General features: G+C 41.7%; 2 protein-coding genes, 1 long non-coding RNA gene and 1 other non-coding gene across 5 annotated transcripts; 1 reads left to right on the top strand and 3 right to left on the bottom strand.

The window, feature by feature from the left end:
* Nucleotides 1-67,032: 67,032 nt before the first annotated feature.
* LOC122452297 lies at nt 67,033-85,588 on the bottom strand. The gene is made up of 3 exons (XR_006272646.1): nt 85,381-85,588; nt 68,696-68,753; nt 67,033-67,296 (listed from the first exon to the last, which is right to left on the bottom strand). It is a non-coding gene; the product is annotated as an uncharacterized LOC122452297 (long non-coding RNA).
* A 34,234-nt stretch (nt 85,589-119,822) lies between these two features.
* DTL (denticleless E3 ubiquitin protein ligase homolog) lies at nt 119,823-169,034 on the bottom strand. 2 transcript variants are annotated; one of them, XM_043485708.1, is made up of 16 exons: nt 168,849-169,034; nt 161,465-161,590; nt 160,575-160,673; nt 157,628-157,689; nt 157,422-157,542; nt 150,093-150,158; nt 148,623-148,735; nt 147,306-147,379; nt 145,130-145,233; nt 144,726-144,830; nt 141,564-141,676; nt 135,833-135,922; nt 133,097-133,232; nt 123,627-124,459; nt 121,685-121,795; nt 119,823-121,587 (listed from the first exon to the last, which is right to left on the bottom strand). In XM_043485708.1, the coding sequence occupies exons 1-15, from the start codon at nt 168,898-168,900 to the stop codon at nt 121,697-121,699; spliced, it is 2,193 nt and encodes a 730-aa protein (XP_043341643.1). In that variant the 5' UTR covers nt 168,901-169,034; the 3' UTR covers nt 119,823-121,587; nt 121,685-121,696. The 2 variants fall into 2 exon arrangements, with proteins under 2 accessions (XP_043341643.1, XP_043341642.1); XM_043485707.1 differs by having other exon boundaries at nt 119,823-121,795.
* Nucleotides 169,035-169,163: 129 nt separating this feature from the next.
* On the top strand, nt 169,164-256,133 carry INTS7 (integrator complex subunit 7). The gene is made up of 20 exons (XM_043485139.1): nt 169,164-169,448; nt 183,860-183,989; nt 185,153-185,299; nt 186,399-186,536; nt 192,810-192,856; nt 197,303-197,502; nt 198,097-198,219; nt 211,581-211,698; nt 217,906-218,040; nt 219,350-219,447; nt 220,529-220,768; nt 222,347-222,484; nt 223,342-223,548; nt 240,027-240,221; nt 240,777-240,880; nt 242,129-242,197; nt 246,160-246,292; nt 249,594-249,692; nt 251,113-251,298; nt 254,619-256,133. The coding sequence occupies exons 1-20, from the start codon at nt 169,355-169,357 to the stop codon at nt 254,904-254,906; spliced, it is 2,889 nt and encodes a 962-aa protein (XP_043341074.1). The 5' UTR covers nt 169,164-169,354; the 3' UTR covers nt 254,907-256,133.
* A 13,143-nt stretch (nt 256,134-269,276) lies between these two features.
* TRNAG-CCC lies at nt 269,277-269,349 on the bottom strand. The gene has a single exon. It is a non-coding gene; the product is annotated as a tRNA-Gly (tRNA).
* Between the last annotated feature and the right edge of the window lie 3,089 nt (nt 269,350-272,438).

The raw sequence follows: 272,438 nt of genomic DNA, 5'->3' as shown, positions 1-272,438 counted from the left end.
TCATATTTAAGGTGAGATGATTCTTTTTATAAAATTAGGGTTATTTCTAATATACCATTAAATTTTAAAAATAAGTTTACTGCATAAAAATAAATGTCTAGGGGCTTTCCTGGTGGTCCAGTGGCTAAGGCAGTGTACTCCCAATGCAGGGGGCGTGGTATTGATCCGGGAACTAGATTTTACAAACCACAACTAAGAGTTTGTATGCTGCAACTAAAGAGATCTCATGTGCTGCAACAGAGATGAACGATCCCATGTGCCTCAGCTAAGACCTGGTGTAGCCTAAATAAATAAATATATATATATGTATATATATATATTTAGAGGGAACCCTCTTACACTATTGGTGGGAATGCAAACTAGTGCAGCCGCTATGGAGAACAGTGTGGAGATTTCTTAAAAAACCGGAAATAGAACTGCCATATGACCCAGCAATCCCACTTCTGGGCATACACACCAAGGAAACCAGATCTGAAAGAGACACGTGCACCCCCAGTGTTCATCGCAGCTCTGTTTATAATAGCCAGGACATGGAAGCAACCTAGATGCCCATCAGCAGACGAATGGATAAGGAAGCTATGGTACATATACACCATGGAATATTACTCAGCCATTAAAAAGAATTCATTTGAATCAGTTCTAATGAGATGGATGAAACTGGAGCCCATTATACAGAGTGAAGTAAGCCAGAAAGATAAAGACCAATACAGTATACTAACGCATATATATGGAATTTAGAAAGATGGTAACGATAACCCTATATGCAAAACAGAAAAAGAGACACAGATGTACAGAACAGACTTTTGGACTCTGTGGGAGAAGGCGAGGGTGGGATGTTTTGAGAGAACAGCATCGAAACATGTATATTATCAAGGGTGAAACAGATCACCAGCCCAGGTTGGATGCAAGAGACAAGTGCTCGGGGCTGGTGCACTGGGAAGACCCAGAGGGATGGGGTGAGGAGGGAGGTGGGTGGGGGGATTGGGATGGGGAACACATGTAAATCCATGGCTGATTCATGTCAGTGTATGGCAAAAACCACTACAATATTGTAAAGTAATTAGCCTCCAACTAATAAAAATAAATGGAAAAAAAAAGACAAAAAAATGTCTACTATCTGTTCAGAAAGGAGTAATAGGTTGCAAAGAGTCGGACACAGCTGAGTGACTAAGCCCACACACACAGCATACATATATATATTTTTTATATATATATAAATATATATATTTTCTATATATTTATATAGGAGCCTGCCAGGCTCCTCTGTCCACCAGATTCTCTAGGCAAGAATCCTGGGGTGGGTTGCCATGCATTCCTGCAGGGGATCTTCCTGATCCAGGGATCGATCCCAGTCTCCCACATTGCAGGCAGATTCTTTACCATCTGAGCCACCAGGGAAGCCCATATATACATATATTTTAAGACTTGTAAGTGAGCAGCCAGTAGCAATTCAGTGCAGTTAGGGATGCAGCCCATCCACATGTTTGAGTCAGGCTCTTTGAGGCTGCAGGGAACCATCTGATTCCTCTGCACTACATGACCTCCCACCATCCAGGTCACAGCTGGTTGGACTGGTATCCTCTCCCCCACAAAGGCAGCCATCTGGAGGCTGGCCAAAGGGCTGTGTGGGGCCTGGCAGGAGACCTCTGCCCTTAGAGGGATTCCTTTCCTGGATGGTGACTGAATTAGTGACCTCTGTTGCCAGTGGTAAAGAATCCACCTGCCAAGCAGGAGACTGGAGTTTGATCTCTGGGTCGGGAAGATCCCCTGGAGAAGGAAATGGCAACCTGCTCTAGTATTCTTGCCTGGAGAATCCCATGGACAGAGGAGCCTGGCGGGCTACAGACCATGGGGTTACATGTGAGATTTGGACATGACTGAGGGACTTAGTGAGACAGCAGCTTCTGTACAAGGGGCAGGCAGGGTGTTAACTCTGAGTTAAACCCCATTAACTGTAACCAGAGGGTTCCCTACAACCTGAGAGAGAAAAGGATCCCTTCATGTGTGAGGCCCCGGGTTCACCTTTCCTGGCTCCAGGTAGTTTAACCAGGAGGGTGAAAGTGTGTTTTCTGGAGCCAGAGAGCCTCGGTTTGGATCCTGGCTCCTTCCTGTATGACTTTAGGCTAGTCTTTTAGCCTCTCTGTTCCCGAGTTTCCTCATGTGAAAATAAGGACAACAAGGCCGACAACAAAAGGCTACTGTGAAAACTAAAAGAAGTAATACAGAAAAACCTTTGGAAGAGTACCCAGTATCTAGCAGATATTATTATTCTGCCTCTGCTAGTAGGGTTTGCACTACCTAGAATCTCAGGAATTTAAAGAGCCCTACAGGTCACTGATATCTGCAAGGACAAGCAGATGACTTCAGATATCTTGCTATTATTCGTTTACTTTTTAAGTACTTCTGTTTCTTCCACCGGATTTGTGACCTCCTTGAGGGCATGGGTTAGGCCTGCCAGGTAAGTGTCTGATTCATGACTGATTCTGCTCTTTGGTGAAAGAGCACTTTCTGCGCAGCCTCAGCACAACCAGTTTGGACCAGTGCAGTGGACCGCGGTCTGCTCCCCTCGCCCTCCCCCACCACAGCCTTCCTGAAGCTGTTCTCCCTGGATGGCCCAGCGCCAGGAACCTTTCCCAGCGTGTGGAAGCCTAGTGCTGCGTGCAGAGCCGAAATTTTGGGACTAGAATCTTGTATCCTCATCTGCAGGCTTAGGAAAACATCCCCACCAAGGCTCACTGAGATCCTCCTTTGGCTTGTGCCAAGAGCCGACAAATTGTAGGGGTACAATCTGTTTTGGGGACTCCTCCCCCCCAGGGAACAGTACATCTGCCTGCTTCCTTAAAGATGCTCCAAACCACTCTCTGGTTTCCCCTTCCAGGGTCTCCCTGAGGTTAGCGTGCGTGCTCAGTTGCTTCAGCCATGTCTGACTCTTTGCAACCCCATGAACTGTAGCCTCCCAGGCTCCTCTGTCCATGGGGATTCTCCAGGCAAGAATACTGGAGTGAGTTGCCATGCCCTCTCCCAGGGGATCTTCCCAACCCAAGGATCGAACCCCACTGAGGTTAGAGCCGCAGACAAATAATGGAATAAAAACAGTGAAATTTGTTGGTCCTTCTCACCCCTTGCTGGGAACTATTGAGGGCAGGAGGAGAAGGAGGCGACAGAGGATGGGATGGTTGGGTGGCATCATCGACTTGATGGACATGAGTTTGAGCAAGCTCTGGGAGTTGGTGACGGACAGGGAAGCCTGGCATGCTGCAGTCCATGGGGGTCGCAAAGTGTCAGACATGACTGACTGACTGAACAACACCCTTTCAGTCTCCTCTGGACACAGCTGCTGACTTACCTGCACCACCAAACACGCGCCTCAAATGCGTGATTGCTACGCGGCTCCTGAGCCCCAGCTTCCTGTTAGCTGGAGAGAAGCTTGGCTGAGCAGGGCAACCAGAGAGGAAGACATCCCAGAGGCCCAGCAGCAGGTTTAGTACCAAAGCTATTGGGGAACCGGGAATTACTTTTTTAGTGTTACCCTGTGCCAGATATTATGCTGGGTGTGTTGCACAATAATAACAATAATATTAACAGCACGTAGTACTTGCCACCTGCAAATGACTATTCCAAGCATTTTATGCATATCAACTCACTTAATCACTACCCCAAACCGATGGAGTAGGTAGTGTTATTATCTCCATTTTACAAATGAGGAAACCGAGCCACAGAGACATTGAGAATTCACTTAAGGTCCCACAGCTACTAAATGGCACACCTGGACATGTATCAGAGGCTTTCCCTTTTTTGATTACACTGGGTCTTCACTGTGGAGTACAAGCTTTTTGTGGGCTCTCTAATTGCAGCATGCAGGCTTAGTTGCCCGCCCCCCCACCCTGGCACTTGGAATCTTAGTTCCCGGACCAGGGATTGAGTCCACCCCTCCACTGGAAGGCAGATACTTAACGTGGTGGCAGTGAACCTCCAGGGAAGTCTCCAAAGCTTTTCAGTTAATGTCTAAGTATGATCATGTATGGATGTCCACTTTTGATTCTCATAGTAACTCTATAATAGCTTATAGGTTAGTGCGGTCCCATCTTATGGGTAAGGAAACTGAAGCTTAGAGAGCTTAAACATGTTCAAGTCACGTAGCGATCAGTGGGATTCATGCCAGGCCTATCTGACTCCATGACATCTTGATACAGACAGAAGTCCTTGTAAGAGGAAGGAGGCCACTGAAGGACCACAAGGATCGGGGATGTGCGAACTGGAGGTTGCACAAGCACAACAAAGGAGCCAGACCTCGAATTACCTGCTCTTTTGCTACTTTCAACCTGCACCAGTTAGCGACACGGGTGAGCTGATTTAAATCTCAGAGTGGCAGGCCTTTTAGAAAGGTGAACCCACTAGAGCTGAAAAAATGACTCTAAATGCAGCCAGGTCACTAAATGGAAAAATCTCAAAGCATTTGTCACTCTCTTTCTAAACCATCTTGTAGTTTTTCTTCTCTCTTCTTCCCACTGGGATTTTTCCAGCCCAGCTTCAAACTATCTTCAGCTCAAGATTGTTCTGATTCTAGAATCCCAGAACTGGAAGGAACCTTAGAGATAATAAATGTCCCTTGTCAAGGCTAATTAAAGCAACTTCTACCTCTTATTGTATGTTTAAATCTTTTCCCCTTGACCTGAGGAAGAAGACTTGCTCCTTATTAATGGGCTCAGTGACTGACTAGTGGTAGAGCTATTTCAGGGACTTGCCTGGAATCATAAAATGGAGGCTGATGCTGGCACTGTCTTCTCAAAACGGCTTTGCCTGCCAGTCTCCTAATACCACCAGGAGCCAGGTCCTCACTGGGGAAGGCAGGGGGCTTACTCTGCCTTTTTCTAAACAGAAGGAGCCCTTAGAAGGATCACTAGGAATTTAGAAAGAAACAGGATCCATTGAGAAACTCACCTACTCATAATGATAACACTGTGAGACTGTCTTACCAGATGTCTATAAGGAGTTTTATGTGAGTACTCCAACCATAAGCGACCAGTACTTGCAGGTGTCCACAAACTTCACTTAGACAGAGACCTGCAGAAGAATCTGAGGTCCAGAGAAACTGCAGGCCTAGAAGCAGCAGAGTTTGTCAACTGAAGGCGGGCATCACTGACTTTCCAATTTGACTTTCCCCTTTCCAGTGTGGGACTACGACAAATGACACACCTTGGCATTCCCAGACTTTGTTTCATTGTGCAGCTGTCTGACTGGGTGACTCCCCATACTAAAGTGTAAATGAATGATGACTATAAAATTGAGTTCATAAAATGAATGACTATATATCTAAGTTACACTTTACACAGATTCTTTATCATCATCATTGTTATCTTGACCATCAAGCACTAACTGATTACCTAGCTCCATTTAGATCAAATGAGTGAGGATGAGGTTAAGTCCCCCGGGGTTCAGGGGATGATTTAACTGTGGCAACAGGCATATCAGCATATCAGTAATCTTAGTCCCATTCCAGTTGTTTCTTGGCAGAAGCTAACAGCTTACATTAGTTACGTGCCTGTTAAGTGTCAGGCACTCTAAAGAGTGCTGTATACAACTTGGGCTTCCCTGTTCGTTCCAGTGGTAAAGAATCTGCCTGCAAAGCGGGAGACCACGGTTCGGATCCCTGGGAAGATCCCCTGGAAAAGGGAATGGCTATCCACTCCAGGATTCTCACCTGGAGAATTCCATGGACAGAGGAGCCTGGCGCGCTACAGTCCTTGGGGTTCCAAAGAGTCAGACGCGACTGAGGGACTAACATACAAAGGTGCAAAAAGTAGATGGCAGACCTTTCTGGGGCAGAAAGTAAACAGGGTTTACAGCAGAGACGAAAGTGATGAGGTACCTATCACAGATGATTGGGTACTTAAAATACAATTTACTGACTTTTGTTCACATTGTGGGTAATTCACATTCCTCTGCTCAGCCAGAATAGATGACTGAATCCTTGTTTCCCCGTCTCTCAACTGGGAGAAATATAAAGTCCGGGAGAAAAGGGAAAACCCAAAGTAGGTCCTTGTCACCTGTGATCAATGCTATGATCAGGTTCTGATAAGTATAGTGATGATGCTCAAGGTTCAGTGGAGATTTTCCTTCTCCCCTCAGGCTTTGACTTTTGTAACATCTGCCACCCTGTTTATTAAAGAAAACAGAGTGGATAGAGTTTGGGTGTGTGAGGATGTTCCAGTTGGATGAGCCGTGACATGAATGTTCCAAATGCTAATTCCTCCACCAAAAGCATCCCAATAATTTCATTCCTCCTGACCAAACTGGATAATGCAGGGGTAAGAACATAAAGAGGAGCAGTGCTTTTAAACATAGGTCTGGGACTTCCCTGCTGGTCTAGTGGCTAAAACTCCACACTCCCAAGGCAGAGGGGGCAGGATCGATCCCTGATTAGGGAACATTAATAGATCCCGCATGTCATAACTAAAGACCCTAAGCACTGCAATGAAGATCCCGATGCAGCCAAATAAATAGATATTAAAAAAATAAAACAGGTCAGGCTTCCCTGGTAGCTCATTGGTAAAGAATCTGCCTGCCAATGCAGGAGACTCGGGTTTGATTCCTGGTCTGGGAAGATCCCACATAGCAAGGGGCAACTAAGCCCATGTACTACAAATATTGAACCTAGATCCTGGGAGCCACAACTACTGAGTGCATGAGTCCTAGAGACTGTGCTCCCCAACAAGAGAAGCTGCCATGAGAAGCCCATGCACCACATCTAGAGAGTAGCCCTTGCTTGCTGCAACTAGAGAAAGCCGGCATAGCAAAGAGGACCTAGTACTACCAAATAAATAAATCAAATTATATTTAAAAAGTAGATTTGACTTAGTAGCCTTTAAATAATCAAGTATTATGATATGAGAGAGGGCTACTTTAGAGTTCCATCTCCACTGAGAGGAACACTTGGCCAAAGGGTCTCAGAGGACTTGACTAAAGGGATTTGGTCCTCCTAAGTAAGAACTCCCGCAAGGTAAGAAAACTGAATAAGAGAACTTCCTTCTCTACAGCAGGACAGATTCTTATTGGACTGAGATGGTCACTGAAGTTCAGCCTACATTGACACAGAGGAAAAGAGTAGATGCTTGCTATTCCAAGAGTGGTATGCAAACCACAGCATCAGCCTCACCTGGGAGATTGTCAAGGATACAGACTCCGAGGCCCAACTTTCCAGCTACTGAGTAAGGATCTCCCCTTTGACAAAATTCCCAGATGAAACTCTTGTACCTAACAGACTGAGAAGCACTGGACTGAATGAACTTTGCAGGTTCCTCCTAGTCAGGGAGTTGGCGGGCTGCCCATGTTGAGAAGCAATGTGGTCCCTCTGAGAGGGGGGACCAGGCTGCTAAGGAAGTCTGAGGCATGCTGTTGTCCCCATCCCAAGCCACAGTTCTCTGCTCATCTGTTTTTAGAGGACACATTTCTCCTCACAGGGACCGCAGCTGCAGTCCCTCTGAACACATACCAGACTCCCTGTGGCAAATTGCTGGGAGACCACATAGCTTGGGAGTCCAGTGGGTGGTCAAGAGGACTGCAGCTGCAATACATTTGACACTTAAAGTGTGCCTCCCTCAGGCCCCTCAAGGACACCCAGAGCGAGGAGCCAGGCAGGCAATCCAGCGGTTTGTGCAGACCCTAGCTCTCCCCTCAGTGGTGAGAACTATCGCATGCCTCCCCATTCATTCATTGGGCCCCACAGATGGTGGGCAATGGTCAACATGTCATCTGCTGAAGAGTCACAAGGCAACTCACATATTTCCCCTAGAAAACTTTGTAAAAGTCATTATTGCACGAAAGTGAAAGTGAAAGTTGCTCAGTCGTGTCAGACTCTCGGTGACCCAGGCCAGAATACTGGAATGGGTAGTCTTTCCTTTCTTCAGGGGATCTTCCCAAGCCAGGGATAGAACCCAGGTCTCCCACATCGCAGGCGGATTCTTTACCAGCTGAGCTATCAGGGAAGCCAAACAAACTGCCCTCTCTGAGGCTCGAACTCAGGACCTTCAGATTATGAGACTGACATGCCACCTATTGTGCTAAGAATTATTCATAAACATCAGTGAGACAAAGAACACCCAAAAGTCACGTGGAAGGTGCAAGAGCTTCAAGATATGGCCAACAACCCTCTGACTAAGGGGATCTAGTTTGCAGACATACACACATGTGTCTACCCAGCTGCTGGTACCAACTACTAATTTGGTCTTTTGGGGTTGCTCTAGAAAAATACTATAGATTGGGTGATTTAGGAGAGGTTTATTCTCTGAAAGTTCTGGAAGTTGTAAAGTTCAAGATCAAGGTGTTGGTATATTCAGTTCTCGATGAGTCTTCCTAGCTTATATATAGCTGGCTGTCTTCTCACTGTGTCCTCATATGGTGTGCAGGGGTAGGGGTAGCAAAGAGAGAAGGGAAAGAAAGCACTCTGGGTCTCTCTTCTCTTCTTTTAAGGGTTATAATCCCATTATGGAAGCCCTGTCCTCATGACCTCCTCTAAATCTAATTATCTCCCCAAGGGCCCCCCTTCAAATACTGTCACACTAGGGATCAGACCTCAAGAGATGAATTCTGTGGGGACACAGTATAACTATCAAAGTAATCGACTTCAGAGAGCCCATTCTCTGATCCATATTTTTCTTGATAAATCGTATTTTTGTGGCTAATACTAATATTTTTATTGTATTAGGGCTATATTAATTAAAGGAATGGAAATTTAAAAATTATACATCTTCATAACAGCTAGTCATGCTACAGAAAGGCAGTTCACCTGTGTCTAGGGTCTCTCCACGCCTCCATTTTTGTTGGACTGCTGTCCAAGATGGGTGGCGCTGAATATTCACAGTAAGGAGATCAGAGGCTTAAGAATTAGAATGATCTGGGTTTAAATGCGATTCTATGATTCCACACCTATGACCCATCTAAACTTTAATTTCCCCACCTGTGAAATGAGTGAGTCATAATAACTTCTACTATTACATATTCTATAGTTGTGTGAAGGCTAAATGAAATATACATGAAACACTGCCACAGAGGAGACATTGACTGAAACGGTGGTATTAATATTGCTTCAGTTGATATTACTGGACATGATACATATCTTTCTGGCTCATATGCGTTTTCCACTCAAACTGAGACCTCCAAGAAACAGGAATCAAATTTCCCTTAATTGACTCCTTCTCACGTTTCTGAGATTATCTAAGCTCTCCTGCTTCCTGTAGCTCATGAAGCAGCTCATGAAGGGCTCTGTTCTTAGAGAACAGAAGAACTACTGTGGCCACTTGCCTGACTACTGACCAAAGGACTCCTGAGTCCTGAGCTCCCAATAAAACTTGCAGCGCAAGTTAGACCTTGTTTGGTAGGAGGCGAGGAGTTCTCTGACTCTCCAACCCGCATTGCCCCACCCTGGTACACACTGATCTTTATCCATACGTCATTACTTTGCCTGCTTACGTTTAACATAACTCTTCAGACCTGAGCACTGGTCTTCAATGGTGATCTTCCCCTCACTTTCTCTCTCGTGTCTGCCAGGATTCCCTGGGGTCAGCTATCTGAGCAGGCACCTTGGATCATAGTCAGTACTTCCTGGGTAGGTCACCTATACTTTCCCAGAGTAGAAGGAGGCCTCATTTCTACCTGTCCATGTGGTCCTAACCATACCAAGTGACATCAAAGTCTGTGGTCATTCATCCATGGAAAACCCACAGCCCCAGAGTTCTTCATCCCAATTCCTTTGTCCAGCACTCCTTAACCACATGAATAACATGGTTTCCCAGGTAAAGGCTCTGGGCCCTGCTTGACCCCCAACGCCCACTCCTAATCAATCATCCAGTTATCTTCTCTAGGAAGATTTCTGCCTTCTCTCTCAAGCCAAGCTGGATTTAGGGCCTCTCCACCAAGCTTACCTCCATTGTTTCCCACTGTGTTGGAATGAACTGTGTCTCTGCCTCCCCACTAAACCACTTTCCAGGAGGGCTGGGGTCATGTGTTGTTCATCTCTGTATACCTAGCACTTAGCACTCTGTGTAATACATTGTAAGCAAGCAGTAAATATTGAAGGAAGAAAGAAAGAGGAAAAGAAAGAAGGGAAGGAGGAAGGAAGAAAGAGAAAGAAAGAACAACAGCCATAAGAAGAAGGAAATAATGAGAACAGGCTGGATCTAATTCTGTAAAATTCTTCCCAGTGACCCTGAGCAGTGAAGCTAAATCCTCCCCTCTATTTAATCTTCCAACTTCTCCCTCCCTGTTATTAATGTAAAAATAGAGTGAGTTTATATAGACTCATTAAAATCATTGGCTAAATAATGATGGTAGTTCCTGGAGCCCTGGGCCATCAGCAAGCTCCATAAAATACTTTCTGCTGACAGGAGGGCATAAAACCATCATCAAACACGAACACTGAACTTCTCCATGGTCATAGATACACCGTCCAATCAAAGGTCAAGGTCAGTCACTTCTGGCATACAGAGCCGTCTACCGCTGACAAACATTTCCACACACATCCAAGGAGCCGGGGACCGAACAGCTCATAGGGGTTCACTGTTGGTCATGATCACCTTATAGGTATCTCCACCAATGAGGAGGAACAGGGGCCCAGAAAAGTAAACAGGAAAAACAAAACAGTCAGATAACCCAGAAAGCATCCACGTGTGTACACATAGACACGCACACTCAACAGTTTAACTTTCCTAACAATGTTTTGCTCAGATTAATAATTAAATGGCCTTGTGTACTTTGACTGGAAGCCAACTTCTCAGCAAGGAGAGGTGATGGAGAACCATATCCACGAGGTGAGCCTGGAATGGAAATTAGCCAACCCACCATACAGATAATCTAGTATCCTACCTTCATCCCCTATATCTTCTCTGCATTTGTTCAGCTCAGAATTTTACAGAGGGATTAGATATGAAGATCCCCTGGAGGAAGGCATGGCAGCCCACTCCAGTATTCTTGCCTGGAGAAGCCCAAGGACAGAGGAGCCTGACAGGCTGCAGTCCATGGGGTCGCACAGAATCGGACAGACTGAAGAGACTTAGTATGCATGCATGCATGCATGAGAAACTTTGGTCTACAGACTTTGGTCTGTTCCAGCCAGTTGAGTCTTTGTTCTCTCTACACTGAAGGGGAGCAATAATACGACCCTGAAGCCTGAGCCCAGCTGTGTCAGTCCTGTTTGGAGACAGCTCCCCTTGGCCTCGGGGGCTAATCTACCCGCACCTGTCCTCTCCCTTCAGCAGATCCTGCTCTCATAGGTACCATGACATCTTCCAGACAAAGAGTGCATACTCCCCAGGATTCCCTTTGTGTCAGGAATTTCCTTCCTGAAGGTGGAAATCACGTGGCAGTTACCCCCCAGGGTACTGGAGAAATGAATGTGGTGGTAGGAGGAGACAATCTATGATAGACTACTTTCTAAAAATACTGTCAAACGTTTATTGTGTCTCTGGAGAGGAAGAGATGACAGTTAACAAAGGGTCCGAGGGGAGCCCAGCTAGCGCTCAGGCAAGGGAGGCGGAAGTGGGGAAGAGCCTGAGAAGGAAGAAGGCACAGGCCACAGAGGGGAGTTGTCCTCTCCAAAGCCAAGGAGGGCAGCGCCTCCGGGACAGCAGAAGGTCCCCCGTCCCCCAAGGCACCCACCGGGCCGAGAAGCAGGTGTGGGACCAGGCCGGCCTCCTTCCCAGTCCCCTCCTCTTCCTCTTTCCCTCCCCGCCTGCTTTCCTTCCGTTGGTTTCTGTTGACCGTCTGTGTGTCAGTCCCGTGTGGGTGGTGGGAAAGTGAAGATAATAAGAGTTCCTAACCTCAAGTTATCAAGCAGTAAAACCAGTAGTGAATGTGCTCAACAAAGCAAACAACACAGTTATATCGCAGGGCCCGTGTTAGGAGAGGTGCCAGACCCAGGGGACCTCAGTGGGAACCGTGGCCATTTTAACCTGGCAGCCTTTCAGGAGCAAGGTCATTCTCAGTATTTCTCCACTGCTTCAAATATAAAAGAACTAAGAGACTAGACAAATAAATTCAATGTCAGACTCTTGATTGGATTTTGTTTAGATTTAAAAAAAAAACAACTATTAGAAGGATCTTCCCTAGAGGTCCATGGTTTAAGATTCAGAGCTTCCACTGAAGGGAGAACAGGTCTGATCCCTGATCAGGGAACTAAAGATCCCACATACCACATAGCCATTAATAAATAATAAAGGTTAAACTCTGCAAGGCCTTGAGAAAAATATTTTTAAAATCTGTTAGAAGGCTTAATGGGGGACATTTTGAAACTCTTTATATAGATTGAAAGTGAAAGCCGCTCAGTCGTGTCTGACCCTTTGCGACCCCTTGGACTATACAGTCCATGGAATTCTCCAGGCCAGAATACTGGAGTGGGTAGCCTTTCTCTTCTCCACGGGATCTTCCCAACCCAAGGATCGATCCCAGGTCTCCCGCATTGCAAGCGGATTCTTTACCAGCTGAGCCACAAGGGAAGCCCCCTTTATATAGATTAGGAATTAGGTAATTCGGGTAATCATCATTAATGTTATTAAATGTAACAAAGATTATTGTGAATATGTAGGAAAATGTCCTTATTGCTCAAGAGATGTCTGTTTAGGGGTCACATCTATATTTTGCTTTGAAATGGTTCAGAAAAAAAAAATGTATATATATAGCAAAATGAAAGCAATTGTAGAATCAAGAAGAGGGATTCCAGTGTCATTTGTACTATTCCTTCAGCTTTTCCACCCGTTTGAAACTTTTCCTAATACAATCAGTTGAAAACATTCTCTCCCATTGCTAGCTGTTACAGTGAGTTCCCAGTAGAAAAAGCCGCTTATGGAGCAGTTCACCAACCAGCAATCGTAGCTGACACTTGCCAGGTGCCAGGAAATTCTGAGACCCAGCATGCATTCTCTCCTTCAGTCCTCAAAACAGCCCTGCATCACTGTGGGCTTTCCTTCACAGAGAGGGGAAATTGAGGCTCAGCCAGGGGAAGCACTCAGCCCACCTCACACCGCTGGTAACCCTCAGGACCAGATCCCAGCCTGGCTTTGATCTGGTTCTAGGCCAGGAGCTCTTAGCCACAATCCCCAGGAAACACTTTGAAATGCAACGTTTAGATGAAGAGATGGTAATAGAAATTGTTTCCAAGAAGGCCAATCTGTCAGCTTATGAGCCCAAACAAGAGCCTGGCCTGCTTTGATAAGGAGAAGAAAGGCCTCCAGGGGCTGAGGGGAGGAGAGGCTACCAGTGAGCAGGGAAGGGCGGAGAAGGAGGAAGCTGGGTCTTACCTTGTGCACCCACAATGATTTGGGGACAGATTGAAGCTGTAAGGCAGGTATTTCTCTTTGGAGCAGCAAAGTATTTTCTGTTTAGTAGAGAATTTACTACAATCAACACTGCTCCACATCACTAACGAAGGCTGGGGGAAAAAAATCACAGCTGAGACTTATCATGGTATCTTCTTCCCACAGGGCTTCTTAATCAAGGTCTCATTATGTCTGCAATTCCTATTCACTGACCCACCATTCAGGACAGGCAATATGATTTACAAGAGCGGGGCTGGGCTGCCATCCCTACCCTCTTACCCCTGGTGACCCGGGCCAGAGAGCGCTAAGGGCAGAGTGTGCCCGGCCAATGGCCTCTATAGGAATTTCAACCATGACCTCAACTTATTCGCCCTCTGCTCCTGTCTCCTGACTAACCAGCCCATGCACATGCCAAAGCCACCATTCCGGAGCCAGCCTGGCAGACCTACTGTGTAATAAACCAGGGTCAAGTTCTATTTTGCTCTTGGTGTATGAAATGTAAGAGTTGCGGAAATCATGTAAAAAGTCAGGAGGATGTAAACACTCCAAACACCAGTCTCCCAGGGGTTTGGCATTAGAACAAAAGTCGCTTCCTTCAGTGCCCTTTTCTTATAGCCCAGCTTTTCCTCTGAGGGCAGAACTACTTTATAAAACCTCCATCTAGTGGGGTGTGCTGAGTAACGGGATTAACCATTTGTGCAGGGAGGCAGAGGGTTGCCTTGTGCAGAATCTAGGGACTGCCCTGGCAAGTTTGCTTGCTTTTTAAAGAAGCACAATCATGCCAGCTGATCTCAGTTGATATTTCTAGAAAATTCACACCATTGTGACAGTTACAGACCCTTCTTCAGCCAAAGACCAGGAGCAACAGACTCTCAAGCAGCCCTCAGGAATCAAAACGTTGAAGTTGGCTCTCATGATTCCTGAGAAGCAGGAATTTCAACTCAGTGGGAAAGGAAACCATCACCCAAACTTCAGAAAGCTACAGAAATGACAGCTCTTTTAACAATCCCCAAATGAAACAGGCACCAGGGCAGGGAAGCAGCAATGGGAGAACATTTGTCCAAATAAACAGCTTTCACAGGGCATTTCCCCCTCAAACAGTACTCCTGTCCTTAATCCATCCTGAACACCGCCTGGCTGTAAGCACCTGATTAGCTGCTGCTATTTCCTCATTTACAAACCTCACCTGCTCATCGCCAGAACTGGTCCCCTTCCTCTGGCTTCTCTGAGCTCCAGGACTCCCCGCTCCCAATGATCTTGGCAAAGGTCAGCATGAAGCCACCCTCTCCTGCTTAAAAGTTGTGGCTGGCTCCCGATGCCTTACATGATAAACATGCACATTATTTATCTGACACCTAGGACTTCAAGACTCCTTCAGCTTCCTTTCCCCTGATACGATGGGATAGGGGTGTGCTCACAAGCAATCTTTGTCCCGGTCATACAGATTTCTCTGAATTCTCGCCCTGTCTCTAATCTGTGGCTCCCCACAATACTTTCTCACTAGCTGTTCCCCTCCTAAGATGCTCTTCTTCCTTCCTCTGGGTCCACAGACGAAACTGAGGCTTCAAGACTCAGCTCACATCCTCAGTGGAGCCCATCCAGAAAACTCTCTCTCCCTCTACATACCAGAAGCCACACACGCACGCGCGCGCGCGCGCGCGCGCACACACACACACACACACACACACACACACACACGCCGTGCTCCCAGCTTACCTCCCTGGCCATTCAAGCATCACATCTCTTCCCAGGGCCCTGCCCTGCCCTCTGTTCGCATACCTGCTGCCTACGTGGGCTGGGAGCACTAACGTCAGGACAGAGCCCACCCGGCGCTCATCTTCACTCTCCTGGCTTTTATCACAGTGCCTGGCTCCCAGTAGGTCCTTCATAATGTGGAAGGAATCTAGATTCTCCCCAGCCAGCAAGTGTGCTAAGTGTGTTAGTCGCTCAGTTGTGTCCGACTCTGCGACCCCACGTACTGTAGCCCGCCAGGCACCTCTGTCCATGGGACTCTCCAGGCAAGAATACTGGAGTGGGTTGCCTTGCCCTTCTCCAGGGGATCTTCCCGACACAGGATCAAACCTGGGTATCCTGCATTGCAGGCAGATTCTTTCCAGCGAGGCCAGGGCTCGAATTCTACCCTGTCCATGTCTTCCCAGACACCCGACAGGCAAGATTTCTGCCACCGCAGAACTCGGTATCCTATATGGTCTGTAAATTGTTACTTCTCTCTTCCTGAATATTTTGCTACTATTTTCTAGAATTTAAAAAGTTTACAAAACTAGAATACGCTTTAGGGAAGTTGCACTGTTTACTCCTTCCCTTCCCCGACCAGCCCCTCTGGTTTAGTTTAGGAGATACTGTTGATTGCTTTGTTGGCTTGTTCTTTAAGACATCAACATCAATTGTTTTCAAATCTTTCAGTTTACAAAGTTTAGCCTAAAGACTGACTCCATTTGTTCTCCATTCAGAAGCCAGGGTTTCTATAGGATGGAGGGTGTATATTTGGAAGCTGCAGGAAAGCGAAGGGCTAGTAGGGGGAAAGGTCCTGGCCCTGGGCCCTGGCACTGTCCCCTCTGTGTGTCCTGCCACCTGGGCTCCTGAAGGCTGGGCACTGTGCTCCCTTCCGAGCACAGTGTTCCGAGGCGACCCTAGATTTACACACTGAAGTCCCCTTCCGACTTTCTCAGGGTTACCCTTGTGGTGTGTGGATCTCTGATGTTCCGATAATACTTCACAGACAGGTCCTGCAATTCTCTAACTTACATTGTCTCCGTGGCTCTAAGCAGGGAAATTCATAGACACTGCTTCTTTCAAAGTGACCTTGGAGAAATTTTTTTCAGCCTCACCATTTCAGAAATTCTAAAGTGCAGATCTCGGGGAGGAGAACAATATGCAGAAAAACTCACCCTTGGCTCCCACCTGCCACTTTTTATCACCAGCTACAGAAGAGTCCAGCTGCCCCGAGGCCTTGAGCCAGGATGGTGATGAACTAGACAGTGTCACTAGGATGCTCTAGAACAGCCTCAAAATGGTCCCAGGGAAATCAGCTGGCATCTCGACGCACCACTCACCCTCCACCTCTATGACCCGACCTTACCCTCCCACGTCATCCTGCCACAAACTCCCCTCAAAGGCAGGCAGCCAAGAATTTGTTAGTTGAAGGGGAGGAGCCTTCCCCTCAGTGGGCTCCCACAGCCCCTCCTGCCTGTATCCTTTGGATGCTGGGCTTGACTGTTCGCAGGAGAGAGATTCAGATCTACATAGCTGCTCACAGGCAAGGGATGGCCAGGAGTTACGGACAGGAGGGCAAAGGTGGAGACTAATTAATGGAGACATGGACACTCGTGTTCAGGTTACCCTGGAAAGGCTAGTGTGACAGTTGTTGTTAATCAAGGTGGACTTCATCTAGCCTAAGTTCCTTGGAACCTCTCCAAGGGGGTCAGTCAGGCAGCAGACAGCACCTCGGGGTTTCAACAGCAGTTATTGGGGTGTCTAGGTTCCAGGGCAGGAAGTAATGTTGAATCTTAGAGGGGGAATGATGGATTATCAGGCAGGGGCTTGGTCAAAATAGAATCTTACAAGAGGATTGATAACAGGGAATCAGGATACTGAAGTCAAACCGAGTTACTCGCTGCAGAACTGGATGGGAAACAGGCCAGGACGTCTCCTCTTCCTCCTACCAGGCATCAGGCCTGGTCCCACACCCGGGCAGGGCTGACTCTGCAGCAGAGTCCTCCCTTTGCTAGACAGTCAGCACCAGAAAGACAAGGACCATGCCTGGCTCACTCTCTACTCAGTAAGTGTCTGCCACATAACAGATGTTCAGTAAATAGTTGTGGGGTGAATGACCATTATGTAAGTTGCTGGGGAGCAGGATAAACACGCCAGGCAGAGCCCCCTTCCACTAGAAGAGCAGAGTTGGTCTTCACCCTGTTTACCACCGTTACCAGAGATCTGTGTGGGCCCCCTTCCAGTTCTAGATTCTGGATTTAACAAACACATATAGTGCTTGCCATGTGCCAGCAAATTCTAACCAGTTTAATCTTCAAGCAACCCTATGAGGCAGGTACTTTGATTAGCTCCATATTATAGATGAGGACATAAGCACAGACAGTTCAAGTAACTTGACCAAGTAAGTGATAGAGCCCGCACGGGAAGCCAGGCGTTCTGGCTGTAGGGCCCGTGCTCACATAGATTAGTGTAAAGGCTAAGAGAGCCAGAACCATCACTATTTGTGATTTGACAACCATGTAGTGCCCATCACTGTGATGCTCCTAAAGCCATTCACCACCCTGAGGTGCTGGTAGTGACCACCCAACATGGAACCAGTTCCCACTGTGTTTTCATGTCTCTGAAATGCAAGAGAGAGACAGACTGATAAAGCTTTGTCTTATAGAACAACTCCCTGGGGCCTCTTAACTCTGCCACCTGTGCAAGGATCAGCTTCATGGGTGGGCATGCGAACTGTGCTGTCGTTTAGGTCCCTGTGCTCACGAGGGCCCTGCATTTTGTTCTAATGCTCTTCTGTTGCCATCTTTTAAAAAAATTTTTTTTGGAGTATTGTTGCTTTATAATGTGCTGCTGCTGCTGCTGCTAAGTCGCTTCAGTCGTGTCTGACTCTGTGCGACCCGATGGACAGCAGCCCACCAGGCTCCTCTGTCCCTGGGATTCTCCAGGCGAGAATACAGGAGTGGGTTGCCATTTCCTTCTCCATTATAATGTGTTAGTTTCTACTCTACAGCAAAAGGAACCAGCCATCCATGTACATATACATATATTTCTTCTCCCTTTTGGACTGACTTCCTACTCTGGTCACTAAAGCGCATTAAGTAGAGTTCTCTGTGTTGTACAATATGTTCTCATTAGTCATCTATTTTATACGTAGTATCTTGAAATTCCTAATAATTTTTTAACCAGGGCTCTGGGATTTTTATTCTGTGTTGGGCCCCTGCAAATTGTGTAACTGGTCCTGCCTGGGCTTGTATATTGTCTATCAGCTCATCCAGATTTCCATTCTCTCACCGTCCCTCTCTTGTTTGTAAGAATCAGACTCTTACAATTCGGTAAATTCTTGTCATTCTCAAGTGCTAGGAGAGTATGTAGGTCAATTCTAGTTTTAAGAGTGTCTTATTTGAATGTTTGCCCTAGAGCCCATTAGGATTTTTTTTTTTTTTTTCCTGTAAGATCTGAGGACTCTGATATTCACTCCATCCACCCGTCCTCTTCCCATATTGAAATCTTCTAAGCTCTCAGCTCCCTGCTTGTTCAGGGGACAGATCAAGGCTGTGAGGCTGAGGTGGTTGGCAGCCAAGAGAAGCCCCAATTAAAAGAGAACATCCGCAGTGTTAAAAGATAAACTGAGACGTAGTAAACATTTAAAAAGTTTATTTGAGCAAAAATCAATTCCCAACTGGGTGGCGTCAAACAAAGTGATTAGGAGCACTCTACAAGAGGAATCAGGGGAAGGGCTTATATAGAGAAAATGAGGGAGCAGAGAAAGGAAATTATTTGATTGGCTTTGGCTTAAAGCCTCGTTGGCTGCTTGTCATTGGTTCTCCTCAGCATTTTGATTTCATAATCGTGAGGCGTTTACAGGCTTAGATTTTGGTTTGCTTTTGTAGTCTGCCACAGAATTAGAGCCACCTCTGCCTAATGACTTCCCTGTTTAATTGATTTAACAGTTGTCTAGATTAAAAGAGGTTCAAGAAATGTGTCAACTATCTGTGAACCTGTTTAGATCCTGATTCAAACCCACTGCAAAAAGATGTTTTAAATATTCAGAAAATGTTAAATATGGACTGGATATTAAGTCACATTGAGGAATAATGCTTCATTTTGTTGGGTGTGAAAAAGGTATCGTGGTTATGTAAGAAAACGATCTTATTTCCTTTGGAGATGCATACTGACGTGGTTCGGAATGTTGCTGCTGCTGCTGCTAAGTCGCTTCAGTCGTGTCCGACTCTGTGATCCCATAGACGGCAGCCCACCAGGCTCCCCCGTCCCTGGGATTCTCCAGGCAAGAACACTGGAGTGGGTTGCCATTTCATTCTCCAATGTGTGAGAGCGAAAAGTGAAAATGAAGTCGCTCAGTCGTGTCCGACTCTTAGCCACCCCATGGACCGCAGCCTACCAGGCTCCTCCATCCATGGGATTTTCCAGGCAAGAATACTGGAGTGGGGTGCCATTGCCTTCTCCGGGTTCAGAATGTTAGGACATGGTGTCTAGGATTTGCTTTAAAATGCTTTGTGGGGGACTTCCCCGGTGGCTCAGTGGTACAGAGTCCGCCTTGCGAGGCAGGAGGCACTGGTTCAATCCTTGACCCAGGAGACCCCACAAGCTGCAGGGCAATTAAGCCCACGCACCGCAGCTGCTGAAGCTCTTGGGCCCAAAAGCCTGTGCTCTGCAACAAAAGAAGTCACCGCAACGAGAAGCCCACACACCTCAACGAAGAGTAGCCCTCGCTGGCTGCAACAAGAGAAAAGTCTGCACAGCAATGAAGACCCAGCACAGCCAAAAAGAAAATAAAAAATTTAAATGTTTTGGGGGGGAAATAGAGAGGGAGGGAGGTGAAGTAAGTATGGTAAAATATTGATGCTTGTTGAACTTAATGATGGGGTTTCTTGTACTCTTTTCTTTGTGTATGTTTGGAAGTTTTCATAATAAATAAACACAAAAGGGGACAAACAAGAGAGGGAGGGACAGAGCGTTAGAACTACAAGGTTTCCAGGAGAGTGGAAGCAGATGTTTACGTTGTTCTCTTTTAACCGGGCAGAGGGGTCTGGTCTCCGCATGAACTGTTATTTATTCGTGTGGATGACACTGGACTTGGCAGGGTCCTCTGAAATAATCTTGAGCTGCTTCAGTGATCTCGGGAATGGCTCCACTTACTCTCCTTCCTGGTTCCTCTTGTGATCAGCGGCTTATGAGGACACCAGTATACTAAGTGTTATAGTGGATCAAACTCATAATCTCAACTTATTATCTTCCTTCCCTAATTTCATCGCATCAAAATCCTGTTTCCTCTCTGGACCTAGTTCAAGTGCTACCTCCTAGGTGAAGCCTTCAGTAACCACTTGGCAAATCCAGATTTCTTCTCCTTAATCTCCCACAGCAATTATAGTCCAGCATCTGGTGTTCCATACTGTCTATGGGGTTCTCAGTATGAAACATCAGAGGCTGGACTGTAATTGCTGGGAAAGATTGAAGGCAGGAGAAGAAGGGCATGACAGAGGATGACTTGATGGACATGAGTTTGAGCAAGCTCCATGAGTTGGTGATGAACAGGGACGTTTGAAGTCCATGGGGTCACAGAGTCAGACACGACAGTGACTGAACTGAACTAATCTGGTGTTTAGTTTTCTATTTGCTCCTAAGTTGTTCTTGAATAATTTTGTACAACCCATTCTTATGTCCCCGACAGACTGCAGTTTTCCACGGCCTTTTACCCCCACAGAGTCAGAGTACTCTTAACAGTCTTATTCCATTCTGAGCAAGGAATGGCTGAGCGAAATGTCAGCCATTCATTCATATGTTTATTCATTTATTCCTCCAAATCTGAGCACCTACGATGTGCCGGACATTATGCTAGATGTTGAGGATTTCAGCATCAAACAAGATAGACCCAATCTCTGTCCTAGAGCTCTTTCTGCTAAGAGGGAGAGATGACACTAAACACAAAAACTACACAACATTAGAAAACGTAACAAATTTTTGCCTAACTAAAAAATTTATAACATTTTCATTCCATTCATTTGACTTAGTGTGAACAGAATGCTAGATGTCTAATTAAAAAAAAATAGATATGCAACAAGCAACAAAGATTTACTATCTAGCACAAGTAAATATAGTTGATATCTTGTAATAACCTATAATGGGAAATAATTTCAAAAATAATATATGTGTATATGTATAACTGAATCACCTTGCTGGGCACATGAAACACTGTAAGTCAACTACACGTCAATAAAAATACATATATTAAGAAAAAAAAACTACACAGCAAAGAAATTCATAACAATGGTGTGAGTCCTGTAAAAAGCAGCGCCTGTGGTCCTGAGTGTGCAGAGCAGGAGACCTGACATGGTCTGAAGAGTCAGGAAAGGCTCACCACATGAGGTCACTTCAGAAAAGGACTTGAAGGAAATGCAACAATTATCCTGCCAAGGAGGTTGGGGGGGAACATTCCAGGCAGAGCAAACAGTAAGGGAAAGGTCCTTGGGGAAAGGAGTTTGGCATATCACAAGAAGTCCAGTTTAACTGATGGGTAGAGACCAAGATTGAAGCATACCACTTCAACTGAGGTGAAAGCTGGGTTCTTGTTATCATCTCAGGTAGACTGTTGCAGTAATTGCCTCCAGTTTATTCTTGTCATGTGATTTTGTCCCTCTCCCCCAAAAGCAGTGGTCTATTTCTCCCTTTGTTGAATTTGGGCTTGGCTGTACAACCTTCTCTTGCGAGTGTGTATATGTCAGTTGCTTAGTCATGTCCGTGGAGTTGCAGCCCCATGGACTGTAGTCTACCAGGTTCCTCTGTCCGTGGAGTTCTCCAGGCAAGAATATACTGGAGTGGGTTGTCATTTCCTCCTCCAGGAGATCTTCCCAACCCGGGGATCAAGCCTGGGTCGCCTGCACTGCAGGTGGATTCTCTGCCGTCTGAGCCACCAGGGAAGGCTTTGGCAAGTGGATGATAGCAAATTTGACACCATGGAGGCTCTCTCTGGTGGAAACCCTTTGCCACCACGTGAACACGTCCCCTCGGGTATGACAGGTACCAAAGAGAAAGAGGCTCTGACCATACCCACTGTTTTCCTGCAAGTCACTTGAGGCTCCGGATCTACAAGTGAAGCCATCCCAGACCATCCAGTCCCAAACAAGCCAGCCCAGATTAGAGGAACCACCCAATCAACCCACAGAATCATGAGGTACAATAAATACTTATTAGTTTAAGTCATGAAGTTTAGGGGTAGTTTGTTATGAAAAGCTAACTCATACACCATCCTTACGTCTTACATGTATGTATGCACTCATACCAACTCCCCGCCTATGTTCAAAGATTTGTTAGGCCCTGGGGATACAATAATGAGTAAGAGCTCAAAGATTACAATCTAGTTGGAGAACTGTTCTACCTAGAAAAAATAAGTATCACTGCAGTTCAAAATGATAAATGCTGAGGGAGTTCTACCAATACTACTACAAGAACTGGCAGAAAGAAGGGATCCCCAAGGCAGAGAAAATTTCTGCAGGGGTGGAGACATCCACTTGTTCTAGAAGGGTGTTCATTTAATCTTATGTGACTGGAGAGGAGCAGAACTAGAGTCTCCAAGACAGGAGAACACTGCAAATAACATGTTCAGGAAACTGATGAGCAGTCTGGTGTGGCTGGAAGATAAAGTCTGTAAAGGAGATTAATGAGAGATAAAGTTGGAATAAAGAGGCCAGATTATGGAGAGCTGGGGATCTGGAGTTAGAGGTGATAAATTTAACAAATAAAAATTCAAGAGGAAAAAAAAATTCAAGAGGGCCAGCATTATTTGGGACAAATACTAAAATCTTATTTGCTGATTGTCTGAAGTTCAAATTTAACTGAAGTTCTGTTTTTCTGTCTGGCAACTGTAGCTGGGGTGGCAAGTTCAAATGCCTACAGAAGGCTAGAATATAAAATGAATGAGGAATATGAGCAGGGTGTCAGGCGACAGGGTGAGATGGGGACTGCAGCAAAACAAGAGAACACTTACTCCACTTAGGGGAGCAACCCAACTTTGCTCTTGCCAATTATTGCCAGTGTTTCCAACTCTTCTAACATTTCAAGGGAAGCTGGGACTTTGCATTTTATGTGAAATCTCCTATCTAATATAAATAAACATTTCAATATTTTTAATTGAAGTATAGTTGATTCATAATGTTGTGCTAGTTTCTGGTATATAGTAAAGTGATTGATATATATAAATATATGTATATTCTTTCCCCTGGTTTATTATAAGAGATTGAATATAGTTCCCTGTGCTATACAGTAAGTCCTTGTTGTTTATCTACTTCATATGCAGTAGCTTACATCTGCCAATCCCAGACTCCTAATTTATCTTTCCCCTGCTTCCCTGATAGCTCAGTTGGTAAAGAATCTGCCTGCAATGCAGGAGACCAAGTTTGATTCCTGTGTTGGGAAGATCCCCTGGAGAAGGGATAGGCTACCCACTCCAGTATTCTTGGGCTTCCCTTGTGGCTCAGCTGGCAAAGAATCTGCCTGCAGTGAGGGAGACCTGGGTTCAATCCCTGAGTTGGGAAGATTCCCTGGAGAAGGGAAAGGCTACCCACTCCAGTATTCTGGCCTGGAGAATTCCATGGACTGTATAGTCCATGGGGTCGCAAGGAATCGGACACGACTGAGCGACTTTCACTTAACCCCCTTCCACTTTTTCTGCTGTGTGTGCTTAGTCGCTCAGTCGTATCTGACTCTTTGTGACCCCATGGATTGTAGCCCGCCAGGTTCCTCTGTCCATGGGGTTTTTCAGTCAAGAATACTGGAGTGGGTCATCATTTCCTCCTCCAGGGGATCTTCCAAACCCAGGGGTCGAACCAGTGTTTCCTGTGTCTCCTACAGATTCTTTACCTGCTGAGCCATTGGAGAAATCCCCTTCTCCCTTTGGTCACCATGAAGTTGTTTTCTGTGTCTGTGAGTCTCTGTTTTGTAAGTTAATTTGTATCATATTTTATTATAAATAGTGCTGCTATGAACACTGGGGAGCATGCATCTTTTAGAATTAGAGTTTTCTCTAAATAAATGCCCAGGAGTGGGATTGCTGGATCATATGGCAGCTCTTAAAATATTAAGGAACTTCCATACTGTTCGCCATAGTGGCTGCACCAATTTACCTTCCCACCGACAGGGTAGGAGGGTTCCCTTTTCTCTACACCCTCTCCAGCTCTTATTATGTGTAGACTTTTTTACGATGGTCATTCCAACCAGTGTGAGGTGCTACCTCATTGTAGTTTATGTTTCAATATGTTTTAAACCCTGTGCGAGCCAAACAAAACTTGTCTGCCAGCCGCAGTCAGCCTGAGGCTCTCCATCTTAGGTCCTAAACGTCTGAATAATGTTTGTTTTTACTGCAGTAATACATACCCATAAAAAATACAAACATCAAAGAATTTAGGTGAATGAGAACGATATTCTCCCAGTCCTTCCCTTCAAATCCTATTCTCTTTCTCAGAGGCAGCCTCTGGTTCAGCAGGCTGGAGCTATGTGTAATCTGGACACTGGGGAAAAGCTAGAATCTGAAAATTCTAGTTATATACTCTAGGAAACTTCCATGTATATGTACAGGTCATATGTGTGTGAGGAAATATGAACAAGGATATTTATTGCTGTGAAAAATTTTTAACATCCTAATCCCCATGTTAGAGAATGACATAAACTATGATATAGTCATATGACAGCAGTTAAACCAGATGAACTAGATATTCATGTATCAAATAGATTCTCAAAAACATGAAGTGAGGATAGAAAATAAATAAAACAAAATTATCTTTTTTATTTATTTCTATCTATCCACTTAGTTCAAGTATAAAAACATGGACCAGTCAGAAACATGTTTAACGCATTGTACTAGTATCCTATTGCTGCTATAACTAGCACCAACTCAGTAATGTTGAAGGATACAACTTTATTATCTTACAGTTTTCAAGGGAGAAGTCTGCAGCGAGTCAGCAGGGCTGAGTTCCTTCTGGAGGTTCTAGGAGAGAATCCTTGCCTTTTCCAGCTTCTAGAGGCTGCCCACATCCCTTGGCTCTTGGCCCCACCATACCAACTTCTGTTTTTATCACTACATGTCTTCTGACATTGAACCTCCCTCTAGTAAAGATACTTGTGGTTACACTGGGCCTAATAGGATAACCCAGAATAATCTTCCCATCTCAACTTCTTTAATTAAATTACATCTGTAAATTACCTTTAGCCATGTAAAGCAATGTATCCACAGCTGCTAGTGGACTAGGACCTAAACAATTTTAGGAGGCCAGTATTCCCTGGTGGCTCAGTGGTAAAGAATTCACCTGCCAAGAAGGAGACGTGGGTTTGATTCCTGGGTCTGGAGGATCCTCTAGAGAAGGAAATGGCAAACCATTCCAGTATCCTTGCCTGGGAAATCCCATGGACAGAAGAGACTGGCAGGCTGCAGTCTATGGGTTTGCAAACGAGTCAGACACTACTGAGTGACTAAGCAACAACAAAATTGTCTTGATAGCCGTTATCTGAGGAGAGAAGGAAGAAAATAGAATGGGGGAGATGAACTAAGCAAATTTACCTTTATGTGCCAAGTTTTATTTCTTTGCTTGACACCCCTTCTTCACTTATTCCATCCTTACGCTCCCACTCTCCCTTCAACCAAAACATATCTGCTTTTATCTGGTTTTCATGTTGGGGTTCCACATAAAATAGCATAATTCAAAAAGATGTTCTGCTGTTTAAATACAGACACATATATTCACGCATGCATGCACACACACACACACAATTTGAAAACCACTAATTCATTTCAACCTTCATCACTGTGCGATTGAGAAGTCAATACGGGAAAGAAAAAGTAATTTGTAATTACACAAAAGGTGTTACTATCTCTCAGTAAATCTCTTTTATTTGTGAGTCAGAGGCCAGGCCACTGCAGCAGACCCACAGAGGAAAACCTTAAGATTTTCCAGTAACTGGAATTGTTTTATCTGAAAACGTTTCCTGGAGTCATGGATTCCTAGGACAGGGGTGTGGAGGCAAGGAAGGAGAGGGTGTTTCTCGAGGAAGAAAAATCCTTTGTTCGTCCTCCTGCCTCCAGATGAATAATGAAACTGCTGAAAAGAGGGCTATTAGGAAGGGAAGATAGTAATAAGTCTTTAAATCTCAAAAGTAAAAAATGATGAAAAAAAAAAATGATACCAGATTTCCCAGCCCCCCAGTAGACTCAGAGATGGTTCCTCTGCCTCCTTTTGTCCTTACTTGCTTTTGTGAAAATATGTGTGTTTTCCTTATTCTGTCTTTCTAAGTCTGCTGTTTGCCTGTCTGGTTTTTTACTTCCATATTTCTTGTATTTTATATGAAGTAGAAGGACAGGGCTGGCTGTCATGCCACCCAGGCAGGGCATTTGTGTGTGGGACAGGGAGGACGGAGGTGCTATCCAGATGAGGCTTTCTTTACCAGTTGTGGAATAAAAGCTGTATGGAAGCCCAGCCTCAACACAGAGGAGAGCAGAAGGAACAGCTGGTCAACCCAAGAACACTGGTTGGCCATATGCTGTGCTGTGCAGCGGGCAACAAGGCGTGTAGAGCCGGCATCCACGTCTGGAGATGATGTAATCTCAGGCTTTTGAAAATCTTTCATTGGCACTGACAAATGACTTGATTTCCAAGTGGAGAGGTGAATTAAGAGGTTGCCCTCAAACCAGCTTGTATAGATTAGGTTTGGTTGTAGTTGAGAGCACTGGTGACTAACATTTCTGGGACAGGCATTTGCCAAGTGGTCGTCGTTACCCTGGGCATTTGCAGACTGCCGCAGAAACTGTTGGTGGCCTGCTCAACTTGGATTTCTCCCTTTCTTTCCTGTTGACAGGGCCGCAGTCTTATTCATCTCTTCTTTCATTCTGAGGCTCAGAGAAAGGTGATCCTATCCCCCAGTTCCAAAGATAAATATTAATCAGTCTAAACCAATCACAATATTTCCATTTCCCTTGATATTAACTAACTGGCTTAGGAAGGGTCACGTGATATAATTCTGGCCAATAAACCAAGAAGGGAACTCTTTTTGGAGGGGAGGCGGAGGGTTCTGGGAAAGAGACTCAGAAAGAGATAGCTTTTCTCTCTGGGTATTGTGTCTGGATGACATTCCTGAAATTATTTGCATTCATCCTGTTATCAGCCTCAGGATGAATGTCAGCACAGAGAGGAGGGCAGAGCCAAGAGTCCTGTTATTCTCCCCTGAAGCCTGGGATAACTCTGGACTTCCTAGCACGTGATGTGATTCTGTTTTTATTGTTTAAATCATATTAAATTGGAGGTTCTAGTACTTGCATCAGAAATTGTTCTGATATCCATAGGTTAGTCCACTTAGTCTTCACCATTGTCTGTGAGGAATATAGCTCCTTTTTATAGTTTAAGAAATGTATTTAAAAAAAAAAAAAGAAATGTATTTAAGTTAATACACCTGGTAAATAGCACAAATTCAGTGCAGTTCTAACTTTATGAAAGAGACGGAACCAGGCATCAACCTGAGGCCAAGGGCAGAATTTCGTCCACAATGTCTAGTACAGTGCCAGACATACAGTAGCCATTCTAAATGAACTAGCCCAAATCCCAGGTTTATATTATTACCATATGCTACTACTTTCAGTTCAGTTCAGTTTAGTAGCTTAGTTGTGTCCGACTCTGTGACGCCATGGACTGCAGCACTCCGGACTTTCCTGCCCATCACCAGTTCCTGGAGCTTGCTCAAACTCATGTCCATTGAGTCGGTGAGGGCATTCAACCATCTCATCCTCTATCATCTCCCTTTCCTCCTGCCTTTAATCTTTCCCAGCATCAGGGTCTCTTCCAGTGAGCCATCTTTTCTCATCAGGTGGCCAAAGTATTGGAGTTTCAGCTTCAGCATCAATCCTTGCAATGAATATTCAAGACTGATTTGCTTTAGGATAGACTGGTGGGATCTCTTTGAAGTCCAAGGGACTCTCAAGAATTCTCCAACACACTTCAAAAGCATCAAATCTTTGGTACTCAGCTTTCTTTGCAGTCCAGCTCTCACATCCGTACATGACTACTGGAAAAACCATAGCTTTGACTATACGAAACTTTGTCAGCCTAGTAATGTCTCTGCTTTTTAATATGCTGTCTAGGTTGGTCAGAGCTTTTCTTCCAAGGAGTAGCGTCTTTTAATTTCATGGCTGCAGTCACCATCTGCAGTGATTTTGGAGCCCAAGAAAATAAAGTCTGCCACTGTTTCCATTTTTTCCCCGTCTATTTGCCGTAAAGTGTTGGGACCAGATGACATGATATTAGTTTTTTGAATGCTGAGTTTTAAGCCAACTTTCTCACTCTCCTCTTTCACTTTCATCTAGAGGCTCTTCAGTTCCTCTTCACTTTCTGCCATAAGGGTGGTGTCATCTGCATATCTGAGGTTATTGATATTTCACCCAGCAATATTGCAATACAGCTTGTGCTTCATCCAGCCTGGCATTTCACATGATGTACTCTGCATAGAAGTTAAATAAGCAGGGTGACAATATGTAGCTTTGCCATACTCCTTTCCCTATTTGGAACCAGTTTGTTGTTCCATGTCCAATTCTAACTAACTGTTGCTTCCTGACCTGCATACAGATTTCTCAGGAGTCAGGTAAGTGGTCTGATATTCCCATCTCTTAAAGAATTTTCCACAGTTTGTTGTGATCTACACTTTAGCACTAGCAGATAACTTCTATTTCCCACAATATGGTGGAGCAGACATTCTTAAAAATCCTGTCCGTAAAAAATACCTCAAATATCTAAAAATTACCTAAATTTAAAAAAAAAAACTTTAAAAATGTATTGCTGAGCTGCTATGCCTACATATCACCCCCCTCCTCATATACACACAGACAGAAAAGGAAAAACTAAAAGGCCAAAAAATCAAAGCAATAGAAAAGTCTAGAGAGGTAAGTGAGTGCTAAAGCCAGAGGCACCATGAAGAGACATCTGTCAGTTTCTAGCAACTAGAGGCCCAGCTTAAGGATCAGATACCCCAGTAAACACCTGGACTTTTGCAGGGCTGACTTGCACTGGAAGTGGGGTACCCTACAAAAGGACTTAACAAGCAATTACTTCTCTTGGCTTTTGCTCTCAGTTTGACAGAAAAAACCAAAAACTTCCCTTGAGATATGTGTCAGCATAAGCCATTTCTTGACTCAGGTTTAGGATTCAAATTCACTCTACTTACATATTCTAGAAAACCTCAAATTGAGAATTTCATTTAAATTGTTTCTGGGTAGGTGGTGACTCTGAGCGCCTATAAGAAACAAGTGTAAATCCTCTCCTGAGGAACACACCAGGCTTAGCCAGGTCTCAGAGAATCCCAGCCGGTAAAGACCCAATAAATATAAACTCACAGTTTTTTAAGGAATTCCCTGGTGGGCCAGTGGTTAGGACTGTATGTTCTCACTGCTGAGGGCCCTGGTTGGGGAACTAAGATCCCACAGGCCAAGTGGCATGGCCAAAAGCAAAACAAAACTCACAGTTTTGAAAAACAAATGGCAAAATATACAAGGAAATAAAATACCACGAATGAGAGTCCAAAGAAACAACCAACAGAAGAATCAGACTGCAGAGATTGTGCATTGTTTAAAGCATCCCCTTCAGGATTATTTGATTCTAACTTTTCATTGCCTTTGATTTATTTTAAAACTCTGTGGGTAGTAGAGAACTGATAGCAGTATAAATTAATTATGCTCACCTATGGACATTCAAATGAATTCTGTCCAGTGGAGGGAAACATTTCTTCTCCCCACCCTAGAAAAACCAGTTTTATATCTATTTGCAAATTCTTTGCACTATTCCTGATTGATAAATGTGTTGTCCTTTGGATTCCTTTGAGTCAGTGGGAACATCTGCCTACTCCTCTCATTGTGTGTGTGTGCTAAGTCACTCAGTCGTGTCTGACTCTTCATGACCCCATGGACTGTAGACCACTAGGCTCCTCTGTCCATAGAATTCTCCAGACAAGAATACTGGAATGGGTTGCCCTTTGCTTCTAAAGGGGATCTTTCCAACTCAGGAGTTGAACCTGGGCTCCCACACTGCAGGCAGATTCTCTACTGTCTGAGCCACCAAGGAAGCCTGAAAAAGAATATATATAAATATATATATAAAACTGAATCACTTTGTGTACACCTGAAACATTGTAAATCAGTTGTACATATGTATAAACATATATATGTGAAAAGTGAAAGTGCAGTCACTCAGTTGTGCCTGACTCGTTGCAAGCCCATGGACTGTAATATGGAAACCAGTTGGACAAGAGGTGGTGACCAGTGGGAGGTCATTCAGAGTGTACTCCCCTACTTCTGGGCAGAGTCCACCACTATCTTAAAGGCTGCTCCTAAGGTTAGCAGCTAACCCAGTTTTCTTTGGAGCAAGAATGCCAGGGTTCAAACCATGCCCCCAACATTCAAATCTGAGAGACTTGGGTCAAGTTACTTAAATCTTGCCAGCCTCAGTGTCCTCACATAGAAAATGGAAATAGTAATACAACCTTCCTTAGTGGGGTTCTTGTAAAGATTAAATGAATTATATTTGTAAATTACTCGAAATAGTGCCTGTGGCCCATGGGTAAAAGCAAGTATTAGCTAACATTATTTATTATTGTCAGCATGACTCAGTGGTCCATTTTTAGGCAAATTTCAATCTGAAACAGGATCACTGCTTCCCAACAAAGAGGTGGCTTCTTAATCTTTCTCTTTGCTATTCCTTTTCACTCACTTACTGTTTCCGGTGGTCCCAGAAGCAAACTGCATGGGGTTGGTGTTGGGGGGTGGGGGACACAGAGAGGAAAGAAGTAGGAGGTAAATGCCAGGAATTGGTGGAACTGGCCATCATCAGAAAAGTTGGCATATCTGTTGCAGCTGATCTGAGGTAGAAAAGGAGGGAAATGTTGAAAATTGTTTGTCTCAAAATATTCTACCCACCTCAGGCCTGTGGTTAGTGAGTTATTCCTACTAGTCAATTCATGTCCCCAGAGGGAAGATATTTTCCCTGTTAAGAGGTGGCAGAGTGAGTGGTGAGCCATGTGGTGAACTGAAAGTCGCTCAGTCGCGTCTGACTCTTAGTGACCCCATGGACTGTAGCCCTTCAGGCTCCTTTGTCCGTGGAATTCTCCAGGCCAGAACAGTGGAGAGGGTAGCCGTTCCCTTCTCCAGGGGATCTTCCCAACCCTGTAATCGAACCCAGGCCTCCTGCGTTGCTGGCAGATCTTTACCGACTGAGCCACAAGGGAAGCCCTGAGCCATGTGGGGTAGTGGCTAATTCTGCAACCTCTGACGCTAGGTTGCCCGTGTCTCTGTCCCTGGTCTGCCTTTCTCTAGTTGTGGTAGCTTGCACAGTTTACTGACATTTCTTCACTTGACAGGGCTTTTAGGAGGATTAGATGAGATGAGGAACATAAAGTGCTGGACAGTTAGTAGCCAGTAATCCAAGGGTGCGTGCAGTGTGGGCTTAGAGAATGCCTCGTCCGGTGGTCTTTGACCAGGATTTCCCACTGGAACCACCAGGAGTTTACTAAAATACTAGGGCCCAGGTCTTTCATGGAGGGGGAACCCTGGGGGCTGAGCAGATTTACTTTCCCAAGACGGGGAGGGGCTGCAAACAAGCCACAATTGTCCCCTGCCTCGGCTGGCAGTTCTGCACCAGAATAGTAAGTTGTTACCTGTGTGGTACCCAAAAAACCAAAGGCCATGTGACGTGGTGGGGATGGCACGGGCCTTGGTGTTACACAGCTCTGCAAGGAGATGCAGGCCCAGCCAGTTGCTGGCTGTGTGACTGTGGTCAAGGCACTTCATTTCTCTGAACCTCAGTGGCCTCATCTGTGCAGTAGAGATCACTATAGATTTCTTTAAGCTTGTGGTGAGGATTCATTTAGGCCCAACAGTGCCTAGTAGTCAGTCAATGTCAGCATCACTTGTCTTTTCAGGATGGGGCCCTCACACCATTCAATACCAAGCCCCTCTGAGAAGGTGGGAGATAGAGCTTCTGAGAGCATCCTCGGCAGTAATGGAGCCGTTCAGGTATGCAGCTGGCCTTTAGGCATTAAATGGAGCTGAATTTTCTGCCGGGGGAACATCTGCCAGGTCGCTGGTCAGTGTTCCTGGTGGGTGGGTCACTGAGGACGGGTAACAGTTCAGAGGTTACAGTAGTTGGGAAGCTGGGCAGGGCTGAGACAGGCAGTGCGGAGAGGTGCATTGGCTTCTTCCTTACTGAAAAATGGTCTCCAGTTCGTTTCCAGAAGCTAAGAGCCTTCATATTAGCCTACGGGGTATTCCCTCCCTGCCAATGGAACAAAAACTTCCTGCCTGGGGGGCACCCTACTGAAGAGCAAAGCAAGCTCTGTGATGGCTGGTGGTGGTGGGGTCCCCTTCATCCAACCACCCGGCCAGAGGAAGAGTCTCTTTGATGTCTGCCTCCATTTGCTCCCTGAGTTACACTCTTGTGATGAAATAATCCAACTCCCAAGATTAAGTTCACGAACAGAGTCACACACCTTATAACATAAAACCAGTAACTCACAGCCAAACCAGAACCATAAGAGGCTTAGTCAATAGAAACGACAGACACTACACCCCCTTCTCATCTCCCACCTCCCACCCTGGCACCCCAGCTGTAGCCCCCCATCTGTCCGGGCGAGGAGGAAGCCCTCAAAGGGGAGCTGTTCCCCACTGCTCTTAGGGTCAACTAGTTCAAGATATGGCCAGTCTTTACCAAGACCTTTCTAGCCACAAGACATTCTCAGGGAATATTGGGAACAGGGGTGGGATGGGGAGCTTGGAGCTCAGTCTCAGCTTTCTTTGCAGTTGTCTCTTTGATGTTCACATTGTGACTTTTCTGGCTTTGGGGCTCTTGTTGACATTTGCCTTTACTCTGACCTTGGCTGGCTCCTGCCCCGTTTCCAGCAGCACATGCACCCCATTTCTCTCAGGTGTGCAGTGGAAACCTCCAGGAACTCCACTGGAATGTGAGTTCCTCACCTGTCTTGTCTGCGTTACATCCTCAGCACTTAGCCCAGTACCTGGCATCAGGGTGGTCCCCAGTCATGGGTGCTGAGCTAGGGGAACAGCTTGTTATTGTCCCAGAAATGAGACTCACTTAGAGAAGGGTGGCTCTGTCCATCACTGGCTTGACTGAGCAGAAGGGTCTACGAGGGGTGGTGGGAGGAGAGGAATCAACAGATTTCCAGCTCCTCCCCCAGGCCACGGGAGACACCCGGGATGTGGAATCTGAAACCCGGAACTATAAGGACCATTAACTTAAGCCCTCTGAACCTCAGTTTGTTTGCTGATTTCCAAGAAAATGTAGGATTTTCCTTTCTTGCCCCACAAAGAGGTTGTGACAATTCAAGAAATAAGGTTTCTATGAATACGTTCTATAAAGAAGTATGTGAGTGACAGTCTTTATTCTTTGTAAAGAGGTTTCACTAGCGGGTTCAGTGTTGTGGCCCAGAGGTTTTAGGCACTTAGCGTGTGTTAGGCACTGGGCTGGATGTTTCAGTAAGTCCACAAGGTGAGGAGAGCACTTTGAAGGGAGCCCAATGAAGCGAGCCATTCACAGACCGAGCTTAGCCTGAGGCTGTCCTAGAGGTTTGTGTCCCTAAAGCAGCCTGGAGCCTTTTCTCCTCTGAAGCTGTAACACCCAGGTCATTCCCATTCAGCTTCAGGACCACGCCCGACCCCCGGGCTGAGTCTGTGAAAGACTCTTGGTGCTGCCTCCATGAACACAGTGCGGGCCACATCTCTGAGAATGTTGAGAAATAACCGAATACAATCTATGCTGAAGCCACATTTGGATTACGGACATCATATGAGTTCAGACATCAGCATCCATTCTAATAGGAGATATTGAAGGAAGAAAAATTAACAGACAGAGCTGCTGCTATTTCCCTCCCCTCCCACATCAGATCAGATGCTATAGATATGCCAAGTCCTCTGCCAATAGCCAGCGCCACTGATTCCTGGCATCTGCTTCCTACTTCTTTGCTCTCTCTGTCTCCTCTTCGTGCAGTTTTGCTTCTAAAAGTCCACAAGAAACAGTGGGTGGGTGCGAAGGAATAGCACAGAGAATGATTAAGGAACTACCCCTTTAAGAGAAAGGGGGAGGGGCAATACTAGGGTAGAGGGGCAAGAAGTATAAATTACTAGGTATAAAATAAGCGGCAAGGATATATTGTACAACATGGGGAATATAGCCAATATTTTATAACTAAAAATTATAACCTTTAAAAATTGTGAATCACTTATATTGTACAGCAACTATACTTCAATTTTAAAAAAACCTACCACTTTATTTTAGTCCTAAAAGATGATGCTGTGAAAGTGCTGCATTCAATATGCCAGCAAATTTGGAAAACTCAGCAGTGGCCACAGGACTGGAAAAGGTCAGTTTTCATTCCAATCCCAAAGAAAGGCAATGCCAAAGAATGCTCAAACTACCACACAACTGCTCTCACCTCACCCCCTGGCAAAGTAATGCTCAAAATTCTCCAAGCCAGGCTTCAACAGTATATGAACCGAGAACTTCCAGATGTTCAAGCTGGACTTAGAAAAGGCAGAGGAACCAGAGATCAAATTGCTAACATCTGTTAGATCATAGAAAAAGCAAGAGAATTCCAGAAAAAACATCTACTTCTGTTTTATTGACTATGCCAAATCCTTTGACTGTGTGGATCACAACAAACTGTGGAAAATTTTTTAAGAGATAGGAATACAAGACCACCTTACCTGCCTCCAGAGAAATCTGTATGCCGGTCAAGAGGTAACAGTTAAAACTGGACATGGAACAACAGATTGGTTCCAAATAAGAAAAGGAGTACATCAAGGCTGTATATTGTCACCCTGCTTATTTAACTTATATGCAGAGTACATCATGTGAAATGCTGGGCTGGATAAAGCACAAACTGGAATCAAGATTGCTGGGAGAAATATCATTAACCTCAGATATGCAGATAACACCACCCTTATGACAGAAAGGGAAGAGGAACGAAGAGCCTCTTGATGAAAGTGAAAGAGGAGAGCAAAAAAGCTGCTTAAAACTCAACATTCAAAAAGCTAATATTATGGCATCCAGTCTCATCACTTCATGGCAAATAGATGGGGAAACAGTGACAGACTTTATTTTCTTGGGCTCCAAAATCACTGCAGATGGTGACTGCAGCCATGAAATTAAAAGATGCTTCCTCTTTGGAAGAAAAGTTGTGACCAACCTAGATGGCATATTAGAAAGCAGAGACATTACTTTGCTGACAAAGGTCCATCTAGTCAACGCTATGCTTTTTCCAGTGGTCATGTAAGGATGTGAGAGTTGGACTATAAAGAAAACTGAGCACCAAAGGATTGGTGCTTTTGAAGTGTGGTGTTGGAGAAGACTCTTGAGAGTCCCTTGGACTGCAAGGAGATCAAACCAGTCCATCCGAAAGGAAATCAGTCCTGAATATTCATTGGAATGACTGATGCTGAAGCTGAAACTCCAATACTCTGGCCACCTGATGAGAAGAACTGTCTCACTGGAAAAGACCCTGATGCTGGGAAAGATTGAAGGCAGGAAGAGAAGGGGATGACAGAGGATGAGATGGTTGGATGGCCTCACCAACTCAATGGACATGAGTTTGAGCAAGCTCTGGGAGTTGGTGATGGACAGGGAAGCCTGGCGTGCTGCAGTCTGTAGCGTCACAAAGAGTCAGACATGACTGAGGACTGAACGGAACTGACCACTTTATTGGGAAGCAGTGATACCATTTTAGATGAAAAGATGCCTAAAAATAGACCATGCAGTCATACAGACAATAATAAATTATATGTAAACACCAAACAATTATGCACATTTTAATACAAGTATTTCATGTGGTGCTTCAGGGTATTTGGAGATGGTGTGAGAATACCCCCACGTACGGTCTAGAGATTAAGAACTAGGTGCTGAAGTCCATCAGATCTAGGTATTGGGCACAAGCTGTGCTGATTACTAGCTACAGACTTCAGGTAAGCTCTATGACCTCTCTGTGCCTCAGTTTCCTCCCCTGTAAAATGGGATGTAATGTAGTTCTCACCTCTGGACAGGCTGTGAGGACTGAGGAAAGCACTGTAGACTCTCCTTCATAGCGGCTTGGAGGGAAATAGTGACCCTAAAGGGATTCATTTCTCTGCTTTCCTCAGTCCTTGTCAATGACATCTCTTCTCCACGCCCACACAAGGGCATCTGATTCAGTGCAGACTCTTCCACCTTCAAGGCGGGGAGCTGTGTTCTTGGCTTTAAGACAGATTTCTTAAATTGTCTTCCGCAGTTACAATGACTCAGCCGTTGCTTAGGGATTTAATTAACTAGCAATCGGAGGCTTGAAAGAGACAAACCTCTGGGGACATTTGCTCTGGTTGGCTTTCAGAAGAGTGAGAATGAATTATAAAGAAGCTTCCAGAATTTCACTGTCCAGTATGGTAGCCACAGTGTCTATTGAGCTGAAATGTGAAATGTGACTGTCCAAATTAAGAATATGCTACAAGTATAAAATACACCCTGGATTTTAAAGATTTGTATTAAAAGAGGAATATGTGCCTCATTAATAATTCTTATTAAAAGTTGAAATGATAGTATTTTTGACATATGTGTTTACTTTTGTTAATGTGGCTACTGGAAGATTTCAAACTACCTCTGTGGCTGTTGGAAGGTACTGTTCTAGAATATTCATGATTTAATAGTGACTTATCAGGCCAACACTATTTAAAACATAGATCTCCTTTTAATATTTTTAAGAGGTAGATATTGTTATAACCAATTTTCAGACAAAGGCAGCAAGACTATAACAACCCATTCTGTGTTGACAATCAGTAGACCTGAATAGATCTAAGCTGGGGGTGAATCAGAGGGAAGAACACTGACTTGGGAAACCTAGCTTCTCATCCTTGCTATATCACTAAATAGCTGCGTGACTTCAGGCAGATTACTGCCCCTCTCTGGACCTCTGATTTTACTTGAAAAATAAAGAGATTGGCTGGATTTGAATTTAAGAGTGGGAAGCTAGAAGCCTGTAGACCAAATACAGGCATAGATCTGTGTGTTTACATCGTTTTAAGTAGGGGTCAGCAGCTCTCCTGGGCTTCCCTTGTGGCTCAGCTGGTAAAGAATTCACCTGCAATGCGGGAGACCTGGGTTCGATCCCTGGGTTGGGAAGATCCCCTGGAGAAGGGAAAGGTTACCCACTCTAGTATTCTGGCCTGGAGAATTCCATGGACTGTATTAGTCCATGGGGTTGCAAAGAGTCTGATACGACTGAGCAATTTTCACTTTCAGCAGCTCTCCTGTTGCCTAGGGCTCCTACCATTCCGCTTGGACTCTCACTCCACCACTTCACATTCTTTGTTACTTGCCTCAAAATCCTTAGCTGCAAATTTTAAACTCCAGATACAATGACTCCTTGGGAGGACAGTCTACTTCCTTCTATTCACTCCAATTCTGACCATTTTCAAAACTGGGGGTTTTAAATGGTGATCACCAATCTACTCTAGGCCAAATTTTGTCTCTTATTTTTTTTTTTTAAATCATGTATTCCAACAACAATAGTACCATACCTTCTTGTAAGTCATAAATATTAAACTAGAAGGAAACTTAAAAATAATCTATTCAGGGTAAACGTCTCATTTTACAGATAAGGAAACCAAAAGAAATTTAGAGGATATAGTGCTTTTATACTTACTATATCAGTGATTTTATTCTCTGTTTTGAAAAGTAAGATAAAAGATTATTTTTAAAATCAAACCTTATACTTATTTACATTTCCTTTACATGAAATCCAGGTAGAATTTTCTTCTTCTTTCTCTTTTAACAAAAATTCAATGGGATGACTAGCTAGAAAAAAAAAAAGGTGGAATAGAACGGCTTCCCTTTCCTTGTGATTATGCTATGTAAAACTTGTAACAAAAAATAGGTAAATGTAACCCACGCAATGAAAGTAAATAGCTAAAGGATTTTAAAGCACTGAAAGAAATCTTTTTGCAACGATAATAGCAAGTGGGACGTGAACTACAGCTTTTGCATATTAAACGCAGGTCTTTGTCTCTTTCACCTAAGTAGTGTGAGAAAGCAAAATCTAATTTGATGGTGGAAAAGGAAAAGACCATAAATAAAAGGGTGTGTTGTTTTCTGAGTGACAATCTTCCTATTGGCCTTCTGCCCAGAAGCCCTTTCTTCTTGTCTAAACCACATGATCAGGATAAGTTGAGTAACCAAATCAAGACCCCAGAGGGTCAGGAGATACTGCAAAACTGATCAATACCTTCAGGGTACAGATGTCAGCCAGACCTGACCCCTGACCTGGTCAATGTTGCTGCTGGATGAACACAGAAATTCCACCTGTGATCTCGGTCAGGAGACACTCAAGGTCCTTGATGGGGGAGGTCCTTCCCAAGGCTAAGCGGTCACAGGCACCCCAGAAGTGTCTGAAGATATAATTACCCCTGCCCCCCAACACTGCTCCCAGGATCTCTTGCCAGGAGAGGTCTAACCTTGGGTCCATGCCACATTCAGGCAAGGAATAGCTCCTTGTATTTTTCCCAGGAACTTTACTGCCCATCACAGCCATGACCTCTACCCTCAGGAAGTCAAGGTCCAAAACACGGAAAAGATAGATCTATTTTTCATTCATGGAAATATAAAAAGGTAAATGCTAGAGGTTGCATCAAGGATTCAAGAAGAGGTGAAAGCAAAAAAAAAAAAAAAAAAGCCTTTGCAACTGGTGAAAGCCAATCCAACCAACTCAAGGTGGAGAGAAGGTGAAAATTAATAGTAACATGTTTTAAAGAGATACAATTTTTCTTGATTTTTCTATTCATTTCCTCCTCTGCTTTTACACTTCCTGCACAGCAGGTCCTTGATTTTCCCTCCGTTTCTCCAACAATCTATTCTTTAAAGGTGCATCAAAGATTCCACCTATTAAAAAAAAGAATTCTGCTTCTCCCATGAAGCTTTTCTAACGCTTCAACCACAGAACATCTGACTTTACTATCTGCACTGTTCATTTGCCACTTAACTATGGTTTTGATGCTCCCAGGATGTAGACCCTTCACCAGCAGAGCTGTGTGAGTGACAGTGTCTAGCTGAGCTGAGCAAGGAGCTGTAGAGAGGAGCCCAGGGAAGCAGCTATCAGCCTGGAACCTTCCCGCTTCCCATTCCCAGCATGCCCTGGGACACCCTGCCTTCTGCTGACTCCCTCCTGGTTCCCTTCTGGACCAAACAGGAACCGCTTCTACCTTAATAGAAGGCTGGGAGAACTAGAAGGCTTTATCTTTGTTCAAAAGATAAAGTATCAGGGAAACAGAAAGCATTATCAACCGTTCAGGGAGTTGTACAACAGTAATTACCACTATCTATATTATTAAGATTTTCTTAGAAATCCAAGTCTTTTCCCATGGAACAGACCTAGACCATTAAAAGAAAAAAAGGAAGCAAAGAAAAACCTTTCACAGATTCTTTCTGGAGGTTGTTACCATGTACCTGAGGACTTTTTGTTTTTCTGTTTTTTAGAAAATACATATTCATTGGGTTCAGGGGCTTCCCAGCTGGCTCAGTGGTAAAGAATCCACACGTAACCCAGAAGACACCAGTTCAATCCCTGGGTGGGGAAAATCCTTTGGTGGAGGAAATGGCAACCCACTCCAGTATTCTTACCAGGAAAATCCCATGAACAGAGAGGCCTGGTGGGCTACCGTCCATGGAGTTGCAAAGAGTCAGACATGACTTAGCACCTGAGCACACATTCATTGGGTTTACACCGTCCACAAGTTAAATGCAGGCAAGTCCATAAAACAAGCATTAACAATAAACATATAGTCCATGTTGAACTGGACATTTAAAATGGGTAAGATGATGTATTTGATGTTGTATTTTTACCACAATTAGAAACTGAAAACAAACAAACAAACAAACCACACAGTCTGTGTATGGTGCCAGGCACTAAAATAAGAGCAGTAAGGTGAACAATGGAACATGTGAGAGTACAAGTTATGGTGGAAGATGGGTGAAGATTTTAGCTTAATTGGAGGGAAGTGCAATCAATAACTGTGATATACCACAAGCTAGCTAAGGAAGGAAATAACTGTTAAAAACTCAACCATGGAATAGAGGGAGGCATTTGTTAAGAAATTAAAATTGTACTTGGAATGCACGTGGAATTGAATGCAGAACTAAGTACTATATTCATTAGATGTCTGTTTTTATTTCTATAGTTCACTCCCTTTGAAAAAGACTATGAGACGGAGTCAAGATTTGCAGTCTTATTGACTGAATGTGTGTATAACTTCATCCTTTTCCCCCTAAGTTAAAAGTCAGTATGTGCCAAGAACATAAAATTCCAGCCGGACAAATGAGGTAAGGAACATAGGAAGGAAACGGTCACTTTGGCCGGCGCCTTTGATGGGCACATCTGTAGAGAAAGTACAACACTGGGGGCAGATTCTCCCTGCTCAAAACCCTTAAAAAAAAAAAAAAGATTTCCCATTGTTTGTTGCTGTGTTTCTCAAACATATCTGATTTCAGGACAACTTTTATGTATAATACATTGAGAAAATCACCAGGAGGAGCTAATGTATTGCATCATCATAATGATGATAACAGATAGCATTCACTGATACTTACATGCCAACACTGTTCTAAGCACTTCATACACATTGACTTGTTTAATCCGCAGAGAAACCTGCAAGGTAAGTATTGTTACTACATCAGCCTTCTGATCCTGAAAGTTTCATATCGGAGGATTCAACCAGTCTTGCAGAGGATTCAACGAACCTTGGATAGAAAATACTCAAGAAAAAAAATTCCAGAAAGTTCCCCCAAAACTTGAATTTGCTGCATGTCAGCAACTATTTCCATAGCATTTACATTGCATTTACAATTATTTCTATAGCATTTACATTGTATTAGGTATAGTATGTCATTTTAGAGATGATTTAAAGTATATGGGAGGATGTGTGTATTATGTGCAAATACCACACTGTTTTATATATAAGGGAGTTGAGCAACCCTGGATTTTTATATCTATGGGCAACCCTAGAACCAATTCCCCTCAGATGCTGGATTTGGGGGCTGGCTATATCTCCCATTTTACAGATGAGGAAACAGAAGCACAGACAATCACAGAGTAATTTGTTCAAGGTCACAGAGGTAATAAGGGGTAAGGTCAGGATGCAAACCAAAGCAGAGTCCAGCGGCCTTAACTGCTCTGAACTGGATGACCCTGTTCCCCCAGGACGCGTGTGCTGACGTCCGACCTCAGTGTGATGGTGTTTGGAGGTGGGGCCTTCGGGAGGTGACCAGGTTCAGATGAGGTCGTGAGGGTGGGACTCCCCCGCCCCGACTGGATTGCTGCCTAATAAGAGACACAAGAAACCTTCTCTCTGTCTCTCTTTCCACAAAGAAGAGGTCCTGTGAGCACGCAATAAGATGGAGGTCGCCTACAACAGGAAAAGGACGTCAGAATGAAACCTACCCTTGTTGATACTTTGGTCTTGGACTGCCAGCCTCCAGAACTGCGAGAAATAAATTCCTGTTGCTTGAGCCGCTCAGTCTATTTGCTATTTCGTTATGGCGGCCTGAGCAGACTAAGGCCATCCCTATATTTCACCTTCCTGCCCTGCTCACCTTCCTGCCCAGAATTGTAAGGAGTGGTGTGCAGATGTTTAGGCCACAATAAGCATGGATCAGCGTAAGAACGAATGCTGGAATCACAGGGTGCCCGATGAGAGGTGACTCTTGATTGGTTAGTCGTGCTGCCTCCCTTAAGCTCCCAGAGTAGGCTGGTGTGCCCTGCATACCGTGCTTGCACAGAAACACCATTTTTAAAGGAAAACAGACTGTAGGGGAGAAAAGATAAATGTTTTTAGCATGTTAAAAAAAAAAAAAGTTTTAGCTTTTAGAACACTTTTAGATTTACAGAAAAATTGCATGTAGCACTACCTAAAATAGACAGGACATGGAAGCAACCTAAATGTCCATCAACAGAGGAATGGATAAAGAAGATGCAGAACATATATACAATGGAATATTACTCAGCCACAAAAAGGAACAAAATGGGTCACATGTAGAGATGTGGATGGACCTAGAGACTGTCATACATAGTGAAGTAAATCAGAAAGAGAAAAACAAACATTGTAAATTAATGCATTTATGTGAAATCTAGAAAAATGGTATAGATGGTCTTATCTGCAAAACAGAAATATACACAGATGTAGAGAATAAATGTGTGGATTCCAAGAGGGGAAAAGAGGTGTGGGGTGAATTGGGAGATTAGAATTGACATATATACACTACTATGTATAAAATAGGTAACTAATAAGAACCTACCATTTAGCTCAGAGAACTCTACTCCATGCTATGTGGTGACTTAAATGGGAAGGAAATCCAAAAGAGAGGGGAAAAATGTATAGCTGGTTCACTTTGCTGTATAGTAGAAACTAACACAACATTGCAAAGCAACTATACTCTGATAAAAAATTAATTAAAAAAAAACAAAAAAAGAAAAATTGCAAAAATAATACAGCACATTTATTACAATTAATAAAACAGTATTAATATATTATTTCTAACTAAAGTCTATACTTGATTTAGATTTCCTTAGTTTTCATCTGATGTCTTTTTTGTGTTCCAGTATCTCATCCAGGATGCCATGTTACATTTAGTTGTCAAGTCTACTTAGGTTCCTCTTGGCTATGACAGTTTCTCAGACCCTGGCTTGATTCCTGGGTCAGGAATATCTGCTGGAGAAGGGATAAGCTACCCACTCCAATAATCTTGGGCTTCCCTGGTGGCTCAGCTGGTAAAGAATCTGCCTGCAATGTGGGAGACCTGGGTTCAATCCCTAGGTTGGGAAGATTTCCTGGAGAAAGGAAAGGCTGCCCACATATAGTCCATGGGGTCAAAAAGAGCCAGACACGACTGAGTGACTTTCACTTTCACTTTTCAGGTTGTATAATGATAAGTTCTAGCTCTGTTTTTGCTCTACCTTCTACAATCTGTTTTTTTCTTTTATAACCCCCCTTTCCAAGTTCTGAGGCATATTTCCTCCTTTTTATCACCAGTTGAGTAGGTGGGCCATGGTTGAGTCGCTCAGTCATATCCATCTCTTTTCGACCCCATGGACTGTAGCCTGCCAGGATCCTCTGTCCATGGGATTTTCTAGACAAGAATACTGGAGTGGGTTACCATTTCCTTCTCCAAGGTAGAGAGGTTTGGTTCAGGTACAGTCCTGCCTGGGAACCAGTGGATGTGAGCATGGTTGTTTGGCTCTCCCCGGATCTGTGTATTTTGGAAACAATGAGAACTTTTATAGGACACAGGCAAAAGCCCACATGGACTCCCACGTACCTATATCTAAATATTTAAAGTTATGAATCAAGGGAATAAACTGTTAAATAAAATGTTTTATTCTCCTACTTTGACAAGTGTACCTTGATCATGACTTGGAGAGGCCGTTTCAAGTGCAGAATTCTTGATCTCCTTGGAGTTCTGTGCTGGAATGGAGTGGGTCCCACTTCCCCGCTCAGTCCCCACTTGTGTTTCTGCTCCTGGCTCTGAGGGGCCTCCTGAGCAAGGCCACGGCTACCTCAGCCTGTGGTCCAAACTCTGTCCACAACTTTTGCAAACAGCTGCCACAAGGCCACCTGAGGATCTCACACGGACAATGAAGTTGGCGCCAGAAGCAGGGTCCCGGGAAAAGGTCACACAGGCTCTGAGGCAGGATCAGGAAGGGCTCTCTGCATGGAGGATTCGGGCACAGTCTTGAAGGGGCGGTGGGCTCTGGTGGCCAAAACTCCCAGGCCCAGAGGACTCCTCGTCAGGTGAGGAGAGACACAGCTGAAGGAAGCCCATTTCTCAGAATTTAACGTGCACGTGAATCACCTGAGACCTTATTTAGCGGGTCTGGGGTGGGGGCTGAGGTTGCAGGTCTAAAAGGCTCCCAGGTGATGCCAATGCTGTGGTACAAGGACCATACTTTGAATAATAAAGCTCTAAAGCAGGGCTCCCCAACCTCTGGGATCTAATGCCTGAAGATCTGAGGTGGAGCTGATGTAGCAACCATAGAAATAAAGTGTGCAATAAATGTAATGCACTTGAATCATAACAAAACTATCCCCTTCTGCCCCTAGTCCTGGAAAAAATTGTCATCCAGGAAACCAGTCCCCGGTATTAGGTCCAAGGTAGGGGTCCTTCTTGCCTTGGCAGACTAATACCCTAGGCAAAAAATGATATAATTGATATTAATTTAATCACACCCATGGTTAAATTGGGGCTTTGCAGGTGACACTAGTGGCAAAGAACCCACCTGCCAATGCAGGAGACTCAAGAGATGTGAGCTCAATCCCTGGGTCAGGAAGATGCCCTGGAGGAGGAAATGGCAACCCACTCCAGTATTCTTGCCTGGAGAATTCCATGGACAGAAGAACCTGGTGGGTTACGTAGTCCATGGGGTCACAAAGAGTTGAGACGACTAAGCATCTGAGCACATAAGTACAGCATAGGTAAATTACCATTAAAACTTAGTACACTTTTACTACACAGAAATGTAGATGTAATACAAATTTGAATGTAGTATCAGTGCCCATTCGGGGAGTTCTTTAGTTTAGCAGGACCCAGTAAGGGTCACAGCTTTCAGCCCTGACAGCTATCCTTTTCTTCCTCTTCTGGTGTCCTTGACCCCTTCCTGCGTGTTCCTCCCTGCCCGCTGACTGGCATTTCTCTTAGAGCTTTGCTGTCCTTTCTGCAGATTTTTACAAACATTTCTTCCTTTCCCTCATCATTTATTCCGCTCTTTCCCCTCATGTGCTTTCCCACACTCTCTGCACCTTTCTTCCAGCAGTTAAGTCCAGCAGGCTCGCTACTTTTCCGGGTCCCTCTGCCCTTTGCCCTCAGCCCTCAAGCCTCTTCGTCTGAGTCACCCCACTTGTTCTGCAGCTGCTGTCCCCGTCCTCAGGCTCCCAGAGACGCTCACTTTCCTGATACTGGGATGCTCCCTCCTGAGGTCCGCCTTCTGGGGCCTGGGGAGGCCAATTCCATGTGGCCAGAGAAGCTATTTCTGCCTTTCGGAAACCTCCTCACTGGGGCAGGAAGTGACCAGCTTCCTGGCAAAGAGTTCTCAAGAACATCTTCTCAAAGGGGGAAAAAAAAAGAGAAAACATACCTCTGACGTACACGATGGTTTCCTCACCTTTAATTGGCCCTGCCCGCAGCCAGTGATGTGGCTCAAGGCTGACGAAATTCTGCTGGTGACAGAAGCCCACTCAAACTCAGGGTGTAGGATGTGGCAGGGGTTAAGTTAGCCTTGACTGAATCCAGTTCAGCTTCCTGGGGCTGAAAACCTGTTTCCTATTTACTTTCTGCTTCTGTGGCTCCTTCCAAGGGGCAAGCCAAGGGTAAAGAACCTGTCTGCCAATGCAGGAGACGTAGAAGACACGGGTTCAATCCGGGGCTGGGGAAGATCCTCTGGAGGAGGGCATGGCAACCCACTCCAGTATTCTTGCCTGGAGAATCCCACGGACAGAGGAGCCTGGTGGGCTACAGTCCCTGGGGTCGCAAAGAGTCAGACACGACTGAAGTGATTTATCATGCACACATGCTGTGGCTCCTTTCAAGGGACACTGCCAAATATTGGTTAATACATAAAGTGAAGTTTTTGCTAAAACTGAGGATTTGGACACGTCAGAATGCTGAGTCAAGCAGATCATGCCACGGGCATACAGGAGGATGCAAACTTTCCTCCAGAAAGAGGAATGGTGTAAAGTGGAGTCAGAATGCTTACCTCGCCCCCTCTAACCACCTCACTAAACCCCCAGAAAACAAAAAACAGAGCAAAAAAAAGTTCTGTGTTGACTGGAACACGTGAGGAAGTTGTCTTAGGATTAAGTAAGAGATGGCTTTAGGGGGCAATAAACAAGCTCTTTCCAAGCAGTGGCATGTTGATGTGTGTGTACGTGCAGTCTCTCAGTTGTGTCTGACTCTTTGTGACCCCAGGGACTGTAGCCCGCCAGGTCCCTCTGTCCATGGGATTCTTCAGGCCAGAATCCTGGAGTGGGTAGCCGTGCCCTCCTCCAGGGGATCTTCCCGACCCAGGGATTGAACCTGCCATCTCTGGCATTAAGGTGGGTTCTTTACTGTCTGAATCACCAGGAAAGCATGTTGATATAAATGGACCCAAAACCAGTTTACTCTCTTCAAGGGCTTGTTAGACTCTAGCAATAACTGCAGGTGAAATCACTGCTGACTATGGTGTCGTTTTGAAGTATAATTTTTTTTTCAGATATTCTACCCTAGATTCTAGCAGTCAAAGATGTGCCTCCAGCTCAAAAACTGTAAGAACCACCATCCTACTACCATCTAAGACGCAACAGGACTAGCCTGAAGGGCAAATTGAAATAGGAGTGTCGGTCTTCAGGGTGTCATTCCCTCTTTCTGCTACCAGCTTCTTGCCCACCATTGTTGGTTTCACCTCAGTGCAGAAACTTACTGCTCTTGCTGTTCTTTCTCCCCAGGTTAGTAGTTCCAAGGTATTGTCGAGCTAATCTAATTGACTAATCCTTGTGCACCTGCGTGCTAAGTTGCCTCAGTCGTGTCCAACTCTGTGTGACATGGTGGACTGCGCCCGCCGGGCTCCTCTGTCCATGGGGGCTCTCCAAGTGAGAATACTAGCGTGGGTGGCCATGCCCTTCTCCAGGGGATCATCCCAACCCAGGGATTGAACCCACATCTCCTGCATTCCAGGTGGGTTTCTTTTTTACCAGAGTCCCTGGGAAAGCCCAATCCACGCCATTATGCAGATGGACGTGTGCCCCTCACTCCAGTCAATTTTCATGGTGGCCTCAGGAGACCCGACCTCTCTAGTACCTGACAGGACAGAAAACGGACACATGAGGAAATCTTGGTGAAAGAGAGACTTTCTCACAGGTGTGATCTTGGGATCCTCTTGTTCTACCCCGTTACACTGGTCTTCTCCTACACAAGTGATTCAACTTCCAGCCTCTCAATTCAGTGAGACTACCAGGCTTTGTTTGCTTTCCCCCTCCCTAGACTGATGCCTAGAAACTGCCTCCAACTAGTAACCTAAAGGTGAAAGAGGAGAGTGAAAAAGCTGGCTTAAAACTCAACATTCAAAAAACTAAGATCATGGCATCCAGTCCCATCACATCATGGCAAATAGATGGGGAAAAAATGGAAACAGTGACAGACTTCATTTTCTTGGGTTCCAAAATCATTGCAGATGGTAACTGCAGCCATGAAATGAAAAGACACTTTCTCCTTGGAAGAAAAACTATGACAAACCTAGACAGTGTATTAAAAAGCAGAGACATTACTTTGCCAACAAAGGTCCATATAGTCAAAGCTACGGTTTTTCTAGTAGTCATGTATGGATGTGAGAGTTGACCATAAAGAAAGCTGAGTGCCAAAGAACTGATGCTTTTGAACTGTGGTGTTAGAGAAGACTCTTGAGAGTCACTTGGACTGCAAGATCAAATCAGTCAATCTTAAAGGAAATCAATCCTGAATATTCACTGGAAGGACTGATGCTGAAGCTGAAACTCCAATACTTTGGCCACCTGATGAAAAGAGCTGGCTCACTGGAAAAGACCCCAATGCCAGGAAAGACTGAAGGCAGGAGGAAAAGGGGATGACAGAGGATGAGACAGTTGGATGGCATCACCAACTTGATGGACATGAGTTTGAGCAAGCTCCAGGAGATGGTGCAAGACAGGGAGGCTTGGTGTGCTGCAGTCAATGGGGATGCAAAGAGTTGGACATGACTGAGTGACTGAACAACAAGTAAGCTGAAGCAATCATAGGACTGACCTTGTTTTTTTCCCATTCTTAAGGGACCACAGTCCTGTGCTGACTATTGTCCAAGGTCTGAAACCACTGTGTCATAGTTTGCCCAGATTTTTAGTTACTTAAGGTAAGAGAGTTAACTCTGGAGCCTGTATTACTTCATCATGGGTAGACGTTGAACCTCTCTCAATGCAGATTTAATGAAATAACATATGACATTTTAAATCATGGTGTTTTTACTTAGTAGATATTGGTCATTTTTTCCATTTTGTTTCATAATTTTGGTAAACATCATTTTAAACTGTGTATACATTCATTCACTTACCAAACACATTGGTTGAGTAATTCCTACGCTCCAGGCTCTAGATAAATCAGTGTGTTGAGATAAGATCGCCAGTCTCCCAAAGCTTTTACGCTAGAGGAAGGAAGACAGGTAAAAGATAAACCTATGATAAGAGCTAGAAAACAGGGTGGTATGTTAAAGAGTGACAAGGGCAGCTACGGAAGATGTGTATTTAGGGAAGACCTCTTGGAAGGTATGATGTGGGAACTAAGTGAGTGATCTGAGGGGCAGTTGGGTGCAGTGTTCCAGGCAGAGGCAGAGACGTGCCTGAGCCCCAGGAAAGTAGCGAGCCTGGTGCATTGGTGGAACAGAGAGGAGACTGGCTTGATGAGAGTACAGTGAACCAGGCGGGAGAGTGGTACAAGACGAACTCAGGGAGGTAGGCAGGGGCCAGGCTCTGTGGGGCAAAGAATATCGTACAGAGGCAGAATTTATTTAATTTTATTGTTACATATTGACTTCCTTATTCCTGTCCTGTGAAACTTAAGATTTTTGCATTTTACAACATCGTATCATAAATAACACTGCAATTAAAACTTTTGTTCTCCACAATCCCCATACTTAGATTTATTTCAATTTGGCAGAATTCCAAGACTGGAATTAAAGAGTCAGGAGGTAGCAGCAGGAGCTGATGGTGCCCTTGGGGTCCCTGTTACATTCAGGGGTGTCTGTCTTCAGCTGCTGTGGGGCTGCTGACCCTTCACACTTTGTACGGCTAGAGCCACCTCCCCATGTGCCTGGGAATGCCACCCCTCCAAGCCTACAGCCAGTGGCTGACTGGTGTGCGGATACAAAAGCTCCCACCTCTTTGCCTCAATGCAGGACAAACTCTGTGGTGCCATTTACACTCCAGAGCTCCTGAAAGGACCAGGTGGAAGCCATGATTCTCCTTAAGTCACATTCTTGCTTAGTTTTTCCTGTTGCTTACCCTACTCCCCACCCTCCCTCAGATTTCTTCCAGAACGTTCCCCCATGAGACACCTGCACCGGAATCCCCACATCAGGCTCTCCTCTAGAGAACTCAATCTAAGACAGGATATGAGGTTTTTGAAGATACCTGATTTATCCCTGGTGGCTCAGAGGGTAAAGCATCTGCTTACAATGCGGGAGACCTGGGTTCGATCCCTGATGCAGGAAAATCCCACATGCCCTGGAGCAACTAAGCCCGTGCACCACATATATTGAGCCTGTCCTCCACAGCAAGGGAGGTCACCTCAGTGAGAAGCTCAAACATCACAGCTACAGAGTAGCCCCTGCTCACCACAACTAAAGAAAAGCCCACACAGCAATGAAGACCCAGCACAGTCAAAAATAAACAAATACATAAATAAATAAAATTATAAAAAAAAGAAGAAATTCTATTTTTAGAAATACTCTGTCCACTGAAGGCAATTTGAAATGTACACAATTCCCACGAAGGGTAGGAATTACTGGGAGGTCGCAGATAGGTAGCTGAAGGATAACTAAAGTTCTGGAGGTGAAGGGTTCACGGTAGCTGACGGCTCCATGTGCAATGAGGATTAAGATTCCATTGGATTTGGAGGAGTTAGGAGCACAAGCCTGTGAAGACTTAGGAAGAGCCAGACTCGACCTTCAGCAGCAGGAGGTCATTTGAGAACATCAGGTGAACTTGTTCCTTCTTTCAGCCACACCAAGAGCCTGCGGGTTACCCCACTGGTCCCAGAGCACCCTCCCATTTTCCCCCAGGAGTCTGCCATTTGATCCCAGGGGCCCTGTGACTTTAAGATAAGAGGACAAGAGAACAGAAACACTAAAGTCAGGGATGGGAGCAATGGTCAAAACAAAGAAGGAGACACATTGAGAAATGAGAAAGAGGGTTCAGACCAGGGGAGGAAAATTTAGGGGATCCTGACACTTTAATCATGATTCTTGTTCTCCTCTGTGCTATGGGAGAAGAAGGCAGTCACACAGGAAAGCTGAAGATCAGCAGTGACTGATGTGGGTGTGTGTGGTCAGTCATGTCTGACTCTTTGCAACCCCATGAGCTTGAGCCTGCCAGGCTCCTCTGTCCATGGGATTTTCCAGGCAAGAATATTGAAGCGGGTAGCCATTTCCTTCTCCAGGGGATTTTCCTAACCCAGACAGAGACTGAACCTGTGTTTCCTGCATGGGCAGGCAGATTCTCTACCACCGCGCCACCTGGGAGACCCAGTGACTCTCTCACACACATACTCACCCTGCTACTCTTCCCTGGGCCCCCATCTCCCCATCCTGTGAAGAGAGGATCTTAGATAAGGGAGCCCCAGCTGAGGGTTTGGAAGCACCTCTTATTGAGAATCTGGGCAGATGCCAACCTGGCTTCCAAAGTAGATGGTAATTCTCCTGCCAACCATTTCTGAAGAGGCTGATAACTGAAGAGGCTGCGATCTAGAATCATTAACAAATCTGACCAAACATCAGAGAAATGAGAAAAGACTACGTGCAGGAAGGCAGCTGGACTTGCTCTGGATTCTTGTGCTATCTCTACCCATCAGAACGAGAATAGCGATGATTAGGTACACACCGGAACATACCCCTCATGGACTGAACACACAGACCCTTCCAGCTCTAAGGTGGCATGGTCCTGGGGCTGCTTTTCCAGGACTGTGGATGGGTCTCACTGAGCCAGTTTTCAGGATGATGGTAATAACTGAGACTTACACAGGACTCTATAACTTACAAAATATTTCAGAAATACCACATTTAGCTGCCACTCATCTGTAAGACAGCTACTGTTAATCGTTGTGGTTTTCACATTTTCATGACGAGTACACTGAGATGAGTACATTGAGGGTCAGAGCAATGAAATAACTTGCCCACACTCCCATAGCCAACACGAAGCAATCCTTTTCTACTGCTTCTGCATCCTGTTAGTTCTCACACTCTATTTGCCTGCCTTGTCCCTTTCTCTGCTCACTGGAGTCTTCTTACATCCTGCTGCTCATAGCTAAGTGTTCTAAGATCCTAAAAAGGGCAATAGGGCGTTGGCCACCCACAGACCCCTGAAAGCCTATACTCTCTATCTAAAGGACCTTCTCATGCTTGATGGGAAAAGACCATGATGATACAACCTTTTTAATTTTGGGGTACAGCTCCCAACTTCCTGAACTCAGGAAACACTCCTTTCTCTGCCTAATTTGCTCCTCTGTTGCTCCCAAGATGGCAGGCGTCTTCACATCTATGGAAAGATGACAAGATGAATGAACCTACCCCTGCACGTGTATCCACTGCATCCGGGGCATGCAGGAAGTGAGGGCAGGGAATACCAGCCACTGAATGCTGAGCACATTGTTTTATAACCTGTCCCACCGGCTCCCCGTTACTCCCCCAGCTGCAGAGCTGCCTGTGTGACTAATCTGGGCTGATAGAATGCTACTTCTTTCTCTCCTTACCCTAAATGAAGTATCGTTAGGAAGGTAAGTGCTCTGCCTAGAACAAATACATCACTTAACACATTCCAGAGACACATTTAGATTATCTAACTTATTTTTAGATGACATGCCCCTTTGGATTATCCAGATCATTGCTGCTTTCCTTAGCAAGAATAATTGAGAATTAACACAAAAAGAAACTCACCCGAAGCCCCAAACCCCAGGCAGGGCTTAAGCCGACTTGCAGAACAGGTATAGAGCCTACTGTGGAAGGAAGTCTACAGTGATCATGTCTGGGAGAATTCGTCAGCCCGAGGAACATGGTGGTAGTAATTTCAACCTTTGCAAGCCCTGACTCATAGCAGAGCGTGCTGCATGGTGGGGACAGACCCAGCTTTGGATTGGATGACTTTCTCAGGTGGAGTCACCCTGAAGGCCTGGGAGGCTCCATAATCCTCACCAGGGCGTTACTACCATTGCCAGTGCTAGCCGTCAGTAGGCACAGATGCCCTGCTGAGGTTCCCAGGCTGGGATGTGTGGGGCCAAGACTCCTTGAGAAAATAGAAGAGCCTCTAGACTGGAGGTTGCTTCCCCAGCTCAAAGCAACAGAGGCGCTTAGTCCAGGGAGGCTACAATGGTGGCAGAGGGGCAGGGAGGGAGGAGGACTGTGGTTGGCACACCTCCTAGAGCAGTGTGCCTGCCATGACTTGGCACCAGAAGCAGGCTAAACAGCCATGCTGGTGCCTGCAGGTCTGTTGGCTAGCCCAAGAGGCCCCATGAGGGTGATTAGAACCACAAGTGTTTGTCAGACAGCAACACTGATCACAGACTCTGGAGGAAACCAGGCAGAGAAACAAGAAGTGTTTCCTCTAGGAGCTGCTGCAAAAAGGCAGGGAGAGTTCTGGGTCAAATGCCAGAGACCAGCAGATTTAAGGAACAGGCTGTGGAGGTGATCGGTGAACTAGAGTTCCTCCCATTCCTAACGTTCTGTGGTTCGAGTTTATGGGAGGAGATTGGATAAACTTACTTTGAAAATACACAAATGCTCAGCACCAGGAAATGTCAGTGATGCAGTCAAGACAGTCTACCTTGAGCATGATCTTTGTAGGCCACTGACAGCAGGGCCGAAGACGGGATACCACAGACAGAGGGTGTGGGTATAAGGAAAGGTAGGTGATTCTAGCTGAAATATCAGGGAGCTGGTTATAGAACAGATTGGAAGGGGAAAACTCCATAAAATGAACTCTTTTTTTTTTTTAACTCAAGGCTGAAAATCTCATCTTTCCTCCTGGGGAGAGAGATTCTGCTATTGTTTCAGCCAAGGCGTGAACCTCCTAAAGGAGGAGACGACTCAGGTGTTCCCTCGGAAAAGGTGGCTGCTGGTGAGAGAAGGGAGGCTACAGGGGATTCAGAGCTGACTAAGGGTTTGCCACAGTGATTGAGATGGCCCAGGACCCTGACTTCCATGGATCAAAATCCTGAGTTAGGTCCCTCATGCAGACACACAGGTGGTTGCCATGTGGATGGTCTGAGATGCTTCTGGGATGCCTCAGGGGCAAGTCACTAGGCAGTTAAGCTAGGGAAGGGGACAGGTATGATGCTCTAAAGCCAAGCAGATTCATGCAGGGCCAGGAAGCTGTTCTAGAATGGGATTTCTTTTTTAATTTGTTGCTATTATTATTTTTGCTGCACCGAGTCTTCATTTCTGCCCATGGGCTTTCTCTATTGTGGCGAGTGGGGGCTACACTCTAGTTGCCATGCGCAGGCCTCTTGCTCCAGTGGCTTCTCTCGTTGGGGAGCATGGACTCTAGGCGCGGCCTTCAGCAGTCGCAGCATGTGGGATCTTCCCAGACCAGGAATCGGACCTGCATCCCCTGCACTGGCAGGTGGGTTCTTAACCACAAGACCACCAGGGAAGCCCTAGAAGAGGGGTTCTTTGATCTGCCTCTCCGGAGAAGGAGCTGTCTCCTGGCTCCTGCACGATCTGCCAATGCATCTCAGTGTATACCCACCGCACCTGCAGCAGTGGTACTGTTTCCAGCTCTGGTCCTTGGAAACTGATGCGGTCAGGTGAGGAATTCAGGCAAGGCTTTAATTGGGACTTGTACTGCAGCAGTGGGGAGTGAGAGTTTCGATCTCTAAGGAGGGTGGGGCTGGTTCCTTAAATGAGGTGAGGGTAAGGGTGGATCCGTGCGTCTGGCTGGACGGGAGGCTTGGTGGTCTGCTCACCTCCTTGGGTGCTGCTGTGGGCAGGGATCATACACAATACCCTGCTTTTGCTCCCAGCACCTCAGAGTGGTTTGTGGTCTTTTTGTATCTTGTTCATAATTGTCCCAATAGCTCATGCATGCAGTTATTTTTCATCCCTTCTTGCAGGAGTCCCCAACCTCTAGGATCTAATGGCTGATGATCTGAGGTGGAGCTGATGTAATAATTATAGAAATAAAGTGCACAATAAATGTAAGGCATTAGAATCATCCCCAAACCATAAAACCATCCTGCCTCCCCCACCGCCCCACCCTATTTCACAGAAAAATTGTCTTCCACGAAACCAGTCCCTCTGTCAAAAAGGCTGGGAACGTCTGCCTTAAAGTTTTCCCTGTATTCTGTTGCTTGAGGAGATGTTTGTCCAGGTGCAAGCTCCATGGTGGCTCAGATGGTAAACAATCTGCCCGCAATATGGGAGACCCAGGTTTGAGCCCTGGGTGGGAAAGAACTGTTGGAGAAGGGCATGGCAACCCACTCCAGTAGTCTTGCCTAGAGAATTCCATGGACAGAAGAGCCTGGTGGGCTACAGTCCATGGGTCGCAAAGAGTCGGACACGACTGAGCAACTAACGCAAGCCCCACGATAAAGGGTCCCAGGTTCCAGCCTGTCTCAGTACAGCTTTTAAACATCCAGGTAGATGGAATCTCCTTGATGGATCAGGGTGAGCTGGGGATGGGGGACATTTAACGAGCTCCTACTGCCCAAGGAGGCTGGGTTGTATGTAGGAAAGCCCTTGGGTTGCCAGAAAGATCTGGGTTCAAGTCCTGCCTGAGCCACTTATTAGTTGTGTCTCCTTGACTATGTTGCTGATCTCTCTGATTCCACAGAGTCCTTGATTATAAAACGGGGACAATCATTCCACAGGGCTGGCCCACGAATGTGATAAATGTGATAATATACAGCCCTAGGCCAAAAGTAGCTCCAGTCATTTTGCTGCTTGTGCATGTCAGAAGCACAGTGGGAGAGCAGGACCTGAGATTGAGGTGGATTAAGGAATTGGATGAACATGTGTGCCCAACTCGGGGCCCTCACTGCACGTTCCTCTAATCCAGTGCCATAAGGAGGGGAGCCAGCCTGAACCCAGGGCGCCTTACCGAGATGGCAGCCCGTCACTCCAGAGACTCCTCCACGCAGAACCTGTGACAGGCCCAGGACACACGAGCCGTGCAAACTGCCTCAGCACCGCCTTTGGCAAACAGGGTCACCCTGGGAGCCCCCACTAAGCCCACTCTCTGGCCCCGCCTGGACAACACAAGGCAAACACAGCATTTAAGCCCGAGGTGGTACACTGGCCCAGCCTGTGATGCATCTCGCTGGTTGCGACAATAAGGAGGGAGAGAAATGAAAAATAATTTCAAAAGGGGAAACATTAGTTAAGATCATGTGGACAAACTGCCAGTAGATAGACTTTCATTTTTCTTTTTACATTTTAGTCCTATTTGTGTGTGTTTTTTAAAAAAGAATTTTTTAAATTTATTTTTGGCTGCCCTGGGTCTTCGTTGCTGCTCAGGCTTTTCTCTAGTTATTATGGTGAGCTGGGGCTAGTCTTCATTGTAGAGTGTGGACTTCTTTCTGGGGTGGCTTCTTTTGCTCTGGGTGCACGTGGGCTTCAGTAGTCACGGCATGTGGGCTCAGTAGTTGCAGCTCCCGGGCTCTAGAGCACGGGCTCAATTGTTGTGGGGCGTGGCCTTAGTTGTTCTGAGGCATGTGGGATCGTCCCTGACCAGGGATTGAACTCGAGTCTCCAGCATTGGTGGGCAGATTCTTTACCACTGAGCCACCGGAGAAGTGCCCTATTTGCATGTTCTTGTATGAGACTGTGTCTGCCAGGTATTAAATGTGTCAAGCCAAAAGAGAAATAATAAGTTCTGGGTTCCAATTCCAGCTTTTGTTAATTGAGAGAGACCTTGGGCAAATCCTTTAATCTTGTTGAGCCTCAGTGATCTCATTAAAATGGGGAGACTAGTGCCTTCTTAAAGGGTTGTGGTTAGGATCAAATAAAACAAAGAGTGGAAAGCCCTTAGTGAACTGGAGGCAAAAGTGATAGAAGTGGAAGCTCGCTTTTGCATGTCGAACGTTCCTTGACTGCTTGAAGCATCTGCTGACTTCCAGGCTATCGAGTGATATCTTGGCAGACATCTGAGCCTGCCCCTTCTCCTCTGCTCATTCAGTCCCACACCTCCATCAGGTCAGAAGGACTGAGACAGTGTTCACTTGTTGTGCCTGGGGCAAGTCGGATGTTGCTGAGTAGTCGTTGAGGAGTCTAAGGCAGTGGTCCCCAACCTTTTTGGCACCAGGGACTGGAGACCGGTTTCATGGAAGACAGTTTTTCCATGACCGGGGAGGAGGGGATATTTTGGGGATGATTCGAGAGCACTAAGGTTCACACTCCTATGAGAACATAATGTTGCCTCCGATCTGACAGGAGGTGGATGGAGCTCAGGTGGAAACGCAAGTGACAGGGAGCAGCTGTAAAGACAGATGAAGCTTCGATCACTTGCCTGCTGCTCACCCCCTGCCGAGTGGCCCGGTTCCTAATAGGCCGCGAACCTGTATCAGGTTGTGGGCCCCCTGCTCTTAGGAACAGAGGTGATGTGACAACTTGCTGGCGTGAGTGTGGGAGCCATTCAGGATGCTGACTGCCATGGCCTCCAAGTTGCTCCACCCACAAACCCTCCATCAGACACTTGAATCCACAAGAAAGAAATACAGCCTCTCAGGTTCTCCCTTCACTTTTCTCCTCACGCTCTCCCTTCTCACACGCTGCAAAGATGATCGGAGACAAGACTGTAGATATACAGCTAGAAAGCCAAGGAGCAGGTGCGATTCCCAGCCATACTTCGTGAATGGAGTTTACTGTCTCTTGCTCACCTTGCTTTGAGCAGAAACGACCTTGTCAAATCAATTTTTATTAAAAAGTTAAAGCCACTTTCTAACTATAAGAGAATACACACTTGTTGTAGAAAATTTAGGAAAAAAGGTGATAAGAAAAAAAGACTATCCGTAATTCCACCATTACTGACATCTTGAGTGTGTTTTCTTTCGGCGTTTTCTCAGTCACAAAATGTGGGTGCTGGGTGTACAGTTTTCTGGACTTTTTTACTTAATGTTATGACATGAAAATTTTCTCATACTGCTAAAATCCTCAGAAAAATAGGATTTTAATGGTTGCATGAGGTCTATCACACAGATGAATCACCAGTTGTTTAACCGATGCCCTATTGTTCAACATGAAGGCTGTTTTAATTTTTTCCATTCAAAATAACACTGCTATTAATATCCTTGTACATGAGTGTCCATGTCTCTGATTATTTCCTTAATATAAATTACTAGAAATAGAGCTACTGGGACAAAAGAGTAGGAACATTTCTGAAAGTCTTGCTTGATCTATGCTGCCAAGCTGCCCTCAAGAAAGTAGGTACCAATTTACCCTTCCACTAGTAGCACATAATGGCACTCAATTCCCCCCACCCCCACCAAAGCTATGTATCATCTCTGTTTTAATCCTTGCTGTTTTAATAAGTGAAAACTGATTTGCTTCACTTATTTCCATGTAGCAATCCTGTCCTGTCATTGCACTCATGGTACTCATTTGTATGTTTTCTACCTGTTTGTTTATTTCCTATGCTCTGCCTACCTCTAAACAGAATCTGAAGTGGTGCCAACTTGGTAATAAGCCCTTAAAATAGTAATTTTCCCTCTTTGTGGCTCCTGTGACTGGCATAGTGGTCTTCACATATTTATTTTTATTTATTTGTTTATTTGGGCTGCATTAGGTCTTAGCTGAGGAGAAGGCGATGGCACCCCACTCCAGTACTCTCGCCTGGAAAATCCCATGGATGGAGGAGCCTGATAGGCTGCGGTCCATAGGGTCGCGAAGAGTCAGACAAGACTGAGTGACTTCACTTTCACTTTTCACTTTCATGCATTGGAGAAGGAAATGGCAACCCACTCCAGTGTTCTTGCCTGGAGAATCCCAGGGATGGCTGAGCCTGGTGGGCTGCTGTCTATGGGGTCGCACAGAGTCAGACACAACTGACGCGACTTAGCAGCAGCAGCAGCAGCAGCAGGTCTCAGTTGAGGCGTAAGGGCTCCAGAGCACGTGAGCCCGGTAATTGTGCTTCATGGGCTTAGTTGCTCCACAGCATGTGGGATCTTAGTGCCCCAATGACGGATCGAACCCATGTCCCCTGAAAACAAGGCAAATTCTTCACCACTGAAGTATCAGGGAAGTCCCTTCATATATTTAATATTTGATACACGTTTAGAGGTTATTTTTGAGCCATCCAGAGACGTTCAATGGGAGAATAGGGTATTCTCTCTTTTACTATGAGAATGGCTTGATTATGTCCTTTTCTCTCAATTTTCCTTGCTTTTACGTTTTTTTTTAAATTTTTACTTTATATTGGAGGATAATATTTACAATATTGTGTTGGCTTCTGCCGTACACCAACATGAATCAGTCATAGGTACACATATGCCCCCTCCTTGGACCTTCCTCCTACCTCCCTCCCCTCCCCGCCCCCCTCTAGGTTTTCACAGAGCACCAGATTTGGGTTCCCTGCATCATAAAGCAAATTCCCACTGGTTATCTATTTTGCATATGGTAATGTATATGTTTCCATGCTACTGTCTCATGTCATCCCATCCTCTTCTACCCCTACTGTGTCCAAAAATCTGTCCTTTATATGTGTGTCTCCTTTGCTGCCCTGCATATAGGATCATCAGTACTATCTTTCTAGATTCCATATATATGCATTAATATATGATATTTGTTTTTCTCTTTCTGACTTACTTCACTCTAGGTTCTATATAATAGACAAAGGAAACAAGAGTATACAATGGAGAAAAGATGGTCTCTTCAATAAGTGGTGCTGGGAAAACTGGACAGCTACGTGTAAAAGAATGAAATTAGAACACTTCCTAACACCATACACAAAAATAAACTCAAAATAGATTGAAGACCCAAGTGTAAGACCAGAAACTATAAAACTCTTAGAGGAAAACATAGGCAGAATGCTATGTATAATAGGCTCTAGGTTCATCCACCTCATTAGAGCTCGCTCAAATGAGTTCCTTTTTATGGTTGAGTAATATTCCATTGTTAGCATACTAAAAAGCAGAGACATTACTTTGCCAACAAAGGTCCATCTAGTCAAGGCTATGGTTTCTCCAGTGGTCATGTATGGATGTGAGAGTTGGACTATAAAGAAAGCTGAGTGCCGAAGAATTGATGCTTTTGAACTGTGATGTTGGAGAAGACTCTTGAGAGTCCCTTGGACTTCAAGGAGATCCAGCCAGTCCATCCTAAAGGAGATCAGTCCTGGGTGTTCATTGGAAGGACTGATGCTGAACCTGAAACTCCAATACTTTGGCCACCTCATGCGAAGAGTTGACTCATTGGAAAAGACCCTGATGCTGGGAGGGATTTGGGGCAGGAGAAGAAGGGGATGACAGAGGTTGAGATGGCTGGATGGCATCACTGACTCGATGGACATGAGTTTGAGTAGACTCTGGGAGTTCATGACGGACAGGGCAGCCTGGCGTGCTGCAATTCATGGGGTGGAAAAGAGTCGGACACAGCTGAGCGACTGAACTGAACTGAATATTCCATTGTATATATGTACCACATCTTCTTTATCCATTCATCTGTTGATGGGCATATAGGTTGCTTCCATGTCCTAGCTATTGTAAATAGTGCTGAGATGAACACTGGGGTGCACGTGTCCTTTTCATTTATGGTTTCCTCAGGTTATATGCCCAATAGTGGGATTTGGGGGTCATATGGTAGTTTTATTCCTAGTTTTTTAAGGTATCTCCATACTGTTCTCCACAGTGGCTGCATCAGTTTGCATTCCCACCAACGGTGTAAGAGGGTTCCCTTTTCTCCACACCCCCTCCAGCATTTATTGTTGGTAGATTTTTTGATGACGACCATTCTGACTGTTGTGAGGTAATACCTCATTATAGTTTTGATTTGCATTTCTCTAGTAATGAGTGATGTTGAGTATCTTTTCATGTGTTTATTAGTCATCTGTATGTCTTCTTTGGAGAAATGTATGTCTAGGTCTTCTGCCCACTTTTTGGTTGGGTTTCTTGCTTTTCTGGTATTGAGCTGCATGAGCTGCTTGTATATTTTGGAGATTAATCTTTTGTAAGTTATTTCATTTGCTATTATTTTCTCCTATTCTGAGGATTTTTGTTTCACTTTGTTGATAATTTCCTCTACTGTGCAAAAACTTTTTAGTTTAATTAGGTTCCATTTGTTTATTTCTGTTTTTATTTCCATTATTCTGGGAGGTGAGTCATAGAGGATCTAGGTGTGATTTCTGTCAAAGAGCATTCTGCCTATGTTTCCCTCTAAGAGTTTTATAGTTTCTGGTCTTACACTTGGGTCTTCAATCCATTTTGAGTTAATTTTTGTGTATGGTGTTAGGAAGTGTTCTAATTTTATTCTTTTACACGTAGCTGTCCAGTTTTCCCAGCACCACTTATTGAAGAGACCATCTTTTCTCCATTGTATACTCTTGTTTCCTTTGTCAAAGATAAGGTGCCCATATGTGTGTGGATTTATCTCTGGGCTTTCTATCTTGTCCCATTGATCTTTATTTCTGTTTTTGTGCCAGTACCTTACTGTCTTGATGTGTGCTAAATCGCTTCAGTCGTGTCCAACTCTGTGTGACTCTTTGGACTGCAGCTCCCCAGGCTCCTCTGTCCCTGGGATTCTCCAGGGAAGAATATTGGAGTGTGTTGCTATGCCCTCCTCGAGGGGATCTTTCTGACTCAGGGATCGAACCCACATCTCTTATGTCTCCTTCATTGGCAGGGGGGTTCTTTACCACTAGTGCCATCTAGGAAGCCCACCGTTTATGATTATAGCTTTATAGTACAGTCTGAAGTCAAGAAGGTTGATTCTTACAGCTCCTTTCTTCTTTCTCAAGATTGCTTTGGCTATTAAGGGTCTTTTGTATTTGCATACAAATTGTGAAATTATTTGTTCCAGTTCTGTGAAAAATACGATTGGTTGTTTGATAGGAATTGCACTGAATCTGTAGATTGCTTCAGGTAGTATAGTCATTTTCACAATATTGATTCTTCCAATCCAAGAACACTGTATACCTCTCCATCTGTGTCATCTTTGATTTCTTTCCTCAGTGACTTATGGTTTTATGCATACAGGTCTTTTGTCTCTTTAGGTGGATTTATTCCTAAGTATTTTATTCTTTTTGTTGCAACGGTGAGTGGGATTGTTTCCTTAATTTCTCTTTCTGATTTTTCATTGTTAGTGTATAGAAATGCAAGGGATTTCTACGTATTAATTTTATATCCTCTGACTTTATTCATTGACCAGCTCTAGTAATTTTCTGGTGGCATCTCTAGGGCTTCCTATGTATAGTGTCATGTCATCTGCAAATAGTGAGAGTTTTACTTCTTCTTTTCCAATCTCGATTCCTTTTATGCTCTTAACATTTAATCTTAAATGTATATAATTATTTAGTAGTTTTTTTTAGAAAGAAAAAAACAAAAAAATAAACACAAAACCCTCTGTCTCCTCAATTGGGTTGTCAGTCACTGGAGGGCAGGGAATATGTACCTTTTATTTCTCTTAGAAGAAAGGAGTACAGCATCAAGCTGTACCCATGGACAGCTGTACCCAAGCACCCATGGACATTTAATTTTTCATTCATTAATTCACTTATTTAACAAGCATTGTTGAGCATCCATTAATATGTCAAGCATTGCACTCAGTGCTGAAGAAACTAGCTCCCCTTTTGACAGGAGTAGGGTATGTCGGCACACAGGACGTTATGAGAGCATTAAGGAGAGATCTCACACCAGGACTGGAGGAATCAAGGAGGGCTTCCTGAAGGAGATGAAGGCTGATAGGAGCTAGCTGATAAATAATATGGCTGAGGGGATGGGTGTTTCAGGAAAAGAAAGAAATTCTTGTGGAGTTATAGTTGACAAAGAAGGTATGAGGCTTGAAAGAATTTATTACTGGCTCAACACACCCAGAACTTAGGGAGCAACAGAGAAAATGCAGGAGATGAGAGAGTTGGGCAAACTCTGCTGCATGTGACCAGCTTTGGGCCTCACCAGTCAGTGTATATAGAAGCAATCCCACTGGCATCAACACCCAACTCCTGTGTGCTCTGCATCCCATCAACTTGACCACAGGAAGTCAAGATCTTGGAGGCAGTCAGAGTTCAGCGTCTTTCCCATCAAGTACTCAGGGGACTCTTTGGGGAGTATGACTGTGGTTCAGTGAAACAACCTAGGTCATCCCTCACCACCATCTCTAGCCAGGCTGGAATACTGCAGTCCCAGGCCTTAGTGCTTCACCAACAGTGCCAATGCAAGACTGGAACAAATACCGAGCAGATTAAGGAGCTTCATATGTTGAACTCGGAGCATTACTGCTGCATCTGAAGACCGGAGATTATTGCACTGCTCTAGCAAAGTGTGAAGGAAAATGCCCTTACTGGATACAGTTCATACAAGGGTTCACAGAAAGGCTGCTCAGCTTCACAGAACCAGCTCTTTAAACATCCATACAAGCCCCCTTCCTTCCGGGAGCCACACCTGCTGCCAACACAGCTAGGGGAGATAAGTCCCAGAGTTAGATTCCACAGTGAACCCGGAACACCATCCTCTTTGGGCACTCAGGCCCAAATGCTAGATGAATTCAAGGAGGCAGGTCCCTTCTCTATGATGGCTGAGTTCTCAGGCCTCACTACCTGTAATCATGCTCCCTCAGTGCCACCCCAGTTCATCAGGTGACTGATCCAACCAGGAATAAGGTTCTGGCTCTCTCTCATAGGTTGTACTGTTCAACTTCTATGTCAATCAATGGGTGTAAATGGACACATGGAGGGAAGGCAATGGCCCATTCTTATCAAAGGCATCTGAACACCATCTCCTGCTCAGACAACACATTTGGCTTTTTGAAAGTGTTTTATTTTTATTTTTTGGCCATACCATGCAGCATATGGTTCTTAGTTCCCTGACTAGGGATCGAACCTGTGCCCCCTGCAGTGGAAAGATGGAGTCTTAACCACTGGACAGTCAGGGAGGTCCCCACACCTGGCTTTGTTAAAGTACCTAGACTTTATTCTGTAAGCAAAGAGGATCCAATAAAGTTTTCATGTAGTATATTAGTATACTAACTGCACTATACTAATTAGTGATTAATAGCCACAATATACATGGAGCTCTCAGAAACTGGTAAGGAAAGACAAACTTGGTAGAAATGGATAGATGATATGAATATGCAATTCATGGAAGAGAACTTCTAAATATCCATTAAATGCACTTAAAATATGCTAAAGAAAATTAAAGCAATAATGTAATTTTACTTTCTACCCTTCAGATTGGTAAAAATTAAGAATGATAACACCTACTGCTGGTGACAATAAAGAAGAAACACTTGTACATTGCTAGATGAAGTATAAATTGCTACAAACTCTTTGGCAATCAGGAAAAGACTATAAAAATTTAACATATATGTCCTTTATCCCAGGAATCCCATTGCTGCTAATTTACCCTATAGGAGCACAGTTAACCCTTGAACAATATGGGTTTGAAATTCGTGGATCGTTAATGGGTTTTTTTTTTTTCTTCTGTAGTAAACACTGCAGTAGTAAACAATCTGTGGTTGGTTGAATCAGCAGATATGGAAGAATCACAAATATAGAGGAGCTGCTTCCCAGGTGGCGCTTGTGGTAAAGAAACGGCCAGCTGATACAGGAGAGATAAGAGGCATGAATTCGATCCCTAGGTCGGGAGGATCCCCTGAAGAAGAAATGGCATCCCACTCCAGTATTCTTGCCTGGAGAATTTCATGAACAGAGGAGCCTGGCAGGCTCCAGTCCATACAGTCGCAGAGTCAGGCATGACCGAAACGACTTAGCATGCAGGCACCTATATATATAGCAGGCAAAGTATGGTGGCTCAGATGGTAGAGAGTCTGCCTGCCATGCGGGAGGCCTGGGTTCAATCCCCGGGTCGGGAAGATCCCCTGGAGAAGGAACTGGCAGTCCACTCCAGTATTCTTGCCTGGAAAATCCCATGGATGGAGGAGCCTGGCAACCTACAGCACATGGGGTTGCAAAGAGTTGGACAGGACTGAGCGACTAACATACACGCAAGTTACACACAGATTTTGGACTGTGCAGAGAACTGGCGTCTCTAATCCCTGTCTTGTTCCGTGTCAAGTGCAGAAGCAAAGGACAAAGGATACATGTAGGAAAGCGTTTACTGCTGTATTGTTTGTGGTCGGCAGAACACTAAAAACAAAGCGAAGGCCCACTATTAGGGGAATGACCGAATACATAATGATGTACACAGGCTGTGAGGAGTTTAGCCTTAAAAATATGTTAGATTATATTCATTGACTTAGGGGGATTTCCATGAAGTGTGATTAAGTGGGAAAAGCTATATGCAAAAGTGTATATGTACTCTGATCCAATTTTTAGAAAATGCAGCTAGCTACTGATAGCAAAACAACAACCCTAAAACCTTGTGTGTGTGTGTGTATGTGTGTGTGTATTATTTCTGTCCTGCCTTGCAGATAGGAGAGACCGATGAAGTATAAGTGGAAGTTTTGGATGGAGTGTTTGCTGAAGTTCATTTTAACTCCTGGTCTTCCCCTTTTCTTATCTGAAATAAGGATGTGATAGTTGGCATTTTTACAGTCATTTTATGGCTTTGAAGATATGAAGTGTGAAAGACTACAAAGCAGATGGAACCTGGCTCCCTGTTCACTTTATGGAGTCCTGGACTTTGTACAAGGATAAAACCTCAAGTGACTAAACTCCTGTAGTTTGGTCACTATAATGAAGAACCAAACACAATTATGATTATAATGAAGAAAAAGTATGAAAGTACAGACTCTTAGCATAGATTACTTCGGGTGGGTGTGGGGGTGCAGGAAGTATAGAAAGAGACAGGAAAAGAGAAGGTACAAAAAAGTGTTTAAATAAAAGGGATCCTTTATTCAAAACAAAACATTATGGTATAATTCCATTTGTTTCCAATTATATATTCACTCTTTTCAGGCCTCTTTCTTCCTACTTAAAATTATTCCTCCCTCAGGGCCATCCATCTGTATCCCAAGGAGGGACAAGATTTAGACCCTTCTATCACATGATCGATCAATATAAAAAGGAGCCCATAGGGATGACCATCAAAACATTAATGGGGAATGGGGCTATCACAGGGTAGGAGGATTTCAGGTGATCATTTCTTTCTTCCATATATTTGTATGAGTGTTTTAATTTTTATATTGATCTTGTATTATTTATATTATCGGGAGAAAATAACAATGCTATTTTCATTGTGAAAGTGAAAGTTGCTCAGTCGTGTCCCACTCTTTGTGACCCCACGGACTGCAGGAATTCTCCAGACAGAATACTAGAGTGGGTAGCCTTTCCCTTCTCCAGGGGCTCTTCCCAACCCAGGGATCAAACCCAGGTCTCCTGCATTAAAGGCGGATTCTTTACCAGCTGAACCACTAGGGAAACCCAAGAATACTGGAGTGGGTAGCCTATCCTTTCTCCAGCAGATCTTCCCAACCCAGGAATCGAACCCAGGTCTCCTGCATTGCAGGCAGATTCTTTACCAACTGAGCTATCAGGGAAGTCCATTTTCATTGTGGAACAACAAAAATAATAAAAAGACCGGAGTGAAGCAAGATTGGAGGCAAGATCAACTACAAAGGCATTTCAATCAACCAGGTAAGAAATGATGATGGGGTGAAGGCGGGTAATGACAATTGGAGATGGAGAGATGTCAAAAGACTTAAGAAATAGTAAGGAGATACATTGGGGCTTCCTAAATGGTAAGGAATCTGCCTACCAATTCAGGAGACACAAGAGATTTGGTTTTGATCCCGGGGTCAGGAAGATCCCCTGGAGTAGGAAATGGCAACCCACTCTGCCTGGAAAATTCCATGGGTCGAGGAGGCTGGCGGGCTACAGTCCACGGGGTTGCAAAGAGTCAGACATGACTGATCATGCATGCATGCACACCAAGGAGGTAGATCAATAGGATGTTGTGATTGATTGGAAGAGGAGGAGAAGGCAAGATTTCTAGATTAAATGAGTGGATGGAGAGGTGTGCCATTCCCAAAACGAGCAACAAAGGAGGAAAAGCAACTGAGTGGAGGACATGTAGCATCTGCAAAATACTGATGCTGAAGCTCAGTCTGAATCACAATCTCTAGGCACATATTGCAGATGATTCCATGGCCAGTCAGTACTGAGAAAACACTAGTAAAGACCCCGACAGGGGACTAAGGACCAGAGGACCAGGAAGCCCGAGAAAAGAAAACAGGATAAGAGAAGAAAGAGGAAAGCTGAAACTGAGGTTTCATGCCCTCATGAGGTTTGCTTGTTCAAGGCTTTTGGGAAAGAGTCTGAAAGGGTTTGTGGGTGATAATGGCAGCAAATGTTTCCGAGAAGGAGAAGGGAAGTGAGTATGAGAGTAGTTTGAGGAATTAGCCCTGGACAGGACATGTCTTCCTGTGACTGGGGAAGAGAGAAGTGTTCCGTAGGTATAAATGCAATCATTTGTAGGTGCAGAGAGAGAGAGGAGATGGAGAAAATTCATGAATGATAGTCCTGGTGTCTATTACTGAAGCCAGCAAGGCTGTCTTCATCTACTTTTTAAAAATGTGTATTTATTTGGCTCTGTGGGGTCCTAGTTGCAGCACTCAGGATCTTTATTTCCTCAAGTGGATCTTTTGTTGAGGCCCATGAACTTCTAGCTGTGTGTGCAGGCCTAGTAGCTCCGTAGCATATGGGATCTTAGTTTCCAGACCAGGGATCAAACCTGTGTCCCCTGCATTGCAAGGTGAATTCTTAATCACTGGACCACCCAGAAAGTCCCAAGGCTGCCTTCTAAGAGAGGTCTTGAATAGCCACCATGGGGAATGAAGGAGGAAAGGGACATTGCCAAGTGGTACCAAGTGGTACCAAGTGCCAGGGTCTGAATGGAGATGTGACTCTGCCTTAGCCTTTACCTGCTCCCATGTAGCAGATGTACCCACTGTTCTGTTAGACAGTTTTTGGTTTTTTTTTTTTTGGTCTGTATTTTTTTTATTTTATTAAAAAATATATATATATATTTTTTTTAATTGGAGGATAATTGCTTTGTAGTGTCTTCTGCTGAACAACAGCACTGACATGGATCAGTCAGAACTACGTATATATCCCCTCCCTCTTGCGCCAGTGCAGACCTAGAGAATGGATTTGTGGACACAGCGGTGGAAGGAGAGAGTGGGAGGAATTGAGAAAGCAGTGCTGACAGTATACACACCGCTGTGTGTCACACCGTTTTGGCATGCTTGTGGCTTGTCCTGGATTTGTCCCTGGGGACCCTGTGGCTTCTGGGCTCTGGAACCTGCAGAAACTCCATGTGGGCATTTTCTCCCGGAGAACCTGTGGAATCTGATCATGAAAGAGTCATTTTAGGACAAGGGCTTGCCTTGAAGTCTGACTTCCTGATGGTTTTTGATTGGGGGCCAGTATTATACTCAGTCTGTGTGTGAGCATGCATGTGCTTCCTTCACTTCTGCTCTTGGGGACTTAATTCACTGGAGGGGAAGCACCTGTAATCCCTGTTTGGAAAAATGTCTGCTTAACGGCAAGTCTCCCGGATGTGACCCGCTTGACAATAAGAGTTCTAATGGAGTCAGGTCTCACTGTAGCCCAGTTTACGTATAGATATGATCAGACATTTGGCTGGCTAGCTGGAAATGACAGGGTCCCCGAGAATGATCTCCCTCATATATATTCTCTGACTTTATTGGGGTCTCTGGTGTTTCCACCCCTCCATTTTCTTCCACTTCAGCAGACATCCTAGCATATCTTTCTTCTATATCCTGCCTGAAATTCATGGCCTAGCCTCTGGCATTCGAAGCATCCAGGCTTCCTGATTTTCCTGTCACTTCTTCTTTATTGATCATCAGCCTTGGATTAATCTAGCCATTTCCTCTGCTTCTATGTCAGGCCTACTGAGCCCTTCGTCAGGGCCTGGGTTTTTGCTCAAATATGGTCAGCAGGGATTAGAGGGGAAGCATCCCATGATGGGAATCAGTGACTGCAGGACCAAGGACTGGCCCCAGAGTACCCAGGGTATTGGTTACATACAAGGGAATTGAGCGAATATGTAGTATTTTAAGGATAATGAAAGCGACTCATTGTTAGTGAAAGGAATTCCAAATATTGAAAAGGGGAAGGCTAAGATAAACCCTGTGATATTGAATTGAAATTGAAACTATTGGTGAGAACTCATGGCTTCTAATAGGCAAACATGGAAATAGATATACAGATGTGCATGTGTATATATGTTTATGTTTTCCTAACTCTGTCTATTGCAAGGACAGGGGCCTTAGAAGCAATAAATGACACTCCAATAGCAATGAGCACACTGAATACCCAGATCCTGACTTGTGTATATCACCTTCTGCTAAAAGGAATCAAGCCTCCTCAGAGAAATGGCTAATTTAGGGGCCAAGGCAAGGAGTATAAGATGATCCTAGATCCTATTACTAAAAGTAACAAAATACTCAGAGAACGATGGAGTCATACCATATGGACACAGGAGATAACTTGAAGAAATTGCTACTGGTCATATGAATGGACAATTGGAAGATAAAAAATAATAATAGTAATAGATGATAAGTCATTGAATAAAATAGAAATTCATGAACTTACACAAATGACTTTTAACTACAAATAAACAATTTATGGGGCTTATAAAAATGTGTAGAAATAATTAAGCGTATTACAATAGCACAAAAGCCAGAAGGGGTAAAATATAAGTATATTACCGTATGTTTCTTACCTTATACATGAAGTGATATAATATTTATAATATACAATATCTTGATTTCAAGAGATACCTGTGAAAAGTTAAGCATGCATATTGTAATTTCCAGGGCAACCACTAAAATAAACAAAAATCTCATGAGAAATAGCTAAACTGTCAATAGAAAATGTCAATAGAACATTTTAAAAAATGTTTGGTTTTTTGCTCTATACAAAGAAAAGCAGGAAGAGAGTTTTTTCTTTTAAAAAAAAGGAACAGAGAACAAATGGGGGTAAATTGAACATAAATAGCAAGGGAGTTGACTTAGAAGCCAGTTCTGTCAATAATTACACTAAATATAAATAGTCCAAACACTACAACTAACAGGCAGGCTGGATAAATAGAATGGTCTAGGAAGGCTTCACTACAAACGTAACAGCTAAGTGAATACTTGAAGGAGAGGAGGGAACAAGATGTGCAGATTGGTGAGAATGTTTCAGAGAGAAGAGTGTGTGTAAGACTGATTTGGACTATTTTAAAAACAGAGAGATGATTAGTAGACACTGCTCAGAGATGAAAGTGAAAAGTGAAAGTTGCTCAGTCATGTCCAACTCTTTGCGACCCCATGTACTATACAGTCCATGGAATTCTCCAGGCCAAAATACTGGAGTGGGTAGCCTTTCCCTTCTCCAGCGGATCTTACCAACCCAGGGATCGAACCCAGGTCTCCCGCACTGCAGGCAGATTTTTTTACCAGCTGAACCACCAGGGAAACCCAAGAACACTGGAGTGAGTAGCCATTCCCTTCTCCTGGGGATCTTTCCAACCAGGAATTGAACCGGGGTCTCCTGCACTGCAGACGGATTCTTTACCAACTGAGCTATCAGAAAAGCTCAGAGATGAAGCCGTCTGGATTCTCAGTGACTGAAATATCCAGGAATATTCTTAGGATTATATTCCAGTCAATTATTACAGCCTCAGAGTTTTGCAGGAATATCCCTTAGAACATGACTAGTTCTGGTTCTCAACTATGCCTTTTCTGAGCTCACATGTTCTCTGTGCTCTATTACAAGCCACTATCCTTTACCACAAGCCTTTAAAGGTTATAGTGATAATAATCACAGAGTCATGGAATTAGGGATTGAAAGTTATCTCAAAGGTCATCTGGCTCCAACCTCATATCTGTGACATGGCTGACAAATAATGAGTCAGAGTCACATCCCGTGGAAATGATTTCATGCTTCCCAGGGCCAACTCTTCATCTCATGGAAGGCTTTACTAGAAAGTTCTTTCTTCTGTGGGGCACAAACCTGCCTCACCGTAGTTAGATTTTTTTTTTCTGCATCTAAGCAACCGTGATGAATGTCTTACCACATGTAATGAATGAGAAAGTGCAAGAGTTTCAAATTGACCATAAGTTTCTTGGCTTTCATCACCTTCACAGGGCCTGTCAAATGGTTTAGGTTTTAAAACTTAAACCCTTGGCCTTCACTAAGCCTTCCCAATATCTTCTGTCAAAAGGCTTCCTGGACTTTTGAAGGGAAAGTAAACCAAATGGGCGTTTGTTTCTCATCAGCGAAAGCAAAGTGCTTGCAGAGGCCAGCTGGGCTATTTTTGTCTGTGGGTTGTGGACGGTTGCCAAGACTGAGCAGGGGTGTTTGCCTGTGGTGAAGACACAGACGCAGATTGGTGGAGATGGCTACTGATGCAGGAGAAGGATCCAGAACCTGAGAAGCTTGTTGAGGTGATCCTAGCTTGCCCTGCAAGCTCAGACCTCTCTGTCTCCTCACTTGTACCTCCTCATCTGTGGGCTCAGGACTGCTATGGGATTCCTCTCCAGATAGGAAGCAGATATCAAGCCTTTGGTTGGGCCTGGTCATGTAGTGCCCTCATCTTACTGTATGATGCTCTCATTGATGGTACCCTGGTGAGTCCCAAGTATCCTCACCACCATCCTCTCTTGTGGGACTCTGCACTGCTTTGGCTGGATGCAGACAGCTGGGGTGGGAGGAGAGAACCACCTGAGATTTCTGTTGTTGTTCGGTCACTGTGTTGTGCCCAGCTCTTTGTGACTGTCTGGACTGCAGCAAACCAGGCTTCCCTGTCCTTCACTCTCTCCCGGAGTTTGCCCAGACTCATGTCCATTGAGTCGGTGATGCTATCTAACCATCTCATCCTCTGCCACTCCCTCCTCCTTTTGCCTTAAGTCTTTCCCAGCATCAGATGGCACAAAATCTCAAAGAAGTCAAGCTAACCTGAGGGATCTGGGAACAGATTCAGATTCAAAGACTGAATGTCATCCAGAGAAACACCAGCTCCATCGGTCCCAGAATGCTAGGATTTCAGAGCCAAGAATTTGTAACCAGGTAGATTTAAGACTGGGGCTTCCCAGGTGGCTCAGTGGCGAAGAATCCACCTGCCAACGCAGGAGACACAAAAGATGCAGGTTCGATCCCTGGGTCAGGAAGATCCCCTGGAGTAGTAAATAGCAACCCACGCCAATAGTCTTGCCTGGGAAACCCCATGGACAGAGGAGACTGGCAGGTTATAGTCCATGGGGTCACAAAGAGTCAGATGAGACTGAGAACAGATCTAGGATTATATGGAAGCAGTTTGGGAACAAGCCAATGCAGTTCAATTCAGTTCATTTGCTCAGTCATGTCCAGCTCTTTGCAACCCCATGGACTACAGCACACCAGGCTTTCCTGTCCATCACCTGGAGCTTACTCAAACTCATGTCCATCGCAGGGTCCTGAGTTATTTTAGTATTTGCGTTTTTCTTTAAGAGTCCATGCATGTTGAATGCATACACATGAATGAGTGTGAATTCAGGGTGATTTAAAAAAAATTTTTTTTTTTTTTTGGTTTGCCCAGATCTTAGTTGCAGCTTGCAGGGTCTTTAGTTGTGACATGTGAACTCTTAGTTGTCACGTGTGGGATCTAGTTCCCTGACCAGGGATTGAACCTGGGCCTCCTGTATTGGCAGTGCAGAGTCTTAGCCACGGGACTGTTGGGGTTTTTTTTTAAAATAGAGATTTTAAAAATATAGATTAAAATACAGATTTCTGGGCCCTGCTTTAAGAAATTTTGATTCAGGCAGTCTGGGCAGGACCCAGAAAGCCATCTTTTGGAAATTTCCCCAGATGACTCTGGCCTGTGTTTGGGAATCATCAGCTTAAATGGCTGGAGGTCAGGCAGACACCTGTGCTGGGTCTCTTTGCTGACCTCTGAACTTTCTGTCCTCGACTGTGGTACTGTGTGGACTGCATCTTTTCTCTCACCTACCTGGATGCCTCTCGTGACTCGATTACCTCCTGGCCCAGTTTTAGCAGGTTCAGGGCTGCCGTGAACTAATGATAAAGAGTACTTAGCACAGCGCCTGGTATTCAATAATCACTCAATGGAAGTCAGTTGTGATTATCTCTGATTACAATTATATAATAGGCCTGAATTGGACAACCCATTAGACCTTGCAGTCATATTCCTTGAAGACAGTGTAACTAGGTCAACCTCCTACCTCTTACATTAATCCCTGGAATCTTACATTAATCTCCTCCAGGAAACTTCCTCCTATTTGGCCCCATTGCATTCTCACTTGGTGCCAGTCCGATTTTCTTGGGTTTGCTTTCTATTTTTCTGGCAGGAACCGGAGCAGGTATAACCCCCCTTTGTTTAGAAATACTCTCCGCTGGATGAGAGGAGCTGGGCCTCCAACTCACCGTGTTCTGGTGGTTTGTTTCCATTCCTCTGTGGTTGTGTTTATGATTGTGGTACAACTACTTGGAACCGAACTACAGTTTCTTTGGAGACAGGGGTATTCTGTAGACATAGTGTGAAATTCTTTGGACTGAGAGGTCCCTAGAATGTAATATAATATCTCTGCTGGCTCTAGAACTACCCGGAGTAGATAGGATTCTACTGTTACAACTGAACTAGAGTAAATGCCGGATTCACTTATTTGCTCATTTGTTCAACTAATGTTCCTGAGTACTTTTAGGGTGCCAGGCACTGTGCTAATACTGGGAGGAAAAAGAGGGCCCCACATTTCAGCCCTCTTTGTCCCCTCTCCAGTCCATTGATTGCAACACTGCCAAGTTAACCTTCACTCGGTCATACTCATAGTTACTGAACACCTACTGTGTGCTGGGTGAAAAAGTTGGTAGGATATAGTTCCTGTCTCCCAGGAGCTCACAGCTTGACAGGAAAGCAAGCTCAGAACCACTTAACTATTCTATTTCAAGTACTGTTTGGAATGAGTGAAATGTGTTTATTCTACCAAGGCCTTAGTACTAACTCAGAGCTATAACAGAAATGTGTGTAGGGTAAAGGAGCATGAGAATTAAATTTACTTCAGAAGTGTCATTCATTTAATAAGCATTTACTGAATGCCTACTATATGCCTGGCATTATCGGCAACCCACTCCAGTATTCTTGCCTGGAGAATCCCCATGGACAGAGGATCCTGGCAGCCTACAGTCCATGGCGTCGCAAAGAGTCGGACACGGCTGAGCTGCTAAGCACATGCTTGGCAATAGAGAAAAACAGCCTCTGCTTTTATGGAATAGACTTTAGAAGTGTGGACTCTAAAGAGTAAGAGAAGGATACAAATTCACAGGAGACTGAGTTTGTGTCCTGGCTCTTTCATTGATTAGCTGTGTGATCTTGGGCAAATTGCCTACCTTCTCTGAGCCTCACAATTCTCATCTATAAAATGGAGGGAATAACATCTACCGTACATACTGGGAAGGTTAGAGAGGATTTTTTTAAAAAGCTTTCGGCTTAATCACCCTTCATTCTCATCTCCCACCTTGTATAAAAGGCAGTGCCTGACTGTTGCCCTAGACTCTAATTTCCCAAGGGCGGTGACTGTCATATACAGTTTTGTACCCGCTGTGACAGCTTCTTGTTGTCTCCTGCCCATGTCTGGTTACGAGTCCCTCACTGCTGCTCTTCCTGCTCCCAGGCCTTGGGCACCATCCGCTGACCAGGGCCCTCCGGCCAGGCCGGACTGACTCTTATCACAGAAACAACGCAAAACTGGGGCACGGAGCAGGAAGCTGGTGTGGTTAAGTTCTTTCCTAATCTCCCGCAGGTTCCTGATGCGCCCCTCGGTTCTAACCTCCACCCCCTCCCAGCTTCCTGAACCCAGCCCTGCCCCTGTCCCCTCCCCTGCCGTCCATGTTGCCTGCCGACTGCCTGTCCGACGTCCTGCCTGACCTGCTTCTCCACGCTGGCTCTTGGGGCCTGACTGATACAGCACTGTCTGCTTTGGAAACCTGTGCTCACACACTCACCCCAGCTGGCCTCTAACCCTCCCGCTCTGACCAATCAATGCCCTAGTGGAATCCTTGCTGTCAGTTTTTCCGCCCCAGTTGGACTTCCACCCATCCCGACCCCTCCACAAACATGCATTGAGTTCTAAAGCGTGCCAGGCTCTGGGTTGGGGAACACACAGACAGATGAAATGGTCCCTTCTCTGAACCACATATGTGACGGACTTGGTCTTCAACTCCCTGAGGATAAAAAGAGTTGTGTTGGAAAAGGAGTCTCTAGTCTCCACCATGAGGTTTTCTTGCTCACTTTGATGAGTGGACAACAATATGCCTTCTGGCGGAACCCTTGAAGTACCCCTTTATATCTGACCTGCAAGAATCTTGCAGGGTAAGGAGCAGTGGATTGATAAATAGTTAACGAATACTTACCAAGTTCCACGTACTGGGCGTACAACAGAGACTGTGATCTACTTTCTGCCCTTGCAGAGCTTGGAGCCTGTGGTAGGCAAAATAGAGCACCCGAAGATGTCCGTGTCCTAATCCCTGGGTGCTGTGCACACTATGCTACCCAGCAAAGGGGATTAAGGTTGCAAACGGAAGGTAAGATTGCTCACCAGTTGACTTTTTTTTGGCTGTGCCACTTGGGTTGTGGGATCTTAGTTCCCCGGCCAGGGATCAAACTCAGGTCGCAGCAATGAAATCACCAGGTCCTAACCACTGGACCACCAGGGGATTCCCAAGTAGGGAGGGTATCCTGCCATATTTAGGTGGGATCTGTGCAATCACAAGATCCTTAAATGTGGAAGGGGCAGGAGAGTTGGTATCTGAGTGATGTGACATAGGAAAGACAATCAGCCATTGCTGGCTTTTAAATTTTTTTTTTTTTTTTTTTGGCCTTGCCACATGGCTTATGGGAATCTTAATTCCCTGACCAAGAATTGAACCCAGGCCACTGGCACCGGAAGCTCATAGTCCTAACCTCTGGGCTGTCAGGGAATTCCAGTGCTGGCTTTGAAGATGAAGAAGCCGTGTGCTAAGCATCTAGACACTGGAAAAGGCAAGAAACCAGATTCTCCCTGGAGCCTCCAGAAGGAACCCAGTCCTGCCACCGCCTTGGTTTCAGCCCAGTGAAACCCATTTTAGACTTCTGACCTTTACAACTATCAGATAGTAAATCTGTATTGTTGTCAGTCACTGTTTGTGGTGATTTGTGACAGCAGCAACAGGAAACGAATCCAGAGCTTAACTCAGAATGGAAGTTAAAAAGGGATTAAAGTTCAATGTGATGAGTGCAGGGACAGAAGTACCGAACTCTGCGAGACTACACACAAGAGGCCCCAGCCCAGTCTTGGGGGGTCGGTAAGGGGGCAGTCAGGCAGCGCATCCTGGAAGAAGAGGGCTGGGCACCTACGGGAGAGAGGAGTCGGAGAAGAATCTGCTGTAATCGTGAGAGGGGGCAGCGATCTCGTCCAACGAGCGTCCAGAGGTGTGGGGTGTCTGGGCCAGGAGACCAAGAGAGATACCCGAAGGACTGCTCTGGGCTAGTCCCTCTGCCTGCAGTTTCTCCTTTTAGGAGAGGAATTTTGCTCTTGTTTTCAAAATGTAAAAGATGGATAAATTACTGGTGGCAAATTCATACCACAGACTATTATGCCTCTATTAAAAAGTAAATTTAAATATTATTTTCACAGAACAAAATGTAAAAGGCACAATTTGACCCAGCAAGTCTCACTGCCAGGAATTTATCCTGCACACGTACCTTTACAGGAGTTCAAAGATGAATGTACAAGGAAGCTGAACGGTTTCTAATAGGTAAAATGCGAAATATCCTGTGTCCATAGATAGGCGGATGCTCTTGAACTGTGGTGTTGGAGAAGACTCTTGACAGTCCCTTGGACTGCAAGGAGATCAGACCAGTCCATCCTAAAGGAAATCAGTCCTGAATATTCATTGGAAGGGCTGATGCTGAAGCTGAAACTCCAATACTTTGGGCAACCTGATGAGAAGAACTGTCTTGTTGCACAAGACCCTGATGCTGGGAAAGATTGAAGGCCGGAGGAGAAGGGGATGACAGAGGATGAGATGGTTAGATGGTATCACCGACTGGATGGACATGAGTTTGAGCAAGCTCTGGGAGTTGGTGATGAACAGGGAAGCCTGGCATGCTGCAGTCCATGAGGTCGCAGAGTCAGATATGACTGAGCGACTGAACTGAACTGATAGGTGGGTGATTAGTTATATTAGTATTTGAGGTGTCCATGGTGTGACATTCTATGAAACTTACTAAAAGCAAGGCAGGAAATCTATTTGACCTGGTAAGTAGAGAGATTTATCCAAACCAGGATGCTTTGAGAGTGGGAATCTGTTGATAATTATACAGAATGGACTGTTCCAGGCAAACTGGGACATACAACCATACCAATGAAAAGAATGATCTCCAAGGAAGATCTTTAGGTGAGAAACGCAAGATGTATAACAATATGCATAGCATGACTCCATTTGTATGAGATTTTTGTTTTTGTGTGAGATCTTTGTTTCTGTTTTAATAATATTTACTTATTTATTTTGGACTGTGCTGGGTCTTCATTGCTGCCTGGGCTACTCTCTACCTGAGGTGCTCGGGATTCTCATTGTGGAGGCTTCTGTTGTTGCAGAGCACAGGCTCTAGGGCATGTGAGCTTTGGTAGCTGTAGCCCCCGGGCTCTAGAACACAGTCTCAAGAATTGTGGTGCACAGGCTTAGCTGTTCCTCGGCATGTGGGAGCTTTCTGGATCAGGGATGGAACCTGTGTCTCCTGCATTGGCAGGCGGATTCTTTACCACTGAGCCATCAGGGAAGCTCTGTGCGAGTTTTTTAAAGAAATGATACACTCTCCTAGTTACCTATGCATAAATGTTTTTTCATAAGAATATGTAAAGAGCTGATCACCACAGATCTTGGGAGAATGCCAGAATGCCTCCACACCAGGTTCTTATATTCATTGTGAAGTGTATATACTGGATATTTAAATTACTTTTATAATAAAGACACCAAGTTGACTGGGTACATATATTCCTTTCATAATAAAACTGCAAATTCAAATAAAGTCATAGAAAGTCAAACACAATTGAGTTAGCCGTTTGCTCCCAGTCTTCCTCCAGTCCTTAGGTCAGCTGCCTCACCAGCCTCCCCACTCTCAGTTTGGTCCAGGGTATTCACACACTACTGAGTCTGAATCCCAACAGTTTCAATAGAAGGTGATGGAAAACCAAAGCATGATCAATAAATAACATATCAATATCACATGAAAGAATCCTTCTCAGTGTCCAACTGGGACAGTTATAAAAGTAGAGGCTACATTTTCTAGAGAAAATTTTCAGCCGCCTCTTTGAAGCTGCCAGTTCTCACCTCAGAGGAAACAGGTGCCCATTTGTAGAAAATGTTTCTCTTCTGTTAATGTATTCTAAAACCTACTGCCAGACAGTAATTTGTTCCTCCCACTCCCTTTTGCTTCTGCACTGAGAGGAGTACATTTGACAACTTTGCTCCTTTAGACGATAACTTTCTTCCAGATGGGAAGGGTTGAATTCTAGGTCATTCGTCCACCCACTTCCTGAGAAAAGGTCACTTCCTCAATCCTTATTACGGACCCCGCCTGAGAGCAGGGTGGGAAGGACTGTTTTTCAGCTGGTGGGGTCACGTTTGCCTCAAGACCTGTTGGTTTCCATGGATGTTTATCTCCCTAGAACTTCACTTTCAAGGAAGAGGAGGCCCCAAAGCAACCAGTTGAAGAGACTGAGAGGGTGGAGGTTATTTGATGTTTCCCTGAACAACTTTTTGACAGAATTCCTGTCAGACTCATTCTGTTCCTGCCCTTTCTCCACCCCTCGAGACCACTTAACTCTTCTAGACTTGGAGAGCTTTTCCTCCCAGTGAGGCTGGAGGATGAAGGGGAATAATAACACTAGTAAGTGGTTGGACTAGGGCTTGACCAAGTCTGTCTGCCTCAGAAGGCTGTGCAAGGGACTTCCTGGTGGTCCAGTGGTTAAGAATCCGCCTTGCAATGCAGAGGACACACGTTCAGTCCCTGGTCAGGGAACTAAGATCCCATGTGCTACAACTATTGAGCCCATGGGCCACAACTGGAGAATCTGTGGGCTGTAATAAAGAATACGCATGATGTAAGAAATATCTGATGCAGCCAAAACAAACAAAAAAAGCCTGTGAGATCTCCATACACCTGGCCCATTCCTGAAACTGAAAGTGTGTATCGCTCAGTCATGTTCAATTCTTTGTGACCACATGGACTGAAGCCCACCAGACTGCTCTGTCCGTGGAATCTGCCAGGCAAGAATACTGGAGTGGGTTGCCAAGCTCCTCCTCCAGGGGATCTTTCCAACTCAGGGATTGAAACCAGGTCTCCTGCATTGCAGGCAGATTCTTTACTGTCTGAACTACCAGTTCAGTTCAGTTCAGTCACTCAGTCATGTCCGACTCTCTGTGACCCCATGGACTGAAGCACGCCAGACTTTCCTGCCCATCACCATCTCCCGGAGTTTGCTCAAACTCATGGCCATTGAGTTGGTGATGCCATCCAACTATCTCATCCTCTGTCATCCTTTTCTCCTCTCGCCTTCAATCTTTCCCAGCATCAGGGTCTTTTCCAGTGAGTCAGTTCTTTGTATCAGGTGGCCAAAGGATTGGCGTTTCAGCTCCAGCATCAGTCCTTCGGATGAATATTCAGGACTGATTTCCTTTAGGATGGACTTTCAGGGAAGCCCTTTACTGTTGTACCACCTGGGAAGCCCAGCCCAGCCCTAGCTCATCCCATCTCTCTCCTTCTGCGAATTCAGCGCCCCCTTCAGGCAGGGCTCTTCTCAGCTCTTACCTCACTGCTCCTCCAGACTCTTCTTACCTCACCCTCCAGACTGTTCTCTAGGTACGCTCCACCCCATCCTTCCCATCCTTAGTCCCTGTTCAAGCATCTCACCTGTTCAGAGTACCCTTTCAGTCCTATCTTTTTCATAGAGATTTCCCTGAACACTGATGTTATGCTAAAAAGATATCAGATTTTAAAAATTCTTTAAAAACAATATGCAGAAGACTGTTATCATCATCATTAATGATAAGAAAATCATTGACTGTAGTGGCGGGGGGGGGCACATTCAAGCTTCAGGCTTTCGCCGGTGGCAGCCTGTGTTAGAAGCACTGGATTCTCCAGGCTGCTTTTCCCAACTCTGGCCTAGAGCCGCAGGAGCCCTGACAACCCAGAAGGGCCCCAGGCCGTTCTGCTGCACAGGGTGAACGCTCAGCCAGCCAGAACCAGCCTGACGGCAGGAGGTGCTGCGGAAAAGCAGGCTGCAGTTTGCACGTCAGATCCCAAGCTGTTTGGCCTCAAATACAAAGGAGTCACTTTCTAAGAGGAAGTCAGTTCTTTCTACGACCGACGTGATGCCATTGAAACAACTCCTGGTCACTCTCTCTCTTGGGGTATGGCAGGGAATGGTGTGGTCTTCGGATGGATCCTAGACACTCATGCATCCGGCTCCTCTGACCAGGGCATTCTAGCCGTCACTGCCAGTCCAGGGGTTTCCATTTCCAGCTATTAGTAGAAAGAGAATCTGGGCTGGAGTCAGAGAATCATTAAATGTTCAGAGGTGGAGGGATTCAAGGAGAAATACAATACGCTCTGATAAGGTATTGATAAATGAGGCCAGAGCGATTTCAGAAGTTGTTCCCAAATACTGATCCTGGGATCTGCCAGTCTTCTGAAAAGCAAAAAAAAAAAAAAGAAAAAACAAGGACAAAGTTGTTCAGTCGCTAAGTCGTGTCTGACTCTTTGCAACCCCGTGGACTGCAGCATGCCAGGCTTCCCTGTCCTTTACCATCTTCCAGAGTTTGCTCAAACTCATGTCCATTGAGTTGGTGATGCCATCCAAAAGTAGTGAGTTTAAAAAATAAATGAAAGTTATTTAACTTAAAAGACATCCCCTTTATTCTGGTATTCTGGTTTTGCCTTGTTTTACTGTTAAAATGCCTTTTCTTCTATGAAGTGATGTTGATAGCAGATGGCGGGTGATTTTTAACACTCTTAAAAGGAAAGACTTGGGTTACTCAGCAGTGACTGCTCATGTATATACCTTGCCAGGGCGGAGCTGAGTTTGCATTTCTGTTACTCATTGTTTTCTTCTGAGAGACATGTACGCCTGACTCTGCGTAAGTGATTTTACATCCTGACCTTCATGTTTTGCATCTATAAAATGAGGATAATAAAACCTGCCCTGTGTCACAAAGGCTAAAATGAGACAACGGAGAGGAAAGAACTTCAAGAAGTAAAATTTTTACACTAAACAAGGGCTTGGAGTGATTATTGTGTCTGTCAGTAGGTTCTTGATGCTCCAGCTGTGTGGATTGTTTGCTTTGAACACTTTATTCGTTTCCTAGGGCTGCTGGAATGAAAAACCACAAGCCAGTGGCTTACGGCAACAGGAATGTGTTCGCTCACAGTTCTGGAGGCGATGTCTGAAATAAGATGCTGGCAGGGTCATGCTCCCTCCAAAGCCTCTAGGAGATGATCTTTCTGCGCCTTCTTCCAGTCTCTGGTGGCCCCAGGCTGTCCTTGGCTTTTGACAGCTTGTCTCCTCTCTCTGCTGGTTTTCCCACGGCTGTCTTCACTCTGCGTGTCTCTGCCTCTTCACATGGTGTTCTTTTGTAAGGAAACCAGCCATAGTGGATTAGGGGTCCAGCCTCCTCCAGTACGACCCTATCTTAATTGAGTTCATCTGCACAGACTGTTTCCCAATAAGCTCTCTTTCTGAGGTACTGAGGGCGCCCCTGGTGGCTCAGACGGTAAAGAAACTGCCTGCAGTGCAGGAGACCCGGGTTCAATCCCTGGGTCGGGAAGATCCCCTGGAGGAGGATGGCACCCCACTCCAGGATTCTTGCCTGGAGAATCCCATGGGCAGAGGAGCCTGGCGAGCTACAGTCCATGGGGTCTCAAAGAGTCGGACAGGACTGAGAGACTAACTTTCACTGAGAACTAGGATTTCAATATATCTTTTCTTTGGGGGCAGGGGGAACACAATTCAGCCCACAACAAAGATCATCTAGGTACGTTTTAAAAAATCTTTGTTTATTTATTTATTTGGCTGCCTTGGGTCAGTTTTAGCACTCAGGATCTTCACTGTATCTTTCATTGCTCTGCACCGGCTCTCTAGTTGAGGCGCGGACAGGCTCAGTAGTTGTGGCCATAAGCTTAGTTGCTCCACTGCAGATGGGCTCTTTGTTCCCCCCTCCGGGACTCCAGGAACCCGAGTCCCCTGCAATAACAGGCAAATCCTTAACCCCTGGACCACTGGAAGTCCCATCTAGGTAAGTTTTAAGTTGCATTTTAAGTAGCACCAGCTACCCTGATTTTAAGAAAAGCAAATTTTAGTCTTCCACCCTTCTAAGAAGAAACGCTATGAAGCAGAAAGAAAGAGAAGTGGTGGGAGGAGGTAGAGAATTTTGGAGGAGAATTATAGCAGCTGGTTAATCCTTGGCTCCTGAGAAATGGAGCCCCTTGAGCAACAGTGATCAGAGCTGGAAAGCAAATCCCAGGCTGTACTGATTCCTCAAAGAGCTTTTAACTGGAGTGAGGCCCCCGCAGAGCAATCTGCAGGGCCAGGGAGAGGGGACGGAACCACAGCTTCTTTGGTCAGCACACTTGGGCCTGAAGCAATGTTTATTCATGAAGGGCCTGCGCTGGGTTCTGCTCTGCCCAGAGCCAACACACTGGTGGCAGGGACACTGCTGGGCAGTCCGGCCTCACCAGGCCCCGGGGCCAGTTGAAATAACACCAGCACCTTTCTTTCCTAGCTGCCAGCCTGCACTTCCTTCCAGAGAGTTTTTTTGTTTTTATCCTGACTCAAAGGTCAAAGGCAGCTGTGTTTAGTTCTCCAAAGGACTGGGCCAAGGAAGAACATGATCGCAGAAGGAATTCTGTTCAGCTCTTGCGAAGAAGCCATTCTTCATCAGGTTTATGGACCTTGAAAAAGCTGTTACTTAAGGAAGACAAGGCTGCATTATGGCTTTTGCTGGCCCTTGACACTTTTGCCTTTGTGGCCCCCTTCCTCCATTAAAATATATTTTAAATTATATTTTATATATAATTTGTATAAAGAATATAATCTAGGCTGGATTCCTCACTATATGCTGTTGTTCAGTCGCTTAGTTGTGTCCGACTCTTTGTGACCCCATGGATTGCAGTCTGCCAGGCTTCCCTGTCCTTCACTATCACCCAGAGTTTGCTCAAACTCATGTCCATCGAGTCAGTAATGCCATCCAGTCATCTCATTCTCTGTTGCCCCCTTCTCCTCCTACCTTCAACCTTTCCCAGCATCAGGGTCTTTTCCAATGAGTCAGCTCTTCGCATCAGGTGGGCAAAGTATTGCATATATATCATTACTCTCTCTGTGTATATATATATATATATCATTACTATATATCCACTATTATTACATTCTTTTTTCCTTCTAGTATTAAAAGAAGTTAAAATTAAAATATTTGTGTTGGTCCTTAAAATATCACAGACCTTTAGCACTGCGCCTACTCTCTTTGGATCAGTTGGCCCTGGGGAGAGACTGTACTCTTTTTAAGCATGTGGGAGTTGGGTACAGTGAGGCATGTGTGTGTGTTTATTAGATCTAGGAGAAGACTTGAAACTAATCCAGTCTGGACACAAGGGGATGACTAAGATGATCTTTTGAGACCCATGGAGCTGAAAGAATGAGGTTGAAGGTATCATGCCCTTTCTCTATATAGTTAGATGCTTCCCTTCCTCCTAAGGACTGAGATATATATCTGAATGGAAAGTGTATCTGATATCCAACTTCAGTATCTGGATACCTTGTCCAATCTCAAGATAAAAGCGTGGAGGAGGATGGACAAACAGGGTTACGAGATCGGGAGAATGCCAGGACTGCTAGTCTAAACAGGGGCCCAGGGCCTGACAGTGTTGCAAATCAACACAGATCCTCCCTAGCTGGGGTCCTCCCGGAACAGTTTTCTCTCAGGCTGTAGCTATTCACAGTTTTGAGCACAAAGTACTTCATCTTCCATCTAACAGAACGCTAACCTACCTTCTCCTCCATCAAGGGAAGTTGTACCAATTTTACAGAATCTGGGGAGCATTTACTGAGCTTTGGGGTTGGCAAATTTTTTCTGCAAAGGCCCAAGCTACACCTATCTTAGGCTTTGCAAGTCTTTTGGTCTTTTTGAAGCAATTTAATTCTGCAGTCATAGAACAAAAATGGCCATAGATAACCAATAGGTATGGCTCTGTTCAAATTAAACTTTATTTACAAAAACTGGCAGAGGGCAGGATTTGGCCTGTGGGTTGTAGTTTGCTAAACCCTAGACTAACCTATCTTTCATTTCCTGACCATACCCTGTTCTTTCTGCAACGTTTCATGAGTGTCTATTATGTGATATGAACTATGCTAAAAACGTTATTAGGGGAATTTCCTGGTGGTCCAGTGGTTAAGAATATGCTTGCCAATGCAGGGCCCACGGAAGATTCCACATGCCATGGGGCAACTAAGCTCATGAGCCACAACTACTAAAGCCTGTGCTCCACAACAGGAGAAGCCCCTGCAGTGAGAAGCCCACTCACTGCAGCTAGGGAGGAGCCCACGGTCACGACAGCTAGAGAAAGCCTGTGCACACCAACAAAGATCCAGTGCAGCCAAAAGTAAATAAATGAAATAAAATAGAACAAACATTATTAGACTCTGTGATATTTGAGTTTTCCTGTATTTATTTCTTGTTTCTCCAGTGACCTCAAAGGCCCTCTTTTCTTTTATCTCCTCCATGAGGCCAAACAGTGCTGAGCTGAACATATTTTGGTTTCTTCTGATATTTCTTGCTTCGATTTTTCTGATTTTGAAATCACTAGGGAAGGATATAGTTAAATTCACTAAAATCCACCCATTTGTATTTGGTGTTCAGTCACCTTTCTGAATTTCAGGCTTCTACTTTTTTCATGGAGCAAACTTCAGCTCTCCCTGCAAGGCCCATCCTACAGAGCTTTGCTGGCGGTTAACTACATTCATCATTTGTCAGTCAACAAGTATTTATGGAGCGTCTGCCAATATACTCTAGACTATGCTGGTAAATGTGAACATTAAAAAAAAATACAGTCTCTACTCTGGTTTATAGACTGTGTTAGATATTGGACACATTCCCCCCCAAACCATACTGCCCATGAGTCATACCCTTTTGAAGTCCTCTCCCTCATTGACTCTAGGTTTGGTTGTGTGACTTCCTTGTGAGATATTAGCAAACATGAAACAACTAGATAAGTGCTTGCACATCAGGGCTCTACTTCTGGAAATGCTGCCTTCTGGAACTCAGCTGCAATGCTGTCAGGAAGCCCAGGATGACCTGCTGGAGAGGAGGTTATGAAGAGAGGCCCTGGAGAACAACACACCACATGGAAAGAGGGGCCAGCCAGTTCCTAGCTTTTATCATCTCCTCAACTGGGAATCAGACACATAGGACTGCCTATGATGATGGACTGCCAGGAAGAGTGACACAAGGAGGTATTTTGGCATTCCCCTGAGGCACCCTCTCATTTCTCCCAGAGCACTCACATAGGTGGCAACCTACCCACCTACTCATAAAGCCAATAAAAATATTTCTATTGTCATTTTAGAAAAATCCTAAGGCAAAACCCCTGGGAACCATAATGGGGCTTCTCTCTTTGAAAGAATACCCAAGAACACCTAGGTATACACCTCCTACTTTGTAAAATGACCAAATGCTAGGTCTCATTTTCCTGTTACCCATCCTGGTCCTTCTTGTTCACAACATGATTTGGTTTCTTGTTTTTATTTACGCACTACCCAATTAAAGGCTGAGTGCTTCTCTGCCATCTGACTTGTTGGTTTCCTGATGGCAGCACCCTGAGTTAAGATCCAGAGCTGGACAACTCCCACAGTATACCATTGTTGACAGCTTGCTTCTTTGAAGTCCCCACTAGAGCATGAGGTCCTCAGAGGCAAAGATTTCTTATACTCAGCGTTGTGTCTCCAAAGCTTACATAGTGGCCAACATGGATGGATTCAGCAAATGTGCAATGAATTAGGGAGAAAACCCAGAAATATAACAACCACAAAACCAGGCAAATTAGGGTGGAAGGCATACTTGGCATAAAACTTCACTAACATTTATTGGCACAACCCAATTCCAGATTCTGGGCTAACCACTTTAAGAACATTTTGTTCTCGCTCTCTCTTTTTTAAGAAAAATTTTATTTATTTGGCTGCACTGGCTCTTAGTTGCAGCATGTGGGATCTAGTTCCCTAACGAGGGATTGAACCCAGGGATTGGGAAATTGGAGTCTTAGCCACTGGACCACCAAAGAAGTCCCTCTCTCTCTTTTTGTGTTTAGCAAGTTTTAATTACATTTGGAGAAGTTAAATTACTTACCCACAGAGCTGTAATTCAATTAGGCCCTTCTGTTCCCAAGTCCATACTTCTCTTTCGAGCTCTTCTTCTGGATCGTGAATTCTACCCATTTGCTCCTAGTTGGAGGTCACCAAACAGGAGTGGCACAGTGGTAAAGAATCCACCTGCCAATACAGGATAAGTAACAGACGCGGGTTCAACCCTTGGGTCGGGAAGATCCCCTGGAGTAGAAAATGGCAACCCACTCCAGTATTCTTGTCTGGAAAATTCCACATGGAGAAGAACCTGACAGGCTTCAGTCCATGCAGTCACAAAGAGGCGGACATGACTCAGCATGCACACACACAAACAGGGGCAGAAGGTGGAGACTGAGGTGGCTCCCTTAGAAAATTTCTGCTTGAGGCTCAGGAAGGACCTATTTACCCCTGAGTGCATGCTGGGGAGGGCGAGGTGCAGACAGAAGGGGCCTTTGCTATCTCTGCAGACCTTTTCCTGGGTGTCAGGAGGAAGGGCTTGGCACCCAGACTGCACTGGGAGTCATAAGCACCAGTCCCTCCCAGGCCACTCTTTTCCTCCTCAGGACAAAGTTACTGTTCTCTGGAAGGACTGACAGGTAGAGAAGGCAGCCAGGCCTGCCCGGGAACAGGGTGGGGCATCATGATTAAGACTGGGAGCCAGGGGTGGGGCAGGGGTGTGGCACTGGGGCTGAGGCAGAAGAGGGAAATTCAGGCTCTTGAAGGGCCAGGTGGAGCTGGGGTGACTCAGGGGGCAGGGTGCAGGGCAGCCTCCGGCCGGCAGGGGCAGAGCCGAGGACAGCGTCTAACCATGATCGGTGCCTGCAGCAGTGCCGAAACCCTCTGGAAACTGCAGGGGATCACGGAGCCTGGGGCTGGGTCCCCACTGTCCTAGGCTCAGAACTGAGCTGTTGACTGTCTTTTTCACTTTTTTAAAAGAATTTATTTTTATTTATTTATCTTCATCTTCGGCTGTGCTGGGTCTTTGCGTTCTCTAGCTGTGGCAAGCAGGGGCTACTCTCCAGTTGCGGCGCGGGGGCTTCTCATTGTGGTGGATTCTCTTGTAGCAGAGCACAGAGCTTCAGCAGTCGTGGCACACAGGCTTAGTTGCCCCCGCAGCACGTGGGATCTTCTCAGATCAGGGATCCAATTGTTCCCTGAATTGCAAGGCAGATTCTTAACCAGTGGACCAGGAGGGAAGCCCCGCCATTTACTGTCTTGATGGCACAGGCGAAATCACTTCACTGTTCAGGGCTTCAGTTTCCCCTTTGATAGCACAGGGCTGAAAAGATGGGTTGGGGAGACAGCCCAGTGAGAAAGCCTGCTGAATATCAGTTCCCCTCCATCTCCCTGCCCGGCTGGCTCTTGACGTTAGCCAGAGCTTTAAAGGTGAGCTGCGTCAGGCAGGGCCACACTGTGGCTTTCGTGGGTCCCTTCCACCTTTCTGGGTTGTTTCCTCCATAAGGGAATATTAATTAAAAATTTTATCTCATGAATGTTGGTATAAAGATGAATATAATCCAAGTTGATTATCAAATATTTATTATTATGATACTCATCTTTCTTCTGATTCTAAAAGGAATTACAGTTAATAATTTTGTTAGCCCTTAAAAGTATGGTGCCTCATGAATCCCCATGCTGTGGCTAAAGGAACTCTTGCAGACTCAGGTCTTTTCCTTATTCTGGAATCTTTGGGTCTCATTGTGATCCAGATGGTTCAGGACAGTGAATTCACAACTGAGAGGCACTTCCCCCTGAGGTGTGTGTTGGGTCACTGAGAGTGTGTTTTGCACATGATGCCTGGTGCTCCTGTGGTGGGCCTGCTCTGTCTGCATTTCAGGATGTAGTTCTTTGGGAGTGCAGGGGGTGGGTAGTGTGAAAGCCCAAATTATAAAGTCCCTGAAACTTTGGTTCATCCAACGAATATATTTTTAAGAGTAGCTACTATATTCCAAGCCCCATTATAGAAACTAGAGAGATGGTGCAGTAAACAAAAGACAAAGTTCCCTTTCTTGTGTAGCTTATCCTCTAATGGAGGCAGGTAGATAAACAAACAGACAAAAAAAATTGATGTCAGTTGGTAAGGACCAAACAAGGAGGGTTGGGAGAGTGGGGTGGTGATAAGGTGGGGATGGTGTTTTGCTGTTACGTGTAAGATGGACAGGAAACATGTGCTGGAGGAGGTGATATCGGAGAGGAGCCCCAAGGAAAGTGAGGGGTGTGGCTATCTCGGGGAACAGCATTCCAGGCAGGGGGACAGGCAAGTACAAAGGCCCTGTGGCAGGAGCATCCTTGGTGAGCTTGAGGAACAGCATGGAGAACAGAGGCTGGAGCAGGCAGAGGGAGGGGTGGAGATGGCTGGAGCGGTCAGACAGGCGGTACCGGCTGTTGTAGAGGTTTTAGCTTGTAGTCTGAGTGTGATAAGAAGCCCCTCGGAGAATTTGTTAGAGGCACAATGATCATTTTGGCTGCTTGCATGGAAGAGAGGAAAGGGGCAGGCACAGGGGCAGGGAGGCCAGTTAGGAGGCTGTGGTGTGTTGCAGGTGAGCGATTATAGGGATTTGGAGCAGACGGTCAGCAGTAGTGCTGAGAACTGGTCAAATTGTGGCTATGAAGGTACGGCCAACAAGATTTGCTGGTAAATTAGATGTTCAGGAAAACAGAGAGCAAAGTCAAAAGTCCAAGGTTTTGGACTGTTCGACTGGAGGCATGCAAGTGGCATTTACTGAAAATGAGAAGTGGACACGTTTCAGGAGGACTCCAAGAGTTTGGTTTCTGGCCACTCTAGCCTTCTGAGATGGCCAATACTCTGTCGGTGGAGTGTGTTTTTCCTCTAAAGAAATCCACTTCTTATCTTAAATTTTAAGTTTGGTTTCTTTTTTGGGGGGGAAATTTGGTTTTGAACAAGTTAATTTTGAGATGGTTCTTGGATAGAGATACCCCATACTGAAGCACTGAGCAAGGATTTGTAGCCCCACATTGACTGGTCTTTGGTTGTGGGCTCCCCCAGCGAGGGTGTGCAGAAATGAGCCAAGGAAGCTCCTTTCAGCTGACAGTGCTGCTCAGAGAGGGACACAGCCATGAGCCATCAAGGCAACACTCCGGGACTGAGGGAATGCAAGTCCCAGCCCTGACGGAGGACCTGGACTGAGCATCGTCCTGTCTGCTACACACCCACCTCCTGTGACGTTCTAATCCACTCCATCGGGGAACGGATTCTCCAGGATTCTGGCTGGTCTGTTTCCCTGAGGTTACTTAAGGAAGGTTAGCGAGATGAACGAGTCACCACCCCCTTCGGCCCCCAGTACTGTAGTCCTGAGACCATAATGAATACGCAGCATCCCCCTCCTGTACTGCCCACTCCAGAGTGCCCTCACCCTTGGCTGGTACCTCTACTGTTCCACGTGGTGTGACCCAGACCCTCATCCCCAAGGGATGTGAGCAGTGGGTTACCGTATCTTCCTCAGATTAAGGCTGCTACACTTTTCCATATACATTTATGATCGGAAGGAGATGCTCCAATGGATTACATGAATGCCAGAGATATTCCTCCCGGCTCCACGGTTTAACACGGCTTTATGATCATCAGGGTCAATCACCTCGGCCAGACTGATGATGCTTTCACTGTCTGCTGGTCTCAGCATGAGGAGCTTGCAGTTACCAGGCAGCAGCCATGGCTTACACCTTACTGGAACTCCTGCTATGTCTCCTCCTGGTGAAAGCATTCTCCCTATGGGAATCAGGGCCTCTAGACCCATAGAGCCTAGAGTCGCAGGGACTGGATGCAGAAATTCCACAAGGTCACTGGAGTCTACCATGTCCAGGCCTACCATGGTTCCTGGATGTACGTGTTCCATTTATTGGGAACACAGTAGGATATATCGTTGTTGTTCAGTTGCTAAGTCGTCTCCAACTCTTTGCTCCATGGACTGCAGCACACCAAGCTTCCCTGTCCTTCACTATCCCTTGGAGTTTGCTCAGATTCATGTCCATTGAGTTGGGGATGCCGTCTAACCATTTCATCCTGTCACCTGCTTCTCCTCCTGCCCTCAACCCTTCCCAGCATCAGGGTCTTTTCCAATGAGTCAGCTCTTCACATCAAGTGGCCAAAGTACTGGAGCTTTACTTCAGCGTCAGTTCTCACAGCAGTATACAATGCTGGTTTATTAGGGTGATATCAGCTGCATCGTTAAGCAGCCACTTCACCACTCTATCAGCTTCTGGGTGTGAGCTAGGACTAGGGGATACCAGGTCATGTACCCACTCCCACCTTTGCTGAAGAGTGAGGCCCAGGTTCCAAAGCAAGGTTACACTCTGTCTGGTGTCAGTGGATCTAACACTCTAACAAGCCTTTGGACTGTGGTGTTGACCCAGGCTCTCCTGGCAGGAAAAGCCCATTCAAACGTAGAATATCAACCAGGAATATGTTGTTTTAAAATTAAACCTTTATTTGATAATTTTACACACATACGCAGTTGTAAAAAACAATTCCAGAGAGATCCAATGTACTTTATCCAGTGTCCCCCAAGGGTAGCATCTTGCAAAAATAGTACAATGCCGCAGCTGGGAGATGGACATGATTGCAAATTAGTGTGTTAGTCACTCAGTCGTGTCCGACTCTTTGCAACCCCATGGACTGTAGCCCTCCAGGCTCCTCTGTCCAGGGGATTTTCCAGGCAAGAATACTGGAGTGGGTTGCCTTGCCCTCCTCCAGGGGATCTTCTTTTCCCCTGATCTCAGGGATCGAACCCAGGTCTCCCGTGTTGCAGGCGCATTCTTTACCGTCGGAGCCACCAGGGCAGCCCATTACAATTCAGATTGCCCCAATTTTGCTTCTCCCACTTTCTGTGTCTGTGAGTCTGTGTGAATGTGCTTCATTCTATACAATTGCATCATGTGTGTAGGTTTGTTTATCCACCTCCACAGTCAAGATACAAAGCAGTTCCAGCCCCACAGGATTCCCTGTGTTGACTGTTTACAACCACACTTGCTTCTCCCTCTCTTTTCCCCAATCCCTAGCCTCTGACAACTATTCATCTGTTCTCCACATATAAAATTTCATCATCTCTAAATTTTTTAAAAAGATTTTTTTGATGTGGACCATTTTTAAAGTCTTTATTGAATTTGCTTCAATATTGCTTCTGGGTTTTTTGTTTTTTTTTAATGTTTTGGTTTTTTGGCCATCAAGCATGCGGGATCTTAACTCCCTGACCAAGAAGTGAACCTGTATCCCCTGCACTGGGAGGTGAAACCTTCACCACTGGACTGCCAGGGAAGTCCCTCAAAATGTCTTAATCAATGGAATCATTCAGAGCATAACCTTTTAGAATTGGCTTTTTCCACTCAGTATACTTCCCTGAAGAGTCATCCAAGTGGTTTCGTTCACCAATAGTTCATTCGTTTTTATTGCTGAGTATTCTACGGTATGAATGTACCAGTTTGTTTAACTATTCAATCTTTGAAGGACAGCTGGACTGTTTCCATTTTTTTTCCTTTGGCTTTCATGAATAAAGCAATTATGAACATTTGTGTATAGGTTTTTGTGTGAACATAAGTCTTCATTTCTCTGGAATTAATGCCCAAGAGCGCAATTGCTGGGTCATAAGGCAATTTTATGTTTAGTTTTATTAAAAACAACAACAGCAAACCTGCCAAGCTGTTTTCCAGTGTCACTATACCATTTTACATTCCTGCCAGCAATGTGAGGGAGCCAGTTTTTCTACATTCTCACCAGCATTTGATGTCACAATTATTTATTTTAGTAAATGTGTAGTGACATCTCATTGTGGTTTTACTGTATTTTTCTTTAATGGCTAATGCTATGGAACTTTTTGGCTGTGTCTTTATCTTCCATCTATACATCTTCTTCAGTGAAATGTCTGTTTGTATCTTTTGTCCATTTTCTAACTGGACTTTTTTTTTTTTAACTATTGAGTTTTAAGGGTTCTTCATGTATTTTGGATACTGGTCCATTGATAACTATATGCTTTGCAAACATTTTCTCCCAACAGCTGTCTTTCATCATTTTCACAGTCTTCTATCGAACAGAAGCTCTTAATTTTAGTGAGGTCAGATTTATCACCTTCTCCTTGTATGGATCAAGATTTTGGGGTCAATTCTTAGAGCTCGTTGCCTAGCCCTAGATTTCAAAGACTTTCTCCTTTGTTTTCTTTTCCTTAAAGTCTTATATCTTTACATTTTATAAATAAGTCCAGGATCCACTTGTAGTTAATGAAATATGTTTTTTAAGTTGGGGCTTCCCTGGTGGCTCAGACGGTAGAGTCTGCCTGCAAGGCAGGAGAACTGGGATTTTTTAAGTTAGACATTTAAAAAGTATACTTTATTATATAGATACACGCTTCAAAAATTTCTATATGCTGTTATTCTAATATCAAATAAACATACTATTTAGTTTTTCTTCTTTTTGTTGTTCTTAAATTGAAACTGTAAATAATAATAGCTAATAATATTAAATATTGGTAATAATAAACTAATATAAATCTTAAGTGATTTTATAATTGGACTTATTTAATATGCAAATTAAACTGATTGCCTGAGTGCACACCCCTAAAAAATTACCATCAGGTGTCTGAAATGAAACTTGGTCCTTGATTTTGGGTAGTCTAGTAGATCAGTGTCTGCTTTAGAACTTGTTTGCCCATTAATCCCTCTGTTCTTAGTATTCTTTGCCTGATACAGAATAGACACTCATCAGATGTTTGTAGAAGGAGCTAACATAGGGCATTTGGGAATACAGAGGTCCACTGTTGTACAGTGTTTTCTTGTTTTACACAGAATAAGTATCTTTCTATAAAATGAGGCAGAAGATAACATTTTAATATTGACTTCCATTAGGACTTAGCTGTTCTTAAAGAGACATTTTTCTGTGTGGATATAGTTGAAAACTTGTGAAAAGGAGTGAGTTAAAATGGCGATTACCTATTGCATGTCACAGGTACTGTAATTCTGGGAGTACAGCTTCTTCCCAGAGTTAATGAAATATGTTTAAATCCCAGTCAAGATTAACTGTTATCTCTTCCAGGTGAAGAAGAACCAAAGTAATCAGCTTCCCACAAGTGGCTGGTTCTTGTCCTTGAAAAATGGTCCTGTACTGGGGGCCAACCAATCTGAAAATTGCCTCTGCCTCCACAATTGAGGGCTCACCTCATTTGCCTCCCTTCCCTGAGGGATCACAGTCCTGTCTTGCCTCTGATCTAATGTCTGGAAATAGTTGTTCTATATCTCTGATCCAGTTTTTCCATTGTTTATAGGGAGATAGTTAAGTCCCATTTTTCATGGATGAAGGCAAACCTGAATCTGTTTTTGAAGATCAGGCCAACAGGATTTGATTATGAGTTGGATGCAGGTTGTGAGAAAAAGAGGATGTCGAGGATGTCAAGGATGACTTCAAGTTTCTGGCCTGAGGACTTCCCTGGTGGTCCAGAGGTTAAGAATCTGCCTTCTAATGTGATGGACATTGGTTCTGACCCTGGTCAGGGAACTAAGATCCCACATGCCGCAGGACAACTAAGCCCACACACCCCAACTAGAGAGTCCACATACTACAACTACTGAGCCCGCGTGCTGTAGAGCCTGTGCTTCTCAACGAAAGAAAGCCCGCGGACCCCAACAAAGACCCAGCACAGAAAAAACAAAAAGTAAAAAAATAAATGAAGTTTTTGGTTTGAAACTGGAAGAGTGATATTGCCATTGCCTGAGTTGAAATCAGATTTAGCCAGGGAGGTGAGGAGGTAAAGTTAGGAGTTTAGCTTTGTAAGTGTTAAATGTGAGATGCCTGTTAGACATCCAGGTGGGGATGTCAGCTTTTCAGTTGGACACATTGGTCATGTGTTCAGGCTGGAGGTCAGACTAAAGGTGTAGACTTGGGCATCGTCTCTGCGTGGATAGTGTTAATACTTGAAGCCGTGAGCCTGGGTGAGGTCACTAAGGAAGGGTGGACAGAGCAGGTAGAAGTCCAGGCCTGGGCCCTGGGGCTCTCCGATAGTAAATATTTGGGGAGATGAAAAAGAGCGCACGTAGTCTGTGCCAATTCTCCTCCTTTCCCCACAATTCTCTTTCACTCTCCAGGCCATGCCCCATCCTGTCTGCTGTCAGCACACTCATGCTGGCACTGACTTTTGCTGACTTGTTTGTCCTGCAGCCATCCAAGTTTGGGCCTGACAGATCAGGTCCAGGACTCATCTCAGGCCCTGCAGACTTCTCCAGTCCATCCATGTCCTCAAAGACCTCCGAGGTCATTTAAGATCCATCTGGCTCTATCAGGACTGACTCCTCTGCCGAAGTCTAAAGTGGGAATAAGGCAAATGCCCCCGGCTCCCAGCATGAGAAATGCCTTGCCCAGAACCTCTTTTCATCTGAGGTGGTAACTTCCAAGTTGAAAACTTGGAAGAATAGGGAAAGAGCAGATATATCAGCAGATATATATATATATATATATATATATATATATATATATATATATATATATCCTTGACCAAGCTGGGTTTTTTCTAAGAGTCTGTCCTGCTCAGTATTGCTCTGTGGGCTACCTTGATAGTTTCCTCCATGCTACTGACCTCAAAAATGAAGTGTACGTTTTCCCCAAATTCCCAGTTTCCACATAGCAGTTTCTTACTGACTGGATAGTAGTAATTAATATTAGCCTCTCTCATCTAATCACATGCAAGAAGAGTCATACACAGTTGATTGTCATAATGCTATTTATAGAGGCAGAAGTATTGGAAAGGACCTATGTGACCAACAATGGGCTTCCCAGGTGGTTCTAGTGGTAAAGAACCTGCCTGCCAATGCAGGAAACAAAGGAGACACAGGGTTCGATCCCTGGGTCAGGAAGATCCTTTGGAGTAGGAAATGGCAACCCACTCCAGTATTCGTGCCTGGAGAGTCCCATGGACAGAAAAGCCTGGCAGACTACAGTCCATGGGGACGCAAAGAATCAGACATGACTGAAGTGACAGCATGCATACACATGACTAACAGTAGGAGATGGAGCAAATAAACTATGGTACCCACAAAATATGCCCTCAGTAAGATAATTTTGCCGATACGGGAAGATGCTTATAATAAAAAGCTGGTTCTTGTCCTTGAAAAATGGTCTTTTAACAATTTCACAAGGCAGTTCAGTGCAGTGTGCAAAAGCACTTTAGAATAACAGACTTAAAGAGAACTTTATGCCTTGAACTCTAACCATGAATGGCTAGGTAGAGAAGGATAAGTTCATAAAGGAGACTCTGCAAGGGTGGTTAAAGAGAGAAATCAAGGAGACTGTTGTATTGTGGAGGATAAGGGAAGATTTTTTATTTTAAGAGAGAGAATGGTCATTTATAACCACTCAACAGAGTCAAATGCTGAAGAGGCAAGATAAGGACTGAAAAATGACCACTGTATTAATCATGAATATCCCTGATGACCATTGCAAAAAGCTGCTTCAGGAGAGTAACAACAGCGAAAGTCAGATTGGAGTTCACTGAACGTTAAAGGGAGGAATTAGATTGTGTAGAGGAGCAGAGAAAGAAGGCCGCAGGCCGAGAAGGATGTATATTAAAAGAGTCTCTTTTTTAATGAAAGAGATTTGAGTTTGTTTAAATAACCACGAGAAGGGGACTTCCCTGATGGTCCTTGCTGTCAGTGCAGGGGGCCCATGCTCAATGGCTGATCAGGGAACTAGATCCCTGATGTGCCACATCTAAGAGTTCGTATGTTTCAGCTAAAATATCCTACATGCTGCAAGTAAGACTTGGTGCAGCCAAATAAATAAAATTTTTTTTTAATAAATAAGTATGAGATGGACCCAGTACAGAGGAAGAAACGAAGTATACAACAGAAAGATTGGCTAAATTACAGATAAGATTCACAGGAAGGTGGAGGAGAATGGGATATAAAACACAAGTGGTGAGATGGCTCTTGGTTAGAGAGTAGACAGGAAAACTCTTCCAGCGTAATGGGAAGCAAGAAGGAAGGGAAGTCTGGGTGGGCTGAAACATTTGGTGGGCTTCCCTCGTGGCTCAGATGGTAAAGAATTTGCCTGCAATGCAGGAGATGCAGGTTTGATCCTTGGGTTGGGAAGATCCCCTAGAAAAGGGAATGGCTACCCACTCCAGTATTCTTGCCTGGAGAATTCCATGGACAGAGGCGCCTGGCGGGCTACAGTCCATGGGGTTGCAGAGTTGGACATGCCAGAGTGACTAGCAATTTCAACACAAAAGAGGAGGAACTGGAAGATGATGACTTCTGAGGAAAGTGAGGGTGGAGGTAAGGGCATTCAGGGGAGGGGAGAAGGTTTGGAACAGTGTTGATAGGAGTGTGAACTGACCCAGAAATGCGGTAAAATTGTTTACCACTCTTTGGTGCATGTGGGGTTGATTATCCTCCGTTACAGTGGAACCCATCTTTCTGAGGGCTTCCAAGTTAGCACAGTGGTAAAGAACCCGCCTGCCAATGCAGGAGACACAAGATAGATGCGGGTTCAATCTCTGGGTCAGGAATATCCCCTGGAGGAGGGCATGGCAACCCACTCCAGTATGCTTGCCTGGAGAATCCCCATGGACAGAGGAACCTGGCCAGCTACCGTCCATGGGATCACAAAGAACTGGACACAAGCCCAAACCATCTGCTTGATGGTGAGACTTTCCTCAGTGGTGTTTGGGGTCTTGAGTGCAGACAAGAAGGAGGCAGAGAGATCAGTTCTTCCGGGGTTGGGACTTTGCCATGGAGGAGAGGTGAGACTCTTTCCCCTTCCCCTTTTGCAGGCCTGGGGGATGGGGACAGCCGGCTTCTGGTTCTCTGTGGAAGCACAGCTGGGCGGAGGAGTCCTCTGTCTCCACAGAGTGAGCTTGCCTGCAGTTCACCTTCCAAACTTCCTGTCCCTGGGACAGCCTGACTGATTGCCACGTGGAGCTCAGCCTCCCTGCGCTGTCTCAGCAGGCTTGTCGGGAACTATCACTTTCAGTTTTTCAGAAAGTGCTGCCCTTTGATCCATACTGTGCTTGTGAGTGCACGGGAGGGACAGGGCTCGACCCCCTGAGGAGGGTCACTCTCCAAGTCTAGTGAGGACAACGCAGCTTTCTTTAATGCTTCAACTCACTCAACAGTCCAGTGCCCACACTGCCTTCAAGGAAGCAACGGCTTCCTCTGGCCCTTGGCTTCTGCGGAGAGTGGTATAGAGCGAAGACGCTCATGTCCCTCAACTCTGGGTTTTTTACCCGTGGAGGAGAAACAGGGCAGCTAGGTTATAATTTGTGCATGTGTGACAGTCCTAACCTGCTCGCTGGGCCAGAGGTGGTGCTGAGAAGGGAAGGGCTGGTGGAGGAGGATGGGAGGAGAGGTGGATTTAGTTTGCAGCTTGCGCCCAGGCCTCAGGGGTGACGTCTACTGTTCGGAGAATGGAGGAGGGCAGGTGAACACAGGGGCGAGTCACTGATGCACCTGCTGAAGCGTGGACCGTGTTCCCTAAGCTGGCTAGACTTGGGAAGACAGCAACCCCACTCCCACCTGGACATACACATTCCAGCCAGGGAAAGGCCACACATGTTTCCTATGTCTTAGCTCCCTCTGGGCAGGGGAGTGCCATTTAATTGATTATCCCCGGCCAGCTGATGAGTACTAGGTCCCTTGCCATCTCTGGGCCTGTTACTTCCCCTACAACTAAACAATATGATCGCTAAGGTTCCCTCAGTTCCAGCTATAAACCTGACTGACCAGCAACGACATCAGAGTTTTATTGTCTTATGGTCATTGGATCCCACGGTCTTAACATCTACTGGATGATTTTACATAGAGAGTTTCAGCACTGCTAACAAGGCTGGTGGGGGTAGGAGGAGAGGATACTTTAGGATGGTCCTGCCCTGAAGAAAGGGTTTAGACTAGCTTTGACTTCACTCTTTAGGCCCCAGTTTCTTCAACTGTTAAATGAGACTTGGAAGCCTAGGAGATCTTTAAGATGTAGTTCTGAATTTCTATACCTAAGGTCTACCCTCAGGGAATTTTGAGCCCCGGTGGATAAGGACTTACCAAACTATTTGCTTGGTATGGTGGGACACGACCTCTATCTTCAAGGAGCACACAATGTATTTTTAAAAAATAACCCAGGGACTTTCCTGGTGGTCCAATGGTTAACAATCCACCTTGCAGTTCAGAGGACATGGGTTCGATCCTTGGTCTTGGTCCAAGATCGCACAAGCCTCAGAGCAGCTAAGCCCAGGCTCCATGACTACTCAGCCCTCACGCTCTGGAGCCTGTCAGCCACAACTGGAGTCCATGCAATGCAACAAAAGATCTTGCATGATGCAACAAAGCCAAAGAAATGGACAAAAATAAATAGATAAATCTTTAAAAATAAAAAACAATAACCCACATACACAAGACAATCTATCAGAAGATGCAGTATCATCGTGGTCTAATGAATAACAGAGACACCACAGAATGACTCTCTCAGCACGCTGGAGGCTGGAGGAGTCACAGTTACAGCTTGCTTCCCCTTGGTTTCCTGCTGCTTCAGCTCTTTGAAGGAGCTATGTGGGGCCAGACTGCAAGGTTTAGTTTCGGCTTCACCACTTGCAAACACTGGGGATGTTACTCGAGCTCTCTAAGCTTCAGTTTCCTGATCATTAAGATGGAGATAATAAAAGCACCTCCTTGCCATGTTATTGTAAAGATTAACTAAGCCTTCAACAAACTTGGGCTTCCCTGGTGGCTCAGTGGGTAAAGCGTCTGCCTGCCACGTGGGAGACCGGGGTTCAATCCCCAGGTCAAGAAGTTCCCCTGGAGAAGTAAATGGCAACCCACTCCAGTACTCTTGCCTTGAAAATTCCACGGATGGAGGAGCCTGGTAAGCTACAGTCCATGGGAGTCAGTCGCATGACTGAGCAGCTTCACTTCTCAACAAACTGGGCATAGGGGGAACTTACCTCAAGATAATAAAGGCCATATATGACAAGCTCACAGCTAATATTACACTTAATGGTGAAAAGCTGAAAGCTTTCCCCTTAGGATCAGAAACAAAACAAAGATGCCCAATCCTACTACTTTTATTTAACATAGTACTGGAAGGCCTAGCCAGAGCCATTAGGTAAGACAAAGAAATAAAAGACCTCCAAATCAAAAAGGAAGAAGCAGAATTGTCCCTCTATGTAGATGACATGCTATTATGTGTAGACAACTCTAAAAATGCCACCAAAAATTGTTAACTGTAATAATCAAATTCAGTAAAGTTGTAGGACACAAAAGCAATGTACGAAAACCAGTTGCATTTCTATACACTAATATGAACTATCAGAAAGAGATATTAAGAAAACAATCTCATGTATAATTGCATCAAAAGAATAAAAAACCAAAATTTAACTAAGGAGGTGAAAGATCTGTACACTGAAAACTATAACACACTGAAGAAAGAAACTAAAGAAGACATAAATAAATGGAATAATATTCTGTGCTCCTGGATTGGAAGAATTAATATTATTAAAATATCTATACAATCCAATGCAAACTACAGATTCAATGCAATCCCTATCAAAATTCCAATGGAATTTTTCACAGGACTAAAACAAACAATTCTAGTGTTCATAAAATTCTAGAATTCTAAAATTCCAAATATCCAAGCTATCGCGAGAAAGAACAGCAAAGCTGGAAGCATCACACACTCTGACTTCAAATTATATTACAATGCTATAGTCATCAAAACAGTATGTTATTGGTATAAAACTAAAAACATAGGTCACTGAGACAGAATAGAGAGCCTAGAAATAGACCCATGCATATATGGCTAATTAATTTGTGACAAAGAAACCAAGAATATATAATGGGGAAAGGATAGTCTCAATAAATGATGTTGGGAAAACTAGGCAGCCACTTGCAAAAGAATGAAACTGGACTCCTATCTTACACCATACACAAAAATCTACTCAAAATGGATTATGGGCTTAAATGTAAGACTTGAAACAATAAAACTCCTAGACAAAACATAAAGGGTAAGTTCCTTGACATCACTCTTGGCAATGAATTTTTGGATGTGACACCAAAAGCAAAGGCAACAAAAGCAAAATACACCAGTGGGACTACACGACTACATCAAACTAAAAAACATCTCCATAGCAAAGGACATCATCGACAAAATGAAAAGGCAACCTATGAGATAGGAGACAATATTTGCAATTCATACATCTGTTAAGGGGTAAATACCCTGCAAAGAATTCCTCTTGGAGCCAGTTCCAATGTGTGTGTGTAGGCTTCCCCGCACCAACAAGCAATGTGTCCAAAAATGCAACTCAATTCTGACACTATCTACCTGTGGATAGAATCAGAAAGCACAGATAAAGAGCTCAGTCCCACAAGACAGCTGTCCTCCACTTCAATTGTCATTTTTACTTCTGACCTATATTTATATGGCTATAAATAAGAAGTTCCCACGCCTGCCTCCTGGGTTTGATTAATTTGCTAGAATGGCTCACAGAACTCAGGAATACCTGTTTACTCACTAGATTACCAATTTATTATGAAGGGGCAATAAAGATTATGAATCAATAGCCAAATGCAGAGATACACAGGGCAAGGTCCTGAGCAAAGGCGCTTCTCTCCTCATGGGATGTGGCACCTGCCATGTGGCACACGGAAGCATTCTGGTTCCCCAATGTGGAAGGTCTCCAAAAAGGACCAAAAAGCCATCCTCACAGACATGATTGGCTCAGTCATCGGCCAATGGTGTTTGACTGAACCTCAAACAGCTCTCTCCTTTCTGGACACCAGGGCGTGGAGCGGAAGGGTCCTAAAGTCACAGAGTTGGTTTACCTGGCAACCAGTCCCCACGCTTAGGTGCTTCTGAAAGTTACCTCTTTCACATAACAAAAGGCACCTTCATCACTCTCAACACTTAGGAAATCCCAAGGGTTTTGAGAGTTGTGAGCCAGGAACTGTAGATGAAGACAAAATATATATGAGAAATATATCTTGGCCTTCTGAATAAGCAAATATATATATTTTTATACATCATAATATCACAATCCGAAATAAATAAAGAACTCACAAAACTCAGTAACAAAAAACCAAACAGGGACTCCCCTGGTGGTCCAGTGGCTGACAGTCCACCTGCCGATGCAGGGGACACAGGTTCAATCCCTGGTCCGGGAAGATCCCACATGCCATGCGGGCACAAAGCCAGTGTGCCACAACTACTGAGCCCGCCCGCCCAGAGCCCACGCTCTGCAACAAGAGGAGCCACCACAGTGAGAAGCCTGTGCACCCCAGTGAAGAGGAGTCCCCACTCGCCACAACGAGAGAAAACCCAAGCACAGCAATGAAAATCCAGCACAACAACAACAAAATAAATAATAATAGTCAACACACCACATTAATAGAATGAGTGAAAAAATAATATTAATAACACACCATCATCTCAACTGATGCCAACCCACCCCAACTGATGCCAATCCGATCAAAAGATGGGCAGAGGAACCGAATAAACATTTTTTCCAAAGAAGACATACAGATGGCCAACAGGTACCTGTTAATAAAAACATGCTCTGTATCACCAATTATCAGGGAAATGCAAATCAAAACCACAAGGTGATATCACCTCATACCATTATTGTTGAATGACTATCATCAAAAAGACAAGAGATGGCAAGTTTTGAGGAGAATATGGAGAAAAGGGAACCTCTGTACACTGTTAGTGGGAATGCAAATTGGTGCAGCCAGTATGGAAAACAATATAGGGGTTCCTCAAAAAATTAAAAATACAACTACTTACATGATCCAGCAATCCCATTTCTGAGTATATACCCAAAAGAAATGAAAACAGGTTCTTGAAGAGATATTTGCATGCATTATTCACAATGGCTAAGATATGGAAACAATCTAAGTGTCCATCTGTGGATGAACGGATAGAGAAGATGTGACACATATATACAATGGACTATTATTGAGCCATGAGAAAGAAGGAAATCCTGACATTTGCAGCCGTGTGGATGGACTTTGAGGGCATTATGCTAAGTGAAATAACCCAGACAGAGTAAAACAAATACTCTGTGTTACCATTTACATGTGGACTCTTAAAAACAAAATCAGATGTAGAGAAGTTGAGTAGAAAAGTGGTTGCCAGGGTCTGAGGAGTGAGAGAATAAGGGGAGATTGATAAAAGGGTATGGTTTCAACTATAAGATTAATAAGGTCTTAGGATCTAATGTGGGCTTCCCTGGTAGCTCAGCTGGTAAAGAATCTGCCTGCAATGCAGGAGACCCCGGTTCAATTGCTGGGTCAGGAAGATCCCCTGGAGAAGGGATAGGCTACCCACTCCAGTATTCTTGGGCTTCCCTGATGGCTCAGACGGTAAAGAATCTGCCTGCAACATGGTAGACCTGAGTGCGATCCCTGGATTGGAAACAGCCCCTCTAGGAGGGCATGGCAACCCACTCTATTAATCTTGCCTGGAGAATCCCATGGACAGAGGAGCCTTCTGGGTTATAGTCCATGCAGTCGCAAAGAGTTGGACATGACTGGGAGACTAAGAACAGCACAGGATCTAATATAAAATATGATCACTGTAGTTGATAATGCTGTATTGTAAAACTGAAATTTGCTAAGAGAATATAACTTAAATGTTACATGAAAAAAACAGATATATGTGAAGTGATGAGTTAATTAGCTAGATTGAGGGGGCAATCATTTATATCATTTCACAATGTGTATATATGTATATATACATGATATTTGTATGATATATGATACATATATATGATGTACATTTAAATAGCTTACATTTTATATGGCTATTATACTACAATAAAATTAAAATTTTAAAAAGTATAAACTAAACTATAACAAGCTCCTAATCAGGACGTTTGCTCAGCATATAAAAGAGCTAGTTCTGCCTACATTTAATACAGGAAAATCACCTCCCTCCAACTCAGTTCATTATAGGAAAAAGACCTTGAAGTCATGACCAGTGGAATCCCTGAGTGTGGACTACATCTGAATTGATATCTGTGTGCCATGAAAAAAATACATCATAAGAAGGGGATGTCGGCACCAATTTTGTGTGTCTGTGTATCTGTTAATACTGTGTTAAGGGAAGCTTGAACCTGATGGTAAATGGTACCTTGCATAGTGCCTGGCACTTAGGGTACATTAGATACACATTTTTTTGATAACTGAATAAATGAACAGATGTATAACAGACACTAAGTAAATATTGGCTGCCTATCTCAGTTTGTGTGTTTAAAAATGAGGAGACTATAATCATGTGCTTTACATCATATGCAAAATTATACCCCTGATTCATCATTTAAAGCCATTCACTTAGTATTATGTGGTGTGGCCTGGGCTCTAGTCCTAGCCCTGTAATTGCCATGTGACCTCAAGTAAATGACTAATTTTCTCTGTGCTTCTCTTTTCCTTTTTAATCTATAAAAAGAGGAGGTTGAACTAAGCACATACTAAGCCTCTTTCCAGGTCTGAACTTTCGAGATTATTCTGCGGTTCTGAGATAAGAGCTTGCTTCTGTGTGCAAAGTCAACTCATCCACAGAGGGACTAAATCCATGAAACCTGTTCCACTAGTGTTGGGCTGGAGCTCAACTGCCCTGCAGTAGCTTGAGCCAGGCATCCTTAAACACAGACCTGCAGAGCCTCTGAGGCTCATCAATGGGCTTCATAAGGTCTATGAACCTGCAGAACCACAACCATACTCTTACAAGCAACATTTTGTGTATAAGTATCTAGTGAATTTCTCTGTAATGTGTATCTCTGGATTTCAAAGATTCCCCCAAATGTGGATAATCTCCAAACAGTTAAGAAATACTTGAACTTTTCAGAGGACAAGTGTAGAAACTTATGCTCCCAACACTATTGCACTTAATCTGATAAACGAATTAAGTCCTGGCTGTAGCCTCAGAAAACTAATGAAATTCAGAACAGAGGTCAGGGCATTTCTGTGCATAAGACTGTCATTCTGACTACAGGCGAGTCATTGACAGATCAATGACAGAGGAAAAAAAAAAAAAAACCCATTAGAAGCCATGACTACAGGACAATAATATTTGAGCTGGGTAGAATTTCACCCAGCAGGGGTTATCACCAAAAGGTACGTGTCAGGTTTCTAGGGTATTTATAATCTTCTACCTGATGTAGTGATGTCCAAGACTGTCCCAGAGAGACAGGTGGCAGTCACAGAGAAGGAGCCTATGCCTCTAGCCATCCATGGTTTGGTTTTTAGACTGGCACCAACCAGAGGCAAGCAGGCGGAGGTGGGCCAACTGAAAGAGGCAGGGACCCCGCTGAGCTTCAGTCACAGCTGTGCCGCAGAATTCTTTCTCTTTATTATTTATGGATTTATTTGGGTGCTTTGGGTCTTAGTTGAGACACTTGGGATCTCCAATCTTTGTTGTAGCAGGCAAGATCTTTAGGTGCAGCTAGCAAACTCTTAGCTGCAGCATGTGGGATCTAGTTCCCTGTCCGAGGATCGAACCTGGGCCCCCTGTGTTGGGAGGGTGGAGTCTTACCCCCTAGACCACCAGGGAAGTCCCCTAGGGTTCATACAATTCCATGCAAACCACTCAACCCTGTTGGACCTCAATTACTTTGGTTCATAGGGCTATTTAAGAAGAGAGAACTTGAACTCCTAAGAAGTCCCAGATAATTAAGAGAGTTTACTTTTTAAGAAAAGGAGGAGGTATATAGGAAGTCAAGATAGGAGATTCACCTAGGATCTAGATTTGGAACCCTAATAGGCTTAAAAGAACTTGAGAATTAACCAAACCTACTATCATAGAATTAACCTTGAGAATTAACCAGACCTACTATCATACATGAACAGAGAACTTCCAGGTGTTCAAGCCGATTTAGAAACCAGGGATCAAATTGCCAACATTCATTGGATCACTGAAAAAGCAGGAGTGTTCCAGAAATATATCTACTTCTGCTTTATTGTCTATGACAAAGCCTTTGGCTGTGTGGATCACAACAAACTGTGGAAAATTCTTCAAGAGATGGGAGTACCAGAACACCTGACCTGCCTCTTGAGAAATCTGTATGCAGGTCAGGAAGCAACAGTTGGAACTGGACATGGAACAAAAGACTGGTTCAAAATTGGGAAAGGAGTACATCAAGGCTGTATATTGCCAGCCTGCTTATTTAACTTATATGCAGAGTACATCATGCAAAATGCCAGGTTGGATGAAGCACAAGCTGGAATCAAGATTGCCGGGAGAAATATCAATAACCTGATAGGCAGATGACACCAGCCATATGGCAGAAAGTGAAGAGGAACTAAAGAGCCTCTTGATGAAAGTGAAAGAGGAGATTTAAAAACCTGGCTTAAAACATAACAAAAAAAAACGAAGATCATGGCATCTGGTCCCATCACTTCATGGCGAGTAGATGGAGAAACAATGGAAACAGTGACAGACTTTACTTTTTTAGGCTCCAAAATCACTGCAGATGGTGAGTGCAGTCATGAAATTAAAAGGTGCTTGCTCCTTGGAAGAAAAGCTATGACAAACCTAGACAGCATGTTAAAAAGCAGAGACATTACTTTACTGACAAAGGTCTGTCTAGTCAAAGCTATGGTTTTTCCAGTAGTCACATATGGATGTGAGAGTTGGACCAGAAAGAAAGCTGAACGCTGAAGAATTGATGCTTTTGAACTGTGGTGTTGGAGAAGACTCTTGAGAGTCCCTTGGACTTCAGGGAGATCAAGCCAGTCCATCCTAAAGGAGATCGGTCCTGAATATTCATTGGAAGGACTGATGCTGAAGCTGAAACTCCAATACTTTGGCCCCCTGATGAGAAGAACTGACTCACTGGAAAAGACCCTGATGCTGGGAAAGATTGCAGTTAGGAGAAGGGAACCACAGAGGATGAGATGGTAGGATGGCATCACTGACTCGGACATGAGATTGAGCAAGCTCTGGGAGTTGGTAATGGACAGGGAGGCCTGGTGTGGTGCAGTCTACAGGGTTACAGAGTCGGAGACGACTGAGCAGCTGAACTGAGTTAAACTATCATGGAGCCACGAGTGTCCCCAGGGCAGTCTTTGGAGTTGTGCATTCAGTAGCAACTAATGCAAAGGCTTGTCCCAGAGGCTCTCAGGGCCAGTTAGCTCTGGGTACAATGGGGTTAGAGATTTGACCTTTGTGTATATGTGACTGTTTCTGCATTAGACTGAGCCCTAACCCTAGCCAGCAGAGGGGACTGGCTGGGAGAGTGAGGGTGGCATTCCCATCTTCGGAAACAAACTCAAATTCACTCTAACTCAAACTACACACCTCCACCTCTCAGGTTTGGAGCAGAGTGTCTGTAAGTATCCTGCATGTCATGGTTATCTTGCAGTCATTTTAAAGAATGCGTGTTCTAAAGAAATAATGGGCTTCACTGCCTAGTTGCCCAACTGGAATGACTGTTGATTCTCCTTGAGGAAGTAAGCACTCAGAATTTGCTGTCTTCAGGGAAACCACAGAGCTCTTCTTTTCTTGCAGGGCCTCTCAGGGCACCTGTGTGAGCAGGGCTGGTCATACAGACTCCCTGTGAGAGCTGTCGTGGAGTGTCAGGCACACGAACCGCAGGGCTGGGCTTTTACGACAGCTCCCAAAATAAGGTGCCAAGCCCTAGTTCTCACTTTCCCCTTGCGCCCTGTGAGACGCTGGCACTTCCTCTGGAGCCATTAGTCAGCAGCCTGAATGCACAGAAATAGGCCGGGTGTGCTGACCCGGGAGCCCCAGCCTTCTCCTCCGGCAGGTCCTGTCCTGGCGTGGGGGGCCTAGGCCGGGCTGTGCGGGGCCACGTCCTGGTCTCCCATCCTCACTTCCTGTCGGGCAGCGATCCTATTCCAAGATGGAGCGTCACGTTCATAGGCCTTTGAAGGCGTTCCCTTGCAGTTAGCTGGTGAACACACTTCCTCACTTCTTTCATCTTTTCAACATCCACGTTTTCCATCTTCTTCTCCCAGTGAAAACATGGCCTGCCCTGTTCTTTGGTCCTCTCCAGAGCAGACCATCCCATCTCACTGTCCACCCCGTCCATTCAGCTGTCTACAGATCTCCAGCACTCTCTTACCCTCCTCAGTGGCTTGACATCTGCCTCACAGCTTTCCTGGCCACTTTATCCCTGCCAGCTCTTTGTAGATCCTTCTGGTACCCTGGCTTCACAATCATTTTGGAAAATTACAAATGATCCCAAATTCTGCCAACCTGTCACTCACCGTGATGAACATAACCTGGACAAGGCATTGGAATGGCCCATGACGTCTCAAATTCTCACAACCTCCTCCACGCGACCTATCGAATGCTTTCTGCCTGTGGCAGTATTTCGTTCCTCACCTGCTCACCCTTCCTGGAAACTCTTGTTTCCTCCATTCCCAGCCTGGACCCCTTGGCCTGCTGTCTCCAAGCTGCTCACTGATCCCGCATTCTTTATTCTTCTCTGGGTCTTTCTCGGATGACTCCCCATCTCAGGTAATCCCTAACTCAGCTGTCTTTGCCTCTGTTCCCTGGAGCTCTCCTGGAAATTTACAAACTTCCTGTGATGTCTGAGTTCTCAAAAAACCATTCCATTTAAGGGTATTTACTTTACTCTATCAATGTCATATGTCTTGAGTATGATAATTATACTGCGGTCATGTAAAGGAATGTAATTGTTCTTAAGAAATATATGCTGAATATTAATAAATAAATAGTAATAGGTAGTTAACAGCAACAAAAAGACCATGTGTGTCTTCAAAGGAATTTATCTGTGAAACAGAAACAGACTTACAGATATTAAGAACAGACTTCTGGCTGTCAAGGGGGACAGAGTGGTTTGGGAGTTTGGGATCAGCAGATGCAAACTATTATAATATAGAATGGATAAACAACAAGGTCCTATTGTATAGCACAGAGAACTATATTCAGTATCCTGGAATAAACCATAATGGAAAAGAATATGAGAAAGAATTTTATATATATCTGAATCACTTTGCTGTACAGCAGAAATTAACATTTTAAGTTAACTCTACTTCAAAAAAATACTTTTTAAAAAAAGACCATGTGTGTCTGACTCTCTCCTCTACTATTCGTTCTCCAAGGTAGGAATTTTGGCTCCTCAGAGCAGTTGTAAAAGATGGTGTGGGAGGTGGGAGGGAGGTTCAGGTGGGGCCATATGTCTACCTATGGTATGATATATATGCCATATATCAACATGAATCATGTTGATATATGGCAGAAACCAACACAATATTGCAAAGCAATTATCCTTCAATTAAAAAAAAATAAAAAGAAGCAGAAACTTATTACCTGCCTGGCCCTTAACTTGAGGACTTTACACAATCCAACTCATTGACTTCTCCAATGACAATGAAAGAATTAGTGTTAATACTTCTCGAATTTTTTTGATGAAGAAATGGGCTCAGAGAGATTAAGTAAATTGCATAATGTCACAGAATTACTAAGTGGTAGAGTCAAGACTAGGGAATCTGGGCGAGACATTATCTTATGCATCATAAGATGATTGTAAACTGGGAAAACTCTGTTGACTTTCATCAGAGCTCCTCCTGCATTTCAACAGCCTTATAAATCCTCCCTTGCTTACTCCTAATAGGAGGTATGAATACTTCAATTCTGATGCTATCATTCTTGGTCAGGGGGGAACCAGAGCCCGAAGGCATTGCTTTGGGAGTCCGGTGAGCATCTGTTAGAATGTTGGGGTATTCTTCCATTCTCTGCCTATGCCTATGGGCTTCCAGAGGTCAGCACTTTGAACTCTCCTCTTACTCACTAGCTTTCACGGGCAAATGGTTTAAACTCAGAGGTTCAGTTTATCTGTAAAATGGGAATAACAACAATCCCCTTGTAGGGTTGTATTTACTAAAGAGCCTGGCATAGCCTGGGTCATAAATAGGCACATATCGGCTCCTTTCCCTCTCTTCCCACACCCACTTCGTTTCTTCAGTCTCTGTAGATGACTCTGAAACTTTCCTTCTGGGTGAACTTCTTCCACGTCCTTATATCTCTATCAAAAACCTCTCATTTCCAGCACCACATTCTCAAAAAAAGTTGGCACTTTTAGACAGGGATCTTATTGTTTTCCAGTCCCTTTTTCACAGTAATTCCATCTCTAGGAATCTTTCATAAAGAAGTAGTAGTGGAAATGTGTATATGTATTCTACATATAAATTCTATAACATAATTATACTACATATATTTTATTGATCTATTTTTTGATGTGGACCATTTTTAAAGTCTTTATTGAATTTGTTACAATCTTGCTTCTGTTTCATGTTTTGCTTTTTTGGCCATGAGGCTTGGCGGATTTTAGGCCCCTGGCCAGGGACTGAACCCTCACCCCTTGTGTTAGAAAGTGAAGTCTTAACCACTGGACTGTCAGGGAAGTCTGGATATATTTTAAAATATTCTATATAAAAGATTCTATATCCTATGTTTTTGCATACATGCAAAGATGTTTGTTGTGTAATTACTTATCTTAGAAAAAAAAAACACAAATCTTCTCTGTATTTTTGCCCATTATTTCTTCTTTTCCTTTTGCTTCTGAGAAACAAGTAACTCTTTTCCTCCCTAGATTCAACTAAAAAGTATATTGCAGAATAACTTTAAGCATTTTTAAATCAAATAATTTTTAAAATTAAAAGATTAAAAAAATTTTGAATGCTTATAGACAGGTCTGAAAAATAAGTCAATCACCTGTGAGTCCACTCTCCAGTGCTGACTACTACTATTACTATAGTACCTTTACAAATATTCAAATTCACTTACACCCTTAAAAGCAAAATTAGATATTACATCTACTATTTGGTAATTTGTATTATTTCCTATCTTTCTTCTGTCATTACAATAGCGTCTTTCCTTTCATATCTTGAGACTTCCCTGGGAAAGTGTCTGCCTACAATGCAAGAGAACCGGGTTTGATCCCTGGGTCAAGAAGATCCCCTGGAGAAGGAAATGGCAACCCACTCCAGTACCCTTGCCTGGAAAATCCATGGACGGAGGAGCCTGGTGGGCTACAGTCCACGGGGTAACAAAGAGTCAGGTACAACTGAGCGACTTCACTTTCACTTTTCATATCTTAATTTAACTAACCAACATCTGATGATTGCTGGAAAATATTTTTATTTATTTTTTTAAACTTATAAAAGGTTGAGGTATAGTTGATGTACAGTATTATATACGTTTCAGGTTTATAACATAGCGATTCACAATTTTGAAAGTTATACTCTGTCTATAGTTATTATGAAATATTGGTTATTATCCTGTTATTCAATCTATCTTTGTAGCTAGTTTATTTATACATAGTATTTTATACCTCTTAATTCTCTTTGCCTCTTTTGCCCCACCCCCTTTCCTCTTCCCACTGGTCACCACTAGCTCTCTGAGTTTATTTCTTTTTTGTTATATATGTCAGTTTGCTTAATTTTTCAGATCCCACATATAAGCGATATCATACTGTATTTGTCTTTCTCTGACTTATTTCACTTGGCATAATACCCTCCAAATCCATCCATGTTGTTGCAAATGGCAAAATTTCTTTTTTTTATGACTCATATTGCATTATATATAATATATATGTGTGTGTATATACATATATACACGTCACATCTTCTTTATTCATTCATCTGTCAATGGGCATTTCATATCTTGGCCATTGTAAATAACGCTGCTGTGAACACTGGGGTGCACGTAACTTTCTGAGTTAGTGTTTTGATTTTTTCAGCTTAAATTATTTTTATTATTTTAAGATTATACATAGCACTGTGGTGACTGCAGCGGCTTCTCTGGGCGCTTCCTAAATGACATCCTTGTTTGTCTCTGTTCCTGATGCCATCCCTCCTAAGACTCCATTTCCGGGACCCTGAGCCAGAGCATGGCCCCTTGCCTCTGGAAAGGCCCCTTGCCGTTGGCTGGCAAACATCACAAACCTCCTCCAGACACATCTAGCCTTCAAAACTCTCCCCCTGATTCTTCTGGCCTTTCCTGGCATCCCATAGGCCCCTCTGGCCTCACAGGGAGGGTTCTTCCTCCTCAGGGCAAAGCTCCCTGTGTTCCGGATCCTCTTCCTTCCTGCCTCCATCAGTTATCCCCACTCCCGTCTTTAAACTCTCCCTCTTTCCTGCCTCCTTTCTCCTGGCCCACACATGTATTCAGTCTTTCCCTTCTGCAGATCTCGTCCTGACCACGACCCTTCCCCTGCGCCCAGGGTCCGGACCTTCTCCCTTCCCTTCTCAGCCAAACCCCTCAGAAAAGGAAACTGTGTTTGCTATCTCCCATCTCCTCCCTGACACGGCCCCCTGACTCTAGTATTACCCTCTAAATTGTCAAATGCAATTGACATTATTTGTTCTTCATCTTGCCCAACATTGTTCAGTTTTACTCCTTGAAACTCTACCTTGAATCATCTCTTCCTAAAATGCCTCCCTCCCAGTCTCTCCTGTCAGCTCTTCCTTCTGTTAGTCGCTCAGTCGTGTCCGACTCTGACTCCATGGACTGTAGCCCACCAGGTTCCTCTGTCCATGGAATTCTCCAGGCAAGAATACTGGAGTGGGTTGCCTTGCCCTTCTCCAGGGCATCTTCCCAACCCAGGGATCCAACCAGGGTCTCCCACATTGCCAGCAGATTCTTTACCATCTGAGCCACCAGGGAAGTTTGCTTTTTTCTCTACTCATCCTGAAATGGGGGCTTCTCTCCACACAAAGAAGCATGGTCCTCAAAGCATGGTTCGCAGACCAGCACCATCAACCTGGCCTCTTGTTCAAGGTACAACTGTTCAGGCCCCACCTCAGATCCCCTGAATTACAAACTGGTGGAGTGTTCACCCAAGCTTGAGAACCACCGCACTACACATTCTCCCTGCCCACCTCCTCTCTGCTGCTAGTGCTAAGTCGCTTCAGCACTGTCTGACTCTGCGACCCCATGGACTGTGGGCCACCAGGCTCCTCTGTCCATGGGACTCTCCAGGCAAGAATACTGGAGTGGGCAGCCACGCCCTCCTCCAGGGAATCTTCCTGACCTAGGGATCGAACCCACGTCTCATGTCTCCTGCATTGGCAAGAGAGTTCTTTACCACTAGCGACACCTGGGAAGCCCTCTCCTCTCTAAAGCTCCACATTAACTATTCTTTTCACACCTAATACTCCTTAAATTCTTTCCAGCCCAGACTGCTCTCTGGAACTCCTCCTATAGGGCATCTCTACTTGATACTATTCACTAGGGGTTTACCGGGAAAATAGTCTTTCCCCATAATCCTGTCCTTTCTACTGTATCCCTTCCCCCCAAATGATATACCACCCACCAGTTGCCAGTGTCAGATCCTGGGATTCATTCAATTCCTTCTCTCGTTTATCCACTTAGAAAACCAACAGTCTGCTGTCTCTGGAGCCTCTCTCAAATAGGTGCTCTCCTCTGGCTTGCACTGCCCTTGCTTCCTTCAGGCCCATTCCTCCTCCTGCTGAGATTACTGCATCAGCTCCTAACGGGTTGATCACCTCCCACCTCCCACTTCCCAATCTACCTTCCACTCTGCTACCAGAAAAGTGAATGTGAAAGTCACTCAGTCGTGTCCGACTCTTTGCGACCCCATGGACTATATACAGTCCGTGGAATTCTCCAGGCCAGAATAGCGGAGTGGGTAGCCTTTCCTTTCTCCAGGGGATCTTCCCAACCCAGGGATTGAACCCAGGTCTCCCGCATTGTAGGCGGATTCTTTACCAGCTGCAACCAGAATCATCTTTCTAAAAGAAACACCAGCTAGTGCCTGTCTCCCGCCTGGTCACTCAGGGGCTGTGCCTCTGAGTCCAAACTAGTGGCGCAGTAGGGGCCTTCACGCCCTGCCCCCTGCCTGCCCCCATAGCCTCATCTCCTGCTGTTCTTGACACATTCCCTCTGCTCCAGCCCTAGGGAAACTGGAATTACTTGAGTTCCCCCAGCGGGCACTCTTCCTCACACCCTCAGACCGTTGTTGATGTTATTTTGCTATTTCCTTTATGAGGAATGCTCTTTTATCATTTACCATCTGGAAATTTTTTCTTCTCCAGGACTCCACTCAGCACCAGCTTTTGAATAAAATTTTCCCTGGATGTCCAGGCTCGGCTGGATGTGCCCCAGTGCCCCACACATCATGCCTTCAGCAGAGACCTTAGCACATCGCATCCGTTCCTTGTCTGCCCTAGGAGACTGGGAGCAGCTTGCGGACAGGCCTTTGTCACTTCTGTTTAGTGCGATGACTGACGCGTAGTATGTGCTAAGCCACTTCAGTCGTGTCCGACTCTCTGTGACCCCGTGGACTGCAGCCTACCAGGCGCCTCTGTCCATGGGATTCTCTAGGCAATTTTACTGCGATGGGTTGCTGTGCCCTCCTCTAGGGGATCTTCCCGACCCAGGGATCAAACCCGCATCTCTTGTGTCTCCTCACTGGCAGGCAGGTTCTTTACCACAAGCGCCACCTGGGAAGCCCTAGGTGTTCAGCAAATAGCTATTTACTAGGAGAAAGACAGGGTTCTCTCAAGAGGAACCTACCTTGACTGCTTCTTTTCTAATCACTCGTTTTTCCCGTCTGGCCACCTTTCATCCCTATGACGCTACTGGAATAGCTCTGGAGAAGGACAAAGACCTGCTGGCCTTACGATCAACTTCTCCACAGCAGTCAACTACCCGGTTCTCAAAGAATTCTCTTCTCCGGGCTCCTGAGCAGACACTTTTGGAATTCTCTTTACATTTTGGTCTGTCCTTTCACTGGTTCCCTTTCTTCCTCATGCTTTTTGCAACTGCTCTGCCGGGCACTATAGCAAGCACGGGGGTTGGTGGTAGTGGTGGTGGGAAGTATGTCTTGATGTGCTGTCTCTCTGGGGAAAAAAGGGGCCCTGATTTGTAGCTTTTGTCTCTTCCAAGGTGTAAATACTCTCACCAGTGATTCAGGCTACCATTTTAACAATCAGCTCACAAAATTCTTGAGTATTTTAATATTTGGCTTTCACAAGTCAGCTCTAGCACACCACTGGGTAGGCAAGAATGAATGAGTCCAGTTTGACATCAAAATATGGAAATAATTCTAAGATAAATGTGATAAGCACTAGTGTTTAAAAAAGGTGCTGGGGGTTCAGTGGAAGGCAGGTGTAATTATGAAAATCTATAAATGCTTCCCATAAAAGTATATACTTCCCTTAAAAGTATAGAGGAGTGTTTGAACTGGAACTTTAAAAAAAGAGGATATTAAAGGCAGGCATAAGGGGGTGAACACTATTCCAGTCAGAGGAAACGCCTCGAACAGAGGCGGGACAGTCAAGTATTTAGGGGACTGGCTAATAGATGAGTAGGACTGTGATGCAAAGAAAGTGGGATACCAGAACGGATTCTGCCACTATCTAGTTTTGTGATGCTGGTCAAATTGGTTCACTTTCCCAGGCCAGTTTCCACATATTTAAAGTAAGAATTTGATTTCTATGACCCATTTCTGTCTTAATTTGATGACTGACTGTGGGAAAAGTTAAGAAAACAAAAGACTGAGGAAGAAGGAGAAAGGAAGAAATGTATATAGCACAGAGTTTTCAGGCAGCTAAAGGCTGCAGTGCTGCTGGATTCTCTTAACTCTTGGCTTGGTCCCAGTTATGAAAGCTCCAGCTCCATGTTTGAGTCCATTGCACTGTTTGCTGAAGTCTCAGTTCTTTTCTGGTAAAGTGAACGAATATACTGAATCCTGACAGCACCTGTAGAAGCAACTTTTTCCATCCTTCTGCCTAGGGGGAACAGAGGATTTTCCTTTCTCCTTAGAAAGTATCGAGAAGGTCTCACAGGCTTCCCTAGGAGCTCGTTCCCTTTGAGTGATTGTTATTTTCCAGTCTGTCTAGAACTTCCTCCTCCCCACCTCTTGCCTGTCTTCTCTAGAGAACCATCTCATTTTCATTCCTTTAAACATTGTAAATCATAAAATATGTACAGAAGAGTACATGAAACATAAATGCAATGTATAACCCTAGAGCAAACACACGTCACCACCAAGAGCAAAAGATAGAACCTTGCCATAACCGAGGAAGCTGCCCCACTCCCCGCTGTATTACTTACCAAGCAGAGCCCTCCAGAGGGATGCACTGTCTTAAGTTATTGTAATAGTCATATTTTTGTTTTGCCTTTCATCATCCTTATGTATATCCCTCAAATACTAGTTCAGTAACGCCTGTTTTTTAACACGATTTGAAAGGAATCGTACTGTACTCATTCCTTTATTCTTGCTTCTTTTAACATTCTGACATTCATTCACAATGTGATGTATAGCTAGTTCATGCTTTTTATTTTATAGTTAGTCTTCCGTTGTGCGTATCCTAGTTTATCCATTCTACTGTGAATGGACATTTGGGTTGCTTCCAGTATAAACAACGCTGCCGTGAACACCGCTGTCCATGTGCTCAGTGAACGGGCTTCCCTGGGACATGGGTGGAACAGCTGGCTCGTGAGCTATGTGGCTCCTCCTTTGATGCGTGGGCAAGTTGCACTCCACTTTTCCTTTCCTAGAGAATTTTAACTTTTGTGCCTTTGTTCCTGTTTCTCCAGCTTTTGATCCTGTTTGTCAGTCTTCTTGTGTTCTCAATAACATTATCGGTAGTGGCTCAAGCTTCTCGACTTGAGTATCACCTTCCTCCTGTAGTTAACAATGGTTTCCTCTCTCAAGGAGTCATTTTTCAATTACTGAAGTAGGGGATGTCTTGGGAGTATTTCGAGAGTTCTCTTTCAAATGTGCACAAAATGGGAAGCATGTATTTGATGAATAGAGGGGCCAGGGTCAAGCTTTTCTCTGTGAGGCATTATAATACGGGAATTAGTACTGTGGGCGTTTGAGTCAGCCCAGTCTACAAGCTGCCACTTGCTGGCTGTGGTGTCCTTGGGCGAGTTACTGAACTTTTGTGCTTTAGTTTCTGCCTAAATGTGGATAACAATTACCATCACTTATGTGTGTATTGCGTGAAATAGTCTACAAGTTTGGTTAAAAGAGGTTTATAGACTTGGTCTTCAGATAGGGAGAACTGAGCAAAGACCGGAATTCAGAATGCCTTCAGGATGTGTGCCCTGAGGACACAGACTCTGAGTCTGCTTGTCCTGAGCCTCAACCCTGTCCAGCGCTCTCCGTGGGGTGGCTGGCTAGGGGACGCCTGTGACACGCTCGTTGCCTGTGGCCACAGTACAGAGTGAAGTGAATATGCCCAGTTGGGAATCAAACTCACAACCCTGGCTTCATTTACTATTCAGCTGGCCAAAACAACACGGAAAAGTGAAATGCTGTCAAAGTAAACAGGCAGGCACGCGGACACCACAGGATAACTCAGGTTAACAAGCTGCTCTGAACACCATCCTGTCTGTGTGCAATTTATTGAACAGAAGAGTTTGCTGGGACAGAAACCATTCCTAGTCATCAAAAAACCACATTGTAGTTCTCCTAGTCCTGCGGGCACTCCATGTAGAATTCTACACTTTGTCACTGACATTTTTTGGTTTTAGGAGGTAGTTTTCCAAAACCAAATACTTTAGCTGCAACACTTAAAGGCCAATACCTCATTGCCTAGTTAGGGAGCTAAGAAGTGTTTATTATGACCAACCTCTTCTCCACTGAAAGTTACTAATATTCATTTCGACTTGTCTGCTAGTCAACCCCTTTGTGAAGACATTGGTTTCTGGACTTAGAATCTTACTTCCACATAAAGCCAGAAAAATTCAATAAGGCTTTTATGGCAGTAGCACTTCTGACTTGACAATAAGTGTTGGGCCAAATGTTGACCTGTTATAAGGGGCAACGATGCCTATTGGATTTTAATTGTTAAGTTCCTGAACCTCTTTTGTTACACTTAATAAATCCTATAATGCTTCTTTTCAAATAACTCTTGGAAAGTTGTGTTTGAGTACACTATAGGTGATGGGGAAAAAGGTGGAAGAGAAATTAAAAAGAGGGAAAGACTGGTGTTGAATGATTATCGAGTGATGTATGACAGTATTTGCTAACTTCATGTCAATATAGCAAGGCCAGATGGTTTATTTATGGTTTGCTGTATCAGTAACATATATTGTCTGGTAATATATTAAGGAAGGGTCCATTTGTATAATTACTTTTAGACTCTGACTTTAAAACCCTTAACATCTTCATCCAAATTGATAACTGTGGCACAAACGCATGAAGGGGTCCAGCGTAGAGGACTGTTTACAGAGGGGGAGATGCCAGCTTCTACAAGAAAGTTCTCGTAAACTGGGAACCAGGGTCTTCAACAGCAACAGCGGCAGCACAGTTTGTACTTGGGTGCCAACTGAACCCGCGCTGTTTGTCCACCGAAGGGTCAACCCTTCCTGGCTGGCGTTTTGGCACTGATGTGATAATGGCAGTTAAGTACCACTGGCCTCGAAAAAGAACCCAGGGAAGAATCTCCCTAAAAGGAGGGAAAAGGATCTAGAGTTACAGGATACTCCTCAGCCAGATGTTAAGCGACTACCTTTCTTACAAAATCAGAGCAAGTGACAGCAGAATGGCCTATTTTGAGCTTCACCTCCTCTCTCACTGGCCAGGGAACACAACAGGGGAAAAAGCGATTAGGACTTGGCTCAAAGGGCAGACCAGCTGCAGCTTCCTCCCTAAAGGTGCACACATCTTAAACAATGTAGCAAAGATGAGGGCAGCCTTCCGGAAATGGGAGAGTGGGCCTGGTGTGAGCAATGTCTTTGGCTGAGTTCAGGATATAGATCTGCAAATGATAGCTTCTTTAAACGGTGGCTGAGCCAGTATAGGAAATAACCTGGTATATACCTGGTGAGTCATGAATCCCAAATATGTGGGGAAATGGAAAATTTTTCCCCAGAGTCCTCTTTGCTCCTTTTGAAAAATGCTAAGACTAGGAGACCCAGGCCATATTTTTTTTTAAAGCTTCCCAGGGGATTCTGATTTAGTTCCCGTAACTTTTGAGAATTACAACTGTAGTGGAATAGGAATGAGTCCCAGGGAAGTTACTTAAACCTAGTCTGTCCGTTTGAGAATTACAACTGTAGTGGAATAGGAATGAGTCAGAACTGAAGTTACTTAAACCTGTCTGTCCGTTTATAAAAAAGAGTTGGAACAGCTAACAGTAATCATTCAATAAATTTAAGCTATTATGTGCTATCAGGCACTGTCCTAGGAGCTGCACTTGTAATAACCACACAGCCCATGGGAACTGATTCAGAGAGCTTAAGGAACTTGTCCAAGGTCACACAGCGAGGGCTGGAATCCAAAGCTGGGCAGCTTGGCCTAGAGATCATGTTTTTAACTGTTATTTAACAAGGTTGTAAAGAATATATGAAACATGCATGAGGGGACTTCCCTGATAGTCCAGTGGTTAAGACTTCACATTCTGAATGCAGCAGGCCCAGGTTCGATCCTGGTCAGGGAAGTAGATCCCACATGCTATAACTAAGACCTGGTGCAGCCAAATAAATATTTTAAGAAAGTTATCAGATAAAAACAAAACACTTAAAAAGGAACAAAAACATTCATGAGGATAGCATTTCACTGAAAAGTTAAAGATGGTTTAAGTGGCCAATGAATGAAGTTGCTGCAGGGAAATCAGCATCTAGCCAGCACTTGCTACATCATAGCTGCTCACAACTTCATTCAAAGGACTTGAAAACCTGATCTCTGCCTGTGTCCCTCAAATGCTGGCTTTGGCCCATCCAAGCACCACAGATAAAGTGACTCCTGTGACAACTTAAAGTAAAGGCAAGAACTATGCAGGCCAGGTGCCTCACACAGGGCTTGGCACCCAGGTGATGAATAAGTAAGTGTTGGCTGAATTGGATACCTTCCAATCAAGGTCATTTGAAATGTGCTATTCATATGCTACAAAATGGCTTGAACTATTAGAATGTCAAAACAGGAAAAGGCATGTAGCAAGTTAAGGAAATGGGCATCCCGATCCCAGCACGCTGCCCAGTAATTTTTTAAAGGCTGACTTCACCTTACATCATTCTTTAATGACCCTTAACACTTTTCAGCATGCACCAAACGTAGCTCAGAAATAAAAACAGGTTTTTCTACCACTTTAAACGATAAAGTGGGTCCCTTGTAACAAGCTGGGCATGTATTCTTGGCGTTGAATCTAATGAAGTATTTGACTCATTTCACATCCAACGAAACGCTGCTGTCTGGCCTGCCTGTAACTTCCAGGCAACCTCTGAAGAGCTCATGCGTAATACCGGTTCTCCCACAATTCCTAAGAATTTAATGAGTAACCCGTTAATCTGTGATGTGGCATGACCCAAACCGAGGGCAGGCAGAGAATCTCCTCTGAAGACCTGTGTGGGAAGCGGCGCGATGCTCAGCGGGGTCAGGACTTGGCCCTTCATAGAATGACGAAGCAGAACTGTGCTCCACGGCCACAGGAGGACGTAACTCAGTTGACACCCTCTCCCAGCTTCTCTTCCGAAGCACCTCTGTAAAATGGTGCCCCCACCAGATAGCTGTGGAACCGATTCTGTGAGGCTGCTGGGCCTTTGCTTTAAGAACAGTGTGAGAGGAAGTCCAGTCCCTCTAGGGACTAGGAGTAGCAGAAAAACAGACCTAAGGTAACAGTGTGTCTGCTACAACAGGTTCTCAAAAAACACGTTAAACTGATATGTGTGACCTATACAAGGGCACAACGTGCCTGCGTGCTTAGTCTTGTCCGACTCTTTGAGACCCTTTGGACTGCAGCCTGCCAGGCTCCTCTGTTCATGGGGTTTTCCAGAAAGAATACTGGAGCAGATTGCCATTTCCTTCTCTAGGGGATCTTCCCTACTGGGATTGAACCTACATCTCCTGTGTCTCCTGCACTGCCGGCAGATTCTTTACCCCCCAAGCCATCGGGGAAGCCTTATTCCTCTCTCTCTCTCTAAGTTATCTCTAGACATCCATACGGGACAGTTGAGGTTTAAAAAATGCCTCCTATTCCGGGTGTCCCAAAAAAAGTCTTAGTAAAATTTTAAGTCATTAAGGCTGGGGATAAGGGTGGTGGGCTGAATCTGCCTTCTGCAACCCCTATGGAGGCAGCTACACATGGTTTTATCACCAGTTAAAAGTGCAGCCTAGATTAAGAGGCATTTTAAAGGACTAATTAGTCAACCCTTGCTAAAGTAAATTAAGGGCCCCAGTTGAAACAGCCAAAAGGAAACTAACACAGCTTTGTAGCAACAGTGCTTGGAGTGTATTCAAATAGAAAAGCTTGGGCTGGAAATACTTGTTTAGAAAAAGAACTACATCACTCCACCCTCTTTTATCAAGTAATCCAAGCCATCTTAAATGCCCAAGGTCTGATCAAGCAAGAGGTATTAAAACTTCTTTCAGCCTGAGCTACATCATGTTTTGGGAATAAACAAATTTTATTCAATGAACAAGTAGAAGGGATTCTTGATTACTACTATAGTTCTTTTGTGTAGACAGACGGCCTCTAGGTTAATGCAAAAGCTCAGGAAAGAACATCAGATCAGGTAAAACGCTTTTTATTCAGAAGCAACTCAAAGTCTGACAGGGACACAAGTAGGGATAATTATTAGCTCATTACCTTAGCTCATTGACCTTCAGCACCTATTTGAAGTACTAGTTTTCCAAGTGGGAATGTTACACCCACTAGACTCTCAGCAGTTTCTGACAGCCATATTTATCCCCATTTCACTCAGTAGAGCTGTCAGGAGATGAGCAGAGACACAAAGACGAAAATCATCTACTTTAGTTCTCTTCTTCATGGGTTACAGGCTTTCAAATCAAGAGAGATAGACAGCATTATTGGCAGGTATTGGTCATAAATAACACCTTCCCATAGTCGAACACTCAAAAACCAAACACCAAATATAACTAGAGTTCTTAAATATCCAGTTAATGCTATGCCATACTTTGTTTCAGAAACAGCATTTCTGTGGCCTTTTATTTACCTTTCTCCTTGGATAAAACCAAGAGAACCCATGCTTAATTGACCTATGTAGTTTTCGCAGTTATAGCTTAATTTATAAGAATCAAAGGAATTATAGTTATAATTAAGAATACATTTTAAAATGACAAAATATGAATAAAGCCTACACAGTTGTTAGAGAAATGGATAAAATGAATCAAGTTTCATGAGTGGAAGGGGACTCCCTTTAAGGACATAGTACATAGAAAATACACGGAGTTTGTTTCTATGAGGTTACAAAGAGCTAAAATAGAAAACAATGGTTCATTTCAAGCTTACTGATACATAACTGTTAAGGTAAGAGATAGTCAAGATATTTTGCACATTATTAACTGAGAGTCGTCTACATACTCTCTATGTTAAATATCTAGAGAAAATTCCACGACTTTTTGGCTCAGGGCTCTACTAGACAATCACTGCTTTTTAGTATATGAAGAGAATCCAAAAGATCAAGTTAAAGCAAAGATTTAATTTTTAGGTCCTGGATTTTCAGTATAGGAACTATCTACACTTTAAAAAAAATATCAATAAGAAATCAATACTTTTTCTTAAAATTTGATAGCTTTTTTAAAAAAAAAAGTAGCAGCCCCTAAAAAACCGAAGACTAAATTCAAACCCCAGCTTCAGTATATGACTACTGATTTTATAAACATCTTCCTCCAGGAAATGTCAAAAATCATAACGTGAAGTTGGGTTGGAAATGCAGTAGATTGCTTAGTAAAAATGTGAGAACCTCAGCTCATATACGGGATATATATCTGGGGGGAGAAAAGACAAACATTGCTAGTGTTCTAGTTTCGCCAACAAGCTGACATTTATCGCTGTTTTTAAAATAAAGACAATTTTAATTTAAGAGATTGTATTTAACACGGAATCAATATAAATGTACTTATCTAAAAATCGTATTTAACCACAATACTTTAAAAATCCACAAAAACGTAGTGAAAAGGTTATATATTTTATATGAAACTGTATTAATGTGTTAGAGGCAGCAGAGACCCAGGGTCCCCTTCAGCAGTGGACCTTCACAGGCCTCCTGCTGCGGCCAGCAGAGGCTTTCAGCTGTGTACAGAAGGTCTCAGAGCAGGAAGAGACAAGACTTGTTTTTTTTTTTTGCCTCTACAAACTGGGATGTCATTATTGTACAGAAGATGCATAATTTAAAAGACTACTCATTCAAAATGTTACAGAGTGGCAAACTTACTTTATGAAATTTAAACAAAGTGTTCACTCTGAGGAAGCTGCACATACACTATGGCAGTAGAACCAGACTAGGTAAACTTCGGAGTCGAAAGGATTTTCACTAAAAATGAAAAAATGGTAGCTTTCTTAAAACCAGAGTTAGAGTCACTCTTGAATTTTTTATCTTGTTTTAATGAGTCAAGCTTCAGTTAACTCACTCAGATGAGAATCTATAATTCTGTTGACTGTTCTGGACTACAGAAGTCATCTTGGGACTTCCTATGGAAATATGTACAGATTTTCCGCATGGAGCTGGGAGTAATGGTGACCTAAAAGAAGAAAGTTCAGATTTTAGAGATTTTCTAAGATAAAGTTCAGATATTACCTCAGCAAGTTATCACTATGGGTATTTTAAGTTAGGATGCCTGGAAATGTGCTTATGTAGCCAGCCAGATTTCAGTCTCAATTACTTTGATGGCAATGTCTCTTTTGGTTGATTTGTACCAAATATAGAAAAACTAAAGGCAGCATGCATGAAAGGAAAACATAGATTTTTCATGTAAATGGAAAATATTTACCAGTTACGCCTCATAATAGGAACCAAAGAGGTTACAATTACCATTCTCTTTGAAATAAATGAGTAAATAACCCTTCCAAATTTACAAACAAGATAGGTATTTCAAATGGCAGATACTACCCTTTTCTGAAGTCTTTATCAACATGTACATAAAGAGGAAAATGTTTTAAAGAAACTTTAGCTTCAAAAGATTGAAATTATAAAGCCAGAAATATCTTAGATGAGCAGACTATTTTTTAAAATGCCCTTAAGATGTACACATTCATGAAAATAATTTTTTATTGAAATTGTTTTTCTGTTAACACATAACTCAGACCAGCTCCCTTGAAAAAAAATAGAATTTTGGCTAGGGGCAAAGATTACCTACGGTGCGAATTTTGAGAGAAGAAAGACTCCTTACAGCCTTTTTTCCCCCTTTATACTCTATAGCAAGGCCTTGGAGTTTGTGTTTGAAGTACTCTTTAAAATATTTCTAGCTTATCTTTCCTAAAATTAGGGGATAAGCTTATTGACAGTAGGAGGGGGTTATGAACATCTGTTAAATTAGTACTGGCCTAAGGTTATCCAATCTCTGCCCTTTATAAGGGCAGTTCTTACTGGTCATGATACCTGGATCACGTTTCGTTCTTCCACCTTTTCCCTAACACAGAAAGAGCTACGGGAGAAACTTCCTTAACCTGCCTCCATCCTTAACTTGCAACCTGAGTAGCAGAAGGTTCTATTCTCTTTGACTGGTACCCGCAGCTCACCCAATGCTCACAGTTACTTCTGCCTCCACCATCATGAGTCACTTGCTTTTCAAGGTTCACAAAGCTATTTCTGCCATCAATATCTGTTTTTTAAATTATCTAAGTTAAATGAAAAGATAGGTAAAATTAAGATGTTTAAAAAAAGGGAGATACAGGTGAATTGCCAAAAATACCAGTGTGAGCAAGATGATCATAAAAGACTGAGAAAAAACTCTAACTCTAGAAGGATTCTGCACCTAGAACTGCTTTATAAGTATCTTAATTTTGCTTTATTTTAAATAATCATAAGCTGTAATTACAAACTGAAAATCTATTTGTGGATGTTGGCAACCTGTCCATGAATTATAGCTTTCTCTATAAAAAGGGGAGGGAAATCTATAAAAAGAGGTTGCAGGAGCTGGGGGGTAGTGAGGCAAATTTTTAAAAAGCAAGGGGTTGTGGGAGGGAATAATGTCAAACAAAGAAGGAAGTTATTTTTGAATTGATAGCTTAGAGGACGAAGGCGGCTTTGAAGAATTAGGCAAAGGGGCTGAGGGGTATGGACTTTGACAGAAGGGGTTTTAATTGGAGTAAATAGGATTGCCAAAGAAAATACAGGACACATGCAGTTACATTTGAAATTCAAGCAACAAATAACATTGCAGTATGAAAAATTTTTAGTATAAATATGTCCCATGCAGTATTCGTCCTATATTTTTATGTACTAAACCTGGTGATCCTAGGAATAAATAGATTTACTTAAAAAAAAAAAAAAAAGCATTCTCACTTCTGAGAAGGCATCTGTGCCTGCCCTGGCCAAGTCAGGAAATGCATTTTCTATCGCTGCCAACTTACCGGGCCTGGAGAAGTCTTTCCACTCTGTCTCCTGGGATTGGGGGTCTGGGACGATGGACTTCGTGGAGATGAATTCTCCGCCTTCCGTTTGGCTGCCATGGCCAATAACCAGTTTTTATTCTCTGGGGAGCTATTCTCTTTGCCTACCACTTCAGAGCCTTCTCCACAAGATCCCAAAGGAAGAGGTAGCGTTCCACAGCCTTCTGAAGCATAAGGACTGGCAGGAGAAGGAGGCTCAGAGACACTCATACTAGCTCCTTCGATCTTGCTCGGTTTGGTAGGACCTAGCGAGTCCTTACCAAGGTCTTCCTGGGTACCAGCAAGGCAGCACAGATCCAAATGAAGCTTTTCAACGGGATCATCAAGTTCAGTCACACAGCTGCAACTCTTTACACACTTTTGTTTCACATTCTCCAGACAACTGGAGTCTAGCCTCCTTTTTACTCTATTTCTAGACTCAGAGCAAGCCACTGCCTGGGATGATTTCAGGCTCACAGGTATGAGGGCTTTTCTGGGAGACGCGATCTTGGTTTCGGAAGCAGGCGGAGTGATGGGTGGTGATAAGGAAGCCGTTCGGGTCATCCAGTTTCTAATGGACATCTTGAAAGATGAGGGTGGCTTGGGAGAGACAGAGGACATGGAGCCTCTTCTGCTGATGGGAGACCGGGCCTTGGCAGGAGGGGTCTTAAGAGAGAAGGTGGGAGTGTTTGAAGGGAGGGGCAGGTCCCCGGCGCAGCTCGGAGCACAGGCTGCTGATGACGGGGAGGAGGTGCATGGACTGCTCTTTACTCTGGGTGCTTTGGCCGGAGTGTTCTGGCTGCTGGGCACTGTCACTGAGAAACCAAAGAGGTCACAAAAATCAGAGGTGAAAGCTACATAATATCCTGGAGTTCTCATCAAAGAAAATTATTCCGATAGCTATCTTAATCATCCAGGACTTGATTTCCCAGTATAGATCACATAAATCATTTGATTCTTCTCAGACCCTTTTTAGCATTTTTCTTCCCATTTCCTAACTGCCAGCCCCCCAAACACCCTGTTGTAAAACATATGCTTGTAAATGTCTAGAAAATACAGAAAAAGAAAAAGTTTAAAGTATCCAGGTGGACCATTTTTTATACTTATGCATATACTTATGCATGATCTCTCTCAAGCTTTTCTATACAAAAATGGGACCATGATGTACAAGATACTTAGTAACCTGCTTCTTAATGTATCGTGAACGTTTCCCACAGTGACACTGACCTGTACCATTTTTAACAGCTACAAAGTCCTCTATTCTAAGGTAACAGCAAGACATCAGGGTTGTTAGTGACACTGTTTTCCGTAAGTAGCACTGCTCTTAGCATTTCTGTGATGCTTCTCAGCAATGCTGGGCCCGAGAGGCACCGCATGTCAGGAGTGCACAGGTCTCCAATCCAGCACAAGCACTTATGAGGTCACTTGGGTACAACCGTTCACCTTTTTGGCCTCAGTTTTCACATCTATTAAATGGAGACAGCTTTTAATCTCCACATAAAGTAATCCCATCAATTACTTGTTAAGGTTATCAGGCCTCGTGTGCCTTACACCTTAATATACAATTTATGATTTTCCACAAGCCAAAGAATGCCAAAGAACGTTTCCAAAATGTGATGCAAAACAAATCAAACTGTGGGTAGAACTCTTCTCCATTTGTCCTGCCCCTTGTTTCCAGGCCATGACTAGTACTTCAGGCAAATTCTCATAAACCATGCTTCTTCCTCCTGAGGACCCGACCCAAACATTATATTTTCTCACTCTCCTGAGCTTTCCAGATTTCTGAAATAGGGTTCCTGTCTTCAAATAACAAGGAAAGGGCATTTATTTCTCAGTTACCCAGTCTTTGAATTACAACTCTGATGTTTAATTCAGTTTAACTACTTAGTTGTATTTATATGCAAATAGACACAAGTCCTAACTCTGGTCAGTTAGTTTTCCTGTACATTTTACCTTCTGCTTTTCTCTACTCAAACAGCCTAGCTTTGAGACAGAGAAGTTCTACAAACTGACTTTGTCTAAACTTTTCTCATCAACAGTATGTTTACAACGTGATACGGCTTCTTCGACAAAGATCACCACTGGAAAGCCCCATGTCATCCTGACAAGCTGTAGCAGGGGAGTTAACGATTAGGACCTGTCCATGCAGTGTCTGGTGGTGGCTCTCACTCACGTTCTAGAGCCCGAGTATGGTTACTATTTCCGGAGAAAAGAAACGTTCATTTGCTTCACTCTTCAGTGCAGGTTCACAGTCAATGCACAGCCCCTACTGTTATCAGCTCCATTCAATTGAGCTGAAGAGTATGTTTAGGGCACAAAGTCCTAAAATACCATGGGTCTTACGGCATGCAGATTCTAAGGCAGGATTCAGGGAGAAGGAAAAGTTGGGCCAGGGACACACCAAATATGTTTCTGACACTTCAGTGGCAGAAATCTGAAGTGTCTACTAAAGGCCAATGGAAAATCTGATATGTGAAAAGCTGTATCCTCTTCAGGATGTTATCATTCAATTTTCTTCTCTTTTTCTTTCTTTCCTCCTCTGAACAGCTACAGAGGGGAATAAGATAAAGAGTACAAGGTCCTCTTTTCAACCATCTCATTTCACTCTTATGCTCCTGTGTATTCCACTAGTTTCTGTGTACCTATTAGCACTCACAAAGGCATATGTATATCATACTTAAAAAAGATTACACACACATACACATTCTGCAATTTTCTCTTTTTTCTGAACATCCTTTTTCTCTTTACACCTCTTCATAGAAGTACACTTAGATGCAATACAATCTTTTTAACAGCTGTATATAAGTCACTACATTGACCTTTAGACTTAAAAGACAGCATGCCGTTAGTAGTTTCATCCCCAACTCCTACGGACCCTAAGTGCTGCGTGATATCTGATGACATGGTGGCACAGACTGGGCTACTGCCCTAAAAGCTTCATGAATGTAGGTTCCTTTGCGGAATTAGAGAGTTTACTAATCATCAGTCCATTTGTAGCTTCTTTCTTTAGAAGGGTTTGCCATCTGGCCCCACCCTTCCTTCTCCGTCTGATCACAGGCTCTGCCCCCTGAGGATCCTGTTACAGGAGACGACGTGCAGCTTCCTGAAAAAGCTGTGTGCACTGTAACATCTCTCTGTTCACGTGGTTTTCCTGCCAAGTCTACTCCTTCTTTTCCAGGCAAAAACTCTCATGTTTCCAGGCTCTGATGACAATGTTATTAACTCCTTTGTGAAGATTTCACAAACGTCTTTCCTCCTCTCCCATAGGAAGCAAGTTCTCAAAGCCTTTTGTTTACATAGCTGGGCGAAATGTTTACAATATACTATAGTTTTTGTAGCTCTGCCTCCTGGATTAGACTACGAGCATCCAGAGGGCAAGTGATAATGATTTATTCATTTTTAGGTCTAGTGCCGCTGTAGTTCCTAGCAAGGAATTATTAAACAATGTTTGTTAAATTTCATTACTGCTGACAGGATGAGGGTCAAGTTCCAGGCATCAAAGAACAGATTCTGTAAGTACTGTGTTTGACTTATAAGTCTACAGCAAGCACTTGAGATAGAACAGCTAACATTCCTTCTTTTTAAGATAATCGTCTTTTCACTCAGTGATACTTAGACCAGAGGTTCTCAATATGGCTGCATATTGGACTCATTTGGAGCTTTATGATAATACAGGTACTTGGTCCCTACCCTAGGCGTATTTAACAATTTCTTGAGGTATACAAATTGTTTAAAAGCTCCACAAGTGGTTCTGATGCAAAGACAGGATAGAGAACCCCTTGGCCTGACAGTGCTGAGATCGCTGGCTGAAACAGTGAAGGAATAGCAAGTCTTGGAGCAGGTGCTGACTGGGAAAAGTAGGACAGAAGGGAATGGGGCTGTGTGTTGCGATTTAGGGCCTGCCAGTTAGTAAGTTAAAAGGGCCAAAAGAGAAGACAGGCAATCCAGGACAGCAGTGAAGGGTTGGGGTGGCAATTAGAGGCTTGGGCAAGCAGAGGAATGCAGTTTTCAAAATGGCAGTGTGATTAGCAACAGCCAACTGGCTGGGAGTTGGCTTACGGAGCTGAATGGCCAGTGCACCAGCCTTTGGTCCCTGTGTCGAGCTGCTGCTCTCTGGTGCTCTTCAGGGTAACTCTAGCATGACCCAGAAACAGAGAAATCTAGGTCTAATTCCTGGACCAGTCTTCATCTAAACTCTTGTGCTGGGTTCTAAAGGAGGCGGTACTACAGGCAAGAGCTTTAGAATCAGACTGCAAGGGTTTGAATTGGTTCTACTGTAACTTCACAGCTGGGTGACTTTAAGCAAATCTAAGTTCCTTGAGCTTCAGGTTTGGTTGTTTGGGGAATTACTAATAAATGAGATAATACAAGTAGGTCTTTAAAACAACTATGCTAATACTTAATAATGGCTAAATGTTATTAATATGGCACAAATTTGATCAACATATGTAACTTTTTTGTGACTTAGCTTCCAAAACTAAGAATAATTAATGACACACTAGAAATACCTAGTTAAAAGAAAACATATTTTTCTTCAAAAATGTTTATAGTCATTAACACAGAGATTTCACCTCTGGGAATCTATTTTAATGGGAAATGAAGACCCTAAATTTAGAAAACCCCCCTCCCCCCCAGACACTGGAAATAAAATGTTTAACTACAAGAGAAAAGCTAGGTAAACTATGGAACATTTAAATGTTTTGCTAAAAAGATAGAAAGGAAAGTGCTTAGAATATCATGTTTAGTGAAAAAATCTTCAAGAAATCCAAATGTACACGTAACATGACTCTGTTAATAAGAAAATCTCTATGGATAAAGGGGTAAAAATCTAAAAAATAAGTCAAAATGTTAACTAAAATTGTGTATGAGTGTTGGGGAGGCTGATGACTTTTTCCTTATATAATTCTTCTATTTTTTTCAAAATTAGGAGGCAAAATTAAAGACAAGGCAGCAGAAAGACATCCCATGTTCATGAATCAGAAGAAAACATTGTTAAGATGGCAATACTCCCAAAACTGATATATAGATTCAATGCAATCCCTAACAGAATTCCAGCTGATTATTTCTGCAGAAATTGACAAGCTGGTCCTAAAGTTTGTATAGAAATGTAAGACCCAGAATAGTCCAACAATCTTAAAATTTAAAAGAAGACAACTGGAGGGCTCAGACTTTCTGATTTTAAAACCTACCACAAGGTACAGTAATCGAGACAATGTGGTAACTGCATAAGGACAGACTTACAGATCAATGGAATGGAATTGAGACTCCAGAAATGAACCATTGATGGTCAGTTGATTTTTGATAAGAGTGCCGAAAAAATTCAATGGGGTAAAGAACAGTCTCTTTGAAAAATGATACTGAGAATGTAGGCTATCCACATGCAAAAGAATTTGGACCCTTACCTATCTCATACCATACACAAAAATAAACGCAAAATCAACTGTAGCCCCAAAACTAAAACACTCCTACAAGAAAATACAGATGTAAAATACAGATCTTTGTGACTTTGGATTAGGCAATGATTTCTTAGCTACAACATCAAAAGCACAAATTACAAAAAGAGAAAAAACAACTTACAGAATAAGAGAAAACATTTATAAATCATTACATGTAAGACAAGGGGCTTATATCCAGAATATATAAAACTCAACAATAAAAACAATAGACAAATAACCCAATTAAAATGTGGGCAAAGGATTTATTTGCATAGGCACTTTTCCAGAGAAAATTTACAAATGGCCAATAGGCACATGATATTCAACATCATAAGCCATCATGAAAATATCAGTACAAATCAAAACCACAGTGGGATACCACTTCACACTCAGTAAGATGGCTATAATTAAAAAAAAAGGAATAATAACAAGTGTTGGCAAGGTTATGGAGACACTGGAACCCTTATTTTGGGTCTTGAAAATAGACTAGAATTAGATTATGTTGATGACTGCCCAACTCTGAATATACTGAAGAACACTGGACTGTATCAACAGGTGAATTTGTGGCATGTGAATATATCTTGACATATTTTTAAGTCTCAAGGGGAAAAAAAAGTATAGAAAATAAAAAGAAACAACTATTTACCACATAGTTAAATTCTGAATAGAAAATATAATGATAGTAATAATAGTAACTCTCAATCTAACCAAAATCATGACCCTATGTTGGGAAGCTAGGGAAATGTTGAGTGTGTAGAGGTTTGGTAATCATGGGGACATACGAAACAGCTAAGTGCTCATCTCACAGTCTAAGATGTCAATAGATAATGCTGAAGCAACAACAGAAAATCCCAAGAGACAGAAATACACAAATATTACTTAGAGATATAGGAATAAGTATCAAAGAATTAGCTAAAAGATTTGAAGTTGTGACCCCTGGGAAAAGGGAACTATGGTAGGATATCTGGAGAATGCTATCTACCTTATTTAGCCCTGTAGAGTTAGTTGATTTGTTAAAGTAACAACACTTAAAAAAAACATTTTTTTTTAAAGAGAGCAGAAACCAAAATTAAACGCATCAAACACTTTATAGAAGTAGACTTAGACTGAAAGACTCCTCTGGAGTTTAGTTACACTTGAGGTATCTTATAAGAGGCTAAACAATTAAGTCATTAGAAAAATGAGCATATATTCTTACCCTCAAATCCTCATTACCTTAGGCCTTGACGGCTGACATAAGTTTTAAGCTTGAATTTCAAGTTTATGACCATCTATTGATAACATTTGGATTCCCTTTGGCTGGCTCAGTGCTTAGATTTCTGTTCTCGATTCCCTGTCACTCTCTTTAACTCTACCTGTCCGTTCACAGTTATTATAAAACCCACATTCATGATCTTTTCAATATCCTGGTTTCTCATTTTCTTGACCTTCTTCTTCTATAATAGCCTTGTCCTTTCACTCACTTATTTCTTGGCCTTATTACTAACAGTACCTCCATTGTTACTAAAATCCTCCACTATCTCAATTTCAACCACCACCTATTTTCCCAGTTCTCTTTAGCACTCCAGTGCCAACAATTCTTCATCCCCCGGGGACCCTCAGTTCATTGATCCTACCACTTCTACCCTCAGCCCTACTATATCCTCACTTCTCTCCTTACCCAGTTTAACTCCGATAGCGTATCTATCCTCAACTCCCTTGGCCCTCCACTCACTCCATCATACTCGCAGATTTAAACCACACCCCTGATTAAAACCAACTTTTCCACCTACAGCCTGCCTGTCCTTGTGTAGCAGACACACAGCCATACTGACTGCTCATTTTCAGTGAATGAGTGCTAGCCTCACGTTGATTCTTCACTCAACAATCATATTTCCCTGGTCCATTTGCTCTCTATTCTCTATGTGACTATTTCAGACTTTCTTTTCCCTCCTCAAATCTCTATCACCTCTTCTTCTAATCCTTATTCCCAGTTGATGATCCTGATTCCAACGTCACTAAGAAAACGAAAACTTCCACAAGTTCTGACCCTCCCACTTATCCATCTACCTTCACTGTGACTGTATTTCTTTCTGATCACTGTGGATGAACAATCCACACCCTTGACATAGGCCTACTCTTCATCTTATATATTCGAGGTCATCCCCTCACTCAAGAAAACCGCTCCAGCAAATTTCCCTGCATCAGTTTTCTCCTGGACTAGAGGATCCTTCTAATCACATACAAAATGCTATATTCTCACTAAAAACAAACTAACATTGCTTCATCCTCTAACTACCATTTCCTGTCTTCTTTGCTTTCTAGCAAGATTCCTTGAAAAAGCCTCCTCTCTTCCCATCCTCCTGAACAACACTAACCAGGCCACTGACACGCCACCAAAAACTGCTCTCAGCAAGGTTGCTAAATAACCCCGGTACTGCCAAATCCAAAGGTCAGTTTTCAGCCCTCATCTTACTTGGCATGCCAAAAACATTCAACCAAATTGATCTCTCTTCCCTTTACTTACTTTATACAATATTCTGTTTTTCTCTTACTTCTCTGGTTGTATCTGCTGTTCACCTCTCCAACTTCTAAATATTAGGGTGCTCCAAGGCTCAGACCCCAGACTTATTCTCTTTTCCATATATAGCTGCCTTTTACCTATATGATAATAAATCCCAAATTTACAACTCTAGCCCTGAACTGCAGAATCAAACATCTAACCACCTCTTTGACATCCCCATTTAGATATCTAAAAATCATATCAAACAACATACCAGCTGTTCCCTCGAACCGCTCCTCCTGCAGTGATTCCCACAGAGGTTAACGGTCACTGCACCCTAGCTTCCCAAGCCGAGAGCTCTGATGTGCCCTTGATAGCCTCCCTCACGGCCCACGTCTGACGTGCCCTTGATAGCCTCCCTCACGGCCCACGTCTGACGTGCCCTTGATAGCCTCCCTCACGGCCCACGTCTGACGTGCCCTTGATAGCCTCCCTCACGTCCCACGTCTGACGTGCCCTTGATAGCCTCCCTCACATCCCACGTCTGATGTGCCCTTGATAGCCTCCCTCACGGCCCACGTCTGGTCCCACAGAACCTTCTGTTGCCTCCATCATGTACATATCCGGAACTTGAAGACTTCTAAAAATTGTATTGTCCGCTACCTCTCTGGTCCAAGTCACCACCATTGTTTCCTAGGTTACTTCAATAAGTTTTTAAATTAACTTCCAGTTTTACCCTGATCCCCTTACAATTTGTTTTCAACACAGAAGTTAGAATGACCAAGAAAAGTCAGATTGTATACTTCTCTATTCAAAACCCTCCAACAGTTTTTTGTCTATCAAAATAAAAGCGAAAACTGTACAAGAACCTTATTTTCTACTACTATTTCCTGTCCTCTCTTCTGCCTGCTTTAGCCACAGGGATTACAGCTACATCAGCCTCTTTGAGGAACACAAAACATGCCAAGTCTGCTCCTGCTTCAGGGGGTTTGCACTTGCTGTTTTGTCCACCAGAAACATTCTCAAAAATATCATGACTTACCACTTTACTACTTCACTTTCTGTACTCAAGCACCATCTTTTCATTGAGGTTTCTATGGGCACCTAATTTAAAATTTTTAACAGTATGCTGTTATTCTCCCATTCCTTCTTTCCTTTTTCCCTAATCCACGTATTACTACCTAACAAGCAAATTTTATTTAACTTGTTTACTGACTCAAACTAACATGTAAGCTTCATTTCTGATTCTTGATTCTTTTGATTACTGCAGAATCCACAGCAAATCAGAACAGTGCTTAGCACACAGTAGATGTCCAACAGATATTTAAAGAAATAAATCTACCAGTGTATTCCAGTGCCTTGTGTAGATAATAAACATAGTGTTCAGAAAATATATATTTAAAAAAATGTCAGTAAGATGGTGCTTGCCTTCAAAAACATACTAAAATAAGATCAAATCTAGCTCATCATTTTGTACTGCAGAACTAAACCAATAAAAACATAAAAGAACTTAGAAAAATGCATGGAATCCTTACCAAGGTCGGCTTTCACCTCTCTCTTCTTCTGAGAGGCCCATCCCACTATGGAGAGTTTATCTCCTCCTGATTTCTCCTCTAAATCTCTATTCAAGCGCCAGACTTTCAGTGTATTGTCATCAGAGCAAGTAGCAATCTACAGAGAACCAGAAAGGGAGTTAGTAAGTTTCAACCAAAGATTCACAACAAAGTAAAAAGTAGACATGTCTTTAACGGCTCATGACTAGAGAATTATTCTCTCTGATATAGAAAATGCTATCTAAAAGGTCAGATACTTTCATTCTTTGCTTTCAGAAATCATTCCAGATTTCCAAAGAAGTGGATCCTTTCGTTTCTTCTTTATATACACTCTGCGGGCATGACTTTGTAACCAGTGATTTCTCAGCTAACCTAAAGCTCTACTATAAAACCAGGTTCATTTCATTTTATTTTCAAGAAGTTGGGCAAATCATAATCACCTTCTGTATAACTACAAAACATACATAATTACGATGTCGTTTTTCTCTTACATGATTAATCAGTGTGATGTCACTGACATTCAATTTATATGACTTTCTTCAGAATTCTTCAAGTTCTGGCTTATTGCAAGTAATGGGATCACTCCCAAGATCTGACTTAGCCCATGACTCTAGTATGCTGTGACAAGTAGAATGAAACCATTCCCTAAGATTCTTTTTCAGATAGGTAAAGGAGCAATCTGGGAAAACAACAAGTTCACTAGCCTGAAAGAAGTTAAAAATAACCTTTGCCCCTTTAAAAATATCTGACCGTTCCTGATCTTGGTCCCAAGCCTTTTATGGCAGAGAAAGTCCAGCTTGAAGAGCTTGTGGCAAATGGCCACTGGTACCAGAGCTGTTCCCTAGCATTTGTTTATATAATTTCTCTATTTCAGTAACTAAAGAGAGAGAAAAAATGAACACACGTTCTCTTAAGACTTGGCCCCCAAGGGGCTGGCAGCTTTTTCCTTTCCTTACTGGGAGGCCAAAAGAAGAGACACATATTTAACCGCTCAAAGTGATGCCTGGGATCCCCAGTTGTTCTATAGTCCATTATCTAGTTGTTACTTACAGAGCAACTATTAAGTCTGAGTGTCTGAAAATTAATATTATCTTATTTAATTCTCATAATAGAAAAGCCTGACACTCAAATAACCTCATTGACAAAACAAGAATAAAGTTATTTGCCCAAGGTCACCACAATTCAGTGGCAGAGCTAGAGTTCATTTATTTTTCAAACTTTAAACTTTTTATCTTGTATTGGGGTAACGCCGATTAACAATGTTGTGACAGTTTCAGGTGAACAGTGAGGGACTCAGCCATACATACACATGTATCCATTCTCCCCCAGACTCCCTTCCCATCCAGGGTGGCACATAACAATGAACAGAGTTCCATGTCCTATACAGTAGGTGCTTGCTGGTTATCCATTTTGAATATAGCAGTGTGCACATGACCTTCCCAAACTGCCTAACTATCCCTTTCTCCCAGCTCAGAGCTAGAATTTAAATCCAAGTTTTTTCAATTTCAAAGTCTAAACCTTTTTTCTTTAAAGTGGGTAATTTACATTCCTAATTCTAGGGTAGGGACAAAATTATTTCAAAGACCCTTTTGAAAAGGCGGTTGTTAAATGAATATGGGAAAACAGTCCTGCTACTTCCTTTGAGTCTTTTCTATGTATAGAGATAAGGACAATATACAATGGATGGAGAAAAATGACATGATTAACTGAGTAATTTGAAAAAAATTCATCTTCAAGTTCTATGAAGATATAAAATTCCTTATTAAAAGCAGATATTTCACTGGAAATCACATGGAAACTTAAGAGGGAAAATGTCACTGGGATGTAATTATTGGTGATTAAAGCAATAATTAAAAAAAAAAAAGTCTATCATGAGTTCATCACAGAAATGGCTATACAGGGATACAGAAATAAAAGCAAATCCATAGTAGTACTTGAAAGCCAGCAGGGATGTCCTGAGTAGATCAGACCATGAGAAGATTCTAGAAGATAGAAAAACAGATAGGGACAATAGGCAACAAACCTTCAGGACATAATAGACGAAATGGAACTCTCCACAGAAGGAACATTTCCGGTAAATTCAAAGTAACCCAGAGACCAAAGGTGGGGGGCTGGGAGAGTGAGTGGAACCAGGGACACTATTATATGAAATCCCTATATATATGTGGAATTTATTGTTTCTGGGATTTCTGCCTTCCAGGTTTTTTAAATTTGTTTAAAGTATCACTATTAAAAAATTATTTTAAAGTCAGTATATTTTCTTCTTTTCAGAGTGTCTATAACAGTTTAGAGTTACTTCTTCCATAGTTTAGTCACAGATAGCCAAACATTTTAAGACTTCACAGTAAGCACTTTTCAGGCATGTGAGAATCCAAACTGGTCTGTGAAGAACAGTCAAGCCATTACTTTTAATACACATTAATAATACATACATAGTCAGAAATACTAGTTTTCTTCACTTTAGATTTTCTTTTCACCTTAATTTTAAGATGAAATTTTACTAACGTTAAAAACTTAAATTCTATGTTTAGGAAAGGAATGACTTTAGAGAACTAAGAAATCCACTTGGTAGAAAAAAACAGAATGTGTGATTAATGATGATATAAATCCTGGATGGCCTCTAGATCTTTAAATGTTTATTTAAACATAAAAGTCTATATTGGGAAAATCTACAAATTTGTGATCTTTTAAACCAGACACAGAGATTCGCTTACAAACCTTTGTGAAGTCTGATGGACACCAGCATACAGATGTGACCTCTTGAGAATGACCCAGGAGCACAGTAGGAGGATGCCAGGGCATGGAGACCTATCACACCGTCAAAAACAAACAGGTCAGCAGGGCAGTGTTAGGTCTTCCAGACAGAGGCTTCAAATTTATCCATACTTGTATCTTAGATAGCTTTAGAGTTGTTACCAAAAATCCCTAGACATGCCTAGTTATAGCTCAGAAAAAGAGACCCAATGGGCAATGAAAGTATTTCTGTAATTAATCTGAAAAAACAGAAGGAAAACAGCCAGAATAAGTAAACAGTATGAGGTAAGATGCCAGGACAGGTCTTATTTCAAATCAGGACTACTTAGTTATACGTATTTTGATTAAAATTCAAGACTGAAAGGGTGAGTTTCAGCGGCTAGGTATAACACTTCGAGTGGAACCTAGACTAAATTTTAGATCTTCTCTAGTCAGCTACTTCCAGGAACACCGCACTTACTAAATCCTGAAGGTACTTCAGAAATGGTAGCAGATCTCTTTGGACAAGGGGATGGTCTTTCTTCCAAAAGAACTCACTGACTTCTATGAAAGCCGAACGTTGTACTCCTTCATTTTAAAGGGGGAAAAACTATATTCTACACGGCACTTTGGTATTTTTTTTGCGAAAAAAAAAATTTCTCTGAAATTTTATTTTCAGTTCATTTGCTTAAAGAAACTAAATTTTCAAGTTAAGTATTGTCACATTTTAATGTACAAAAGAAGGGTCACATTGTGCAGTACTACACAGGTGACTAAGAATGATATTTTCCCCCTCACTGGATGCTATTAGTGATATGCGTTTGATGGCTGACTCATTCAAGAGCTGTCAATCCCTGTCAGAGGCCATGGGCATTAATCAGCAAAACACAAAGAGCACAGACTCACATAGCTATTATTAGCATATGTACTTGAAGAGGAGAAATTATTCTCTCCTCATTTACCTGAGACTCTTAATCATTGTTCATTCATATGAAGGAGGCAGCACTCTGAGAAGAATATTTGGAAGAATGACTAAGTAACTTAATGGACTCCTCAGACTGTAGTGAAGAGATCTGACACACTGATTCATGAGGTAGCCAACTCAATTATCACTACTCCTCTCCTGGGTTAAACGGCACATATGTAATGATTCAAAAAGCCAAAGAAGATAAAGAGCAGAATCTGATTTGCCTTGCTGGATTAATTAAAGTTTAACAGAAAAGGAGGCTTTTCTCTGAGCTCTAAAAGGATCTCACTGGCTGCCTACTCCTACAATCCCACAGAACTCATTCTCTCACAAGGTGGCAGATTTTAGAAAAGGCTTTCAAGATAGACTCTAATGATCTCAACAGTCACAGAAATTCTCAATGGTCCCAACCTACAAAGTTTCTCTTTATCCAAGACCCAAGAAGGATGGGTAATAGCAAATTAAAAGAGGAAATCCTATGTCCTTCTGACCCTCCGGGGTAACAACATATTATTTTACTCCATGTATTTACTTGCTTCTTGCTTCTAGCTCATCATCTCACGGTACCGCCCCCTCCTCAGTTTCTGAGACATTACGTATACCTAGGAGAACCTGAGTGTCTATATCGAAGATTAAAATAAATGTCAAGAAAAAAAATGCCCACCAATAGAATATATGTAGATTTCTGCATTTATCTACAGGATTTAAGAGGAAAAAAAAAAACCCAAAAGACAGACCTGCTGGAAAAATTTTTTATAATTTGATAATAAGGCAGGAATAAAAACAATAGAAGTCAGCATTTATTGAATGATTGCCATGAACCAGGTATCTTACATAGCATTAAAAGCGAGGGGAGGGTTCCTAAAAAGTTAAAAACATAGAATTAGTTACCATACGACCCAGCAATTCTACTCTTGGGTATACATTCCCAGGAGAATTGAAGACATATTCAAACAAAAATTTGTACATGAATGTTCATAGTAGCTCTGTTCATAAAGTCAAAAAAGTGGGGACTTCTCTGGTGGCCCAGTGGTTAAGAATCCACCTTCCAATGTAGGGGACATCAGTTTCCTCCCTGGGGGGGAAACTAAGATCCCACATGCTGAAGGACAACCAAGTCCACACGCCACACTGGAGAGAAGTCTGTGAGATGCAACAAACGATCCTGCATGCTGCAACTAAGACCGGATGCAGCCAAATATATAAATAAATAATTTTTTTAAAAAGCCAAAAAGTGGAAAAGTTTAAATGTCCATCAACTGATAAATAGACAAACAAGGTCTACAATGGAATACAATGGAATATTCCTCCATAAAGAGGAATAAAGTACTGATATAACAAAATGGATAAATCTTATGAAAGCAAAGCCAGACATAAAAGATCATGTTTATATATAATTCCATTTATAGGAAATGTTCAGAATAGGCAGATCTACAGAGACAGAATGCAGGTTAGCGGTTGCCAGAAGTTGGGGGAAGGGAGGGATGGAGTGACTCCTAAAGGTTATGGGCTTTCTTTCGGGAGTGATAAAAATGTCTGGGAATGAGATGAGATGGTTGCACAATACTGTGACTATACAAAAAAAAAAAAAAATCACCGAACTGTACACTTTAAAATGACTACAATGGTGAATTTTACAGTATTCAAATTCTATCTCAATTTAAAAGAAAAAGTGGAGGAAAGGGCATGTTGTAGGCTGGAATGAGAGCTTATGTCCAACAAGTTTTTATGAATGTTAGTAACAAGTGTTTTCACAGTTGCGGACTATCCCAGTATGGTAAAGTATATTTGATGACTACTCCAAAGAAGATTAATTTCTTCTAATGAAATTCAGGTGACTTAAATCTTTCATTCTTATTCAAATATATTTCTATTTATTGTCACTTCATTATAATATTCATTATAATAGTTATAATAAAAGTATTATTATAATGACATGATTTCACTTTTGAAAACCTCCCTCTATTTTTAAATAGAAAGAGAAGACTATTAAGTCCAAGAGACTTTTACATCTATGCATCCTGGGAAAGGTCAAAACACAAAAAATGTCTTCTCTTACAAATTTTAGTTGTTATAGAATAAAGGCTTAACTCAAGGCAGGAGAAATTCCTAAGGTAAAACTCTCAGAACAATGAAGGTACCTTTAGAAGCAACTGGCCCTAGTCTACAGACCTCATAAAACATTCTGTATACTTGAACAGGCAAAAAAGATCAGCACCTTTCCTCAAAAAACCTCCTTACTCTGCTCAGTTAGTGACCAAACCTAATCTTCATTTCTGCCATGAGATCATTTACACTTCCTAAAGTGTCAGGCTCAATGTTTCGCCAGTCAGCGGTAGAATGACGGTGCCAAATCAGTTTATTTATAACCACTTCAATACTATTCAGTGGCTCTATCAGAAATGAACCAGGGAAGGGGGGGCAGGGGTTAGGGTAGGACAAGGGATAGGAAATTTAATAAGAAAAAAACATAATATTAAATATTTTTATTCTTGGGCTTCAGTGTCAGAAAACCTAACTAAATTACATCTCCTCTTTGCTGGGCAGTAGTTAGGACTGGAAGGCCATTCATTCTCTTCTGCCTTGAGATCTAAAACTCCATTCTTTCACCCTATTTTCTTGTGCCTATGGGCTTTTTTGGCATAGGAAAATCCTTACACCTGAGAGAATGCTGAACTAATGGCCTGACTACTCAGCTTGTGTGCAACTGGTTTTAAATTACACACTACATCCCACCCTCCTTTTCTTACCATGGAAAAGAGAAACTGAGCCACCTCACCAGGCAAATTCAATTTTAGGAGCAGTAAGTTTGCCAAGATCTCAAATATCAGAACCTGCACACTGAGTTATGTGTGGACAGGCAGGAGAACATCATGTCTGAACCACATCACTCAGCACCGACATGTGACCCAGCCTAGAATTCAGAAAGGGTCACCCATGTGTGTGATACCCACTGACTGGATGTTTGAAAATGTGTTACTAATGAACAGCCAAGTATCTTTACTGCTTGTCTTTACGGAGAGGAAGCATCCCTCAACCCAGATTTCCTGGAACCAAAAAAAAAAAAAAAGCAAGCCTTTGTACTAGAGCTAAGAGGAACTTTAGAAATTGGCAATTAAAAAAACAGAAACAAAACAAAGCCAGAAAACAAACAAAAGTACTGGCAATAAACTATACATATACACATACACATAACTATATATATAATTACAAAACTGATTTTGAAATATGATCAGTGCCTAATTGCTTTTTGCATAATCCTTTATTATGTTTTTTGGTATGTTTGAAATTTTATTTTTAAGAAAAAAAATTTAAAAGATACTGACCTTGGTAGGAATAAAATCCTCTAGCTAAGTTGGGAACCAAAGCAGAAAAAGGAATGTAGGTAAGATAGTGAGGGAAGGAAAAACCAAAAGATAATAAATATGCAGGATAAGACCAGATTATGAAACAGAAACATTAGTGCTAGTCACATAAAGTTTAAAGCTCAAGTAAGAAGAATTTTATAGACAAGTAGTTATGTAAAACTCTTATCATAAGATGAGGGTCTCAAGTATATATTTTCTAAGAAAATTTTCATTTAAAATTCAGTAGGTGTGTGTGAAGAAAAAGAGGCAAGGTCAACAAAAAAGCATCTTGGATAGAACAATATCTCCACCCTGTGATCATCAAGGTTATTGTTACTAAAGCTTTTGAGAAGGTAGTGTTACTTTTTTACATTTAATCATTTTTTAGTACCTCCCTCAGGACTAGTTGAAATTAAGCTGAAGAATTATGCCTCATATCTGATAGGATCTATCCCTGTCCTGCATTGAAGATATGACTTCCTGGAAGTTGGCAGGACTAAAGATGATACAACTGTCTCCTGAAAAGGGATTTAATAATACTGAACCTACAGGTCTATGAAGTTTCAGTCACTATGATTCTAAAATCTAAAATCAATAAACTTTGATCATTTATTTCACCAATGTCTATGACATTTATGAAATTATAGGGCAATCATTTATTTCTAGCCCTAGGAAAACACCTCAATGCTCTTTTTCTTTGAACTCAGACATTTCTATAATTAATTATTCCACAAGAGTCATTTTCCAGTGGTTAGCAGGTGCTACTTGTATTTCAATTTTCTCTGCTTGACTTCAAATGAATATAGCTTTAAATTTCTTAGCCTATAGTAGCTGCTTTAGAACCACTATTTAAAATGTAAAAACAAAAAATTATAAATTTGTGTAACAGAAACAGGGAATCTGTAAAATAAATAAATGAATAAATAATGCTATTAAAGAAATACAAAATTGACAAAGCAGCCACATTTTAATAACTTGACAACTAGCCAGTTAGAGAGGAGTAAAAAATACAATTATTACATGAATATTTTTGAATGAGTGTTTTGTGCAAGGTTGTATGGATGATTGGGGTGTAGGATTCTAGGATCCAAATACTGTACTATATTACTATACCAAATTAATACAAAATTTTATGAGTCTGAAAACACAGGGCAGTAAGGCAGTACAGCATGTTTTTCCAGGAAGCAGGACAAAGTATTTAAGAGTCTTTCCAGTCTTCTGAATTCTCAACTTCCTCATAATCTGTAAATCTGCTGGAGGATATGGATTTCGATTTCTGAGAAGCGTACTGTGAAAGTGTGATATATTGTCACAGTCAGAGTGAAGTTTTGGCTGTATTAAGAGGCAAAAAGCAATTTTTACCAAACATCTGATATAGAAACGCTAAAGTTTGGTAACTTACCTTCCAGATGTAGGCAGCTTCATCACTTGAGCCACTGACTAAAAACTGGTCATCTGGACTAATACTGGATTTAACATAAAAGGTAGAGTTCTGATGTCCATTGAAGACAGCCACTGCCAGAAGGAAAAAAATCAAATTACTTGGTTCTTTTTATTTCCAGTTTTCAAATAAATGCAGATAGTATACATATCCTAGTAAGTTTTACTAATGTGTTGACTAATGAAGCAGATGGTCAAGTAAGTCAGCAAATAAAAAAGAACTGGACACTGGCAGAAAAAGAAAGGAAATCCTAGGAAGGCTTTATATTAGACCCAATCTCATGATCTAAGCCCAAATACTTGGTATGGAGTTAGCTATAGAGAAGAAAGTGACAAAAAATATTCCTAAAGGAAGAACAGAGTTGGTGTCTAATCCTTCAGTAAAAATGTCTTTGTTAGACCCTCTCTTTTCACCCCAGGCTAGGTTTTTTTTTCCATTGTATTAAACATTGGTCTTTCTTCCTCTTAAACTTCAAATCTCTTAAGGATGTATTTCACAGATATCTTTTTCTTTCCTCACTAGACTTCAGACTTCATAATGCTTTGAACAGAGGAAATCTTCAAACATTTGTTGTATGAATGGGTAAAAAATCAGTGAAAGGAGAGTTAAGATTTACGGATAGTCTACCTGAGACACGGTAACCTTTAAACTCGACTTTAGGTAGGCTGAAGAGTAGACGTGGCCAATGAGGTAAACTATATGTGCATACGTAAGATACCTCAGCTAGGTTAGGGTAGACCTCTCAATATCCAGTCTACCATACTGTGCTTGATATGTTAATTTCATCCTAAGGAGACCAAAACCTGAGGCCTCAGGCATCAGAACTCTACCAGGAAATAAAAGAAAAAATATCTCGGTCATTGGAAAATTTAAGGATACATTCAGGAAGGAAAAAATACTTCACTGCAATCTTCTAATGGAGGGGGAAAAAAGAATTATTATTGGAAGGACTGATGTTGAAGCTGAACCTCCAATATTTTAGCCACCTGATGTGAAGAGATGACTCATTAGAAAAGACCCTGATGTTGGGAAAGATTGAAGGCAGGAGGAGAAGGGGACGACAGAGGATGAGATGGTTAGATGGCATCACTGACTCAATGGACGTGAGTCTGGGTAAGTTCTGGGAGTTGGTGATGGACAGGGAGGCCTGGCGTGCTGCAGTTCAAGGAGTCGCAAAGAGTAGGACACGACTGAGTGACTGAACTGAACTAACAGCTTTCCATAAGTACTCACAAAAATCTCTTCCTTTTGCTAGAATAAAAAATTAGATTAAAAAAACAAAGTTTGTATTTAAAGCTCTTCAAGAAAAACCCTGCATGTCAAATACACTGTCACATCAAATACTGCAACTATTAAAGTTAAGCAAGACATGAATCAATTCAGATACACGTATAATAGAGTTACTATGATAGATAAATCCTCACAAAATAAACAGGATCCTTTATTCTGAATATAATTCCAAAACTAAAATTGTTCATCTTTCTCAGCTCTTGGCCATGAATGGAAAACTATAGACCAAATTTTCCACTAAACTCTTAAGTATTTATTGCCCTCTGCTGGTCTAAGAAAGCCAACATAAAATTCATAGTAAATGCTTCAATCCATGTGAAAAAAATCCTTCTAAACCTATACTGGCTTTAATTAGTTTAATTGTTGACAATTTGGGCTCTTAAAATGCTTCATTAAGATGCTTCAGATGCTTCCTTATAAACATCACTTCGTATAATAAAATGCTGTGAATTAAAGGTATAGAAGATCAAGTACTGAGTTCAGGACCTTAAGTTTTGAAAAAGACAAGCAATTACTAGATCTCTATTTCTCTCTCACACACACATCTGTCGATTTCTGAGGAACATATGTTATTTGCCAACCTATATCTATATATGAGAGCCAATCAAACAATTTCAGGAGCACAGAGAAAAGGTTACTTAATTATTAGTTAAGTGGCCTTGGGCATATTTGTTTGATGGCAGAAGAACAACTAAATTTAAGGCCCCCTTTGGTGTCACACATAACAAAATGATATAGAAAAAGCTCTTGGACATCTGGTAATATAATTAGGCTTTCATCTTCTGGGGAAAAATTTTGAAGAATTTGTTTTATATGACTAAATAAATCAGGAGTTGTTCAAGTTCTAATTTCAATCAAGGAGACAGCAAGCAAAGTTATAAAACCTCTTTCCTTTTCCAAACATTCTTACTCTTGTTTAGACAACATCAGACCTAATGCAGGGCATTAAAAATGACAGTATGATACTGTCATAGGTATTGAAGTCCTAATAATGGCTTGGGGTCAGTCTTAGGAAACTTCTGTAAATACCCAGCTAAATTCTGCACTATTTCAAGATTTCTTTTTTATCAATGCATCTTACTTTAGTGGGAACTGGGTAGCTCTAGGGATTGGTGATAGAATTAAAAATCTTTTTCTGACAGTTATACATGAGAAATAGGTAGGTTATAAGTATGTAGCTTGCTTAAACAATTGATAATGTCCTTAAAACGATGTAACTCTAACCCTCTTGAGAGTATGCTTGAGAAACTAATTTTTTAAAATGTCATTTATTAGCTTTATATATTCCACTTATAAATATATGTAATATATATAAATATAAAATGTATAAGCTTTTTATAGTCCACTTATAAATTATATATTCCACTTATAATTTTCTTAAAGGAAAAAAACAGTGAGATTAGGGAAAACATCCAGAAATAAAATAGCCTCTGTCCAACATTAAGGAGAAGGCTGAGGTAGGTAGGAACTATTTTGAGGGCTTAAAACTAAGCCCCCTAATTTTAACAAATAACCCACACACAGGACAAAAGCTGAACAGAACATCCTTTTATATCCCACAAATATTGAAATAATCCTAAGTACACCTAAAGGGGCATAATTTCGGGAAAGACTTGCGATTAAAATTAAGCCACCACAGGGAGGATTCTGTTCACTTGTGAAATCATCACAAGGTTAGTACATCTATGAATCACTGGAGCTAATCAAAGACCCCAAAGCTCCTATATGTCTTCATAAATTCAGTAGAGAAAAAACAAACAACATTAAATTATCATTAATGAAAAAAAAACCATATTATTTTCCAGGAAAGAATCTGAATGACTAAGATCCTACCTGGAGAAGTCTTTAATCCAGTCATATTGAACATGTAGATGTTGTCATCTGTGCAGTTAGCAAATAAAGTGGAGCCAGTAGAATCCAAAATCAGACTTGAGTATCCTGGAAAAAGGAATATGAGTTAGCCAAGTGCTGATGACAGAGCACTGGAGGTGAAAATGATCTTTTTAGATCATTTCATAAGAAGTATCATCAGAATTCTTATTCCCCCAAATTTCTACAAACCAAAATTATTCTTCTGAGTTTTTTAACTTCAAAAAGATACTTTCATATACTAGTTTCTCAAGTCAACTGAGAATAACAGTTGCTGAAAACTAGCTTGATATTTATTTTAAAATTTTGACAAAACTTACATATCCAAAAAAGCCCTCCAAAGGGTCCTACAGAATACAAAGGCTTACCTAGTTTTCGAGTGCTGCTACCTGGGTACAGGAAAGACTTGGATGCTATGGGTTCCTGTCGATAAGCAGTATAATTCTTACGTAAATCCCATATTTTGATTATGCTAAAAATCAAGGTGAAGAAATAGTCATTTTGTAGTCCTTTTCCAACACCAATCAGTTTCAACTACGTTTGAATGTGAAATGAATTTAATCTAATTCCTCTGGCACATCAACCAGCTACAGTGAGGATATTTCATTGGGAAACAGATTGAACTATCTCATACTCTTGTCTACAATGTCAGGCTAACAAATCCAGCAGAACGGAAACAGATGTGTTCTGACCCACAGATGGGTTGCCGTGAGTTTACTTCGAGAGAGCGGAAAAGGAAGACGGAGGTTGAGTGCCGACAGTCATTGTTTCATTGTTTTCAGGGAAAGAAAAACAACACTTCCTAAGCCTTTAACATTCCGCTTGTAACCTTTGACATCATTAAGTACAAAACTGTGTCCCTACGGTTGTATCTCTATACATTAACTCTTTAAGAAATCCAGTCTAAACAACTTTTCCTGTGAAAGAAGAGTATTTTTACATTTCAACTATTGGGATAATTCTCCTAATTTTCGAGATCTACTTTGTAGACAACTTGAAAACACAAGCTTGGTTATAAAAGGGCAGTATTCCTTGGAAAGAAAGCTTTCACAAAGAAAGCCATTTACAAATATAACTAATAACCTTTAGATAATCCTTCATTTGTGCCTGAGAATTTGGTCCACAGAAGAGTTTTAGTGTTTAGAAAACACAACAGAAATCTTAAGTTTATTAAGCCATCATATTTTTAAATTAAACTTTTTGAAGGAAGGGATATCTTGGGAGATATAATGGGCAAAAAGGGGGCAAAGAAGAATATTTTAAAAAGAAAGAGTCCCTATACTCAATGAACTTAAATTTCAACAAAGTAAAAAATCAATTAGTATCACAAACTCATATGGAAGCCAAAAATTTAGACCAATCATGAATAGAAAGTATGTGAAAGTCCTTAGGCCTTAACATGAATCTAGTTAGAGTACTCCCTGAAATGCCAACTACATGCTCAGATTCAGGTTCCGTCTTTTAGGATACTAAGAAAGCTGAGTGCAGAAGAATTGATGCTTTTGAACTGTGGTACTGGAGAAGACTCTTGAGAGTCCCTTGGACTGCAAGGAGATCCAACCAGTCCATCCTAAAGGAGATCAGTCCTGGGTGTTCATTGGAAGAACTGATGTTGAAGCTGAAACTCCAATAATTTGGCAACCTGATGTGAAGAGCTGACTCATTGGAAAAGACCCTGATGCTGGGAAAGATTGAGGGCAAGAGGAGAAGGGGACAACAGAGGATGAGATGGCTGGATAGCATCACTGACTCAATGGACATGGGCTTGGATGGACTCTGGGAGTTGGTGATGGATAGGGAGGCCTGGCGTGCTGCGGTTCATGGGGTTGCAAAGAGTCGGACACGACTGAGTGACTGAATTGAACTGAAACTAGAGAAGATAAAACCCAAAATATAGGCATATCTCGTTTCACTGTGCTTTGCAGATATTCCATTTTTTCACAAATTGAAGGTTGTGGGAAGTCTATAAGTGCATTTTCCCACCAGCATCTTCTCATTTCACGTCTCTGTCACATTTTGGTAGTTCTCCTAATGCTTCAATTTTTCATCATTATTATTTTTGCTATAGTGATCTGTGATCAGTGATCTTTGACGTTATTATTGTAATTGTTTTGGCATTTTCCAGCAATAAAATACTTTTAAATTAAGATCTGTACATTGACTTTTTTAGACACAATGCTATCTTACACACAATAGACTACACTATAATATAAACATCTTTTATATACAATGGGAAACCATTGATTAAATTATGCGGCACACACAAGCAAGTTACTCATCAAGCTTCTCTGTAACAGCAGCAGCAGGTGCCAATGCTGCTCCTACATGCTAGACAATGTGCTGTGACAATTATTTAATTATTTGAGCAAGAGTCCTAATAACTAGATATTTTCCAGTGTGATCTAGAGTTCTTCTTCTCAGCTGGGTACTATGTTGAAAGTTAAAAGCACACACATTAAATTATAATGGGACTAGATGACTTCTCCATCACAGTTCAGGAAAGACAGCTCATCAAAAGAACCAAGAAATAAAGACTCTTCTTACCCATCCACGGCTCCTGCTGAGACTAATGTGTTCTCATCTTGAAAGAGGACCACAGTAACACTCTGCTGGAAATCCTAATAGCACAAGGAAGAAAAAAAAAAGAAGGAAATCCTACTTGGGGTGTAACAATCTTCACTATTAAGAGACCAAGACACTAAAATGATGTCTTTATCCCCTAAATTGAACTAGACTAAATCTTTCCCCTCCAATCCCAGTCAAACATATACTGCAGATCAACAAGTAATTTTAGCAAGAAAATGACCAAAACATTAACTTATATCATACTATGAACACTCTGACTTGCATTCAAGAAAAAAAAACTGGTGATTAACACAATATTTTAGTACCTAAATCTACTGGCTATATTTAAAATCATTCCTACTGTGTATCCTTAGGAAACTCATTTAACTTGTGCATGTTTCATCTATAAAATGCTGACATCTTTCCAGGTTATCATATAGGAGTGTCTTAAGAATTATAGATAAAAGATGCTCTGAAAAATTTAAAGGAGCTAGTGGAGTTTTACCTCCTAATCTATGTTAAGTTTTCTTGGCCCCAGAATCTGATGAAACGTCTGAAAAGTTACTCATTTTAACTTCATCTGGCCTCCAAAGACTATATACTAACCCTGTCAGTTTCCATTCAGGCCAATGTAATTTAAGTCCTAATGTTTTAGCAACCACACATCCCCAAAATATTAACTTAGACCCTACAGACCAGGAATACTGGAAAAATAAATTAAGAAACACTGATAATTTTTTTTTTTAAAGAAAAAAGCTATATTATGGGCACTGTTTGAACTTTGACTGTAAAATGCTAAACAGGTACTTGTATTTTTCCCAATGTTTCTCAAAATATTTTGAAATCTTTTGCCAAGTATTTTTTTTTTTTTAAAAAACAACATAAAAAACTCACATCTGTTCTGCAGTTTTGTATTATGAAAACAACAGGGATTCCTTTGTCCTACAGAATATGGTACTGTGGTACTTAATATGCTTTTTAAACCACACGTCTCCCTCTCCTAATGAGTTATTCTACTGTAGATGATGTGCATGCATGGAGATCTCTAGGGATGAGTTTCAGGAAACTGAATTTTTAACATATTTCCCAAGTGACTCCGCTGCACCCTAGAGTTTGAGAATCAGTACTGTAGGTACTGAACGAGTATTAAACAATAAACTACTAATATCAAGAGGAAATAAAGGCTTTCACTCACTAGCTGAATCACTCTCATTTTATGCCCAACAAATTCCCCAAAATGAGACTCTTATGATGCTGTCAAGATCTGCACACATGTACACAGCTATAAAACCTTACCACAGAAGGAGCAAGCCCTTTGGAATTCTGTTTCTTCTTAGGTTTTGAAGGGGTTTGCTTGTCTAAGGTATTATGAGCTCCACTGATTTGGTTCACTTGCCTGTAAAATCCATCTGAAAAATATTTTTTTCAGAACATAATTGGTTTAGGGTTCAGAAATTTATTCCTATGCTGACTATAACATTTATACATAAGATCTCAAAATTATATTGTTTTAAATTAGTAAAAAATTAGAAGCCAGCAGGGTCACTGTACTATAATCTCGTGTGAGATTATAATATATAAAAAGGAAATAAGCACATGGATATTTATAGCAGCTTTATTCTTAACTGCCCAAATCTGGAAGCAACCAAGATGTCCTTCAGTAGGCGAATGTATGAATCAAAGTGTGGTATAAGTAGACAACGATATATCATTCCATACTAAAAAAAAGAAAATGAGCTACCAAGTCATGAACAGACCTTAAATATATTTTACTAGGTAAGAGAAGGCAATCTGAAAAGGCTATATATACTCTAGGGTTCCAATCATATGACCTTCTGATAAAGGCAACACCATGGAGATGGTATAAAAGATCAGTGATAGCCAGGGTTTAGGAGGGAGGGTATGATGACTAGGTGGAGCACAGAGGATTTTTAGGGCAGAGAAACTACTCTGTATGATACTGTAATGGCAGTCCCATGCCAGTTATACATTTGTCAAAACTAAGAGCATGTATAATACCAACAGTGAACCAAAATGTTAAGTAAGTACATATGGACACTGGGTGAAAATGGTGTATCAGTGTAGGTTCACCAGTTGTAACACATGTCCAACTCTGGTGCAAGATGTTGACAGTGGGAGAGACTGTGAGGACAGGGGGTATATCCACACAGAGAACTCTGTACATTCTGCTCAATTTTGCTGTGTATCTAAAGCTGCTCTAAAAAAGTCTAAAAAAAACTCTAAAAAAGTGCAAATAATTTTTTTAAAAAATGATATAAGCAGGGAGACAATAATTTGTTGTTGTTCAGTTGCTAAGGCATATCTGACTCTTTTGCGACTCCATGTACTCTAGCCCATCCGGCTTCTCTATCCATGGGCTTTCCCAGACAAAATACTGGAGTGGGTTGTGATTTCTTTTTCTGATATGATCACTGCTTTCTGCTTAAGGCATCAGGGGGCAATGTGAGTATAATTAAATTTAATTTAATCCAATTCTTTAAAGTCCTCAAATTTTTAAAATTAAAATGAAAGATCATGTACTAATAATTGCAATTCCATTAATAATTTAGATAAATGGCATTATAGTTCATAAGGTAAATATGGAGGGTAATACTTGAGAGAACTAAAAACCTGAGAACCAGAGAAGAATTAGGGATTATGAACCTGTGCCCCCTGGTGGTAGACAGGTGAAATCATCAATTCCTTCATTCAAAATTATTATGGAGCAATACCACATTTGTCAAAATTAAAGTGGAACTGGATTACCTTTTTTGTTGCACCTGGTATCCCAGACCATAATGTTGCCATCTCTACCGCCTGTACAGAAGACAGCTGTAGACACATACATAGTTTATCAACAAGTTAACAAAGCCAGTCAATGACACATGTATTTCAATTTATTAATAAGGTTCTAAGGGTATCTATTATATGCTAGGTACTGTAATTGGCACTGGAGACTAAAAATGATAAAATATATAGCTCAACACAAGTAAGAGAAAACAAAGCTGTGAAGGGAAAGTATTAGAACTCAAAATGCTTACATTGAGCAAAAACTTGATAGAATAAACCTCTGTAAGTTTTCCTAAAACCACATGAAATACTATATTATATACTAAAGTTGTAGTAAGAATAATGATAAATAAGCAATAACCAAAATATACTGAGTCCTTACTAAGTTCTAGACACTATCCTTTTTTTAACAGATGATCCTTTTAAAAAAACACCTCAGTGAGAATTATTACCCCCATTTTACAGATGAGCAAATTAAGGCATAGGGAGGATAAGTAACTTGCAAAGATTATTTTTGGTGGTATACATCTGCAGCCCACACTCCGAAATTCCAAGCTGTATTCTCAGTATAAAATTATAAACTAGATCAATATAAAATTTGTGAAAGGAGTTGCTTCTGGGGATGGAAAAAGGACAGTGACATTGGAGGAAGAAACACAGAGGAACTCCAATTTACCTGTCATGCTTTCCTCTTTAAAATTAAACAAAAAAATGATGCTTCCTGTATGAGTGAGCACTTATCAAGTTAATCCACCTGCATTAATTGGCAGCTAATGTAGACTGATTAATTTGGTAAGTGCTCAGGTCAAAATACAAAAACTACTTGAGGGCCCTACAGACACTGAACAAAAACACACAATTTTTGGAAGGAAGTCAACCACTGAAGCAAGTGACTGGCCTACGGTAAGTTACTAGTTTTTTGTGGTTTTACCTTGAGGGCAGCCAGAGTTGTACCATCAGGACCAGGCAGCTAAAGTGCCAATAGAAAGACCACCTTTCGAGCTAGAGGAATTAGGAAAAGGAGAGTGGGGCAAAGCGAGCTGTAAGAAGCAGCAGGGAACCCTGGAGAGGGCAGAGAATGGGAAACCCTAATACTGTGTTTATACTTAGTGCACGTCTCTGGCTGACTCCTGAACCGTGTACGCATGAGCAGTAAGAACTGAACTGAGATCTGATCTTCTGAACTAACTGCTTTCCTACAGGTTTGACCATGCAGTTTGAAATCAATCAATCAATTCAGTTGCTCAGTCGTGTCCGACTCTGTGACCCCAGGCCTCCCTGTCCATCACCAACTCCCAAAGTCCACCCAAACCCATGTCCATTGAGTCAGTGATGCTATCCAGCCATCTCATCCTCTGTCGTCCCCTTCTCCTCTTGCCCTCAATCTTTCCCAGCATCAGGGTCTTTTCCAATGAGTCAGCTCTTCACATCAGGTGGCCAAAATATTGGAATTTCAGCTTCAACATCAGTCCTTCCAATGAACACCCAGAACTGATCTCCTTTAGGATGGACTGGTTGGATCTCCTTGCAGTCCAAGGGACTCTCAAGAGTCTTCTCCAACACCACAGTTCAAAAGCATCAATTCTTCGGCGCTCAGCTCTCTTTATAGTCCAACTCTCACATCTGTACATGACCACTGGAAATACCATAGCCTTGACTATATGGACCTTTGTAATGTAATTTGTAAATGACCTTTGTAATTTGTAAAGTAATGTCTCTGCTTTTTAATATGCTGTCTAAGTTGGTCATAACTTTCCTTCCACGGAGTAAGCGTCTTTTAATTTCATGGCTGCAATCACCATCTGCAGTGATTTTGGAGCCCCCAAAAGTCAGCCACTGTTTCCCCATCAATTTGCCATGAAGTGATGGGACCAGATGCCATGATCTTAGTTTTCTGAATGTTGAGCTTTAAGCCAACTTTTTCACTCTCCTCTTTCATTTTCATCAAGAGGCTCTGTAGTTCTTCGCTTTCTGCCATAAGGGTGGTATCATCTGCATATGTGAGGTTATTGACATTTCTCTCGGCAATCTCGAATCCAGCTTGTGCTTCATCCAGTTCAGCATTTCTCATGATATACTCTGCATATAAGTTAAACAAGCAGGTGACAATATGCAGCCTTGACATACTCCTTTCCCTATTTGGAACCAGTCTGTTGTTCCATGTCCAGTTCTAACTGTTGCTTCCTGACCTGCATACAGATTTCTCAAGAGGCAGGTCAGGTGGCCTGGTATTCCCATCTCTTAAAGAATTTCCCACAGTCTGTTGTGATCCAGACAGTCAAGGCTTTGGCAAAGTCAATAAAGCAGAAATAGATGTTTTTCTGGAACTCTTTTGCTTTTTCGATGATCCAGCAGATGTTGGCAATTTGATCTTTGGTTCCTCTGCCTTTTCTAAAACCAGCTTGAGCATCTGGAAGTTCACGGTTCACGTACTGCTGAAGCCTGGCTTGGAGAATTTTAAGCATCACTTTACTAGTGTGTGAGATGAGTGCAACTGTGCACCAACTCTTTTCTGAGCAACATAACAGAATCCAGAGTCCAACATACCATTCCCAAAGCCCAGGGTACAATCTTAAATTATTTGCCATATAAAGAGCCAGGAAAATGAGTCCTTCTCAAGAGAAAAGAAATCAACAGAGGTCTACCTCAAGACAACCCAGATATTGATTTATTAGGTCTGGTTGTAAAATAGATATAACTACGTCAAGTGAAATAAAGAGACAATCAATGAAAATGATGAGAAATCTCAGCAGAGAAACAAACAGAACTTACCAAAACAAATGGAGATTTTAGAACCACCACCCACAACTTCTGAAATGATAAAATTCAATGGATAGGCCTAAGAGTAGAATGGAGGGAACAGAGGAAAAAGTCTATGAACTTGAAGACAAATCAACAGAAATCATTCCATCCGAGGAAGAGAGAAAACTAAGATTGAACATTATGCTAAGTGACAGAAGCCAACAACGTATTGTATGGTTCCATTTACATGAAGGCATAATAGGCAAATCTACAGAGACAGAAAGAAAGTAGGCTGTGTAAGGCTGGGGAAGATGGAAAGTACTATTAATGGTTCTGTTTTCTTTTTGGGCTGATGAAACTGTTCTAAACTTGGACTGTGGTGATGACTGAACTCTACAAAAAATTAAAAATCACTGAAACATACACATTAAATGGGTGAATTTTATGGTATGTTAATTATATCTCATTTAAGAAAATTGAAAAAGATGAATAAAGCTTCAAGGATTCATGAGACAATTTCAAAAAGTCTAGTACATGAGTAATTGTGGAGTTCTAGGAGAGAAAACAGGGCAAAAAAAAATTTCAAAAAATAAATGGCAGAAAACTTCCCAGATTGGGGTAAATCATGAGTTCAGTTTCAGATATGCTGAACTTGAAGTCCTAGCAGAAAAGTGAAAGTTGGAAATATAATCTGGTTCAGTGTAAGTAGAGCAAAAAACAAAACTGGAATGGATGAGACTGTCCAGGGGGAAGGTACAGACTGAAAGGAGCCATGCCAACACTTCAAGTTAGGTAAAGAAGCAAAAGTTCACACAAGTAATTATGATGCAACACACAGAAATACTGAGAACCAGAGGCAGTGATATCACACGTTCCAAGGAAGAAAAAAATTTTCATGAGGTTTAAAATGAAAGGCCAAATGTACCAAATATTGACCAAGTAGAAAGCAGGCTGATTTCAGGAAGAGAGCTGGGAATGGAAAACAAAACCAAACTGAACTAAATTGAGATGAAGACGTTTAACCCAATTTTGATTACTCTTAAGAAACTTAGAAGAGACAAGGAAATAAGAAAGGGTGATACCATACACAAAAATAAACTCAAAATGGATTAAAGATCTAAATGTAAGACCAGAAACTATAAAACTCCTAGAGGAGAACATAGGCAAAACACTCTCCAACATGAATCACAGCAGGATCCTCTATGACCCACCTCCCAGAATATTGGAAATAAAAGCAAAAATAAACAAATGGGACCTAATGAAACTTAAAAGCTTTTGCACAACAAAGGAAACTATAAGCAAGGTGAAAAGACAGCCCTCAGATTGGGAGAAAATAATAGCAAATGAAGCAACAGACAAAGGATTAATCTCAAAAATATACAAGCAACTCCTGCAGCTCAATTCCAGAAAAATAAATGACCCAATCAAAAAATGGGCCAAAGAACTAAACAGACATTTCTCCAAAGAAGACATACAGATGGCTAACAAACACATGAAAAGATGCTCAACATCACTCATTATCAGAGAAATGCAAATCAAAACCACAATGAGGTACCATTACACGCCAGTCAGGATGGCTGCTATCCAAAAGTCTACAAGCAATAAATGCTGGAGAGGGTGTGGAGAAAAGGGAACCCTCTTACACTGTTGGTGGGAATGCAAACTAGTACAGCCACTATGGAGAACAGTGTGGAGATTTCTTAAAAACTGGAAATAGAACTGCCATATGACCCAGCAATCCCACTTCTGGGCATACACACTGAGGAAACCAGATCTGAAAGAGACACGTGCACCCCAATGTTCATCGCAGCACTGTTTATAATAGCCAGGACATGGAAGCAACCTAGATGCCCATCAGCAGATGAATGGATAAGGAAGCTGTGGTACATATACACCATGGAATATTACTCAGCCATTAAAAAGAATTCATTTGAACCAGTCCTAATGAGATGGATGAAACTGGAGCCCATTATACAGAGTGAAGTAAGCCAGAAAGATAAAGACCATTACAGCATACTAACACATATATATGGAATTTAGAAGATGGTAACGATAACCCTATATGCAAAACAGAAAAAGAGACACAGATGTATAGAACAGACTTTTGGACTCTGTGGGAGAAGGCGAGGGTGGGATGTTTCGAGAGAACAGCATCGAAACGTGTATATTATCTATAGTGAAACAGATCACCAGCCCAGGCTGGATGCATGAGATAAGTGCTCGGGCCTGGTGCACTGGGAAGACCCAGAGGAATCGGGTGGAGAGGGAGGTGGGAGGGGGGATCGGGATGGGGAATACATGTAACTCCATGGCTGATTCATGTCAATGTATGACAAAACCCACTACAATATTGTAAAGTAATTAGCCTCCAACTAATAAAAATAAATGAAAAAAAAAAAACCCAGGGGAAAAAAAAAAAGAAAGGGTGATAGCTAAAGGAGAATTCAAGGTTAAGATGTTCTTTTAGGGACAGGCCACAGATATGCTTGCACTTTTCCCAGGAAGAGCTAAGAAAAGGAAAACTGTGGAGACATAAGTGATGGCATAAGGTCTTGGGGGAGGATCAAGAATGCTTCTCAACATTAGCAGCACGCTGGAATCCCTTGAGGAATTTTAACAAAATAGATGCCTGGCCCACCTCCGAGAGATTCACACTTAATTGGTATTTTAAAAAAGCTCCCTAATGTGTGTAACTGAGTCATACTGCTATACAGCAGAAATTAACACAACATTGTAAACGTCAATAAAAAAACAAACCAAAAACCTTTCCAGGTGACTAATGAGTCAGGGTTGAGATCCAGTACCCTAGGAAGAAAGACTGGTCTTAAATTGCAGAATGAAGAATGAGAAAGAAGGTACAAATTCAAAGATAATGTAGGAGGGGTAATAGAAATATATTTATAATTACTTTTAATTATCCACTAGTAGTTCTAGCACCCCTTGGACCACATGAAAAACACATCTGGGAGTAACTGACAATTAGAAATGAAAGCATTTTCAGGTTTTAAGGTGGTAGATACTTAGAGAAGGCAAATTACACTAGTATTAATATAACTATGTCCTAACAGGTTATTTGTATCCTGCTTATGTAGGGCATGATTGGAGAAGGAAATGGCAACCCACTCCAGTATTCTTGCCTGGAAAACCCCATGGACTGAGGATCCTGGTAGGCTACAGTCCATGGGGTTGCAAAGAGTTGGACATGACTGAGCAACTTCACTTCACTTCACGTAGGGCTGAAAGAACTTGATCATGATCTTTTCTACCATGTTGACTACAACCCCTCAAAAACCAAGAAAATCCACCAAGCATTTACATGCTCCTCAGTTTTGCTTTTTTCATTTGTTGCTGTTGTTTTGTGCATGCACATCACACCTCATTTGTATGCTCATGAGGAGATCAAACCATTCAATCCTAAAGGAAATCAACCTTGAATATTCAGTGGAAGGACGATGCTGAAAGTAATACTTTGGCCACCTGATGTGAAGAGCCAACTCATTGGAAAAAACCCTGATATTGGGAAAGACTGAGGGCAAGAGAAGGGGGCGACAGGGGATGAGATGGTTGGATGGCATCACCGACTCAGTGGACATGGGTTTGGGTGGACTCCGGGAGTTGGTGATGGACAGGGAGGCCTGGCGTGCTGCGGTTCATGGGGCCGCAAAGAGTTGGACACAACTGAGCGACTGAACTGAACTAAAACAAATTTACCTTAAGAATTAATACATTTTCACGACCTTAAATTATTTTCACAAACTCAGAATGAACTCTGACACAAGTGTAGTAAACTAGAACACAAGCATATCTAACTTTACAAAATAGATGTGCTAGGGAAAAGTTATACAGATATAAAAACTATGTCATGTATTTCCTCTTCATGGGTCCAGTCTCAATAGCAACCAACTGATTTATTTTTAAAGTTCAAACCAGTTCCACACTTGGTTTAGTACTCCTGAATGCTCAGGTGAAATATTCCTTTAAAAAACAGAATAATTTTTAATGATAAAGGAGACTAAAATGTTTATTTCTATTATTATGAGACTAAAGTCAGATGGATCATATCAGCCACTTCTTTGAGGTGAATGTTTGTTGTCTCACTCTCATTTAGTGAGAAACAAAGGAGAAAAAACAGGAAAACAGCAATTAAGAGCTAATTCAGACACCCCTGCTAAGTTTCTCCCTGGCTACTACAGTACTATTCTGTATTACAGCTCTCCTTAAACCTTCCTTCCCCATTATAATAGTTAAATACATTTAGAAAGATTAATTTTGAGTAATAGGTAAAAATGGAGGTATTGTGGCTATTTGTAAATTTTTATCTCATCTGTAAGATTATAGAAAAAAATTATCTGAAGATGCTTGACTTTTAGGGACAAGTTAGAGGCAATATCCATTAGAATAGGACTAAAATCCAACTCGATTTCATTGAGGTTTCCAGGTCATCTTAAGAATCTCCATCATCTATGTAGGGAAAGGTGCAAATCTGACAGGTACAAAAAATGCAGCTTATTACTTCACCATGAAAGAGGTTAAGTACATGAAAGAGGATAAGCACATACTTACCTTTCTCAAACTTAGAAAAGGCAACTGACTTGAGGCTACACTGATGACCTTTGCAAGTTCCAATCAGCTCGCCAGCATTTACATCCCAAAATTTGGCTGTCTGATCACCTGCTGCTGTAACCTTCCAGAAATAAGGTATCATAACTTAATAAAACAACCCTTTACCAGTGTTTACTCAGATTCCCCCCAAAATGAAAGTTACTTACAAGCTTAAATTCACCAGGGACCCAGGCCAGGTCAAAGACAGCATTCCAGTGAGCCATCCACTCTAAACGAAGAAAATGGTGAATGTGAAATGTCTAACTGTATTCTGTGGTAGCCACACCAACAATTTAAATGGCTTAAAAACTGTAGTAAAAACATCAGTGGTCAGTACAGTAAGGTCTATGAGCCAAAGAGAATTTGTGGATTCACTTTATGCATTCCCTTCACTATCTCATAAAACTACCATTTGATATCAAATTGCTTTCCATGAGGGGATATATTCTCTAAAACAGAGTATTTGTGAAACATTCTAAAAAACTTTCATCATGCTCTCTGAAAGGAGTCTAAACTACTTTATAGACATTCAAAGTTTATAACATTCAAAGCTCTGCTCACGTTGGCCGTATCTCTCACTGTTCTCTATGTACCTTATTCCAATCAAACTGCATCACTCCCTCTATCCACATCACTTCTGACGCTTTCCTATCTTGAGGCCTTTGCGAATGCTTTTCCCTCTACTTGGAGTGTCCAATTCCACCTCCACTGGTCTAAAATACCACAGTCCACCTTAAATGTCCATCCTTCATGAAAAATTTCCCTCACCTACTTTACTAGATGAGAGCTTTCTGTGACCCTTGTGGTGTTTTCTTTGTATTTCATCTACATCATCTAAAGCCTTTTTTCGAGTTTTTTTTCAACACCTAACTTTGTTGTTATTGCTGTTCAGTTACTATGTCATGTCTGACTCTGCAACCCCAGGGACTGTAGCATTCCAGGCTCCTCTGTTTTCCACTATTTCCCAGAGTTTCCATGCTCAAATTCATGTCCATTCAGTCAGTGATGCTATCTAACCATTTCATCCTCTGCCACCCTCTTCTCCTCTTGCTCTCAATCTTCCCTATCATCAGGGTCTTTTCCAATGAGTTGGCTTTTCGCATCAGGCGGCCAAAGGATTGAAGTTTCAGTTTTAGCAACAGTCCTTCCAATGAATATTCAGGGTTGATTTTCTTCAGGACTGGTTTCATCTCCCTGTAGTCCAAGGGACTCTCAAGAGTCTTCTCCAGCACCACAATCTGAAAGCACCAGTTCTTTGCTCAGCTTTCTTTATGGTCCAACTCTCACATCCATACATGACTACTGGTAAAACCATAGCTTTGATTATATGGACCTTTGTCAGCAAAGTGATGTCTCTGCTTTTTAATATGCTATCTAGCATGGTCACAGCTTTCCTTCCAAGGAACAAGCATCTTTTAATTTCATGGCTGCAGTCACTGTCCTCAGTGATTCTAGAATCCAAGGAAAGAAAATCTATCACTCCTTCCACTTTTTATCCTTCTATTTGCCATGAAGTGGTAGGAATGGATGCCATGATCTTAGTTCTTAGAATGTTGAGTTTTAAGCCAGTTTTGTCATTCTCCTCTTTCACCCTTATCAAGAGGCTCTTTAGTTCCTCTTCACTTTCTGCCATCAGAGTGGTATCATCTGCATCCCTGAGGTTGTCGCTATTCTCCTGGGAATCTTGACTGCAGCTTGTGATTTATCTAGCATGGCATTTCACACGACACACTCCACATATAAGTAAAATAAGCAGGGTAACAATATACAGCCTTGTCATATTCCTGCCCCAATTTTGAACCAGTCAGGTCTTACCTCCTGGTCTGATAAGTGGTCCAGTACTCCTGTCTCTTAGAATTTTCCAGTTTGTTGTGATCCACAACTCAAAAGCTTTAACATAGTCAATGAAGCAGAAGTAGATGTTTTACTGGAACTTCCTTGCTTTTTCCATGATCCAACCAAAGTTGGCAATTTGATCTCTGGTTCCTCTGATTTTTCTGAACACAGCTAGTACCTCTGGAAGTTTTCAGTTCATGTACTGCTGAAGCCTACCTGGAAGGATTTTGAGCATAACCTTGCTAGCATACAAAATGAGCACAGTTGTATGGTAATATGAACATTCTTTAGCACTGACCTTCTTAGTGATTGGAATGGAAAGTGACCTTTTCCAGTCCTGTGGCCACTGCTGAGTTTTCCAAATTTGCTGACACATTGAGTGTAGCACTTTAACAGCATCATCTTTTAGGATGTGAAATAGCTCAGCTGGAATTCTGTTACCTCCACTAGCTTTATTCACAGTGATGCTTCCTAAGGTCCACTTGACTTCACACTCCAGGATGTCCAGCTCCAGGTGAGTGACCATACCACTGTGATTATCTGGGTTATTAAGACCTTTTTTGTATAGTTTTGTGCATTCTAACCCCCTCTTCTTAATCTCTTCCGCTTCCCTTAGGTCCTCACCATATCTGTCCTTTATCATGTCTATCCTTGCATGAGATGTTCTCTTGATATCTCCAATCTTCTTGAAGAAATCTCTAGTCTTTCCCAAGTTAGCACCTCTTTAAGGTCAGCAGAACCTTGCCTTATGCATAAAAGATACCTGTTCAATATAAATATTTTAAAGCAATGTTTTCCCACATTAAGTATAAAAAAATTTAACTTTTTAAAAGAAAAATTGCTTTTAATCCTAAAATGTACTTTTCTTAACTCTCAGTAAAGATTTTGCTGTAGTTAACAGTTATTGACAGAAAGGCAGTCCACCATTTACTTTCAGTCTGGTCCCTAGACAAACTTAATCAGAAGTGAGTATCACTGAGAATTTATTCAAATAGTAATTTCCTTGTGCTGGTGGTTTAGTCACTAAGTCGTGTCTGACTCTTGCAACCCCTTGGACTGTAGCCTGCCAGGCACCTCTGTCCATGGGGTTCTCCAGACAACAATACTGGAGTGGGTTGCCATTTCCTTCTCCAGGTTATCTTCCCAACCCAGGAATCGAACCTAGGTTTCCTGCATTTCAGGCAAATTCTTTACCTACTGAGCTACGCGGGAAGCCTAATTTCCTTGAAGCTTTATGAATTAAAAATATTAAAATGAATATTTTAGATCTTGACTTACCTTTGATGCACTTCTTTCTACTGGTTTGTGATTCTGTGTTATATAACCTAACAAAGCCTTCTTCATTGGCAACTGCTAGTATATGCTCCATATTGGGAGCTACATAAGAAATAAAGAATAAAATAAAGAGTAAGAAAAAATGTTAAAGCTGAGTTTAAAGCCATATATACATATATATACAACATAATATACATTAATTGAAAACTACAAGGTAAACACAAAGAACCTGTTTGGAAAAAGGCAAGACAATTCTACCCATATAGCATCTGGTATGGTAGAGGTTTTTCTGAGTTAAAAATGGCTTAAAATTTGCCATAATATCTAATTTAGTAAGTGATTAAAAAACACCTATCTTCAGATAATCTCTTATTTAAAGGAGAGCTGAATCAAGAGTGATACCTGAACAAAACAAGAGTGGTACTGGCCAATGGCAAAAAAAAAAAAAAAAAAGGATGGGAGCATATGATATAGGCCTCCAGCAGGCTGACCCTATTAAATTAATATCCTTTTTCCTCAACTTTTCCTCTCTTAAACTTTAACATCAGGGACAAGTACTTCTACTTCTGTGAATATGCTCCCCAATGCACTGCAGAAGCGATAGATTCAATGAGATCAAAATGATGGCTGAAACTTTGTAACCCTTTCCTGATATCAGATAAAAACAAACAAACTAAAAATGATGCTATAAGAATCTCATGCTTTAGCAGAAATATATAACTATGCACAGAGATTAAGAAAAGTATATTTTATAAATGAGAAGAGAGGAGAGAGAAAAACTCTACCATCTAATTTACTTTTTGTTAAAAGAGAGACAGCCTAGGATATTTTCCCTCTAAAGAGTGAACCAGATCATTTCTGACCAAGCCTCACTTATTCAGTAATTCTCTTACTGGAAGAGAAGGTGCATCCAAAAGGAGGAACTGGGGTTCCTGTTTCTCCATAAGAAGTATGCTCATCATTATAGTTGCACTGATAGCCAGTGAGCAGGGACTGTAGCGGGTACTGTGAAGACCATCCTAAAGGAAGACAAAATTCCTTATAGATTCCAATATATCATCACATTTCAGTACTTCTAACAAATGCAGAGGTAAAAATTCATTTTTAAAAGTTTCATATACTTTACTATAGATCTATTCACTATAAATGGCCCTCTGGAATACAGTTTCAGGGATTTTCCTAAGTGGTCCTAAGGAAAAAAGGAAAGAGCATTCTCAACTTCCGGTGAGATACAGCTGTGGGCTTACCATCTTAAATGAAGCCTCTTGCTAACGTATATAAGAGGGCAAGACACCAGTGGCCTTTGTATGTTACCCCTTCCCTCATCCTTTGGTGACAACCACGAAAAATAACCACAAAGACTACCACAACCATTAAGATAGCCATTCTTTTTTTTTTTTTTCCATTTATTTTTATTAGTTGGAGGCTAATTACTTTACAATATTGTAGTGGGTTTTGTCATACATTGACATGAATCAGCCATGGATTTACATGTGTTCCCCATCCTGAACCCCCATCCCATCCCTCTGGGTCATCCCAGGGCACCAGCCCTGAGCACTTGTCTCATGCATCCAACCTGGACTGTGATCTGTTTCACACTTGATAATATACATGTTTCGATGCTATTCTCTCGAAACATCCCACCCGCGCCTTCTCTCATAGAGTCCAAAAGTCTGTTCTATACATCTGTGTCTCTTTTTCTGTCTTGCATATAGGGTTATTGTTACCATCTTTCTAAATTCCATATATATGCGTTAGTATACTGTATTGGTGTTTTTCTTTCTGGCTTACTTCACTCTGTATAATGGGCTCCAGTTTCATCCATCTCATTAGAACTGATTCAAATGAATTCTTTTTAATGGCTGAGTAATATTCCATGGTGTATATGTACCACAGCTTCCTTATCCATTCATCTGCTGATGGGCATCTAGGTTGCTTCCATGTCCTGGCTATTATAAACAGTGCTGCGATGAACATTGGGGTGCACGTGTCTCTTTCAGATCTGGTTTCCTCGGTGTGTATGCCCAGAAGTGGGATTGCTGGGTCATATGGCAGTTCTATTTCCAGTTTTTTAAGAAATCTCCACACTGTTCTCCATAGTGGCTGTACTAGTTTGCATTCCCACCAACAGTGTAAGAGGGTTCCCTTTTCTCCACACCCTCTCCAGCATTTATTGCTTGTAGACTTTTGGATAGCAGCCATCCTGACTGGCGTGTAATGGTACCTCATTGTGGTTTTGATTTGCATTTCTCTGATAATGAGTGATGTTGAGCATCTTTTCATGTGTTTGTTAGCCATCTGTATGTGTTCTTTGGAGAAATGTCTGTTTAGTTCTTTGGCCCATTTTTTGATTGGGTCATTTATTTTTCTGGAATTGAGCTGCAGGAGTTGCTTGTATATTTTTGAGATTAATCCTTCGTTTGCTCTTATTTTCTCCCATTCTGAAGGCTGTCTTTTCACCTTGCTTATGGTTTCCTTTGTTGTGCAAAAGCTTTTAAGTTTCATTAGGTCCCATTTGTTTATTTTTGCTTTTATTTCCAATATTCTGGGAGGTAGGTCATAGAGGATCTTGCTGTGATTTATGTTGGAGAGTGTTTTGCCTATATTCTCCTCTAGGAGTTTTATAGTTTCTGGTCTTACATTTAGATCTTTAATCCATTTTGAGTTTATTTTTGTGTATGGTGTTAGAAAGTGTTCTAGTTTCATTCCTTTACAAGTGGTTGACCAGAAGACAGCCATTCTTATCAAGTAAAATTCTATGTTTTTAGAGTTCTAAATCATTACTGCAAACTTAAGTTACTAACAACATCACACATAATCCAATGGTTGGAGTCAAAGGATATAATGTATTAGGTTGGCCAAAAAGTTCGTTTGGGTTTCTGGTAAGGTGGTGTGGAAAACTCCAAATGAACTTTTTGGCCAATCCACAATGTCAAGGCACCTACCGTAGCCACTAACATCAGTTCAGTTCAGTCGCTCAGTTGTGTCCGACTCTTTGTGACCCCATAGACTGTAGCACGCCAAGCCTCCCTGTCCATCACCATCTCCCGGAGTTTACTCAAACTCAAGTGCATTGAGTCGGTGATGCCATCCAACCATCTCATCTTCTGTCATCCCTTCTATTCCTGCCTTCAATCTTTCCCAGCATCAGGGTCTTTTCAAATGAGTCAGTTCTTTGCATCAAGTGGCCAAAGTATTGGAGTTTCAGCTTCAGCATCAGGCATTCCAATGAATATTCAGGACTGATTTATTTTAGGATTGACTGGTTGGATCTCCTTGCAGTCCAAGGGACTCTCAAGAGTCTTCTCCAACACCACAGTTCAAAAGCATCAATTCTTCGGTGCTCAGCTTTCTTTATAGTCCAACTCTCACATCCATACATGACTACTGGAAAAACCTTAGCCTTGATCAGATGGACCTTTGTTGGCAAAGTAATGTCTCTGCTTTTTAATATGCTGTCTAAGTTGGTCATAACTTTTCTTCCAAGGAGCAAGCATCTTTTAATTTCATAGCTGCAATCACCATCTGCAGTGATTTTGGAGCCCCCAAAAATAAAGACTGTCACTGTTTCCCCATCAATTTGCCATGAAGTGATGGGACCAGATGCCATGATCTTAGTTTTCTGAATGTTGAGCTTTAAAGCCACCTTTTTGACTCTCCTCTTTCACTTTCATCAAGAGGCTCTGTGGTAGTTCTTCGCTTTCTGCCATAAGGGTGGTGTCATCTGCTTATCTGAGGTTACTAATATTTCTCCTGGCAATCCTGATTCCAGCTTGTGCTTTATCCAGTCCAGCATTTCTCATGATATACTCTGCATATAAGTTAAATAAGCAGGGTGACAATTTGCAGCCTTGACATACTCCTTTCCCTGTTTGGAACCAGTCTGTTGTTCCATGTCCAGTTCTAACTTGCTTCTTGACCTGCATACAGATTTCTCAGGAGGCAGGTCAGGTGGTCTGGTATTCCCATCTCTTGAAGAATTTTCCACAGTCTGTTGTGATCCACACAGTCAAAGGCTTTGGCATAGTCAATAAAGCAGAAGTAGATGTTTTTCTGGAACTCTTTCGCTTTTTCGATGATCCAATGGATGTTGGATCATCCAATGGATGTTGATCCAATGGATCCAATGGATTTGACCTCTGGTCCCTCTGCCTTTTCTAAATCCAGCTTGAGCATCTGGAAGTTCATGGTTCACGTACTGTTGAATCCTGGCTTGGAGAATTTTGAGCATTACTTTGCTAGCATGTGAGATGAGTGCAACTGTGTGATAGTTTGAGCATTCTTTGGCATTGCCTTTCTTTGGGATTGAAATGAAAACTGACCTTTTCCAGTCCTGTGGCCACTGCTGAGTTTTCCAACTTTACTGGCATATTGAGTGCAGCACTTTCACAGCTTTCATCATCTTTTAGGATTTGAAATAGCTCAACTGGAATTCCACCACCTCCACTAGCTTTGTTTGTAGTGATGCTTCCTCAGGCCCACTTGACTTCACATTCCAGGATATCTGGCTCTAGGTGAGTGATTACACCATCGTGATTATCTGAGTCATGAAGATCTTTTTTGTACAGTTCTTCTGTGTATTTCTGCCACCTCTTCTTAGTATCTTCTGTTTCTGTTAGGTTCATGCCACTAACATATTCACAAGTAAATATTAGTTCTTATACTCTCTCTTTCCTTTCCAGCATTGAAATTCTGGGATTCTAAAATGTTAACAGCAACAAGTCATAGTATCTTAAAGTTTATTACAGCAATTTTAAGCCCTGAATAGTAGTAGTAGGTAGAGTCTGGAATTCTTTAAAGAAGATGAAATCAAACACGAGTTTTGAAAGGAGAGTAAGTATTCACTGAATATATGAGAGGAAGAAATTCAGAGTGGAGGGAAAGCTTACTGTGCTTGGGTCAGAGACCTGGTGTGTACTATGGTCCTAAAATAGTAAACCATCTACAGGGTTTTGTTTTACCATTTTGCTATGTAGGTTAACATATTTTAAATATATAAAACATTCATTTAGTATACAGTTATTGAGAACCAAACAGTAATCATTGGAGGAAACAATGAAGTTACAATCTAGAGAACTGTCTAAATAATTAAGAAACTCACTCATATTTTAGAGTACTCTCAATTCTTACTTTTGGTGATATAAAAAATGTCATTTGGAGAAGACATCTTAGCCTGATATAATCTCACAGAAATCTAGTTCTGCAGGTTCACAGAAATAACCTGAAGGAATACAAAGGAGGCATAGAAATTCAACTCAGATTTAGTCATTACTCCTGGGGGTATTACCTTAAGGGCAGATATCATTGTAAACAAGCCATTAAAGACCATTAAAAGAATAATATGAATACAATAATTAGTTATGTTGCAGAGTTCACAAATATCCATCTACAGACAGAGAGGCAGTCCTTAAAAGCCTCTGTTCTAAAACTATATTAATATAGTTTTTTACACAGAGTAAGATAAGGTGATCAAAAAAATGACTTTTCAAACTTAAAGTCAAATACATTAGGACAAATCTGTGGGAGAAATGAAGTGGAGATATATTCAAGGGAAAAAAACAACTGTGTAGACTATCTAGCAATTTATACTTTAAAAAATGGTTGATGTGATTATTAAATCATTACTATAGTATTTATAGTCTATTAGACACATTTTAAAGACTGAGGCAGCATTTTCATTTAAGAAGGTAAACACAATATTGTCAGAAATGATATATCCTTTGCACCTGTTTAAACTTTTGACGAAAACTTCAAGATATCAATTAAAAAATACACAGAAGAGTAATCAGCTTTCATTTTAGAAAGATCATTGGCAGAAATATGGAAAATAAAGTGGAAAGAGGGAAACTAAGAGGTCATTCAGGAAACTTGTTATAGTCCAGACAAGAAAGTATAAAGGCCCAACCTAGGGAAACAGAGTGGTAAACATAACATAGATCCAAAATATGTGAAGAGGCAAAATCAGTGAAGACACAGAGGAGGAAGGATTCAAGAGATTTTAAGGGAACTTCTCTGAAAGGGTATCTTGAGGAAAATGGAAGAATTCTGATTAACTTTCAGGTTTCTGACTGTGAAGACCAGTTTAAAATAATGAGACCATTTTCTTAAGTAGGTAATATAGCAGGTTAGGGACAAAAGTGAGTTTGGTTTTGGTACATGAGTTTGAGATGTTTCTGGGACTGACCACCTGGATGAAGATGCTTATACACCTCTCACAGAAATAGATGTAAAGGGAACAGAAGGTTGCAGGTAGTAGTGGAAGATATGCTGGTTACAGCTATGATCACCCATGGGAGTTGGTAGAAACAGAAAAGGGGCCTAGGATAGATCATGGAAGGAGAAAGATGGTCCTACAAAGTTTGGTGCGTGATGTAAAACAATGAATGAATTTCAGTGCCTAAACACAAAACAATGAATGAGTATTTGGGGGCTCGGTGTGGGCTGTCTCAAAACATACCATAACAGCATATTGATTATTTTGAATGAAGTTGCTTGAGAAGCAGCTGATGCAAGAAGGAAACCCTGACCTTCCTGTCTCCCTGAAAAGCAGGAAATAAATCTCTCCTATGAAAGGTGCACTCCTTGCAACTGGAGGTAGAAGGTCACCCTTATCCAACAGAGAGGAAATTCAGAGCCAAGAAGCCTGTGTAAACAAACCTTGTAACTTCTTTTAATTTACTACCCCAAGCCCAAACTCTGTTTAGATTCCTTACTAATTACGTATCCCAAACTTAAGTTTCTTTGTCCTGTCAATTCCTCACAAATTTATTGCCTTTTTTTTTTTTGGTCTGAAAAGTATAAAAGCTGCCTGCGTTGGCCTCTTCTTAGGTACCATTTCTATGAGATCTCCATGCGCATGAATTAAAATTTGTTTTCCTTCTGCTAATCTCTCATGTCTACTTTGTTATTAGTCCAGCCATACATCCAACCAGGGTAGAGGGTAAAATTTACCCTTCCCGGAAAAATATTTACGAATCAGAGAAAAAAGAAAGTTGACAGACAGAATGTAGAGTTAAGAGAAGAATCTGTTTCAAAAGAAAGACTACATAGCTTGCTCCAGGTCACACAGACAAGTAAGGAGTGGAGGTGAAATCAGTCAGGAAGACAGAGCTCTTAACTACCATGCTATACTGACATTAATGACACAAAGGATACAGAAGTTAGTAAAGCAAGGTCACAGCAGAGACAGCAGAGGCTTTGAGAGTATAATTTAAAAGACTGTCTAAGAGATAAGGATGGTAGAGTTTTAGATTGGAGGAAGGAAGTTGAGGAGCTACTCCCCAGTTGTCTCAATATCTTTTTCCAAGACCTATGCCTTAAATATAAAACACATTTTGTTTTCCACACGGTTTCTAGGGGAAAGAAGACCTTGTTCATCTTTAAATGAATGAGATTTCATTTGCAGCTAAGCTTAGTTTGGGTGGTAACTCCCTTATCAAAAACTTAACAGAAAGTTTCAGGTTGATGACACTCAAACTTAAAGCCCAAAATTCTTATTGCCAATGTTTTAACCTAAGGAACTTCAAGAACTGGAAAGAATAAATTGGAAGCCTATATACTAACATGGAAGTATTTCCAAGTTCTATCCTAAAAGTAAAGAGTTAAAACACTTTATAGGAATCTATAAATAACAATACTTCCTACTTCTGGCATTGACAAACATTTTGGAATAAAATATTTCAATCTATTAATAGTGATCATTTGTGGGAAATGTGCTTACGGGCATTTTTCAGTGTATCACTACGAATTTTTATACCCTTGAATTAATCAGGAAGAAAAAATTCTGACCATGCTAGAAGCAGATGTTCTGTTCTCTCTGCCTGACTGAGTTCTTTTTAAGAGCCGATCCTATTCTCTGGTGTATACAGCAAACGTTAGGGCTCACTAAGTTTCCACTACAAATGAATGAATTAATCAATGAGCACAACCCTTGATGATCTCACACAGCTGTTCGTTCAGAAAGCCACACACACTCAAATGCACGCGTTTTCCAGTTAACGTGCAAAACAGACATAAAACCGTAATGGAGGTCAGTTAACTCAACGTCCCTCCCTCCCTCAGCCTACACGACTGAAAAAAGTCTCCATTACGACGAAAAGTATCTCGAGGGCACGAAAGTGCGGCTTTCTTCAGTATTCCGAGCTAGCACGAACTCATTCTGGCTGGGGGAGAACTCGGCGGCTGGGAAACTGAACTGAAATCGGCATTGGTCCGAGGAGTTGTTCTGGGGGAGGTGAATCCCGCCGGCAAGAGACAGCGGTTAGGGCCGTTACTCACCATTTCTCGGGACGCCAAACTGGGGCTGGCGGAGCACCGAATTGAAGAGCATCTGGGACGGAGGAAAACGCTCAACTGAGGAAAAAGTCGTGGAAATGCCTCCAGATCCAGCGGAAACTGTATCTTGCGCCCCTTAGACCACGACTAGTTATTGCCTCCAACTCCCGCCACTGTAAGCCCCGGTCACCAAACTCCCCGCCAAACTGACGTCACGCCCTCTGATTGGCTCTCGCCGCGGCGTCCGGGCGCGTACGAGTCACTTCCCCCTTCGAAGCCCCGCCTCCTTCTCGCCCAGCCGCGGGAACCTGGCGTTCCAGAGCTCCCTGAGCGCCTGCGCGGGGGGCCGCAGGGGCGCTGGCGAACGGCGGGGAGCCGAGGGCGCATGCGTAACGCAGCTTGACAGCGCGCGGAGGAAAAATCCGCGAGAAGGTGGTGGAAGAAGATGGCGGTGGTGGGGCCGACTTTGCAATCTCTATGAATAGGCTAGTGGAGTAACTGTATGGGTCATGGCGTCAAACTCAACTAAGTCTTTTCTGGCAGATGCCGGCTATGGCGAACAAGAGCTGGATGCTAACTCTGCCCTTATGGAGTTAGACAAAGGTATTTCGAAAGAGCGGGCTGCGCGGGTAAAACGGGTGTGGGGGGAAGTGGCGCCACCAGGCGGTGGTAACCGCGCGAGAAACTGGGACGGCGCATGCGCGGTGCGTCCTGGGCGGGGGCGGGGGGTGGGCACCTTTGCTTTTGATGAGCCCAGGGCTTTTCGCGGCTTTGGGAGGCTGGCAGAAAGCGGCAGCGTTGCTAGGTTGGCCTTGTACAGCTGAAAAAGTAGAGAGCCCCCGCGAAAGGCTCGTTTGGACCACTTGAGGGTACAGCCCCGCAATTTCCCAATTTCTGAAAGTGGTATATTGAAATTAGGAAATTATTTTTCAGTATGTGCAATTAAGACCAGGTCTTCACCAAGACTGCTGCATCTTGCACCGACTTTACAGCGATTCATTTGATTTCTGTAATTCTTACCTGTCGGTTACTAGGCAGGTCAGAAATAGGGCCAAGACATCCGAAAAGCATAGCCCCTTCTTATTCTCTGTTTCCCTGGTAGCTCAGCTGGTACCGCCTCCAATGCAGGAGAACCTGGTTCGATTCCTGACTCGGGAAGATCCCGTGGAGGAGGGATAGGCAACCCACGCCAGTATTTTTGGGCTTCGCTTGTGGCTCAGGCTTAGTGTAATTAAAGCACTGTACTTTAAGGGCAGGGTCAGATCAATGGAAAGATTAGAGAATCTGGATTTACTTGGGAACTTGTGTATGATAGATGATTTTCTTACTACATTTCCTATATTTGGTAGTTTTAAAGGGAATATTTGAAGCCCATCGATAAAGTAGTGTTACTTCTTAGAAGCTACAATTAAGTTCTAAAAACACAATAAGTGAGACATCATATATCCTTATTTTATCCATTAAGATATGTATTTTTTCACATATTAACATCTCTGAAACTGAGAGTCATCTTAAAAACCGGTAAAATAAAGTCTTGGTTATTATTTAATTGGGCTTTCTTTGTGGCTCAGCTGGTAAAGAATCCACCTGCAATGCGGGAGACCTGGGTTCGATCCCTGGGTTGGGAAGATCCCTTGACGGGAAAGGCTACCCGTTCCACTATTCTGGCCTGGAGAATTCCCTGGACTCTATAGTCCTTGGAGTCGCAAAGAGTCGGACACGACTGAGCGACTTTCACACACATTCTGCAGATGAGTTCTATTTCCTTACGGCAGTGAAGGGACGGGACAGGCTTGGTGTAGTAGTAGAAGCTTTGGATAGACTTTGAGTTGAATTCTAATTCCGCTAATTTTATGATCATGGACATGTCACTTAACCAAACCTAATCTTGTTTTTTTCCTCTGCAAAATGAGTAAAATACCATTGAGCTGGCAAGATTGTTGTAAATATTAAGTGATATAATGGTATGAGAAAAGTCCTTATTAAATGCAAAAGAAAAAAAAATGCAAAAGAGATTTGCCTTATCTTTTAGATAGGGGTTTGGAAGGCAAGGGCAGGTATTTCTTATTAGAGAACTCAAAGTATTACAATGAATCTTTTGTTTCAGTGTACTTAAGTTATTTTTATTGAATGGGTATACAGTTAATTTTTGATTAACTGTAGCCAGTGTGTAGTATATTAAGAACAGGACTAGAGGTTAGAAGGATTTTTAAGTCCACTTGGAGCCACTTCCCAGCCCTCTGACTTGGACACTATGTTAACTTTTCTGGAACTTTAAAAAAAATTTTTTTACCCTGTATACATTTAAAGTGCGTTGGTCCAGATAAGAGTTTCTCAGACTTACAAACAAACAAACTTTTAACTTCTTTTGATCAACATGAAAATGTCATAACACTCCAATGAGATATTCCTTTGGTTGAGTCACAGTAGTGCAAGTCCATCATCCAAGAAAATGATGTTGAGCTTTGCTTTCTCTTCAGAAAACTATAGGGCTTTTTCCTTCTGAAATAGAAAATCATAATATCAGATGTGTTTTTTAAACACTGCCATAACCTTTTCCTCTCCATTCTGTTAATTCCTTCCTTATTCCCCAATAAGAGTTGCGGGTCTACGTATCTAATATTTCTACTAATTCTAAAGAGATTTTCTACCACTGTGGTCTGGGTGGACTCATCCCATAATGACAGTAGAGGAGTAGTGTAGAACAGAATTGGGATGGGACTCTGAAGAAATGAGAAATCTAGAATTGTTTAATACCTAAAAACTTGCAGTTGTGGTAAGAAAAAAATGTAACACAATTTTTCCTTCCCAAAAGTTGAAATAGGAATATTTTAGACCTGTAAGAAGTGTATAGATGGCTATTGAGTGTTTAACTGTAAACCAGGTGTCAGTCCTAGATCATGTTTAATCCTCCCAGCAGTGCCTTGGGTGATGTAAGATGTTATTCCATTCCATAACATCTTACAGAAGAACGCAAATTAACATTTTGACCAACCCAGTATTTTACAGGTAGAAGTTGGTCTGGGGTTGCCTGAATGCATGTATGCTCCACAGATACCAGCGGGGCTACTGCTGTAGTGAAGAGGTGATTGTAATCATCCAGGGAAAAGAGAATAGTGGCTTGGGCCAGGGTGGTTACTGTGTGAAGCTGTGTGAAGTGCTGAGATTATGTATGTATTTTGAAGGTAGGACCCACAAGATTGGCTAATGAATTAGTTGAGGATGTGAGAATAAGAGGTCAGGAGAAACTCAGAGGTTTCTTGGTTTTTTTTTTTGGTCAGAGCTATTGGAAGTATGTATTGTCATTTACTGAGTGGATGATAATCAGATCATTGTGGGACTATTGAATTTGAGCTTTCTCTTAGGCATACAAATGGAGATGTTGGGTAGGCGGTTAGATACACAGATGTGATACTTGAACTCCATTATAAAGAAGTATCTGCAGCATGAGTGTCAAGAAACCCACTTGGGAAATGCTGCCATTTTATAACCTGTTATATGGTTATGACTGTTGCACTTTGTTCTGAGCATTTTGAGCAAGCATGGCAGTAAGGTATTTATTTCTGATCTCTCTAGGAATAAATGGATGCTCTTTTAAAGCTGACTGAAGTCCATTTGTTTAGGATGTAGTTAGTAACACAGGAAAATAATCATTCATATGATAGTCATTAATTCATTTACTAATCACCTGCATTGTGTTAGGCACTTAAACTTGGAGCTGTATTAGTGAACAAAACAGCTTTAAGAACCTCACCTGAGGGAGAGAGGTTCAAGAAGGAGGGGACATGTATACCTATGGCTAATTCATGTTGATGTATAGTAGAAATCAAACCAGTGTTGTAAAGCAGTTATCTTTCAATTAAAAATAAATAAGTTTTTTTAAAAAGACCAAAAAGTGGGCAGTGGCTCAATTTCTGGAAATCTCCTACCCTTACCCCAAGTGGTTGGACTAATCCTCCCACTTATTAGCCTACGAAATTATCCAGCCCGTAAAAACTAACCATGGCCACATTTTAAGACCACAGCACTCGCCCTCTGTAGTGGCCCATGCTGTATCTATGGAGTGTGTTTCTCTTTGAATAAATCCACTTCTTACCTATGGGAAGAAAAAGAAGCTCACCTAAGGAGTCAGATAGGACTAGATCAAATATGGCCTTGTTAGGACAAGAAGTTTGGATTTTATGCAAAGTACATTGAGAAGACATGGAAAGCTTTTAAGCAGAGGACTGACATGGATTGGTTTACGTTTTTGAGGACCAACTTTCACTTCCATGTAGAGGTCTTTTTGCCTTCTGCTTTTTAAAGTTTTAAGCTGATAACTATGCTGCCTGAGCTGTGAAGACAAAGTAAACTGAGTTAACTGTTAAATCAAGTACAACTTATGTGTATTGGACATTTCATAATACAGACCATCATTTCTATAGTACAGGCATTACTTCACATAATTTATTCAGTTAGTGTAACTTTTTCACTAAACATTGTCAATCTAAAGATTTTTAAGTCAGCTGATGAGAAGTGTCCTGATGATTTAGGAAAACTTATGCAAAATCTCCACCCTGGGTGGAAAGGAGACGCTATCTCGGAAGACACAACTCAGCCTACCTGCTTTCTGTGAGGTTGGTCTTGGGAGGGATGAGATCAAAGAGCAGAGGAGAACAGTTTCCCTTTCCTGTGCCTGGGCAGTGAGAGAGGGGGACACGCAGGGGCTGGGGTTGCTAGCCGAGGTGCTGGTGAGCTTATGCTGCCTGGAAAACTTGATGGTATGTTCAGTGAAGAAATTAATAATGGAATAGAAGTATGCTGTAAATCAGGACAACTATCTTGTCTCCCTTATTTTCCCCTTAGATGCTATCACGTCACCTATGTTGTGAAACATCTAAATTCTCAGACTGAAGAAGAGCACAGGTTGCTTTTACACTGTCCGTATTGGCACAGATGTAGTTGGCATGATAAATGTGAGGCCTTGCCAGTGTCCCTATATCCCCTTCCAAAGAGGGAGGTCTCTGCAGCCAAGATTGTACCAGGTGACTTAATTCCATGCCATAAGTGATTCAGAAATGGACATGTGATCCACACTGAGTCAATCAAATTCTTTCTCTTTAGGAATCTATACTACCAGACCAAACTTAGTTTGATAGTGTTGAGATGTGGATCTGTTGGTATTGGCACATGTGTCCTCAGTCATGTCTGATTCTTGGTGACCCTCCTCTGTCCGTGGAATTTTCCAAGCAAGAATAGTGGAGTGGGTTGCCATTTCCTACTCCAGGAGATCTTCCCGACCAAGGCGAACCCATCTGCTGCATTACAGGTGGATTCTTTTCCATTGAGCCATCTGGGAAGCCCGTGGACCTCTAAGATCATGTATAACAGAATTGAGGTCAGACTGTTAACTCAAAGGCACATAAAAACAAGCATTATAATGGACTACTTCTTAAAGCCTGTGATCCCTTGGCTGGCTGTGAGAACTGATCCAAAAATTCAAGACCCTTCTTTGGTTCTTATTGAAATCCACAGATTCATTTTTATGTGTGGCTAAGAGCTGTTATCATGTAACTTACAAAATAAGTATTGAATATCCTGAAAGTTGGTGTTCATAACATTAATTTGTATATGATTCTAAATCAGTATTCTTTGTGCATATTGCACAATATTGCATACCTTCTCACCGTGTATATTTATAGACAGTTTCTTTTTTTTTTTTAATAGACAGTTTCTTTTTTTTTTTCAATAGTTTCTGAAATTTGGGGGAAGGATGCTTTGTTATTAATGCTTCATCAGTTGAATTGACTATCATATATATCAGTTTTTTATTCTTGCTTTTTAGATATAATTTACTGAGATGTTACCATGATCAGTTTATTAAACTATGGGTTGTGAGATGGCCTTGGTATTATGTGTGGTGCATGCTTGTATTTCTCCCTTCCTTCGTTCATTTTTAGGGAGTAGAGTTTAAGATGTTATGGTTTAAGATGTTAGGGTGTTATGGTTTCATTTTGAATCATCCTTATGCCTTAGCCAAAGCAAATGTGTACAATAAAATGTACTTGCATTGTAGTTTGTATTGGCAGTGTTCTTTGTAGTGGATATTAGTCATGTTGGTGGCCCCTTAGTGTCTTATGAACGTTCTCCTATGCTTGAGGAGTGGCCCACATCACAAGCCTGTCTCATTGAGGTGGAAGCAGAAACTCACTTTCCTAGTTTCCTTTTCAAGAGCGCAGGATGTGAACTAGGCTTTGCCAACCAAACTTCCTCCAGGCTCTGTGATTTAGCTTTGAGATGCAGGAAGGCAGAGTTGAAGAGTACACTGGCAGTTTCCTGCCCCGGCAGCAGCGATGGCTACAACATTCCTAGATGACAGGAGTGCTAATTCTAGCATCTGGTGCTTCCCAGCAACAATAGTTTTCATCATCTAATCAGTTTGGCAGGGTGGAGTTAAGTATTCTTAAGAGTTTAGCCTTGAAACTGTTTATTACTTTAATAAATGCTCGGTAAAAACTCACTTCCTGCCTAATCAGAGTTAGCTTCTGTTGCTTGCAGCTAAGAACTCTGACTGAAAAAAAAAAAAAAAGAACTCTGACTGATACAAGGTACCTAGAAATGTGTGCTATTTTAAAAACTTGACTGATTAATAAACATATTTCTCTTCAGTTCCTTGGAATTTGTCATCCTTCAGAAGTATACCATTCTGAAATCCCATTTGAATCTCTTCTTTACTTTTAACCTTTATCCTCTAGTTGCTTCCTGGAAATGCATTTTAGCATAATAATTAGGACCAGATTGCTAGGTTTTGAATTCCATCTCTACCATATATTAGCTGTTTTTCTTAAGCAAGTTGCTTACCTATTCCTTACCTGTGTATTTTTAAAATGGGAATTACTGAATAATATCTAACTTCTGTTAGTATAGTGAGAGTTTAATACATGTAAAATGCTGATTAGGGTGTCTGACACAGAATGAGCACTTAATATGCATCGTCATCATCTTCATGATTAACTGCTGTTCTAATAGTTTTGTTTTTTCATGCAGACCTCAGAAAACTCATCTCTCTACTTCCCTTACATTTCAGTCCCTTGGCATTTTTATCCAGCTTAGATTTCCTGGTCCTTCATTTTGTTAACTTCTTACCAGTACTTTAAATTTTCATCCAAGGTTCTATTCTAGTCATGTGTGCCCAAAGGCAGCCAAAAATTGCTGGAGAAAGTCATACGACTGGGTATGTTTGTGGCTGTTATCAGAAATGATACAGACCCTGACTGGTCTTCAACACAGACCTGCAATACTACAATGTTTCTTTAGTCAGGACTCTCTCATCTTCTTCAATGACATTTCAGATCATGTAAGTTTTCAGAAAAAGCCCACATCCTGGGTTTTATATGAAATCTTATTTCATTTTTTAAGATTTGACAGTGCATTCAAAACCTTTAAAAAACATTGTATCATAAAATTATTCTGAGGGCCAGATTCAGGGGCCTACCATTAATAGTTTTAAGTCAAATAAGATAAATGGCAAAGGCTAGCTTGAGAATCTGCTTGCCTTTCTTCTCAAAGCAGCCTCACCCCACCCTAGAGATTTGCTAGCTCTGGGGAGGAACCCTAGCATAGACATTTTTGAAAATTTTCCCAAATGTTTCTGATGCAGAACCAGAGCTGATAAACCACTGGTTTAGCAAAATGTTCTGCACATTTTAAGTGAGAAATAGGAGAAATTTCACTGCTGCCAAATGAATTTTGACTGAGTAAGCAGTTTACAGACAACTTGCTTTAGTTCTTCCTATTCTCCCTGTGTGTGTGACTAAGTTAAGCACTGTTTATCTCCAGGCACTGGAAGGGAAGAGAACTCTGTTTCTTTGGTGGGAGAATAAAAGGGTAAATGCAGTAAAAGGCAGTCATATCCCTCCACAGTGGCTCTTCACAAGAGCATTCTTATAATCAAACTTAGGTCTTTTGATCAGGGCATTTCCCCTCAGATTTGCTGAAGCTGGCGTCAGAAGTAAAGAGAACAACCTCTCTTAAACCCTCTAAGAGTAAGATCTGATTGTGCTGAGCCCTTATTTTCAGGTGCTTGGCTTCTACTGGAGTTAAAATTGGCCTGGAGCAAGCAAGCTGGATACCATACTGTCCCAGGCTAGGAATGATCCAGGGAGAGCAGTGAGCGGCTCAGAAGAGAGGTCTTTGCTCCCTTCTCCAGGGTTGGAACCTGGGTAGCCTGGACGGAAAACAGAAATCCTGACCACTAAACTGCCAGAGACTGGAGGCTAGAAACAAAATGGCCTTGGCTCTTTCCCCAGTTTGAAATCAAGAATGTTTTCAGGAAGCAAAAACCATGAAAACAGGTAAAAGTTTTTATTAGAGGCAGAGCATAACATGTAGGGGAGCACACAGAAACAGTTTTAAGACCAAAGCAAGGCAGAATTACATACCCTGAGCTAAAGGGTTTGGGTGTCCTGTCTGATGAGAAGGAGCACAGTAAATCAGAAACTAGGCAGAGATACACACCAGGAGAGGAGGACAGACATCCTGAATGAGGAGTGCAGAAAGAATGTGGTTTAAATCACTTAAATAGGACAGTGCTTCTGGGTCTTTGTTTGCATTTGGCCAATTATCTTGTTTCTTTCTTTACGCCTGACTGGTCCTAGGACCCTCCCCAAGATGGGTGCGCAACTTTTTGTTATGATGGATCCCATTGCACAGGCTTGTGGGTGCACATCCACACTTACTGTGGCGGGGTGGGGGGGGCTTCCCTTTTTGACCCCCAAGAAGCCTTCCTGTGCCTGTATAGACAGGGAAGTCTTCCCTGACCTCAGGAATGGGGGCCTTATCTCTCTACTTTAGCAGAGCTCAGCTTTTGCCACTAGCTTTGTCCTTGGGGTGTCTGGATGAGAAGAAAGCTTCAATTTTATTCCACTTAACAAACACCAGCTGTCCGGCCCAGGGGTTCATCTATCTCCTACCACAGGAATATTGCCATGTCATAGGCCTTAATGCACTTCTTAACCTCAGATATGCAGATGCCACCACCCTTATGACAGAAAGTGAAGAAGAACTAAAGAGCCTCTTGATGAAAGTGAAAGAGGAGAGTGAAAAAGTTGGCTTACAGCTCAACATTCAGAAAAAAGATCATGGCATCTGGTCCCGTCACTTCATGGCAAATAGATGGGGAAACAGTGGCTGACTTTACTTTTTGGGGCTCCAAAATCACTGCAGATGGTGATTGCAGCCATGAAATTAAAAGATGCTTACTCCTTGGCAGGAGAGTTACGACCAACCTAGACAGCATATTAAAAAGCAGAGACATTACTTTGTCAACAAAGGTCCGTCTTTGTTGACTTTGTAGCCATAGTCAAGGCTATGGTTTTTCCAGTAGTCATGTATGGATGTGAGAGTTGGACTGTAAAGAAAGCTGAGTGCCGAAGAATTGATGCTTCTGAACTGTGGTGCTGGAGAAGACTCCTGAGAGTCCCTTGAACTGTAAGGAGGTCCAACCAGTCCATCCTAAAGGAGATCAGTCCTGGGTGTTCATTGGAAGGGCTGACATTGAAGCTGAAACTCCAATAATTTGGCCACCTAATGCGAAGAACTGACTCATTTGAAAAGACCCTGATGCTGGGAAAGATTGAGGGCAGGAGGAGAAGGGGACGACAGAGGATGAGATGGTTGGATGGCATCACTGACTCAATGGACATGAGTTTGGGTAAACTCCAGGAGTTGGTGATGGACAGGGAGGCCTGGCGTGCTACGGTTCATGGGGTCGCAAAGAGTCGGACACGACTGAGCGACTGAACTGAACTGAATGCACTTCTCTCTTCCCTTGCACCCTACCTTCTCATTTCCTCTCTCATAAGACTCTCATATCAGAAAATAAGCAAGACATTTACTGTTCTTTAGCTCATGTACCCAAGGCTCTGTTAGAGGAATATGTGTCTATCTTAAATAAAAATTGACCGCACTAGAGAAATCAGAATATTTATCTGGCAGATGCAAAATTATCTTTGGTACAATTTGAATCAGTTTAAATAGATTTGTCTGAGATTCTGTTTTAAAGGGAAGGTAAAGTGGATCATATTGGCTATTGAGGAGACTCATTGTACCTGGGCTACTTCCTTCTTTCCCTTTTTCATCCCAACTAAGTCAGGAAGCAACAGTTAGAACTGGACATGGAACAGACTGGTTCCAAATAGGAAAAGGAGTACGTCAAGGCTGTATATTGTCACCCTGCTTATTTAACTTATATTCAGAGTACATCATGAGAAACGCTGGGCTGGAAGAAGCACAAGCTGCAATCAAGATTGCCAGGAGAAATATCAATAACCTCAGATATGCAGATGACACCACCCTTATGGCAGAGAGTGAAGAGGAACTAAAAAGCCTCTTGATGAAAGTGAAAGAGGAGAGTGAAAAAGTTGGCTTAAAGCTTAACATTCAGAAAACTAAGATCATGGCATCTGGTCCCATCACCTCATGGGAAATAGATGGGGAGACAGTGGAAACAGTGTCAGACTTTATTTTTTTGGGCTCCAAAATGACTGCAGATGGTGACTGCAGCCATGAAATTAAAAGACGCTTACTCCTTGGAAGGAAAGTTATGACCAACCTATTAGCATATTAAAAAGCAGAGACATTACTTTGCCAACAGAGGTCCGTCTGGTCAAGGCTATGGTTTTTCCAGTGGTCATGTATGGATGTGAGAGTTGGACCATAAAAAAAGCTGAGTGCCAAAGAATTGATGCTTTTGAACTGTGGTTGGAGAAGACTCTTGAGAGTCCCTTGGACTTCAAGGAGATCCAACCAGTCCATCCTAAAGGAGATCAGTCCTGGGTGGTCATTGGAAGGACTGATGCTGAAGCTGAAACTCCAGTACTTTGGCCACCTCATGCGAAGAGTTGATTCATTGGAGAAGACCCTGATGCTGGGAGGGATTGGGGGCAGGAGGAGAAAGGGACGACAGAGGATGAGATGGCTGGATGGCATCACTGACTCGATGGACATGTGTTTGAGTAAACTCCGGGAGTTGGTGATGGACAGGGAGGCCTGGCATGCTGCGGTTTATGGGGTCGCAAAGAGTCGGACATGACTGAGCGACTGAACTGAACTGAACTGGAAAAACCATACTTTTGACTAGACGGACTTTTGTTGGCAAAGTAATGTCTCTGCTTTTTAATATGCTATCTAGGTTGGTCATAACTTTCCTTCCAAGGAGTAAGCGTCTTTTAATTTCATGGCTGCAGTCACCATCTGCAGTCATTTTGGAGCCCAAAAAAATAAAGTCTGACACTGCTTCCACTGTTTCCCCATCTATTTCCCATGAAATGATGGGACCAGATGCCATGATCTTAGTTTTCTGAATCTTGAGCTTTAAGCCAATTTTTTCACTCTCCTCTTTCACTTTCATCAAGAGACTCTTTAGTTACTCTTCACTTTCTGCCATAAGGGTGGTGTCATCTGCATATTTGAGGTTATTGATATTTCTCCCTGTAATTTATTACAAACAGAACTTTGCTATCATGTGCATCACTCACCTACTGAGAGAGAGGGAAGGAAGCAAACCCAGCTACTCTGGGTTCTCCCAGCAGTCCGTTCCCCCAGCATGTGTACGTAAGCACACATCTCTCCCTTCTCTGCGCCTTCACCTCCATCCTGAGGCTTGCCTTTCTTTCCCTCACCTTCCCTTGTGTCCTTGACCGCCTTTTCAAGGCTTCAGGAGCCATTGCTAGTCACCTAGAAGGTCTCTGCTGGTACTTGGTGCATTTAATGGGAAGAAGACTCCCAAGAGCTCCTAATGGCAGTTCTTGTGTGTATGGAAGTTGGTGAGTGAGGTGTGTAGGGAGAGAGGAGCAGGCAAAGAAGGGATATGTTCTGAATATCTCAATTAGAAATTAATTTTGAATTAATTTTCCCTTAGGAACTTTTATGATAAGCAGCCATTAGATTACAGAGTACTTTAAGTACTAATAGTGCTATTTGTTTTCCTATGAGGAAATATGTTCTAAGTACCAGATAACTAACCTGAGTGTGCCTACAGAACTGAACTCCTTAGTAAGCTGTAGAATTTGCACGTGCACATGCCCTTTGTGAAAGTCTTCCGCATTGAGACAAAGTGGCACCCAGGAGAGAGCCCTCTGTCCACTGGGAATCAGCCGCCAGTGTGCGAGCTGTGAGCTGAGTTTTAGTCCGCGTCTCACTGAGGACTGTGGCCTGGAGACAGCTTTCCAGAAAGCTCTGAGAAATCGCTCTGAAGAGGTAGGGGGAGAGGTCCGTGTATCATGCCGTTTTGACTAAGGAGTATGTGCAAGCCGGCAGACGTCTCGGTAGGTTACTGACATCTCAAGGAATGCACATCTCGGTTAATGACTTCAGTGCTTTTCTAAGTGTGGGAAAATGCAGGTCTTCAGGTTCCTAAATTTTTTTCCCCCTGAAATATAACTGCCTAAGGGCATGTTTGACCTGTTTTCCTTAAAACACAGAGTGCTTCATCTAGTTCTTTAAACTGAATTCCTTACAGGGTGTACTTTAGGTAAGTGACTCATTCCTCATAGGACTGAATGGCGAGCGACATTCCTTGTTTTAACCCCAGACATTTCCTTTGTCATTTTTAAACAGTGAACAGACTTTACTGAACAGAGGTATTCTTGGGCACTTATTCTTGTGCAGATATAATCAGCATTTTATAAGTGGCAAAATAATAGAAGAATTATTTGAAGGTGATACTGTTAATTTCATATCAGGATATTCATTCTTAATGAATTTTTTAAGGATTGAACATGAACTGTTTGTTGGATTTTTGAAAAATCAAATTCATTGAGGGAATTCCCTGGTGGTCCAGCATTTAGGGCTCTCTGGTTTCACTGTTGAGGGCCTGGGTTCAATCTCTGATCTGGGAATTAAGATCCCATAAGCAGCGCAGCCAAGAAAAAAAAAAAGGAATCATTCATTGAGGCGTAATTTGTGTGTAATAAAGTTCACCAAATGTATATAGTCATGAAACCACTACCTGGAATGTTTTACCCCCAGAATGTCCTTGTGCCCCTTTGTGGTCAGTCTTTCTTTTGCTTTCGGCAACCACTCTCTACCTTCTGTCTTCATAGTTTTGCCTTTTCCAGAATGTCATATAATACAGTAGTCTTTTGGGTCTGACTTCTTTCATTTAGCATGATGATTTTGAGATCTGCCCATGTTGTCGCATCAGTAATGGGTTCCTTTTTTTTTTTTTGCTGCTGTTGTTGTTCGGTCACTAAGTTGTGTCTGACTCTTCCTGACCCCATGGACTGTAGCACCCCAGGCTTCCATAAACTCCACTCTCTCCCGGAGCTTGCTCAAACTCATGTCCTTTGAGTCAGTGATGCCATCCAACCTTCTCATGCTCTGGGGCCTCCTTCTCCTGCCCTCAATCTTTCCCAGCATCAGGGTCTTTTCCAGTGAGTCGGCTTTTCGCATCAGGTGACCACAGTATTAGAGCTTCAGCTTCAGCATCAGTCCTTCCAATGAATATTCAGGGTTGATTTCCTGTAGGATTGACTGGTTTGATCTTGCTGTCCAAGGAATTCTCAAGAGTCCTCTCCAGCACCACAATTCGAAATTGTCAATTCTTCGGTGTTCAGCCTTCTTTATGATCCAATTCTCACATCTGTACACGACTGCTAGAAAAACCATAGCTTTGACTAGTTGGACCTTTGTTGGCAAAGTGATGTCTCTGCTTTTTAATATACTGTCTAGGTTTGTCATAGGTTTTCTTCCAAGGACCAAACATCTTTTAATTTCATGGCTGCAGTCAGAAATTTTGGAGATTTTGTCCACAGAGATTTTGGAGCCCAAGAAAACGAAGTCTGTTCCTGTTTCCATTTTTTTCCCCATCTATTTGCCATGAGGTGATGGGACCGGATGCCATTATCTTAGTTTCTTTTTTTTTTTTTATCTTAGTTTCTTGAATGCTGAATAGGAGACTATTGTATGGAGATACCCGTTTGTTTATTCATTCACCAGTTGATGGACTGGGAATTTTTTGCCTTTCTAGTGGATGTGTAGTGGTATCTTACTGTTGTTTTTAATTTATAGTTCCTGGATGACTGATAATGATGAGCATCTGTTCATGTGCTTATATTTGCCATCGTATTTCCTTTTTAGTGAAATTTCTCTTCACATCTTGCCCATTTAAAAAACTAAGTTTTCTAGAGATGTAAGAACTATGGATGAAGTCCTTTATCAAATACATGTTCTATAAATATTTCTTCCAGTATGTGGCTTGTTTTTTTATTCTCAGAACAGTATGTTTTGAAGAGCGTAAGTTTTAAATTTTTTGTGAAGTTTTAACTTGTCATTTTTTAATCTTTTAGTCTAAAAAGCCCACTTTTTGTGTTTTATCTAAGAATTATTTGCATCATACAAGCATACAAGCATAAGATTTCTTTTTTTCTATATGCTTCATAATTTTAGCTCTTACTCTTAGGTCTGCGGTTCATTTTGAATTAATTTTTGTATATGGTGCAAATTAAGGATTGAGTTTCTTTTTTTCTTCTTTTAAATTTCTCTTCTGATTTCATCTTTTACACTTTTAATTCTTTCAATGATTCATCTTATTGGGTTTTTTAAATAACTGTGTTGCTTAATTTCTAGTATATTTGAAAATTTTAAAATATTTTTCTCTCACTGATTTTTAATTTAATTCCATTATGTTGTAATGGAGGACATACATAATATGATTTCAGTCCTTTCATATTTGTTGAGATTTACTTGTGGCCCCAAATATTCTATCAATTCAATCTTTTAAAGAAGAAAAAAAAAGCACAAAAGTTTCTCTTTATATCTTAAGGTGGCACTTTCCAAAATTACTATTTCATGTGTCACTTTTATTTTTGAAAACATAACGAGTTACTGTTGTACTTTATCTAATTGTTAACAATGATTGTAATTTTACCGTGTAAATAATTTTAGTCTGTAATACTGTGTTGGTATTTGCTGTTTTTGCCTTACTGTTAGTCAAAAATTTCTAATCTGTTCTTCCCTTTTAATGGTTTCCATAGGTCTAAGATCTGGCAAACTTGGTGAACAGTGTGAAGCAGTTGTCCGCTTTCCCAGGCTCTTTCAGAAGTATCCATTCCCCATTCTCATCAATTCTGCATTCCTAAAGTTAGCTGATGTTTTCAGAGTTGGGTAAGTCTTTTTAAGCCCTTGGTGTCCTAAAGCACTTTGTTCATATTTCTTTGTTTTATATTGTAGTCTGTATTCTTTTTGCCTTTTAGGACTTCCACATGATGGTTTTTTGTTTTTGTTTTTTTACCGTTTTAGTGGATGCACGTGGAAATTCACAACAAATTTTGGTGTGAAATTTAATGGCATTTTGAGCCAAAGTAAAGGGTATAAGGCAGAGAGTACTTAGTTCTTTGGAGGACAGGATAATTCAAAATTAAAGACAACCTTGATATATAATTGTGTATTTTGGAAATATCTGTGGCTTTGTGCATTTCATTTTGAGAAGTTTCTGATTTAACAATTTATTTTTATAATATGACATTACATGTTACATGAGATTATGGGCCACTGTGAAGTGCCTGAAACATGTAAGCAAACCCTGAATATATACCTGTTGTTTCTCTACGCCATTCCCTCTCCCACTTCTTTCCACCATTCTCCATATACTCGTGTGCTCACATACACATCTAATCAGACCTGCCGAAAAGAAGCTATAGAATTAGCTTGAGAGGAGGAAGACCATCTTCTTGGTTCTAATAGGATTGAGGAGATTGAGTTCGGCTCCCGGACTTCTCTCTACGTTACAGCTGTTTGGTTCCTTCCTGCAGGACTGCACTCTGCTAACTGCTTATGCTTAGCACTCATCTCAGGGTTCTGCATCCATGGGTTCTACCAACCACGGGTCAAAAATATTTGGGAAAATAATTCCAGAAAGTTCCAAAAAGCAAAACTTCAACTTGCCATCCACTGGCCACTAGTTACATTGTACTTATACTTGTTTACATAGCATTTACATTGTATTCGGTATTATAAATAATCTAGAGATGATTTAAACTATGTGAGAGGATGCGCAGGCACTGTGCCATTTTACAGAAGAGAGTTCAGTCTCCAAGGGTTTGGGTTTGGTGGGGAGCTAGTCGTGGAATCAGTTCCCGTCCACACTGTGGATATCACAGGATGACTGTACAGACTTTTGACTGTTTCTGTGGTAAAACAGAATGTTAAGGTTGAAAAACATTGGCCTGTTGCTAAAATTTATTAGTATCGTTTGTGTTGCTTTGATTCCTAATTAAATATTACTTTCCTGAAGTGGTCTAATTCATTTTATCTGTGGTTCTCCCTAGAAACAATTTCCTGAGGCTGTGTGTTCTTAAAGTTACCCAACAAAGTGAGAAGCATTTGGAGAAGATCCTAAATGTGGATGAGTTTGTGAAGAGAATTTTCTCTGTGATTCACAGTAATGACCCTGTAGCAAGAGCCATCACTCTCCGGTATATTCTGTTACGCCACTGAGTCACCGCAAGACTCTTTGAGTTGTATTTCTGTCGTACCTTTACTTCTCTTATTCTGAATATTAAGAACTCATTTTTGGTTTTCCTAGTAAGAGTCAATGGGAAAATATGGTAACCATCCCAGTCTATAAATGCTTTAGAGCTAACCGTCTATGATACTGTTTTGGTAACTTATGTTTGAGTTACTCCTTTTGTGGGTAGATGTTCTGATCTGTTAACTCAAATGTAAGTATGGTTTAGCCTCATGCTTATTTTGAACTTTTACCTTTCTGACCTTGTTCTTCCTGTTTCATGTCTGTTTTCTATATTCATCCTTGGTTATGTGCTCATTTTTATATATGATAATTTATGTCTAGACTCCTTGGAGAATGCCAGGAACAACCACCTTAGTTTCTTCAGCATTTCCTTTTTTTTCTTGGCATTAAAAAAATGTTGGTAGAATTTCATTTTGTAAGCCTTAAAACCAGCTTGAACCATATCCTCTTTCTAGGTCTGTCATCTATGAAATTAGTATGTGTAAGCTTTGGATTTTTGAAATTCACTTTCCTAAACTATACCTTCCTCTATTCTGATATGAGCCCCAGGGGGACATCCTCTACTTCTCTTGATGTTGAGAGATTTGAAAATCATGATACCAGTGATTACTGATGTGGAAAAAAGACTGGGAAGTCTTACTTTTTTACTTTGTGGGTCTGCTTAATAGCAAAAATATTGGACTGTTAATGCTTTGCTAAAATGGACTTCTTTATACAACATTGAAAAATTGGCATTTTGACGCTTTAGTAATTCAAAAGTTTCTTTTCCTGGGCTCTCTTTGGCACTTGGCATGTACTTCAAGGTAATTGTTAAAAAATTTTTGCTTGTATTAAATTAACCATGTTAATTTTTCTTACATGTTGAAGTATGGAAAAATGTTTACAAAATTTGAGTCACTGGTTTCTAAAATTGATACTTCATTAACCTGAGATTTATGGACTGACCTACAAACTTTAGTTTTGGTAAGCTTTGCCTATTTCTTCCTTTTCTGACCTTGAACTTACTGCATTTCCTTTCTTTTGGGGTTTCTCTGTTTGTGTAGGATGTTGGGAAGCCTGGCATCAATAATTCCTGAGAGGAAGAATGCTCATCATAGTATTCGTCAGAGTCTGGATTCACATGATAATGTAGAAGTTGAAGCTGCTGTTTTTGCTGCTGCTAACTTCTCTGCACAGTCGAAGTAAGCCTAGGCCTTTTATAGTTTGGCTCCCCAAGAAGAGGTTTTGAAAGAATAGCTCAATTTATATATGTAAACACTAAGGGATATAGAAAAATGTGAACGGCAAGATGTATTTTCCAAGGGTGTTTCTATCATGCTGGGAAAACAAGACTTAAATACATAAAACAGAAAAGTTAAGTACAGATGTTGGCATTAACTGTAAATGGAATTAAAGTTCCCAGGAGGACAGGATCAGCCTGGGATTAGAATAGTTGGGGAAGGCTTCATTGGGAAGCAGGAGCTTTGTCCATTGAGGTGTCTTCCCCAAACCTATACTGTCCTAATACTAAATTATTCTTTTCTTACTGTCTTCTCAAGTCTGGACAGTTTGACAGAGATAATAACTGGAATTGAAACCAATTTTAACTTCTTTGGGGTATCATACTCTATTATCTTATAAAATAGCATTTCTGTCTCCATAAATGTATTATTTTTTGATGGAATATTGACCATAGTTTTATTAATGTGTTTGACTTACTGGATTATCCTCTCTAAAAAATAATACTATTCCTTTTACTGACTGATGTTGTTAAAGTAACACTGCTTTCTGGAGGGCATTTTTGTAATATGTATTTTGTACATCCCGTGGACCTAGAAAATCCACCTATGAGAATTTATCCTAAGGAGTCAGCAGTGTGTACTAATACTTACTTGCAAGGATGCTAGTTATAGGGTTATAATAACAAAAAAAATCGGTAACAAATTCCAACCAGTGTGCCAATAAGATGAATAGGATCATACAATGAAATACTATATCAGCTTTTATAACTAATGTATTTTAGAAATATATTTGAAAACAGGTTACATAATAGGTTATGTGATATTACAGATTTATTTGAAAAGCAAGTGTTTATGGAATAGAAAAGAGACTAGGATATGTATCGAAATATTGTCTCTGAGTGAAGATATTATCTTATTTTTATTTTCTTTTTTACAAATTTCTGTATATCCTTCTAGGAGCAAGTTTTGGTTTTATAATCAGGTGACTAATGAATTTTTTAAATTAAAAATAGCATTTATATTAAGAGCTTCTGCTAAATTTGGATAAGACTTGAAATAGTTAATCACCAATGATCTTTCTTTATAGTTTAATTATATACTTATTCATCTCTTCAGCTGCTCTTTTCAAACTTTGAGAATTCCAGGATTACTCATTGGAAAAGGAGATTAGAGAACATAAACTGTGTAGACTTTTATTTACTGATTGAAAGTAGTAGGTGTGACAGTAATTGAGGAAGAGAAATATCTAAGTAAAGACAATCCCTATTGGTGCTTTTGAAAATTGGCATTTTTTTTTCTTATTGAGAGTCATGCGTATTGCAAGAACTTTTTAAAAATTACTTTTATTGGTTAAGAGTTATATCTAGTGAATATTTATCCTCTGATCACCACTGTCAAGGTGTGAGTACTTTAAATCTGTCCAATTAAGTGTGTACTTTGAGTAGCTCTAAAAATAGTTTTCTAAATGTAGATGATAAATTTGAGATTTAGTATTGGAATTTGCTTATGGAAATCATTTTTGGCTCAGTTTTTCTCATGTGTTATTATCAGAAGCTAATTTTATCAGCTGTGGAATTTCTGATCTATCTTGGAAAAGATTAAGTAACAGGAACAACATGATTCTTCCTTTATAGAATTGATGACCAGTAAACATTTAACAGTTTATGTAGAAGCAGTTTTTAACATACCAGGCTTCAATATGGTATACTTGTGATTTGTGATGTTTAAACATACCAAATTAATGCAATAGTTAAGTCTGAAGTACTTATCGGAATGTACTAGAGTATGAAAATCAAGAAAATACGCCGTTTCCAGATTAGCATTTACCATGGGAAGTCCCACGGACAGAGGAGCCTGGTGGGCTGCAGTCCGTGGGGTCATAAAGAGTCAGGCCCGACTGAGCAACAGCATGCACGCACACACGCATGCGTGCACTTCCCTCAGAAACGACGACCTGGTTTGAGATCAGGTATCTCAACCAATACAGATGGATTTTTATCTTAGTGTCTGTATCAGTTTTGGATCTTAAACAAATTAGAGTAGTTGACCAAAAAAGGGCTTTAAAAACTGACTTAATCCTATTTCTACCTGTCTGCTACCGTAACCACATGTAACTTGTTCTGAGGGTGTGCGTGCTCAGTCGTGTCCAGCTCTTTGTGACCCCATGGACTGTAGCCCGCCAGGCTCCTCTGTCCGTGAAATTTTCCAGGCAGGAAGGCTTTAGCAGGTGGCCAGTTCCTTCTCCGGGGGATCTTCCTGACCCAGGAATTGAACCTGTTTCTTTTGAATCTCCTGCATTGGCAGGTGGATTCTTTGCCACTGTGCCACCAAAAAGGTTTTAATTGTTAAGAGCTAGTCTCAGAGGAGGATTTGCAAACCCAAACGACTTCAGGAACCTGGGAGGCGTTGTCAAGCAGAGTGGTGACCTCTAGTGGTGACTGGTGGACTGGAATGTGCACACCATCTGAAAGGGTGACTGCTCCTGGGTACCGGCTGACCGTGATGGTGCAGGACCATGACCAGTGTTGTCAGATCTGAATTTGGGGTGGGAAAAAGCTGGAGAATCAGATTATTCTTTAGTCTCAGCGAATGAGACTATATATTCTTAGCATATTTTTAATGCTGACATTAAGAGTTTTTAAAAATATTATTAGACCTAAAAAGAAACTACAGGCTTCAAACTTGCAGTTTATTGACCCTAGAGGCCTGTAACAGATTTTAAACTTTGCATTTGTTAAAAAAAAGTTATTATATAGTTAAGAAATACTTAGTGAATATCCATCATGTCCAGACTCTATTCCAAGCACCAGGAATACAGGAGTGGAAAAGATGAATGCTCTGTTGCTATGTAAACCCACAATAGTTTCAGCTGCTCGTTAATGTTACAGAAAAATAAAGTCGTTTTATCATTATGATGAAGACCTAAGTAAGTTCCTTGGGTAGAGTGATCGGGGATAGCCTCCCTGAAGAGGTAGCATTTGAACTGAAACAGTCCTGAAGAAGAGGCAGCCATCTGGAGGAAGGATATTCCAAACAGAAGGAATAACAAATACAAGAGCGCTCTGAAATGTGAACAGGTCATCTATAGATACCTAATATACCTCTTGCCTTGTGCTCAAAAGACATTTACAGCTTACTTTTTCTTATTGAATATAAGGCTGATATCGGAGCAGTAAGTTTCAAACTATTTGGTATCAGAATCTCTTTACACTCTTCAGCATTATTGAAGTCCTCAAAGAGCTTTTTTTGTTTATACAGATTACATCGATTGATATTTACTGTATTAGAGATGAAAATGCCTAAACTTAAAGTATATTATTAATTCATTTAAAGAATAGCAAAGTCCTAATGTGTTGACACAAAAATATCTTTATGAAAATATTTTTCCAAAACAAAAATCAATTTTGTGGGAAGAGGGACATTTCTTTTTACATTTTGACATATCTCTCTAATGTCTGGCTGGATTGTCACAGCTGGTTCTGCATTCACCATTTCTTTTGCAATGTGTTGTTTTGGTTAAAGTATATGAAAAAATGCCAGCCTCACACAGATAGTTGAAAAAGAGAGGAGTATTTTTAAAGGTTTTATAGGTAATTATGGATATTTTTCCTTGATCTCTCACAGAACTAGAAAATTTTTGGTTCATAAAAGTTAGTTGCAATGTGAACTCTAAAACCGTATCAGTGAACATGTACTATTACATTGAAATCCATTGGCATCCCTTACCTTGTATGGTTTTATAACTTAGACATTGGTCTTTTGGGAAATATTGGTTCACTCTGTTAATGCAGGTCTACCAAATGTTGACCGTTTCCATTGTAAAATATCAGAGGATCATATTGTTAAATAACAAAGGATCATATTTGTTGTTATCTCCACTGATCTCATCAGTAAAGGCTTTAAATATTAAGTGTCAAGCTCATGGTGACAGATACAAGTTTTCTGAAGTGCTAGTTTTTGTTTAGAAGCTAGGATTGGCAAAAAATTTACCCAGTTATTTTTCTTAAAGTTACATGCTTACTTTATTTATCTTTTCAGAAGATACCTGCAAATAACCATTTCTGAGTAGTTATGGAGTTTCATGAAAAAATGGCTAGTTCATCTCATGACTCTAAGGACTGCATGGTGCTTACCCTGCAGACAGCCACTGTGTACTTGACGTGTGCTATTCACTTTGTCAGAGAATGTTAAAATAATATCTTAATGGCAGAAAATATTTTATATAGACATCCATTGAACTGCAGAGCGAAAGTATTTCATGCCTTATGTGTCATGAATCATGACTGAAAGAACCAAGTTTGATCATATTATCTGTGTCATCTTTCCTTACATATTATATAACGTTTTATCCCAAACATTCATGTTATGGATAACTTTTGCAACATTCAGTGTTATTTCAGCTGCAACAGACTCAAAAGCAACACCTTAGAAAATACTTTTCAGATATACAATATTTTGAAAATGGCTACTTTTAAAATTATTTATTTATTTATTTAATTGAAGTATACTTGATTAACAATGTTATTTTTAGGTATACAGCAGAGTATTCAATTATACATATGTATATTTTTAATATTCTTCTCCCATATAGGTTATTATAAAATATTGAATATAGTTCCCTGTGCTATATAGTAGGTCCTATTGGTTGTCTAGTTTATATTTAGTGGTGTGTGTATGTTAAACCCTAACTTCTAATTTATCCCTCCTCCTCCCTTCCCCTTGGTGACTACAAATCTGTTTTCTATGTCTGTGGGTCTATCTCTGTTTTGTAAATAAGTTCATTTCTATCATTTTTTTTTATTCCACATATAAGTGATATCATAAGGTATTTGTCTGTGTTAATCTGGCTTATTTCATTGGGTATGATAATCTCTGGGTTCATCCATGTTGCTGCAAATGGCATTATTTCTTCTTTTTGTGGCTGAGTTATGTTCCATTGTATATATATACCACGTCTTCTTCATCTGTTCATCTGTTGATGGACATTTAGGTTACTTCCATGTCTTGGCTATTGTAAATAGTGCTGCAGTCAACATTGAGGTGCATGTATCTATTCAAGTTATGTTTTTCTCCGAGTGTATGCCCAGTGGTGGGATTACAGGATCACATGGTAGCTCTGGTTTTAGTTTTTTAGGGAACCTCCATACTGGTTTCCAGAGTAGCTGCACCAATTTACCTTCCCCACTACCCACGGAGGTGGGTTCCCTTTCCTCCACACCCTCTCCAGCATTTATTATTTGTAGACTTTTTGATAAATGGCTGTTCTGACTGGTGTGGGGTGATACCTCATTGTATTATAGTTTTGCTTTGCACTTCTGATAATTAGTGATGAGGGGCGTCTTTTCATGTGCCTTTTGGCCATCTGTAGTTGTTCTTTCTTCTTTGGAGAAATGTCTATTTAGATGTTCTGCCCATTTTTTTTTATTGAGTTTTTTGTTTTTCGATGTTGAGCTGTATGAGTTACTTGTGTATTTTGAAGATTTTATCTGTTGTCTGTTGCATCGTTTGTGAGTATTTTCTCCCATTCTGTAGGTTGTCTTTGTGTTTTGCTTATGGTCTCCTCTGCTGTGCGGAAGCTTTTATGTTTAATTAGGTCTCATTGTTTATTTTTGTTTTTACTTCCATCTTGCTGGCAGACAGATCCAAAAAGATATTACTGCAATTTATGTCAAAGAGCATTCTGCCTGTTTTCCTCTAGGAGTTTTATGGTATCTGGTCTTACATTTAGGTCTTTAATCTAAAAATGGCCACTTTTAAATAATTTGGCTCTACCCATATTTCCCACTGCATTTCTACTGCTTCATATTTACTTTGTTTTTCTAAAATTCAGAATATTTGGGTATATTTTATTGCTTATATAAATGATTAGCTTGTGTATTAAAAGCCTTTTTTAATTAAAAGTGTGTCCTAAAACACTGTAGACTGAGATAGTAACCTTGAGTATTTCAGACAGTGTCATTCAGTAATGAAACTGCAATAGTACTCATAAGTCAGAGCATCTTTCCTTGAAGATCATGTGGGAACAGTGTTGGCATAAGCCCACTTGCTTTGTGGGGTTTTGGTTTTGGTTGCATTTCTTTCCCCATCCCCAGCACCTGACCTTAGGAATGTTAGTTATGATTTGGAATATTGCATTTCTCCTGTGCTTATCGTGTTCTATATAAGTCCTTAGAAAACTGAAGCAAATTTAATTTTTTTTGGTTTTAAAGATTATACTGTTTTCTCTTTCCAAAGGGATTTTGCTGTAGGAATCTGTAACAAAATCAGTGAAATGATTCAAGGTATGTATTCTTCATTTGGTGTTACGAAGTGACTTAATGGTATGCATATTAATAATAGCTGCTAACATTCATTAAGTACTTACTATGTGCTAATCACTATTCATTCATTTATTCACCCAAATAATGTTTATTGAGTGTCTTCTAAATGCCAGAACCATTCTAGGAGCTTAGGATGCAGCACTACGCAAGGCAGAGCCCTCGTGTAGCCTGCGTTCGAACGGTGGAAGGAGTGGGGGTAGCAATAGATGAGTAAACTTATGACACACCAGGTGCTACGGAAAAAAGGTGAGGTGAGAAGGATAGTCCCTAGAGTCGATGGCAGGATGGAAGGGGAGATGTTTCTGTTTTATATCTGTTGATCAAGGAAGACTTCTGATCAAGTTGATACTTGAGTAAGAAATGCATATTTTTAGGGGGAAAACATTCTGACCTGGGGGAAAGCTCAGGGACTCTCTTCACTCTGCTAATATGCCTCCAGTATCTTCCAGTTGCAGCTAAACCCAAATCCAAATTGCTTACTGTAGCCTACAAAGCCTTATTCTAATCTCATCTTCCATACTGTGCTTCCCATGTATTACCTCATTTACCCTCATCATAGTCATAAAAGAAAGCTCTGGGGTTACAGCATTGCACAACTCTGGGGAACACGACCTGCTTTGTATTTTTCTAAATGGCGTGTCTTTGTATTGTGTAATTTGGCAGACTTGGATAGGTAATACTCTTACTTCTTTTATGGAAAAGGAAATGGAGCCATAATAAGATCACTTAGTTGAAGACCAAGATACAGTGATTGATCTTTGTCCGGTTTCCCTTTATTCCTTTGTCTTTCCCCGCTACTCCCAGAGAGAGGCTGCCCTGCAGAAAGCTCTCTTAGAAGGCAGCATCACTCATTCATTGAGCAGGGTTTTGCTGACCACCTGCTGTATGAGACAGCATCTCAGCAACAAACATGTCACGCTTGAACTGCAGTAATTCAAGTAGGGTTTAATGAAGGAGCCATTTACAAAGGTGTGGGCAGAGTATGCTAGAGGGGACGATGTCCTGCACCGTCTGAGGTGCGGGGGAAGGAGTGCTTATCAGAACCTGGAGTCACATCAAGAAGGCCGCTTGGGAATACTGACCTTCAGGGTGATGCAACTTGATGTGACCCTGTAGAGGAGCCAAAGAATAAATACGCTGACCCGACATGAACTTCCCATCTGCTGGGGCTCTCCACACAGACAGGGTAGATAGCAAGGGAGCTGATGAAAGCTGTACAGGTAGGCCTCCTAGGATGCTGGAGGATTTCGTATAGCGTGAGTGCTGTGTATATATGAATATAGATACAGTCATAGGTAGAAATCCATTAACGTGCATGTTTAAGATTCATTTTTGTTCCTTTAGTTTCATGTATACAAAATTAAAGTAAATAAACAGGAATTCAGTACAGAGAGAAAGGGAGAAAAGCAATGGGGTAGGAATGGGAGTGGGCTTCCCTCATGGCTCAGATGGTAGAGAATCCACCTGCAGTGTGGGAGACCTGGGTTCAGTCCCTAGGTTGGGAAGATCGCTTGGCGGAGGGCATGGCAATACTGGAGGGTCACTCCAGTATTCTTGCCTGGAGAATCTCCTTGGACAGAGGAGCCTGAAAGGCTAACGTCCATGGGGTCGCAAAGAGTTAGACACGACTGAGCAGCTAAGCACAGCCCAGAAATGGGGGCAAGGTAGAGGAAGATTGGAGCCCAGCACACAGAAGCGGCAGGTGAGTCTGAGGAATAAATACTCTTACATTTTAAGCTGCTTGTGTTTCTGCGAAGTAAAATTTTGAGTCTCCCTAAACATGACTTAGCAACTAAACAACAACAAAACCTCCAGTAAAGGTGTCTATAAACACAAAGAATCCTCTGATTGCTGGACTGAGAATAGGCTTGCAGACACAGGAGTCTTGCTCGAGACAGGAGTCTGCCATGGGGAAGCTCTTAAGTAGAGACAGTACTTAGGAAGCTTAGCAATGATTCTGTCAGGAGATAGTGGTAGAAATGAACCAGTGTACAGCTGTGAAGGTGGGAAGACTGTCAGATTTGGTTTATATTTTGAAGATAGAAACCAACAAGATTTGTTAATAAATTTGGATGTGAATGTGAGAGAAATAAGAGAATCAGGAAAGACTCCAGGGTCTGAGGAGCTGTGATGATGGAGCTGTCATATCTTGAAACAGGGAAAGTTTTGCACAGGCAGTTTCATGGTAAAGATCAGAAGTTCTCTTTGGGCCCTGTTAAGCATAAAGTATTTCTGAGATATCCCATTGGTGATGACCAGAAGGTAATGGGACATATGCATCTGAAATTCAGGGGGTAGGAATGAGGGGGGAGGCAGTCTTTAAAAGCAAATAGCTGATTGCAGAAGCCATGGGATTATATCAGCTCACTCAGGGAAAGTACATAGGATAAGAAGATAATTTATTAGCAACCCCAAGGAAGACCAGAAATTAAAGTGTGGGTAAAAGAGGAGAATACAAACAGATTGAGAAAGGACAGCCAGAGGAAGGACAAAAACCAGGAAGAGTGAAAAAGCAAAAGCCATTGAGAAAGAGTTCAAAGATAGAATGGTCTTGCAAATGCATTCAGTAACTTAAGGATCAAAACAGTCATAACACAGGCCTGACCTGACCCTGCACAGAGAAAACCAGGGAGTAAATACTCTGACCTCATTCTTCTCTCTCCCATCTCCTGGGGGTACTCTGCTTTGGCTAAATTTGAAGAGAGGCCAAACAGTAAGGGCGTCAGTTGATGTAAGCCACTGTTGGATGTTGAAATGGCGTCATATATTCACACTAACAGTTACTCACTGTGGCAAAAAGCACTCATCAGCAGAGATAAATTAGCTTTTGGCATATAAGTAGGACATAAGTAGGACATTATGATTGACAGTTTTTTGTTTACTACACCGTTAAACCATGCTATAGAAGCAAAGACTTTCTGTTTATTTAGCTCCAGTGTTGACAAGGAAAGATGGTTTGGAATCAATCCTCAATGAGATTCCAGCTGTGTATGCTGTAAAGAAAGGCAATGCTACACAAAGTTCAGAGAACTTTGCAAGTGCTCCATACATAAGTGTGTTCACATCCTGATCTTGACTTAGTGTTGAAGGAAATAATTAAAATTGTAAATATAACAGGTTATTGCCATTGAGTTTGTGATTATGCATGTGTATATATGTTCATGGATATGTATATGTTTTGGTATGCTATGGGAAGAAAGAAGCAGCAAATATGACTGCTTTCTACTGTGCCTTTTAAGGATATTTTCTACTATCAGCCTGTATGCTGCTGCTGCTGCTGCTAAGTCACTTCAGTCGTGTCCGACTCTGTGCGATCCCATAGACGGCAGCCCACCAGGCTCCGCCGTCCCTGGGGTTCTTCAGGCAAGAACAGTGGAGTGAGTTGCCATTTCCTTCTCCAGTCAGCTGGTATAATCACCCCCAAATTAAGATTAAATACTTTAAAAACTATTGAACCTGATTACCTCTAATATAATATTACATAAACATAATATATATAAGCATAATATGAATTTAAACATAATACCAATGTACTGTTGGGGCCTCCTGGTGGCTCAGGTGGTAAAGAATTCACCTGCAATGTGTTTGTGTTCCTTTGGTTTTATCTGTACAAAATTAAAGTATATAAACAGGAATTAGGAGGGACAGGACTTCCCTGACAGCTTAGTTGGTAAGTAATCCGCCTGCCATGCAAAAGACCCTGGTTCGATTCCTGGGCTAGGAAGATCCGCTGGAGAAGGGATAGGCTACCGACTCCAGTATTCTTGGGCTTCCCTTGTGGCTCAGCTGGTAAAGAATCTGCCTGCAGTGAGGGAGACCTGGGTTGGATCTCTGGGTCGGGAAGATCCCCTGGAGAAGGGAAGGGCTACCCACTCTAGTATTCTGGCCTGGAGAATTCCATGGACTGTATAGTCCATGGGGTCGCAAAGAGTTGGGACACCACTGAGCTGCTTTCACTTTCACCCTCAGGAGGTACAGAGAGAAAGGGAGAAAAGCGCAGGGTAGGAACGGGGACAGGCTTCCCTGGTGGCTCAGGCAGCAGAGAATCCGCCTGCAGTGCAGGAGGCCTGGGTTCAGTCCCTAGGTTGGGACGATCCCCTGGCAGAGGGCATGGCAATACTGGAGGGCCCACTCCAGTGGGTTCCATCCCTGGGTCAGGAAGATCCCCTGGAAAAGGGAATGACAACCCACTCCAATATTCTTACTGGGAGAAATCCTATAGACAGAGGAGTCTGGTGGGCTACAGTCCTTGGGATCGCAAAGAATCCGACATGACTGAGCAACTAACCATTGAGTGTGCTATTTGCTTTTAAATAGTCATTTTGCTAATGGAATCAGACCTTTTGAATGTGAGATATTATCCAGGATGACAGTCAGAAACCTCTTAAGCATTCTTTCTGTGTCCAGGTCTGGCCACGCCAGTAGACTTGAAGCTGAAGTTGATCCCCATCCTGCAGCACATGCACCATGATGCCATCCTGGCGTCCAGCGCGCGTCAGCTCCTGCAGCAGCTGGTCACCGCCTATCCTTCCACCAAGATGGTGATTGTCTCTTTGCACACTTTCACTCTGCTTGCAGCTTCATCTTTGGTTGATACGCCTAAGCAGGTAATTTCAGTTTTCTTTAAACTTCCTTTTTCTTCAGTAAACTTGCCTGTTAAGTGTTATATGCTAAAAAATAAGTAGTGTGTAAGTTTTGATAGTATTGAGATCCCTTTCTCTGATAAAGGTCACAGAAAGTTTAATTTCCTTTTGCTTGCTCTTTTCCCTCTTTGTATTCACCGTGTTGACTCTTGGGAGTCTTGTGAAGAAAGAGGTGGAGGTGAGGGTACAGAGCAGAGCACAGAGTTGGTGCGGCGGGCAGGAAGGTTTGGGTTGTAGTCACAGTGCTGATTCTCGGGAGTCCTATAAAAATTAAATGAGGTGGAGGTGAGAGTACAGAGCATGGAGCTGGTGGGCGGAAAAAAGAAGAGTTGATATGTTTAAGGCCAGGTCTTGTGCTAGAACCTTACAAGTTAAATGAAGGTATATTTTTGTACAAGAGGAGAAAAGCCCAAACATGGGTACATAGCGAACAAATGACAGGGCTGTAATTTGAAATGAGCCCTGTCTCAAACCTGAAAGTTTCACGAAACTACACTGCATCCCTAATGATAATTTCAGTGATGGTGTTACTCACGGAGTGACTTATTTTCTTTATAGATTCAGCTTTTATTGCAGTATTTGAAGAATGACCCTAGGAAAGCAGTAAAGAGACTTGCTATTCAAGATCTGAAATTACTTGCCAATAAAACACCACATACTTGGAGTAGAGAAAACATTCAGGTATGTAGAACTTCAAGCATCATTATTTTATATAGAAAAATAATATGATGTTGTCATAGATCAAAGTGTTTCAATTTACATTTTTATGTTATTTTTGTCATCTTAAGTATTTGAATATGGAAAATTTCTAAGAGTATTGTTGATATTAATGGCAGAAGTTAGAACTGGCAAAGTAAATATATAAAAATTCTTTATTATTTTCCCTTTACTTTCTTCCTAATTTTATTGAAATATAATTGACACACAGCACTAAGTTTAAGGTATACAGCATAACGATTTAACTTAGAACATCCTAAAGTGTTTAGTGAACATCAGTAAGTTTAGTGAACATCCATTTCTGTCTATCTCATATAGACTCAAAATTAAAGAAAAATTTTTTTAGATTTACTTTCTTAACTAATTTCATATATAACTTACAGCAGTGTTCATTATATTAACCATGTTGTACATCACATCCCTAGTACTTACCTATCTTATAAATGAAAGTTTGTGCCTTTTGACTGCCTTCATCCAACTACTGTCTGTCTCTGGTAACCACAGATGTCATCTCTTTTTCTGAGTGAGTTTGTATGTTTGTTTGTTTTCTTGCTTTTGATGTGTAATTGAGCTATAACACTGTTAGTTCCTGTTAAGCAATGCAGTCGCTTTTTCTTATACATTTCAAAATGATCACCATGAGAAGTCTAGTTGTGATATGTCCCCATGCAAAGATGTTGCCTAGTGACTGGAAAGCTTATATCCTTTAATGCTTAGATTTGTTGTAGTTCATTAGACTTCTCCCTTAGTTTCTTTTCTAATTGTCCCAGAGCAGCGCCGTGGCTAACTGAGAAGCCCCGTTAAGTTGTTTATTTTATTCCTGTGTCCTTTACTCAATTTAGGGAGAATGGTTTTGGTGCTGACTATGATTTATTAGAGAAGAGGTAAAGCTTATTTCTCCTTTTCACACAGAGGATAAGACAGTCTTAAGTTTTCTTTTGTAAATGCAAGAGAAGATCTCAATCTTTAGACTTTTAATGTGAAATCTTTTATAGCATTTATAGCATTTCTTAGGTTACATTGATGTTTAATATTTTTCTCAAGGTAGAACCCTATTTTTTTACCCATTACTGATAATGTACCACTTTTTAAAAGCTGCTTAAAGTGAAATGGAAAATTGTTAAATTCAATCTTTGTTTTCATGGATTTTATTATTTCTTGGTATCATCATAGCTACAGTGTAGCAAAAACCTCTGAATTTCAGATTATGAAAACTCAGCTGCTCTTTTTTTGGTTAGTTTGTTTTTTGCAATTTTCTAAACATGTCTCAGTGGGCTTCCCAGGTGGCACTTGTGGTACAGAATCTGCCTGCCAGTGCAGGAGACATAAGAGATGGTGGTTCAATCCCTAGGTCAGGAAGATCCCCTCGAGAAGGGATGGCAACCCACTTCAGTATTCTTGGGCTTCCCTGGTGGCTCAGCTCGTAAAGAATTCGCCTGCAATGCAGGAGACCTGGGTTCGATCCCTGGGTTGGGAAGATCCCCCCAAGGAAGAAATGGCAACCCACTCCAGTATTTTTGCCGGAAAAATCCCATGGACAGAAGAGCCTGGCAGGCTGCAGTCCATGAGGCTGCAAGAAGTCAGACACGACTGAGCGTCTAAGCCAAACATGTTTTAGTATAATATGATTGATAGTTGCAAATATCCCAAGAGATGAGGACAGTTATTAGTAGTTGCACTTAATAGATGAGCAAATTAGGATTCAGAGAGACTTAATATGCTTAAGAGAGCTTCTTAAGAGGGCTTAATTAGGAATTTAATTAAGAGAGCTCTGTCCTCTGGTGCTTTTTTCCTACTAAACAGGAAGAGAATGTGCTCAGCCACTTTAGGGAACCAGACCCAGTGAAAGCACTGTTTTATTCCATCTCATTTCTTTCCTTATTGTGAATAAACCGCACACACACACTTGTGCAATGTATATTTAATAGTTTAAATGATAATTGTAAGCCAGAGCCCATGGAGTCTCCGTGAGCTAGAAATAGAAGACTGGGAATCACAGGACCCTGCTTTCTGCCCGCACATGCTTCTCCCTGATCAGAGCCTTAATACCACGCAGAGGAAACCACTCCTGACTTTTGTGATAGTCACTTTTTGCTCTTCGTAGTTTTACCATCTACGCCTCCCTAAAAACACGCTGTTTAGTTTCGTGTTTACTGCTTTTGCTCAACATGGTACTGATGAGACTCATCCACGTGGCTGCATGTTTTTTTCCTTTCGTTGCTATTCCAGTGTTCCTTGATGTCATTGGGGGATTGGGTCTAGTACTCCCTACTGGGTACCATACTCCTCAGATGCTCAAATTCTTTGTATAAAATGAAACAGTTTTTGCGTATGCCTATGTATATCCTCCTATATACCATAAATCTAATCTCTAGATTACTCAGAATGCCTAATGCAGTGTAAATGCTCTGTAAGTAAATACTCTGTAAATAAAATCTAAATGCAGTGTAAATAGTTGTCCTTTCCATGCCCTGAAGTGGTTAAGAGCTTTGACATAAAAATTTTCTGTCTTCTGAGGATATAGCTTTATAAGGGCCATAAATCAGTCTGAACCTGGGCCTTCTTCCAGGGATAGCATTTTGAGAATATTTCCTATTCCTTACATGGTTGTGGCCCTGTTGAAGTTTTCTAGCTCTTCTTGAATCAATCTTGATAATTTTTTTTTCATTTAATTTTTTTTTGCAGATTCATTAGTATCAACATAAGGAAAACCTTTATAATTTGTAGTATGTATTTAAAATTTTATCTTTATTTTATTCTTACTATTGTGTTTATGTTTCCCTTTTCTTTATTAAACTTGTCAGCAGCATGGCTTTCTTTCTTTTTTTTTTTTTTTTTTTTTTTTTATTAGTTGGAGGCTAATTACTTCACAACATTTCAGTGGGTTTTGTCATACATTGATATGAATCAGCCATAGATTTACACGTATTCCCCATCCCAATCCCCCCTCCCACCTCCCTCTCCACCCGATTCCTCTGGGTCTTCCCCGTGCACCAGGCCGGAGCACTTGTCTCATGCATCCCACCTGGGCTGGTGATCTGTTTCACCATAGATAGTATATATGCTGTTCTTTTGAAATATCCCACCCTCACATTCTCCCACAGAGTTCAATAGTCTGTTCTGTATTTCTGTGTCTCTTTTTCTGTTTTGCATATAGGGTTATCGTTACCATCTTTCTAAATTCCATATATATGCGTTAGTATGCTGTAATGTTCTTTATCTTTCTGGCTTACTTCACTCTGTATAAGGGGCTCCAGTTTCATCCATCTCATTAGGACTGGTTCAAATGAATTCTTTTTAACGGCTGAGTAATATTCCATGGTGTATATGTACCACAGCTTCCTTATCCATTCATCTGCTGATGGGCATCTAGGTTGCTTCCATGTCCTGGCTATTATAAACAGTGAGCAGCATGGCTTTCTTATGCTTCAGGTGTTTGGTACATTAATTTTTATTCTTCTGTTTAATAATGGAAGCACTTAAGGCTATTAATTTTCATCTTAGTGCAGGTTGGCCACATTCCGTAAATTGCAACTTTTAGTGTTCCCGTTGCCATTAATTTGAAGTACACTTTTTAAGTCAGATTTACTGTAGTATAATTTACTCACTGAAACTTTCCCAGGTATACAGTTCTAGATATGCAGTTCGAGTTTTGATAAATCTATACAGTTGTGTAACCACCACCACAGTTGTGATATAGAACATTTTTCAGATCACTCCAAAGTTTCTTCAAGCCCCTCTGTAGTTGAGTTTTTCGCCTAACTCCTGACTACCACTGAGCGAATTTCTATCCCTATGAGTTTGCCTTTCCAAAATCTAAATGGATTTATATAATATGTAGCCTTTTGGGTATGGTTTCTTTGGCCTAGCATAATGCTTAACATCATTCATCCATATTGTTACGTGAATAGTTAGTGCATTCCTTTTTACTGCCAAGTAGTATCCCAGTATATGAACCACAGTTTATCTGTTCACAACTTGGTGGACATTTAGATTGTTTCCAGTTTTTTTTCTATTATAAATAAAATTCCTGTTGTACAGACCTTTGTAGGACATTATTTGAGTAAATACCTAGGAGTAGAATTGCTGGACTGTGTGGTAAATGTATGTTTAACTTCGTAAGAAGCTGCCATATTGTTTCCTGTAATGGCTGCACCATTTGAAGTAGTCACCGGCAGTGTATGAGTTGTGGTTCTGTATCCTTGCTTGCACTTTCTATTGTATGGTTCTGTAGTTGTAGCCATTTGAATAATTGTGTAGTGGTATCCCATTGTGGTTTTAATTTGCATTTCCCTAGTGACAAGGGGTGTTCAACCTTTTAGGCTTGTTATCACCAGATTTCTTTGGTGAAGTGCGTATTCTAATCTTTTATGCTTTTTTTTTTTTTTTTTAGGTTTTCTTCTTGTTACTGAGTTCTCTTTATGTTCTAGATACAAATTCTTTATCAGATGTATATTTTGTAAATATTTCCTGCCGGTATGTGCCTTTAATGCAGTGCCTTTTAAATTTTTTGTTGTGGTAAAAGTCACATAATATAAAAGCTACTGTTTTAACCATATTTAACTGTACAGTTCAGTGGCACTAGGTACATTCACACTTCTGTGCAACTATCGCGGTCATCCGTCTCCTGAAGTTTTCACCTTTGTAACTGCATCTTTAATATAAGTATCTTCTGAAGGTTTTTATTTTGGTGAAATCTAATTTATCATTTTTCATTCCTTTTGGGGTTGTATTTTTGTCTTTTATCTAGGAAGTCCTTACCTAACCCAGAGTCACAAAGATTTAATCATATATTCTCTTCTAGAAATTTTATACTTTTAAGTTTCATATTTAACTCTATGTAATCCATTTTGAGTTGACTGTTGTGCAGTGTAGCAGACCTGGATTTGTTCCCTGCATTGGGAATATCCTCTGGGTCCCCTGGAGAAAGGAATGGCTACCCACTCCAGCATTCTTGCCTGGAGAATTCCATGAACAGACGAACCTGGCAGGTTCGCAGAGTCAGACATTATTGAGCAACTAACACTTTCACTTTTCATCGTGTATGGTGCAAGGTAGGAATCAAGATGTGTTTGGATAGCCATGTGTTCCAGCACAAGTTTTTGAAAAGACTGTGCTTTCTCTTTGAGTTGCCTCAACATCTTTGTTGAAAATCAGTTGACCTTATCTGTGTAGATCTATTTCTGGATTCCAATCTGTTCCTTTGGTCCATGTATGTGTTCTTAAGCCAGTAGCACACAATTCTGATTTCTGTAGCTTGAAATCTGTAAGCCTTGGAATCGGGTGGTGTGGGTCCTCTAAACTTTGTATTTCTTCATTATTTTGAAAGTTGTAGGTCTTTTGCCTTTCCTTGCCTTGCCTTGAATCAACTTGTCAGTTTGTCTGCTAGGATTCTGTTCGGCATTTGCATCTACAGATCAACTTGGAGAGAGCTGACGTCTTAATAGTATTGAGTTTTCTGATCTCTGAACATGGCACATCTCTCCATTTATGTAGAGCTTCCTCTGTTTCTCATCAGTGGTATTTAGTTTTCAGCATACAAATTTTGTACATATTCTGCATGATATTCCTAGATATCTCATGGTTTTTGGTTATATCCTCAGGTTCCACATCTACAGATTCAACCAACCCCAGACTCAAAAAAGTATTAAAAAAAAAACCCAGAAAGTCCCCCAAGGCAAAACTTGAATGTGCCACCTGCAAATTTGCCAGCAACTATTCACATAGCATTTACATTGTATTAGGTATTGTAAGTAATTGAAAGATGATGTAAAATATATGGGAAGATGTGCACACGCAGCTTATATGCAAACACACCACTTTAGAGAAGGGACTTGAGCATCTGAAGACTTTGGTATCCACAGCAGCGCAGGGGGTCTTGGAACCCCTGCAGATACTGAAGGTTGACTGTATTTTAAATCATTTCATTCTTTTAATTTCCTTGAGAGTCGTTTTAATTTCCCCTTTGGCAATGGAATTAGTTTTGGTTTGCATCCATTGTCTCATATAGATAAAAAGAAAAATAAAAAAAATTTTTTTTGCTTGTGAGGGTAACTCTTAGGATTTGCTCTAACCGTTTTCTTGTATCAGACAGCGGTGTTGACTACAGTCACCATGTTGTGCATTACACGCCTAGTACTTATTTTTCTTAAAACTGGAAGCTTCTGTTTTTAAAGTGATAAGCTTTTTATATTTGTTGATGGGATTTTTGTTGTTGCTAACCTCTTGTTCAGCTCAGTCACTCAGTTGTGTCCGACTCTGCGACCCCATGGACTGCAGCATGCCATGCCTCCCTGTCCATCACCAACTCCTGGAGTTTACTTAAACTCATGTCCGTTATTAATTCCTAATTTTAAAGTTTCTTTGCAGCCCAGTGTAGGGTCACTTTTTATAAACAGTTCATAGAATTTGAAAAGAAGGTATATTTTCTATATGATGTGATATATTAGATAATATAGATAAGTATATAATATATACATATTATGTATTAATATTATATATTATTAACATTTATTTCAGTATAAATCCATATGAAATCTATATATATAGTCAGATTTACCTCTTTGGACTTAATCTGAATCTTTTTTAGTAGTATACATGTCTTATTTACAGTTATTGATGTAACTGAGGTTTTTTTTACTTCTTTCCTCTTATTTTAGACTGTTTATAACATGTCCTTTTTGTTTCTTTTGTTTCATTACTTTCGTTTGTTATTTTGATCAGGTTTTCTTTGTTCCTTTATTCTCTAGAGAATTAAAGAGACTTTGTCATGGTAATTAAACAGTATTCTTACTCTGCCTACCTCTATACTTATATATTAATATAAGAACTTGTGTATCTCTATTCAGAATGAAAAGTATGGTGGTTGATATGTTGCAGATTTTGGCAGGCTTAAATACTCTTTTCTACTTCCTTTCATTTCCTCCCCTTCCCATTTGTGTTAAGAAAATCTGGAATTTAATTACCAGTTACTGTTTTTTTCTTTAATACTATGCAATTTCTTTTTTGTAGTAAATTTTTTCATAATATTTTCATTGAACTTCACAACCACATGAGTGGTCACTTAAGTGTTAACTGTTTTGTTGATTTCACAGCTTACTAGTATTTCTTCAGTATACCACATGTTCTCTGGAGTTTTTGGTTCTGATTTATCTCTTGTGGCTTTTTTCATTAGTTGTTTTTAATTGAAAATATGTATTTTTGAATATTTGTCTCTCCCACAAAGAACTTTTTCCTGAAACTTGATTTTAATTAAATGGATTTTACTTAAATGGATATGATCAAATGATCCTTTTTTTCAAAGTGTGATGTATTTTTTGAAAATATTAAAATAGAGCAGGAGAATGTTCTAATGATTTAATCTTTACAGAGTAATAGCTTGATTTCAAATTTGAATTTTGCTCTCAGTCACCAAGAATAATTATTTTTCTTCTAGGTCTCCCTCTTCCTTCTTCATTCTTTCCTTCTTTTCTTCCTCTCAGCCAGTCTTAGCTCTGGTGATTGATTTTTGAGTTTTGGCATTTCCAATGCAAATTGAGTCTATTTTATTGCTACTTTTACTGGTGTGTTGGTAGGTATTATAATTTCCACCTGTAATCAAATATTCCAGCTTTAAAAGAAGTACCTCCATTCTGAATGTTTTAAAAACCTGAAGGAAGGAAGAGCTTAAAATCAAGGCCCAAGAATACTGTATTCTTGTTAAGGTTGTCAAAAGTAATTTCATAGGAACAAAGATAGTTTTTCACATGTTTATATTTTTCTGTGGATTTTTTAAAAATTTATTTTTAATTGGAGGATAATTGCTTTACAATATTGTGTTAATCTCTGCCATGTGAAAAGTGAAAGTGTTAGTTGCTCAGTTGTGTCCCACTCTTTGCAACCCCACGGACTGCACGTGTGACAGGGAGGGAGGGGAGGCCAGGGAAGCCTGGCGTGCTGCAGCCCGTGGGGTCGCAAAGAGTGGGGCACAACTGAGCGACTGAACAACAGTGTCTTTGACGCTGTGCTTTTATTTTTAATTGAAGTGTAGTTGGCGTGCAATGTTATGTTAGTTTCAGATGTATCACAGTGATTCAACATTTAAATACTTTATGAAAGGATCATCACAATAAATCTGGTAACCATTTGTCCTCATTCAGAGTTACTGTAGTATATTGACCAGATTTCTTATGCTGTACACTGCATGCTGTGACTTTTTTTTTTAATGACTGGAAGTTTGTACCTCTTAATCCCCTTCACAGAGTATTTTTAACGTGACATTTGTCTTTAAGCATTGTAAACTGTTTGCCGTGCTTTTCTAGAACACATCCCTGGTGGCCAGTCCCATTCCAGAGACTAGGAGAAGCCCCCACTCAGGAGCTGACCCAGAAAACAGTAAATCAGGACAGAGCCTCCTTTGAGCAGTGAGTTAAACCAGCCTAGAGGGAGAGAAGTTCAGACCAGATGATCAGTGACAATAACAGTGGTGGTGTGTGAGAAAGGGGGCCTTCATTTGAAGAGTTAGATTTTTCCTTTTGGTTGATATGAAAAACGGTCCTGGTAAGAACAATTTTGTAATAGGTAACATCCTTGAAACAGAGACGTGAACCGGAGTTTATCGTTGAAATATGACTGATGTGCTATCTCTAGGGAGCTTTGATGAACCCAGTTAATCACTACTTTGAATTAATTGGACCTTTAAGATCAGTGTGTCATTACAGAGAGCATTTTAGATATCCAGTACGGTGCAACGTGACACTAATTAGAAGATGACATTGTAAATAATTCTAAAAAGATTTTCTAATGTTTTGTTCAATTTTTTAAATGATAATTTTTTCTTCTTTAAAACTTTTAGTATCATCTTACATAATATGTCTCTCTTACCTTCTTGATTATTCCAAAAGGTTAATTGTTCTATTATCCATAGAGCACATCATAATACATAATTTTGAATATGTGTAAATACAGGACATAACCTCTGGGGCTATTTGATTGAGAATTTTATTCCTAGATACAAGCAGTACAAGGCAAACCAGTTTAGGCAATAAAAAGTAGATAAGTGGAAGTGGCCTCAGTATTTGAATAAATAAGTTATAACTGTGATTTACCTAATAACAATCACCGTTTTTAAAAAAAGCTTTCTTTTGAACTTCAAAAAAGCATCTCTATCTGCTTGTACTGATTCATCCCCTACTCTGTCTGTAACACACTTGAATATAATTCTGTCTCCTTATTCTTTTGCTTAGTTACTTAAAAGATCACCAGTGTTCTTCTTATTGCTAAACCCAGAGCCTTTTTCTGCCTTTCCCATCTTTCCTTTTGGTCCATAGGACACCGTCAGCCTCTCCCTTCTCTTGGCTTCTTTGGGCCTCACTGTCCTCACTTGCTCTTCCCACTCTCTGAACTGCACCTTCTTGGGATTCTTCACTGCTCCCTTTCCTCAGAGTTGAAGTTTTTGAGTTGAGTTCCGTCTACGTGCTTTCTTCCATTTATTCTCTGCCCCTCTGAGAGCTTCCCTAACCTCAGCTGGTTCATCTTCTAACAATTGAGTCCACTTACCTGCGCTCAGTTGCTCTCCAGCACAGTAGCTTAAAGAGGCCGTGAGTGCTTTTTTGTCTCTTGGTAGCTGTTTGATCTCACAGATGATGTATGTCACCTCCTCTTATATTTTAAATTTCAAAATAAATTTCACTTCCTTTCTTTTAATGCCAGTACACTCATGTGTCAAAATTCAGATGCTCTAAAAGGCTATCTGGACTTCCCAGGCGGTGCTAGTGATAAAGAATTTACCTACCAGTGTAGGAGATACAGGAGACGCAAGTTTTATCCCTGGGTCTGCAAGATCCCCTGGGGAAAAATGGCAACTCATGGACAGAGGAGCCTGGCAGGCTGCAGTCCATGGGGTTGCAAAGAGTCAGGCATGACTGAGCACAGCAAAAGGCTATATATATAGTAAAATACTTCCCACCTTTCTGCCACCCACTCAGCTCCTTTGCCCGGTGGCAACCAGTGTCTAATTTCTTATATTTTTTTCCAGAGATGTATAAATTCTGTGTAAATCTTTACCCCCATTTTACAGACAAAGAAGTTGAGACTCAAAGATTTCAATTATTGGCTCAGATCATGGAGATGGTAAGTGGCAGAGCCAGAATTCTAATGCAAGTCTTCCAGTTAAAAATCTGCTACATCTCAGATTCCAAATACCCGGTAGATATTGCTTTTTGGATTTCAAATCTCCTCCTATTTTCTGTTCTTACTCAAACAGTCATTTATCCACATAAATTCTTAGTCTTTGTAAATGGAACCAACATTCTCTGGTCATCAGTTTTGAAATGTTGTAATAATAATTGAATCCTTCTTGTTCATTCCCTCATGTACAATCTCCTTCCAAGTGTCTCTCATATTCATCCTCTGTTCTCCACTCCTACCACTGGGTTCTCGCTCAGGCCATCACCAGTGCATGAATTACTGCCATAAACTATAGGATGGCTCCTTAACTCTCAACTTTATTTGTTAACTTGTTCTGTTTACCATTGCCAGAATAATCTTCCCAACACTTTAGATGATGTTATTCCTCTCCAGTGGCTTCATTTTTTCTTTCTCATCCTGTTTAAATTATTCTGCCTAACTTTCAAAGCCCTCTAGTCTGGCCTAATCTTCCCTACTCAATATTTCTCTGTCTTAGCTTTCATCCCTTTTGGCTACATCTCTTCTTACCACAAATAAGCACTTCATATGCTGGCCTTATTGCCTCAGTTCTTTATATCACCTAGACTGTCTTCCCTTCCATTACCAAAAACCTACTTTGTGTTTCAAGTCCATTTCCATGCTTTCGACAGTAGTGTTTGCTGCTGATGGTGTTTTTGTATTAACTAAGTTTTTCTTTCAATTGAAAAAGTATTACATGCACATGATATATGTATTTTAAAAAAGCAGTTCATAGGTGCACAGTGAGCAAAATATAAGTGTCTTCCCTCTCTTCCCTCAGGTGTCCTCTGTAGAGGTGATCACTCTTACTCGTTTCTTAGGTATCCTTCCTGAATTTCTTTATCCACATGCAAGCAAGTGTGTGTCCCATCTTTTTTCTGTACAAAGGAAAATAATACTCTATGCATGTTAAGAATTTTTTATCACTTAAGAGTATATCTTGGAGAACATCTCATATTAGCACACAGACCTACTGTATTCTTTTACCAGCTGTGTAGTACTCTCTCTTTATTCCCAGTACTCCATCAATGGAAGTTAGAGTTGCTGCCAATATTTTTACTGCTGCTGTTTATATTGCTACATTGACTAGTTTGTTTAAAAGAAAAGTTGCCTTTGTGGACATAAATTTCCAAAAGAGGAATTTAAGGGCTCGAAAATGTTTTGTATTTAATGCCAGTTACCAATCGATGAGATTTACACCCTTTTCCTTTGTATCAGGGCTTTCCAGGTGGCTCAGTGGTAAAGAAACTGCCTGCCAATGCAGGAGGTGGGGATTCGATCCCTGGGTCATTAAGATCCCCTGGAGTAGGAAATGGCAGCCCAGTCCAGTTTTCTTGCCTAGGAAGTCCCGTAGACAAGGAGCCCAGTGGGCTGCAGTCCGTAGGGTCACACACAGTTGGACATGACTTAGCAGCTGAACACGCACACACACGCACCTTTCTGTCAACAGTGTGGGACGGTGCCTGTTTCCCCACACTGTTTTCAGTGTTATGTATCATTAAATTTTAATCTTGGCCAATCAGATTGGTGAAAAACAACTCTAATTTTAATTTAAATTTTTCAAATTATGAATGAAGTTTAACATACTTTAAAAACATTTGTATAAATTTTTTCTGTGAACTACTGATTTTTCTTTTTGGGTTATTTGCCTATCTATTAGTAAGAACTTTAATATAAAGATTATTGGACCTTTGTTGACTTTACATGATATGAATTTTCTTTCCAGTTTTGTCAATTATCATTTTACATTTCCTTTTCCCTTGTTAACTCTTCGTACTTTTATAGTTTCTTTTGATTTGCCATAAAAAAAGAAAAAAGAATCAAGTTTTATTTTTTTCAGGTGACTGGCCAGTTGACCTTGAACTGTTTATTACCTGGTCTCTCTGATTTGAAAGACCATTATTATATTAAATTCTTTGTGTAATTGGATCTGTTTCTCGGACCAGTTCTCTTTCAATTTCTATGAAGTAGGAAAAATATATTTTACTTCTTCAAATTTATTATATATTTTAATGTTTGATAGGGCTTGTTTTGTCTGTCATTATACTTTGTCAGAATGTTCGTCATATTTTCTGATTTTTATTTTTCCATATGATCTTTAGATAAAGGTTATCTAAGTTCTCCCCTCCCCCCAAGGTTTTGTTGACATTTTTACTGGAGTCATTTTAAATTTCTTATTTAACTCTTCGTGAAATTAAAATTTTTGTTTTCCTAGTCTTTCAGTTTTGTTCATCTTCTGAAACTTTGTGAGAGAATGGGAATTAGTTTAATTTAGCAGGACAGTTATTTGACCATATATATATTATTATAAGGTCCTAAGAGTAAATATCCAGGATGAGCCAACAGTCACTATGCTAGAAGCACGTATTCAGGGTTAACTGCAGTGAAAGAAAAACTAGCATCTTGATTTTAGTAATACATCAGAGCATCTTAGTCAGGAATAGAGTAAGTGACCTGAAATGGAGAACAGAGAGACAGCCCACTCACTTATTAGCTAGATAGAATGCTACACTCTCAATTATTTTTAAATATATATATATGTGTATAAACATACACATATATATACACACGTATATTCATTTATATTCAGCTAATATTCATATCTCTTAGATAAGGTAAATATGTTGGAACTTCTGCTTGTGAGGCTAAGCAGTACATAATTGATAATGACCTTAATAAAAAGTTCATCATGACTTTTTTTTAACAGACTGTATTTTTTAGAACATGTACAGATTTACAGAAAAATCTGTAGGAGAAGGTAGTACAGAGAACTCCCACATACCCACAACCAGTTTCCCCAGTTACTGATGTTTTACATGAGTATAGTAGGTTTGTTAAAAATCAGTGAATCAGTATTGAAACATTATTGTTATTAACCAAAGCTCATGCTCCTTTTGTTCTGACTTCTTCAGCTTTTACCCAGTGTTGTTTTTTGTTGCTGCTGTTCCAGATCCATCTAGGATGCATTACATTTAGCTAACATGTCTCCTTAGGTTCCTCTTGGCTGTGGCAACTTTGAAGTATTTTCTTATGGAAGAAAGATACAGTTTTTCTAAAAGCTGGAATGTTCACAGTGAGTAGACAGTCTTAAGGTATATGGATGTTTTGACTTCTGTGTTCCTTTCTCTCATGCGTTTCAGGCGCTCTGTGAGTGTGCCCTGCAGACTCCGTATGACAGCTTGAAACTTGGAATGCTGTCTGTCCTTGGCACGCTGTCAGGGACCATCGCCGTCAAACATTACTTCAGCATAGCTTCAGGTAAAGAGAAGAAAGATCATATACGGACAACATGCTAATCTTTCATTCATGCCATGTTGATATATCAAGTTCTTTCCTTTGTAAAGCTTTAGAATCAAGAAAGGTTTCAGTTTCTTACTGTTACATGTTAGTAATTTCTTCAAAAAAGATTTCTTAACCAGTTCCTAAGATAATAAAATCTTGCATCCTTGATCTTAAGTCAAGGCTATAGTTATTCTGGATTTGCCCTTTTTTGCATTGTATGTGGATGAAACAATATTTTTGAGAGTGCTTAAAATAGCTGGTTTGCTTTTGTATGTCTCTGACTTAAATTGCCCTTTGGATTTAAGTATATTTCAAAGGCCAAGTGGTGGTGAATTTTAAAAGCAAATGTCATATGCTTCCTTTTACGCATATGTTATCCTTCTGGAAAATGATTAAAATAAAACTTTGCCTCAGTTCAATAATGCTTTCCTACTTGCCTGTTCAAGATGATTTAACTCCAAATGCCTTATTAATGCCGTATGAGGAGCTTGCTTACATAACACACTTAAGCCTAAAGGTTTTTGTTGTTTTAATGCAAGTTTTGTAGGATCTCTATTGCTTTCTTTTCTAGTTCAGTTCAGTGCAGTCACTCAGTCGTGTCCGACTCTTTACAACCCCATGGACTGCAGCACGCCAGGCCTCCCTGTCCATCACCAACTCCCAGAGTTTACTCAAATTCATGTCCATTGAGTTGGTGATGGCATCCAACCATCTCATCCTCTGTTGTCCCCTTCTCCTCCTGCCTTTAATCTTTCCCAACATCAGGGTCTTTTCCAAAGAGTCAGTTCTTCACATCAGGTGGCCAAAGTGTTGGAGTTTTAGCTTCAACATCAGTCCTTCCAATGAATATTCAGGACTGACTTCCTTTAGGATGGACTGGTTGGATCTCCTTGCAGTCCAAGGGACTCTCAACAGTCTTCTCCAACACCACAATTCAAAAGCATCAGTCTTCGGCACTCAGCTTTCCTTATAGTCCAACTCTCACATCTATATGTGACTACTGGAAAAACCGTAGCTTTGACTAGACAGACTTTGTTGGCAAAGTAATGTCTCTGCTTTTTAATACTCTATCTAGGTTGGTCATAACTTTCCTTCTAAGAAGTAAGCGTCTTTTAATTTCATGGCTGCAGTCACCATCTGCAGTTACTTTGGAGCCCAGGAAAATAAAGTCAGCCACTGTTTCCACTGTTTCCCCGTCTATTTGCCATGAAGTGATGGGACCAGATGCCATGATCTTAGTTTTCTGAATGTTGAGCTTTAAGCCAACTTTTTCACTCTCCTCTTTCACTTTCATCAAGAGGCTCTTTAGTTCTTCACTTTCTGCCAAAAGGTTGGTGTCATATACATGTCTGAGGTTATTGATATTTCTCCCAGCAATCTTGATTCCAGCTTGTGCTTCCTCCAGCCCAGCGTTTCTCATGATGTTCTCTGCATATAAGTTAAGTAAGCAGGATGACAATATACAGCCTTGATGTACTCCTTTCCCGATTTGGAATGAGTCTGTTGTTCTATGTCCAGTTCTAACTGTTGCTTCCTGACCTGCATACAGATTTCTCAAGAGGCAGGTCAGGTGGTCTGATATTCCTGTCTCTTTTAAGAATTTTCCACAGTTTGTTGTGATCCACACAGTCAAAGGCTTTGACGTAGTCACTAAAGCAGAAGTCGATGTTTTTCTGGAACTCTCTTGCTTTTTTGATGATTCAACGGATGTTGGCAATTTGATCTCTGGTTCCTCTGCCTTTTCTAAATCCAGTTTGAACATCTGGAAGTTCAGGGTTCACGTACTGTTGAAGCCTGGCTTGGAGAATTTTGATCATTACTTTACTAGCATGGAGGTAGTTATTCTGAATTGAATTAATTAAGGAACTGCATTATGCGTTTGTCTTTTTTATGGCTTCACAGCATATAAACTCACTAATTGGGTAAAGGAAATTCCCCACCATAGAAGTCTTGATAGGAAGCTGTAAAGAGCTGATGCTCTATTGCCAAGGCTCCTGCCATCTAGGGTGCACACAGCGGTCTGGACTCAACTAATCATTTTCATACTGGAGAATAAATTGGAAGGCAGTAACAGCAAGAAGTAGTGATATCTGAGAATCCATTCTGATGATACAGCAATGACCACAGCAGAATCCAGTTTCCGGGGTGAAACTGTAGCAGGGATGTTTGCTGTCTCTGGTCCTTTGACAGCAATGTAAGCTGTGGCGGCAAGCAACAGTAACAGTGGTGATCATGTCTTCACTGGGCTGATTCTATGCATGGTTTTGAGCTATAGCCTTTGGTTCATCTCTAGCCTCAGCTTATTCCTATCCATCTTTTGAACTTAGTTTTCCAGCCTTTTCAATAATTGTGTGAGATACCTCTATTAGTTATCTATTGCTACATAATAAATCAATACTTTGTGGCTTGAAACCACAGTTGTCTGCCATCTTGACCAGACTGGATGGTCTGAGATGGCCTCATTCACCAGCTACAGGTCGGAAAGACTTTCACCTGAGGCACCATGGTTCTCCTCCTTGTGTCTCTTGGCATTCTAGCTTGGGCTTGTTGACATCACGTTCTTAGGGTTCTGCTGCTGCTCCTAAGTCGCTTCAGTCGTGTCCGACTATGTGACCCCATAGACGGCAGCCCACCAGGCTCCTCTGTCCCTGGGATTCTCCAGGCAAGAGTACTGGAGTGGGTTGCCATTTCCTTCTCCAATGCATACGTACATGCTAAGTTGCTTCAGTCATGTCTGACTCTTTGTGACCCTATGGACAGCAGCCCACCAGGCTCCTCTGTCCACGGGATTCTCTAGGCAAGAATACTGGAGTGGGTTGCCATTCTAACAGCACCCAAAAGAAGGCAAGCCACCAACATATGAGCACTTTTTTAGCCTTTTGCTTGCACATCTTTTTTAATGTCTCATTGGCCAAAGCAAGTCACATGGCCAAACCCGGATTACAGAACATTACATTGCAAAGGGGCATGCCTACAAGAGATGAGAGAGATTATCACAGCCTTTTAAAAAAAATCAACAATTAAAAAAAATCAGTGATCTACTTAAACTCATTGTGTTTTCAATAAATTCTTTTTTCTGCGTAAATCAGCCAATCTCAGTTTATTGTTGTCAGTCACCCAGTTGTGTCTGACTCTTTGCAACCCCATGGACTGCAGCACAGTAGGCTTCCCTGTCCTACTCTGTCTCCCAGAGTTTGCTCTAACTTGTGTCCATTGAGTCAGTGATGCCGTCCAAACATCTCATGCTCTGTTGCCCCTTCTCTGTCCCTGAATCTTTCCCAGCATCAGGGACTTTTCCAGTGAGTCAGCTGTTTGCATCAGATGACCAAAATACTGGAGCTTCAGCTTCAGCATCAGTCCTCCCAACGAGTATTCAGGGTTAAGTTCCATTAATATTGATTGGTCTGATCTCCTTGCTATCCAAGGGACTTTAAGGAGTCTTCTCCAGCTTGCAGTTAATATCCTTGACTGCCATCACACTCTGAAAGAGCAGCAGGAGGCAGAGTATTAATTTTATCTCAGAGTTTATAGGAGCCCTCCCATACGAGGTCTCTGTACAAGTACCTGTTAAGTGAGGCGCATGCACGGAAGTTACAAGTGTTGGAACTGAGGCTCACAGGGTTTCGGTGGCACGTCCAAAGTCACACACCTGTGAAGCACCCGAGCCCAAGGACTCTGACTCGGGATTCTTTTCTATACTAAACTGACCTAGAAACTAGATGTCTTTTCTTTTTCTTTATTTGCTAATTCCAAAGACCTTTGTAAGTGTGTCAGGTTATAACATTCAAGCACTTCACAAGCTAGATATTTTCTTTCTCCTTTTTTTAATTTTGTTTAATTGTAGTTTGTATATGGAATTAAGCAAACGACGTAAACAATCACGCTAGGTAATACAAGAAATAAATGTTAGGTATTTTCTAAAGTCAGATGATTTCCATAACTAATAGTAAATATTTAAGTATATTTTCATTGATTAGAGTTTTAGTATAACCAGATAAACAGTTTGTAAAACAGACTTAAATTTAGTGTGTCTAAATTATCCCTAACAAATGGGCCTTAAGCATGTAAGATGTTCAGTATCATACATACCTGAGAAAAATGCAAATTAAAGCAACACTGAAATATTTTTCTAATCCATCAGATTGGCAAAGATTCAGAAGTTTGATAATATGCTGTGTCGACAAGGGTGTGGCTAATCAAAAGCTACTCTCATTCACTGCTGGTGGGAATGTAAATTGTTAAACTTCAGCATAGGTAATTTGGAAGAACTCATCAAAATTATAAGTGAAAAATGGAGAAATTCCATGTCTTGGAATTTATCTTACAAATTTATCCTCACATTTGAGAAATGATACGTACATGGTTATTCATAGCATCATTAATGTAGTAGCAGAGTACTGTCCATCGCTGGAGATGGAGTAGCATAAGAAGGTCCATCAGTAGGGAGCTCATTGAAGAAATTATGATACATAAGTGCAAGAGCAATCGGTGCAGCTTACGAAAAAGGATGCATATGGAGTAATCTCCATGACGTCATGTCTAGGGGGAAATAAAGCAGGGTGCGCAGCGGTGTGTGACACAGGAAGAAAGGAAGGGTTTTGCTTACAAATGTGTAGACTCTTTGGAATGATACACAGGAAACATAACCTTAGGGGGATGAGAAAGACTTTTCACTCACTAACTTTTTACCTTTTCCCTACTATTGGTTGAACTGTTTGAACCGAGTAAACTTATCTTAGTAAATTATTTCTAAATAAAAAAACTAAAAATAATAATTTTATCCATGAAACAATGGACATAGAAAAATGCTCACAAATATTACATTTTAAAGGCAAAATATTGACAGTATCTACTTATCCTGATTATGAATTTTAAAATTGTAATTGTATGCATGGGGGAAAAGATTTTTTAAAGTATTACAGAAAGTTAATAATAAGGTCATGCTGGTTTGTGAGTTTAGGGGACTTTTTTTTTCCCCGTTTTTTTTCCCCCAAGTTTTCTTTGACATCTCAATGAGAAAGAAAAAGGAAAAAAGCAGTTCAAAACATATTTGTAAATTTGTAGATGAGTTGTCATTGTCCATATTACATGTACAAGGGAAAGAATGGAGAAGATTACAATTTCCATTGTTTTGTAAAAAGAAATCATAGTTTCATCTTTCACATGTTTTGCCTACTGAAAAAACACTGAGGCTTTACCTATGCTAGTAGTTTTATGTTAAACTGGAAATCAGTGAAGTGACCATATGTCCCAAACTACCTGGGGTAGTCTTGGTTTATGCGTGTTGTTATTAGTAATGGTGTCCCCTTCAAACCTCAAAAAGTGTGATTGCCCTCAGTGTAAAAGACAAGGTTATAGTTGATAGAAATCATGGAAAAATAAACAGGGCAGAGAAAGACAGGAATGAAAGACCCTGCTGAGAAGTTGAATTAGCTTTAATCTTCAGATTCTTCTTGGTACTCACTCACTTATAACTGAGAGCTTCTCTGCTATAAATAAAAACATTATGAGCTTTATGTTACAGAATTTCAAGTGTGACTTTTAACTGTAGGATAGAACTTAACATATAAAGCACAAAGCTGGTGCATAACTAGCAAGTTTATATGACCTCATTGGCAGGATGCTTAAGACCTTTAGTCTTCAATTTCTTCTGTAAAAATAGTATTGAATCAGAAGGTCTCCAAGTCCTTGCTAGCTCTAAAATCATAAATTCTTACATAAACCTTTTGCAGTATAACTATATGCCAACAATTGAGGTGGAAACAGCAAACTTAAAATTTTTGTTTCTATTTTCTCTCCTCTCTTGAATGAAAGGTTTTTATCTGACAAGAAGCCTTGTAATGATTCTATTTTAAGGAGGATCCAATTGAATGCCCAAGATACAATCTTGGCTTTTGCTGTGTTTCTTAGTCAATTTTTATTAATATTTGGGGGGGGGAGAACTATGTTAATTTTAGATCTTAATCATTACAAAAGTACTTAGCATATACTTATTCTAAGTATGTGAACAAGAGAAAAAGGAATGGTTTTGTTTATTGATCATAGGGTAGAGGTAGAAAATTTTGTTGAAATTCATTGTTAGAGATTTTCTCTTGAAAATGATGAAAAATAAACCTATAAAATGAACTGCTTTTGGACTGTGTAAATTCATTAAATCTGTCCTACTTTTCTTTGCTTGTTTAGGAAATGTGGGTTCATCCCCTAGATCCTCTGATTTAGTCAAATTAGCCCAAGAGTGCTGTTACCATAATAACAGGGGCATTGCAGCTCATGGAGTGAGAGTCCTAACTAATATAACTGTATCTTGTCAAGAAAAAGGTAAGTTTGATCAAGACTGATATTATGTATGAACTTTTAGATTGGAGTTTCACCAGAGCCCTGTTTGTATTTCGTTTTCTAATCCCCTATTATTTTTAGACTGTGTGCTTTTATCTATTAGTCACCTCCTCCTGAATGTTCTTAGGGCAGATTTTCTCAAGACTACTTAATTCTTTGGGAAAACAAAATGAGGACCTTGGGATCGGGAGTGCAGAACTGAAAGATTTTATGGAGCATTGCCCATCTTCTGTTGCTTTACCTTTGCACATGCGGTGCTGTGGATAGAGACTGCTTATGACTATCCGGTGATTATCAGTTTGTTCACTTGTTTAAAAAAAAAAAACTAGAAAATTTAGGGGAGAAAAAACATAGAAGTTATTGAGAGGCTTAAGTAACCAGTAGTTTCTCCTAGAGGGCAAATGAATTAACAGAGCAAAGTAAATTAAATTGTCACTGAATTTATCTCTTGGTATCTATGGCATTAAATGACTTGCTTAGTCAAGGAGGATGTGCATAGAAAATAATGCATATATTTTTTTGTATTCTTAACATCTTTTGACCTAAAGAAATTCATGCTGGTGTTCAAAAACAGGAATGCATTCTGTATGTTTCATCTGTTTCATTGCTTATTTTGATCTTTGTTAAGGATCAGCCGTCCCTCTTATCCCCACTAGGCTTCAGCACTGCTTGTGACTAGTACCTTTGTTTTCCCAGCACCTTGATCTTCACCAGACACAGTTTGCCAAGCTCTTACACTAACTCAAAAGGCATATAAGTTGTTTGTTCATTCTGATTTCAATAGCTCAATTTTTGGCATAGTAGTAAGTATTATCTACCATGTAACACAGAAAATTGCTCTGTATTCTCAAAGCTGACATATATTAATATTAACCTAAATGTGGTTTTATACACACACACACACACACACAGAACTTTAGAGAAATTTTAGCTCAAAGGTAGTGAAAAGATGATACAGTACTGGTATTACATGAGACATCTAAAGGGTTCGTTTCTTTATGATCTGACTTAAAACACTAGTAAGATGAAGTGGGATCTGGATTATTTCTAGAAAGCATTTCCACTTCAATGAGAAGGTTGCATCCTAGGTGAAAATGGACCTGTATAATGTTAGGCTAGTTTGGAAGATTGACACACCCATGTCAATCCATGGTTTGCTGTTGTTAGTATTTTGCTTAGCTAGGCTGTTTTGTGTTTTCTTGTCCGGAATGTTTTTTCTTCTGTGTGCATCTGTGTGTGTGTATGTAATCATCTCTACTTGACCATTAAAAACACAGTATTTTTCCTCTAGACCTTTTGGCACTGGAACAAGATGCTGTCTTTGGCCTGGAATCCCTTCTGGTGCTTTGTAGTCAAGATGATAGCCCAGGTGCTCAAGCCACCTTAAAGGTGAAAACATCAGCTATTTTAATATAATGCCTGTTTGGAAGTATAGATTGGCAGTCTCTCTGTAAAGGGTCAGATAGTAAATATTTTAAGCTTTGCAGACAATGCACTCTTTGTCACAACTACTCAGTTCTACTATTATAGGGAAAAAAATAACCATGGACAATTTTTTTTTTTTAAGGGAAGGGTTAATGATATGACTGTGTTCTGGTAAAATTTTATTTGCATAAACAGGCAAGATTTGGTCCAAGTGCAAGAGTTTGTCAGCCTCTGGCTTAAACAAATATTTGCCCTTGATCTTCACTTTCAAAGCTAGTATTTTGACTGTTGTTATTCCAAAAAATAGATGAAGTAAAAATTTGAGTTTGGCCTATTTTGCCATAAGTTGAAAGTGTTTATTCAGTTGTAATAGATATGTATGATGGTCCTAGATAATGTAAAGCAAAGTTAAACAGACAGAGCTCCTGTACTTTTGCAAGTTTTATAATCTGAGGTAACACTGATAAGGTCACAAAGAACTAATGAAATTACTGCAGCCCAACTCATAAATGTGTAAGTGTATATTAGTTTATACAGTATAAAAGCTCGAGTTTTAATCTATTTTCGCCTTGCTATCATCTTAGAGCTAGTTAAAAATTTTAAGGTGAAATGAGACTATTGTTGGAGTTAAACATGAAGTGTAATAGTTGATGGCACAAAATAATTAAGAAAAGTAGGACTGATAGAAATAAAAGGCTGTTAGATAGACACTGGAGAAAGTAAGAACTGTATCTTGTTTAAGGTATAGTTTGAGAAAAACCATAACTTATTTCAGCGTGTTAAGAAAGGGTATGATGTGGTTATAATGATGAATAATAAAGATGCTAGCACTGTTAAGTAGAAGCTGATAATCAAGAGGTGATGAAGGAAACAGGCACCATGTGATTGGCAAATCCCCAGAATCCCTGTGGGACCACAGTATGTTTTTTGTGCCTGCCAACACATCAATTTTGACTCTTCCTAGTAACTTTAGAGAGTTACTTTCTTTAAAGCTTCCCTTCATACCTTCCAAATGTAACTAGTCCGCTTTCTATTCACCACGCAGATTGCTCTGAACTGTATGGTGAAGTTGGCCAAGGGCAGGCCCCACCTCAGCCAGTCGGTGGTTGAGACCTTGCTGACTCAGCTGCACAGCGCCCAGGACGCTGCCCGCATCCTGATGTGCCACTGCCTGGCCGCCATTGCCATGCAGCTGCCCGTGCTGGGCGATGGGATGCTCGGCGACCTCGTGGAACTGTACAAGGTGATCGGGCGATCCGCCACAGACAAGCAACAGGAGCTTCTGGTAAAGAGCTACTTTTCAAACCTCCTGTGGATGAATGGGTTCTGGTCTAGGGAGGGTTATCAGTAATCCAGGAAGTCAGCAGGTTAAAATAATTAGCTAAGACCAGGAACATGCTGAAGTGAAAATAGGGTGGCGACCTGGAGCTTTTTGCTGTTTCCACTTTTGATATAGAAGGCCCTGTTTAGTTCACATGTAAAACTGCTTTCTTCCTAAGCCCTGTCAAATCAGCTTAGTGTAGCCAAAGCCTTCAATCTGATATTTTTGCTTTATTACAAAGGACAAAATGAAACTGAAGGGTTTTTTTTCCCCTCTTTTCTACAAAGCAAATAAATAATGAACCAAACCCTGTTTTGTCCTTCCAAAATCTAAGTAAAATGACCTAGTGATATCAGTGACCATAAGAGGAATTAAATCAGTTCCTCTTTGCCAGTCCAGGACCTCTTTAGCTGTTGAGGATCCAGTTTAGGTTTCAGTACAGTCCTGGGGTTGGAAAGGGTACATGCTTAGAAAAAACCAGAGGGCATGGAAGTTGTGTAATGTTTACTTGAAAGTTCTCCAGGGCTGAGAGGAGCCTGCGTGGTAAATAGGCATAGATTGGAATTAAGCTTCAAAGTAGCCTCTCCCTATTGTTTGTGGTCATCTGATTATATGGCTTGGGGAAACGCTTAATGAACTTACTTACTCAAGCCCATTTTATGTTTAATCCTGCAGGGGGCATTATGTAAAAGATCGCCCCCATCTCATCATTTGCTATCAGGAAAGGTTACCCTGATGTCTTAAGTGGCAGTGGTTGTGGAAATCATGCATTTATCACAGTATGTATGGATCCTTGTATGTGTTGGCTTTGGAATACTGAGAAGCAGGTAGCCAAGTCTGCTTTTCATTAAAGCAGCATTTTCAATTAATGTTCTTTATCCCTTTTTTTTGTTAGTACTATTTTAAAAACAACTTTAAATTATGAAGCAAAATATTCAAAAACACATCAGGAATAATATGATGAGAGGTCTTGCCTCCGTCACCTAGTTTAAGAAAAAAGTGTTGCTAGTACAGTTGACTTGTACCCACCTATTATCTCCCTGATGGTGTCATCTTCCTTCCTATCAGGATGGGTAACCACTACCCCGAAACTGGTATTTGTCATTCCCATACATGTTGTTCTATATTTACTGCTTTAGTATGTATCCTAAGTGATATGCAACATTTTTTGTATGTTTTAACTTTATATGTTATCGTACATGTAATCTTTTGCATTTTGCCTCTTTTATGTGAATCTATATTGATTCTATATTGATAAGAGTATTTCTGGTTTATCCATTTCACTGCTCTATAGTTTTTCATTGTGTGATTATATTAATATCATAGTTTATCCATATTAATTGGCATTGTTTCTAATTATTTGCTGTTATACACAACGTTCTGAGTAATGGAATAAAGTGGAAATTTAGTAAGTGTCAAAGGAAGACAAATGTTGGTCTTTTTCAGTAGGCTCTAATTAGTTTTTCACCCTTCTGGGTAAAGTTATCTATAACATTGGATAGAGTTAACGATTTTCTTTACTTTGTTCTTGCTCGATGTTAGGTGAGCTTGGCTACTGTGATTTTTGTAGCCAGTCAGAAAGCACTGTCTGCTGAAGTAAAGGCAGTAATAAAGCAGCAGCTTGAAAGTGTTTCCAATGGATGGACTGTCTACCGAATTGCCAGACAGGCATCCCGAATGGTATGTACTGTCCTTCTGTGGGAACTGGGTGGGTGAAAAGGGCAGATTACGGACCTTTAGGTTGTGTGATTGTTACTGCTAGTCAAAACTAAAGATGAAGGTGGAAGTACTTTTTAGTCATGGGATTAAAAGATGATGAAGGAAAGCACCTAATTTTTAACATATACACATGAGAACAATATATAGGTTGTTATGGAGAAGTTCCATGGGAATCCCCAAAATAGGAGCTTTCCGGCTATAGGTTGTTGGCAGCACTTTCAGTTTACCCTGTGCTCTCGGAAACACAGCTCCTTCCCACTCATGTTTCTCTCCTCCCCTTTCAGCTTCCCACATCTTTTTTCCCTTTTTCTCCCCCACCTTATCATTCTTACACTGGGCAGGACAGTGAGCATCCCTCGCCCCCAGGCATTAACAGGCATTCACATCCCCTCTCAGCTCCCTCCCTCTCCGTAGATCATTTCCAGAGGGCACAGTAATACTTGATGGAACTTAACTGGACTTCTGCCCACCCCACTAAATAGCTCATACAAAAATGACATACAATAAGGATTTATACCTTCTAAATTTTGAACTAGAATTCTAGACCCTGGTTATAGATAACGCCATTCGTTTTCTCTTTGGAACTGTCTTGGTACAAAATTTGAGGCATTACGTTACATAAAAGCAGCTCAGCATATTTTCTCTGAAGAAATACTTTGATGGAGTCTCACACAGTTATATAATATGAGGAATGATTGCTAAAACTTATCCAGGGTTTGAATTTCTCTTTTAGCTGCTACATCAACCAATTCAAGTGTAAGAATCTCATCATGCCCCTCCATTTCCGCCCCGCCCCCCACTTTTTTTTTTTTTTTTAGGGTAATCATGACATGGCCAGAGAGCTTTATCAGAGTTTGCTGACTCAGGTTGCCTCAGAACATTTCTACTTCTGGCTGAATAGTTTGAAGGAGTTCTCACATGCAGAACAGTGCCTCACTGGGTTACAAGAAGAGAATTATAGTTCAGCACTTTCTTGCATTGCTGAGTCTTTAAAATTCTACCACAAAGGGATTGCTTCCTTAACAGTAAGTCCGATTAATTCTCCTTTGGTGACGATGACTTGTGAGAATGGTTTCTCTTTTCTTTTTGGGCTATTCTCTTTCAGCCTTGAAAATTTCGCTGATACACATGTATTTGGCAGTATTAAAATGATGAATGGGACCTGGAAGTAGATCATTAACCCCTCCCCCACTTTTTACTGTTCCTAGAGATGCACATTTATCATTTGGTTTGTATCAAGTATCAGGCACACATGTGAAGAGGACTGCTGAACCCATGCAGGGGGGATAAGTGGAGGTGGGGTCCTCCCTTTCCAGACTCCTGTGAGTAAGACCCCAACCTGGATCACTACTGCTGTCAAATGTAAACCCTCCACCCCGTCTCATACCTGGCAGCTACTCACGAGAGTTTCTTATTTTGTAAATAAAGAAGAAATTATCTAGGATGCCAGTATCTCACCTTTTATCCCTCTGTGATGTCTTCCCATTCCAAATTAACAATCAGCATTTTTTTTGCCAAGAAAGAAAGAGGGGTGCAGAGAGAGCAGATCCTTAACATTTCCTTGAAACCAGTTCTGTTCCTTAAGTAAGTACCTGTTCCCTAAAATGTGCATTTTCTATATTAATACAAGGACTTTTTCCCCTTAAGAGTAGAGAGTTTGTGTAATCACCGTTAAAGATGTTTACAGTATTGTCACTTGACTTTAAAAATTATATGTATTTAGATGGGGCCATAAAACTTTTGGTACCTGTTTTATATTCATCATATAATCTAAAATATTTTTAATGGTGGGCCATTCAAAGAGAAATGTTGCAAACAGAACAGAGAACAAACAGATGTCACAAAAGAGACAGACTGTTCAGATAACTGGTGCATATCTTTTGAGGAATGATTTTAGGGGGCTGGGATTGATTGCTGTTTTAAAACAGGAATATAGGAGTGGCTCCCCTCCATTTTAAGGGGTAGCATTGACTTTTGTGGTTCTCTTCCCTTGATTATCCTGGGAAAAGACCATTGTTGCCTATATCAGGCTAATAAATACCTCAGAAAATCTAAAAGTACTGTTACTGGCTCTGGTCAGTAGAATTATTTCATTTTTTAGTTGATGTGGAGCAGAAAATTGTCAATCATTTAGTACAGTGAATGATACGAACTGTGGTATAGGCTAACAAAATAGTAAGGCAGGTAGAATTAATATTATGAAAAAAATCTTATTGAATACTTAATAGTCTTTTAATGATTTGTGTGGTATGTGTGTTTAATGAGGTTTGGCAGTAATTAAGAAGTGAATTCCGATATAGGAAGAAAGCAGCCAATTGACAGGCAAAAGAACCTTGTCTTAGCCTCTGTTCTGCAATTAACACTTTGTGACCTAAGGCAGGTTATTGATCTTCAAATCATCTTTTGAAATGGAGTTCCTTTATCCAGCAAACTGTAAGCACTTGCTATGTGCCAAACAGTGCTTTGAGGATAAAAGAATAAGGAAATAATTCTTCACTTGAGAATAGTCTCAAGAGGAAGGAAGTATAAGCCTTGACAATCATTTGGAACTTCTCACAGTTCTGATTATAAATACCATACTATCACGGTTTTGGGATTTTTTTAAGAGTTTTAGAAAGTTTGTTTATCTGACAAGTATGGATTTTGACGATGGCTCTCTGTCTTTTTAACAGAGATGATTTGAGCATGTGCTTACTCGCTCGGTCTGTCCAACTCTTTGCGACCCCGTGCACTGTAGCCCCCAGGCTCTTCTGTCCATGGGATTTTCCAGGCAAGAATGCTGCAGTGGGTTGCCATGCCCTCCTCCGGGGGATCTTACCAACCCAGGGATCGAACCCTGGTCTCCCACACTGCAGGCGAATTCTTTACGTCTGAGCCACCAGGGAAGCCCAAGAATACTGGAGTGGGTAGCCTGTCCCTCCTCTAGGGGAACTTTCCAACCTAGGAATCGAACTGGGATCTCCTGCATTGCAGGTGGATTCTTTATCAGCTGAGCAGCCAGGGAAGCCTAATTGTCCTTTTGCTCCTTGACACATGAATGATCTAATTTGAGGTTGTCAGCTATGATGATTATGCTTTTCAAACCTTCTTCAACCAAACTAAGCAGAAGTTAAGAATTCTGTGCTTGCTGGATGTGCTATAGCAATGTTGGCTGTCTGATTTCCCAGTAAAGTGATTAATGATAGTTACCTTGCTTCTTAGGAATAAAATTCATAAAAAGTGTTTGTATCTGCTTTCTGTGCTATGTAACAAATTACCACGAATTTAGTGGCTTAAAACAGCACCCTTTTATTATTTATTGTTTTACCATTTCCATGCGTCAGAAGTCCAGGCACGACTTAACTGGGTGCCCTGCTCATGTTGTCACAGGGCTGCGGTCAAGGTGACAGCCAGGGCCAGTCTTGTCTGGGACTTGGGTGCAGGGTCCCCTTGTAAACTCATGTAATTGTCGGCAGGACTCATGTCCTCACAGCTGTGAGACTGTGGAGGCCTCAAGGCCAGAAGGAACATCTCTTACCTTCAAGATTTTGTTTTAATGGACTCACCTGATGAGGAGTGATCTACCCAGAATAATCTCCCTTTTGATGAATAAAAAGTCAGATCATTAGGGACCTAAATTACATCCTCACAATCTGTTACTTTTTCCATATTCCATTAATCAGAAGCAAGTTACAGGGTCTATCCACACTTTAAGCGAGATTACACAAGTTGTGGAGACTGGGATGGGTGTGGGAAAGCATGATTAGAGAAACCATTTTAGCAATCTGCCTACAGGTGGTGGGTCTTTATTTTTTATTTTATTAAATATTGAATAAGTATGATATCTATATATTATGTAGGGTGTATAAAGATATCAAATATCCAAGTATAACTAGCACTCAGTTTAGGAAATGGGACATTACCATAGCTTTTAAAATCCGTGTGTACCCCTCCATGCTTCTGTACCTTTTCTACCTTACAAAGGTAACCATCATCCTGAATCTGTACATTTTTAACATGCTTTGCTTTTAAACAAGATATTGTTTTATGTTGCTTGATTTTGAATTTTATGTGAAAAGAAATCGTGTTTTCTTCCAACTTGTTTTGGTTATCTAAATTATATTCCTAAGATTCCTATGTTCCTAAGAACAAGATCCATCTTGTTCCATAAAGTTATAGGTCAGTTTCACTGCTATATATGTCAGTTTATTTTAATGTTGATGGAAATTTTGATTTTTTTTTCCCTTTTTTTTTTTTTTTGCTGCTAAACCATTACTGCTGTGAATGTTCTTGGACATATTTTGATGCACCTATGAAAAGATTTCTCTAGGACACTGATTTTAAACTGAGGATGATTTTAGCTCCATTTAGCAATGTCTAGAGTTGTTTATGGTTATCACAACTAGGTGTTAACTGGCATTTAGTGGATAAAGCCCAAAGATACTTCTAAACATCCAACAGAGCACAAGACAGCTCCCCTCAAGATCTGAGAATTATTCCAAAATGTCACTAGTATGCTGAGGTTGAAAACCCTTCTCTGGGGCAGTATACCTCAGTCAAAACTGTGTATCTGCCCCCTGCTCCAGTTTAGAAATATGTGAGGATGTTTCTGTTTGTCCCAGTGATAGAGTGGTTGGAGAGACTACTCCTGGCCTAATGGTCATTGACTGGAGATGCTGAATTTTCTGAAATGCTGAGGATATTCCTGCTCCTATTAAAAGATGCTGATCTAAAGTACTACCTTGAAGTAGAATTGCATAAGTTATGTGCATCTTCAGTTGACTAGCTGATACCAGGAGTTTTTCCATAGTGGTTTTAAATTTACAGTATTTCTAGCAGTGTGTAAGAGTTCTTGTTACTCTACATTTCCCCCCTTGGTATGTTCTGGAAGTTATGATTGGAGTTGTTAATACAATTAAACTTTATGTATCTACATATTTGAGTTTTGCTTAATATAGAACATAGTATTAGTTTCAGATGTGTAATAAGATTTGATATTTATATCTGTTATGAAATCACTACAGTAAGTATGGTGATAGTTAAAATCTGTCACATATATAGTTACTAATTTTTTTTTCTTGTGAAAAGGACTTTTAAGATGTACTATCTTAGCAACTTTCAAATATTCGGTATAGTATTTTTAAAACTTGTTTTTTCTTCCAGTTTTATTGAGATATAATTGACATGAAACACTGTAAGTTTAAAGTGTACAACATGATGATCAACATACATCATGAACTGATTATCATAATGGGGTTAGTGACCATCCATCGTCTCATATAAATAGAACATTAAAGAAATAGAAAAAATAGCTTTTTTTCTTGTGGAGAAAACATGTAGGATTTACTCTCTTGACTTTCATATATATCATACACCAGTGCTAGTTGTCTTTATGTACATTTTTTCCTTAGAACTTATGTATAACTGGAATTTTGTACCCTCGACTACCTTCTTTCAGTTCTCCGCCCACCCCCACCCCCAATATTCCACCTCTGGTAGCCACAAATTTGATCTGTCTATGAATTTGGTTTTTTTTTCATTTGTTAAGTATAATTGACCTACAAAACTCAGTTCCTAATGCACAACACACTGATTCAATGTTTGCATATATTTCAGAATGGTACCGTGATAAGTCTAGTTGGCATCTGTCACCATAAAAATATACTACATAATTATTGGCTGTATTTCTCATATGGTGCATCACATTATCTGTGGCGCGTTTATTTTGTGTCTGATAGTTTGTACCTCTTACTCTTCCTTGCATGTTTCATCTTCCCACCCTCTTCCCCTCTGGTAACTGCCTCTTCTCTCTGTGACTCTGTTTCTGTCTAGTTATGTTTACTCATTTGTTTTGTTTTCTAGATTCCATTTATAAGTTAAATCATACAGTATTTGTTTTCCTCTGTCTGACTCTTTCACTTAGCCAAATATCCTCTAGGTCCATCGGTGTTGTTGCAAATGACAAGATTGCCTTCTTTTTTTTATGGCTAATATTCCATTGTGTATATGTATGCCACATCTTCTTTAACCATTTGTCTATTGATGGGAACTTAAATGCCTTCCATATCTTGGCTGTTGTAAATAATACTGTAGTGAACATATGGTTGCATATATCTTTTTGAATTAGTGTTCTTGTTTTCTTTGGGTAAAAACGCAGAAGTGAAATTGCTGGATCTTGTAGTAGTTCTATTTTTAATTTTTTGAGGACCCTTCATGCTATTTTCCATAGTGGCTGCACCAGTTCGCATTCCTGTCAGGAGTGTATAGTGTTCCCTTTTCTTCACATCCTCTCCAACACTTGTTACCTCTGGTCTTGATGATAACCATTCTGACAGGTGTGAAATGATATCTCATTGTGGTTTTGATTTTCATTTCCATGATGATTAGTGATGCTGAGGCCATCTATGTTTCTTCTTTGGAAAAATATCTATTCAGAGCACTGCCTATTTTTTAATCAGTTTTTTTTTTGTTTTGTTTTGTTTTTACTATTGAGTTGTATGAGTTTTTAAATGTATTTTGGATATTAACCCCTTATTAAATATATGATTTGCAAATATTTCCTTCCACTCAGTAGGTTGCCTTTTCATTTTGTATATTCTAAATACCAGTCTTTTGTAGGCAATATGAGTTGCAAATATCTTTTTATTCACAATCACTCTAAGAAATGTTTTCCCTTCAAGTCACTACCGTTACCTTTCTCTACAGAAATCACTTTTGGTTTCTAAAATTATAAGTTAGTCTTGCCTTATTTTTTCATTATCATTTAAGAAATCATGCAGTATTAGACTTTTGATTCTAGCTTCTTTACTCAGCTTTATGTTTGTGTGATACAGTAGTGGGTTTTGTTACATATTGTAGTAGTTTGTTAATTTCATTTCATCATGATATTCTTTTGGATGACTGTTATAACAATCTATTTATCTTTTTTTTATTAACATTTGAGTTATTTCCAGGATGGGGCTATTTAAAATAATTTGACTATGAACTTTCTTTGCACATCTTTTGGTAGAAGTGTGCCTATTTTCTGGATGGTAGTACTGGGTCATAGGATATATTTTAAGTTCAGCTTTAATAAATACTGCCAAAAAGTTGTCTGTGGTGGTTTCCAGTTTATACTCCTATCAATATAAGTGCCTTTTGGGGTTCACAGTACTTCTTGAATATATGGCTTGATGACTTTGGTCAGTTATGGAACATTTGCCCTTATCTCTTTAGCCAGTGACTCCAAGTACCCCTTGTTTGTGGTCCTTCGAATGGACTGGAACCTGGTGGTTCCGAGAGTAAGAGAGAGAAAGAGGCTGACATCCCCTGGTTTAGGCCGGAAGCCAATAGCGCCCTGTTCTCAGGGCTCGCGCTGCTGCATGTAGGCACCAGGCGCCCTCTCGAGTGGGTGAAGGCGCAGTGCGCCTTCTCGAGAGGGTCTTAGAAGCCCGGGCAAGAAAGGGAGCTCAGCGGGCCTCCGCACTCCAAGGAATTAGCCAGAAATAGAGAGAGAGAGAAAGACAAAAAGAAGGAATAGAAAGAAAGAAAGACATGGGGACCAAAGCTCTGATGGAGCAAAGGTGTTTTTAGTCAACATGGCGTGGGCATATATACTGCCTTACAAGGTGGTTATTCTCAGCAAAGACAAAGATTAAAATTCCAGACTTACAAAACATAAGATGATCCCTATCAAAAAGAGAGTTGCAAACGATCACCTTTTACCATTTGGCTCATAATAAGGAAGAGGGTACTTATCACTGTAATGAGAAATGCCTGGATTCCTCAGCCCTGGGAAAGGCGTGCCTCTCCTCTTAATTCCTGAATATTCAGGAGTCAGTAAGGGCCAGAGGGTTCCTGACAGATCCAAAACAGCACACAGGAAGCCTTTTGTTAAATGCTTCCTGACAATTCCCATTTTATTATATTTGTAAAAAAAAAAGTCTTGACCAAATGAGTTTGGTTAGTATTAACCAACCTTATAGAAAGGTGACGATACAAGACAATCACCAAAGTTACAGTTCTAGACCCGATGCTGTGGGTAATACTTTGAAATCATCCTTGTGGGTCTACCCGGATAATTTGTTCAGCTAAAGTTTCCAAATTAGTGGAAGAGGGTAGATGTTTAGAAAAAGTTTTAAAGATTTTCTTTTTGCAGTAATTGTACATTCAGAGAGGCATTATCAAGTAAATGAAATTTGATTTGTTCCCAACTGTAGGTACTATGATTGAAATGAACAGGAGTAACACAAAATTGGCAATTAATACAAGTTACAGATCAAGTTGTAAATTTCTTATAGCTATAACAAAAGGAAGTGGGACACAGGCCTGTATAAAATATGACTGATTATAGCAAAAGAAATAGTTACTATGACCACGACTGGTCTCTGTGAAATGTCTGGTCCGAGTCCCAAGTTCTTTGGTGTTGGCAGCAAGTTTCCATATGTTTTATATGTCTATAGTTCAGGTCCAATTTGTTTATTGAGGATGATTTGAGGAGGAGGAGGGTGTCAGCCAAGAAGTTCTTTGTCATGGTAGTGTTTCAACGTTGTGTTAGAAATCTTTTACATAATGTTTTTTGTTCTTTCCCTAACTCTTTCCCTAAAGTTTCAGTAGTAAACATGGTTCACAGACAGAAAAAGAGCAGCAATGTCCGAAAGTCGTCTTTTGGAGGCAGAATGAAAGCCCAAGTTTGTCGGCCAACGTTTATGCATAATTTTGCTGGGCCCATACACAAAGGAAGGACTTCATAACCTAAAGAAATGTTAATTAGTTTTCCCTCCGCCCCATGGTGTGAGGGTTCTAGGGAGGGGGCATATGGGTGGAGTCATTGGTTGATAAGATGGGTCTTTTCTCCGTCCATTTTATCACCTGAAATAAAAGGGGGGTTGGGTGGGTGGGGGGGCGGTGGTTGCAGGCCAATGGAGCATAGCGATAAGGTTTCAGGACTCTGAGGCATTCCCTGTTGGGAAATCAGATTCTTAACTTGATTAGTGAGGGTTTTTATTTGTCCGCAAGTGGGGAGATCATGGGGTTGATGTCGCTGAGGGCGGTGCTTTCTGGAGATCTTTAGAGCCGCCATGGCCTGTATTGGAATTTCTTCCTCCCAGGGTTCTTGTTGTTTCCATTTTGAATGTCGAGGGCCCCCTTGGGTCGAATTTTCTGAGGAAAAAGTTTGTTGGATCCACCTGGGGAAATACAAGCATATCCCTTTCCCCGTAAGATTAATTTCTCAAATTTCTATTGTTTATTGAACCTATCTTGGTCCCAAATGGGCAAAGGAAGAGAAGTGTCCTTCAATTCCTCGAAATGTCTTTCTTCTCTTGTTAAAATATTTCCCTGTGGTAGGTTTAAAAATTTTAAAACAAATAGAGCTGTATTAACAATAATTATGAGTTTAGAAAATATCTTATGTTGGAATCTAGTAAAGTCTGCTTTAGATAAGTAGTATTCACAGTATACACAGCAGTATTCCTGTGTATTCCCCCTTTTTTAATTTTTTTTTTGTAACTTTAGTGTGTGATGTGTTCGTTTGACTATGCCTTGTGCCGGTGGATTATAAGGAATGCCTGTAACATGTTTAATAGAAAAAGATGGTAAAAATTGTTTAAAGTATCTAGAAATATAGGCAGGGCCAGTGTCTGTTTCAATAGAACTAGGAGTTTATGGTGGAGGTTTCTGTATCTTTTAATACAAAAACTGAATATTTAGAATTAGAGACTATATTAATGGGGTAAGGATATAGGCAAATAACTTGAATAAGAGCATATAATTTATTTTGTTGAGCAGAATGGAATTTAGTGTAAAAGACTTTGTATTCTTTAAGAGACCAGAAAGAAGCTTTGGCGTTTTTAGTCTCATTTATATAAAAAAACCTCAGCTTGTGGTATAGGCTGTGAGCTGATAATGTGAGAAATAATAAATTCAGTATTTTTGAAGAAATTCTGCAGCTTACCAGAAGGATAATGAAATGAAATTTCTCCAAAATATTCCAGAAAAGCTATTTGGAAATCAGTATAAGTTTATAATGTGTTCTCAAATTGAGACTTATTTGTAATAAAGTTTTATTAAAGTATAAAGGAGATAGAGAAAGCCTCTGACATAGGCATCAGAAGGGGGCGGAAAGAGTGCCCCCCTGCTAGTCTTTAGCCAGGTGTCATATAACTACCAGCAGTCTGTTAATTAGAGAAAGGAAATGTCTCAAAACTGAAGAGAATAGCACCAGGCCCCTCACCCACAACATGCACTTTGAGATAACCTTAGCACCAGGTGAGTTGTCTCGGGCCACAAAATGATTGACATGAATCTTGAAGAAAGTCAGGTTTCTAAGCAAATGCAGTTTCATTAACATATCTTTTTTTTTTTTTTTTAATTAGTTGGAGGCTAATTACTTCACAACATTTCAGTGGGTTTTGTCATACATTGATATGAATCAGCCATAGATTTACACGTATTCCCCATCCCGATCCCCCCTCCCACCCATTAACATATCTTAAGAGAACATTTGCATGAGTAAAACATACCGATTTGTCAAGTCTGTTCTGAGTCTTAGGCAGAACCAACTTGAAGACAGAGTCTGGGGTAAATGTATAGCACATTAACATAGCTTAAGACAAATATTTCCATAAGAAAAATGCATTGGTTAACTCAGGGTTTGAGAATAGTTAACTTCAAGTGAAACCAGGTGTCATTATGGCAACACAGTATTTTAAGAGAAACTTCCTTTTAAATTTGTATAGAGAAGAAAAAATATCGCTGGTTTGTTTCCTACTGCCGCTTAAGAGAGATAAAAATGTCTGGCACTTGCAGCCTATTTCTTCCATTTGGAGAGCCCTGGCTTTCCTGCCTGTTATGTCAAACTAGATCAGCCAAGTTAAAGACTGAAGGTTTGAGGGCAGGGGCCCAAAAAGTCTAGTAGGTATTCTAGAGGGGACTTCTTGAGGGTAAAGGAGTTTAGGGCTGGTATATCGAGGACAACACTGCCGGATGTTGAGGGTTTGAGGGAAAAGATGGAATTTGCCCCTGGTTTTTGTTGAAGGGGACCCGGGAGGTCTCCTGCTTGGAGTTTTTTGGAATAGGTTTTTCTTTAATATCAAATTTAGATTTACACTCTTTGGCCCAATGCATTTTTTTACGGCAGCGAGGGCAGATTTTTGGAGGTGTTTTTTTTTTTTTTTAATCTTTTTGACTTTTTAAGGGCAGTCTTTTTTTTTAATGGTTTTTATCTCTACATGTAAAAAACATCTATTATTTTCCTATTTTTAAGGCAGCAACCATTGTTTCAGCTAGCATTTGCATCTTTTGAGTTTCTGATTCTATATTGCAACAAGCCTTCAAGTAATCAAAAATTGTCCCTGTATCACGAATTGGGGCTATAGCCCTTTGACATTCTTGATTTGCATTTTCATAAGCAAGTAATTTCTCTAGTTGCTTTTTAGCTTCTTCTCCAATTACTGTACGAGAAATAGCAGTTTGTAATCTAGCTAAGAAATCGGCATACTTTTCATTAGGTCCCTGCAATATTTTAGTGTAGCTACCTGTAGGTTCCCCTTGAGGAGTAATTCAATCCCAAGCTTCAAGGGCCACTGTTTTTAATTGATCATGCAACAAAGGAGTACATCATATTTGAGCTATAGCATCAAATTGTCTGGTGCCAGTTAACATTTCAAAAGTAATTTGGTTTTGGGGAGCGCCAGCTCAAGCATTTCTGTTAGCATGATCTCTGGCTATGTCTTGAAACCACATTGTCCATTGAAGATACTCTCCTGGTTTAAGGAGAGCTTTTATTAAAATTCGCCAATCATAGGGAATAAAGTTTCCAATATTAGATGCCAGAGCATTTAGAATCTCTCTAGTAAAAGGCGAATGTGGGCCATACATAGTTACAGCCTTTTTCATTTGTTGCATGTGAAAAAAGTTAATACCTTCATATTGAGGTATTATCTGCCCTTGAGCGTCAGCATTTCTTAAAACTGGAAAGGGGGAGAAACCTTCAGCTTCAGAGACTTGCGAATGCAAAGCCAGCAATTCAGAGAGCCTCTGTTGTACAGGGGGTAAAGTAGAGAAGTGAGGGGGCTTTCCAGCCAATTGACCCATGTCTTAATACTTACCGGCCTCAGTAGGCCCTGGGGGTCACTCCGTCCGAAGCTACGTGTACCAGAGTCCCTGTTCGGGCGCCACTTGTTGGGCCTTCAATGGACCGGAACCTGGTGGTCCAGAGTCGACGATAAGAAAGTAAGAGAGAAAAAGAGGCTGATAGCGCTTGTTGGTCCTTTAATGGACCGGAGCCTGGTGGTTCCCAGAGTAAGAGAGAGAAAGAGGCTGACATCCCCTGGTTTACGCGGAAAGCCAATAGAGCCCTGTTCCTAGGGCTCGCGCTGCTGCACGTGGGCACCGGGTGCCCTCTCGAGTGGGTGAAGGCACAGTGTGCCTTCTCGAGAGGGTCTTAGAAGCCCGGGCAAGAAAGGGAGCTCAGCGGGCCTCCGCACTCCAAGGAATTAGCCAGAAATAGAGAGAGAGAGAAAGACAAAAAGAAGGAATAGAAAGAAAGAAAGACATGGGGACCAAAGCTCTGATGGAGCAAAGGTGTTTTTAGTCAACATGGCGTGGGCATATATACTGCCTTACAAGGTGGTTATTCTCAGCAAAGACAAAGATTAAAATTCCAGACTTACAAAACATAAGATGATCCCTATCAAAAAGAGAGTTGCAAACGATCACCTTTTACCATTTGGCTCATAATAAGGAAGAGGGTACTTATCACTGTAATGAGAAATGCCTGGATTCCTCAGCCCTGGGAAAGGCGTGCCTCTCCTCTTAATTCCTGAATATTCAGGAATCAGTAAGGGCCAGAGGGTTCCTGACAGATCCAAAACAGCACACAGGAAGCCTTTTGTTAAATGCTTCCTAACACTTGTTAATTCTTTTTCCAGGTCTCATGTATCTCTTCATTCTCTTCTGTATATTCTACTTTTTTTAATCTCTCCATACTTAGCTCAATATTTTCTTCTGGTCTGTCTTCCATTCCCATAATTGTCACTTACATTGTGTCTAATTGATATATTGAACTCATTCATTAAGTTCTTAATTTCATTTATTGTGTTTTTCCAGTTTCAAAATTTCCATTTGATTATTTTATATTTTGTAGTTCTTGTTTAGGATCCTCTGTCTTGTCATTGAAATTCTTTAATATGCTAATTATAGTTATCTTGAAATTCATATATGTCCATTATCTGAATCTATTACAGTTTGTGTCTTTGACCCTTTTCCCCCTCTTGGTTTGAGGAATTTTGTCTTTGTTGCATGCTCAGTTATTTTTAATTTAATTTTGGACAGTGTGTGTGAAAATTATACTAATTATATTATCTTTGCTTTTGGAGGAGAGTTAGACTATGGGCAAGTTACTTAATCCAACCAAGGATTGAGCTGATTCAAAGCTAAGCTTCAATCCTTAGAAGAATCAGTCTATTTTTGGTTCTCCTGACTCCTAGAGTATAGCTCTTTGAAGTTACAGACAAAAGCCTGAAATGTTTTCTACAGCCCTCTTCTTAGTTTTGTGAGATTGATGAAAGCTCTGTTCAGCTTCTCTGACTCCTGATAGCAGATTTCAAATTAGCAGATGTCACTAAATGTCAGTCTTACCTCCTTGAATTGCCCACCTCTCCGTGATTTTGGTTTCTTGTTGCTTATAGCTATTCAGTGTTTTCAGATAGATGTTGATAACATTTTATTCATTTTTCCATTTGTTCTTAACAGGTGGGCTGGTTTAAGACTATTTAGTTTAGCATTGCCTTAAGCTTGGCCTATTCTTTCAAAAACTGAGCTTGTATTAAGTGAAATACAGTCCCAAGAAGACAAATATTGTGATTCCACTTAACTGAAAGTGGTCAGATTCATAGAAACAGAAATAGATGGAGAAGGAAATGGCAACCCATTCCAGTAATCTTGCCTGGAAAACCCCATGGACAGAGAAGCCTGGCAGGCTACTGTCCATGGGGTTGCAAGAGTCAGACACGATTTAGCGACTAAACCATCCACCACCACAAAGTGAATATATGCCTAGAGATAACATGTGAAAAGGATATTTGCCATATACTAGCGGAGAAGGCAATGGCACCCCACTCCAGTACTCTTGCTTGGAAAATCCCATGGACGGAGGAGCCTGGTAGGCTGCAGTCCATGGGGTCCCTAAGAGTTGGACAAGACTGAGAGACTTCACTTTCACTTTTCACTTTGATGCTTTGGAGAAGGAAATGGCAACCCACTCCAGTGTTCTTGCCTGAGAATCCCTGGGACGGCGGAGCCTGGTGGGCTGCCGTCTATGGGATTGCACAGAGTCAGACACGACTGAAGTGGCTTAGTAGCAGCGGCAGCAGCTAGTTTTTTGGGGGGAGGGTGGGAGTCAAGGAAGACCTGGGGTTATTTTGTCATCAACTTCCATTTTATACTTATTTATAATGACCATTATTTTTACTAATACTATAAAACTATGAAAAATGAATAAAATACTAAAAGTTAAAAAAAAGAAAGTAGAATAGTGGCTACTAGGGGCTTTAAGTCCATCATTTACACTGTGGTTCACTCTTGGTTGTTCCGTGTTCTTTATCACAATGTATATAAATATTTTAAACTGAGTTTATCAAGTAGCTTTACTTTCAGCCACATTGGGAGTTTTTTTTTTTTAGCTGATCCATGTAGAAATGAGGATATGAACCACAAGGCAGAAATTCTGTGAAGCAGTATTATATGTGTGTTTAACAAGATTTAACTCTTACGTTCGGGCTTTCTTTTTTTTGTTTTTTGAGAAAGAAGTGCCAACCCACTCCAGTATTCTTGCCTGCAGAATCCCACAGATGTAGGAGCCTGGTGGGCTACAGTCCATGGGGTCTCACAGAGTTGGACATGGTTGAAGTGTCTCAGCACTAGCACTTAGGTTTTTTTAAAAACAATCAAGAGAGCAAAAAACAAGAATGAAGGAAAAAAATAGCTATTTCAATAATGGGGAAGCAAAATAGCAGTTTAAATAGTGGGCAGTTTTTCTCAAATAGCTTGTACCCCAGAGTGAGCGGTAGAGGAGACCTCTGAGTTTGCTGTATTTTCACCTATGTTAAATTTACTAGAGGTGATTCTTTCTTGAGGAATTTTCAAGAATAATTGTGATTATATACAATTTTTGCTTTACCTGCTGACTTTAGAACCCACTTCTATTTAAGCTTTAGCCCCAGCATAAAGAAAAGTAAATAATATTCCTTTTATTTCTCATTGGCATTGTTCATTGTGCTATAGTCTAAATTTTACTTTTATGTTTTTCTATCTTTCGTGGATGACACTACCTTTTTAAAGTCTTTGACCTCTAGCACAAGTTTAGCCTTTCTGTATTGTTTTTGAACATGCATACTATATCTAGCGTATTTTTCCTTCAGTGTACCACAGTCTAAGATGCACAATAACTTTCAAAGCTGCCATCTTACATCATCAATCAAATATTTCTTGTTAGTCAGAAATAAATCCAGGCTAACAGTAAATCTTTCTCATTATAACTACATCTTTCTTTGCTCTCAGTTTTATAATGAATGTTAGGACAATGTTGCAATTTTTTTTTTTGCCTGATAAGATGGTCTGCACTGTATATAACAGTATCATATACACCTGCTTGTATCTCTGACCCTTCTAAAGTTACTGAAAAGCAATAAATTAAAAATAGCAAGTAGGAACATAAGAGGCAGAGGAAAGGGGAATTTATCTTCCTGTAAAAGCAAATTAGATCTCCAAGAAATTAAAAACAATTGAAATAGTCTCTTTTACATCCAAATCTGTACTGTTTCACAGTTAGAACAAAACATCCCAAAAGTTTGAAAAGCACAGAATTCGATACATTGATTACAGTTATTACCTCTAGCTTATATAATTTTATATAGACGTAGCTTTGCAGTTGAGAGGGATACTATAGCAAGTGTATATTGTCATAAAGGATATAGGAAGTGGCTGTTTCCTAGAGTAAAATACAAATGCTGCCAAGTAATAAAACTTAACCATTTGACACTTAAAACTAGAGAGAACCTCACAGAGGTCAATATGTGATACTTGGCCAGATGCATAATATTACAAACTTAATTCTGGAACCTCAAGTCACATACCTTAAAGTTCCAGAATTGAAAATTTAAAGTTCCAGAATTAAGCAGGCTCTCCGGTACAAGAATAGTATGAGATACTAAGAAAACAGCATCTGCAGGTTTTAAGTGAGTCATGTCAGAGAATAAAATTAATTTCATTGTACTTTCTTTGTTGTTAAATTAATGTATTTTTAATATGCCTTTTGTTGAACACACCGTGCTAGGTTCTCCCCTAGCGCAGTTGATGAACAGTTAAAGGTTGTCTTAGTTCTCTGTCTACACTGACTTGATTTACATTCTCTGCCTCCTTTGCCTAGCTGATGCTGCTCTTTGCTGTTCAAGACTTACCCCTGACTCTTTTCCATTCTCATTGAAACTTGTGTGTTATAACCTGTTCCTTGGTGGCCTCCCTGTGCATTCTAAATGTCTAATGAGAAATTCTTTTTAAAATTAATCTGGGCTTGAGACTTTCTTGTGGTCCAGTGGTTAAGAATCTACCTGCCGATGCAGGGGACCAGGTTTGGTCCCTGGTCTGGGAAGGTCCCACATGCCACGAGGCAACTAAGTCTGTGCACCACAACTCCCGAGCCAGAGCTCTGGAGCCCATGAGCTGCAACTGTTGAAGCCTGTGAGCCCTAGAACCCGAGCTCTGCAACGGAAGCCCCCAGTGAGAAACTCGAGCACCACAGCTAGAGAGTAGCCCCTGCTCGCCACATCTTAGAGAAAGCCCATGTGCAGCAACGAAGACCCAGTGCAGCCAGAAAGAAACAAATTTTTAAAAATTAATAAATAAGTAAAATAAAGTGGACCTGGACTAGTCATGGAAGAAAGCAGCCATGAGGCAACATGCTTTCTTTGTTGTTGTTGAAACTGCCTTTTTACTATGTTTAAAATATAATCCAGAGCTTTGCCTGTAGCTTGCAGGCCCCTCATAATCTGGCTGTGCCTTGCCTCAGCTCTACCGGCAACATGCTTTTTAAGCAGTGACTGTCTAACAGTATATTTCTCCTGCCCTTGCCTTCCTTTTCTCCCCACTCCCACCTTTTAAAAGTTCTGCTAATGATTCCAGCATGAAAATTTCACGTTGGAAAGGTAGGAATATAATAAGGGAATCTGGGGAGAGTGGTAATGTCCATGAAGCATCCTTTATATGGGATCTTACTGCTGACGGTCTAGCTGATCCATGTGTTGTAAGGTCTTTGCAAATGTAGGAAGGAAGGATCCTCAGTGTTGATGGAACCTAGATTTTCAGAGTTGCCGCTAATAACAATGTCTTCCTTTCTATATTATGTCCTCTCGTTACAGGTGTTTAACCATCACTGTTAGAACTATTGGTCTTTTACACAGACTATGACAAATACTTTGCCCTTCACCATCTTCCTTTTATGTTTACTTCATCTTAAATATCTTTTTTTTTTTTTTTCATTCCCCAGGCTGCCAGTACACCACTGAATCCTTTAAGTTTTCAGTGTGAATTTGTAAAGCTCAGGATTGACCTTCTACAAGCCTTCTGTCAACTTATCTGTACTTGTAATAGCCTCAAGACGAGCCCCCCACCTGCAATCGCCACGACAATTGCCATGACCTTAGGGAATGACCTTCAGCGGTGTGGTCGCATCTCCAATCAGGCATGCCTTAACTTTATTTTCAGTGCAGTTTTTATTTACACTTTAGAGGTTTTTGAGGTTAGTTGTGAGATAAAAAAAATTCTGAAGTTTAGAAATCAGTGGTTTGACTTATCAGCAACAGCAAATGCTTCTAAACTCATCTGCTTTGCAAAACACAAGCTATGAAAGCTTATTAAAATGACAAAATGATTGATGATACCTCACTCCATGCTATATATAAAGAGAAAGGACATACATTTTAAAGAAACTTCGGGATGTTCATAGCTATTATTTATTTTAGTAGAACTTTGAAGAAGCTAAAAATGCAATAGTTTTTGTTTCTATACATGGTATGTAAATTATTATAATCTTATGCCCATTTGTGGTTTCATTTGCCACCTTTGTTAATTCTCAACAGTTTATAAAACTGAGTGAATTGAAAATGAAAAAGTTAAAGTATTTTTTGCATTTTTTAATTGAGGATTTTTTTCTTAGGTTTCGATTTTTATGTTATTTACACAATAATGATAGCATGTTTGTTTATTTATCATAATTGATACTTTTCCTTCTTTATAGATGAAGCTGTCCATGGAAGAATTCCGAAGCCTTGCTTCCCGATATGGGGATCTCTATCAGGCATCTTTTGATGCTGATTCGGCAACTTTGAGGAACGTAGAACTGTATCCTAAACTTGCCTGATATTTCTTGTTCCTCGGAAGTATTCTTTTATTTTTTTTGAAAGTATTCTTTTAAATGTAGAGTAAATACTTCAGATATGCTTAACTAAAATATATGTTAGATAACCCTACAGATTTCCTATGTGAAAGTCACTCAGTCATGTCCGACTCTTTGCAACCCCATGGACTGTATAGTCCGTGGAATTCTCCAGGCCAGAATACTGGAGTGGGTGGCCATTCCTTTCTCCAGGGGATCTTCCCAACCCGGGGATCGAACCCGGGTCTCCCGCATGGCAGGTGGACTCTTTACTAGTTGAGCCACCAGGGAAGCCCACAAATTTACTGTTAAGTAATGATTTTTTTTTTTTGAAATCCAGTATGAGCAGTATAATTATACTTCTCTTTTTCAACCAAGCTTTTTAAAAGGTGGTGACTCAATGGTGGGTGGTCTTTCTTCCTCTTGAGAAGAGCATCCAAAACCGAGGTTTGTTCAGTGTTGAGGTCTTGGTGCTCACTTGAGTTACAAAACATTTTTCCACCAGAAAGCCATTTTCACTCTTGCCTCACCTTCTTTTCTTCACAGCTAACAACCCTAGATTCCATCACCTTATGATATATTCAGTTGTTTCAGTCATCACTTTTGTTCCCTAAGCCATCTTTAGTTCTCCATATTTTTTTATTAGTAGCCTCAGATCCTTTTTGAAAAGAGGAAAGAGATAAATTGCTTTTTAGTTGTAGCACCTATAAATCAATAATTTCTGGTAATTTGGCTTACCTGATGGAAAACCTAATGAATGCTTTGGACTCTCTCCCCTAAAAAATGCATATATGCACAAACCCCCCCAAAGTTTGCATACCATTTCAGGAGGGTTAACAGATCCCTTGAGCCCCAGTCTAGGAATCTCCAGGGTAACCACTCTGCAGACCCTTATTGTGGTGGTGGTTTTTAACTTTTATCAGTGAAACACCTATATCTAAGATAAAGCTTTTGTGAGTGAATCACAGAGCCTGTTGCTTGGGTTCCTCTTTGCAACATGAACCTCTGAAGCATCCTTCCTGGGACTATTACAGACAACATATATCCCTTAAAAGGAAAAAATCAAAACTGCCACAGACTATTTGAATTGGTAACATAGTTACCTTCACCAAGACTATGGTGATTTTCATCTTGCCTTGTTTAATATTGAAATGTAAAGTCTGTAGTACATTTCTCTATTATCATGTACAACATATAACCTTAACATAATTCAGACAGCAGCAGAGCTGTTTACTGATATCTCATGCAATTGAAGCCCTCATTTTGGACCCAGAATCAGCAAGGTATTGTTTTTTTTTTAAGGCTTTCATTTTTAAAAAAATGTTTACAATTTATTTGGCCTTTGGTCCTTCATTGTAGCGTGCAGTATCCTTGTTGCATCCTCTGGGATCTTGTGTTGTGGTGCCCGGACTCTGGTTGTGGCATGCAGGCTCAGTAGTTGCGGCCCTTGGGCATCTCCCGTTGTGGCACACGGGCTCTGGAGCTCGCAGGCTCAGTAGTTGTGATGTGCAGGCTGAGTTGCTCTGTGGCATGTGGGCTCTTAGTTCCCCAAGCAGGGATCGAACCCATATCCCCTGCTTCTCAGAATATTATCAACAAAGCATTCTATTTTTTTAATTATTATTTTTTAATGAAAGGATGTCTATTATAATACTCATTTATTTATTTTTCAAACTTGAACTTTTTATTTTGTATTGGGGTATAGCCAATGAACAGTCTGGTAGCTTCAGGTGAACAGCGAAGGGACTCAGCTATACATGTATCCATCCTCCCCCAAACCCCACTTCCATTCAGGCTGGCACATAACACTGAGTGGAATTCCATGTGCTATGCAATAGGTCTTTGTTGGTTATCCATTTTGAAGACAGCAGTGTGTACATGACCTTCCCAAGCTCCCTAACTATGCCTTCCCAGCCCTGCCCCCAGCAGCCATAAGTTTGTTTTCTAAGTCTGTGAGTCTCTTTCTGTTTTGTAAGTTCATTTGTATCATTTCTTTTTAGATTCCACATATAAGGGATGTCATACGATAATTCTCCTCTGCCTGACTCATTTCACTCCGTGTGACACTCTTCAGGTCCACCATGTTGCTGCACATGGCATGATTTCATTCTGTTTAATGGCTGAGTAGTATTCCATTGTATACATGTACCGCATCTTTATCCAGTCCTCTGTCCATAGACATTTAGATTGTTTCCATGTCTAAACAAAGCATTTTAAATTTCTCTATCCTAAAGCACTGACTTAACCATTTTTTTTCCTAGGCAGCATCAGAATCCTGGCCTTCTGTTTTGAAGTCCGTCTACTCTCAGACTAAGCCACTTGGCTGTTTTTTTCCCACTTATCTGATTCATTCCAAACTTTTTAGAATACTGCGTGAGAGAAAATCTCCATGACCTTGATGTCAGCAAGGGCACAAACAGCAGTTACCATCGAGAAAAATTTGTTTAATTGGATTTAAAAATTTAAACTTCTGCTCTTTGAAAGATGCCATTAACAGAATGAAAAGATAGGTTGCAGGGTGAAAATACTGTCAAACATACTCTGTCAAAGTTCTTGTGTTCAGAATATTAAGGAAACCAAACTCAAGATAACCCAATTTTTAAGAATTGACAAGCTACTTTTTTTTTAGATTTTATTTCTTTATTTACCTGTGCTAGGTTCTTGTTGCTGCTCAGGCTCTTCTCCAGTTGGGTCAAGCAGGGCTCCTCACTAGGTGTGGGGTGTGGGCTTCTCACTGAGGAGGCTTATCTTGTTGCAGAGCACAGGCTGTAGCGTGCTCGGCCTTCAGTAGTTGCAGCTCCTGGGCTCTAGAGCACAGGCTCAGTAACTGTGGGGCATGGGCTTGGTTGCTCCACGGCCTCTGGAATCTTCCTGGATCAGGGATCAAAGCTGTATCTCCTGCATTGGCAGGTGGATACTTTACCCCTGGGCCACCAGAGAAGCCCTTGACAAGAGATTTGAAGAGACACTTCAAAACAGGAGACATATTAATGTCCAATCAGCACATGAAAAGATGCTTAGTATCATTAAATATCAGGAAAATGCAAATTAAAATCACAGCGAGGTAAACTAACACCCACTAGAAAGAACAGCTAAAGTTGAAAAGCCCTACAATGCCAAGTATTAATTACTTGTGGAAGAGCTTGAATTCATATAGTTGGGACTACAAAATGATTCAGCCGCTTTGAAAACTGTTTGGCAGTTACCATATGACCACCAGTTCCATGCCTGCTTACTCACTCAGGAGAAATAAAAACATATTTTTACAGAGACCTATACACAAATTTTCTTAGCAGCTTTATTTATAACAACAAAAATTGGAAGGAGCCAAATATGTCAACAGATGAGTGAACAAATAAATTTTAGTATATCCATACAGTGGAATATTCAGTCAGTTCAGTTGCTCAGTCATGTCTAACTCTTTGCAGCCCCATGGACTGCAGCACACCAGGCCTCCCTGTCCATCACCAATTCCCAGAGCTTGCTCAGACTCATGTCCATTGAGTTGGTGATGCCTTCCAACCATCTCATCCTCTGTCATCTCTTTCTCCTCCTGCCTTCAATCTTTCCCAGCATCAGGGTGATTTCCAATGAGTCAGTTCTTCACATCAGGTGGCCAAAGTATTGGAGCTTCAGCTTCAGCATCAGTCCTTCCAATGAACTTTCAGGACTGATTTCCTTAAGGATTTACTGGTTTGATCTCCTTGCAGTCGAAGGGACTCTCAAGAGTCTTTTCCAACACCACAGTTCAAAAGCATCAATTCTTTGGCATGCATTTTCTTTATGGCCCAGCTCTCACATCCATACATGACCACTGGAAAAACCATAGCTTTGACTAGACGGACCTCTGTCAGCAAAGTAATGTCTCTCCTTTTTAATATGCTGTCTAGGTTGGTCATAACTTTCCTTCCAAGGAGCAAGCATCTTTTAATTTCATAGCTGCAGTCACCAACTGCAGTGGTTGCTGGGGGCCAAAAGTAGGGATTTGACTAGGAAGGGTGCGTTTTTGTGATTTTGTAACATATCTCAGTAAAATTTATTTTTAAGTAAAGGAATACTCCTTTTGTAGAAGATGGAAAAATGTATTCTGGTTGTATACCCTTTTATTAGGTCACTTTGTCAAAGACTTTAAAATCTTCATGCTTTATTGTGTGGTGTAGTTTTCCGTAAAGTCCATCATATAAATGAGGTTTGGTTCTTGTCTTAATGCAACGTAAGATGTAGTACAGAGTAGGGAACAAAGCTTAGGAGCCAGCCAGATGCTCATGCGCTTACAGCTAGGAGTGAGTAAATCCCTTATCACTCACTCCTAGCTGTATGAATATAGACATGTAATTTCATCTCCCTGAGCCTCTTATGCATAAACTATAGGTAAGTAATGATACCTGTCTCTTAAGAGTAGTTGTGTCGGTTAAATGAAAACCTCTATAAAAGTATCTAGCTGAAGTACCTTGTGCATAGTAGGCATTAAAAGGATAATAAGGGAGTGATAACAATAGTATTAACTCAACATAGTTAAGTTATCTATATTGCATTTTCCAATGGCCCTGTTGAAGTTTAGTTAGAATGCAGTTTTGCCACCTCTTTCCATTTAGAAATACTTCCAAAAATATCTTTGGATTTGAGGCAGTAGTGGGAAAACTGAAGAAATCTGAGTAAAACGTTTTCTAGCATGTTCCATCTGGTAGCTCTCTGCTGACCATTGTGCATTTCACCTGCTTGCTTTGGATTCATGCCATTTTCCCAGCTGTGAATGCCCTCCATACTTTTCATCTCTTCACATCTTATCCTTGCTACTTGTGTAGTGATTTATCCAGGACTGATATCTTCTATGACATTCCTCATCTCCTTCTATAACCTGATGACTTGCATATCTTTATTGGTTATTTGGCCCTTGTCTGCTGGCTTTATTGATAGTTACCTTTTTAGATGTCTTGTGTCTCTTTCACCTCATGGCAGGAACAATTTTTAATTAAACATTTTTCATCTAGCTAACAACCAAAGTGATTAAGACTTGTGTAATTTGAAATCAGGTCTGGATTTGCATTCCAGCTTGTCACTTAATGTGACTGAAGGCAAATTACTTAATGTCTCCAAGCCTCAGTTTTCTCATCTGTGAAATGGAAATAACAGTGTCTACTTCGTTATTTTAAAGATTAAATGAGAGTGTGTAGAAAGTACCTGACACATTTTGACATTAAATTACTGTTTTGGTTGATTAATTGATCCTAATTTTTTACTTCAGTTTCCAGGAATATGGGTCTACAGGAGCAGCTCATGCTGATAGTGAATATGAGAGAAGAATGATGTCTGTATATAATCATGTCTTGGAGGAGGTGGAATCACTCAATCGGAAATATACCCCTGTTTCTTACATGGCAAGTTGCATTTGTTTTATTGAGGTTTTATTGTGTGGAAGTGAGTTTTTGTCTGTCTCTGGCACTTACTGTGTTGTGACTTCAACATATTAACCTCCCTGTGCCTGTTTTGTAACGGGGTTAGTACAGTACTTGCGTCATGGTGGTTGTGAGGATGAAATGGTAGTCCGTGAAAGCCACTACCTAACACAGCTGGTAGTGGCTACGTAGTCACACTAGCATGTCAAATCTGCTCTGCCAGAATGCCGATAAAACTATTTTTCCCCTTTTTTAAACTGTTCAACTGAGATTTCAATTGTTCTCAATCTTGGGTACACTCCAGAATCACTTTGGAAGCTTTTTTAAAAATACATCAATATCCAGGCCCCACCACAAACCAGTTATCTTTGAATCTCTGCGAGGCCCAGACATTAGTATTATTAAAAGCTCCCAGGTGATTCTGTCACTCCACGAGGGTTAAAAACCACTGGCCAATTCAAACAGAAGGAACTGGGCTTATTGTCTGTCAGTAAATCAGTTCCTGCCAGGCAACGCCAGTGCTGTCCTTTATTTTACCTGGCCATCTTAGTATACCTGTGCACTTAGCCTGCTGAGTCTCTGGTGCCTTTGGTTCTGTTGAGCACCTGCTCTTTATCCCCTGACTTTCCAGCCACAGAAGACACTCGACACTCCCACCCAGATTTCCTCCTCCCTGTCTGACCATTTCTCCAGTGTCGTATTCAACTCAGGTTCCTATAAAAAAAAAAAAAATAGACATAGTAACTTAAGCAACAGCCATTCTCTCACAGTTCTGGAGGCTGAGAAGTCCAGAATCAGGGTGCCAACCAGCTTGTTTCGTGGTAGGGCTCTCTTGCTAGCCTCCCAGCTGCTTTCTCACTGTGTCCTCAGGAATTGGAGGGAGAGGAAGCTCTGATCTCTTTTTCTCTTCTCCCATCACAGGGCCCCACCCTCATGTCCTCATCGAAACTTAATGACCTCCCAAAGGCCCACCTCCAAATATCAACACATTGGGAAGTTAGGGCTTCAGCATGTGGGTCTGGACACAACAGCACACTCAGTCCGTAGCACCGTCTTTGAACTTTACACCTTGAAGGGTGTCCCTGGCCCCACACACTGGATGCTGATATTCCCTGTAGCTCTCTTGTGTCTCCTGCTCTCCTCATTCTGAACTCATCATTTATCAAGTGTTTTAGATGAAATTATAGGAGTCAGATTAGATATCAAGGTTAGATACTTTCCTTTACACACTGCTTTCCACGTTAGATTGTCAGTATGTACTTGCTGAATTGAAATGACATAGTTAGCTGTTTGATACTGAAACTGGTTACTAAGGAAGGTTGTAAAGATTATCTTTAGGAAATAGACATATTTGTGTGAGATGCTGGTTAAAATATTTTCGTATTTCCTCTAAGCTCCACCCTAAGAAGTTAAATAAATGCCAAACAGTAACTTGAGTTTGATACATTTGAATCCACTGAATATAATGGAAGAAATGGGAATTTTCTGCTCAGTAGGTATGCAATATAAGAGAAGACCCCTCAGGTCAAGTTCTACCACTGCCAATCAGCAGGTCATGATTTGGGGCAGATTTCCAATATCCTTTTCTATGATGTGGAAAAATATCTACCTCAGAGTTTTTGTGAAGTTTAAGTGAGATCATGCCTAATGCCTAGCACATTGTCTGGCCCGGCATAAAAGGAGTGGTTACTAAATCTTGATTCCCTTTCCAAATTGTGTTTTATAGATTTGGTACTTTCTGAACCCAAAATTCAATTCAACGAGTGTTTATTGAATCCTAGGAATAGAAAAATGACAAAGAGGATCGTCCCTCAAGTTGTCCATAGTCTGATAAGAAAGAAAGATTCTGTAAGCGAATACAGTTCATTTGCAGTGATAGAGCTCTGTGCAAAGCTTTAATCCAGTTGTAGCACAAAAAAGAAAGTAATTCACGTTGAAGGATGGGGAAAACAGGTGAGGGTGCGAGTCAGAGAGAAGATGTACTTCCATGAAGGTTTTCCAGACAGACAAGGAAGTGTAGAGAATTCGAGGCAGAAAACAATATGTTCTACAGCAGAGGCAGAAAATAGCATGATGTCTCCTGGGGACAGAGTGTTACTGCTGCAGTATAATGCCCAGGCTCGGGACTAGAGAGGTGGCCAGAGACCAGATGACAAAAGGCCTTGAACACAGTCTTAGGAGTTTGGGCCTTATCCCATAGGCAGTGGGGGCTCTCTTTAGGAATTTTAAATGGGGGTGGAAGAGAAGTGGTTAAGCTAAGATTGTACATTATGGCTCTATAGAAACAGAACAGGTCATGGCCTGGAGGGCATGAAATTAGAAGAGTGGTTACAAGACTTTTGCAGTAACCAAGGTAAGGGCCAAACTGATAAAATGGGAGTAAGAATGAGAAGAACAGCTATTAAAGATTATTTAGGTGTAATATTTTCAAGGCTTGGTTTTGTTTTTGTGTTTACTTTAAATCAGATGTGAGAGGATGCAGACACAACCTTTGGGTTTCCAGCTTAGGTGATCAGGTGCACAAGTGGTCTATACTTTACTGAGACAGAATACAGAGGGACAGTGGGAGAGGTGAAGGTTTTATTTTTAAACCTCTCAGACCTTGACAGTTGGATAATAGGTCTGGTGTCAGAAGGAGGTAGACTGCGATGCATGGAAGTTGTCGTGACGTAGAGATTCTTCATGTCCTGGGAGTGAAGAAAATTGCCTGTGAAGAACAAGTGGACCGAGGAGACAAAAGGACCGAAGTGTCAACACTGAAGGAACAAGCAAAGAAGAGAGTCTTAGGAAAGAAGATGGGAGAAGGGAGCAGGCAGAAAAAGCGAGGGCAGGGGCCATGAAGGGGCATTTCACGGAAGAGGACCGTTGTCAGGTGCCAGAGAAATGTCAGAAAAATCCAAAGGCTAAAAAAGTATTGGGTTTGCATTGAAGAGAGTATTGGTGGTGGACTAGTCCTCCTGCCAGTTTACTAACCATGATGTGTGATTATCATATCATGTGATATGAGGTGTGATTTCACATCTCCAGACTGGCACGTTGATAGTTACCTGCAACTAACATACCTGTGGAGGTGGGCCCAAGGGCTATAAATCTCTGACCTCGGCAAGAGTGATTTGACAGATGTATGAGTTTCTAACTGTTATGTCTGTTAACATGGCTGGTGTGTACTTTTGTCATAATCTTCTGAACATTTGAAGTTTTTAAACTTCTTCCTGAAAGTAACTATTTGTTGATGAAATTTGGAAATTTATTTTCGCTTCATTTTTCTTTTTTTTCCCCCCAGCATACAGCATGCCTCTGCAATGCCATCATTTCTTTGCTGAAAGTTCCTCTTTCATTTCAGAGATATTTTTTCCAGAAACTTCAGTCTACCAGCATCAAGGTAATATAGGAAGAACACTCAGGTTTAATGTAGTTTCATACCTTCTTCTGAAGATTCCAGGGGGCAGAGCTCTGTTTCAGGATCTTACCTTTGGTTTAGATGAGACTTACACTCTTCAGTTGTAAGCCTTTCCTTCACCAACTGCTTTAGGAGTTAAACCTCTGCTCCTTTCTTCCCTGACAGCACCCAGGGCAGTGTGACAGGCATCTGGGTGCCCGGAGTTCTAACCTGCCTTCAGGAATGATTCGAGTGGGATTCATCATAGTAGCGCACAAGGGTCTTGAGCTGAATCCATGTCTAATCAGCCTGTTCAGACCCAACTTAAAATGAATCAGGTCCAGTGAAACATTACCAGCCCCACCTCCAGAGCACTTTTGTCTGTGAATAGCAAGTTTTGAGGAGCTAGTCAGTGAGTAGAGTTAGTATTTTAAAGTATTTAAGCCACTCAACATTTAAAAGCTGTTTTGATTCAAAGGATGAAATTGTTGGGAAAGAGGGGAATTGTCGCTTCTAAGAGATTCCCTGGATTATCTGTATCAGTAAATGTCTTCAGTGCACTTCTGCATCCGTTTGAATGTTTTTGACTGCAGCTGATAGAGCATTCCATTTCAGAATGACATAAGGAATGAATAATAAGGAAATTTTGATTATCTAGATAAGAAGTCCTAAAGGCACCATGTCTCCAGGGTTAATTAGTTTAGTGGCTCAACAACATTATCAAAAAGACCCAATTTCTTCCCTCGGTTTATTTAAGTAAAATTTGAGCTTTCTGTAATTAAAGTGTATTTAAGATTCTTAATATGTTTTTGAAAGAAAAACTAGTGAGGTTAAAAATGTCTTTGGCTTAAAAAAAATTTCATTGGCTTTTTTTAATGGAAATTGACTTTTATACCATGGTGACTTGGTGGTGTATGTAATCCTAGAATTTTGGAGTCATCTGCATTTGAATTTAGTCTATTTAAAAGTACCTAAGGCCAAAGAGACAGCAGCTGGACATGAAAATTTCCATAGTGCATTTCCCTGCTGGAGTTGGTTCATTGTCAAAGAAGTGCCCCACCTCAGAAATTGGGAGAGAAGGGCCCTTACTGTTCTGTAATCCTCTGTTCCCCTCTGTTGGGGGTAAATTCAAGTAAACAAACAAACAAAAATGGGTATTTTAAAAGAGGCACTGGGGCACTTTGGCTCCATAGCTCAGGGGTTAGAGCACTGGTCTTGTAAAAGAGGCACTGGGGATAAGGAACTGTAGACTTTAAAGGCACACATATCTGGTTGTCCCCGCACAGTCAGGTCATTAACAGGGGATGTGTGTCTCTGTGTGCACCTACCGTTTTAATCTGTGATCAGCGAATAGCACAGGCGTGTTTGCTGGAAGGAAGCTTGCTTTTGGTTGTGAGCGTTCATTTTGGTGTTGGTTTTCCAGCTTGCCCTATCACCGTCCCCCCGGAACCCTGCAGAGCCCATCGCAGTCCAGAATAACCAGCAGCTGGCGCTGAAGGTGGAGGGGGTGGTCCAGCATGGGTCTAAACCGGGACTGTTCCGCAGAATTCAGTCCGTCTGTCTGAACGTGTCCTCCACGCTGCAAAGTAAATCCGGACAGGACTACAAGGTAATGTAGAGAAGAGGCAGAGTTGTGATTCGGGTTTTGTCAGCTCACTGATTGACATTTTCCATGGCTAAGCAGACAGTACTTACACCTCGCAAAGGACACAGATGGACATAAGTTCAAAGCACGTATTGCGGTGTGAGGGGGCTGATCAGCAACACTTCTCTTTTCCCTGCCTGAACCGGTTGACAGACAAAGCATCCATGCAGTGGAGTGTCACCCCTGTTAGAGCTGGGGGAACCTAGCTCAGGTTCCTGGCAGCAAGGACTACCTAGCCTTGTAGCTCTGAATTGAGTTCTCCCACCAGCCTCCACCAGTACACAGAAGAGCCTGCCCCTGTCAAACTGGGAGGAGCAGTACCCTGAAGCCCAAAGGAGAAGGGAGGAAGAAGGTGCTTGGCACCCCAAGTCCAACCCCCACCCGACAACCTACCAATCAGTAGGATTCACCTTCTCCCCTAGAGACAGGTACTGTTCATCTAATGAAAGGTCCCTCCACATGGACGGAAGCATCAGGAGTGGGGAATAACTTCTCCCTAACCCTCTGACCCCAAAAGAATACATCTGTTTATTTTTCCTTTAAGTAAATTTTAGCATGTTCAAAAAAAAAAAAATCTACTATATTGATATGCAATGATCAGATGAAGTAAAACCTCTTGTTAAGGATTTAGACCTAGGAATGTGCTGCTTTGAGAAATCATGAGGTAGATTAGCCAAAATCATGCTTACTTTGTTAGTCAAAGCTAAGATTCTGAATCTGTGCCCATGAGACACCAACGTTCCAAATGTAAAATGTTCTGTCTTTATAGACATCTCTTTCCAGTTGCTTGGAGATTTTCATCATAAATGGAACAAGGGAACAAGTGCACAGTTGTATGAACAGAGTTGTTTAAAGGCCCAAATTGGTGATGTCTCAGTTTATTTGTCGGCATCTGTGAACTGAGGTCCAGAGCAAGGAAAATGGGGTATCAGTAAAGATATAAAATGAGAGCATTTTATTCCCTTTGGTGGTTTCAGGCTAAACAGCCAAGGGAAGGTCTGGTGTAAGCCATCACTACTTTCCTTTCGGTGACTCTTTCTTTCCGGGGGCTCTGTGCCCACCCTGAGAAGGCTCCGTCTTCATTCCCTCCCTCTCTTTTGACTTCCATGGCGTAAAGCATGGCACCTTATGTGGCCACTCAGTAGATATGTGGTGAGTAAGGAAAAAATCATTTATTGTGTTTTTAGTACAATTTTCTTATGTTGCAGTGATCTCTGTTGTCACTCACAGAAGATCATAACGAGAATTTACATAGTTATCTTATCCCTGTCTGCAACTCTCTGCTCATTTTGAGTTTGAAAGAACAGTGGTGATTTCTGTTTTTAGAAAAACATACATTTAAATCAAGGTGTCTTTTCATTGTTGACTTTCCTCTCAAGAGACATTGCTGAAAGTCAAGAAGCTGATATTAACAAGCCATTGCTTCGTAATGTTACTTGTAGTGAGTTTGCAGCTTAAAATGCATCATCCATTTAGAGGGATCAGGTTGCCTCCTAGGCCTATTTCTGGTCCTTTTAAGGAAGTTGTTGTTTGGTAGGCATATTCTTTAGGGAAATAAACATCTTACAGAATTTGAATGTGCAAATAAAAAACAAAAAAGGACTTACAGATAACTCTAAGATCTTGAATTGGTTGGCAACTTCATTTCACTAATGTAACATTAGTGTCTTTGGAAAACTGATCTCGTAATAACTGCCTACAGAGACCCAAAGCTTCAGGGCACATTTATATAATTAATCATACAACAGAAACACACAGAAACATAGAGCAATCAGGTCAAATATTCATTCTGATTACCTCCATATGCCTTCTTAGATTTAATGTCACTCTTGACATACTTCATCTTGGGTACAGATAAGGGTACATCCACAGTTGGTGTTCTGTTCTGTGAAGGACAGAGATTTGAATATCTAACTAAATAAGTGGACCAATGTGTTCATAATATAATAATCAGTGTGTTTCATAATATATCATACTGACAGTCTGAACAAGACACTGATTTGTTGGGACTTCCCTGGGAGTCCAGTGGTTAAGACTTCACCTTCTGAAGCAGGGGGTGCAGGTTCGATCCCTAGTCAGGGAGCTAAGATCCCATATATCTTAGGGCCAAAAAACCAAAACATAAAACAGAAGCAATATTGTAAAGAATTAAAGACTTTAAAAATGGTCCACACCCAAAAAAAAAAAAAAAATCTTGAAAAAAAAAGTCAATTTGTTGAAGGAGGAAAGAATCACTACCAGCTAGGATTCGGGGGGAAACTATATATTTACTCAGCATTATGTTGTTCTTCTGTCTTCTAGATTTTAAACTCCCTGAAACAGATGGCTGCATCCTCTTTCTTTAGACTATCTCTTCACAGGGTAAAGAAAGATGGAAATTGGGTTGGGGTTAATCTAGCACGTGTATGGGGAAGAGAACTTTCTCTTTTACCTTCAGGGTCTCCAGCTGGGCCTAAGATTGAACTGACATGAAGGCAGATTAACAGGAGAAAAGCATGCCAGTTTTATTAGCATTTTACACATATATGGGAGTCTTCACAGAAGAATAAAGACCCAAAGAAGTGACCAGGACAGAAAACTTAAATGCCTTTCGTTAGACACAGAAACAGTATATTTTTGACAAAATGACAAGACAGAGGGGTTTGGGGCTAGAGACAGTAAGTTAAGGAGACTGTAAGGCTAGGAGATTTCTTGGGACGGTGCAGGGAGGCCAGTGGAAGGTGAGGGTTCTCTTCAGAGGTTGGTTTGCACAGCTCCGCTTCAGTGTCGATTCCCAGGCTCTGGTGCTAAGGATCATCTTCTGTTCCTCGTGCAGGGAGGTTACCTTTCTCATGGAGAATTTGATATGTGTTTTAGGTTAAAAAAAGAAGTGTGTGGGGCAGGTCAGAAAGCCCTTTCTGTATCTGTTGTTTTTCAAGTGCCCTTAACTCTGCCTCAGCAACCTACTTGGGGTGGCATGTTCTGAACTCCTTCACAAAACAGACAGGCCAGCGTGAGAAGGTAGGTAGAGGCAGCTCCTCCTTCTCAAGGACAGTGAGGAGGCCCCGGAGTCACCCTGCTTGGGTTCAGATGCCAGCTGCCCCACTCATTAGCTGTGTGACCTTGGAGAAGTTACTCAACCTCCCTGCCTCAGTTTCCTCGTTCAGGAAGCAAGGATAGTTTTAGTACCTGCCTCTTGGTTGTTTGCAAGGACTAAACAGTACTCTGTTACCACACGGCTGGCTCACAGCATGCCCCTCTGTAATGTCAGCCCTTGCTGTCATTTAACGGTTCTGTCATTCCAGATCCCCATTGACAATATGACCAATGAGATGGAGCAGAGAGTTGAGCCACATAACGATTACTTCAGTACTCAATTTCTGTTGAACTTCGCCATCCTTGGTACGCACAACATTACGGTGGAGTCTTCTGTGAGAGATGCCAACGGTATCGTGTGGAAGACTGGTCCCCGAACTACCATATTCGTGAAGTCCCTGGAGGACCCTTACTCCCAGCAGATCCGCCTGCAGCAGCAGCAGGCCCAGCAGCCGCTGCAGCAGCAACAGCAGCGAAACGCCTACACGCGGTTTTAGCCACGCCGCCGACGCACCCGGGCTTCCCAGGGGCGGGTCCGCTGGGCGGAGATAGTTTGCTTTTTCTTATGGATTAAGATACCAACGTTAGAATGCGGAATCCATGTATTCATCGGTTTCTGTAATGCGACATTCTGGGGGAAAAAACCTTTTTTTTTTCTTAAAAATTTAGTTTGAGAAATAATTGGGGTCCTAACCAGAAAGATTTTTATTTTTTCCTGACTTCTTCTCCCACCAAGCCCTTCATTTCATCTTTAACACTTTTGTTGTTTTGCTATTGTTGCTTTTATTGTGGCTGAGCCTTTTCTTTTTCTTTCAGGAAAAGTCACATATTGGAATCATTGAATTAGTAAATTTGATTGCTTTTCTACCAAAATACATCACTTGCTGCCTGACATAGACCTCTAATTCTGAGCTGGGCCTTGGGAAATCCTAGTTCTGATCAGTAGGTGCTGGGTTTACCCAGGGTATAGAAACAGAGTCCTCCCATAGTTGGTTGGAGTTGAAAGTGTCCCCTGAAACATCTGGTCTTGTGGGTTCTGAGAGTGACTGGTCTGGCAGAATTGAAACATCCTGCCATATTATTTCAACTATTTACCTTTCTTTTCCCTGCTAAAGCAATCTTAATTTATTGTTTTAGTATTTAATTGACCCAAACAACAGCTAACAATTACATAGAAAGATTGGAAATTAATAATGTTTTTTCCAATATGTGTGTGATTATATATAATACAGACTTTTTGTTTGTTTGTTTCTTAGAGTGAAAAAATCACCCACATTTAGTATCTTAATATTTTAAGTTAGGAGGGCAGATCCTTTCCTTTGATTGGTTTAAGTTCTTCTTGGCAAGTTAGGTAATGCTAGACTTGATCGTCTAGAAACAGCAGTCTCTTTATAATACAACCTCAATGACTTGGAATGCTCAGGGAATAGATGTTTTCTGGTTAGGCCAGAAAACCCCTTTTTTTCTGTTTCAATACTGGTTGAAAACCATTATAAAAGTAATAATAATAGACTTTCTTATCTGAGCACGGTGTCCTAGATGTCATTTAACTGTTCCTTCCTGACTTGGGATCGTTCAGTGCTTTGGGATGATGATTTCTAGACATCAGGGATCACAGGATTGCAGACACTGCTGATACAGGCACTTGGGCCGGAAGCTGCTCCCAAGATGAAGTGCAGGGCACATTCCTGGAAGTTTTCTTTTAAAATAAATCTCTCAGTTTCTTGGCTCTTTTTGCCTTTTTCTCTTTAAAGTTGACGTTGGCTTAAAGGAGGGGTAGAGTTTAAAGGAAAAAATGAATTTACGGGATGTGTGTGTATGTGTAATGTGTGTGGGGGGGGCAGTGTGTGGAGCTGGTGAAACTGGCAGGTAACTCAGGTCCCTCTAAGATCTCTTGGCTTCATGAGCCGTTGTCCCAGCACAGCACTTCTGCCCGTGGCCTGGGCGTTGTCATAAAATGTGTGGAAATCCACCGTGTCCAATGTGCGTGATGTGCTTTAGATGCAGCCCAGATGTACGCAGTGACAGGTGTGACAGCGTCTCAAACGCACGCCTGGGAGGCTTGCCGGAACAGAGTGGGGGTTGGGGAAGGACCACTCTGCCAGGTGTGGTAAGCCTGGGTTCCCCTGTGAGCTGTGAGTTAGCCCAGTGACCTGGGCAAGTCACGTCATTTCTCTATAATTTCCATTTCCTTGTCTGTAAAATGACTAGATTAATGGGACCTCTTGACTCCAGTCTAGAGTTGAGTTATCTAAAAGACTAAAGACCAAGAAAACATCCCTTAAATTGGGGAAAATCTTTCTTTTTTTTTTTAAGTGGCTATTTTCAGAATGAAACTTTACAGTATTAATTTCAGGTTTCTGACACTGTTTTGAGGCAGAATTGTCCAGAAAAGAAGCAAATTTTGTAAACCCCAATTTGCCCAATTCCTGTATTTTATGTTCTTGAAAGATAGGTTTTTGATAGCTGTAGTTATAAACGCATTGATATGGTGTACTTTAGTGTTGCTGGCACAATTGGAAAGGAATTACTAAAATAAAAACAAATCTAAGTAGTTTGAAGTGAAAAGTAACTCTGTGAAGCAAAAAAAGAGGCTATTTTATGTCTGTTAGATACAGATTTGGGACACTTCGATTTTAGGTTTGGTATAATATCTGCTGCATTTTTGGCATCAACTGTTAAACAGTTATTTGAGGTGAAAGGAAACTGTTTATAATTTCAACACTACACTAATAAATAAAAAGAATACTCAAGGAAAGATGCAGAAAATTCTGGAAAGTAAACATGCTGTTTACAAAGTGAACATGTTCCCTGATAAGAGTAACATAGGGCACTGGCCAACTGATCTCGGAAGGCAAGACTGATTTTTCTCAGTGTTTAGTGACTTTGCAATGTAACCTGGTGGCTAAGAGCCTAGCCTCTGAAGCCAATCCGTCTAGTTCCAAGTTCTAACTCTTATCTAAATTGGTGGACTCAGACAAGCTACTCAACCTCTCAATTTCTCATCTCGGTTTCCTTATTCCCCAAATTGGGTAGCATAATAATGCTTTATGGGTTAGGTGTGAAGAGTAAGTTAGTTAATACAGAATTAGGGGGTTCCCTGGTGGTCTAGTGTTAGGATTAAATTAAGCACTTTTACTGCAGAGATCTGGGTTCCAGTACCTGGTCAGGGAACCATGCCACATGCTACACGTACCACATGGCCAAAGTACAAACAAATATATTTTTTTAGAATACAAAATTAACATATGTAAAGCGCTTAGTACGTGCTTCACACATAGTAAGCAGAGATACTGTTCTTCAGTTGCTCAGTCGTGTCCCACACTGTGACCCCATGGCCTGCAGCACGCCAGGCTTCCCTGTTTTTCACTATCTCCCAGAGCTTGCTCAAACTCATGTCCATTGACTTGGTGATGCCATACAACCATCTTGTCCTCTGTCGTCCTCTTCTCTTGCCTTCAGTCTTTCTTCAGCATCAGAGCCTTTTCCAATTAATCATTTCTCCATATCAGGTAGCCAAAGTATTGGAGCTTCAGCTTCAGCATCAGTCCTTCCAATGAATATTCAGAATTGATATCCTTTAGGATGGACTGGTTTGATCTCCTTGCAGTCCAAGGGACTCTCAGGAGTCTTCTCCAACACCACCCTTCAAAAGCATCAATTCTTCAGTGCTCAGCCTTCTTTCTGGTCCAGTTATCACATCCATACATGATTACTGGAAAAACCATAGCTTTGACTATACAGACCTTTGTTGGCAAAATAATGTCTCTGCTTTTTATTACACTGTCTAGGTTTGTCATAGCTTTTCTTTAGCATTTTATTTATTCCAAGTTAAAGTTTCATTTCCTCTGCTAGTAAAAACGTTTTAAGCTATCTTCCCTCATATTCAATTCGGGTACATTGATTAAGAAAAAAATAATGTTGGCCTAAACAAAATGAAATTTCTATTTACTTGTTCAGTCGCTGGGTTGCGTCTGACTCTTTGCGACCCCATGGACCGTAGCATGCCAGGCTTCCCTGTCCTTCACTCTCGGAGTTTGCTCAAACTCAAGTTCATTGAGTCAATGATGCTATTCAACTATCTCATCCTCTCCTGCCCACTTCTTTTGCCTTCAGTCTTTGCCAGCACCAGGGTCTTTTCCAGTGAGTCAGCTTCTCAAATTTGGCAGCCAAAGTATTGGAGCTTTAGCTTCAGCATCCGCCCTTTCAGTGAATAGTTAGGGTTGATTTCCTATAGGATTGACTGGTTTGATCTCCTTGCAGTCCAAGGGACAATCTACTATCTTCGTCTACTACAGTGCAGTTAAGTACCATTAAAATATTTAAAGAAAGGGAATTCTCTAGCAATCTAGTGGTTAGGACTCTGTGCTTTTAGTGCCAAGGGCCTGGGTTCGATCCCTGTTTGGGGAACTAGGATCCTATAAGCCATGCAATGAAACCCAGAAGAAGAAAAAAATTCTTAACGTTTTAAAAGTATATAAAGAAAATTATGAAGTACTTTCCAACAATACTCATTGTCTTCATTGTTGATAGCAATAGTATATAGGTTATTTAGAAATTAAAGTACTCTTGTAGTCCAACTTAAACTGGGAGATCTTGTGATGTGACTTTCTTGCTCAAACCAACCAAGGTAGCAGGTAATTTGCAACTAGAGGCTATCAATCTCTTTTCACACTAAAGTATAGTTCAGAGAAGAACAAACCAGCCATATTAGATCCTCAGTGTAGGGTCCCAGAGATACCAGTTTAAATTCTAAAGACTCACTTGCATGGATCCTTGGGTAGGTCACTTGATCTTTCTCTGTTGGTCTATGCCAGGAGTGTATGAAGAATAAGGAGACTCTGTCACTTGGTGTACAGAGTATATACAGTGCTATCCTCCAGAACTTTCTGTGATGACAGAAGTGTGCCAAGTCTGCCCTAAACAATACAGTCCCTAGCCACATAGAGCTGCTGAGTATCTAAAATAAGCCTAGAGTAACCAAATCATGTATTACTTTTAATCCAGTTAAATAGCCTCTTGTGGCCACTGCCTTTAGAATTGGACAGCGCAAGAGCAGTAAGGGAAGAAATGACCGACTCAGTGGACGTGAGTTTGAGCAAGCTCCGGGAGATAGTGAGGGACAGGGAAGCCTGGGGTGCTGCAGGCCGTGGGGTCGCAGAGTTGGACACAACTTGAGTGACTGAAAAACAACGAGGTTTCTGGATACAGCGTCTACGCTGGGATTCTTCGATGAACCAAAGCTTTTTCAAAGTGGAAGAGTATGGGCGAGGAGCAAGGCATTGGGGTCTGTGTGTCTGCTTTGCTTCTGATAACACAGCACTGTGTTGCTCAGCCACCCAGCCCTGTTTTGTATAATGTGCCCTTGAATTTAGCCTTTACCAGTCACCAACATTAAAAGTATGATGGGAGCACTGAGAAGTCCAAAAGTCTGGTGAATTGGCTTAGATTTCCGACCACCAGCACTCCAGCAGGTTATGGTCTTCCTTTCCATTTTCTCTGCAAGAACACAAAGACCTGGGCTGTGTGTGTGTTTTATTGGCTTAACTAGCTTTAGTCCACTGTCCTGTGGATATCCACTGTATCTCCCAATCTACTCATTCTGTGAGCAAATTGCTATTTAGTTGTCACTGAAATTTAAACAAAGTCGTGGCTTTTTTTTCTTAACATACCAAGATGTGGAGTCATTGATTTTCACATTACAATTGAGAATGCTGAATGTGAATTTATTTTTTTCCCAATCTATACTCGCAAAACATTTTTTCAGTCCGTATCTTTTCCCTTATCCTGTTTACTCGCTCATCTCTCCTAGTTCTCTCCTACACAGTCATGTTTGTTGTGCAATAATTGTCCTCTTTGCTTATTTTTTAGGTCCAGCCTTGGTGAAATGTTTTTGGGGATTGTTTTCTTTACAGATCATGACTATGAGTCTAGCTTTTGTCTACTGATACTTAGCTGGCAGGCTGAGACTAAAAATATTTTTATTGTTGTTTCCAGATAATATTTTTAGTAAAATTATAAAGATGAGATAATATAAAATGAAACAATGAGGAAGATGAACATCTACCCAGTGCCTCAGTCAGATTATAAGCAGAGAAGAAACACTTTCTACCTTTTAGTTTTCTCTGGAGAGTTCGTTTGTGGATTTTTGTGAAGCTTATTTGCAGCTTCCCTGGTGGCTCAGTGGTAGAGTCTGCCTGCCAATGCAGGAGATGCGGGTTCCATCCCTGGGTGAGGAAGATCCCCTGGAGAAAGGCATGGCAACCCACTCCAGTATTCTTGCCTGGAGAATCCTATGGCTGGAGGAGCCTGGCAGGCTACAGCCCATGAAGTTGCAGAAAGTCCAGTGTAACTTAGAGACTGAACAACAATTTGCAGATTATTTGTATTTTAAAGAAAAATATTTAGAAGACTGTGACAAGTAAAATAGAACTGAGTTAGACTGAGGAGTTATGAGAAGGTATCTGTTTAATTTTCCTGTTTCCCAAGATCATGGAAGGTGAAAGTCAGCTGGGCTGCCTCCATTTCCACCACTCTCACCCCTTCCCTCACCACTGGAAGCAGCAAGGCCCATGATGCCTTCTGTTCATGTGTCATCTCATCCCGAGGAGATGAGCGAAGTGATGGTGAATTGTTAACACTTGTGTTCCCCATCCTTGCGTTCCCTTCCCCACTCCCACCCCCAGCAAAAGCAGCAGGTCCTATGATCAGGAAGGTTAGTTCTGAAATCCCCCCAGCCCCCTCCCCCACTTGACCAGAGAAGTAGATGAAAACCCTACAGTAGACGCACTCGTTGGAGAGGGGGATTTTGCTGGGTGATCCTGACAATGCCAGGCCCTGAACCGGGGTGAGAAATGCAAAAGGAATCTGACAGAGAACGCTCAAGCAACTTGTAGTCTCATTTGACAGAAAAGACCTATTTTTAGAGAATGTGGAGAGAGCACTATAAAAGCGGTAGAGAGAGCCCAAAAGGTGCACTTCTGAAATTCTAGTAGCACTCTCCCATACGCGTACCAGGGCAGGCTCTTAGGTAATTAGAAACTGGCCTTCATCTGGCATTTTCTCCTTTTCCAGCACTTGGAATGGAGTGTCCCTTCCTCAGGGAGCCTCTTTTTGAGGTCATCAGAGACATTGGGTACCTACTACTTGGAATTCTGCCAGAGGAACAAAAGAACCTTTAGAACAAAGATACACCCCCAAAGTGTGAAGTTAATATTTAGCCTTGAAGAGACAGGGGCTTATACTCAGAATTAAAAACTGTCTCGTGTTGCAGAAACTACTGCTGCTTCTGGCCAAGAGGATGGAGGACATGAACCCCTGAAGAGCATGTTTTTCAAGGTATCAGGGCATTAGGGAGAAATTATTGTAATCGCAGAATCACTTAAGCAAGATCAGCTCTATCCTACTTAGCATACAGTGTCCCCTGGGGATGCTCCCAAGCATATTAGCCCTGCCTTGAATTGTCTCTCAGGGAGTGAGTGCATCTGGAATCTCCTTGAGGGCCCTTCACACTGGAGAGGGCTCACGGTGTCTGTCCCAAGCGCCATCTCCCCGTGTCGTCTCTCCGCGCCAACAAGGTTAGCTGATGGAAAGCACTTTTTCTTTCATCCTGAGCTCCAAGGTAACTCAGCTGATGTCACAGGGCCCTACAGCTCAGTCAGCAACCTTTGTCCATTTGTCTGGGCTAAAGTTCATGAACTCACACTTCCCAATCTATGGGAAAGGCACAGCCAACAAGGACACAGACAGTTTTGGAAATGGGGTCTTTTATTTATTCACCAAATGTTGATTGAACACGTACAGGGCACCAGGAACTGGGAAGACAATCATGGACAACCTCCCTGGTTTCACGGCCATGCCACTCCTTGTTTCTGCACAGACCGTGGGAGGGGAGGCGGCGGGAAGCCCACTCTGGCCTTGATTATGTTGGATGCGCCTGTGCTTCCTCGGTGGTCAGTCATTTTCTCCAGTGTAGGGGGAGCGGAAGGTGTTCAGACAGGACCGTCCAGGTCAGAGTCGCTGCTGTTTCCTGTGTGGACTTTGGGAAAGCTCTCTCAGCCCGAGCATCTTCTCCTTGGCATCTAACCATCTTCCAAGTTCACTAAGCCTTTCCCATCCCAACTAAGCCTCTCACGGCAGTCTTAACCTCCTGCTTCAGTTCTGTGTGTTGGAGGAGATGGAAAGCTCCCCAAAACCTTGGTCATGGGGAAATAGCTTTAATCAAAATGCAGTCTCCCTGACTTCAACTACACCACTTTGAAAAACCCATCCGCCCCTCCAGACCCAGCAGAAACCCTGGCCCTGATTCCTCCAGCCAGACATGGTGCTCTCTCTGCCTCCCTCTGACAAGGATCAAATCCAGTCTCATGTATGTTCTGCTGCCTGACCCTTGGGGCTGTCATGAACGTGAACAAATGGTGACTGAAGTTACCATTAATGGTAACTGTTAATGGGAACAAACAGCTCTCTCTACTGTTCCATGTGCCACGTCAGCCCCCTGGCTATCCTGTGTCTATTGACTCTCGTAACATCTCTTTGAGCTGTGGCTTCTTCATCTGTGAAATGGGATTAACACTTATCAGTTGAAGAGTTATAAAGATTCAGTTCAGTTCAGTTCAGTCGCTCAGTCATGTCAGATTCTTCGCAACCCCATGAACCACAGCACACCAAGCCTCCCTGTCCATCACCAACTCCCGGAGTCCACCCAAACCCATGTCCATTGAGTTGATGATGCCATCCAGCCATCTCATCCTCCGTCGTCCCCTTCTCCTCCTGCCCTCAATCTTTCCCAGCATCAGGGTCATTTCCAATGAGTCAGCTCTTTGCATCAGGTGGCCAAAGTATTGGGAGTTTCAGCTTCAACATCAGTCCTTCCAATGAACACCCAGGACTGATCTGCTTTAGGATGGACTGGTTGGATCTCCTTGCAGTCCAAGGGACTCTCAAGAGCCTTCTCCAACACCACAGTTCAAAAGCATCAATTCTTCGGCACTCAGCCTTCTTTATAGTCCAGTTCTCACATCCATACATGACCACTGGAAAAAACCATAGCCTTGACTAGACAGACCTTTGTTGGCAAAGTAATGTCTCTGCTTTTTAATATGCTGTCTAGGTTGGTCATAACTTTCCTTCCAAGGAGTAAGCGTCTTTTAATTTCATGGCTGCAATCACCATCTGCAGTGATTTTGGAGCCCAGAAAAATAAAGTCAGCCACTGTTTCCACTGTTTCCCCATCTATTTCCCATGAAGTGATGGGACCAGATACCATGATCTTAGTTTTCTGAATGTTGAGCTTTAAGCCACCTTTTTCACTCTCCTCTTTTACTTTCATCAAGAGGCTCTTTAGTTCTTCACTTTCTGCCATAAGGGTGGTGTCATCTGCATATCTGAGGTCTCATAACATCTCTCTGAGCTGTGGCTTCTTCATCTGTGAAATGGGATTAATACTTACCAGTTGAAGAGTTATGAAGATTAATGGTAATAAATAATACAGGGACAAAACCAGCTGCTGGAAGGCCCACCAAACATTGGTTGGCTTCAGCGTTTATGACGGAGTGGCCAGCGTTGCCTGGCGGCCCTGAGAATACCAGGGAAAGAAACGTCAGCCTTATTAAAAACAGGTTTCAAAACATTTCTGCCTTAAAGAAAGATGATGAGGACTTAAAGGGACTAAAATTTCTCAGACTCAAGATGAATTTATGCTTTTCATGTGGGAGGACATGAAGACATTTACACCTGTCAGTCTTCTCTATCAACACAAACCTTAAGCCCCTGGGAGAGGGAAAAAATTGGAGATGTGTCTCTGGCTTCTCTGTCATTCTGACTTATTTAGCAAGTGCAAAATAAATGGGCTTATATCTAGAGTTAGTCCTTGCCACCCAACTATTGGGCATAAGCCCTATAGTTCACCAGATACTTCCCACCTGACCGATTACTTGACCCCGACTTCCCTGCTCACAAGGTTTTCGAGAGTTTATCATCACCCACAAACATGCAACATGAAGCTAGGAGATTTATGGATAAAATAGCAGGAAGACATTTAGGTTGGATATAAAGAAGAACTTGATGAACTGTGAAAATAATTAAATACTAAAAGAAGAAAGCGTTTGGACTATCCTGTCCAGCCAACAGCCTCACTGGAGGCAGGGGGATGGACTGTCTGACGTTTTGGTCCCACACTATCAGCGGGATGTCTTGCAAGTGGCAGACTCCCCGGGGGCGCGAAGGTTCTGCGTGGGGGGCCTGGGGTGTGGCCCAACTCCCCACCAAGCACATGCCCTCTGGACAGAGGGCTCAGGCATGGCTGCAGATATAAATAACCCTCTCATCACTCTTTCTGTCCTTTGAGCAAATGCCTCTGGCCACCGTCCAGCATGGGATCAAGGGAACAGAACAGGAGAAGTGGGAGGAAGTTGGGGGAGAGGATGGGGACGGGGCAGGCTTGACAGAGGAGAGGAGAGGAGAGGGATGGTAAAGAGGCTCTGTTTTCTCTCACCTCATCAGTGTGTCTCTGTGTTCGTGTGAGATGTGTGTCCAGGCGGGAAGAGAAGAGGGGAGACTGTGCTTCACGGTGTCCCCTCCCTCCTGTTCCCATTACCATTGTCCTAGTTCACAGCCTCCTTATATCTTCCTGGAACATCGTTCTCACTTCCTGTTTTGCCTGCTGCCAGGGTCTGCCTCTGCTGAGTCATCCTTACTTCCCCCTGCTGCTCGGTTCAGCCATCTGCTCCAAAATCTTTATCCCAACGGGGTTCCCTAGTAGCCCAGGTTCTTCAGGCTTTGTGGTCAGTCTCTAGGTCGTGTCCAACTCTTTGCAAACCCATAGACTGTAGCCCACCAGGCTCCTCTGTCTGTGGGATTCTCCAGGCAAGAATTCTGGAGTGGGTTGCCATTTCCTTCTCCAGGGGATCTTCTCCACCCCGGGATCGAACCCACATCTTTTTCTTGGCAGGCAGATTCTTTACCCCTGAGCCACCAGGGAAGCCCCTCAATATATCTGAAAAGACTCCAGGCCTCACCTCTTGCCACACTTCCATGTATATTCCAGCCTGTAATAAAATTAGCTTCCTGGGCCTCCCACGAGCTCGGTTTGCAGACTTTTACCATCATGACTTTGTTCATACTTTCCCACCACCTGAATACCCTTCTCCATCACTGACACCCCTGTCCGTCCCTGCATGTGCTGCCTCTCCAGCCAGGCACAGGTCTCCCCCATGCCCTGTATCGTGTTCAGTCTTGTGTGGAGCAGTTGGGCTTCCTGGCCCTCCAGGCTGGCACAAAGGTGGACAGAATGGGGCCAATGTGACCGTGACCCGCTGATGAGGACAAGCAGCTCCCTCCGAGGTCCCACCCCTCATGACTACCCTCCGGCCTCCAGCCCTGGCTTACACCCCTGCGTGAGGCAGTCCTGACTACGCCGCTGCTGACTCAGTGTTCACCCCAGAGACAAGGGGTGTAGGCAAGAGCAGTGTCAAGACAGGAGCACAACCCACTGGCATTGCAGGGGCCCAGTGGGGGCTTGGAGTGCAGCTCAGGCTCTGATCTGAGGCAAGGGGGACTCAACCAGAGCCTAGACTCACTAGAAAGAAAACAACAAAAAAAAGGACCATTCATCTGTCTTTAGACACCTCCACTCTCCTCCAGCACCAGCCTTCTGTTGATCAGAGTTTGGAATAGGTTATTGCTCTGGGGGATTTGTGTTCCACTGTTGCCAGCCAACTTCTTCCACCTTCTTCCCTCCTTCCCTTTCTCTCCCTCTGCCTTTCTCATCGCAGCTCTGATTTGAGTGCCTGTTGTATGCAAGGCACCGCAGCAGGGAGCATCCTGGCTCTAAGGAAGCTTTGGTCGGTGGTGGTCATGCGTGTCAGCTTGATCCTTGCCTGTGCACGGGGCCAAGGTGCTGAGGGGCCACGGCCCACCGAGGTGAGACCTGAGCAGTCCTCCGCACCGTCCTTCTCATAGACTGAGCTCGTGTGTAAAGAGCTGCCTGAGAGAAAGACCCTGGGGGCGCAGGGGGCAACGGAAGATGCCACGGAAGATATAGGCCAGGAGAGGAAGCGGAGGCGGCCGTGGATTCTCACCGCTCCGATCCAGCCTGACCCCAGAGCCAGTGGCAGGCAGATCTGTCTTGCCAAGTTCCTCGCTGGCGCTTTCACTCCTCTGCGGGTCACCTACTAGCTTTCTGCCAGCTCATGTTTTCCTGTGGCCTCCCGCCCCCCTCTGCTTTCACCTACAGCTTCTACCCCATGAGCTCTGGACCACAGACTCCCTTCGGATGGCTGGACCTGTGATAAGTAACCTTGGGAGTCATCCAAGACTGTGTTGTTTGTTTGTTTGTTTGTTTTTGCTATATGTACCAACAATAAAAAAAGAACAGCCCAGCTGAGTTCCTGCCCAAGGTTCCCTGAGCTGCCCTTACATTCTTATAATACAGTAAAATATTCATCTTTGTGCTTTTCTTTTGGGCAGTTACCAGTGTTCAGAGGGATCTGTAGTGCCCTGAGGAGAAGTGGAGGGTTAAAGCAATATGCCAAGACAAAACAAAACAACCCTATGTTCAGCTTTTTAACATCCGAAATGAGATACTGAGAATAAAAAGTGATAGCATTTTGGCTATAAAAATAGAAGGGAGAAAGAACAGTGAGATAACCACAGCTGCTGCTGTTGACCTTCTTATTGTTCCCTGAACCCCGAGGCATTTCACACCTCCCGGCAGTTGTCAGCACTTGGCATTCGGTGTGCGATGCTATTTTCCCCGTGGTCGGCTTAGCAAGCTCAGTCCACCTCTGAAGACTTATCCGGGTCGAAAGTCTTCCTTTCCAAGAAGCTGTCCCTGAACCTCCCACCGGGCTGGGTGCTACCCTAGCCTTCTTCTGGTCTACTCTCTGCTTGCTTATACATACCTCCCTGCTTACACAGCTGCCCTCTCTTCTGTCTAGACTGGGAAGAGCTAGCAGGAGTACTGGGAGCTTATCTTCGCGTGCCTGCCACTGAGAACTAATCACAAATTCAGACAAAACCAATGCTGGACATTTCTGGTCCTCAACTGAATAACTTAGCGGCTTTGGTGCCCCTAAGCGATACTGCAAAGGACCCAGCACTCTGGCAGCCTAAGAATTCTGCTGCCACCGTCACGGGGATGCCCTTCCTAGACGAGTGGCCTCACCTAGACCCTGCAGCCTCCGAGGAGCAGTCAGACCTGGGCTGGGCTCCTCTGTGACCAAGATGAAGCTTTATCGTCGCTGCCTCTGGTCTCCCGTGCCTCTGTCTGTTGTGTGGTTGTGGGTCCTAATTAGAAAGCTTTTAGAGGTTCCTGGAAGGACTGTTACTGTTCAGCAGCACAAAGGGTATTATGTCACAGTGGTAGAAGAGCGCGGCACGGAATAATAAGGGCACTTATTCCCAGAAGCACATTGATTTAAACCACAAAAGCTCCTTGGAACAGGGCTTGAGGATTGTAAAAATCCTGAGCAATCAACCGCCCCTGTGGGAGGGGAGCGTATGCCAAGCTACCACTGGAGAGTTCATTTGGTCACGGTTGGCGGGCCGGTTCTGTCCCTCAGGTGTTCTCAGTTGGGTGAAATTCCCCTGCTGGAAGGAGCCCGGCCTACTTGCGGGTTCCGGGGGGAGGTGGCCGTTAACTTCCACGCCCCTGGCATAAGAAGTGAAGACTTGGCCTGAGCACAGCTCAGTTCACTTCTTCTCCTCTGTAGGGTGAGGACAGGTCTCCAGGCAATGGAAACGTCATCACCACCTTGGCTTCTACAATCTGTACGGCAGAAAGGTCACCTGGGTCACACCTGGACCTGCCGTTGCTGCTTCTGGTCGGCAACTTTGGCAAAACAGCCAGACGCCCTGTGTCTGTGAAAAACAAACTCACTTAGCAAGCTGTTCACTCTGGAGTGGAAAACAATGCTTAAACATGGCTCTGACAGCAGGAAGGGAGAATCTACCAAAAAAAAAAAAAAAACAACCAACCAGAATGATGGCTCCCGGAAGAGATAGGCCCCTGGGCTGGTGGCTCCAGGGTTTCCACTCAGGAAGGTCAGAGTGTCCCTGATGGTGTGGGCGTGGGAACCTGCTTGCTGTGTTTGCACAAGACTTTAACTGAACTGGGAAACCTCAGCTATTCCTGAGAAAGGAGGTGAACGTGTGCAGGCATGGGGTGCTGGTGGAGGTGAAGAGGGGGTGGGTGAAGCCCCCAACCCTGCTCTGGAAGTCAGCACTAGGCGTGGGTAAAGATGCATCCTGTATATACATGAAAGAAGCGTTTAAACATGGGAGCGGGCGTCTGGGAACTTAGCCTCCGGGGCCGGCTTTGCTCCTAACTGACCAGGGCAGACCATTTTCCAATTTAGCCCGTGGTGCTCCAGGAGGTTCTGAAGACCAATCTAGGACAGATGTGATGTGTAGAAAAACCAAAAAATCCTTGTCAAAGCAACTTCAAGTAAAGACCTGCTCACCTGATTTACCTGGTCAGGACACCTGCCCTTGATTTTAATGGCCTGGCAGAATCCAACCAGCTCAAATACCAAAGGGAGTTATATACCTGGGAAATGTATGTGGGCAACAAAAGGCAGAGGTGAGAATAACCAAATCCGTTTGACTGAAAGTAACCTTCCTTGTTAAATCATAAATTTACCTAACCAACCACTGACATGATGTGATGTGACATGACACATGATATGGGATGGTAGGTGATAAAATATGATGGTTGGCTTCCAATTTCCTTCTTCTTTTTTTTAAAATAATACTTTCAATTCTTTAAAATTTTTTAAAATTAATTTTTTCTTATTTGACTGCCTTGGGTCTTAATTGTGGCCTGCAGATCTTTAGTTGCAGCACATGAACTCAGTTGCAGCATGTGGTTCCCTGACCAGGGGTTGAACCTGGGCCCCCTGCATTGGGAGTGCAGAGTCTTAGCCCCTGGACCACCAGGGTCCAGTGCTCCTTCTGACTAGAAAATTAGAAAAGCCACTTAATCAAACATGACTGAGAGATGAATAGAGAGGTATAGGATTATACATGGGAAAAGAACAGAGGTCAGAGTATGCCCCAGAGTGTCTGGCATCCCCAATCTGCCACTTACTCGTTGTGCAACTCAAGGTACATTACTGGAGATTCAGTTCAGTTCAGTTCAGTCGCTCAGTCGTGTCCGACTCTGCGACCCCATGAATCGCAGCATGCCAGGCCTCCCTATCCATCACAAACTCCCGGAGTTTACTCAAACTCATGCCCATCGAGTCGGTGATGCCATCCAGCCATCTCATCCTCTGTCGTCCCCTTCTCCTCCTGCCCCCAAGCTTTCCCAGCATCAGGGTCTTTTCCAATGAGTCAGCTCTTCGCATCAGGTGGCCAAAGTATTGGAGTTTCAGCTTCAGCATCAGTCCTTCCAATGAACACCCAGGACTGATCTCCTTTGGGATGGACTGGTTGGATCTCCTTGCAGCCCAAGGGACTCTCAAGAGTCTTCTCCAAAACTACAGTTCAAAAGCATCAATTTTTCGGTGCTCAGCTTTCTTCACAGTCCAACTCTCACATCCATACATGACCACTGGAAAAATTACTAGAGATTACTGGGTCTCAGTTCCTTCATTTGAAAATTGGAGAAAACACAACGACCTCACAGAGTTGCTGTGAGGTTTAAATGTCAACACAGAGAAAGTATGGAGCACTTAGTAGATACCCAGTATCGGCTTGATTGATTCTTGTTTGCAATATATCCTTCTTCTTGCATGTCCCCAGTTCTCTCAATCCTCCCCACTATCCATGTCCCTTGTCAAACAGGGCAGCAGGGTCCTTTTAAAAATTTAGTATGCCTGGGACTTCCCTGGCAGTCCAGTTGTTTAGACTCTGCCCTTCCAATGCAGGAGGCACAGGTTTGATCCTTGATCAGGGAACTAAGATTTCACACACTGTTTTGTAAGGTGTGACCAAAAAATGAAACAAAAGAATAAATAAATGAAATTCCATTTTTAAAAAAAACACCCAAAGACACATCATAATTAAAAACAATTTAGGGTGCCTAACTCTGTTTGGAGAAAATCATATTGTTAGACACTTGTCCCAGCTCTTGGCAGAGTCCCAACAGAGGCCTGAGTCATCACTCCCAGCTTCTGGCTGCAATGATGGGACAAGTGGTACACGGCCACAGGGCCCCAACTGAGGGAGGGGTCAGGTAAAGTCAGTGGGGTTTGATGGAGACAAGCAAGGGTCAGTTGCCTGAATTAGGGTTGACTCCTCACGTTGCTTCCAAGGCTGAGATATGTGTGTGTGTGCGCATGTGAAGTCACTCAGTCATGTCTGACTCTTTGCAGCCCCATGAATTGTAGCCCTCCAGGCTCCACTCTCTGTGGAATTTTCCAGCAAGAATACTGAAGTGGGTTGCCATTTCCTCCTCCAGCAGATCTTCCCAACCCAGGGATCAAACCCATATCTCTTGCATCTCCTGCATGGGCAGTTGGATTCTTTACCGCTGTGCCACCTGGGAAGCCAATGCAATATGAGACACCAAAAAGAAAGCCAAGAACCATCCTTTAAAGAACACCTACAAGGGGTGGTAGGAAAAAAAAAACCAATGACTAAAGAAACAGTAGTTAGAGAAGAACCGGAGAACCGGAACAGTATACTATCATTATGAGCGAAAAAGAGAGCATCAAGAATATGAAGTGTGCAACAATCGTACTGACTACTTCACAGCAGCGATGAGCATCCTGTGTAAACCTGTAGTCTAATTTCCAAGGCTCTTCTTACAAAGCAACGGTATTAGGAGAAATAGGGATATTTAAAGAACCACATAGGACAAGGAAAAGGACCTTGAAGAATTCATATGTCCCTAAAATCCTGAAAACATAGACTGATAGAGAGGTCAAAGCCAGGCTACAGTTGCCAGAGCATACAGCACCAAAGCAAAGCATAGAGGAGGCAGACAACTGCAAGTTAGTCCTTCTGAGAAACTGGTAATATCAGTTCTGATCTGGGAAGCATGGCTCAACTGCCTTGCCTAGAACACTGGGTGAGAGGTTGGAGTCCTAGAAGTACCTGACTCACAACAAACAGTCCAGGGCAAAATTGGCATTTTAAGAATTTAAGGATGAGGTAATGAAGGCAAAGAGTCAAGACATGGCTGAAGCAACTGAGCGCATGGTGAAGGCGCCAGCGTACTTTACTGTCCCCGAGCATTTGATGAGGGGTGGAAGGAGAGCTTGAAGGACGAATGAAACGGGTTTTTGTTGCTTTTTGTGTTTTTCACTTTGACCTCTCAGTGGATTGAGTGGGTAGAACAGAAATGAGGAAGACGCAAGATAAGAAGAGGATAATTAAGGAGGCAAGAGTCTTAAGCCCACAACAGAAGAGGGAATCAAGATTGTAAGTGGGAAGTTTAACTCCTCAAAAAGTGTATTTATTTTTCTAAAATGAAAAGGGAAGAGAAAGTATGAATAAAGAAACTGTCCAGGTAAAGAGAATGAAGTTAGGAAGCAATGATTGCTTCATTTTCTCAGGAAAGAAAGCCTCAAAATTATCTGAATGAAAAGAGTAAGAGGGCTTCCAAGCCCGAGACACCATGATTTTTAAATCTTTCTCTGTTTACTTCACTAATCCGTACAGACCAGCCTAGACTGGTCCTAGAGAGACCAGCTGACTCAGCCAAGGTCACACATTGAGCAATGGCCAGGCTGAGATGAATAGCTCTAGCTTTTGAACCATTATCACGAGCTGGCAGAGATCTTAAGCCTATCCCAGTAGAAATTTCAAGCCCACACATGCAGTGCTAAATGGGTCAACAGCATACCACATTAATTTTTAAAATATTCCTTTGAAAATTTTCACATCATATAGTTTTGCTGTTAATTCATTTTTAAAATGTTTCTTTGGCCTCTTCTGTAGGCAACACACAGTGCCCAATAAGTCATCTTGGAGAGTATTTATTTCCTTCTCTAATGACATTTCCTAAATGGAAATTAGGAGTGAGAGCCTCTGGGCAGGACGTTTCAACTTTCGCCTTCACTGGATGCCAGTCTATGTCAAAT

This window comes from Cervus canadensis, chromosome 13 (genome assembly GCF_019320065.1).
Source record: "Cervus canadensis isolate Bull #8, Minnesota chromosome 13, ASM1932006v1, whole genome shotgun sequence".
NCBI lineage: Eukaryota > Metazoa > Chordata > Mammalia > Artiodactyla > Cervidae > Cervus > Cervus canadensis.
The sequence above is the reverse complement of the archived record's forward strand: the minus strand, read 5'-3'. Positions and strand labels throughout refer to the sequence as shown.

Coding starts and splice junctions, on each gene's coding strand:
- DTL (XM_043485707.1), bottom strand. CDS start 168,900: ATGCTCTTCAATTCGGTGCTCCGCCAGCCCCAGTTTGGCGTCCCGAGA. Junction 144,831..145,129: donor TAGCAGCACTCGAAAACTAG/GTAAGCCTTTGT, acceptor TCCTTTTTCCAG/GATACTCAAGTCTGATTTTG. Junction 121,796..123,626: donor GAAAGACTTCTCCAGGCCCG/GTAAGTTGGCAG, acceptor TTCTTCTTTTAG/GTCACCATTACTCCCAGCTC.
- INTS7 (XM_043485139.1), top strand. CDS start 169,355: ATGGCGTCAAACTCAACTAAGTCTTTTCTGGCAGATGCCGGCTATGGC. Junction 198,220..211,580: donor GGAGTAGAGAAAACATTCAG/GTATGTAGAACT, acceptor CATGCGTTTCAG/GCGCTCTGTGAGTGTGCCCT. Junction 240,222..240,776: donor GTGGTCGCATCTCCAATCAG/GCATGCCTTAAC, acceptor CCTTCTTTATAG/ATGAAGCTGTCCATGGAAGA.